The sequence below is a fragment of the Lampris incognitus genome, chromosome 5, assembly GCF_029633865.1.
Source record: "Lampris incognitus isolate fLamInc1 chromosome 5, fLamInc1.hap2, whole genome shotgun sequence".
Lineage (NCBI taxonomy): Eukaryota > Metazoa > Chordata > Actinopteri > Lampriformes > Lampridae > Lampris > Lampris incognitus.
In genome coordinates this window covers 15,619,390-15,877,360 of record NC_079215.1, presented here as the reverse complement: position 1 = coordinate 15,877,360, position 257,971 = coordinate 15,619,390, and the positions used below count along the sequence as shown (strand labels likewise).

The following is a 257,971-nucleotide window of genomic DNA, read 5'->3' as shown; positions in this document are numbered from 1 at the left end:
GAGTCAAGGTTACATAATGCTAACGGGCATCTTTAGCATGGCTGGAGACCCTCTCCGCCAGTATCTGTACATCACCGTTGAAATGTTTTGACCGGGTAGGACGAACACGGGTGCAGCGGTAAACAGACACGTGTTGGAAACAACTCTGTGAGGAGAAAAGAGTGAAACGCGATGCCAATGTGGTGATGCTTCTGTCGCACAGACGATCAATAACACTGTAGGACAGCACGGCGACATAAGCTGATGTAGTTTGCAACACATTAGGCTGCCCGTGTTAGCTTGGGTCTGAGGATCCGTCTTTACAAGGCCAGGGAACCGTTTCCTGCTGAGCTGACGGTGGCTGCTACACCTTGTTTCTCACCTCCTCCTACATCAGACTGCATCAGAACATCGTTCTGCTGGAACATTGATCGTCCGGCCTGTAGCATCACCACAACGTCATCACATTACAAACCGTGCAGATAAAAGTTGTGGATTGCACCTTTAATGGGATACAGATGATGCTCTGTATTCCATCCTGTTGTCTTAAAGATGCCATTTATAGAGCAGCGTCAATATGGACACTAGTGTGGATGTAAAGCCTTAAGACTGTACCTCTAAGAAGAAGGAGGCCATGAGTTGTCTCCTGTGTTGTGTTACCATTTAGTGAATACTTCTTTGCCTCTGTGAAGCAACAACCTCCATACGCTGGCCTAAAACATCTGGTGGTACAATATAGAGGATCGGTGAGCACAAGTAATGGATTACATTTATCTAGACATTGTGATTACTTTGTGATTTCCCCCCATATGATTATATTGTCACTTTTTTTCCCCTTCAGTAGTAGGTTTCCCCATTTTTGAAAAAAAAATCAGCTGAAAATCCTCCTTGGTGTAATAATGGTTGTAGATATTGTTCAGTAAACACAATCAGTTTTTTTTTAAAATTTCAGTCTCTGTAGGAGGATTTTTCCCATCCATTGTCGAGGAAGGCACCCTTCCATTGTGCAGCAACTAATGATGATTCTAATGATGGCTTGTCCATCTTTGATAAGAAACAGCACGCCCCCTCATTTGAGGGGCCTCGGGGCCTTCGGTTCTCATGGCTCCCCGGCTCCCCAGCTCCCCAGAGTCGGACAGCAGGCGGGGGGGAGTCGAGACGACACCCCTGGCACACGCCTGTTGACTGAGCCACAAAACAGAAGCGTGTGACCCCCCCCCCTCCCCTGCAAAATCCCGCCAGCACCATTGTTCCTCCTCCCCTGTGGAAACTACAGACAAACACCCCACCCAACACACACACACACACACACACACACACACACACACACACACACACACTTACGTCCCTCCTACCCATATACACCATTCATGTGCACACCCACACAAACACACACTAACAACACCCTCCTCCATCTCTCAGAATCAATTTACCAATCAGGTGATCTCTATCTCTGTCTGTCTCTGGCTCACGCACGACAACGTCAGGATCTCCATCGCTACTGTCCGACCTCCGAACACCATCAACCTTCATCCCCTCTCCTCCTTCAGACACTCCTCCGTCTACAACTCAATAATTCAGTGTTATCGTTTGCCGTCTTTCAACGGCATTGTGTCGGGAGGAAATTCAGATATTGTCATATGGGTTGACGCGCAGACTCGAGAATCTGTTACCTAGAATTTCTACCAAAATGAGGTCATCTCGCCATCGGCTGCTAAGGAGGAAACGCATCGTTGTGCTTAGAGAAACAAAAAGCTATACAACGTTGTGCACATTGCAACAGACGCATCCAATTACCATACACCGGGGGACGAAGGTGGGAGGGGGGGCGCTAATTCAGTGATTCATATGCAGACAGTATTTCTTGGTGGTGGAGGAAGGTGGTGGTTTGGTGCGGTTCGGTAGTGGTTGTGGTAGTGGGTGGGTGGGGGGCAATGCAGGGGTGTGCTGGGGGGGGCGTTTGGGGAGGGCGGGGGGTTGGTGCGGCTGCCGGGGTCAGCCCTATGTGTCCTGGGAAAGTTGGGTTCTCCATTTAAACCTGCACATGTTGCGGCCTTCTGGTGGCTGCGTGAATGCACACGCTGACAGATGGCCCCGGCCCCATAACTATAGAGCCCGATTGCCCCCCAGTCCCCCGGGGTTAGAAAGAGAGAGAGGAGGAGAGAGAGAGAGGGAGAGAGAGGGAGAGAGAGGGAGAGAGAAGAAGTAAGGGAAGGAACAAGGGAGGAGAATGAAGCGCTCAGCTGATTCCAGCAAAAGTGGGGGGGGGGGGCTGAGGCTACGTTGTGTGTGTGTGTGTGTGTGTGTGTGTGTGTGTGTGTGTGTGTGTGTGTGTGTGTGTGAGCATGTGTGTATTTGGATTGGGGGGTGGGTCTCTAATCCCAACTCTAAATTGGGTAAATGTATTTGGCCGATCCGCAAACTCAGAGAAGGCCCGACGTGCCGCAGATTGTGATTAGGAGTCTAGTTTATCAGATGTGCCGGGGCAGGGGGTATTTGCACATAAGTAGAATAGTGGCTTTGTGTGTTGTGTGTTGTGTTATGTGTGTGTGTGTCTGTCTGTATGTGTGTGAAGGTGTCTGTGTGTGTGTGTGTGTGAGAGAGAGAGAGAGCGAGAGAGAGAGAGAATGTTCAGAGGATGGGTTTATTGGTCTGGTGCCACCTTGTAAAGCAGGGGGGGGCTGCCCAATGTCTCCATTCACAAGGCAAAATGTATTTAGAGTCCTGTTGTGTTTCCCCCCCCCCTGACTCCTCGTTAATCCAATTAGGCAAAGAAACCAGCACTGTTTTGCAAACATTTACCCATTTTAAGACACATAAAACAGGGTTTGGAAGAGACGGTGCTGGCAACGATTTAGGCTTACGAGGAGAGCAGGAATCAGGGATATTACTGTAAGCGAAACAGCCCTGCGGTACATTCCTGTGTACTCTTATTCACAGTCTAGTTATTAAAGCTGTACCCCGTAATAGTTTTATATTAAAAGGCCATGTGCAGTGCCTTGCAAAGGTATTCGACCCCCTTGACAGCCATCACTAATTTCTGGATTATAAAATTATGTGGCCTGACAAGACCGCCGTCGGTGCTGTGCCCTCACGGGTGGAAACTATCAAATCCGCTGTGGTGACCCCTGGGAAACAGGGAACAAGCCGAAAAAAGAAGAAGAAGAAGAAGAAGAAGAAGAAGAAAAGATACTCACACATCTGTTCCTGAACAATATTATTTTTGTGAACCCATAAACAGCATGTTCCCAAAGCCAAAGTAAGTGATGTTTCGCTGAATTTTTATTAATAAATTAACAACTAAAATATAGTGCTTGCATAAGTACCCCTTGTGCTCTGAAAGCTCCAAGTTTACACAAATGACACCATCAATTCCTAAAATAAACCCATCTTAACACAATTGGGCATAATTAGTGTGCACCTGTAAGATATTAAAGTAACGGTCTCGTTTATGGGTATAAAGAGCACTCTGTGTAAAGTCCATTAGCCGGGCGTGAAGTCCATCAGAGGATGAAGACAAAGGAGCACGACACTGAAGTAAGAGACAAAGTGATTAAAACGCAGAGGGTGGGAAAGGGATACAAAACAACATCCAAGTGTTTGGATGTCCCAGGGAACGCTGCTGGATCCATTGTCAGAAAGTGGAAGCTGTATCGCACCACCCAGACGCTTTGTAGGACGGGCCGTCCCGCAAAGCTAAGTGTCCGAGCAAGACGTGGACTGGTGAGGAAAGCAGCCACAGATGATCCTGCAGCCACTTTGAAGGAGCTCCAGAGGTCAGTGGCTGAACCTGGAGTAAATGTGCATGAGTCAACCATATCACGGGCTCTCCATAAATCTGGCCCGTATGGGAGGGTGGCAAGAAAGAAGCCGTTGCCCAAAACTATACATGTAAAAGCACGCTTGGAGTTTGTTACCAAGCATGAGCGAGACCCAGTTAGGATGTGGGTAAACGCCCTCCCTACAGTGAAGCATGGCGGCAGCAGCATGATGCCACGGGGTCGCTTTTCATCGGCAGGCACTGGGAACCTTGTTCAAATTGAGGGAAGAATGGCTGGAGCTAAATGCAGTGAAATATTGGAAGAAAACCTGTTGCAGAGTGTCATAACACTGAAGCTTGGGAGAAGGTTGACCTTCCAGCAGGACAATGATCCTAAGCACAAGGATAAAGCAACAAAGGCATGGCTCAACAACAAAAAGGTGAATGTTTTGGAGTGGCCAAGTCAAAGTCCGGCCCTCAACCCCATTAAATATCTGTGGCACAGACTGAAAATCGCAGTCCGGAGGCGCCATCCCACCACCTGCAAGACCTGTACACATTCTGCCAAGAAGAATGGGTAAAACTTACACCAGAAGAATGTGCAAAGCTTGTACATACTACTTACCCCAAGAGAATCATGGCTGTTACTGCAGCAAAAGGGTACTCTACAAAGTGTTGATATGTTGGGGTTGAATACTTAGGCAAGCACTATATTTTAGTTTTTAATTTATTTACAAAAAGTCAGCGAAACAACGTAGTTTGGCTTTGGGAACACGCTGTTAGAGCTTATGGGTTCACAAAAACAATATCGTTCAGGAACAGATGTGTGAGTACCTTTTTATAATCCAGAAATTAGTGATGACCGTCAAGGGGGTTGAATACTTTTGCAAGGCACTGGTCATTTTGTTATGACAGACATTCAATGTATTAGCATTCTGTAACTGCTCCTATATATGCTTTTTGTCTTTGGTGCTGGCGTGGTCCGCTATTCCCACCAAGTATTCAAATATAGCGCCCGCACAGGAAACGCGTTGTCTGCCACAAAAGAAGAAGAAGACGACGATAAAGTTGAATGCAGCAGAGCAAGAGATAGATGCTAGATATAATCCAATGTCTAATTAGGTCTAATTTAATGTTTGATATGGAATGATATGTTGCCCAGTATTACCATGTCAGATGAGATGACATCATTCATAAGTCTTCTCTATGCAAGCTGGTAGAATATATTATCAGGATAATCATAGGGCATTTTATATGAAATAGATTCTTATTAATTCAGACGGCAAAATTGTGTATCATGATATTACGATGTTCGAATTTCATCCCGATAATACAGTTGACAGAAGATAAACGATAATGTTGAATTATTGCTCAGCCCAGTTTAGCTCACGTCACCTTTCATGGTAGAATAAGATTATCTCACTTACGTGGCAATATTCACTTATTTGTATGATTGTCAATCAATCAAATGTCATTTACATAGCACATTTCACACATTAAAATGCAATGCACTTTAACTTAAATGAAAGTCCACTGATAAAAATAAGGTAATGGTAAAAGAAGAAAAAAAACATGCTAAAGAAAAAGATGGCAAAGAAAGATGATGAAGCAAAACATAGGAATAAAAACAGGCAATATGAAAGAAGAAAACGGTAAATAAAAATTAAAATGAGATGAATTTGTAGTTGGAATTAAAATGGGAACTTAAGTTTTCTGCATGGAAAAAAAACAACGAAAGGAAATGAAACTGCTAGATTGCAACGTGAAAACGTCACCGACCTGTGACGTCATCGTGATGTTACGTAAAATAATGCTTTTTCCCCCCGACCAAGCTTTCGTAAATTGCCGTACGTGTATGAATGCTCCGCTAGAGGGCGCACGCCGACTACGCCATTCTCCACATACAGTAGTACCGGACACCGTTTGCAGGCTGGAACGCTGACATGGGAAAATTAATGACCTGATTTGTTTGAGTTGATATAAACGGAAAGACGCCACTTTGAGTACGATATAAAACTGCGTAAGTGGCAGTGGGGGTGTATTATATGAGTGAACAGGCGGCGTTTGTGAATGCAAAAAAAAAAAGAAAAAGAAAGAAAGAAAGAAAAAGAAAAGGATGTCCTGTAGGCAATAAACACAACAAATCAGAAAATGTGTGAACGGAGTTGAGAGTCCCTAAACTGAAGGCTGTTATTATCATTATAATCGCCGTTATTGCTATTATTTACACGTGGATCTATGACCGCATGGACCGCGCGATTTACCCATGAGGCTTTCCAAGGGGCTTAATTCACTTGGAGCTGCGTCTCATCTGGCGCACGTAAGCCTCTTAACGCCACCAACACACCAGATGACAGAACGCCAGTCCGCGCTCCCGCCGTGGAGAAACCTACCGGAAGTCTCGCGGCGCGGATCGAGTCACTGTGACCGTTTACTTTTCTGTCTTTCTTTTTAAAATCGCAGCTTTTTTTAATTTTTCGTTTTTAGCGGCGGTCTCAGCCGCTTGACGCGCAGGTGATGTAGCAGCCCACGGGTGAGCGCCATGCTTCCGCGGGATGTGAGCAAACACAAGACCCGCCGCGTGTCGGATCCGGTGTGCGGACACGACTTCCCCCCGGTTCCGCCGCGGCGCTTGAAGAACCGGGACTTCGCCGTCATCGCCAAGCGGCGGCGTTCCGGTTCCGTGCCGGAGCGGAGGGTGAACTGCGTCCTGGTCGGAGACGGGGCCGTGGGGAAGACCAGCCTCATCGTCAGCTACACCACCAACGGATACCCGACGGAATACGTACCGACGGCCTTCGACAACTTTGCTGGTAATTAGCAGAACTGTAGTCAGCGGGTCTTGTGCCCCCCCCCTAAAAATGAAGCCGTGTTTGATGCAGCCAGAGGCGGAATGGAGGGTAAACGCACCTAAAGGCAGCACTACTCACTCTTTCATTATTTGCAGACTGTTCACCCACCTTTTTTAGGGCTGACACTGGGGTAACATAAATCCATTGTCTACATCAAATCGTATCACACCGATGTGAGTCAGAGTAGTGTAGGCTGTTTCAACATACATAAAGCTTTTCCGAAAACATCGCCCATACTGGTAATACTTGGTTGTCTGATGATGATGATCACTGATGAAGATCAGTTGACCCAGGTCACCATATCACTGCCAGCCACTGACCTTCTGTGGTTGTAATACTGTACAGCAGTGTTTCTCAATCAGGTCAAGTACTGCTGGTTTTCTGGTCCACCAGATAGTTCACTACATTCACCTGTTGTTAAGGGTCTAAAGCCTCCCTGATTGGAGGCTGGGATAACTGAAACAACAGCTTAATGTAAGTTAATGTAGTTAACTATTTGGCAGAGGAGAAATCCAGCAGTACTGATGGTACCTGTGGACCTGACTGAGAACCACTGGAGGAGAAATATGTTTGGAAATGCATCCGTAATGCACCTACATGTCCACATTTTGTGTCGCACGCCACTTGTCCATGGCAGCGACGGCTCCTTTATTCCCTCTCTGAGACACATGAAGTCTCCTTTTCAGGTGATGCTATTATTTTAACTTTGAAAATATCTGCTGTCATTTATCGCCGCAGTTATGGTTGTGGTTGACGGAAAGCCGGTGAGACTACATCTCTGTGACATGGCTGGTCAGGTGAGGGGAGACTTCTCCAGTTGCATTTTTTTCCCATTAAATTTAGGATTTTCTCCTGTGGTAGCCCATTTAGGCTATAGTGTATACAGTAGCCTACCTGATAAATGCCAACAGTACTGTGCATTTTCTATGTGCAAGGCAGCTGTTATCTCAGTCCAGCAACAAGGAGCCACAGTTAAAGTTTGCATCTTTCTCTCTCTTTGCACTTTCCTTTACGATAGAAATGGGGTCTGGTGGACGGATCAGTCAATGTAAGCCTCTTTTTCGTTAACCAGTAGCTACTGTAATTTGTATTTAGCCTCAAAACTTCACAGCCACAGCTATAGATGAGCTGCCCTTGTTTATCCAGCTGTAGTTGTGATTGTGGTTTTGGTTCCCCCTGTCCTGTCCTTGGTCCCTTATGTTACATCGACCCCTATAGGATTCATCTGAGTTTGTATTACAGAGGAGTTTTCCCTGTGTTTCGTCGCCCTCTGGTTGTTTCTCTGACCAACTGTTTCATATCAAACACGGGCTGTGTCCGAAAACCCTGCTATGTACCACATGGCCTACTAATACAATATACTGCATACTAACTGTACTACATACTGTTAAGTACTTACCATCCATAAAATGCATTTAGTATGAATCATAATTCTGTTATATGGTCCTCAGTCAACCAGCAGAAGTGGACACAGCTCATATAACCTATAGCTCAATGGTAACCATGCAAAATTGACATTTTCTTCCAGAAGTGTTAGGTCAGTTTTTCAGCAAGAATAGTATACAGCCTGCATTTTTAGTGTACTGTATTTTACCATACTACGAAGACTTTAATGTAGTATATAAAAAATTGATACTATATTTTTATATATATATATATATATATATATATATATATATATATATATATATATATATATATATATATATATATATATGGCATACTCCGGCCATAGTATGGGTATTCAGACATGAAGACGGTCTCCTGTCCTTCTATAATCTTATGTATACACAGATGAGTTTATTCTGCCTCTTTCTGTCTCCTAAACCCATTAAGGACGATTTGGACCGCATCCGGCCACTTTGCTACAGAAACGCAGATGTCTTCCTCCTTTGCTACAGCATCGTGCGCCCATCCTCCTTTCGCAACCTGGCAGACCGGTGGGTGCCCGAGATCCGTCAGCACTGCCCGGGTGCACCCTTGGTTTTGGTTGGCACCCAGCTGGACCTGAGGGAGGATGTCCAGGTGCTAATCCAGTTAGCAAATAACCAGGAGCGCCCAGTTGGCACGGAGGAGGGCAAGCAGCTGGCCCAGGAGATTGGAGCAGTAAGCTTTGCTGAATGCTCAGCGCTCACTCAGAAAAACTTGAAAGACGCTTTTGACTCTGCCATTTTGGCCAGCATTGATTCAGTGGACGGCATCGGGGTCCAGCAGCAGAGGCTGACCCTGAAGAAGAAGACGCCAGACAAAATCAAGACCCTCTCGGAGAACTGGTGGAGGAAAATCGGCTGTCTGATGGGAGAGCAAAGCTGTGAATTGAAATGAGCAGCCACACGCTGCTCGAATCATTCCACCAATTCCATTGGGGGGGGGGGGGTTGTTTGTTTTTTATTTTTTACAACTAGGTTCTTGTAATTCTTTTTTTTTTGTCATTGTGCATATTGGTTAACTCACCAGTTTCATTTCATGTTGAGGATTTGGGATTAAAATGACACCCTTCAGTTCAGTAATCCCACTTTATTAGATGTCAGTTATTTTGAAAACATTTAGTTTATGTGACTGAAAACATTCAGCTAATGTGTATGAATACCATGTACTATGTGTGCAAGTTGCAAATAACTGACCAGACTGACACTAATCTAAAACTACTGGTTCATAGATGTATGTAAGACATGACTAAACTTCACTGTGTATCCTTTCTCACTAATGTGGATTTTCTTTCACTGATTAACCCGTGTACATGTGCTTTGCTCAAATAAATCCCTATCTCAAACTTGTGCCGCTCATATCTTCTCTCTCTTTTCTCCCTTACAACCAAATTCATCAGCTAACTTGAATGTCATGACTGTCTGCATGATTTAAACCAGGGCATCCCAAACCTTTTCAAGCTGTGACCCACTTCTGGGGACAATTTTCAGCCCCGGACCCATCAAATGTTTTGTGCGGTAAAATAAGCGGAAAATTCTCATTACCTCTCAAAAAACCGACATAATTAACAATTGTCTTTATTTTGTTCATCAAACAGTGTTCCCCCTTTCAGACTTTGGTCGTGGCATACTAACGATCAACTGAAACACGTGGCATATCAACATTAAATATTATTTCAGTGATTTTTGGATTACAATGAAATTACCTTATTTTCATTGGCTCAAAGTATAATAAATGTTTTTAACCCCGCCCCCCAAACCCCACCCCCCCTAAAAAGTGTCATTGCGGTTGTTCATGAGTGAGTGAGTGAGTGATGGAGTTTCCCCATTGGTCGGACGGCCGAGTTGGAGCTTCCCCATTGTTCGTTGCGCTTTCAAAAATTAATCGGCGTGAACGGGTTTCTATTATGGCGGTAATGCACCATTTCGTTGTTTGCCAACCGCCAATAAACCCCCAAGCAGACGAAGAAGAAGAAGAAGAAGAAGAAGAAGACGAAGAAGAAGTTTTTTACTACGTCATCAACTGTTCACGGAACCGACGTCAAAGCCGCCGCTTATTAAACGTAGTCCCCCAAAACAGCCGTTTAATAAGTATAGTCGCGGTCCAGCCATATGCTGAGTTTTAACCTAGGCTTGTTTCCTCTTATGTTCATTCTGCGACCCACCTGGCCCCCTGCTTGCGACCCACTTGGTCTCTAAACTCTCACGACAGGATCCCGTAAGAGTCTACATGGAAACCTTAAAACGTCCCCGTCTAAGTTTACGTGAGGGCGTGTGTCTGTCTGTGGGTCAATTGGCATTAATCTCAGCGTAAGCCGGAGATCAGTTTGCAGGGCTTTACCTCTTGATCCTTCGCCGGAGTCTGTCGGTGGTGAAGGTTTCTCTGGTCGTGGCTTCTCTCCCTCTCCTCTAATGGGACCCGACAAGGACCACCTGGACTGGATTAGCCGGGCATATGGAGCCTTGATGCGCTCCCCGCGGAGGCCGTCATACTGCCAACCAGGTCTTCCTCCTGGTGTCAAACCCAGGAGAAGAAGGCGGTCCAGCCCTTTTGGTGTGTTGTTAATTTTTTATACTATGCATACAGTGAAACTAAACCAGACAGACAGGGCCGAGTCGGACAAGTGACTTGGCAGGAGAGAAAATATTTTCAACAGCATGTCTTTAAAAAGCAGAGTAGACAAAACCGTTTGGAGAAATTAGAGCCCGAATCTGGATGTAATACTGGGAGATATGTAAAATATTTTCATAGTAATCAAATTAATTTTTACTTGATATTGTACTGTACTGTTGGGAGTGCTGATTGGTGGAGTCAGCCTGTCGTCCCCCGGCTGTCTGCCAATCACGGGAGTGCATGTAATGTCGGTCAGTGTACGTGCCTGTGGTTGGTGGAGCGGGGAGTTGGCTCACGGGTTACTTGTCGTTCGTTGCTTTTGCATGAGTTGGTTGTTGAGGCGATGGCCGTTTGTACGGCGTGGCTGTGGCCAACAGCAACCGAGAATAAATACGTTTTTATAGCGGTGAACTTTACAATATATCACAATATCTGCTAACGTGTGTAAAAATACCATGTTAAAGAATCCAACTGAGGGTCATCACGTTGAACTGTTTGGCAATGTCAAGTGTAATAGCAAACCAAAAGTACCCCCCCCCATAAATGATACTCTGTCATATATTCAGACCTCGTTTTGTGATACATTTTTCATATAGTTATTCATTTAGACAAAAAAATTGTGTATGAAGGTAAAACAATACTTGAATTTCATCCTGATACAATACGAAAGAAGACAACTGGTGTTGAATTATTGCCCAGGTCTTATCTGGACCAGAATGGGATTTATTAGCCCAGTAAATTTTGTAAAAACTGAGAAATGTCACTGTGTGGCACTCATATGGAAACATGCATATGTTGTGATACATAACACAAGTAGTAGGCTATATTTAGCTCATAGGTTTACATACACAAACATAATAGAAATTATAGGGGTTAACCGAGAATTCAGACATCGAAATACTTCCAAACTTCATGAAACAAATCAACATCAGAAGCAGAAGTAGTCCATGTGACAACGCCAACACATCACCTTAGTTTCACAGCAGTAGAGCCATAATAGAAAAGCAGCATATCCAAAGTGCATGCAAAGGGGGTCGGCCCTATGTTCCCTCAGCCCTGTGGGTTAGCTATCGGTTAAGGTTAGGTTAAGGTAAGCGTTGGGTTAAGGTTAGGTTAAGGTAAGCGTTGGGTTAAGGTTAGGTTAAGGTAAGCGTTGGGTTAAGGTAAGCGTTGGGTTAAGGTTAGGTTAAGGTAAGCGTTTGGTTAAGGTTAGGTTAAGGTAAGTGTTGGGTTAAGGTTAGGTTAAGGTAAGCGTTGGGTTAAGGTTAGGTTAAGGTAAGCGTTGGGTTAAGGTTAGGTTAAGGTAAGCGTTGGGTTAAGGTTAGGTTAAGGTAAGCGTTGGGTTAAGGTAAGCGTTGGGTTAAGGTTAGGTTAAGGTAAGCGTTTGGTTAAGGTTAGGGTTAGAGGTTGCGGTTAAGTCAGGTGAAGGTAGGTTAGGTTGAGTTTAGGTAAGTTCGATCTAATAGGGTTGGGGGAACATACTGCCCATGCAGAGCACATAGCCATGTTATACTTACACAAACCATGCATTCATACAGCAGATTACCTAAACACAGATTTTGGAAAGAGGCCTCATTTGAAATCGGATAACAGTGAAGGGAGGCGAGAGAAGGCATGAGAGCTATTGAAATCAAGAAAGAAATACAACGTAGTACAAAATACGAATTAAAACAACATGCACCCTTCCATGAATACATTCACTAAATTGATGATAAATTCAGTTTGAATTTTAATTGCACAAGACACTGTAGATGATTTCCCTAATTTTGTTTCCCCCTTGACTTTCTCTGTATTTTATCTCAGTGTGTTTGGATAATAATAGTTTGGTGATCTGCGTCCTGCAGCTTATTAAACCTGATTCACCCAAGGACAGGGAAAAAAAAACAAACAAACAGGAGATTAAGAGAATTGATAAGGCAGGTGTGGTTACCTCTACATACACCTGCTGACTTGCTGCTAATCACCTCAGGACCTAAGAGGCTGTTTCAGTGAGTGTGTGTTCATCTGGTTAGAAAACCTTACCGTGTAATTGGACTAAAATTATAATTTAGTTTTTGTTCATTTGCGGTGGTGGGAGGTGCAACTAAGGGTTTAACTGCTTGTCAGTTTCATCGTAAATGCCTCAACTTTTATATTCTCTTGTACTGTGATAATAGAATAGAACAGAAGAAAATACAATAGATGTAAATGAAGGTTAAGAAGATATGATACCTCTGTATGACTCAGGTACGTATTTTATGTTTTAGAGCGGGGGGGGGGTCATCTAAAATCTGCCATGTTGAGTTTCTACCACTAGAGAGAACCAAACCATCAGAGATGCTAAATCCACTCTTGATTAAAGGAGAAATTGCAGGAGACAAAGTCATGCAGCAGAGAATTGTGATCTACATAGTTTGGATGCATTTACCCAAAGTGTTTATGGAGCCATGCATTTGGATATTTTACCACAGGTAGTCTCATTGGGACTCAAAACCCCAACCCCAAGGTCTTAATTACGCCATGAGTCTACTACTACTACTGCTACTTTCAGCTGCTCCCGTTAGGGGTCGCCACAGCGGATCATCCGTTTCCATTTCTTCCTGTCTTCTGCGTCTTCCTCTGTCACACCAGCCACCTGCATGTCCTCCCTCACCACATCCATAAACCTCCTCTTTGGCCTTCCTCTTTACCTCTTTGCTGGCAGCTCCATATTCAGCATCCTTCTCCCAATATACCCAGCATCTCTCCTCCACACATGTCCAAGCCATCTCAATCTTGCCTCTCTTGCTTTGTCTCCAAACGGTCCAACCTGAGCGGTCCCTCTAATATAATCGTTCCTAACCCTGTCCTTTGTCACTCCCAGTGAAAATCTTAGCATCTTCAACTCTGCCACCTCCTGCCCCGCCTCCTGTCTTTTCTTCAGTGCCACTGTCTCCAAACCATAAAACATAGCTGGTCTCACAACCATCTTGTAAACCTTCCCTTTAACTCTTGCTGGTACCCTTCTGTCACAAATAATTACTCCATGAGTAGTACGTGTAAATGAGCTACATGGCCCTTTTCAAAATAGGTAACATTTGTGAGCATCTATATAAGGACTGCATACCTCGTGCTTTTAAAAACTACTTTAACAAGTGCTATAAACAGACAAATATCATGCAAAACCTGTAGCCGATGTTCAGGATTTAAGAGCTTAAGGGTGTTCTGATGGACATGCTTTCACAAGTGGAGCTATTTCTGTCCTTCCCTCTCCAATGGTCCACCATTAGCAGTGCTGCACTGTTGCATAAGTATCTGTAGTTTCATTTGTGCAGTGCTGTGTATCGGGGGGCCAGTAAGTCAGAGGTGTAAAGACCAGGTCCAGAAAGGAAAAAGTCCTTACTGTGTATTTGTGTATTTACAGCTGATTCCCCTACCTAGTTCCCTCTACCAAGCCTGAGAATGATGTTGACTAGAATCAGCTGGTTAAGTGCATGGATAAGGCAAATATATGGCTAGCAGCAGAATGAATATCTGTCAGACTTAAAACATTGATCTGGGAAACTTTGTGCCCTCATGTCTGGGTTGACCTGGACATGACACAGAGACTGTAGCCACAACATCACAGGCGATAACTTTTTTTACTTCGCACAAGCTGGGACAGGAGCCCCTCAAGAGGAAGCTGATGATGGGAGGAACACTATGAAAAACAAACCTGAGCTCCCACCTCAGCGGTTGAGTACTCAGAACAGGCCCGTCAATTCCTCTAAGTTTGTGTTCACAGCCGACACGTCCCTGGTGTCCTATGTGCCAAAGAAAGGCAAAAATGTGATACTCACAAGTACGCTGCATAGGGATGGGTGAATCTGTGACCAGGAGCATGAAAAACCAGAAACCATGATGGATTACAATGCCACAAAAAGCAGGGTGGACAATTTAAACAAGCTGGTGACTGGCTACAGCTGCAAAAGAAGAACCCTATGCTGGCCACTTGTGATATTCTTCAACAACGTGGACATCTTAGTGTACAATGCTTTTGTCATCTAGATGGCGTTGAACCTAGATTGGGACAGAGGAATTCTCCAGAAGAGACGGCTCCTTCTCAGGGAGCTGGGCAAAGCATTGGTAAGACCTCAAATCCAGAGGAGACACCATATCCCAAGGACCCCAGCTTTTGCAGCCATTGTGAGAAGGATTCAGAAGAAGGATGCTGATGCCCCATCCACCAACCAGCAGCAACACCAACTCCAGTAGCTGGTGTGTGTGTGTGTGTGTCTGCGTGTGTGTGTGCGTGTGTGTGTGTGTGTGTGTCTGACTTACCTACCTTGGCCTGCTGTGTGTAAGTGAGAGAGAAGTGTTGGTAAAATTTCTGATCTAAGTGTTTCCATCATTCTAGGATGCAGCTGGTAGCAGCAAGAAGAAGCGGTGTGATGTATGTGGACCCAAGAAGGACAGTAAGACACATTACACATGCATCAAATGCAAGAAATACATTTGCAACACACAGTAAAATTCTGTCCCTCATGATGTGTAACCAGGATGAATTCATGTTCAGTGGGGCTGATTTACAATTTGCATTTAAATTTGTCTTTTTATATGTTTTCCTATGCCAATATTGGTATAGAAAAACCTGAAACTACCTACCTTGTGGGGACATTTTGATGGGTCCCCATGAGGAAAAGGGTCTATTTTAGGGTTAGGACTTGGGTTTAGGGTTAAGGTTAGAATTAGGATTAGGTTAAGGTTAGGGTTAGGTTAAGGTTAGGGTTAAGCTTAGGCATGTAGTTATGATGGTTAAGGGCTAGGGAATGAATGTAGTCAATAAGGGGTCCCCACAATCAGAATCAGAATACTTTATTCATTCCCGAGGGGAAATTGGGCTCTAATACAGACACTCACGCTCTAGTAAGAAAAAACTAAAAGCTAACAAGATACAAGATAACAAGAAAATAGAAACAAATTCGAAACAAGAAAAACAGAAACAAACAGAAATAAAAGATAAAATAAGAAATAGAAATAAGAACAAAATATATTAACAAGCATGGTGCACATAACACCCTATCTATACTGCACTACCGCAACACAAAACAAACAGCACAAACCTGACAGAGTAAAACAAGTTGAAGGGCCAGTCCACTGACCGCTAACTCCGAGTGTCCGACAGTCTGAGGGAGGAGTTGTAAAGTTTGATGGCCACAGGCAGGAATGACCTCCTGTGGCGCTCTGTAGTGCAGTTCGGCAGAATGAGTCTATTACTAAAAGTACTCCTGTGCCCAACCATGGAGTGGGTGGGAGACATTGTCCATGATGGCACATAATTTCAACAGCGTCCTCCTCTCAGAAACCGCCGCCAGAGACTCCAGTTCCACCCCCACAACATCACCGGACTTTCAGATCAGTTTATTGAGCCTGTTTGCATCCACTACCCTCAACCTGCTGCCCTAACACACAACAGCAAACAGGAGAGCACTGGCCACCACAGACTCATACCACATCCTGAGCATTGTCTGGCAGATGTTGAAGGACCTCAGCCTCCTCAAAAAGTAGAGACGGCTCTGTCCCTTCATGTAGAGGGCATCAGTGTTCTTAGCCCACTCCAGTTTATTGTCTCTATACACCCCCTGGTACTTGTAGTATTCCAGTGTCCACACTGACCCCCCTAGATGGAGACAGGGTTCAATGGTGTCATGTCCCTCCTCAGATCAGCAACCAGCTCCTTTGTCTTAGTCACGCTGAGCTGCAGATGGTTCCGCTCACACCATGTGACAAAGTTCCCCACCACAGCCCTGTACTCCACAGAATAGAGATCATAGGATAGGATCTATATTCTGTGCTGTACTTGGCCTCCTCAACATTACTGATGCATCCGACTGTAGCAGAGTCATCGGGGAACTTCTGAAGATGGCAGGACTCTGTGTGGTAGCTGGAGTCCGTGGTGTAGAGGGTGAAAAGGAAGGGAGACAGGACCGTCCCCTGTGGAGCCCCAGTGTTACTAACCACTCTGTCTGACACACAGTGTTGCAAGTGCACATACTGTGGTCTACCAGTAAGGTAGTCAACAATCCAGGACACAAGGGGGGCATCTACCTGCATTGCTGTCAGCGTCTCATCCAGTAGAGCTGGCCAGATGGTACGAGAGTGTGTGTGTGTGTGTGTGTATGTGTGTGTATAGTCTGACCACCTTTTCCAGACAGATCTTTCAGTCCACGATGTTGTGTTGTCTTTTTTTTTCTCAACTTTTTCTCCCCAATTGTACCTGGCAAATTACCCCACTCTTCCAAGCCGGGGAGGGCTGCAGACTACCACATGTCTCCTCCGATACATGTGGAGTCACCAGCTGCTTCTTTTCACCCGACAGTGACAAGTTTCACCAGGGGTACGTAGCGCGTGGGAGGATCATGCTATTCCCCCCAGTTCCCCCTCCCCCCTGACCGACCAGAGGAGGCGCTAGTGCAGTGACAAGGACACATACCCACATCCGGCTTCTCACCCGCAGACACAGCCAATTGTGTGAAGGGACGCCTGACCAAGCCGGAGGCAACACGGGGATTCGAACCGGCGATCCCTGTGTTGATGTGTTGTCTTCAGCCAATCATTTACCACAGGAAGATTTGAATTTCTATTTCAAAACGAAAAATTAATAATAATCATAATGATGATGCACTGTTTTAAACGTATATTGATCAGTTAGAATTAATGCATAGTTAAGAGGTCCAACTTTTCTTTTTTTCAAAATTCTGTTAATCCGTTTCTAAATCGTTTGTCAAAAATGTCAAGGACAGTGAAACATTTGTGAGCTTGTGCACTCTTTCTTGCAACCAGCCCCATGTTTTACCCTCAATACAACCACAACCCCACATTTAGTACTGGAGGTTAAAGACCCTTTCCAGTGAAAAACATGATCTTCGTGATATTTGGGTGGTTTGGGGGTATTTGATTTGGGAGAATTGGCTTTAAATCCTGCAATGCGCCAGCGTTACGGTGTTTATTAATGGAAAACTCAGACTGTAGATCGGTTGAGCCTTCAAAAACTATGATGTGTCTCCTTTTTGAAAACAAGAGCTTAAATATGTTGAATATTCTGATTTTGCCTGTTAAGAATGGCATTTGCATTAGGCTATACCAGGCCACTGTCAAATACCGACACAGTATTAAAGAATACATAAATATATACAATAGTGTAACGTACACGAATAAGTAGACACGTTAGCCCTTGGCTAGTGGGTTGGACCCTTTAGTCGATTAGTTAACGTTGTCGCCCGCGGCGTGGGAGCTACGTGTTCGCATCCCGGCTGTGGCGGTTCCCCCGGCTGCCCCCCGATTTCGCTACAATACATTTACTCACACACAGGGACTGGGATTAGCACTTAGTGAAATGTTAAAAATCTTTAAGCAAGGGCGGGGTACGATAAAATGATCTATTACTGCGCTTGCCACTTTTGCATGTAACCCGACTGTATTCAGTATCGTTATTTTAATTCTGCAAACTACCTGCGAATAGATTTCCAGTCCTCTGATAACTTTGACCCATCAGATGACAAACAGCAGTTTCTTTGCATGACACCACTAATAAACACAAGAAAACAAATATCATTCCAAGACAGAAATTATAGCCATTTAAATATGATTTATTCACAGCAGTGCTTATACAGTGGATGAAAATATACCATTGTGCATGTTTTCCGATACAAATACAGTGATCCAAAATGTAAACATTGGTGGAAACCGAACAGTCAAGGTTAAATATTCCTTTTTATGGGATATTTTTCACTCTTGGTCAGATATCACAAGTTAGCACAATCAAATATGACATTTACTCTTGCTTAGACCTCATTAAACATATTTCCTTACAAGTACAAAATATTGTACCTGGTTCAAAGAGCATTGGCAAATACTGTTAAGTATTTATTCTATATATATAGTATATATGCAGCCTGTCCAGGGTGTCCCCCCGCCTGCTGCCCAATGACTGCTGGGATAGGGTTAGGGTTAGCATCCCCGCGACCCTGAGAGCAGGTCAAGTGGTTCGGATAATGGATGGATATATATATCCTGTTCTTAGGGTCATGGGGATGCTGGAGCCTATCCCAGCAGTCATTGGGCGGCAGGCGGGGAGACACCCTGGACAGGCTGCCAGGCCATCACAGGGCATATATATATATATATATATATATATATATATATATATATATATATATATATATATATATATATATATATATATATATATATATATATATATATATATATATATCTTGCTCTCAGGGTCATGGGGATGCTGGAGCTTATCCCAGCAGTCAAGTGGTGGCAGGCAGGGAGACACCCTGGACAGATCGCCAGTCCATCACATGGCTGAATATATATATATATATATATATAAATTAGCTGATTGGTGGGTTCTACGGTATCAGATATCAGCACAATTCTGTGGTCTCTGCAAAGTGTACTAAAATGAAGCTCGGAAACATCCGTGATTGTCATAATTCTCTTGACAGCCATTGCACTGTCCTATGCGTCAGAGGACGAAAAATAAACAAGAGTATTTGCAAATACTATTTGAGCCAAGTTGCCATAGTAACAGCCTAAATTTGCATGTAGCATTCTTTTGACCTGAGAGGCGCTTCCTGTAGTGAATACGTGTACGTGTTAATGTAAAGGGATTTTGTTCAAGGCCGAAAAAATGAACAGTTTTTTTGGTGACACCTTGCATCAATTAATCCTTTACATTCAAACACATAAAATGAAGATTTAACAGTTTTAATCCTATACAGAATTCTTTACATAGTTTAAAAACTCTACAGTAAACATCACGTTTGCCCCTTTTTTAGAAGCAAAAAAAATAATTTAAAATCTCAAATATAGAATTTTCTGTCTGTAAATGTTTTACCAAACAGGAAATGAAGTCATTATCCATCAAAAACAACAACATTTGTTTTAATTTGTACAAAAAATTATTTAAGGTGAGTGTAGAGTAGGTATCCGATTTTTTTTTCTTCCAATTTCTTTACATCTCATTTTGGAACAAGTCACACTGTCTCATCTCATAGGATGGTAAAAAAAAAATTCTATTTCTCCATTCCCGAACATCACAATATCCTTACTACAACCACCACCACCACAGAGTACTCTATAGGACACCTCGCCAATGAAAATCAGCTGCTGAGACCTCCTCATAGTGAACCTTCTACCACCGACACACACCTAAACACCCCTGCAGGCACCCCCACAGGGCATCAACTCAGATTGTACACACCGAAGACCATTAAAGCCATATCTATATCTGTTTAAGAGAAAAATAAAAAGAAAGATAGAAAAGCATTTGGTGTCTTACGAGATGAGCTGTGAGAAATCCCTCACCGTTACCCCTGGATGTCTCCGTTTTGCGTAGTTTGGGACGAATTTGATCGCGTTGCCTAGTAACATGACAACTTGAGATTTTCAGCTGTGAAATATTACAATGGTGACCAAAAAAAAAAAACATTCAGCATCCATCCAGAGGAGTTACATTGAACCAACGATATATCCAAAACACAAAGGATGGTTCAGTGCTCAAGACCGTCTTGCTGGTATTTTCTTGTTTAAAGGTCTTAAAATGAATCACAACCGAAATCACACTGTACTTAATCATTTTGACACAGTAGGAGCCCATTCATTTCCAAAAAAGTAACTTATCATTGTGAATTTTTCTCCACCTTCAGGGCCATCTATTGGCTGTAATGAGCTATTGTAGCGAATTCGGGGGGCAGCCGGAATGCCAACCTGCATTTCCTGCACCGCGGGCGACAACGTTAACCAGTCGACTAAAGGGTCCGACCGGGTCTACTTATTCATGCATGTTACACTATTATCAACCAATCAATCAAGTTGCATTTTATATAGCGCTTTTCTAGCTGCAACACCCACTCAAAGCGCTTTACATTTCTGGTCAAATCTGAATTTCAGACACCTGTTACAATAGAAAACAAGCCATTTTTTGTACAATCGTTACCTATTTCGTATGTGTAAGGCCACCGAAATGTGCACAAACAATCTGCACACACACAAGCACGGACGCACACAAAGCAGACAATTGCCATGTCCCCATGGAGAGGCTCACCATGCAACTCTCATCCTGCAAACCAGCCTTTGATAAGCACACAAATAGCAGCCAAAGCCCCGTATTTATCAAAGCTAATCCACCAGTCCGCCCTGGACTCAAACCACCACAGATAATTTCTCAAACGTCCCAACATGTCCCGATAAATCTCAGGGAACGCGCAGACAGCAAGGATCAGTCTTTCGTCAATTTTGTGGGGGGACACTGCATGTCGCATAGGAAAAAAGTTCAAGACAATTTGACTCTGCCAGCGGGCGGGCGTGTGTGTGAGACGAGCACGACCGTGACAGATCCACGGGCTTGTTCCCGCTTGTCGCCCCGCCTGACAGATTGCCTGCGCCTCCCTACCTGCCCGCTCGCCTCTCACTGAAAATGAAGTACTTAGCTGCGTCAATCGCTCCCCATCTGAAAAGACCATTAAGTGGCAAAAAAAGAAGAAAAAGAAAAATCGCCTTCCTTCATGGGCCCCTGACAGCTTCTGGGCCCCGGGGTTGTACCATCAATATTTACCCCAGTACCAGCACCTTATCATCTTGTTAAGGTGTAGGAGCGTTCCAGTGGTTAGGATGTGATATTTTAACCTAATTCCTCCTTTGTCATTAACAAAAAACAAAGCATAGACACAATACACTAATCAATACATCTTGTGTTGGCAAACAGTAAAATTAAAAATGTGACACCTTGTTAATGAGTGTTAAAAGGTTTGAGGATCTCTCACAGCTCTCGTAAAAGAAAAAAACTTGGGATCAAAGGTCAAAGTGAACTTCTGGGGGTGAAAATATTTTTTGACATTCTGAGAGGCGACGTAGGCCTGATGTGAGCTTAACATTCTCTGTAAAGTCTACCTACTAAATGGAAAAAAAAGCCCACAAAATTTACATAATAAATACAACATCACAACCACATTAGCCCTCAGTTTCAATCTCAGAAATCCACAGTGACATCATCATGCAGTAACAAACATTAACTACAAAAGGCCTAAATAAGTGCTTATGTCAGAAAAAATTCACCGTTTGCAAAATTTCTGCAAATCCCGATGCCTTCCCCAAAATATTGTCACATCAGACGAGTTTTCAAGATAAACCGCACTACAACCCATCTCTGCGAATCACTGTAAGAGGTAATGTGATGGCTTGGGACGGCGTGCCTTAGCCATGTCTATTAACTAACCTTGCATTGTTGTACATCGCATGACAGCTATTTTGCATCGCTCTCAGCGGGATGTCGCAGCAGACTCGGAGTTGCAAACACTGACACCGCTGTGTCAGTCATTATTTTGCAAATGGTGAATTGTAAGTTCAGTGTAAGTCTATGGAGAGCTTCAAGGAATTGTGAAGTCACTGATCCTCTCCACTCTTGGAGTTACCCAACATTCCTATGTGGTGATTATTTTCTAAAAAGGTATTAAAAAGCAGAAGTAGCATGAACATTTTTAACGGAAGCATACATAAATCATCTTAAAATGCTTATCGTTTTAAAAGTTGCATGGTTTTCATAGACAAGTGCGCAAAAATTGTGTGGAAACATACACGACATGAAATAACTGTTCAGCGTGTTCTTGTCAAGGCGATCCCCAAAATCAGGTCGCGATCCTGATTAAATAGCTCAAAATCACACTTGGTAATAAATCAAGTGTTACCTTGACAACAAGACTACAGCCTGTATCATGTGAGCTTTTTTCATTATCAAGACACCCAGATATGACTGTGATGGGACAAGGTGGTTTCAAATCAAAATTTGCATAACAAACATACAACTGTTGGACATGTGTGAAGGCCATATAATCATACATGATGTTTGCTTACTTTTAATCTTTGACCATGTATGACCTACACCGTGTTTTAACTTGAGTTTATACTGCTTGGATAGACGCTTAAAGAGCATATGTAACAGAACATAGGTAGCGTTATGAAGCGTCTTCTCCATGTGAAAAAATGAAGGCCTACTGTTTGCTGTCAGCTGACGGCAGATGAATATATGAGAAGCTCACTGAGTGTAGCAAGTCTGCACATGGTAACTGGAGAAACGGCCTTGGTTGGACGTGAGCTGGAAAACGAGATAAGGAGGAGGGGGATAGACAACTGCCCTGTAAGAGAGACTGCACTGTACTGTACTGATCGGTGCGCATTCAAGCATCTGGGCTTTGTGTCTATTCATGACCATATTAAAAAGTGTGACAATACTGTCCGAGATTTTTGTCTTGCTCCTCATTTATTGTCAGAGTGGGACTAAACAACTGTCACGACAATTTGCAATAAGGCAATTATTTTGTGATGAGCGAATACTAAAACGTGTCAAACACAGAGAATATCTGTCACTAAACCATAGTTCCTCAAACTTGTCCCTGATTTGAGTGAAAGACACGGTTTCCAAGATGCTAAACTTATGTTTTGTTATCACGATGACCTTGAAGTCGCTGCCGTTTCCAAAAGTTTAAAGAATTTGAATGGTGTTGACATCATGGGCCGACATACCCAATGTCCCTTCGGGGATTTATAAAGTATTTCTGATTCTGATTCCGATTTTCATCCTTAGATGAACGTTACTAACACAACACGAGGTACAACAAGGAACGGTCTGCTTCTGCTGAACAACAGCCTTGAAGTAAGTTTATGGGAAATTCCAGCTGAAGTCAACCTCCAGGTCAAAATGAACGATGACTTTGTGAGACTGTTTGTGTCTGCTGGATTCTTGATACAGTGTCAGTGAGGGACAATAAAGTCTATTCTGGCACTCCAGTTAACTAAATAGTGTAATGTAATTATCGAAGAACTCCCTAGTCACGCCAATGGATATCCCTTAGCATGAAAAGCCAATACAGAAAGCTTTCCCCCACAGTGTGATGGACAACCAATAAAAAAAGAAAAACAAAGAAGAAGCAAAACAAATAGAACAGACTGAGATTCAAACTTCCTTAACTCATGTCCCGAACACTATTTTAGATTCTTTTGGGTCATCAAGACTAAGATATTTGGTCCATAGAATATATCATAATTTATCCACTGAAAATAGTTTCTTATATCTATTGTGTTCACCTATAATCTTTACTGTGCCGCCTATTTTATTCACAAATCAAGTCTTGTCAATAAAGTTAAGAATCAGCTGATCCAAAATATTCCAATATCAAAAATATTCTACCGTTAGGTCCTTGCCTTGCACCAGCCCGACTAATCCAAATACTGTGACCTAATGCACAGCTGCCTTTGTGCTTGAAACGACTAAATTTGTCTGTGAATAAATAAGAATGAGCTACATTAACACTGAGCAGAATAATCCAAATGAAATCAAACACACCCCTAAGTAGAGACAAGCCAGAGGGTTACCCCACAGTGTGATGGAGGCACAGCAGGAAAAAACACCCCCACCATCATCACCCCCACAAAAAAAATTAATCGACGAAAATTAAACTTCATTAACTCGCGTCCAAAAAACACTTAAATTCTTTACATTCCACCTAGTTAATATTAAGAAATGTTTGCTCTAGGAAAGAATGATAATGTAGCCGCTGCAAATTTATGGGGCCACCCAGCAATAGGTAACCAAACAACAGGTTTTCAGACCCATATGCATGGATGTAAATTCAAATATCAATATAAATAATTTTTCTTTAAAAAATACCCTTTGTGATTCTTTAGGCTACACCTTTAGAGATAGTTATGCACATATACATGTTAAGCAGCCGGTTAAAATCGGTTTCCAGTGCACACAACTAAAAAAAACAAACAAAAAAAACAAAAACAAAAAAAAATTGAAAATGAAACTCAACAACAAAAATAACTGGCCTGCAAACTTTACAGCTGATGTCACGCAAAGGAAAAGAAAAAGTGTATCCATAAAAATATTTTTGTGCTGCAGGGGATAAAGAAAATACTGTTTACTCCCTTTAATGGTTATGTGTTTTTGAAATAACATTGTGGAGCTTTGTTAAGGGTCAAATGTCATGAATCTAACCTGACACATTAAAGGATACGGACACACAATTCAAGTAAGGAAAATTAAAACCTCAACTCGCAGTTACACACTTTTTACCCACGCCAACCTTAGCATATCTAGAACACTGACATGTAGAAAGAACATCGATCAAGTTGACCCCCCGCTTCAATTTTGCTTCAGAAAAACTGACAGCTGTGACGCCTGTTTCAGATGACACGTGGCGCTGCGGCATTTCAAAATGGCCAACAGTTAGTAATCTGTTGATCCCCTCCTCCCTCTACCTCAGGCGGGCAGAGAAGCAGCGCATGTACTCCGTCATCCAGCGGTCATCTACCACCGTCAGCTCGGACTTCAGCTTCTCCAGGTCCGCCGAACGTGCCCTCCTTTGCTCCAGGTTGGAACCCCTCTTGACCGATTCTCGCCTGGTCTGGATGGACATGTCAGACGTGCGGCTCTGTGTGGAAAAGACATGCACAAGAAGAAATCATGGGGGTGAAGGAGGTCAGCAAGCTAGGAGCCTGCATCTGAAAACCACACGGATGTTTTATTATTAATGATAAGCGGGGCCAGTATTGAATGACATCGGTACGTGTCTCCGGTGTCCTGTACATAAGGTTGTTCTCATCTGCTGAAGTGCTTGAGATAGGTGAATTAAACTTCTCTGTACTTTTTGTATTTTACCTCTAAGCTATCTAGCTGAAACTCCTACCCTGAGAGACTAGAGAGGAATGCAGAAGTAGAGAAATTTTTTGAATTTCTAGATAAACAATAGTATGAGTAACAGATAAGAGTACTGTTGTAAGCATGGACTTGGTTGGAAAGTTGGTGGGGGGGACATCACATTTTGGTCACACAGTATATTGCATGTACATGTCTACACATGCACATAAGAGTGTCCATATACTTAATCTTTTGTAAGCATCTATTACTACATTTTTAATAGAAATAGATTTCACCAATATTCCCACAGGTACAACAGCTATTCAGTGTGTTTTTTTAGTCTCCTGTCCTTTTTACTATTCTGTTTTTAACATCTAGCACCCAAAGTACAAAGAACGCCGAAGGTGGAGGACTGACAGGAGACTGCAGAAAGTGCCTTGTCAATCTCAATATGTCAATAAAGATGTTAGGTGGTGATGTAGCAAATAAAGATGAACGGGAACCACAAGATTCACTGGCTAATGGATTTCAACAGAAACTATATATATACGTATATATACAGTGCATCCGGAAAGTATTCACACCCCTTCACTTTCCCCACATTTTGTTATGTTACAGCCTTATTCCAAAATGGATTAAATTCCTTTTTTTCCCTCATCAATCTACACACAATACCCCATAATGACAAAGTGAAAAAGGTTTTGTAGAAATTTTTGCAAATTTATTAAAAATAAAAAACTGAAATATTGCAAATGTGGGAAAGTGAAGGGGTGTGAATACTTTCCAGATGCACTGTATATATATATATATATATATATATATATATATATCAACATGGATACAGGAAAAAAGATTTTAATGCATAGCAGTACAGGCCTGTTTCGTGCGTCTCGCACTCATCCGCTGCTAATTCCGCTGATATTCCGCTCCTCATTAGTCGAGCACTCAACACCATTGATGGTTTCGGAAAAAACGCTCTCTCTCTTGCTCTCTCTCTCTCTATATATATATAAAATCCAGTGAGTCAAGTAAATTCTTGATGAGACAGTACAAGCCTGTTTCATGCCATAAGCAATCATCAGCTGTCAATCACTGGATATTTTAATATTGTTTTAATGTTATTTGGTTATGTTAATATTATTTGGATATTTTAACAAAGATATATATATATATATATATATATATATATATATATATATAATCCAGTGAGTCAATTCTTGATGAGACAGTACAAGCCTGTTTCATGCCATAAGCAAGCATCAGCTGTCCAATAATAATAATAATAATAATGATAAGCAATAATAATAATAATAAGCAATATGGCATGAAACAGGCTTTTACTGTCTCATAAAAAATTTACTTGACTTACTGGATTATTTTTGCTCATTTGTTGAGCACTTTCCCTACCATTGCGTGTTTCTTTTAACAAAGTTTAAATATATATATATATAATCTCTATTATTTTTCAGTTAAGGAAAAAATAACTCTAAAGGGTCTGTTAATGTAAAAATAGCTGTTTACTAATACTTTGGGTGTATTTTCATAACACTGGTTCGTGTTCATCCACGTGTGTTCCTTGGTATAAACAGTAGGTTTACTTTACTTTTTCCAAACTATTGTTAAAAGTGTACACTGAAAATCTTTTGATTTTTTTTTAGTTAGTTCTCACTTTTTGCACTCTGCACAAAAAGATACTAATTATTCCCTAGTTTCTAACGTGCCAGCGTAAATATTAAGATATTCTTAGTTAGACGGAGACCTTCTGATGGTTCTTATAATGACATGTTCATGTCCTTGTGTCTTTATGTTGAGCATGCCACCAATGCAAATTACTAGTATGGGCAACTTTACATTGCTATCAATAAAACCTGAAAATGTAACCTACTTTTAAACCTGTTTTCTCTGTGCTCATGCTCTGGTGAAGAATTATCTGAATGTCAAGAGAACCTGGGGAGAATGGGCAACATGAGGACTTAAGTGTCGAAGTTCAGAATTCTTGGCTTTGAGAAATGCTTTTTACCACTGAGGTGAGTGATGTTAAGAGGTAGACCTATGCACACGCACACACACACCTCATTTGGAGTCCTCCTGTTCTCTGGGTGTTGCTCTGCCCATTCACATCGGCTGGACGGGCGCCGGTTCTCCTTCTCCTTGGTGCTGGCTGGAGGCTGGCTTTTAGCTCTTGAAGGCTTCCGAACTGACCTTGGTTTGTCATCATGGGAACTATCCGTAGTTCCTGGTTCAGAGCGAGGAGCCCGATGGCGGTAATGACATCTGGGCTCTGGTTTTACAGGGTCTTCATCAGATGAGTCCGGGTCAGCTGGTCCGTCATCTGTTAGGATGCTTGGTGGTCCCCTGGCGTTCGGAACCTCTTTCACTGAGCTTACATTAGGGTCATTCAGACCATCTCCTGTGTGTGTGTGTGCATGAGTGAGAAAGAGAGAGATAGATGCAAACATTTTTGTGAGGATGTCTGCTGTGGGAAAATACTTCACAATAAAAAAAAAAACCATCAGGCAAAATAAATCAGCTATTAAGACTTAATATTCATCTGCAGGATGGCCTATCGTAAAAAAACAAAAAAACATATTTCTCTAAAAGCGTTATTCTTGCTTACCTGTGGGTCCTGCTGCGTCCAAAACGGGTGCATCTCTGACCTCTACCTCTGGCTCTCTGTTCTCAAAAGGAGGCTTTGGTTGAGGCGCGGCCTTAAATTCTGGTAACGTCTCAGGATTGATATCCAAATGCGTAGGTGGTTTAACAGACAGGGGTGAAACTTTGTTTCTCATCAGTCTAGGAGTGGACATCCCGCTGGAATCGGACCTGTTGTCCCAGCCTTCCCAGAACCACGGTTTGTGAGAGTGCTCCATCACTCTCCTGGTTAATCGGTACTTCAACGAGTCTTCGTAACATTTGGAAAAGGTCTCCCATTTAGGGTCCCTGAACTTTTTCATGTATTCCGTCCTGATTTTCTTCGTCACCATTCTTCCTGCTATTGCTTGTGTCTACCTAGAATCACTTGGAAAATGGGAGGAGAGTATAGTATATCAATGGCTGTCTCATCAAATGCGACAATTTCACTACAGAGTTGCTGCAATCCATTAAGGAGTTGGTGCAGCTTGCTGGGTTATGTTTCAGATTATTTGCCACCAGTTAACTAGGTGTAGCCCATCTATAGGCTAGGCCTTAAGAATAGATAACCTATGAAAACTAAGCACCAAAGGGTCTACGCCTCACATACTAACCACACTGGCCAATACTACTGATGCATTCAAGACAACGTGGAACTTCCAAGCTCAAAATTTCCAATTGCACACGTTCATGTTGTGTACATGAAAACAAACAAAACCCCAAAACAACCATGGGTGCCCATAGGAAACCGCTTTATATTGCTCACAAATAAATATATTAAACATATGCAGCACAGAATACACTTCTCGCTGAGATGCACGAGGGTGAGTGCAGATTTTTATTATACACACACACACACACACACACACACACTGAAATATGTATTACATATTTTTCTTATAACGCAATGACTTTCTGGAGGTGGGATATTTATCGAGCAAACCATTTTTTTTTTGCCATTAATTTTTTTTATTTACAAGTTGATTGCTTGTCAAGTCTACTAATTCCGCGTTGTTTTGAATGCACCCCATAACAGCAAGGCCCCGGGTCATCCACATCCCCTGTGCTGCAGTTTAAACCCCGGCCAGTGATTGTGTGTGTGTGTGTGTGTGTGTGTAAGTAAGAGAATTGAATTGAATTGAATAATTCATGCAGCCCTGCTGGCCGGCCTACACCCGAGCAGCCTCTGACAACAGCCCACTTCAGGCTCCTCGTCGCGGGTATTTTTCCGCATTTAAAGCATGACACGGTTCGGCTGGAGTAGATTTTTTAAAGCCCCAGTTAGAAGACAAAAGTAATACAGACGTGTAGCTGTCACCGCTGTTTTTGTTTTTTTGTTTTCCTATCCAGGAGACAATAAAACATATCTCCGAATATCACATATGGGCTTATATACACGCTTATACGCATATGAGCGAATATTTGCATGGATTTATGAGGCTGGCCAGCGTCGCCTTCACCTGCGGGCGCCGTTCGTAAACACGGCCAGATTATCGTCGAGGTTCAGAGCTTTGCAGGGTAACGCTAATCATTTACTCACCCGGACCTCCATCACAGGGGATTTAATTATACCATCATTCCGGTCTCCATCCCGAACATCCCTTCATTCAACCACTCGACAGCCACGTCCCCCCCTCGGCTGCCTCCCAAATCCTCGCAAAGCGAGTCAAGCGTTAGGCGTTTTCCTCTTGTGGAGACGGAGTGAACGCACTGCGCATGCGCGCCGTGGGCTCCGGTCGGTGGCGTACGAGCGGTAATGGCAACAGGTAGGCCTATTATCTGAAATCCTCTTTCCACATCTGACCTGCAAGCAGATGTGTTAAGATCTGGAGTCTAGACACACGTTATTATCCGGTCCCCGAATCAAAATGTGTGTTAATAACTGGAGGATACGCCCATATGTCATTTGCACTTCCATCTCTTGCATTTGTTTTAAGTCGTGAAAACATCTAGAAATATAAATTACCATTAAAAAAAACAACCCTCACAGTCATCCATATCAAGTGGTTGAAAGTGTTTTGACCGAACGAAAATACACTTTGACTTCAATGATGACTGTGTTTGTCCTTAATAGTGGGAGAATGTTGATTTTAAGTGGATTGACGTAAGGATCAATCAATCAATCAATCAATCAAGTTGCATTTTATATAGCGCTTTACACTTCTGGTACACTTTACATTTCTGGTCAAATCTGAATTTCAGACACCTGTTCTAATAGACCATGAGGAATTTACTTGTCATTTAGGAGATTAACCAACAACTGGCAATTTTACAGCAATTAATTCATTACATTTCCAAGGCACTTTCTCTTCCCCATGCACTCTCGAAGGGCCTTTAGAAGGGCCTGCGTGGTAAAACGTGGTGGTGCATGTCAATACCTTAGCCCAAGAAACAGACACATATAAAACATATATGTGAATTATTTCTGACATATCCTCCTGAGAATATATAACCTACCAGTGTTTTCATTGTTGGATTACTAAATCATTACGTTATTTAGTCTGGTACAACATTTTATTGAGACATGATAATGGCTTGTACTCTTAAACTTGAGCTCCTTGTTTGCATTTCAAACTTGTGTTGGAAGTAGCCCCATAAATAATGGTGGCATCCAAGTTCTAAGTGTATTATAAAATTTACTATCGCTTCGATACGTGCCAAACAAGACTCCGTTTGTCTAGCTAATGGTTTTCAACAGCAGCACACTGGGATACCATTAGATACAATCTGCACAAATGCACTGAAACACACTCAGAGAGCATAAACAATAGTCGTAAATGAAAATGAATGCTTTTATTTTCTTTGTTCTCTTGTATCTTTTTGGTCTTTTTTGGTCTTGTTTGAGTTGGTCCGAGTAGGCCTGTGTGTGTAGTGCCTGGGGGCCAACAGTGGTTAACCAGAGAGCCTGTGAGCACCCTCTGTATCCCATAACAGACAGTAAGCCAACTCACACATCCTACACAAAAACACGCAATAAATAAAATATGTACAGATTTCACATTCAAAGACGTGGGTGTTCCTCTGCACGCGTCCTGATGGTGACGTTCTTTCCAGTTGTGCTGCACACAAGTGAACAACACAATGGAACATTATAGGCAACAACAACAAAAAAAGTCCTTTAACAACAATTACGTTGAGCTGTGGTTAGGATCCTGAATGGGATGGAGGCATTGCGCTTAGAAGCATTTGCGGTGTACAATGCTGGGGCCAGCCTCGTCATACTCCTGTTTACTGATCCACATCTGCTGGAAGGTGGACAGGGAAGCCAGGATAGAGCCACCGATCCAGACGGAGTACTTTCTCTCAGGTGGGGCAATGATCTGTAGCACAGGAGAAAAGGAAATCATGATCAGTTTAAGGGCCTCATTCCACAAAGAGATATGCAGATTTTGAAAAGTGACAGCAATACTTTCTAGATTGTTTAATAGGCTATGAAACAAGTTAGGGTGTTTGTAATATTTGTCAGGTAACTGTATTCCTTCATTGACGGAATGAGCTTTTGACTGATTAAATATATATAGATATTGCAAGATGAAGATTAATTGGTAAATGAATGAATTGGAAGAAATTATGAGTTCAGTGTTTAAATGTGCAATGTGGAAAAGCACAATTTCATTTGAACCTATCCAGTTAATTTGTCAGAAAGTTGGGGTGTGCCTTTTGTGCAAAAATACCTTAATTTTCATGGTGCTGGGGGCCAGAGCAGTGATTTCCTTCTGCATACGGTCAGCAATACCAGGATACATGGTGGTACCACCGGAGAGCACATTATTGGCGTACAGGTCCTTGCGAATGTCAATGTCGCACTTCATTATGCTGTTGTAGGCAGTCTCGTGGATGCCAGCAGACTCCATACCTGTCCAGGTTAACAGTCACAAGTTTTATTTTAATCCCACCGTAGTCAGATTTACACACCAGTAATTGATATTGTTGGCTATAATTTTAATGGCCTTAAAAACGATGCAACTCTGTATACCTACCAATGAAGGAAGGCTGGAAGAGGGTCTCGGGGCAGCGGAAACGCTCGTTGCCAATAGTGATGACCTGACCGTCGGGGAGCTCATAGCTCTTCTCCAGGGAAGAGGAGGATGCAGCGGTGGCCATCTCATTCTCGAAGTCCAGGGCCACATAGCACAGCTTCTCCTTGATGTCACGCACTATCTCACGCTCAGCTAAAATGAGACATTACCATCAGTCTGGAAGGTTCAAATTAATGCAAAGTGTACATACCAACTGCAATATTCACAAAAATCGAGGATATTTTGTGAAAAAAAAAACCCAAAAAAGTTCTTACCGGTTGTGACAAAGGAGTATCCACGTTCAGTGAGGATCTTCATGAGATAGTCAGTTAGATCCCGACCAGCCAGGTCCAGACGCATGATGGCATGGGGCAGAGCGTAGCCTTCATAAATTGGTACGTTGTGGGTCACACCATCACCAGAGTCCAGCACAATTCCTGAGAGTAGAGACACACAAGCTCAATTTTGGGATGGTTACAAATGCAGCTCTGTAAATATGGTCTGTAGCATATGTGGGCATACAAGCCGCATGTAATTTGTGCACTAAAGTTCTCACCAGTGGTACGACCGGAGGCATACAAAGACAGCACAGCCTGGATGGCCACATACATGGCGGGGACGTTGAAGGTCTCAAACATGATCTGGGTCATCTTCTCACGGTTAGCCTTGGGGTTCAGGGGCGCCTCTGTGAGCAGAGTGGGGTGCTCCTCAGGGGCCACGCGCAGCTCGTTGTAGAAGGTGTGGTGCCAGATCTTCTCCATGTCATCCCAGTTAGTAATGATACCATGCTCGATGGGATACTTGAGGGTCAAAATACCTCTCTTGCTCTGAGCCTCATCACCAACGTAGGAGTCCTTCTGGCCCATACCCACCATCACACCCTGGATGGGACCAAAGAAAAGACACCTGGTGAAATATGGCATACTGAGCGGACACATTATCACCAAATATCAAATCAAGAGCTCGATATGAAAGCTGTCCGACAGTTTGATTTCAACTGCTATCTTTCATCCTGCTGGTGTAAAATCAATGGTACGTCAAACTCCACTTTATTGTGTTATTTATAGATCTTTCCTCCTTGTTTGTTTGTTCTTGTTTTCAGTTTGGTGGGATATGAGCACAGTAGGGTTTCAGTCCCTGATCATTAACAGGAAGCCAACAACACAGTGGTGCATCATGATCAAAGCTCCAGCACCCACATGTTCTTGTCTGTAAACACGTAGAAACCAAGTGCATGCAAGATAAGACAGAAATGCAGGCTATACATCAACTCTTGATTACCATAATCACAGACTGTGAGGCGGCTCATCCATACCTGATGACGAGGGCGACCAACAATGGAAGGAAACACGGCCCTGGGGGCATCGTCTCCAGCAAAGCCAGCCTTCACAAGGCCGGAGCCATTGTCACACACAAGGGCGGTGGTCTCATCGTCGTCACACATCTTGGCTTATTCTAGAGAAACCAGAAAATAATAGTTTTCTGTAAAGCAGAAGGACTAAGCAATAATCCGACATCACCAGTTTGATCCTGATGTAGTGTAAACTGCAATTCTAACTCGTGTGGATAATGGAAAATATTATGTCAAGTTATTATGTTATGTTATTATGTCTCGTGATGTCACCAGACACACGTGCATTTACATTCAGCCTATCGGATCAAATCATATGAACCCTGCGTGTACTTGTCACTCAAAGGTCAGCTCATGAATATTAATGAGGACCATACCACCCCCTTACAGTTCTTGAGATAACTGAAAACGACAACAGTTTGGATAAAGGTGTAAAAAATACAATATTAGTCATTTATTATGACGTCTTTAAGGATTTTAGACGTGAAACGTTAAATCTGATTACCGATTCGACTTTGAAAACATCCAGTGATAGTGACTATCGTCTGATTTAGTTCCTAATATAACTGCTGCTTAGTTTCACTAAATCCACTTTAGACGGGCTCTTTTCGGGGGGGGGGCGGAGGGGTAACCTAGATTAGATCTATATGATCATACGACAATAAACGACAGCGCTTATTGACAAGATACGTTTCATCGCTCAGCTAAGGGACATCTTCGGTCTGCTTCAACCCTCTTTGGTTTTCTTACCTGGATCACTGCGCATGCATCACGTCACAATGTACTTTTACTCGCTCTTAACACAACACAGCTGTTGCTAAATTCTAACACATACGCGCTCGGAAATGTAGTCGGTGGCGTTAACGAATAGCTAACGGTAACGTTATATTATTATTAAACTAACAGCAACAACGTCAATAAACCTACCTGAAGAACAAAAAGAGAAAAATGCCAGTTTAGACCGTTTGGAACTTTTAAGGCGCGTGCGCGATTCAATATTTGAGTGAGTGGGGTTTGATTGGACGGGCGCTGTAACGTTCGCCTAGCAACCGATTTATTCCCCCAGCCACTGCTGTACTGTCTGCCGCATTTATTACGTAGGAGCGGCAGAACCCAAGTTAGCCAATTGATAGTACAACTTAATCGGTACAAAGAGTTTAGAACACACTTTACCGACTTATAAAGAGTTTAGTACACACTTCACACACTCGGTGGCAAATGTAGAATACCGGCGCAACTTTTGACTTTAGTACGCTCATCTGTTTCATTCACTTAACAGAAGCAAAGGTTCCGTGGAGATGTTTCTCAGGGAAATAAACCCACTCTTCACCTGCCCTCCATTATAAAACCCTGACGGTGTCTTTTATCCCACTTACCACAGGTTTGTTTGCTTGTGGAGTTCAGAGCGCTCTGGTTCCAGCTGAGAGGTGGCGGAGACTACCAGGGTCCATATATATATATATAGCGGACACCATCCCGCAAACCCCCCGCCGCCGCCGCCGCGGACCACCATTCGGAATGTCCATGTATTCCCACGGAGTCATTATCCATACACCCTCCCACCATATTTGGTCGTCGGACCGGGAGCGGCGGCGGCACGCGCTCAAGCGCCGCGCAGCGTGGCGCGCGGGACGGCCCATATATGGAGAGTCCACGGCGGAGCTCGTCTATGGCCCGTGTATGGCATTTTGACCACACACACACACACACACACACACACACACACACACACACACACACACACACACACACACACACACACACAGTAATCAACCATACACTTCACTATATATGTGCAATGCCTAGTTGATTCAAACTGGATGGCTCCTCCTCGAAAGTATTCATTCTAGTCTTCTACCCCCCCCCACACACAATCAACCATACACTTCTCTATATAAGTGCAATGCCTAGTTCATTCAAATTGGATGGCTCCTCCTCAGAAGTATTCATTCAAGTCTTCTACCCCCCCCCTCACACACACACACCATAACTGTTTATTAATTTATCAGTTCGCTGATGTTTTAAGGCAGTTTTACCAATCGGGCAATGTGCGGCCATGGAGCTACAACAATAAATTATCAGTCGTCTCCACAAATTTTATGTAAATATAGTCAAAAAATGTTAGCATCCTAGGCTACATTGTTTTTTTTTTACTATGGAAATGCTTAGGCAGATCTCCAAAATGCCCATTAGGAGTCTCAAAATTGCCACTTTGTGCCAAATGACGTTATAGGCCTTTGTTGAGTGTGCAAGACAACATATTTTTGCAGTTTTCATCTAGACAGCCCCATCCAAACATTTTTAGGTGCTTATTGGTAGTTTGACTTCCTTCTGAGCTTTGTCACAACTATCCTCTTATGGGAGGGTCTCGGTCTCAATGTATTTGTAACTGCAGGTCTCAGCAGTAATCTCTTGGTTTTGTCCTGCCGACGAGAATGTTCCTAAACTTTCTGAATGCATCGCACTGTCCCAACCGTCTGTTTGCATCTCTGAGCACATGTGTCCCCAACGTTGTGCGCCTGTCCCCCTCTCTCTGTCTTGTCTCGTCTCCCTTTCCAGGACACATCGTCTTCCTTTGACCCTGGATCATCTCTTTTGACCTGTTTGTGATGCGTCCTGTTTTCCCTTGATCACAGTCCCACCTATCGTTTGCGCTGTTCTCGTTTAAAATGGCTTTTATACTGTTTGTCTTAGCTACGACAACTTTGGCACCACTCTCATCACTTCTCACGTCTTCTTTATCTCTCTGTGTGTGAATGCTGTGGGGAAGTCTGCCTTGCCTCTTGTGTGTATGTGACGTTTACTCTCTCTGCAGGGCCCCACTGAGCAGAGCTGGGTTTGTGGCGCGGGGTCACACCCTCCGGCTCCTGACCGCATCTGTGGGGTTCCCGATGTCGTCTTGGATGGTCACAGGTTCACTAAATTTGCCTTGCACTGTGCACGTTTAAATTTGCTAAATTTTGGGTCCGCGGTGGCGTAGCGGTCTAAGCATCGGCTTGGTGTCGATGCAGTTGCCCACTGGGGACCGGGGTTCGCGCCCCGGTCTCGTCAGATCCGACTATGGCCGGACTCGATGAAGCAGCAATCATTGGCAACGCTGTCTTCGGGAGGGGGGCGGAGTCGGCCTGTGTTCGTCATGTGAATGCGTCTCTGTGTGTGTCGGAAAAACAGTGGTTCGGCTTGGATTCGCCTTGTCACGAAAGTGGGGAGGCGTCTCCTTCGAGACTGCCGGCCGGAGAGGTGCAGTTGGCGAACGCATGCAATACGAGGGTGGGTGTTTGAATTAAAATAGGGATCAATTGGCCACTAAATTGGGAGAAAAAAGGGAAAAATCAGAAATAAATTTTAAAAAAAATTGCTAAATTTTATGCATTTTACCTGTACGTGTTCTTCTACATTACCTCGCTCTGTGTGTAATCTATAATGTTACATTATAATTCTGTAATTTTTGTGTATTTTCTGCATTTGACACCTATTGCATGTCTGTCCCTTCTGGAAGAGGGATAAGATAAGATGCATATTATTAATCCCTGTGGGGAAATTCATCCTCTGCATTTAACCCATCCCAACACACACACACACACACACACACACACACACACACACACACACACACACACACACACACACACACACACTGGAAGCTGCAGCTCCCGGGGATCAAGTCCAGTTCTTCTCTCCATTGCCTTGCTCAGGGACAGAGGCAGGAGTATTAACCCTAACATGCATGTCTTTTTGATGGTGGGAGGAAACCGGAGCACCCAGAGGAGACCCATGCAGACACGGGGAGTACATGCAAACTCCACATGGAAAGGACCTGGGACAGCCCGGGGTTCGAACCCAGGACCTTCTTGCTGTGAGGCGACAGTGTTAACCACTGGGCCACCATGCCGCCCCTCCTCTATTGCTCTTTCTGAGGTTTCTGCCATATTTTTTCCCTAATAAGGTGTTCCTTGTGGAGTTTTTCCTGATTCCAAGGATAGAAGAGTATCTTAATGTCATATATTGTTGTATATTGTACTAATTGTAAAGCCCTTTGGGACTACCTTAGGATTTTGGGCGATACAAATAAACTTGACTTGGGCCCAGAATAACACGCACTGCAAACAGAAGTCGATGCCTTAGATGATCATTTTACTGGGGACAGAGTTAGAAGAGGAAAAAAAATGAGAGGCCGTACAGCGTTGGAATGAGGGCTGTGATTCCCCTCTGACAGCTCGGTGACTGGCATGGACAATGTGTGAAACCGTCATGGTCTAGTTTGTGAGAACAAGAGGGAAAGAAGGCAGGACCCAAACCAGAGAGGAACAGCTGCAGCCAAAGGCCTGCGACAGAATTCCTCTGACAATGACCCTGCGATCTAAAACAGAGCCGGTAGATTCTCTTGTGTTTACTCAACTGCTTACGGATAACTACTATATCTATATCTAGGTGTCAGATTTATGGAGCTGGATTACAGACAACATAGATTAAGTTTTAAAGGAGCACTGCCCTGAAATTATTACGTGAGTTGATAGAATTAAACACACTGACAGATGTGCTTTGTTACATGATAAGACACAGGCTTTTTATAAAAGTGATATGTATAATATGGAATATTATCAAAACCATAATGCACTTTGAAGGCCGTAGGCTCACAAAACCACAACTTTTACATTACTTATGAGCCTTATGTGAGAGACATTACAGGGTGAATTGTAGGGTGTCTTGCCCCTAAAGTGGTGGTTTGGAGCATTGGTTCTCAACCTGGGGGTCAGGACCCCCGATGTGGTCGCGAGATAAATTCCGGGGGTCACCAGATGGTTGTGGAGAAAAAATAGGCTCCAGCATCCCCGCGGCCCTGACAGCAGGATAAGCGGTTCGGATAATGGATGGATGGATGGATAGACCGGGGAATTGTTTCTATATTACATCATCTGTACCAGGGATCTAATTTGCCTTAGAATAGATGTTATTGAGTGTTTGTGAGAGAAGTGTGTGCACATGAGGTGCAGGTATTTCAATAAGTCTAAAAATAATTAATAAAGCCAAAATTGAGTTAGTTGTTGTTCTGTCTGTGGGCAAAGCAGTGGTCTTCTTGTGTGAGTTAGGTAGTTTTCATGTGTTATATGACAGTAATCCCTGAACAGTCTCGGGGAGACAGTCGATGAGCAATCAATGTATTTGCATCAGGGTGTTATGAGTTAAATGTCCCAGTGCTATTTGGGGGGGGGGCATCGCGAACACCAACCTGATTATTTTGGGAGGGTCACGACTCAAAAAGGTTGAGAACGCCTAGTTTGGAGCCTACCAACACGGGGATCGCCAGATCGAGTCTCCGTGTTACCTCCGGGTTGGTTGGGTGGCCCTACAGACACATTTGGCCGTGTCTGCGGGTGGAAAGCCGGATGTGTCCTGGTCGCTGCGCCTCCTCTGGTCGGTTGGGGCGCCTGTTCGGGGGGGGGGAACTGGGGGGAATAGCGTGATCCTCCCATGCGCTACATCCCCCTGGTGAAATTCCTCACTGTCAGGTGAAAAGAGGCGGCTAGCGACTCCTCATGTATCGGAGGAGACATGTGGAGACATGTGCAGCCCTCCCCGGATTGGCAAAGGGGGTGGAGCAGCAACCGGGACAACTCAGAAGAGTGGGGTAATTGGCCAAGCGCAACTGGGGAGAAAAGGGGGGAGGGGGATCCTAGCAATCGTTCATTTTCCATACTTGCTTCAACAATCAAAATGATCCCGTCCAATGATATTAATTCAGTCAGACAGGTTTTATTGTGGAGTATTAATGATAGGAGCGTCATTTTTTCAGTGCAAGAGTTTTAGTGCCCTCTCTCTGAGCCTAGCCGAGTCTCAGGAAGTCGAAGGGGCACTGCCCCGAGTTCACAAGACTACTTTTTTTTCTCCCAAATTGTATCCGGCCAATTACCCCACTCTTCCGAGCCATCCCGATCTCTGCTACACCCCCGCTGCTGATCCGGGGAGGGCTGCAGACTACCACATTCTTCCTCCGCTACATGTGGAGTCGCCAGCCGCTTCTTTTCACCTGACAGTGAGGAGTTTTGCCAGGGCGATATAGTGCATGGGAGGATCACGATATTCCCTGCAGCCCCCCCTGAACAGGCGTCCCAACCGACCAGAGGAGGCACTAGTGCAGCAACCAGGACACATACCCACATCCGGCTTCCAACCCGCAGACATAGCCAATTGTGTCTGTAGAGACGTCCGACCAAGCCGGAGGTAACACGGGGATTCGAACTGGCGATCCCCTTGTTGGTAGGCACCGGTATAGACCGCTGCGCTACCTGGACGCCTGCCACAAGACTGTTTATTGATGGCTAGCTAGCTAGCTTGCATGATGCTGTTTAGCAACTACTTAAAAATAGTCCAACTCTGGGTCCGCGGTGGTGTGGCGGTCTAAGCATCGGCTTTGTGTCGACGCAGTTGCCCACTGGGGACCTGGGTTCGCGCCCCGGTCTCGTCAGATCCAACTATGGCCGGACTCGATGAAGCAGCGATAATGGGCAAAGCTGTCTTCGGGAGGGGGGCGGAGTCGGCTTGTGTTCGTCACATGAATGCGTTTCTGGGTGTGTCGGAGAAAGCAGTGGTTCGGCCTGGAGTCGCCTTGTCACGAGACTGCCGGCCGGAGAGATGCAGTTGGCGAACGCATGCAGTACGAGGGTGGGTGTTTGAATTAAAATAGGGATCGATTGGCCACTAAATTGGGAGAAAAAGGGAAAAATCATAAATAAATTTAGAAAAAAATAATAGACCAACTGATGGTACCAATTCATTGACCATCAAATCAAATTCGGGTACGAGATGATGTCATTTCTTACCTGAAGCATATTGGTTTTATACAACAGATGACGTACGTTGACAACCAGAATAGCTTCTCGTTGGGCTTCACACTCTCATAACAACAGTAGTTCTTGGGTTGCTTTACATTAACAAAGCCTCTGCTGGAAAACACGATTTTCATGGGCCTGGATCTTGCTCATCCAAGAGTTGAAGTCTCTCCCAGCTATCTCAGTAAGCTTTGGGCAGAAGGTAGGGAGACACTGGACAGGTTACCAGTCCATCACAAAACACACACACACAGACACACACAGACACACACAGACACACACACACACACACACACACACACACACACACACACAAACGGTCGCCCATAAAGGGGAGGGGCGGGGGGAAGCTTTCTGGGGCCAAGCCTCTAGGGGGGGCCATGGAGGTCAGCAATAATAATTCCCTTCCATTATCCATACATCCATCCATTACCTGAACCACTTATCCTGCTCTCAGGGTCGCAGGGATGCTGGAGCCTAACCCAGCAGACATTGGGCGACAGGCGGGGAGACACCCTGGACAGGCCGGGAGACACCCTGGACAGGCCGGGAGACACCCTGGACAGGCCGCCAGACCATCACAGGGCCCACACACACACACACACACATACACACACACATTCAAACCTAGGGACAATTTAGTACGGCCGATTCAACCTGACCTACATGTCTTTGGACTGTGGGAGGAAACCGGAGCCCCCGGAGGAAACCCACGCAGACACGGGGAGAACATGCAAACTCCACACAGAGGATGACCCAGGACAACCCCCAAGGTTGGACTACCCCGGGGCTCGAACCCAGGACCTTCTTGCTGCGAGGCGACCGCACTAACCACTGTGCAGCCCAGCAATTATAATGTTCATCCTAAATATAAGCAATGATAATGGTAAACCCTAACCAGCCATTGAGTGTGAACTGGCTATACAGATGGACTTTAATGAAATTATAAAAGACTGCGTCCAGTGAGACAAGGAAGATGGCTGTATAAGCGGCAAAGATGAAACGATATGGTAAGAATTTTCATTTTCTGCTAAGAAATGCATGGTTTAAGTGTAGCAGATCTTTGTTGACCTTGGTGTGTTTCAGTGTGTCAAACAGTTTTATTATGGTATGTGTGTGTGTGTGTGTGTGTGTGTGTGTGTGTCTATGTAGCCCCCGTTGCCGAGTCTCTCTCAGTTGTGTTTAGTAGGCGAGAAAGAGCATGCGCATGCGTTAATATGAGTAGAGAAGTTTTTCTTTTTTTTGGGGGGGGATCCCATTCACTGGACCTTTACAGGGGCCCAGCCATTTCTGTGGGCGGGCCTGCACATACGCACATGCACAACACGTTTTGGTGAGGTCTTCCTCCTTAAGCCCATTAATATAAACATTGTATTCTTAATCACTTAAGTCTTGCAAAAGAGTTCTCTACAACATCATACCAATCCTTAAATGCTTAGGGACCCACCTCCTCACCTCACCCTCACCTAGGTCGTCCGTCAGGATGCCCCTATAGGGTTTCGGTTGCGCATGTTTGTTTAAAGCCTGGGGCGCTACTCCACATGCAGTTCTGTGGTTCTGCTCTGTTGTCTCCTGACAACGTTAACAGGATTACCACGAGGAGGGTGTGGCTCTTCACCACGCACGGACCGTCAGTCATCATCGAGAGGCTATATTTTGTGCTCCACATGATGCTGGGGTGTATGAAGACCAGTCTAGGATGCCACGAAAGGCCATCTAGGAAAGGTACTACTCCTATACTTAACCCCTTAACTCCTTAGGGACCCAGTTCAATGTCATAACATAGTAATTTATTGTTGATGTCTTCAGTCTAACCTGCTTTCTCTATTTTTAGGTGAGCTGAGCCTTCAGCAGTCGTCTGCTCTCACTGCCCCGTGAAAGTGGATCAGCTCGGAGACTACCTCCTGTCTGGGGAGTGGTGGGGGGGTTGACACACATAGCCCAGAGAGCTCACCCCGCTATTTATAATCAACAACTTCTCATCTTCACGAGGGTGGGGATGAGGGACCCCTTAGAATATTGTCTATGAAAACCAATAACACCCCCCATCCCACCAGAAAGCCTCTTACTCAACATCTGGGTCATGTTTTATGGCTAACTTCTACCACTTCCTGGGACCACTGGGGGAGGATTGAAACAGCTCGGGGATAAAAGTTCACAAAGTATGAATCGAACCGTTTATTCCAACAATACACCACATCTATTCTCTCTCTAGATAGGTAAACTACACTCAGTAAAAGGAATTGTCATATTGTGCAAGAAGGTACCATTGGATTTTTATCTGGTTACCAGAGACCAGTAGCGAACCGTGGGGTCTGGCAGAGGGCCTTCAATGGCGCAATGATATTGTCTCATCTTCAGCCGCTTTTCCGGGGTCGGGTCACGGTGTCAGCAAGCTAAGTAGGGCACTCCAGACGTCCCTCTTCCCAGCAACGCCCTCCAGCTCCTCCTGGGGGATCCCAAGGCGTTCCCAAACCAGATTGGACATGTAGTCCCTCCAGCGAGTTCTGGGTCTACCCCGGGGTCTCCTCCCAGTTGGCTGTGCCCGGTAAACCTCCAAAGGAAGGCGTCCAGGAGGCATCCTAATCAGATGCCCGAACCATCTCAACTGGCTCCTTTCGATGTGAAGGAGCAGCAGCTCTGCTCCGAGCTCCCTCCGGATGTCCGAGCTCCTCACCCCATCTCTAAGGCTGAGCCCAGACACCCTACGGAGGAAACTCATTTCAGCCGCTTGTATCCGCCATCTCACCCTTTCGGTCACTACCCAAAGCTCATGACCATAGGTGAGGATTGGAACGAAGATTGACTGGTAAATTGAGCAATGATATTGTAATCCGCCAAATTTTGGGGCTATTTTTTTAATATGTGAACAGCTCCGACACACAGCTCTAACACACACACACACACACACACACACACACACACACACACACACACACACACACACAAAGTGCACCAATCGCAGCACCACAGGTGAAAACCTCCGACACACACAGCTCACCTACACACACACACACACACACACACACACACACACACACACCGCTAGTAACTCAGTGCCTCAAGATCCACCAAAATCAAATCTATTGGATATCAAATAGCCTTCGTCTCTCTCCATATGTGGAAAGCAATGAAAAGGCACATGACATGGCCTCCGCTTCTGGCCACAACATCACCATGACAGCGCTAGCATGCAGCATCATAAAACCTCCTCTTTACAAACTGACCAGACCAAGTCAAAGCAACTCACGAGCAAAGAGTAGAAATAACAATAAAATCAACCTTCACATCCAGAATATTCCACGAGCAAAGTCGCAATACAACCATATGCAAAATATGCCAAACCTTACGCCATGATATTGAGTATAGTAGGCCTACGTTACATGAGCAAAGTGTGGTATTAGCCAGCTATGAAGTGCCATCACAGTATGTAAAATGAAAACAACAGCTTTGATTTGGAGTAAAATAAAATTAGGTAGCTGACCTTATTAGATTACTTGAATATAAAGTCCATCCGTCGGTCCTTCTTTGTGAAGTGGGCAATGGCAGCATCATGCAGTTTGTCCTTGGATTTAACTTCCATCAGAAGGCCTTCTTCTATGGACATCAGTGCCAAAGGTCCCAGTAGATCCTGTCCCGTTGTGCTTCTGGTGTGCATCTTGATGCGATTCAGGGCCAAGAAAGACCGCTCAGCTGAAGAGGTGGATACCAGGTGAGGTAATGAAGTATAGGCGAGACAAGAGCGGGAGTTGGCCTTCCATTTCCAATCACTTGTTGCTTTTCCCTGAAAGCACGTCTTGAGAAGGGTAACGCTAACTAGCTAGCTACAACGCCGCTCTCGTCTCCTCCCGTAGCCATGCTTTGTAAACTTTATCGCACTCGTCTGATACACAGACTGACGTTAGTGATGTGCGGCTCGATTGGTTTAAGTGAACTAGTAGATTTGGATCACCAATGTAAAGAGTCGGTCAGTCACGAGTAATGACTCCTCAGCAACCGCACACAATTCTCTTTATATGAGTGAGCCCTCATCTGGATAGGTCTGGACTTCTAGAAGTTCTAGGGTGATATTTTTTCTCCCACCCACTGCAACAGCAAAATATGATAGGCTGATTCACCTGTCACTTTCTAAATAAACACACAAGCAGAAGGACTTCTAGCAGTCCTAACCAATCAAGGAGCCAGCCAGCTAATCCTTTCTCTGCCAAGAGACAATTACAAAAAAATCTGATTGGATAACTCAATTTTCATGGTTTCAAGGCAGTAACCCCTTCATTACTGAAGCAGACTTGATAGAAAACAGGGCTAAAATTAAAATTAGAAGAGAGAATTATTATTTAAATGATTTTGAATATACGTAGCATTTAAAATGCTTATATGTTGGGCCTTCTCTGAAGTCCTAGAAGTCCCTAAAGGTTCCCCCCTGCCAGAGAGGGAGCCAATCACCTTCAAGTAGGGTTAGAACCCTCCTTCATGTTGGGAAAGAATACACGCCCCCTACCCAGAATTCTTTTCGGACGCCGTCCAAACGCAACTCCTGAACGAGCCGGTGAAATTCGCCAGGCTGGGCACGTCTCCGGTTTATGCTATGAACCCAAACCGAATGCTGACGCCGGTTTCGGCGGCGCAAGTTGATATAAAGCAGAGCCGCCGCAACTGATCTCTGTCGCTCATCCATGATGATCACAAGTAAACACAAACTGCTCGTGTGTGGTATTTGTTGTATGCGGTCTAGCAAACTTGCTAGCAGTGTTGGTGTAACGCTGCTTGTTGTGACGTCAACACAGCGAATTCGCGTTCTGTTCGAACACACTTGGCGGAGCTGGCGGCCAAACACGGGCGAACAAAGCGGCGCGAACTCTCTCACCGCCTTTGGTCTGAACGTAGCATCAGACTGACAGAATTCAAACAATACCATGTTAATGTAACCGGTTACTTTCTTGCCCGGTGCGGGATTCGATACGAGGTGCACTGCATTACAAGGCGACATCACTAACCGCTCGACTAAAGGGTCAGACCCGTTAGCTAGGGACTAACGTGTCTTATTAGTAGTTTACATTAATAATAATAATCAATTTGTATAGCGCTTTTCAGGAAATCAGTGCTTTACAAAGGAACATGACTGGATAATCAAAAGAATTCACAACATGAATGGAAGCTGTCCCATTTCCATGCAACTTCAAATTAATTTAGCAAATACCTCAAAATAAATCATGTGAATGGAGGCGTTTCTATTTGATCGGTTTATGCGAATAAAATGCTGAATGTAGGTCTACATGTCCTAAATGCCCATACTTCCAAACCCAACGGAAAGATGGCCCAATTAAGATGAAGACATTTTATTCAGCAAATGTGTTTACAATGAATTCCAGGATTTTTTTTTTACATAGAAAGTTACATAAGTTCATCCACCTCAGGCGAGTGTACAAACTTTTATACAAATATTTAGTTGAAACAACAAAATTTACAAAAACAAAACTTGCGAGGAAATTCAGTTGTAATGAGACGAAGATACAGGATTGTTTTACACAGAACCACTCTATTGGACGTCGTTTTGACACAACCTAAGCTTTATTTCTAAGATCTGTGTAAAGACAAATAAGGTTGTTTGTTTCAGTTTAGCGTTATCGTTTCATATAAATTTCTTGTGTGCCGTTGAGCAAGGCATTTAAATCTTTACTGCTGCACAAGCACCGCTACTGGTTAGCCCTTGACCTTAGATCCCCTCCACTGAAATGTGCACATAGTATCTGCAAGATAACTGAAGAAACCGATTCACGACAACACTGTGATAAAGATCTTTGCGTTGCTCTTAAATTACATACAGTTAAAAAAGTCTTAAAAATGTAGTCTTGAGTCAAAGTATAGAAATATAGCATTTATTTAGAAAAAAATGGCAATATCTTTCTCCAAATCAATTAAAAAAAACACAAGAAAAAGAATGCAGGGGATAGCAAAGTGCACAGGTGGGTGGTGTCATTAAATTTGGGTCTGCAGGTAATGCTGGTAATTGGCTCGAAGGACAAACTCGAAAAAGGGCTTGGATCTCAAACTGGCCAATTCGTCGAACTCCAGCAGGTCCTTAACGTCCGGCAGGTATGTCTGCAGGGGAACGCCTGAAAAAAAAGAAAGAAAGAAAGTTTCCATATGAGGAAATGTTAATTCAGTTCTAGAAAACATTAATTCGACAAGCAATGTTCTCTGTTAAGGCTTAACTGAAACATGCCTGTCCTTTTTTCAGCAATCAGAGTTTAAGAAGTAAATATCCTATTAATTTTCATCGATTCCGAGCAAAAAATACAGCCCAATATCCAATGCCAGTTTTGGTATCAATGCATCGAGGGGGGAAAAAAAGGCACTAGTCGTCTACTTATTTTTGATGATATACATTAAGATCAAGATACATTAAGAAAAATTAAAATTTCCTTTGGTTTTGTTGGTGTGGACAAATTGTACTGAAAATATCTTTATGTATGCTTAATAATACAGGTAAGGAAATCACAGAAAGTTGAATCAATTCATTTGGACACAATGTTTACTGAGAGAAAACGTTTCTCAATAAACATTGTGTCCAGATGAACTGATTCATCTTTCTGTGATACTGAAAGAATACATTTTATTTAGTGTTTTAGTTGCACTGTCCTCTGACATGGATTACATCAGACATTTGCATTTTTATTTTCAAGGTTTGTGCCTATTTGGCCCAACCCAGCCAGTGAGGATGCACAAGCCAGTGCATTTTTAGTGCCGGTCCCAAGCCCGGATAAATGGGGAGGGTTGTGTCAGGAAGGGCATCCGGCATAAAACATTTGCCAAATCAAATATGCAGATCATAAGTCAGATTTCCATACCCGATCAGCCAAGGCCCGGGTTACCAACGACCGCCACCGGTACTGTTGGCCAGCAGGGTGCTGGTGGAAACTATGCTACTGTTGGGCGAAGGAAAAGGAGAGGGGGAAGCCATGTCCAGAAGTAACGGGAGAGGAGGAAGGATAGGAGTGTGCAAGTGAGAGTCGGAACCTTGAATGTTGGCACTATGACTGGTAAAGGGAGAGAGCTGGCTAATATGATGGAAAGAAGAAAGGTATACTGTGTGTGCAAGAGACCAGGTGGAAGGGGAGTAAGGCCAGGGGCATTGGAGGTGGGTTCAAACTCTTCTACCATGGTGCGAATAGGAGGAGAAATGGGGTAGGGATAATTCTGAAGAAAGAGTATGTCAAGAGTGTGCTGGAGGTGACAAGAGTGTCGGACAGAGTGATGAATATGAAGCTGGAGATCGAAGGTGTATTGATGAATGTTATCGGTGCATATGCCCCGCAAGTTGGGTGTGAGATGGAAGAGAAAGAAGAATTCTGGAGTGAGTTGGATAAAGTGGTGGCGAGTGTACCCAAGGGGGAGAGAGTGGTAATTGGAGCAGAGTTCAATGGGCATGTTGGTGAAGGAAACAGAGGTGATGAGGAGGTACGGTGTCAAGGAGAAATGTGGAAGGACTGATGGTGGTGGATTTTGTGAAAAGGATGGAAATGGCTGTGGTGAATACATATTTCAAGAAGAGGGAGGAACACAGGGTGACGTATAAGAGTGGAGGAAAGTGCACACAGGTAGACTATATCTTATGTAAAAGGCACGATCTGAAAGGGATTGGAGACTGCAAGGTGGTGACAGGGGAGAACGTAGCTAGGCAGCTCAGATGGTGGTATATAGGATGACTTTGGAGGCCAAGAAGAGGAAGAGAGTGAAGGCAGGACAAGGAGACTTGGTGGTAGAATGAGGGTGTACAGCAAAGTATACAGAGGAAGAGGTTGGCAAAGAAGAAGTGGGATAGTCAGAGAGATGAAGAAAGTAGACAGGAGTACAAGGAGATGCAGCGTAAAGCAAAGAGGTGGCAAAGGCAAAGGCGTATGGTGAGTTGTATGAGAGGTTAGACACAAAGGAAGGAGAAAAGGACTTGTACCGATTGGCTAGACAGAGGGACCAAGCTGGGAAAGATGTGCAACAGGTTAGGGCGATCAAGGATAAAGATGGAAATGTGTTGATAAGCGAGGAGTGTGCGTTGAGAAGGTGGAAGGAGTACTTTCAGGGGCTGATGAATGAAGAAAATTAGGGAGAGGGGGTTGGATGATGTGGGGATAGTGAATCAGGAAGTGTGGTGGATTAGCAAGGAGGAAGTGAGGGCAGCGATGAAGAGTGGAAAGGCAGTTGGTCCAGATGACATACACTATATGTACAAAAGTATTGGGACACCTGGTCATTACACCTACAGGAGCTTTTATAACATCCCATAGGCATTAATTTGGAGTTGGTTCCCCCTTTGCAGCTCTAACAGCTTCCACTCTGTTGGACGAGAAGACCTGGCTCGCAATATCCGTTCTAGTTCATTCCAAAGGTGTTCGATGGGGTTGAGGTCAGGGCTCTGTGCGGGCCAGTCAAGTTCTTCCACACCAAACTCACCCAACCATGTCTTAATGGACCTTGCTTTGTGCACTGGGGCACAGTCATGCTGAAACAGAAAAGAGCCCTCCCCAAACTGTTCCCAAAGTTGGAAGCATAGAATTGTCCAAAATGTCTTGGTATGCTGAAGCATTAAGATTTCCCTTCACTGGAACTAAGGGGCCTAGACCAATCCCTGAAAAACAACCCCACCAAACTTTACAGTTGGCACAATGCAGTCAGGCAGGTAACGTTCTCCTGGAATCCGGCAAACCCAGGCTCGTCCATCAGACTGCCAGACAGAGAAGCGTCATCCGTCACTCCACGGAACACGTTTCCACTGCTCCAGAGTCCAGTGGCAGCGTGCTTTACACCACTCCATCCGACGCTTGGCATTGTGCTTGGTGATGTAAGGCTTGCATGCAGCTGCTCGGCCATAGAAACCCATTTCATGAAGCTCCTGGCGCACAGTTTTTGTGCTGATGTTAATGCCAGAGGAAGTTTGGAACTGCAGTTATTGAGTCAATAGCGCGTTGGCAACTTTTACGGACTATGTGCCTCAGCACTCGTTGACCCCACTGTGTGTCTTTACGTGGTCTGCCACTTCGTGGCTGAGTTGCTGTTATTCCTAAATGCTTCCACTTTTCAATAATACCACTTACAGTTGACCGTGGAATATCTATCAGGGAAGAAATTTCATGAACTGACTTATTGCAAAAGTGGCATCCTATGACAGTAGTACGCTTGAATTCACTGAGCTCTTCAGAACGACCCATTCTTTTACAAATGTTTGTAAATGCAGACTGCATGGCTAGCTGCTTGATTTTGTACACCCGTGGCAATGGGTCTGAATGAAACACTTGAATTCAATGATTAAGAGGTGTGTCCCAATACTTATGTACATATAGTGTACCTGTGGAGGCATGGAGATGTATAGGAGAGATGACAGTGGAGTTTTTAACTAGATTGTTTAACACAATCTTAGAAAGTGAGAGGATGCCTGAGGAGTGGAGAAGTAGTATACTAATACCGATTTTCAAGAATAAGGGCGAGGTGCCGAACTGTAGCAACTACAGAGGTATAAAGCTGATCAGCCACAGCATGAAGATATGGGAAAGAGTAATAGAATCTAGGTTAACAGAAGCGGTGACGATCAGCGAGCAGCAGTATGGTTTCATGCCATGAAAGAGCACTGCAGATGCGATGTTTGCTTTGAGAATGTTGATTGACAAGTATAGAGAAGGCCAGGAGTTACATTGTGTCTTTGTGGATTTAGAGAAAGCATGACAGGGTGCCAAGAGAGGTGGTATGGTATTGTATGAGGAAGTTGGGAGTTGCAGAGAAATATGTAGGAGTGGTGCAGGATATGTATGAGGGAAGTGTGACAGTGGTGAAGTGCGCAGTTGGAAAAAAAGATTGGGTTCAAGGTGGAGGTGGGATTACATCGAGGATCGGTTCTGAGCCCTTTCTTGTTTGCGATGGTGATGGACAGGTTGACGGACGAGATCAGGCAGGAACCTCCGTGGCCTATGATGTTTGCGGATGACATTGTGATCTGTAGTGAGATTAGGTTGCAGGTTGAGGAGAGCCTGGAGAGGTGGAGGTATGCACTGGAGAGGAGTGACATTCAGTAGGAGAAAGATGGAATACCTATGCATGAGTGAGAGGGGGGACAGTGGAATGGTGAGGATGCAAAGAGTAGAGGTGACGAAGGCGTATGAGTTTAATTATTTGGGGTCAACTGTCCAAAGTAACGGGGGTGCAGAAGAGAGGTGAAGAAGAGAGTGCAGGCAGGGTGGAGTGAGTGGAGAAGAGTGTCAGGGGTGCTTTGCGGTAGAAGGGTACCAGCAAGAGTTTAAAGGGAAGGTTTACAAAATGGTTGTGAGACCGGCTATGTTATATGGTTTGGAGACAGTGACAGTGTTGAAGATGCAAAGATTTTCATCGGGAGTGATGGAGGACAGGATTAGGAATGGGTATATTGAGGGCGGCACGGTGGCGCAGTGGTTAGCGCAGTCACCTCATCCGGGTGCTCGGGTTTCCTCCCACAGTTCAAAGACATGTAGGTCAGGTGAATTGGCCATACTAAATTGCCCCTAGGTATGAATATGTGTGTGTATGTCGGTCCTGTGTGATGGCCTGGTGGCCTGTCCAGGGTGTCTCCCCGCCTGCCACCCAATGACTGCTGGGATAGGCTCCAGCATCCCTGCGACCCTGAGAGCAGGATAAGCGGTTCGGATAATGGATGGATATTAGAGGGACAGCTCAGGTTGGACGGTTTGGAGACAAAGCAAGAGAGGCAAGATTGAGATGGCTTGGAAATGTGTGGAGGAGAGATGCTGGGTATATTGGGAGAAGGATGCTGAATATGGAGCTGCCAGGGAAGAGGAAAAGGGGAAGGCCAAAGAGGAGGTTTATGGATGTGGTGAGAGAGGACATGCAGGTGGCAGGTGTGACAGAGGAAGATGCAGAGGACAGGAAGAGATGGAAACGGATGATCCGCTGTGATGACCAGTAATGGGAGCAGCCGAAAGTAGTAGTAGTAGCGCCCATTTGATCGCAAAACCCCAGTGGTACACATGTTTTCTTTAAGTTAATTTCCAAACAATGTCTCCAAAATACACACCTTCTTGTGTGAGCATGAGGAGAATCTTGATGAAGATGCTGTCCTTGGCAGCATCCAGAGGGTCATCGTTCCCATCAGCAGAAGACCAGCTGGTGGTTCATACAGACAGTGGGCAGGTCAAACATAGATAACAATGACAAGCACTTTTCATATTAGACTGAGAAGAGGAAAATAGAGAGGATAAATGGAAGATAGATACAGAGACAGATGTATAAAGATAACAGAGAAACAATTACAGAGAATTGCAGACAGCCAGATAAAGACATAGTAATAAGAGAGATTGGACAGATATGTAGAGAGCAAGAGATATTGAGAAGATAGAAGATTTATTTTCTAAAACTTAAAAAAAATTGTTTTTTTTTTTTTTAATTACAAATTTGGCCCAACCATTCAGCTCTTCTAATTTGGAACTTCAAAATTTGCATCAAGGCAGTTTTGGGAAAACAATATGAGCGATATCCCGAATGCTTCAGCAACCCTAGGCCATTACAAGTTCATTGTGTTTTAAGTTTCATTATATTTTTGTCATCTAGCCAACACTAATCCGGAACCAGTTAGTATGAATAAATAGATTTGGACCTTATGTCTTGCTGAAGAACACTTGAACAGGAAACAGCTGGCTTTGAACTCAAGAGGTTCTGATGAGGCAGTCTTTCTACCTATAAAACACTGGTGCCTATCATCTGAAAACAAGCCTGAGCGGAGCTGACTTAAAAACCCAGATAAGCATTAGGTTAAAAAAAAAAAAAAGGACACTGACTCGTCTTTCTTGAGGGCCTTTCCAAGGATCTCACATTTGAGTAACTCGATGTCCACGGCATCCTCCTGCAATTTGAGAAAATGTAACAGACAATGGTGAAATTACCCTGAGCCTATCAAAATCACAAACACCTAATCAGTCTAAGGTCTATGGTCAAGATAAGTTTGTGAAATAGAAGTAGGAAGTTACCTCATCTATATATGCAAGTAGATCCAATGCCTTTTTGAAGTCATATTCATTTGACCGCCTATTGTCATCACAGATGTACAACTGGGTTGAGGAAAGAGATGAAATGAATGGAGAGTGTTATATCTTTATTTCATTGATACATGTAATTCATATAGTTAAAAACGTACAGTTAAGAAGGTTACATATTGTCAATGTTGAATAATTGTTTATGAAGAATTATAATTGTGAACAGTAACTAATACAGACCACAAAGTGGCAGTGTTGGTTTGAGTGTAAAGTTACAAGTGCCACAAAGCAGTGTCAAAAAATCAGGAAGAAGCGCTTTGGTAGCACGGGTGAGACGAAAACAGTTGAATGCCGTGCAATTTTGTTAATGTAAATGATACGCAGTTCATTAAACATTTGGAAGTTCAGACGCGATGTCCCGGTCATTTCTGTAGAAGTTGCAGCTAAGTCCCCACATTTTTTGGTGCCAAAACCTGGGACAGAAGATTAATATCAGACCTGCCGATATCTGTAAATACCTTACCAGCTAAAGAAAAGCACCGAACATTTACAGGGACTGAAACAAAAGGCGCAGAGTTTTACGAGCATCTACAACTAAGTTGCTGTGGACAACTGAAGAGGAAACGTGCAAGGACGATGTGAGTTGTGACCGCCTACGAGAGCTGCTGTCCATGTTGTCGTTTAAGGAAAAGAATCTCCTGGAATTAGAAAAGGATATTGAAGGGAGATACCGATGGACAAGCTGGGAGCGAACATAGTAAAAACTGTGGATTATCAGGACAACGTTAACCTCTGGAGGGCTTGTGCAACGAGGACATAATTGAAAGGGAAGAAGCGAGAGCGGGCGAACAGAGCTTGCCTCGGCTGAGCGATGCGAGTACACATTTAAACAGACTGTACAACAGGCCGTCAGTAAAGTTGCCCAAACTGTACATCAACAAATATGATGGTGAAATATCAAAGTGGCAGCAATTCTGGGATCAGTTTCAGACCGCTATCCATGAGAATTGAGAGCTGACCAAAACTGAAAACTTTACATAAGTCATATCTCGTGGGTCCAGCAGCAAGAGCCGTGGCTGGGCTGGAAATAACGGAGAGCAATTATGAAGCTGCCATAGACATGCTTAAGGAGCGATTTGGTAGAGCAGACCTACTGCTGAGTGATTCAGAGTGGAAAATTCAGAGGGCCAAACTTGCCATCAGCTGCAGCGCATCACACAGGCAGTTTAAACTCCCCCTCAAGGCTGTTTATTCTGTGACAGCACAAGTCATAAGTCAGAACTGTGCACAGATAATACAGTCAGCATGCGCAAGGAAAAGTTAAAGAGGATGGGAAGGTGTTTTGTATGCCTTGGACAGCAGCATGTTGTCAAATTCTGTAGAACAAAAGCTGTTTCATGCAGCATGTGTGGACAAAGACACCACCCCACAATGTGTGATAAAAAACTGAACCCCCAAATAGTACTCAAAGAGACAACTGAAGCCGTCATCTCTTCTGTGGCTCCCCATACTGTAAAGACAAGCACAGAGAAGCGGAATACAGTTCTTCTGCAAACAGTAACAGTATGGGCAGAGAGAGCAAGGTGTGTTGCCTGATGGACGGAAGAAGTCAGCGGAGCGTCGTCCCTGAGAAACAAGTAAAAGGTACTGGGACTGCCAATAGTTGAAAAAAGGAGACTTTATAGCTTCACACCTTTAGCAGTGTCACTCCAGTAACAATGGAACGCAACGTTGTGAAATTAATCCTGCAAAATATTGACAGCAAGGAGCAAAATCTTGAGATTGAAGCTGTTGAAACGCCACAAGTGAGCTCTGCCATCATGCAAGTTCCTGGAGAACAAATCCGGCAGTAGCTAGAAAAAAGGGGGGCTGCCATCAGCAGATGTTTCAGGCAGCGGCGACAAAGAATTGGAGCTGTCAATATTGATAGGTTCTGACTACTACTGGAAAATCATGTCTGGCGAGTAGAAAGACTATCAGAATCCCTGGTTGCCATAGAAACCATTTTCGGCTGGGGAGTGCAGGGACCAGTATTCATGTTGAGCATGAGTGAAACTTCATGCATAAAGATTGGCATTGAGGAAACCACACAGGTTCAAACCAGCTATGTACATTCTGGGAAATAGAGTCCCTGGGCATCTCCAGCAAAGGTGAGGAATGAGTTGATGACATCGACACCCAAAAAAAACTTTGACAGATCAGTCAAGTACATCTTAGGGCAAAATGGAGCTACTGTGGCATCAAGATGCACCAGAGCTCCCAAACAATCTGAGAATCACCCAGAAAAGATCTGAAGGGCTGAAAAGGAAACTAAAAACTGATGTGACACTGTTCAAGAGATACAATGATGTGATGGAGGACTGTCTTCAACAAGGAATATGTGAAGATAGCCCAGAGATTAAACACACAGTGGAAACTGAGAACAGTAATGTCGAGTACTATCTGCCTCACCATGATGTAATTAGGGAGGACAAAGCAACAACCAAGTTGCGAGTTGTTTTCGATGCTTCTTCACATGAGGATGGCTGTCCATCTCTTAAGAACTGTCTGCTCACTAGATCAAATCTAAACCCAGACCTCCTAACCATCTTAGTATGATTCAGGCTGTATCCAGTTGCATTCACAGCAGACATCACAAAGGCCTTCCTACAGATATCTATTGCTGATAAGGTCAGAGATGCTGAGGACACCAAATCACGCACACTGAGAATGACCTGTGTGGTGCTCAAGAGTGTCATTGAGTCCATTCTTGCTTGCAGCTACAATTCGAAATCACTTGGAAAAAACACCAAACAAGTCATCCACAGGCCATTAACACTCTAAAAGACTCTCTGTATGATGATGACTTCATTGCCAGCCCCAGCGATGTTGAAGATGCTTACGCACCAACCACAAGTGTAAGGGAGATCTTGTCCACTGCTAGCATGAACATCTAATGGACATTTTCAGAGCAAAGGAGAACACAAAGAGGAGTGTCCTGTGGTCATCAGCCAAAATATTTGACCCCATGGGATTTCTGACACCATTCACAGTAAGAGTGAAATGGCTCTTTCAGGATATGTGACAAAGAAGCATCAGTTGGGATGTGAAACTGCCAGACGACCACTCTCAAAAGTGGCAGCAATGGTGTGTGGAGTTGCTTCTGCTGCAGCAGATCGTCATCCCCAGGTGGTATGGAACCAACAAAGTGCAAAATGGACAAGGCCAAGTTCTTCATGTATTCAGCCATGCAAGTGAGAATGCCTACGGTGCAGCAGCGTATCTCCAAAGACAGACAGCTGAGGAGAAAAACTGTGACCAGACTAGTCATGTCCAAATCAAGAGTAGCACCTATTAAGAAACTCACCCTGCCACATCTTTAGTTAATGGGGGCTCTGGTTGCAGCTAGAATGGAAAACAACCAGCTAAAAGCAATGAACATGCAGCTGACCCAAATCTGCATGTGGTCAGAGTCCATGAATAGTCATCTAGTGGATTCGCAGCTCCGCCCAGAGGTGGAAACAGTTTATCACTAACAGAGTGATAGAGATACAGTCACTGACCCCACCAGAAACCTGGTAACACTGTAGTGGAAAGTTTAACCCAGCTGATCTCACCACAAGAGATCAGACAGCCTCAAACCTGAAAGGGGAGGAGCTCTGATGGTCAGGGCCCCCATTTTTGAGTTCAGCAATGCAGCCAGAGCTATCTAGTGAATAAATCTGAAGAGGAGATAAAGGCTGAGCTTAGGTCAAGCCATGTCACAGTCCAGCTGAATAACACAGAAACGATGTCGCCAGATCTGTTATTAAAGCTTGAGAACTACAGCAAACTAAAGACTGTATTCAGAGTCACAGCACAGATCAAACGATTCATCCACAATGCTCGCTCAAAGGAAAGGAGTCAAGGAGAGCTGGCAGCTAAGGAGTTAGTGGAGGCTGAAAGACACTGGATTTTGGAGGTACAAAATCGAGGTTTCCAGAGGGAGATGAGTGGAATAAAAGCAGGCCAAGACATTCATAAAGACTCAAAAATCGGAGACCTGAGGTCATTTCTTGATGAAAATGGTTTAGCCTGTGTGGGAGGGAGGCTGCAACATTCAAACTTGAGTTTCAGTGAGCAGCATCCATGGATCTTGCTTTCCAATCACAGACTGTCTGAAATGCTGATCAAATAGTCATGACCAAGTGATGCACTCAGGTATGAGAGACACTCTATTGCAACTAAGAGACAAGTATTGGATCCCTCGAGCCCGACAAATGGTTAAAAGGATCATCGCAGCTTGCAATACTTCTAAGAGATTCAGAGTGAAGGCCATGCAGCAGACAACTGCACCCCTTCCAAGAGACTGGATTATAGAATCACCTCCCTTTGAAAGTGTTTATGTGGACTTTGCAAGTCTCCTTTACGTCAAAACCAAGAGCACAGTGGAAAAGGCACACATAGCATTGTTCACCTGTGCTGTGACTTGTGCAGTGCACCTGGAGTTGGTGTCAGACCCGTCAACAGAAAAATTCCTTCTGGCATTCAAGACAAGTTCTCTGTAGGGTTGTCTATTCAGACAATGTGAACTTTCAAACAAGCTGATCAAGATCTCAAAGCGCTCTGGAAGGCTATCGAGGAGCCTGAACTTTTGAAGTATTTTTCTGAAAGAGGCATCACATGGAAGTACATTGCAGAATGAGCAGCTTGTGGGAGGGGGGGGGGTTAGCAGAGATTAGTCAGATCAGTGAAGACATGTTTGAGAAAGGTGATGGGAAGAGCTTCACTGAGCCTTGAGGGGCAATCATCTCTTTTGGCAGAGGCAACAATAAATTCAAGACCACACTCACCTTTGTCTACAGTGAATCTCAGCCTCTGACACCAGCTCACTTTCTAATTGAAAGTGACTTTCCTCTTTGCTACCTAAGCCCTTTCATGCTGCCAACCAAACCTCCAACTCCAGCCGAGAGGAGCTGACAGAGATGGAAATAGCGCCAGCGCATTCTCAATGAGTTCTGGACCCGCTGGAAAAGGGAATATTTACTGGAGCGGAGATCTACCCATACCAGGAAGACCTCACACTCTACGCCTCTAAAGGAGGTAGATCTGGTACTCATCAGAGACATCAAGACACCACGCCAGATTTGGAAAACTGGGACGATCAAGGAACTGTTCTCTGGAAGAGATGGACTTGTGAGATCCTGTGCCCATGCGTACACCAGAGAGGCCAATATTAAGACCAGTTCAACTCCTATATCCTTTAGAGACTTAATTGCATGAACAGTCTTCATGGGGGGGGGGGGTTTATTATATCTTTAGTCCATTGATACATGTAATTCATATAGTTAAAAACATACAGTTAAGGTTACATCTTGTGAATGCTGTATCATTTTGTTTGTATATGAAGAATTATAATTGTGAACAGTGACTAATACAGACCACAAGGTGGCAGTGATGGTTTGAGTATAAAGTTACAAGTGCCACAAAGCAGTGTCGAAAAATCAGGAGGAAGAGCTTTACTAGCACGAGTGAAACGAAAACCGTTGAATGCACGCAATTTTGTTAATGTAAATGATACACAGTTGTTCAGTAAACGTCTGAAAGTTATAGTCCATGGGCCAGACGATATTTTGGTACACTCAAGGTGGCAAAACTTACTTATAATTTTTGAAAGGATCCATGTCTGTAGATGATATTTTGGTATGATAACCATTCCTGAGTGGCAGCTGTATCACAGTTATCAGCTCATGAAGTTAACCACCCGCTAAACTAAATTGCATTTTAGATGCTGGTGCATATCCTGGTTTAGCCTCATGGTCAGGACATTTTTCAATGTTCTATAATATTGTCTTTAGTATCATTTTAAAGGGGACCTTCTTAGCTTTCATTCAAGCCCTGTTGTGGATATTTCTCACAAATATAGAGGTCACTTGAGCTCTTCAACCCGTCAATAACACACATCTTTCTGCAATTTTCGCCTAAACTATATACTTTCTTTTAGCCCTGTGGCATCTAGGAATATCAGGGACACAAAACACAAAAACTGGAATACTCACAGGACTGTAAAGATTCAGGAAATGTATAATATACCCATACTATTTCATTGTGTGAGGTGATTGTGAGCCTTAAATGAGAACTAGACCAAAGCCAGTTAGGTCACAAACTGGTCTCTAAACATTTGTTTAAATACACAATCAAAATACATGATAAAAAGGAATACCATAGTGAGGTAATGAACTATTTTAATATTTTAAACAACATTGACATTTACATATACTTAGTCAATGATACATGTAATCCCATATCATTAGTGGGTATATGTAATGGTAATGGGTAGGGTAATGGGTATATGTGAATATGGTTACATTATTGTTATCAAGCTCTGGGTAACCAAGTCCAGAATCAACATCCTGTGCATCAATAGACTACTACCACAGTAATACCATCAGAATCATCACACTGTCATTCATCAAACTGCTCGTTTCTCTCATCATCTGACTCCCCAAGTTCAAAGTCCAGTTCTGGACCATCCTGCTGTTATTGGTTACTGCAGGTCTGTAACCTGCACATGTCTGTGCATGGAAGTCCATTTGACAGGCACATGCAGCTTGGCATTTTGCATGAATGCACACACTTGCATGTTAGCATTTCCAAGACAACATCTGGTGCAGGTAGGGAGCGCATCCAGTAAATGGCCAGCTTGCCTTCATCGTCTGTCCATCCATACTCAGTAGGGCTTGGCACCACAGGGTTAGCCTGCAGACAGCACTTCCATATTGCTGCCTGATAGTTGGCTCGTTGAACATGCATAAAGAGACAGTCTCTACATGGTGGCAGCTGGCTGGACTCAACCTTTCCCCTTTTGGTGCAGAAGAGCTGGTAACGCAGTTTGTTCACCTCAGCAGTGCTGCTATTAGCAACATACATCCGACAGGTGAACTGCTCAATTTTCTGGAACAGCTCATCACTCACATTCCATGTCTGTCCCAGTTGACTAAAAGTCTCTTGGCAGGAAGTGTGCTTTCTCACTATCTTCAGGGCATTCAGCTTCCCTCGACCAGCGAATGCACTGACAAGTGTCGCAGCCTGTGAAGGCATGTAAGCCAATTAGGCTGTCACAGATGCTGTCTCCAAGTGAACTTGCCAGTTTGGTGATGTCGACAAACCGTGTGCGGTTCTGAGTCCCACACTTCTGGTAGATGGGACAGGTGATGTCCTTCTGGAAGCCAAGACAAAGCACCATGACATCAGTGTCCTCAGCTGTGATGATAACTGACTTTGAGCCCGCATTTGCTGCATGCAATGCATGCAGGAGCAGACGGGTGTCAGCTTCTTCATGTGTGGAGTGCAGTTCTGCTGCTTCCTCACACCCATCTTCTGTCAACTTGTAGCAGGTTTCCTCACAGGTCATGTACAACACCTTGCCATGCAGCATAGCTCTGTATCGTGGGAGTTTCCACTCTTCCACCAGAAACTTGATGAGACTGGTCTTGTTGGAGGAACTGCACAGAAATTTTCTCCACTGCTGGATGTGGTGTCCCCCTGCAAGATTCTTGTACTGGAGAGTGATGTCTCCACCCCGGTTCAGTCGTTCAGCATCTTTGATCGAAGTCTGGTGATAGACATAAAAAACAACATCAATCCTCCCACTCTGTGCTCCCTCATGGAGGACCTGGGTCAAGGCTGACTCTGCCACCTGTGCAAAGGTTTTGTTGTTGCCATTCATTTTTTGGACCAGGCTCATCCCATCAATGATGGAAGTAGATGGGATTGGGATGTCTTCTGCAGGAGATACATTCTTTTCAAGCTCTCTGGCAAGTGCAGCCTTGTTTGTTTTTCGTAAGGACCCATCAGCATTTGCCAGTGCCCATGGTAGTGGGCCCAATGGGTAGGCAAGGACATCCTTCAGATTCACCTTCCTGCTTTCAGCCACCAGGATCATGTGACTGAAAAGGTTTCTATCTGCCTTCAGAACCACATCCTGTGCTTTCTTTCCATGAGCTTGTTTTGTGCTGACATTGGAGAATGTTTTCAGACTTTGCTTGGTCATCTTGTCGTGGAATTTCACAGGTGGTGGGTCTGCATCTAACCTTGTTTGCTGGAATGCTTGGTAGGCCTCTTCTCCTTTCTCAAGAGCTCTCAAGAGATCTATGGTCACATCAGGTGGAGCCATGTTGCCAGTGGAGAGGCTAACCAAATCAATCTCATCAGGGGACATAGGATTGAGCCAGTTATTCTCCATAAGGTCCATGAGAGACTGGACATCTGCTTCATCTCTCTTGATCCTTGGACTCTGTAGATCTGGATGAGACCATTTGCACCTGCCTTGACCTGTCAGGTCTCTCAGCTGTCTGAGGTACATGCTTCTATACTCAGCTGTGAGATAATATTTGGTCACAGCTCCTGGCTTCAAGCTGAATCCCTTTGTCCCTCCAGCTGTTTGGGTGTCTTTGTTCACCGTTTCTTCTATAGCTTGGTCAACAGGGATTCGGCCAAAGGGATTGGTGGAGCCCAGTTGGACTGAGAAGCCTCCTTCCATGAATTCTGTGTACACATCTGGGTGTGTGATGGGCAGCTCAGACATCTGGGCGTAGTAGTAGGGGAGGTAGCGTGCATAATTCATCCTGTCATAAGCAAAGCACCATGGGATCATTGCTCGAATGCTAGCCAAGTGTAGCATCCAGTCTCCCTCTCTGGATGCTCGGATGAGCCCCAACAAGATTTCAACCATGTCCAAATAGGACATCCAGAAGTTCGAGAGGCTGCCGTTTCCACCTCTAAGGAACTCACGGTAGACTTCAAATAGATCCATGATGCGTGTACAAGAGCTGTTCTCGAGGACCTCCTTCAAAGCATGTTGCGAGACTTCTTTCCCAAGGCTGTCAATGGTCTTCAGTGTCTCATTCAGGTGAACCATGTCATTCCTGTGAGTTTCTTCCAACCAGGACAGGAAACCATTCAAGGTCAGTCGCATGAGAGCCTCATACAGGAGCTTGTGTAGTCGCACTGCCCTGTTGTACTTGCGGCCATCCATAACACCAGCAATTGAGCCTTCTGCAATCATGCCAGACTCAATGCAGAGGTCTTTGAGTCCAGCATCTTGGAAACGCTTTCCTATTATTGCCAGCAGTGTGCAGATGGTGTGGAATACCCCAAGCCTAACGATGATATCATGGAACTTGTCATGGTGTTTCCATGTGATCTCGACAGCCTTCGCATACAGGGCTTGGTCAAAGACACAGACAATCTTCCTCAGGCCTAAGCACTGCATGATGCTCAGTGACTGGTTAAGCACCTCGTTGACAGTAGACATTTGTGTCGCTGGAGCATTGATGGTAGGCAGATAGCCTATATTGTCGGGGATGACCGTCATCTCTCCTCGAGTCAGGATGTTGAAGCCTGTCCAGCTGCTGACTGACTGTTCTTCTTGTTGTGACATGCGTGCTAGGACCCAAAGAAGGTTTTTCCTCTCTGGCAAGCTTAGTATTGGCTGCAGTATCGGCATCTGACTTTTTGCTTTGTGGTGGCCCTACCCATTGTCCAGCATTGTAAGTTGGTAACATTGGTGGGGGTCCATCAATGCTTCTCTTCTTTGTTTTGGGAACAGTGGGCATGGGTTGGACAGGAAGTGGGTTGACTGGCTTTGCTTGCACAGCAATCCCATTGACTCTGTGAGATGTTCCCTCACCACTGACAGTTTCTTCAAGACGGTCGATATTGTCCCAGGCTAAAGTTGTGAATATGCCAGGATGGATGTTAGCTGGAAGGGCAATGCCACTCCCTGATGATGAGAGTTTCTGGAGACACAGGGCAGTGTTGATCTCTTCCATCTGTGAATAGGACACACTGTGACCAAGTCGGTTGAGGATGTTTATCAACTCTACATTTCCTGTCAACGATTTGACACTGAATGGCAGAACAATGTGCTTGGAAGGCTTGGTATTTCCACATGTCACTGCATATACTATGTCATGGCCAAATGACTGCAGAAGGCACTGCACTCTCTGGGATGCATGATCAGGATCATTTGAGCCTGTGAGTAGAGAGTACAGGAAGATAATGAGCGACTCTGGAATGGTAGGACATTCTGCTTCTGGTTTGACTTCAGGCGGCCAGGTTTGAGGAACATCTTGACTTTTAATGTCTGCTCTCAATTTGATGGCTGCTTTGGCTATAACATCTTGTGCACTGACACTTTTCAGGGTCTGCAGCTCCCTTTTGAGAGACTGATTTTCTTTGGCAAGTTCCCTCATGGACAAGTTATCGGGATAGAGGAGGAATTTTCCTTTCTCATCAGGGAATATCTGCAAGGCTCCAGCAAACTCACTCTCCAGGTTTCGCCTCATGTGCTTCTTGGTTGATTCCTTGACTTGGGCAATGCCTTGGGAGTTCATTGAAGCTACCAGTCTAGAAGAGAGATCAGTCATTGTCATCACTTGAGGATTGCCAAAAAGCTCCATCCTGATGAAGAGGAACAGCTCATTGTATGCCTTATTCACAGCAGCTTCATACTGGGCTGCAGAATCATCATCTTCATTGCTGGCAACCTCTCCTTTGGAAACCTCTTCTTTGGTGTAAAGTCTATAGCATGATCTGTGGTAGTGCCCTTCAGCTGCTACAAGGTCTCTACTCACAATGGCAAGGATTCTGCTGTCCCTTTTCTTTGTGGCTGCACTCCTGATCTTTGCATCAGCTCGCAGTTCGACACTGCACCAGTACTTCTCTCGTATTCTGTCTCTTGGAATATTTGCTGTTTTTCTGACAAAATATGCACTCTGCATCATAAGTCCTAGATGTACTTGGAGCATGTCGAGCTACTCTCTTAGATTGTTTCTCTTCAGCAGAGACACAACTTTTCTTTTCTTTTGCAAGGAGGCCATCAAGAATTTGCTTCATAGTGAAGATACTGCGACACTTTCTGTGGTAGTAGATTGCTGGAATCTGTCCCTCAGGAATGTCTTTTGCCAGTTTCAAAACTGGTGCATGATTTCGTATCTGAGCTGCCCTGAGCAGAGTTCTCCATGAGTCGACACTTTGTAGTGAAACCAGCTTATCTGTATCATCAGAACAGTGGATAATGCACTCCACCCGTGGGCGCTTTGGTATTGGGTAAAAACTTGCTTGTTCACCAGTGGCCATATTCAGTCAGTTTTCACCTGCCACATACAAACAAATACATGCAACTTAGGTGTATGAACACTACTAAAACAAAGTTTACTTTGCTTCACCAGCGTCATATTACCATTATTTATCTTACATAGCCACAAATAGATACATTACCTAGTTGCTATGCAACAGCTGTATTTTGTCCACATGAGGCCGCTAAAATCAACACAAGATGAAATTTCCTCGTAGCCACTTTAACTAATCATATTAACATATACATTAAAAGAACATGCTAACATTATGGGAAATTAGCTTACAATCTTCTCCAGAGTGAGACAAGAAGATAGATACCAGTTTCCTCTATATGTGTTTAGTAGAAAGCTATCTGGCTGCACGTTAGCCTAGCTTAGCACAATGAATGGAAGTACACAGTACTGGTTATCCTTGGTTGTTGGCCAACTAAGAACTGTCCCAGAGTTTAAGCTAGGCTAATCAGTACCAGGGGTGTTGAAATGCTATATTTGTAAAAATCTGGGCAAATACACAATCGTGAGAGGCACAGAAACAGGTTTCCTGAAAGAAAAATGAAATAGCTGCTCATTTGGAAAGGTTATCATGCATTATTTTACTTCTGTTAGTGTGCCAAATAAAATGGCACCAATGAAGTTGTGTCACCTTGGGTGATATCGATATCTGGTCTGACCCATGGACTAACTGGCTTTGGTCTAGTTAGTTTCTTAGTAATAATGCCCTTCTAATTTAAGGTTCACAATCACCTCACACAATGAAATAGTATGGGTATATTATACATTTCCTGAATCTTTACAGTCCTGTGAGTATTCCAGTTTTTGTGTTTTGTGTCCCTGATATTCCTAGATGCCACAGCTAAAAGAAAGTATATAGTTTAGGCGAACATTGCAGAAAGATGTGTGTTATTGACGGGTTGAAGAGCTCAAGTGACCTCTATATTTGTGAGAAATATCCACAACAGGGCTTGAATGAAAGCTAAGAAGGTCCCCTTTAAAATGATACCAAAGACAATATTATAGAACATTGAAAAATGTCCTGACCATGAGGCTAAACCAGGATATGCACCAGCGTCTAAAATGCAATTTACTTTAGGGGGTGGTTAACTTCATGAGCTGATAACTGTGATACAGCTGCCACTCAGGAATGGTTATCATACCAAAATATCATCTACAGACATGGATCCTTTCAAAAATTATAAGTAAGTTTTGCCACCTTGAGTGTACCGAAATAGGAAATTTTGGGCTCTGGCCCATGGACTATTAAGACGGGATGTCCCGGTCATTTTTGTAGAAGTTGCATCTAAGTCCCCACAGAGAGTATAAGTGTATTTGTGTGTATGCATGTGCCTCATTTTCATGAGATTGTGAGTGTTGAACAAGGTGAAGTTTGATGTTGGGAGGTAGAGTTGGTGTGGGTGTTCTTGAGTGTGTGTTTGAATATGTATATAATAATAATAATAAATCAATCTTAGATAACGCTTTTCTAACACTCAAAGTCGCTTTACAATAAACAGGGTGTGCACTCAGAGGCAAAAGATCAAAAGATATGAGGGGCCACGAGGGACATTATTCAGAATTAATTTGTTCATATACTATACTGAAAACCACACACACACACACACACACACACACACACACACACACACACACACACACACACAAAGTGAAATGCTTTTACATACACACGTGAAACACTCTCACAAACAACTGAAAGATTACACATTCACATACACAACTGAAAGGCTTTCACACATACTAGCAAAATGTGCTCATATACAGTTAAAATGCGCACATATAGTATTGTGAAAACCTTTTACATAAACTACTGAAAAGCTTTCACGGTTACTTTGGGGGGGAAAAATATAATTTTTTGTATTATAGCATTTTAGTATTGTGTATGAGAGGATTTCAGGTGAAACGGAAGGCATTTCTAGTTGATTTGGAAGGTGCTTGAGAAAAGAGCGCAAATCATAATACAAGAGTTTGTTGGTTCGTTCACTACGCTGATGTCTGCTCAACAGCCTGCAAGCAATCTTACCGAAGCAGCAGCTTTTCTTAACACTATATATTGTCCTCACCGGAGACCGTCAAAGCCCTGTCAAACGTGACAATTACCCTCAGCAATAAAATTTGCAATCATTCGAGAATATTAAGTAATGCTGGATTTTATATTTCCACCGCAATTCAACTGACTCAGTTAACATATGTTTAAAAAATGTTAAAATGTTACTGTTAAGAATACAACATTCACATTGTCTTATAGTCATACCAACGGTTAATGGTAAATTAAGAGTTTAGGCAGTTAAGCATGACAATATCATAAACTGTCTCATTTCTGTTTCTGCGTGTATGTCTGTGTCATATGTCTATCTCTGTAAGTCTTGGTCTGCCTGTGCCTGTGTCTTTCATCTGTCGGTCTCCTATGTGGCTGTCCATTTGTGTCTTCCTCTGCCTGTCTGTCTCTTCTTGTCTCTTGGTCTGTCTTTTTGAAAAAATGCTTTGAACAAATGCTTGATAGTTTTGAATTATGCTTTATTATTTGTGTTACAAAACTTTAACTCTCATCGAACTGATTGATTAAACTGCACAAGTTAAGAAACCAAAACAATGTTTTAACAATATCTTAGCATAACTCCCATTACCAAAGTGCAGAAAAAACACCTACTCCATGGTTCCCATAATTTTCAAGTGGATTCACTTGTTGAATAATGTTCACTGTGGTCTCAGTAATGGTTACATCAATAGTTACATCAATGTCTCGAATTATATTATCATTGGTTTGAAGTTCAGGTAATGGCCCTTCTTCATCAATGCCATAATTGTTATCAACCTCAACAATGTAATTTATAAATGGATGGATTCCTAGGCTGTTAGACACCTTTATGCCACAGCTGAAGAAGTGACTGGCCCCCTTGTGTGGAGAGACCATGGTTGTTCCACATGTTGAGGAATATGATAATGTTAATTTGAAACTCAGACTATTAATAATTACCTTTTTCTCCATGTGCCGAAGCACTTCTGCGCTTGATAATGCGGTGCATATTCCCTTCTGATTGGGGGAGCAGCAGCTGGCAGTGGCATGCTGCTACGGTGGCGGGATGGGAACAACGATGCTAGGTGACTGTCCAGTGTGTTCACACTTGGAGTTGCAATGATCAGTTGCTGCCCTATTGTTGTTGCGTTTGACAGGGCTCTGATGGTCTCCGGTGAGGCCAATATAGTGTTAAGTAAAGCTGCCGCTTCGGTAAGATTGCTTGCAGGCTGTTGAGCAGACATCAGCGTAGTGAAGGAACCACCACCACTCAATAGCCCGTATTATGATTTGCACTCTTTTCTCAAGCACCTCCCGGTTCAACTGAAATGCCTTCCGTTTCACCTGAAATGCCTTCCGTTTCACCTGAAACGTCTTCTGGTTTAACTGAAATGCCTTCCAGTTCAACTGAAATGCCCTCTGTTTCACCTGAAACGTCTTCCGGTTTAACTGAAATCCTCTCATACACGATACTAAAATGCTTTAATACAAAAAAATTATATTTTTTCCCCCAAAGTAACCGTGAAAGCTTTTCAGTAGTTATGTAAAAGGTTTTCACAATACTATATGTGCGCATTTTAACTGTGTATATGAGCACATTTTACTAGTATGTGTGAAAGCTTTTCAGTAGTTTCCATGAGAGATTTTCAGTTATGTGAATGTATAATCTTTCAGTTGTTTATGACTGTTTCACTTGTGTATGTAAAAGCATTTCACTTGTTTGTGTGTGTGTGTGTGTGTGTGTGTGTGTGTACGTTTCTGCATATACCTTGATGAAGTGTATGTATACCTGTATATGGTTTTGTGTGTGTATCTATACCTTGATAAGGTTGTGTGCGCTCAACAGAGGCATTGTGTCTGGGTTCTGCTGTTTTTCCTCTAGAAGTTGTTTGGGCAGAGTCTCCTGATGCAAGAGGAAGCGTTCCTGTTCCACGATTTCTGAGAGACAAAAAGAAGACTAACTTCAGTAACGCTGTCTCTGCTAGACTTGTCACAGTGCCATTATTCTTACATTACTGTTGTCACTACCCTCTAATAGATTTGATAGCTGGCATTACTGCCATTCACCACTAGAGGGAGTTGTTGGGTGTTGCAACTCTTGATTTTGCACAATGACTCAGTCAGGGAATACCTCCACTCAGTCAGAATATCACTGACCTGAGGCAGAGCCCGAGAAAGAGAGAGTTACGTCGACTCCGTAGACGTCAATGGGCCAATTATTTAACAGCAATGGTGGATCATGGGAGCTCCGGATAGTTCCAAACAGTGTGCATAGAATATGTGTCACGTTGGAATATATCTATATCGATATATAAATGTATAAATCTGAAAATATTGGTTAGTAGTTACCAGAAATCGCAGCTAAGCAGTTCATTTAAATGACCTGCCAAGCTTCGTTTGGAACTATTCGGCGGCTACATGAACCACGTGACCCTCTCGCGTTCGGACCCCTCATTGACGCAACTCTCTCTTTCTAGGGCTCTGACTGAGGTAACGGTGTAACTTGACACCAAAAGGCGACATCAGGTTATTGGAAAGTGACACAATCTCTTTTACACTACTGATCGGTACAATTGCCAATGTTGCTGCACACAATGATTCATTTAACCGCATTAGCCAACGATGGTACTGGAGCAATAATGTGCACTTATTTAAATGTCGGGATACCAAACTAATAACACAGACGTTGTTGTTCTAATTCTATGTGCCGAAGGGGAAAATGCCCACAGAGAGTTTAACCAATGCTACATCTTTCATTAAAAGTTATGCTTTTAAACACAAACATTTGAAGACAAAATTTTAGAACCATAAATGATCTTCAAAAACAATGCATTTATCAATGGATAAGACAAATCTTTAATGTTACTTGCTGCAGCCAGTTTTCTATCAAGTAAACTTGTTGAGAAGAAAACAGACAGACAGACAAATGGCACCAAAACAATACCCCTTGGGGCAGGGCAACAACACTGCCAAAGGAGTCTTCCTGATGGCTCAGAAACACTCTGGGTTCAAATCCAGGCCTGTGCTTTTGTCATGTCACACACCTGCCCCCCCCCCCAACCTGTTCTTCCTGTCTCCCTCTACTGTCTGAGCAGAAAGAGGGAAACAAAGAGAGAAAAATGATCTGACCATCTGTTCCTGAAATTAAGATGAGCTTGTTTATGGATCTTTGTGACACATGATGGTAACCATATAATAATGACAAATTTAAACTACAAGATATCTTTATATGTAATTCTCAAACTCCCCCTGCAAGACAAATCAACTCCTGGAGCTGATGAAGATACACAATGATGAATGAACGATTCTTGATTCCTTTCAATTGAAAAATTACATACACAGGAAAAAAAAAGCAGCTAAAAAAATTAATACTGCGTGTTTTACCATCAATTTGTTTGTTCAGGTCATCCTCGGGCATGTCTGAGGCAAGGGCAGTCAGCTTGCTGAGAGCCAGCAGGGTTTTCTTCTTCACAAAGTAGCGGGTCTCCATGTTGGCCTGGCTGTACAGTGTACTGTGAGCCTGGGGTGGAACAGAGGTACAAGATCACTTCCAACCTGAAAAACTACACAAACTTAGGCTCCAATGAAAATAATGCCACTCAACAAGTTTATTTATCTAGTATCAATATCTTGTTTTCCCAAAGCAAATGGGGGTGATTTTTTTTTTTTAATACCAAAACTCTGGGTAATTGGGATTTTTTTTTAAAAATTCAAACATTTTTGAAGGTATATGCTGGATACATTCTGGATACATTTATTGAGAAACGTTTCATCACTAATCTAAGTGACCTCTTCAGTCTCAACTGACTGCAGGTATCCCCACCCTTATAAACAAGAGTTGCATAATGACCAAAACCAACCATCGGTTTCATATGCAAATTACCGTCGCCATATGTACTATTCAGAGGATTGGGGAATAGCTGCAGTCACAGCATTGGAAAATGTCTGCAAATGAAGCAACTTGTAAATAAGAGCGCTTCGTTCAATCATCACAGAGGATGAAATCTGTAGGCAGCTGTGTAGTAATTATATAGAAAATGGAGAATACTTGAATAACAAATAAATAAAACAATGTTACAGGGAGAGATGTCATCGTCACATTTGATTTCCATTTCTGTAAATATTACTTGGTCTTGAGCAGACAAGTTGCCAATACAACTTTTCCGGAATATCGACCCCAGCTCACGTTCACATGTGGGCCCGGCATGTAAAACTGCCCTATGATTTTCCAAAGGAATTGAATCGAGTGCAACTGGACTTGGTATATATCCGTGAAGACGTTTCGCCTCTTATCCAAGAGGCTTCATCAGTTCGTGCCTTTCTGACTAGACCAAGCTAGTCTGACTGGCTGGTGATGAAACTCAAGATATTTATCCTCTTTGGAGTCGTTATCAGAGCTAATGATGTCCAAGGCTCTTTGTGTTCTGATGTGTAGCAACGCCTGTCATTATCAGGGGTATTGATGCGTGGCTGTTTTGTGTTCCGATGTTTAGCAACGTCCGTCGTTATCAGAGCTATTGATGTGCATGGCTCTTTGTGATCCGATGTTAAGCAGCGACGGTCGTTGGGGGTGTTAGTTTTGACTTCGTTAGTGCTTCATTCAGTGGTCATGAGTCGTTGGAGCCGTTAGTGACCAACTGTTGTTCTTGGAGGCTAAGCTTTTGAGTCTCCTGGGTAGAGATGAAAGGACGGCATTGTAAGTTAAGTGGGAGATAGGTGGTGTCGCAGACCTCCTCCTCTGTTGAGGGATGGTTTTTCCAGTTTCGCATAGATGGCTTCCTTCACCCCTCTTTCAAACCATCTATCTTCTCTGTCCAAAATGTGTACGTTGCTGTCCTCGAAGGAGTGCGTCTTCTCCTTTAGGTGTAGATAGACTGCGGAGTCTTGTCCTGAGGAGTTTGGCCTTCTGTGTTGGGCCATCCGTTTGTGTAGTGGTTGTTTGGTTTCTCCTATGTATAGGTCAGTGCAATCCTCATTGCATTTTACAGCATACACCAGATTGCTTTTCTGGGTGTGTGGTACACGGTCTTTGGGATGAACCAGTCTCTGTCGGAGTGTGTTGCTGGGTTTGAAGTATTCCCGGGATGCGGCGTTTGTTAAAAATTCTCCTGAGTTTCTTGGAGACCCCAGAAACATATGGGATGACTATGTTATTCCTTCTGTTCCTTTTCTCCTCATCGCTCACCCGGTTGGTCTTTTTGGAACGTGTTGCAGTTTTCACAAAAGTCCAACTGGGGTAGCCGCAGGTTTTTAAAGCTCCCTTCAGGTGTTTGTGTTCTTCCCGTTGGGCCTGAGTGCTAATGGGCACATTGTCAGCTCTGTGGTGCAGAGTTCTGATGACGCTCAGTTTGTGTTCCAGAGGGTGGTGTGAGTCGAAAAGTAGATATTGGTCTGTGTGTGTAGGTTTCTTGTTACAATGCCGTCCTTTCATCTCTACCCAGGAGACTCAAGAAGCTTAGCCTTCAAGAACAACAGTCGGTCACTAATGGCTCCAACAACTCATGACCACTGAATGGAGCACTAACGAAGTCGAAACTAACACCCCCAACGACCGTCACTGCTTAACATCGGATCACAAAGAGCCATGCACATCAATAGCTCTGATAACGACGGGCGTTGCTAAACACTAGAACACAAAACAGCCAAGCATTTCAATACCCCTGATAACGACAGGTGTTGCTACACGTCGGAACACAAAGAGCCATGGACATTGTTAGCTCTGATAACGACTCCAAAGAGGATAAATATCTGAGTTTCATCACCAGCCAGTCAGACTAGCTTGGTCTAGTCAGAAAGGCACGAACTGATGAAGCCTCTTGGCTGAGAGGCGAAACGTCTTCACGGATATACTATACCAAGTCCAGTTGCACTCGATTCAGTTCCTTTGGATAACCATGACCTGGATGAATGAGAACATTCACAGACATGCCCTATGATTTCTAGAATAGTCTGCACGTGTGAATGGGGTTAGCGTTTGTTTGTATCTGTCTTTCAGTTTAGCGACTTACGCTCTTAAAGTCTTGGACATGAATGTGGTGCAGCCAGCTGAGATGCTCGTGTGCCTGCAGGAAGCTGGCGAGCTGCTGATGCTGTGCCACCGGCTGGGACAGCAGCTTGCCCCTCTTCCCCTTCTCCAAGTACCAGCGGAACAAGAAGTCGGCAAACTTCTGCAGAAGAACAAGTCACACAAGTGAGCAAGGACAGCTGCTGTTAGATGTTACAAGGAAAAGATTTTACGAGAGCCCCTGGGACGAAACTTGGTCTTGCTGCCATTCTGGCACAGTAGCTGACGCTGGTACTGACGCTTAAAAAGGTCTCACAGAAGGAGTTCTTCTCATAAACAAAAACAGGGAAAAAAAAAAACCCAAAAAATATTTGAAACGTTTAATGAGATCACTCAACTCAAAAGACTACTGTGAGCTATTACACTGTTAATTACAAAGAGCCATGTAAAACATGAATAAGAAATATATCTCAGAGCCTGACAGAGCCCACACCTCCAAAACAATGATAGAAAAAATATATTCACACATTCGACCAATCATAGATGTTTACACACTGGAGAGAATGTTATGATCTTTCAAATAACGTATAATAACATATAATGTAAATAATTAAGTTTGATTTACGTAAAGACTATCTTAACCCTAGACCATTTCAGTGAGTTCGATGACATGTACAAGTTAAAAACCAGCTAAAGGTTGAAAAGATGGCAGGCTGCTCTTGGTGCTCTGTGATGTAAGCATAGCAGGATAAACACAACTGCAGATAACATTAATAACGGCTCTGTTGGATGTAGGTGAAGATGTGCCAGCACACCTATCGACAGAGACAGCACTAAAAATGATCAACAGTACTGTCAAAGCTGGTTCTTTGCTACACCTAAATAAATCACCGGCTTCCTTTTTGAGATTTTCAGAATCAGAATACTTTATTCATCCCTGAGGGGAAATTGGGTGTTCTGGACATAGGACCACCGCTGAACACAGCTTTACAAAATGTCTTATGGAGCAACTGAATACAAGTGTCAACACATGCTTCAAAAAGTCCAATTCCATCCAATTATCCAAACCCCGTATTTGGAAGTGAAAATGAGAGTGCATGTGAAAAGTTTTTACACTCAGCTCAGTTTTTACACAAAATGTCCAATTGATTGCATTGCTGATTTATTTCCTGGTTCAACTTGCAGAAATGACCAGCCTATACTTTATATAGGTAATAGTAACCATTGATTTAAAAAAAAAAAATCCAGCCAGCCCAAAAGAGAAGTCATAGATAATGGGAAGCAATGTAGTTTAAATTTGTCACAAAGTTTTGTTGTTGTTGAAAGGACAGGTTTAAGCATCATATTCAGTTGCGCTATAAGATGTCACTGTAAAGCTGTGTCCACCCAAGGTCCCATTCAATCTCTCCAAAATGGAGCCAGTGAGAAAATTGCTATTACAATTGATTTGCATGGTGGCAAAAGCTATAAAAATAAAACCCAGGTTGTAAAAAAATACAACTGTCCTTTAAACGAGCCACCGATGTAAAATGTGAAAAAGGCAATTTGTTTGCATGATAATCCCCCCCCCCCCAATTGTATCCGGCCAATTACCCCACTCCTCCGAGCCATCCCGGTCGCTGCTCCACTCCCTCTGCTGATCCGGGGAGAACTGCAGACTATCACATACCTCCTCTGATACATGTGGAGTCGCCAGCTGCTTCTTTTCACCCAACAGTGAGGAGTTTTGCCAGGGAGATGTAGCGCGTGGGAGGATCAGGCTATTTCCCCCCAGTTCCCCCTCCCCGCTGAACAGGTGCACCGACCGACCGGGGGAGGCGCCAGTGCAGCGACCAGGACACATACTCACATCCGGCTTCCCACCCGCAGACACGGCGAATTGTGTCTGTAGGGATGCCTGACCAAGCTGGAGGTATTACGGGGATTCGAACTGGTGATCCCCATGTTGGTAGGCAACGGAATGGACCGCCACGTCACCCGGACACCCAGTTTGCATGATAATCTTAAAGAGTGTAGTTTTAAACACCACTCAACCGCCAAGTCTTTATTCACACACAAAATCAAAGGAAAAGAAAATTTGCTTGTGAGCCTCAGCATACCTGGTCGGCAAACTTGGTCATGTAGTGCTGCAGGCGGCTCTGGTTGTCGGTCTGTTCGCAGAGCTGGACCAGGATGTCAAAGTCACAGTACTTCTCAGCCAGTGCCGCCACCCACGAGTACTGACCCAACTCCACTGAAAAATACAGCAGCTACACAATAAGAGCTAGGCCTCAAAAAGGCTAAACTGGAGTCATAACATCACATTTGTCCAACAGCGAATATTTACATATAGTTACAAGATATGTGTAGGTATATTTACTTACATTATCAAAGAGTTTGAGTTATAGATTGAAAATAAGCATTTTGTGTCTTTCTCAGCCGATGGCAATTAAAAATGTGGGCCTGTTTTACTGCAATCTTCACAACCATTACCGATGTATGCGAGCTTTTTACAGCATCAGAAAACATCAAAAACTCCAATTTAGTTGTTAAGTGTTAGTCCTCTGATACTGAGACTCAATTTTAGCCTGGTATCATCCCGATATCCGATACCAGTATTGGTATCCGTGCATCCCCACTAAAAACTTTCAAGAGAATAACTGAAGCGTAGGTGAGAATTACTTGCTATTTGAGAAACTGGAAAAACTCATCGTCACCAAACAAACTTTTCCACCTCACCTATCTATGAGGTTGCTATAATGAAAGGTTACATCATCTCTCAAGTGTTTGTTGAGTATACTTTTATAAGTGTGCCTTGGACCAGGGCTTTACATGGCTGTGTGTGTGTGTGTGTGTGTGTGTGTGTGTGTGTGGAGGTGCTGGTCGTCTAGGGATCCCCCTTGCCATCGGAACCATCTCCTCTACAATCAAGTCATGTGGCATTGGGAGACGCGCACCCCCCATGCCACTTTAAAAACCATCTCTGCGCAGGTATCTTCTGCTATCTGAGTCCTCAAAGGACCCACAAATAGAAGATGGTCATCATCGGGCACGATGGACAACCACTAAGTGTGTGTGTGTGTGTGTGTCAGGGTGGGGCTGGATGCTTTCAAATATCTTTCTTGTTCTACAAATTCATTATCTCACTCATTACTGTAGTTTAGTAACCAACACCAGAGATACAAAATTACTGAAGGTGGCATCAGAACTCATCAATGTAATTTGAAACTGGAACATCTTCCAAAATGTGAGAACTCGCCCCACCTCTATAATGTGCCACCCACATCCACATATCAAATAACAGTTAAAGTGGGTTCACTTTCTGCTCTTCTCCCACATGGAGAAATAGTTTCCGATGACAAAATAAAAACAAACAAGCAGAATGTGTCACTCTTTGCTGTCCCATGATACCACAATAATGGTCCAAGTAAACATGGGTAATGGTCAGAGGTGCACAACTGGTGCACATGCGTGGTCAAAATAAATGACGCGCAGCAGATAGTACGAAAAGAGGTGCTTTTGCGTACCAACATTTTTGGGACACAATTACTGAAACAACAGGATTTTCGCCATACATCACTGGTAAGAAAGTCACTGACAAATGTGTCAATTTTAATGATCAGTTATTAATTTTAATAATCAGTTGTTATTATTAACTTTAATAATAAGTTGTAATTGTGCAACTTTTAGCCTTTGTTCTTTATTACGTGGATGTTTTTTTTCCCAAGTTAGCAAGGGTAACTGTTAAACCTTGAGCGTCAGAAAATAGTTAGCGTACGTTACAACTAGCTTAACATTACATTTTTTTTCTCTGGTTTTAGGATTTTCGTCCATTCATCAAAATTTCCAAGAAGCAAGGTACATCAAGTAATTACTTTGGTGTTGCACCACCTCCGAAGAAATGCCAGACTGAACCTGTACATATAAAACATGTATTCACAGAAAAGTGGCTGCAGGAAGTAGCCTGGTTCCAAACAGATGACGACAGCAGAGATGTGGTGCAAACTATGCAGTGAAAATCCCAATCTCGCGGCTAAAAACAGCGCCTTTTATATAGGGACAAAGATTTCAGTCATCCAGCTTTTGAAAAGCACGAGAAGAGTAAAGAGCACATGAACATGGGGCAAACTACTGATAACAGGTGCAGCCAGGATCAGAAATCCACTCGCCCTCTTGACACGCGGCATGACAAACTGAACGAAGAACAGCTTCAAGCACTATGCAATATTTTTCTGTTGGCCTTTCACAAAGCGAAACATGCACACCGGACACGTTCATATGAGGAGGATATTGCACTTTTCAAGAGGCTTGGAGTTAATGTTGGAAGTGCATATCATTCACGAGAATGGGGGAACCGCATCATGCAGAGCATCGCACAGACAGTCAGTTTAGAATTGAGTGAAAAATTGAAGGCAGCTGAATTTTGAGGTGTGCTCTTTGATGAAACAGAAGACATCACACGAGTGGAACAAGAAATTGTGTACATTGTGTCTAGCTACAGGAGTTTACCTCAGATTTCCTTGGATTAATTAATTTGGGTGTGAACCGAGCGGCACAGGACATAGTGAACGGACTGGAGCAGCTCTTCCATACTTGTGGTTAAGGGGGTCAGTGGAAGACAAAGTTGGTCTCGGTGTGTACAGATGGCGCAGCAGTCAACGTTGGAGTTTACAATGGGGTCGTTCCCCAATTGCATCAGATGGTGGCAATTCCCTTGTGCATATTCTGTGTACTGCCCACACCCTCGTGAACAGCACAACGACAGCTGATCGCATGGTACCATACTGTGAGACATTTAATCGCGCCGTTGTCAAGTTGCTGAGCTTTTATTTACAGAGAGGGGGCGCAAAAAGAACAGAACAACTAAAGAACATGTGATGGGAATGGCACTGCCTTTGTGAAACTGGGCAAGTTTTACAACATCAGATGGTCTGCATGGAGGCAAGAGATTGTTGAAAATATGGAGGCTATTACCTGCCAATCAAATTCAAGTGGCTATAAGGGATGACAGTGACCTAAAACATATCTGTACAGAGCGTTTTCAGTGTTTCCTAGCCAACATGCTTGACACCGGAAACATTTTACAGCTCACCTCCCTCAGGTTCCAGCAAGATAAACTGACTCTTTGGGAATGCAAAGATGAGCTCATGGTAGCTGCTGGACAGCTGACACTTGCTTGCCAGTGAAGGAAGGCAAGTACAGGAAGGAGACCATTTCAAATGCTGATGCTGACAGGGACATGGTTGATGTATTGAGAGGTCTAATTCATGAGTTTGAGGGCAGATATGAATCCCTTAAGTAATGTGATCAATTTTACATTTTTGATCCTTCAACTTGGCCTGAAGAAATGCAAGACCGCCACAGTTTTGGCAACACAACACTTACTAACATCCTCCAGAAATATGAGGCCAGCTTGTCTGTTGACAGAGACTCCAATGTAAGAGAATGGATGCGTTTAAAGCAAGCAGGAAAACGTTTGGCAGCCTCCTCTGTGTATGACTTGGTCAACACAGTGAAGATAAGTAATCCAGATAGTTACTCCAACATTCATAAAGTCCTTCTGTTGTCCCTTACACTGCCCTTGAGCAGTGCCGCATGTGACAGGGGATTTTCACATTTCAATATAATAAAAAAGCAAGCACAGATCCCGCCTGTCAGACTCTCGCCTCTCATCCCTGATGCACATCCACTTGTGTCTAAGATGACAAATGAGACTTCTGAAGCTAGCTGTTGACTTATGGATGCAAACAGCTAATCGCAGACTCAACCGGGGAGAAAGAAGTAGGCCTACATCTTCATCTGCCATGTTTGAAAGAAAGGAAGACGGTAAGGAAGGTAGTGATGAGGATAACCGTGCCCTGTAAAGACTGAGTACCAAGCAACATCTCCAGGTCCTCCCTTGAGAACCGGACCAAAAAAGTTATGTGCACCCCTGGTAATGGTACATCCCTCTCAGTAGGATTTAAAATGGCTCATTTTGTATTCCTCTGTCTAGTCAGGATTTGGTCTTGCAGCCAGTTTGCCGTACTGGTGTTTTATAGACATTGGTACTGTAGCCTAAATTCTCCTGAGCCCAGGGAGGATTTCCCCCACAGACAGCTCATAAGAAAGACGGTTATAAAACTTAAAATACCTGCTCTTTATCTTATTGGGTGCAATCCAAATATATTGTTATCATTTCAGGAGAAACAGATATTAGCTGCCTAAACCATTGCAAGAAAACCATTACTAAGAATTGGTTTGAACCCACTATTGTTATAAAGAGAACCTGGTTAACTTTCTTTTCAGATGTTTGTTTACTTGAAAGGTCCACTGCCAGAAATAACAGGGCTAGAGTTGATACTATGATCAACTGGTCTTAACTAAACTTAACTTTTAGCCTTTCCTTGACCTCATTTCCTTTCTCATAACCCCTTATATATAGTACTATGGAACGTGTACATGTATGTGTATGTTTATATGGGTATTTTTTTAATTGGCATATATTGTTATTTCGGTTGTTGTGGTTGTTTGTTATGTGTGTTTATGAGTGTACGCTGTTCCATGTCTATGGTTATTTGTGCATTTACATTGACTTATTGTTTTTATCTATTTGGGCTTTTTTGTGTATTATTATTCGTGTATTGTTCTTTATCTTTATTTCGATTGTTTATCCTCCTCTTTTGCATTTTTTATTAATAGTTATTATTATTTTATTTACTTTATTTTTTTTGTTGTTGTTCCAAGAGTGGAGTTCCTTATGTGCTTCATGATCTACAATTTTGTGTTATCTTAAATAATTGATTACACACACAAAAAAGGGACTTTGTTTACATGAAGAAATTACAGATAACCACATCGATAATTTACATTTATAACATACAACGCAGATTCTTGGTAATTCTGATACAACCTCAACTGGTCACTCACATAATGGGGCCAGGAGCTCGGACCGCCGCTGGCTGTACTCCATCTCCAGGCTGTTGTAGCGCTCTACCCGTGGCCCTGAGCCCTTCCTCTGCTGCAGCGAGGTGAGCTGGGCCACATAACCGCCCAAGTAAATGTCTAACAACGCCACCAACTGTTCACACAGGGTGGCACGTAGCTCCGAGTCAGCATACGGGTAGACCATGCGCAGAATGATCTCATGCTGGCGGGAGAGGACAGTGCGGATCCCACCCACACCTCCAGAGGCTGGGGCAAGAAAGAGCGAGAGAAAGAACATACTATAACTAGAATTCAAAGACACATTGTAACATAATTATTTTAACATAAGAATATGCTTTCACTATTTATGCTATTGCAATTTTAGTTTTTGTTGAACTTGGTGACACCTATGGTGATTTTTTTTTAATGGGCATTTGTCTTCACATCTCAACTTCCCATACTGCCAAAAAAAAAAGGTTGAACCTGAGTTTTATTTACAGATGTACTATCTGTTGGTAAAGGTTTTCTAGTTAAGTAGATACTTTATCATCTGACTTGAAATTTCTCACCGCAGCCTGTGCATCAAAATACATGTTCACCTCCGAACAGCCAAAATACAAGTTCACATTCATAAAACCCTCCTAATTATGATGCCTTATGATCATGCATCACTGGTTTGCAACCCTGGATGTTAACGACAGAAAAATTGTGTATGTTACATGAACATAAATACAAACCCCAATTCCAATGAAGTTGGGACATTGTGTAAAACATGAATAAAAACAGAATACAATGATTTGCAAATCCTTTTCGACTTATATTCAGTTGAATACACTACAAAGACAAGATACTTAATGTTCAAACTGATAAACTTTATTGTTTTTTGCAAATATTCACTCAATTTGAATTTGATGCCTGCAACATGTTCCAAAGAAGCTGGGACAGGGGCAACAAAAGATTGGGAAAGTTTAGGAATGCTCAAAAAACACCTGTTTGGAACATTCCACAGGTGAACAGATTAATTGGAAACAGGTGAGTGTCATGACTGGGTATAAAAGGAGCATCCCCGAAAGGCTCAGTCGTTCACAAGCAAGGATGAGGCGAGATTCACCACTTTGTGAACAACTGTATGAGCAAATAGTCCAACAGTTTAAGAACAATGTTTCTCAACGTACAATTGCAAGGAATTTAGGAATTTCATCATCTACAGTCCATAATATCATCAAAAGATTCAGAGAATCCGGAGAAATCACTGCATGTAAGCGGCAAGGCCAAAAACCAACACTGAATGCCTGTGACCTTCGACCCCTCAGGCGGCACTGCATTAAAAACCGACATCATTCTGTAAAGGATATTACCACGTGGGCTCAGGAACACTCGGGAAAACCATCGTCAGTTAACACAGTTCGTCGCTACATCTACAAGTGCAAGTTAAAACTCTACCATGCAAAGTGAAAGCCATATATCAACAACACCCAGAAACGCCGCTGGCTTCTCTAGACCTGAGCTCATCTGAGATGGACTGACGCAAAGTGGAAAAGTGTGCCGTGGTCTGACGAGTCCACATTTCAAATAGTTTTTGGAAATCATGGACATCGTGTCCTCCGGGCTAAAGAGGAAAAGGACCATCCAGATTGTTATCAGCGCAAAGTTCAAAAGCCAGCATCTGTGATGGTATGGGGGTGTGTTAGTGCCCATGGCATGGGTAGCCTGCACATCTGTGAAGGCACCATTAATGCTGAAAGGTACATACAGGTTTTGGAGCAACATATGCTGCCATCCAAGCGACGTCTTTTTCAGGGACGTCCCTGCTTATTTCAGCAAGACAATGCCAAGCCACATTCTGCATGTGTTACAACAGCGTGGCTTCGTAGTGAAAGAGTGTGGGTACTAGACTGGCCTGCCTGCAGTCCAGATCTGTCTCCCATTGAAAATGTGTGGCGCATTATGAAGCGTAAAATACGACAGTGGAGACCCCGGACTGTTGAGCAACTGAAGTCGTACATCAAGCAAGAATGGGAAAGAATTCCACCCACAAAGCTTCAACAATTAGTGTCCTCAGTTCCCAAACGCTTATTGAGTGTTGTTAAAAGGAAAGGTGATGTAACACGGTGGTGAACATGCGCCTGTCCCAGCTTTTTTGGAAAGTGTTGCAAGCATCAAATTCAAAATGAGTGAATATTTGCAAAAAACCAATAAAAGTGATCAGTTTGAACATTAAATATCTTGTCTTTGTAGTGTATTCAATTGAATATAGTAGGTTGAAAAGGATTTGCAAATCATTGAATTCTGTTTTTATTAACGTTTTACACAACATCCCAACTTCATTGGAATTGGGGTTTGTAAAACTATTTAGTGTGTATTTTACCTGTCCATGGAATGTACTCGGGTTCAGTGGCGACATTCTCAGAGGCTCTGTACAACGATGCCTTGGTCTCCCTGTACTGACCTGCAGTGTGGAGCATGTCCTACACACACACACACACACACACACACACACACACACACACACACACACCCACACCCACAGATATGTTACTACTGCAGGTAGAAGTCTGCTTAAAGCTAGGGTGGGTAGGCATAGGATTTTTTTTCCTTTTTTGTCAGAGCATTTTATTTATTGATGCAGTCAGGATGTAAACACAATTTCAATAAATATAAAAAAAATGCTTCTGCAATAAATTGCCTACTCTAGCTTTAAGAACCTATAGTTGGGATTTCTTTGGAGCCAGGAGACTCGTGGCAGGTGATGGAAATGATGTGCGGCCGCAGGCTAGCCACGTTTACCTTGAAGATGGTGTTAACCGTCAGAACCGTTTCAGCCCATTGGACTGAGTCAACAGGGTTTTCTTTAAGGCTTCGTTCCTCCTCCTGCAGCAAGCACTCAAACACTGAGGAGATCTGGGACACCTGGGGGGGGGGGGGAGATGTACACACACACACACACACACACACACACACACACACACACACACACACACACACACACACACAAGGACAGACAAATGGAGAAAAAAATTAGACTCTTGCGTGAAGAGGTGTTTTACAAACTTTGGGAGTTGCTGGCAACATGATGGTATATGTATATCCATCCATCCATTATCCAAACCGCTTATCCTGCTCTCAGGGTCGTGGGGATGCTGGAGCCTATCCCAGCAGTCATTTGGCGGCAGGCGGGGAGACACCCTGGACAGGCCACCAAGCCATCACAGGGATGGTATAAGTTGTGTTTAAATGCCCAGTTACTATATATACTGTATTTGGGTTTACACTGGGATTAAAATATTGAGGTGACCAGAAAAGGATGAATGAACCTTATTTGTTGATGCAGTTATTGCTGACAGGCAGGTTGGTAGAAAAGAACACAAAATTAAAGCACAATAAGGAATGCCAACACCGCTCTCTAGTGGTGGAAGAGGTTAATACTGCTTAGCAGTGGTACTGAGGCGTGGCACGACAGAGGGAAAACTAATGAGATACCTGATTATAAACGTACCAGCATATCCACAAAACCTTAACAGATTCCGTCATGTTTTTTTCAACTCCAACCCTGGCCTCTACTGTTCAGCAATGTGAACAACAACAAGCCATCAAGACTAACAAATACAAGGGTGACGGATTTACACCAAATTTGCCAATTGCCATTGTTGAACAGCCTCAGTGAATATTGTTTGCTGCAGTCACTGTGCGGCTCAATGAGGACCACATGCATGAGCCAAGTGTTTTATGGGGTCAGCAGAGCTGGGCAATCTACTCATATATTTTCACAATGTGTGTGTGTGTGGTGTTAGTGTGTGTGTGTGTGTGTGTGTGTGTTAGTTAGTGTAGATAGCGGGACCGAAAACTAAAGCATTTATGATCCTAATTCTTTTTGAAGGTGGTAGGTATTGTCTCAGAGAGTAAGGGAAAAATCCCAGAAAATTAAAAATTATGCATAATTATGCATGAATATGCAAAATATGCATTTTTCTTAAAATGGCTAAAAACCACTTCTCTCGGCATTTCAGATGATTCTGAGCATGTTTGATTTTTTCACCTATATAAAATTTTTTTCTGGGGCTTAGAAATGTTTTGGCATTATGCAAAATAATATGCATTTTTGCAAAAATGCACTTATGATCCTAATATTTTTTGGAAGTGGTAGGTATTGTTCCAGAGAGGACCAGAAAAATAGCAGAAAATTAAAATAATTATAATTATGCATAATTATGCAAAATACGCATTTTCTAAAAATGGCTAAAAAACACTTTTCTCGGCATTTCAGATGATTCTGAGCATTTGGGGGGAGGGAGTTGGAGTGGGGGGGGTAAACCACTTTTCTCGGCATTTCAGATGATTCTGAGCATTTGGGGGGAGGGAGTGGGAGTGGGGGGGGTTTAGGGGCAGGGGGAAGGCGGTTAGCTGGCAGGATGAAGAGGAGGGAGATTTAGACGGGTGGAGAACCAAACCGCTACATTGTAGCGGGGTTCTTCTAGTATACCAATATAATATCAATATGGTGATTTAACTCAAATGTTGTAATTCCCTAGTCTAAAGGCAGCGTCGAATAAAAATGATACAACTTTCTTAACTTATTAGTAGGGGTTGGGTATCGATTGGATTTTAACGATTCTGCTTATCGATTCTGGTTAACGATTCTTAATTGTGATTCTTTGGGGGTGGGGTCAAAACAGGTCACATGCTTATTTCACAGAAAAAAAACTTCATTCAGATTCACAATGGACTTCGTACTGCTTATGGAACCTGTAAATTGATTTCATAAAGTTTAATTTGGTTGCTGTAATTAAATGATGTGATTCAATACTAATCTGTTCATTCTTTTGTCATTCACTGTACTGTAACTAACACCGAAACCCGGCAAAATGGCAAGTCTAAAAATCAATTAATTTACAGTATGGGGAGCTGCAGCCCGTGTGGATGTTGATGAGAGAGAAGTAGGAACGTTTGTGTGAACGTTCATCAACAAGCAAATACATTACAGTATTTACTCAACAGTTTTTAGCAGTTCAATCAAACATAGCTAGTCTGCTGTCTCACCGTTAAGAATAAGACAAATGTTATTTAACTTTCACTTTCCCGATTACGACGAGGTGCTGGCTGTTGGCTGAGGGTTGATGAAGGAGGATGGGGCATGTGAAGAAGAGGGAGATCAGCGCAACATGTCAAACACGGTACACTCAGGGTGCATCTGGGTGGCATGGTGGTCTATTCCGTTGCCTACCAACACAGGGATCACCAGTTCGAATCCCTGTGTTACCTCTGGCTTGGTTGGGCATCCCTACAGACACAATTGGCCGTGTCTGCGGGTGGGAAGCCGTATGTGGCTATGTGTCCTGGTCGCTGCAATAGTGCCTCCTCTGGTAGGTTAGGGCACCTGTTTGTGGGTGGGGGGTGGGGATTGAGGGGAGGAGCGTGATCCTCCCACACGCTGCGTCCCCCTGGAGAAACTCCTCACTCTCAGGTGAAAAGAAGTGGCTGGCAACTCCACATGTATTGGAGGAGGCATGTGGTAGTCCGCAACCCTCCCCGGATCGGCAGAGGGAGTGGAGCAGCGACCGGGACGGCTTGGAAGAGTGGGGTAATTGGCCAAGTACAACTGGAAGGGAAAAAAAAGGGGGGGTTCCACAAAATAAATAAATACATAAACAGCACACTTGTTGATTTGTATACCATGCTGGTAAAGGTGCTGTCATGTTAGTAGCCATGTAGTGCATCCTCCATTGCACGAAATAAATTTGGCACAGGTGTTGGACTGTGCCGACCCATCAATTTTTTTTAACAAAATTAAGCCACGAAACATTGCCCAGTCCAGAAAGAGCACCAGTGTGTAGCTTAGTAGACGGGAACACATGCATGCAATCAACTCGCATGACTATAGGTGCAGCCGTGCAGATGGATAGCCAGGTCTTGGTACTGAAACTAGAGCGAATGAAATTTGTTTAGGAGCCGATAAGCAGAATCAAAATTAAAATTTCTTCATGATTCCCCTGGAATCGGAATTTTGTAACCGGTTCTAACTTGGAATCGGTTCTTGATGCCAAACCCTACTTAATAGACTCTTATGGCTAAGTGAAACAAACAATGAATGCCACCACCTGCTTGGTCATCATGTCCACATTAATAGTAGACATTACTCAACATTTTCTTGTGCGTAATTATCTAATGAAAGCATCAATAGTCATCCCCACATATCACATTAACTGAATTGATTTATTCAGTCAAAAATAGTGATATTTTGTAACAACAAAAACAACTCAGCCTGCTAATCTCCTGTGTCATAATGAAAGCATAAACCTGGTTTGATGAGCGGGGGCTGTGAGTTGTTTATTCTTCATCAGTACTATTCAGCAAACCCCGCTGACATGACCTAAATCATATTAGGCTTCAGGAAAGCTGAAGTACACCACAAAGCACTTTTAAACATGGAATCCCCTCAGTAACTTTCCCCCCTCACCTCTCTGAAGAAGACATCGGCTGGCGTGAGACTGGAAGGCACAGGGGTGCGGTATTTCTGCAGAGCAGATCTAATGGCCCAGTTGACCAGCTCAGTGTGCTTGGCATGATGGCTCTTCAAAACCATGGATGCCTGCAGCTTTTCGGCGTGCTCACACAGCAAAAGGCGTGTTGCCATGGGGGAGGAGCGTTCTGTTACCTGACCCAGCCGGTCAAGGAGGCCCACCTGGAGAAAAGGTGTGTGTATGGGGGGGGCATATAGACAAAGGAAGAGATAGTCAGACAAGCAGATAATGAGAGAGCGCAAGAGCGAGAGAGAGAGAGACACCGAGACATCAGACACCGGAGAGAGAAGTCATGCTTGCATGAGCTCTTGAAACTTTTGTTGTAAAACTAGAAACAAGTACCTTTAATGTGGAATAAACCTGGATATTTTTATAAAGGAATTAAAGAGAATTAAACCAACTTTAACATATTTTCCACCACACGTCACAAATCAGGAGTTAAAAACAAGTTTTAACTATTCCGTTGTCTACCAACACGGGGATCGCCTGTTCGAATCCGTGTTACCTCCGGCTTCGCCGGGTGTCCCTACAGACACAATTGGCTGTGTCTGCGGGTGGGAAGCCGGATGTGGGTATGTGTCCTGGTCGCTGCACTAGCGCCTCCTCTAGTCAGCTGGGCGCCTGTTCAGGGGGGAGGAGGAACTGGGGGGAATAGCGTGATCCTCCTACGTGCTATGTCCCCCTGGCGAAACGCCTCACCGTCAGGTGAAAAGAAGCGGCGGGCGACTCCACACGTATCAGAGAAGGCATGTGGCAGTCTGCAGCCCTCCCCAGCTCGGCAGAGGGGGTGGAGCAGCAACCTGGACAGCTTGGAAGAGTGAGGTAATTGGCCAAGTACAATTGGGGAGAAAGGGGGGGGGGAGCAAAAAACAAAAACAAACTAGTTTTAGGACAAAATTACCTGAAAGGCCAAGGATTCACAAAGGAACTATCTCAAGGGTTGTTTCTCCACTGGTGAAGCTAAACCGATATCTGGGAGTAATGCTGAACCTGAGTGAGTACTGCTGGCCTGGGGTACCCCTGGGGTCATCCCAAAAGTGAACAATATCAAAGTTATCCTTGAATATATGCATCTTTGGAACTTCGATACAAAACTAAGACTTGGATACCAAGCCTTAAAGTACAGTGGTACTTAGTACTACTGTACTTTTTCCAGCAAATATTACAAATGACTTCGCAAAGTAGAAAGAGGAGCTCCCGAAGAACAGTCCAGAGGCACGATTTGCTGACCGTCTGAAAAAAAGGATATAAATCAAATCTCATTTTGTACGTCATCAAGATGGCGCTGTGGACGGTAGCCTCAGTTCTGGGCTCTCTTGTACTTTTTCTGTTTTTGTTTATTTGTTTAGTTTCCAGCGCCCAGGAGACCCGTCTGTTAAACTCCTGAAGTTTGCGGACGACACAACCATCATTGACCTTATCTGGGATGGTGACGAGTCCGCAAATAGACGGGAGGTGGAACAGCTGGCCCTCTGGTGCGACCTGACAACCTGCAGCTGAACATGCTCAAAACAGTGGAGATGACAGTGGACTTCAGGAGGAGCGCCCCCAACACTGCCCCCCCCCCCACCATACTCAACAGCATGGTGTCTAAGGTGAAAACCTACAGATATCTGGGTTCCACAATCTCCCAAGATGTAAGATGGTACTTTCTCCGCCAGCTCAGGAAGTTTAACCTGTCTCAGGAATTGCTGGTTCAGTTCTACACTGCAATAATCCAGTCTGTCCTCTGCAACATCCATCACTGTCTGGTTTGGATAGGCTACCAAACAGGACAGGGACAGACTACAACGGACAGTTAAGTCTGCAGAGAAAATCATTGGTTCCAACCTGCCCTCCATTCAGGACTTACACAACTACAGAGTCAGGAAATGGGCAGACAACATCACTGCAGACTAGGGCTGGGCGATAAATCGATTTTATCGATTAATTCAAATTTGTAATTAAGGACGATTTAATTTTAATGAAAATCGATTTTCTCATGACCTTCCACAGCCGGCGCTACTCTTGAGCTCCCATAGGTCAGAGTGCGCTGCGCCACTGCCCCCCTCCCCCCGCTTCTCCACAAATGCACATGGCAGCAAGCAAGGATGAGCTCGTCCCCAAAAAAGGCACAGTGTCCTCGGTGGTGTGGAACTGGTTTGGTTTTGTGGCGTCCAACAGCGAACAAACCACGACCTACTGCAAAGTTTGCTCTAAGGCTGTTGCAACTAAAGGTAGCAGTACGACGAATTTATTTCAGCACCTAAAGCAGAGGCATGCAGCGGAGTGGGAGAAATGTTGTTCTCTGCGGGATTCACAAGACCGCAGCCCACAAACACCCGCTAAAAAACAATCCACATTAGCCGATTCCTTTTCACATTGTGTCCCTTACGACAAGAAAGGGACGCGGTGGAAAACTCTTACTGATGCAGTCGCACTGCATATGGCTAAAGACATGGTCCCCATTTACACTGGGGAAAAGCCGGTGTTTATCCACATGGTAAAACCTTCCGACCCCAAGTATGAACTACCAAGCCGCAAGTATTTTGCCAGAGTTGCCTTGCCTCACCTGTACAACTGCACATGGGAAAAAATTCGCTAGAAAGCTGCAGGAGGTGTCGTTTTACTTCACCACAACAGACTTATGGTCCAGCCGAACCATGCAGCCCTACATGAGTTTGACTGTACATTTTATCAACAACAACTGGACTCTGCGAAGCGTCTGTCTCCAAACAGCGTATTTCCCTGAGGATCACAAAAGTGAGATAATTGCCCAGGGGCTAAAAGATGCTCTGAACTCCTGGAACCTTGCTGAAGACCGACTCATCTGTATGACAACAGACAGTGGCACCAACATAATCAAAGCTCTCAAAGACGAGTGGCCCAACCTCCAGTGCTTTGGACATAGACTGCACAACGCTATAGGTAAGCGTCTAATGATCCATTCAAGTGATGTGGAAAAAATGGTCGACCTGAAAATGTTTAATTACCAGTGACGTAATAAGATATTACTTTATCAGTAAAAATGTTATTACAATACCAGTCAAGACATGTTATTGCATTTACTATTTATTACATTATTGAGTTTTACTACATTTTCAATCAGTTATTACATAAGGAAATTATTACATCATTGGGTGCTACAAGCTCCCTTAATGCATGATGTTCACATGCAAAATTCATGATGAATGCATTTTAATAAATTTAATACATTTACTCTAAATATACAGGCACGATTCATCATAATGGTACACATGCGCTGTGTTGGTGTGTCTTTCGTTTGCGTCAATAAAATGTTGAAATGTGTAAAAAGACTTGGTGTGACACATTGAAGAATCAGTGTGTGAATGTAGTTCATACCACAGTAAAAATTGTTTTGTTTGTGTTTTCTTTCTTTCTTTATTATACAGAGAATGGTGTGAAGGACCCACGGATTGAACGTGCCATTGGGGTTTGTAAAAAGGCTGTTGCTGCCTTTTCCTATAGCTGGAAAAAAGAAGAGAAATGGGTGGAGTACAGACTGAGCTTTGTCTACCCCCTCATCAGCTAATAACTGAGTCCCTGACCAGATGGGGTTCACGACAAAAAATGAGAAATTTCTGGAACAGGAGAAGGCCATAGCCCGTGTCCTGGGCTCAGACAAGAAAAGTCGGCATCTCGTGCCCACTTGGCAAGAAATTAATGTTTTAGAGTCCATAAATAAAGCTGTCAAACCACTCCAAGACTTTACTGATGTCCTGTCCGGGGAGGCTTATGCTAGCGTTTCCTACATTAAACCGGTGCTCCATTTATTCAAAACCAGTCTCCTACAGCCAGAGGAGGAAGACACCGAGCTCACTGAAACTATAAAAACAAACATTCTTCGGTACCTTGATGACAAATACAGCAACCCTGTGACGGATGAACTCTTAGACATGTCTTCACTGATGAACCCCAGGTTCCGAACAACGTACATTGACCCAGGCAAGGCGGAACAAGTCAAAAAAAGGGCCGTCACTGAGCTGATGTCTCTGCCTGTGCCTGCTGAAAAAAGTACACCACACTAGCCTGGTCTAGCTGTGCAGGTGTGTCAAGAAGCACAGCCTCCACCGAATAAGAAAATGACTTTAGCTTCCTTCTTCAAGAAGAATGTGCCACTGCCATCTCCCCACCAGTCAGAAGCAGGGAAAATAGAGACTGAGCTGGCAACCTACCTGTTGACCCCTGAGGCGGATCCAGACACTGATCCACTTCAGTGGTGGAAGCGCCTTGAACCAAACTTCCCAAGGCTCAGTAATCTGGCCAAGAAATACCTTTTTATCCCTGCTACAAGTGCCCCGTCAGAGAGGGTTTTTAGTGTGGGGGGTGGCATTGTTACATGCAACAGGACATGCCTCAAGCCAGAGGTAGTAGACAGGCTTGTATTCCTTGCCAAAAATTAGTGGAAAAAAACCCCCAAAAAACTAAAGACAGCATTGCAAGCACCTCACGTCCTGTACATTTACTAAAATTTGATGTTGACTATGCAATGCATGCAGATGTTTAATTTTGTATACATATTCAAGGATTCAAAATAGGGACAAAATATTTTTTGTATACAAGAGGCACCTTTGTTTAAATGCACAACATGTGAACTTAAATTAAAGTTTTTTTTGCACTGTATCAATCCCAATGGGGAAAATTATCTATTTTTGTAATAGCATGTAATCTGACATGTTAAATTTATGTTTTGAAAAAGTGTTTTATCAGAAACTTTTTTGTTTTTTCAAGAGGAAGCACTTTCATGTTTTTTTTTTACATTGGTTTGAAGGTGCACTGTATCACTGTCAGAGAAGTGAACATTTTCTTAGGTATGTTTTCAAAACTGGGAGATTAGGTCCCTGTAAATTGGGACATTGTTTGAAGCCAGTCGAAAGGTGCTGAAATGTTACATTTTTGCTGTTGTTTACAATGGCAGGGCCTGCCATCTTGTTTACACGCTTGTTTCAAGACTTGTGTTTTGTTGCACTTTAACCCTAAGGGGAAATTTTGTTCAAATCCCAAAAGGGAAAATCAAAACAAAATAAAAGCAAAACATGCTTTGAATAATTTCTTTGTTATTTGTTGTGTGTTTTTAAGAAGGGAAAAAAAAATCGATTAAAATTGTAAATCGAGTTTGGTGTGAAAAAATGCCGAGATTTAATGTTTAGGCCATATCGCCCAGCCCTACTGCAGACCCATCACACCCTGGTCACAACCTGTTCCAACTCCTCCCCTCTTGTAGGCACTACAGAGCACTGTACACAAAAACAAACGGATATAAAAACAGTTTCTTTCCACGCGCTGTCATTCAAATGAACGCCTAACATTGTCAAATAAATCCAGCCATTTTGTATATACTGTACATTGTACATATATTGGTATGCTCTGTCATGTCCATCTACCTCAGGCATGTATAAGTGAACTGCTAATATTTATCATCTCCGATATATTCTCTACACAATCGCACTTTATCACCTCTTATTTCACCTGTATATAGTCAATCCTTGTGTAGCTATCTGAAGATTATTGTGTTGTTGTTCTATGTTAAGGACACAGAGAGCCATGAAACTGGAGTCAAATTCCATGTCTGTGCAAACTTACATGGTCAATAAACTTAATTCTGATTTTCTATACCGACCAATACCCAGGCATGGCATGCTGCCACTACCCTTCCGTTAAGAAAGAGGGTTTTAGTGGAGGGTGAACACTGAAAATCAACCCGGATGATTAAAAAACCATGAAAAACCTCTACAAGAAAGGAACAGTGATGATCCAGGACAAAGGAGTCCCTTTGAGGAAGACTTCTCCAGAATCAGAGAGGGCACAGGAGAGTGATGGCACCCCCACCACAGACCTACAGGACATCCCACCTTCAGCTGACAACATCACAGAAGAACCCCACTAAGGCACTATCATACCAAACAGTTCTCGGGACTTTTTTGAGGGGAATTACCCACTGGGGAGGTTCCCCGAGAACTATGAACCTTCAAGGGCTTTTTTCTGTTTGCATTCGTTCCGCCAGGAACACTGAAATGACGTAAGCCAGCGGTTAGTATACCAATGTCAATTCTGTGCAGTTAGTATACCAATGTTAAATGTGTATGAATACAAATGTTTATCTCAATCTGCGTGTGATACAACAACAACAAGATGGAGGTCGTCATGATTGGAGCTGTGTGTTTGTTGTATGTTTCATGATAATAACGGAGTTGCAAAGGAGACGTGCGCATTTAGACTATGCAGTTGCATATAGAGTCAATAAAGCCTGGACTTCACTGTCAGTCCATTTGTCCATATTTGTGGTGGTTGCTGCATTGGCTCATGTGTTTGACCATTCAATGTAGACTTATGACTGGACCACTCATTGTAAACTTGTCAGTAAAGGTTCCTCTTGTGCTGGAAGAGTACCTACCTTGAAGTAGGAGCTAAAAAAAGTCCCTCAAAATGATGTTCTAAGAACTACGATCGTTCCTAGTTCCTGTAGTGTGGACACAATAAAAAGGGAGTAGTTCCTCCAACAGTTCTTTGAACTATGAACAAGTTCTTCCAGTCCAAAACGCCTTTAGAGTGTCAAAACTCCGCCACAGAGCCCTACTCCTTCAGTGAATTAAGAGACAAATTCACAGTTGGAGATAAAGTAAGTGGAGATGGAGCACACGATTAACACACCAATCTGGGCAGACAATAGTCCAAGAATAACAACAACTCCTCACCCAGACTAAGTGAGACAGAGAGGGCGAGAGACCTGTCTGCTTTCTTGACTGTGGTGAAAAGACTCCAAGACAATGGGGAGACTTTTAAACAGGAGACAAGGCAGCTGAGCGAAGAGGTGCGAAAGCTCCAAGACGAGGTGAGAAAGCTGATCAGCGAACAACCTGTGAGAGCGCAGTCTACCCCCTCACAGGAGATAGCTGAACAACAGGATCCAGACAACAGTCCCATCCAAGTCAACAGCCACAAACCCAAGAGACCCCTCCTCCAACCTACCCCACCAGACTTCTAGAAAGCTACCAGACACAAAATTCACAAATTGTGCTCCTCATGGACTCAACTGGGAGGTACGTAGAAGAGAATTTGGGAGAGAGACCCATTTATGGGTTCGAATGTCTCATGTTTGAACCATCCACCCATTATCCAAACAGTTTATCCTGCTCTCAGGATCACGGGGATGCTGGGGCCTATCCCAGCAGTCATTGGGCAGCAGGCGGGGAGACACCCTGGACAGGCTGCCAGGCCATCACAGGGCATGCTTAAAACAACAAATGTCTAAATCCAATGACAGTTGTGCTTTTGTGTGTGAATAGAATAGAATACACTTCGTCATTTGTACATGCATACAGTGCATCCGGAAAGTATTCACACCCCTTCACTTTCCCCACATTTTGTTATGTTACAGCCTTATTCCAAAATGGATTAAATTCCTTTTTTTTCTCATCAATCTACATACAATACCCCATAATGACAAAGCGAAAAAGGTTTTGTAGAAATTTTTGCAAATTTATTAAAAATAAAAAACTGAAATATTGCATGTACATAAGTATTCACACCCTTTACTCAGTACTTGGTTGAGGCACCCTTGGCAGCGATTACAGCCTCAAGTCTTCTTGGGTATGAAGCTACAAGCTTGGCACACCTATATTTGGGGTATTTCTCCCATTCTTCTCTGCAGATCCTCTCAAGCTCTGTAAGGTTAGATGGGGAGCATCGCTGCACAGCTATTTTCAGGTGTTTCCAGAGATATTCAATGGGGTTCAAGTCTGGGCTCTGGCTGGGCCACTCAAGGACATTCACAGACTTGTCCCGAAGCCACTCCTTCGTTGTCTTGGCTGTGTGCTTAGGGTCGTTGTCGTGTTGAAAGGTAAACCTTCACCGCAGTCTGAGGTCCTGAGCGCTCTGGAGCAGGTTTTTATCAAGGATCTCTCTGTACTTTGCGCCATTCATTTTTCCCTCGATCCTGACTAGTCTCCCAGTTCCTGCCGCTGAAAAACATCCCCACAGCATGATGCTGCCACCACCATGCTTCACTGAAGGGATGGTATTAGCAAGGTGATGAGAGGTGCCTGGTTTCCTCCAGGCGTGACGTTTGGCATTCAGGCCAAAGAGTTCAATCTTGGTTTCATCAGACCAGAGAATCTTGTTTCTCATGGTCTGAGAGTCCTTTAGGTGCTTTTTGGCAAACTCCAAGTGGGCTGTCATGTGCCTTTTACTGAGCAGAGGCTTCCGTCTGGCCACTCTACCATAAAGGCCTGATTGGTGGAGTGCTGCAAAGATGGTTGTCCTTCTGGAAGGTTCTCCCATCTCCACAGAGGAACACTGGAGCTCTGTCAGAGTGACCATCGGGTTCTTGGTCACCTCCCTGACCAAGGCCCTTCTCCCCCGATTGCTCAGTTTGGCTGGGCGGCCAGCTCTAGGAAGAGTCCTGGTGGATCCAAACTTCTTCCATTTACGAATGATGGAGACCACTGTGCTCTTCGGGACCTTCAAAGCTGTAGAAATTTTTTTGTACCCTTCCCCAGATCTGTGCCTCGATACAATCCTGTCTCGGAGGTCCACAGACAATTCCTTTGACTTCATGGCTTGGTTTCTGCTCTGACATGCACTGTCAACAGTGGGACCTTATATAGACAGGTGTGTGCCTTTCCAAATCATGTCCAATCCATTGAATTTACTACAGGTGGACTCCAATCAAGATGTAGAAACATCTCAAGGATGATCAGTGGAAACAGGATGAACCTGAGCTCAATTTTGAGTGTCATAGCAAAGGGTGTGAATACTTATGTACATGCAATATTTCAATTTTTTATTTTTAATAAATTTGAAAACATCTCTACAAAACCTTTTTCACTTTGTCATTATGGGGTATTGTGTGTAGATTGATGAGAAGAAAAAAAAGGAATTTAATCCATTTTGGAATAAGGCTGTAACATAACAAAATGTGGGGAAAGGGGTGTGAATACTTTCCGGATGCACTGTACAAAGAAATTCACTCTGTGTTTAACCCATCCTAGCTGTGTAGCTAGGAGCAGTGGGCAGCTGCCGTGCAGCACCCGGGGAATGGTTTACCCTTTCCGGGTACTGACAGCTGGGTAGACTGTGCCAGGGGATTTGAATTCAGAGTTACCTTCTCCTAGCCTTTGCCTAAACAGGCATCAACCTACAAGGCAGCAGGTGGTTTTGTTGTCAGAGTGTTTCCTTCCTCTAGCCTTTGCCTAAAGAGGCATCCCATGTGTATGTGTACAGACCTGTAGCAGGAAGTCCATGAAGCAGCCGTGGGCCTTCATCTTATCCTCGAGTTGGTGGAGAATGATGAGGGATGTGAGGGAGAAGGTGGCACTCTCTGCAAGGACAAAAACAACGGGCCTCATTTCGCAAGTGTTATACAAGCAAATGAACTGTATAGGCATTTACTCAAGAAGTGCCAATTTAATGCAAGTATTTGGGAGTTAGATTTGTTCAGAAAAACCCGTCTTACAAGACCCCCTAAGCACATACAAATTACATGTATGGAAAACCTCTACATCTGTCAGTGTTATCGAGTTGCTCTTTTGTGCTTAAATGAAAGTTATTGATAAAGGGATGTTCACAAGTTAGGGTAATTTAGATGTGAAGTGAAAAATTAAAATACAGTAGAGTGCACTACTTAAAATTGTTAAATCAACAATTTAATTACATACTTGTATTAGATCATTATGGCTAGCCCAATAATTTGATAAAAGATTTGGCATTTGCCTCTGGAAAATAAAGATGGTATCATTGTTACGGCCACGGGTGTGTCCGTATAGTTTTGTGTTGCCTCCTGTATCCAACCCTCACTCTGACTCTACATTCAGGTATCCGCCAGGTGCTCCTCATCACCTAATCAACCCGTCAATGAATCCAATTTTCATCAGCTGTGCAGTCTCCCATTTAAACCCCCACGTGTGTTCAGTTCACCGGCCAGCTAGTTTAGTTTGTGTGATGTAGCTACTTTGTGTTTGTAACGTCTGGCCCGTTTTCAGTTGTTTGCATTGTTGACTTTTGAGTTATGTTTAGCGTTTAGTTCTTTTGGGCAAGAAGATCAAGGTAAGATGCCCATGGGCAAACACCCCATCACGTAGCTTACCTCTGTTAGACACACTAGGTTAGCAGCAGTTGCCACTTTTTGTCTTTAGGTTTGGTGCTTTTCAGCACTGTGAAGGGTGGGTTACTTTTGTTAGTAGTTTATTGTTTTGGCAACCGTTTGGTTCCCTTGTCCTGTCATTGTGTCAATAAATATATTTACTTTATCATATTTATACGTTTATATCTCACTGTGTTGCACCCTCACCTCACTGTTACCCAGTACACTAATTGTTGCACCCTCTCCAGACCGAGGGTTGTAACAATCATGAACTCAGAGCAAATTTATTAATATCAATTAGTAAAATCCTGAAAAAAAAATCAATTCCAGCAGTTCCCAACTCTATAGCCTCATTTAATGCTTTGTCGGGCTTTAAAATTAATCTTGGAAAATCTGTCACTTTGCCCTTCAATATCCCCTAAAATATCCCCACAATCCCCTTTCCAGGTGTCTGAGAGTGGTTTCAGATATTTAGGTATCCTTGTCACTCCCAACTTAAATCATTCATTTTGAGACCAATTACTCGATCATATAGTCCACGGAGACTCCTGCCTGATCTTGTCTGTCAACCTGTCCATCACCACTGCAAACAAGAAAGGGCTCAGAGCCAATCCTTAATATAATCCCACCTCCACCTTGAACCAATCTGTCACCTCTACCGTACATCTCACCACTGTCACACTTCCCTCATACATATCCTGCACTACTCTTACATACTTCTTCGCCTCTCCAGACTTCCTCATACAATATCACACCTCTCTCAGCACCCTGTTGTATGCTTTTTCTAAACCCACAAAGACACAATGTAACTCCTTCTGGCCTTCTCTATACTTCTCAATCAACATTCTCAAAGCAAACATTACATCTGTAGTGCTCTTTTGTAGCTCGAAACCATACTGCTGCTCGCTAGTCATCACCTCTCCTCTTAACCTAGCTTCTATTACTCTTTCCCATATCTTCATGCTGTAGCCAATCAACTTTATACCTCTGTAGTTGCTACAGCTATGCACATCACCCTTATTGTTGAAAATCGGTACCAGTATACTCTTCTTCTCCACTCCTCAGGCATCCTCTCCCTTTCTAAGATTGTGTTAAACAACTTAGTTAAAAACTCCCCTGCCATCTCTTAAATTCGAAAAAAGAAACTTTAAAATAAATTTAAAAAAAATCGTACAAACAACATATCAGACATGGTAACAGTAAAAGTTCCCTATGTCTACATTTGACATTGTACCTTTGGATTTATCACATGGTGAACTAAAATATATATATGTATGGTTTTTTTTGGTTTGTTTTTGCCAAGGGTGAAGAGAGCAGCTTGTGAGTTGTTTCCGCATACCACCACATCTTCTACTTATGTTGAGTCAAACGTAAGAACCAGACCTCATAAAACCAACAAAGATTGTTTGCCATTCTTCTGCACATCCAAGTTATTTCAGTATTTGAATTCTTGGCTATTAGCATATTTGAAAGGAAGATAAGCAATTGTTTTTGTATGCCACAACCATTTATGAACTATACTCCCTGATGGGCATAATGTCAGCAGTGGACTTTTTCTCTGTAGATATTTTCCTTTATGATATATAGAAAGAACCTGCTGAAGCATAGCTTTTATCAACCTTGCCAGACTACCACAGGGCCATCGATGCCATAAATCATTCTCATGTGTGTATTAAGGGCTCCATCACTTGACATTTATTTCAATCTCAATAGGAAAATGTATTACTCTATTATTAATATATACCGCTTTGTTTGATGCCGTGGCTATCACATCTGAATTAGTTTTAGGTCCAATCATTTTCGTTCTAACATTGCTGTCTGTTGAGGACAATGTCTGGCACATCTATAACACTGCTGAATTAAATGTTTTTGTTTTGAGATTGCAAATGGTTTAATACAACTCGACTCAGAAAACTTATTTTTCAGTTTTTTTGGGTTTTTTTTTTAGATGCGGTTATGTGTGCCTATTCATTTAGCTTTCCTCTTCCTCCTCCTTGTTCTCTGACATCGGAATTTATTTGCCCTACTTTCTGGTAATCAGTAGTGCCAAGAACAAGGCTTTTCAATTACGAGCAATAGTTTTTATCAACATACTCAAATGAAAGAAATCTGTGCTTCCGAGTGTTTTGCTAATTGGGTGAGAAAATTTTAAGAAACATGCATACATTATTACTAACCGATTAAAGAGGCCCAATATTAGCATTCAACACTTCATCCCAAACCAACACAAAGCTGGTTGGTCAATTGTAGGGTACCTGCTTTGTTAAGCAAATAATTTCCAGGACTTTTCCAGGACTTCTGCAGGGATATACATGAGTCGTTGCTCACGGAAACTAATTTTACTCAATATAAAGTATCAGTCGAAGCCTCAATAGTCTCTAAATGGACTGTAACTTTAGCTGGTCAATGAATATACCCCCCCCCCCAACCTCAAGCATTGGCAATCAATCTATGCAGCTAAAATATGGATAAAAATATGCAAACAGCTAAAAAGCACACTAAAATATGCAACCTCAGCAGATAAAAATACAATTTTATAATCTAACTTCACAAGTTTTCATGACTTATTTCACATGGACATGATTATTTTTTCTTTATTTTCCAGGTTTTTTTTCTATGAATGGAAAATGCATATATAAAATTCCAGGTTTTCCAGTACACATAGGAACACTGTGTGTGTGTGTCTCTCCCCCCCCCCCCTTACCATCGGGCACAGACTCGGCCCAGCGTGGGTCAGAGGCAGGGTAGTCGTCCACCAGGTCCAGGTTAATACGGGTCACCACGCTGTCCAGCTCAGCGTCCTCCTCGCCATCCGTGGGGAACAAATCATCTGTCAGGCTCTGGGCTCCTACTAAGTCGTTCCTGATAAAGAAAATTTTTTATAACTTGAACTTTGGGAAGATATCAAGTAGCCGCTTGATTTGTTTTGTTACAAGCTGACTGCAACTTTAAATTTAGGATCGATCACTGGACATAAAAGAAAACTGAGACACAATCCATTTTCTCATGGTAAGATATATCTATCCTTTACTATTTGATAGAAAACACACTCTTGTTTGGTATTTGACATTAACCTATGTTCTTTCGTGGAATTTTTTGGAATCCTCTACTAGTGGACTTAAGTCATGTATCCAATAACAGTACTACCAAAACATCCTATTTCTAATTAGTAGCACAGTGACAACTGCAAGATCATCTGAAACTGTGCTCTTAATATTGTGAATGCTTTTAACCGATTATTAGACCGTTTAGTTAAAAGCAGTAGGATCGGTATGTGTGTCTGCATGGCTACGTACCGACAAAACTGTAGGAAAGCAGCTTTGAGGTGCTTGGTTTTGTCCTCCTGGGCTACAGCCTCCATCCTGATAGGAGTCTCCATGGTTGAGACCTTCAACAGAATAGATATTGTCAATCAATTCCAGACTCAATCACGTTTCTCTTTAAGGCAGGGGTTCCTAACTGAAGCAGAGTAATAACGCGCAGCACCCTGGTTCCCAGATTTGTATTCAAAAATGAAAGGAGACATGCCAGCTGAGTTTTTGCTATTTGACACCCCATCCCAAAAAGACTAACAATATGTACAAATTTAAAAAACGGCCGATGTTTTGTTGCTTATTGATCAAGGGCAGAATTCAAGCAGAATTACACATAACACCTTTCACTACCTGACAAAAGAAAAAACCAGCAGTGCTTGAGGTCCAGAAGACCAGATTTCGGAACCACTGCTGTGGAGTCATACCGAGATATTCAAACACTGGTTTCACCATTTGTTTGATACATAACATTTTCAGCCACTGAAAATATATATGATATAAAAAGTAGTCACATTTACATTGAAATTTCAGTTATCTTAACCACAAAACCTCCAGTTTACCGGACAGGAAACATGACCGCAAAATGTCTTAATACATGCTCAATAATCCAGGTAAGAGAATCACAGAAAGTTGAATCAGTTCATCTGGACAATGTTTATTGAGAAAAACGTTCCATCACTCATCTAAGTGACCTCTTCAGTCTCAACTGACTTCAGTTGAGATTGAAGAAGTCACTTAGCTGAGTGATGGAACGTTTCTCTCCAATGTTGTGTCCAGATGAACTGATTCAACTTTCTGTGATGACCGCAAAATGCTCTGAATAAAGAGGTTTGTTGCCTTATCATTACTGATGCAACCAAAAGCCAAATAAACTACAAGAAAATATTGCACAGAACATTTTTGAGCATCAGAAACATATGAAAGATGTATTATTTTATGGATGGTTAACAGGGTTTTATTGATTAAAATGTTTTTATAGTGTCCCAATTTGCTACTGTTCATTAATGTGCCAGCTCATTGGGACCAATAGCCAGAACTATGACCACGGGACTCATCGACCAAAGTAATGTCCACACATCAATATCGCTACTACTGAGTAACTCATACTGCCTTATGTCAATAAATACAAACTATCCCTTGAATAAAATTGAAAGACCGTGACCTTGGTCTAAAAATGGTACCACTATAACAAGTCGATTCCTGGCTGCTTCCCAATATGTACCTCTGGAGCAGTTGCCAGGGAGGAGCAGAGGGCGTCCTCCATAGTCTCGGGTAAGATGGAGGCGCTCTCTCTGGCAACCACTGCCACCAGTCCACTGTTCTGAGAGAAGAAGATGGGCAGACCAGCGCAGAAGCCCCCGCCACACATTCGGTCTCCTATGCGACAGAGAAAAGGTAGAGGAGGAAATGTAGTGTTTGTTCAGTGCACACAAAAATTTGGGAGAAAAAAAAAAAGGTTTGATGTGTTATACCACAGGTATCGGAGTTGTGGGTTCACAGGTAGCCTCACATTTTCCTGATGAAATTCAAGTGTGCACAATTTCAATTGACAGCCAAGTAAATTTGCACATAGTGTGAATTTGTCTTGGTGGGATGCTCAGCATAAGGTTACAAGGACAGGAACACAGTGTTCCAAGTAGAAAAAACAAGTGTCAGTTCCCAGGCTGACTAAATATAAAATTTCTAAGTAAATAAGCATCATTTTGCTAACAGTGCAAAAACACAATTCATAGCAAAACTGGAATTTGTTAACTTATTTTGTCCCCCCCCCCCCCACACACACACATTACAGTACATAGCCCAATTCCTTTACTTGCAAAATTACAAGTTCTCAGATAAGCAGAATCCTAAAACCTATTTTATAGATGTTCTTTAATCTCGTGAGGTTTTTTTTTACTAAATATTCCTTATATTTATGGCCTGTGTTTTTTTTAAGTTGAGCATCTCACCAAGCTGAGCTTCCCCCATGTGTCAACAAGAATTTTTTTTTTTGGAATTTATGAAAATTACTTTAGTGCCAAATGTCACAGCCATGCCCCTCTAAGGTTTGTAGCATCGGTTTACTTTTTCTTAGCACAGTCTTTGAAACGTTACTACCTGTACACATCTGAAAATAGAGTTCACATTATTATTTTTTTGATTAGGGTAAAGCTCATTGGTTTGTTTTTATGACTCACCATAAGAGTTGAAGGAGATTTTCTCCTCAGGCAGACTCCCCTGGCTAGTGCCTGTGGAACAAGCGTACACCAGCTCTTCGTTATAGATGAAGGCAGAGGAGCCGGACGCACGTGGCACCACCAGCCGCGTGCTGTACAACATCTCCTCGCTCTGAGGAGATAACACACTATTGATCCTCAGACAGTCAACGCATCTTACTGAATAAAATGAGATGTTCCATGACCATATTTAATGCCAGTCAGAATGAGATACGAGGCTGGTTTCCGAGGTCAAACAACTTCAAAACTGAAGATGAGCTTTGTCGTATGAGAATAAAGCTCTGTGTGACAGGGCTGATATTCTCAAAAGACAAGGAACCACACAAAGCAATGTTTAGTAAGTTTTACAGTTGAATTTAGGGCTTAACACACTTTAACCATATTCCAAACCTTTCAAGACCTTGAGTTTAGATATAAAACTTTCAAAACTTTAAGGACCTGCAGACATTCCACATATAAAAGATGGATTTGGAAGATGCTTAAAGGGAATTTTCACCGATGGTTTTGTGTATGTGCAATCAGTGCTGATGATTAATATGACCAATTGAAGCAATAAAGTCCTCACTGTGTACTGTATTGATGGAGAAATCGAATTTCTCACATCAACTTCAGGACAATTGGGGGGGTGGGGGAGGGGGGGAATCACACTGCTTTTTCTTTAAAGACTGCAGCAGAAGGATTTTCAGGTGGGCAAAGACTGACCTGAAATAGCTGGTTATGCTTAGTGATCTCCACGGTGAACTGGTCCAAGATGCTGGATCCGTTGTCTTGCAGGGTGACCAAGCAGAAGTAGGCCAGACATGGTGTGTCTGATGGGTGCCAGGCTGCTGCCAGCACAACTAAACCGCTTCTGGAAACACCAGAGCAAATACGACATCTCGACTTGAATCAACTTTTTTCGAATCATTCCTGACCTCCCTCATCCATTTTATTTAAAAATATGGCCTTTTTTAAAATTCTTATTCATCTTAAGGGTGACATGTACCAAGTGCAATTGCACCCTATTGTAGTTGTTCCATTTATTATTATTAACTACACTTCAGCTTCATCTGTCACTTTGAGCTTTTTGAAAACCTTCCTTTTTCGTACTCCTCAAACAGCTGGTCTACTTTCACCCTCCTTTTGGTATGCATCATCTAGGATTGGTCATCCATCCATCCATTATCCAAACCACTTATCCTGCTGTCAGGGTCGTGGGATGCTGGAGCCTATCCCAGCAATCATTGGGCAGCAGGCAGGGAGACACCCTGGACAGGCCGCCAGTCCATCACAGGGCTGACACACACACACACACACACACATTCACACATAGGGACAATTTAGTATGGGCGAGTCACCTGACCTACATGTCTCTGCACTGGGAGGAAACCGGAGCACCCGGAGGAAACCCACGCAGACACGGGGAGAACATACAAACTCCACACAGAGGACGACCCGGGACGATCCCCAAGGTTGGGCTACCCCGAGGCTTGAACCCAGGACCTTCTTGCTGTGAGAAGGTCCTGGGTTCAAGCCCCTTTGGATAGGTCAAAAGGATTGGCCATAGGATTGGTCAATTTTGATATCCGGACAGGAGGTTGTGACATAAACGAATAAAAATTAAAAAAAAATGTGCAGCCTAAAAGAAAAATGGCTACAACTCTGTGACAGCTTGCTTGGTTGTTCTAAAACAATGTATAAATTTCCATCAGGAGTAATGATTATATCAACTTAGGTGTACATACATGTCTGTCATCCCTCGCCATTTACAATACACAGGTCAGTTCACATCAACAGATGTACTCACTGGCTGGGCTTCATATCCAGGTACGCAACGCTTACCCCCTCCCTCATTTCCTGGTAGTTGCTCTCGGACCCCTGGATGGTGGGAAAAGCTCAGGAGGTCACTGATGTTGTGCCATGTTTGACTGCTCTTCATTTTGAAAATGACAACTTGGGGTGTGGATAATTCCCACAGAAAGATTTTTAAATCAGCTCTTTTAGTTTTGGTTTGAAATTGAATAACAACAAAACTCAATTTTCAACTCTAAATACATGAAACAGGTAAAAAATTTGTTTCAACCTTTGAATCTCTTAAAACTGTTTTTCTATAAAATTTGTGTTTTCTTGATTTGATTGTTCTTTATCACCTCCACTGTTTTTTTGTTTTTGTTTTTTTCCGCTTTTATTTACTGTCCTTTTGCTGTGTAGTTATATTTGTTTGATGATGGTCCGTAAAGTACTTGGTCATTTGTTTTTAGAAAATAGTTATACAAGTTTATTATATTTAGTGCTGGATGATGTCGAAATATAATCATAGGAAATTTTACAGGATATCGATGTATCATGATATCTGTTTACATAAGCTAGAATACCATGTTTAAGAATACAACTGAGGTTCTTCACATTGAACTGTTTGGTAATATAAGGTATAATATCAAACCAAACTAGCTTTCAAATAATACTCACTACTAAAATATTTCAGACCTCAAGTTTGTAAGAACTCTTAGGTAATAGATTCTCTTTATCATTAGACAACAAAATTATGTGCCACAATATGACAATATCTGAATTTTATCTGATATAATCATATTTAAAAAACAAACAATAATACTGAATCATGGCCCAGCCCTTATTATATTCATTACAATCCTCAAGGAAAGCGTTTGCTATGTCTAACGTACCCAGATGGCGTCTGCAATGCTCTCGGTGAGAGCGCGGGTGGTGTCCCACCTGAGGACCTGATGCTCGGAGCTCTCGTCCACTTCCCATTTACTCAGACTGGAGCTGGTCAGGGTGTAAAGGCAAGCAGTCTCCCCCACCCATAGCACACTGTGAAGCTGAGCAGGGAAACAGAATAAGGGGATTTTGATTTTTTTTGGGGGCGATTCTCCCGTTTTTCTCCCCAATTGTATCCGGCCAATTACCCCACTCTTCTGAGCTGTCCCGGTCGCTGCTCCATCCGCTCTGCCAATCCAGGGAGGGCTGGAGACTACCACATGCCTCCTCCGATACATGTGGAGTCACCAGCAGCTTCTTTTCACCAGACAGTGAGGAGCTTCACCAGGGAGATGTAACGCATGGGAGGCTCATGCTATTCTCCCCAGTTCCCCCTCCTCCGCCCGAACAGGCGCCCTGACCGACCAGATGAGGCGCTAATACATCGACCAGGACACATACCCACATCCAGCTTCCCACCCTCAGACACAGCCAATTGTGTCTGTAGGGACGCCCGACCAAGCCGGAGGTAACATGGGGATTCGAACCGGCAATCCCCATGTTGGTAGGCAACGGAATAGACCGCCATGCTACCCGGACACCCCTTTTTTTTGTGTTGTTTTTTTTAGGGGTGGGGGTGGGGGGGCACTGAAACATCTCACAACAACAACAAAATCATCCCAAAAAGTCAAGAAAAATCCTGCAACTCATAACACGACTTCACATCCATTAAATCACATGCAGACATACATACATAGGGTTGGGCAGTATATACAGTAACCCAAGGCGGTCAAAAATGACAATGGTATTCATTCCAACACCAACATACATGTCAGTGCCACATCTAGCTAAGAAACTATAGGCTAACTTTTTGTTCATTAATAATCAATAACAGTGCACTGCTGCCTATTTGGTCAGAGAATTACAAATGCTTCACTTCCTGTGTACATTTCAGGTCGGACCTTCACAACCAACTATGACAGGTGCTTTCTCAAAACAACTAAATACCCTTCAAACAGAACAGCGTGCAATGGAAAACTTGTACTGGCATGTTAGCAAAATAGTATATACCTGGCCAATGGTATCTTTCTACATGGTGAGCAAATCATCATTTAAAGCCATGATCCAAACATTTGATAAGCTGCCTGTGAGGAAATTCTTTTCCAAAACAGCCGCTGGATGAAAGAAACCGCTTTGGATGAAAGCATCTGCTAAATTTGAAAATGTAAATGGATTACAACGCCCTTGGACAAGATTTAAAATAAAAAAACAAACAAACTACATTACATAAGACATCAGTAATGGGAAGAAAAAAAAAATCGGTACCAGGAAGTGAACTAGCAACTACAAAGCAGCATCCCCAACCAATCCACTTGTACTATAATTTGGGAATTCTTCATCCCAGTGATGTCATTCAAACTCCTCACTGCAAGTGTTAATGATGTTCTTTACCCACTGAAATAAACGGGGAACGGAAACCCTAACCCCAAGAGTGTTAGTGCTGTGAACTACTTATTGCGCTACACGTTCCCTAACCCAGTAAACTTTTGACATCACTCACAGTGTCGTTGGCTGGTGGAGCCAGAATGCTGAAGAGACTGGAGACGCGACGTCCGATGCCAGACAGTACCCCCTGGCCCTGCTGGAGACCCCTGCAATGGAACTTTCCGGAGGAATCCACGCTCACCCTCAGCAGCTGGTTCTTCGCTGAGGATAAAACAAAGCTGCCACCCTGCGGAAAAAAATCAACACGCCCACAACAGTTGTCAAGTCAAGTTTATTTGTATAGCCCAAAATTACAAGGTAGTACCAACGTGCTTTTGTGCTGTATGCAATTGGAAGTCAAGGTGTATAGGTTGAAAGTTTGAGTTTCCAACTTTCAGGACTATTTTATGATATAGGCAGAGTTTTTCTGGGCACTCATTCTCTTTTTTGTACCACCGCCCTGATTGACATTCTTATATTTACCTGGGGGCTGCCCAGCACAGACACACGCAGTAGTTTGCTCTTTGACATTGTACAGTTCCATGGCTACAGTTGTGTATTAACTGCCTTGCTAAAGAGCACCTCCATGATATATATATATTTTTTTGGATTTCCCCCCCTTTTTCTCCCCAATTGTATCCGGCCAATTACCCACCCGAGCCGCCCCGATCTCTGCTCCACCCCCTCTGCCGGTCCGGGGAGGGCTGCAGACTACCACATGCCTCCTCTGATATATGTGGAGTCACCAGCCGCTTGTTTTCACCTGACAGTGAGGAGCTTCGCCAGGGGGGATGTAGCGCATGGAAGGATCACGCTATTCCTCCCAGTGCCCCCCCCCCCCCGAACAGGCGCCCCGACCAACCACAGGAGGTGCTAGTGCAGCGACCTGGACACATACCCACATCTGGCTTCCCACCCGCAGACATGGCCAATTGTGTCTGTAGGGATGCCAAACCAAGCCAGAGGTAACACGGGGATTCGAACTGGAGATCCCCGTGTTGGTAGGCAACAGAATAGACCGGCACGCCTCCCGGACTCCCCCAAAATAGAGGATCTTGTTAGGGGTTTGTTGCCAACTGGGGTTGTGAAAAGCATGGCTCTCCATCTTAGACTTCCACATGTGTGCAACTCTGAGTTTTTAAGCAATGAACTACCTTAACATATTGTTGACGGAAAACTGCTTTTAGTCCATCAGATACAGCCCTCGAAATTATTACAAAATTTGTGAACAAATTTGGAATTTAAAGTAATTCAAAGTAATCTGACCACACATCATTCTCCCTTGCAGAAGCGCTGTCACGCCTCTGTGTCTTTGTGCACGCGAGTGTGTGTATTCACATCAGTTAACACACTTGGGTTTGTTGTATAGGATAGAGAAAAACATGTAAAAGCGATCAGCCTTGCAAGAGACAAAATAAACCTAAGACACGGCCACTTTGCTTTTGTTTTTATCATTGTAGTTGATTACACAAACTTTCTTGCAGTAAAAATGGAAAAAAAAAAATCAGTTAAAAAAACCCCCATAAAACCAAGAAACCTGAAAACGGTAAACATATAAAACAAAATTTGGGAAAATTTAAAATGAATTTCACAGGGCCCTAATCAAACAGTCTCCTGTTGGAATAGCAAATATACTGTTTAAATTGAAAGAAAGGTATCTTGTCTTTACAAGATACACACAACACACTTCCTGAGTGACTTTATGTAAACCAATTAAAGAAAAGTCTGATCGTGAAAAAAAAAAACGGATTTGGAAACCATGAAATACAAAATGAATGCCTAGCAAATGAAACCTTAAGAAATTAGCATATTAAGAGAATTAAGAGCCTTTGCTTCCACTTACTCGGACAGCAACGACATAGTTGCAGACGTCTCCCACGTCGAGGTCAGTCTCGTAGTAATTGCCCTCATGGGAAAGGTTCAGCCAGAACCGGGCCATTCCTTCCGATGCCACGGCCAGGACAGAGATGGACTGGACAGGAGCTGTCTCCAGCGGGCCGGGGGAGGAGATGGCGATGAGGTCTGCGGTGTAGACGTACTTACTATGGGGCAGCTGCAGCTCTTTGCAGACGGAAAGCTTTTCGGGCACAGAGAGGGCTCACCATGAGTTGTCATATCCAATAATTAAACAAACAGTTCTCAGTCTGAACCCACTTACTGAACATTTTCAAAAATGAAAAAAAAAAGTGGAGTAGAGTGAGAGGGAAGGAGGAGCTGTGAGGTCACTGTGATAGAGACCTGCCTAAGGTAACTCAATGGTCCACCATGAGCTTGTTTAGCCTACATTGAGAAGAGTGACGCTGATTTTAACGACACCTTCCCCAACGAAGGGGCTGAGGTTTGAGTACTTCTTTAATGAACAATCTCCTCCAATGGAGACTGTAAGGTGATGTTTACACCTGGCATTAACATGCGCCTTGGTTGATCCAATCACAAGTGGGCAGTTCCAAGTACAGGTGTGAATGCACCCAATGCATCCTCCAGGCATCTTGAGATCTGATCCCTCAGGGCACATTCTGAGGTGGCCTGGGACACATTCGTCCACATTGCATTTGAAGTGTAAACGCACGTGTCCAAGGCCATACTGAAGGATCGCCTAGTCAGAGGATGACTAAGCGGCTGCCAAAGCCTCCTCTGGGTTTAGTTTAGGGTTCGTTTTTGTTTACCTCGGCCATAATTTCTGACACACATCAGACCCACAACTGTGTGTGGAAGAGCCCCTGCCTGCTTGCACATTCAAGTTCAACTTCAGGTTCATTTATCCACCCTCTCAAACCCGCTGGAATAATTAAATAATCTGAGCCTGAACCGACGTGATCGGGTTGAGCCTGACAGGGTTCGGGTTGAGAATTACAAACTCTAGTGTTCACACATTTACATTTTCCCCACACAAGTTTTAAGAATGAGTTTCCAACTTTTGCTGTGTATTTTGAGCACAAAATGAAAGAAGGCAAACAATCACAGCCTGGCGTTCCTGATTCACTCAGTTAATTTTCCTCATCAGATTATTTGTCTCTATCTGGCGGGACATGCATTTGCTGCATCCATACCATGTAACCATGTGAAACTATTTACTCACAATAGACTATTTCTTAAATGCAATCTATCAGGTTAGGGGTCTGAAGGCTTTCAGACAGATCTACATCATCATCAGAATAATAAGGGTTATTTACACAGCACTTTTTAAAAACCTGTTGTGCTTCACAACAAAGTTGAATGGAAATAAAAGAATTGCAGTTAGGACATGGGATGATTCATTTAATTTCTTTAAGAGCACTTCAAATTTTGTATGACAACATAATTTGACAGCAATAACTTACAGATGTGAAATGTGTCATACTGACGGCATATTAAAATGAGGCTCGAGTGAGCATGGCTGTTTCATTTTGTTGAATGCCCGTTACTTGGACTCCTTTTTTCTCACGGTTTTAGGCGATTAACACAGGCTTTATTTAATGATGTCTTCATTCATTCACTCGCACTGGCTGGGGCACTGCCATGAGCTATGCTCCCTCTGTCTACTTGCAGCCGAGGCCAACCCCCCCCACACACCACCACCGCCACCACAGTGATGTATGTGTTTATCTGCATATAGAACAGGGAAGTGAGATTCGATCACAAGTGGTCACTTGAGATGCATTCTAATGCCAGGTGTGAACGGATGTACTTAAAACTGTCCACTTGTGATCAGATCACCCAAGATGCATGTTAATGCCAGGTACAAACAGCCTCTAATAGGACCATTGACTGAAGGGCAATTAAAGAATAGAACCAGTAATTAGAAACCTGAGGTGTAAATTTTCTACTTGGTTTAAACTCAGTCACCTAAACACAATTAGCTTCTCACCCCAATTATAACACAACCAATTTGAGTGGGGCCAGAATTCTAATAGCTACCTCCCATTCAACCTGGACAGACTGCATAAAACGTATTTCAAAATAGCCTGTGCATTGTGGTCTTGCAAATATTGCTTGTATGACCAGGGATGGTTTAACCACTAATTTAAGATATTAGCAAATCTATACCTAAAAAAAAAAAGAAAAAAAAAGAACAAAATTGGGTGGAAGTTTTGGCTTTCTCATCTGTAAAGGGCTTCCTCTGCATCTGTTCAGAATTGATGCCCACCTACAGCAAAGACATTATCAATGCTTCTGGTGAAAATATGAAATGATATTGAGAGCAGAATATAGCCCAATGCCTCTCTGAAGCATAAAGCAGTGTGAGCTGCACTTTTATACATTACAGGGATGGAGGATAAGCAAAAACAAAAAAAGACTCAAAACGCAAATGTAAAATCAGTAATAAAATCTATCATGTCTCTGATTACATATGAAACTCGCATAGAACTGTTCACTTGTGCCTGCAGTAATATATGCCAAGATGTTTCTGCAGTGATACAATTTATCAGAGCTCATCAGTAAGTGGATAGAGATTTCCTGTCATTTTTTTTGCTCCCCAATTGTACCCGGCCAATTACCCACTCTTCCGAGCCATCCCGGTCGCTGCGCCACTCCCTCTGCCGGTCCGGGGAGGGCTGCAGACTACCATGTCTTCTCCAATACATGTGGAGTCACCAGCCGCTTCTTTTCACCTGACAGTGAGGAGTTTCGCCAGGGGCACGTAGCGCGGGGAAGATCACGCTATTACCCCCGGTTCCCCCTCCCCCCCTGAACAGGCGGCCTGACCAACCAGAGGAGGTGTTAGTGCAGCGACCAGGACACATACCCACATCCGGCTTCCCACCCACAGACACGGCAAATTGTGTCTGTAGGGATGCCCGACCAGGCCGGAGGTAACACGGGGATTTGAACTGGGATGCTTGGATCGTATTGGTAGGCAACGGAATAGACCGTTACACTACCCGGATGCTCCGAGATGTCCTATAATGACACATTTTGCATTATTAGCACTGCAGAAAACACAAAGGCATGTATGTGTGTTTGGCTATACAAAGTGGATTTTATAAGCAATGAACTAACGACACAGTTGATGGACATCAGCTGGTGATCTATCAGACAGCCGTCTGCTGAAAAAGTCAATGTACAGTTGAAATTAAGAGGAAGTTTCACCACTTTTTGCAAGACACCCACAACCCCCTTCCTCTGAGTGACTTTGTGCAAACCATTTAAGATAAATCCAACCATGACTCGCTGGCTGGCTGGATGTACCTTGGCCACTGCAGTCTGGCAGATCTTCCAGATAATAAGCCGCACTCCACAAACTATCCATGCCCAGCCGCTTTCGTCCACCTTCACAGAGATCTGGTCATCAGCTAGAGGTACCAACAAACATACGCATGTGATCAATAAAAATGTGATGCTGAAACATTGCGCTATTAATAAACACTTGCTATCTGCAGCATGGCCATGTGTTGGCCTTGGCCCGCCAAACTTGACAGTAGTGCTGGGCAATATATCAATTATTGAAGATATATTCACAATGACTTTATTGGAGATATAAAAGTAGGCAACATTGTGAATATCACTGTGATTTCAACGTGTTTAGGGCCAATTCAGTTTCCTTAAGAGCAGGCTACTTGTAGTCATCTTGCGACCCTCCTTGTCTCATGTGTATGGGAGTTGATAGAGTACTACTGGCATAGTCAGACCTCATCTTGTCATGCTCATGGAGTTTTTGTTTAATACAGCCACAAGGGTTTGCTGACAGGCTGCATTGTACAAGAAAATGTGAATAACAATGCTACATGAAAAAGTGAAGATGCAAATAACACAATGCAGTCTATTGGCAAGCCAGGAAGCAGATTGTCTGCCAGTGATGCCACCAACAGACAATTTCAGGCGCATTTCAGAGATGCAGAGAGGACTGCATAGTATTACGGCTGCGAATGGATTGATTTCCCTAGATTATATACACACACACACACACACACACACATATATATATATATATACATACATACATACATACACACACACAGGGCTGTCAATCAATTAAAGAAAAATTAATTGTATAATTTGCTGTAGTTGTGATTAATCGCTTTTTCTTAAGACTGACACTTTTAATATTTAAATTCCCTGAATTAATGTAGCATCAACACAAAGGAAGAATATTTAAAGATACCATCGTTTAATAGCATCTTTTTAACTTTGAACACAACTTCTCTCCTGTGAACTACAGATTTCCAATAAAACCATCAAGGCCATCAGAACTAACTGTCAGCTTGAAAGGCATATTTCTTATATACACTAACAGAAATAATAACAAAACCCAGGCCTACGTTAAAGTGCCAGTTGAATTTCAAAACCATCAAGGCCATTGAAATTAGACATCAGCTTAGAAGGCATCAGAAGGAATAATTTCTTGTATGCACTAATATAAATGGTAAGTAACAAACAAAAAACGTGTTCCATGTTCAAGTGTCAGTTGAATTTAAAGTGTCATGAAATCACGATGTTCATAATGTGTTCATCACAGAACCCCATATGGCACAGAAGCCGCAGTGCAACTATCTTCCACTGTCATTCCTCATGCAAAGCCATGGCAGATGAAATTCCCCTGGTGAAGTGTGCGCTGTTCCCTTCCGGGGATCCATCCCACAGGAGAGATATGCCTGTGACACCGCCTCACACAGCCGCCACAGGAAGTAAACAAAACGCAGCTGCATTATTTTTTTAACTTGTTGAATATTTCAAATTAACTACAAAATTAACTTGTTAATTTTGACAGCACTTATTTTTTTCTAAAAAAAAAAAAAACTTGAAAATCCTGATTGGTCTTAGACCATTGACCCAGATATATCTTAACAAGTCATAAATTCTTTGCCCAGAAGTTTTCCCAAAACTGTACATCCAACCATTAAACTACTTGGTTAGTAAGCCCCCCCTTTTTTTTCTCTCCCAAATTGTATCCGGCCAATTACCCTATTCTTCCGAGCCTTCCCAGTCACTGCTCCACCCTCTCTGCCAAGCCGGGGAGGGGCTGCAGACTACCACCTGCCTCCTCCGATACATGTGGAGTCGCCAGCTGCTTCTTTTCAACTGACATTGAGGAGTTTTGCCAGGGGGACGTAGCATGTGGGAGGATCATGCTATTCCCCCTGGTTCCCCCTCCCCCCGAACAGGCGCCCTGATCGACCAGAGGATGTGGTAGTGCAGCAACCTGGACACATACCCACATCCAGCTTCCCACCTGCAGACACGAGCAATTGTGTCTGTAGGGACGCCCAGCCAGGCTGGGGGCAACACGGAGATTCGAACCAGCATCCCCATGTTGGTAGGCAACTGAATAGACCTGTACGCTACCCGGATGCCCCGGTTAGTAAGCTTTTGAGAGAGAGCGTGTGTATGATTGGCTATAGCCTATGGGCCAACCCAATAATTTCTTGGCCCACCTACAATTTAATTTCTAGCCACACCAGTGTTCTCTCTTGCAGCCAACATCATACACGGAGCCCAGAGAAGCAGTGAATATGTACAAGAAATCATGGTTTCAAAAAATAAAATAATCACTCAAAAAGAAGCCAGATTATCACATCACTGCTGAGGATAAGGTTGTCTTTACCATCAGCCATCGTCAAAGCTTCCATGACTTTGACCGGTAGGGACGAGCCGAAAGTTTGGACATTGAAGTTGACCGATTCTGTTGCTGTGAGGCTCTGCACACGTGTGGGGGTTGACCTGTTAAAAAGACAGATGGTCATGTTATACTTTATTCAGATAAGGGTTCCTAAACTTTTTTTATGCCATGACCTAGCCCATATGTAAACTCAGCTCTTCAAAATTCGGTCACATACGTTTACAATAGGTGGCTATTAGAAATAAATCAAAAGGCTATTTTTAACCTTGTTTTCAATCAGCTATAGCATCTTTGACGGTATGCTCATGAGCCCCAGGCCAAGGTCTTTGCAATCCAACCGATGGCGTAAAATGTTTAACCAGGGTTAAACAAATGTGGAAATCTAATATTTTAACAGCCCATACTGCAAAGAAGTGCAGTAGACAGATTTTGAACTCAACTGCACAGGCTGTCAAAATACTGGATTTGAACATTTGTTTCAAACATTCTATCCAACCAGCAGGACTACAAAGACCGTGGCTTGGGTAACATGAGCATACTTTTATTGATGTTTTAGCTGACTGAAAACAGGCATAAAATAGCGTTTTGATTTATTCATTGATAAATTCAATAGTATGCTGATATTAGCCAAATCTCAGCATAACAAGAGTGTTATGAAAGGTTGCGGTCACATACGGAGCTGGCCTTGACCCACCAATGCCGACACTTCCTGGCCCCGGACCATACAAACATTTTGTGTTGAAAAATAACCAATAAGTTCTCATTACCTCACAAAAAGCGAGACAATAAACAACCTTCTGTAAATGGTTCATCCGTGCAACATCTCACTTCACAGTGTGTAGTCATGGCATACTAATTATCAAGTGAGTTATTGCATTTATTTCGCTAACTCAACACGTATAATAAATGCTTTTCAGTTTATTGAAATGAGTGCATGGTCTCCAAATACGTTTATTGGGTCACATCCAGTGGGGTCGCGACCGATAGTTTGAAACCACTGGGGACAGATGAATGGGCAAACATACCCACTCGACATAATAAAATGACGTTATGGGGAAAGATGAGTTTACCTCGCTGATAGAGACGTCCGACGCGGGGAGAATAGACCTGTCGGTGTGCCGCCGAGGCTCTTCCTACCGGCCGCTCTGGACGACTGCCGTCGACCGGAATTACGGGTGACACGGGGAGTAAACATATTTGCGTTGCCCCGTAATGTTTATTACCCACAAAATCCCTCAGATGAATTTAAAATACACCGCCGCTCCTCAACACCGATCGTCGAACAGCGCGCGGTACAAACATGAAAATTCAGTCGCTCGAAAAATACGTCATCATCGGTCGCGGAAAATATACGTTTCACCCCCCACGCGCGCGCGCACCCTCGTCCAAGTGACCTCTTCGGACTCCAGACAGTTCATATGGGTTCAACTGATTACTAAACAAATGTATAAGAGGATCTTTCAGTTATGTGTTATAAATATTTTAAGCATGTTAATCCAATAGACTCCCAGTCAAAGTGAATGTGCACTCACATGTCTGTGAATGTTCTCATGCATCCAGGTCATGGTTATCCAAAGGAGTTGAATCAAGTGCAACTGGACTTGCCACAATAGCTCTGACAACGACTCAAAGGATAAATTCTGTCTCATCACCAGCCAGTCAGACTAGCTTGGTCTAATCGGAAAGGCACGAACTGAGGAAGCCTCTTGGATGAGAGGCGAAACGTCTTCACGGATATATACCAAGTCCAGTTGCACTCGATTCAACTCCTTTGGATAAATGTGCACTCACAGATTGACCATCGCCAAACGGCGAAGGATATACCGCAGCTTGAGTGTAAACCCATGGGAGATAACGTGCAAGCTCCCAGACTGGCAACGAAAAGTCCCTTGACATCCTCTAAAAAAGAATCGAAGCAATGTAACAGTAGAGGGCGATGAAGGGACCAACTCACAAAATGAACAGGCAATTAATACTAATTGATTACATGTATGCAGGGATGGGCAACATGATCCAGAAAGGGCCGGTGTAGGTCTTTGGTCCAACCAAGCAGTTACGCACCTGATTCTATTAGTCAAATAATAGCCTTGTTCATCCCAGGTCATCCTCTGTGTGGAGTTTGCATGTTCTCCCCGTGTCTGTGTGGGTTTCCTCCGGGTGCTCCGATTTCCTCCCACAGTCCAAAGACATATAGGGCAAGTGAATCGGCCTTATTAAATTGTCCCTGGGTGTGAATGTAATGTGCCCTGTGATGGACTGGCGGCCTGTCCATGGTGTCTCCCCGCTTGCCGCCCAATGACAGCTGGGATAGGCTCCAGCATCCCGCGACCCGAATTCGGATAAGCGGCTTGGATAATGGATGGATAGTCTTGTTCCAACCAAGCAGTTACACACCTGATTCTATTAGTCAACCGATAGTATTGCTCCAACCAAGCAGTTACACACCTGATTCTATTAGTCAACCAATAGTCTTTGCTAAGGACCTTGATTTGTAGACTCAGGTGTGTAACTGTTTGGCCGGAACAAAGAACTGCACCCACACCGGCCCTTTCTGGACCATGTTGCCCATTCCTGCATGCGTGTATCCATTATAACTGCGGTGGGTACTACGGGTGGGGTACCGTTCACATACCACTAGGTGTCACCATTGAATCATATGTATGAGAGCGTCATTACATGACCGTGGGACAATTAACGATTCTACATTTAGCTTCAAATTCCAAACCGCACATAAATTCTCCAATCTTCTAAGTAAAACAGAGAACTTGTTTTTTTTTATTATTCAGGCGACATTTTTGAATACTGTTGGCTGAAATTGTCCCCGGACGACAGTCAAGCGATGAAAACTATCCAGGCAAAGGTAGTCGATCACCGATGGACCTACACATCCAAATGAAAGCGACTCGGTAGCTCCTCGGTCTGACGGAGTGGGGAACATGGGGTGCAAAAGCACGATGAACTCTGCGTTGTAGAGTTAGATTGCAGCCAATTCGCACCAAACGACCATCTTTGCCTGCAGTGGCTGACAGTCAAAGGGCCGAGGACGATATGCGGTGAGCAACGATTCTCAGTTCGCGTTTGCGGAAAAAATGGACCCTGCCGCTAATCCCGCTAAAAGTTTAGAATGGTAGGGCCCGTGTTCCACTAACCAGCTAGCAAGCATCCTTCCGATTAATGTGAAAACCTGACAGCATGAGATGTATTTACGAGCTGGTTACAAGTGATCTTGACAGCATGTGTTCCAAATAAGCGGCTAAAAGCGTTTCCCGTGTCTATACTTTAGCGAGGCGACATTAGCTGACTAAATTAGACTGTCAAGTATAGCCGGCTAATTAGCTCTAGCCACTGGGTGTGCGGTGTCAGTTTCTTTGAAGGCTAGCACAGCGACTGGGACGTTGAGGCAGTGGAGCATAGCGTAGGCGTAACGCCTCTCTTGTCCTGTAAATAGTCATCTTTACCGCAGGGGCTTGTTTTGAATTAAGAGATTAGGAAGTAAAATGTAAGCAATTGGGCCTGACAAGCTGCTGCTGCTGCTGCTACTGTCGTTAGCTCGATGAAGTTGTCTCATAAAGTTTTTGCGTCATCTCAGCTGTTTGATTATGTTATTCTGGCTTCATAGACCATGAAGCGGGTACGCACTGAGCAGATCCAGTATGCCGTGGCTCAGTACCTGAAACGCAGGCAGTATGTGGACACAGAAGGTTCCCTGAAAGGGGCCAAGCTCTTTCAGTCAGCTGAAGAGATGGCTGCCAACCTCACAGGTAAGGAGATGAAAACAGTAGCCTCCACGATTATCTCTGGAAATGTTATGTGATAGAGAATGAGTATCTCTTACCAAGGGTATCTTAATTCATCTGCACAAGCCTTCTTTTTGTCATAGGCCTTAATGACCTTGAGGTTATGCCTTGGGGGAATTATTGGGAACCAGATTTGGTCTAAAGTGGAGAAGGAGCTACTGAACACAATGCCAGAGAATGTTCTCTTTAAATCAATAATTTATGTGAATCAGTGTTGCAGTATTTACACATTGTGCATCATCTGACTAGTGTCTCTCTCCCTCTCGTTCTCTCTCTCGCTTGTTTTCTCTTTCATTCTTTCTTTCTTTGAGTAGTGCAGACAGAGTCTGGGTGTGCCAACATTGTCTCAGCTGCACCTTGCCAAGCTGACCCTGGACAGTATGATGTACAGTACTCCAGACTGCGCAACTTTCTTTCAGGTACATGAGCTACATTCTTCTTGAAGTGTAATTGAATTCCCTGGATAGCTGAATGAATATGATTGTGTAACCTCACAGATAATTGTGATTCTTTGAAGCTCATTGCGTAGCGCAGCGGTGGCTCTCCATGGCACATGGTTAGCCACCCCTGGCATAGAGCATAGCAAAAAACTGCTGTGATTATAGTTCTATTCCTTGTATAGCTCAGTGGATGGAATTAACACTAACTCAACTAAAGTTAGAGGTCCCATTCCTGTTATAGCTCATTGGTTGGAACATTGCGCTAACATACCAAGTTAGGTAGTTCCAGGCCCAACAGAGCCATCATGCAGAGTTTGTCAATGTATGGTTCAATGAGGCATTTTAAATATCCACTTGATAACAAGCATTTTGCCTTTAGTGGATACTGCACATGGCCTAGATGTACTTTTTACAGGTTACCTTTTCTTCAGTGCAACCTACTGAATAACTTTCAACATTTCCCTCATTAGAAACAGAGGTCCCCTGGGCCAAGGAGGTGAGCAGTATCCTCTACCCTCTCTTTGTGTACATCCATTTGGATATGGTACGCTGGGGCCTAAAGGGGGCAGTAGATGGCTTCTACACCCGTTTCCATGAGGATTTTCTCCAGGACGGAGAACAGCGGGTGACTGTCGAGCAGCTCCGCCATGTTCTCACAGCTCAGGATGTAATCGCCAACCCTAAGCTCAACGCTCTTCTGCAACACAAGTATGTGGTGCATCTGACGGAGCCGGCCTATAACTACCTGCTGCGCTACCTGCAAAGTGAGGACAACAGTGCCCTCTGCAGAGCACTCAGCACCCATGTGCAGGTGGAGGTTACTGCTTCCAGGCGCACCGACTACCAGCTCTATGGGGCTGCCAGTGGCCCAACTACAGCCCCCAACTCCACATCTTCCTCCTGGGCAGGGGTAGATGGGGTAGAGGGTAGGGATGGTGTAGAGGTTGGCGTGGGGATTCCACAGAGTGAGGCAGCCCTGGAGGCTCTGCAAGACTGCATCAAGAAAGTCCGGGAAGGTCCCCCCTCGCTCACCACCGTGTGCTTCTATGCCTTCCATCACACAGAGCAGCTCTTGAATACGGCAGAAGTGTCGGCAGACAGCCGGCTGCTCGCGGCTGGATTCGACAGCTCGGCTGTGAAGCTCTGGAGTCTGAGAGCCAGGAAACTGAAGGCCAAACCGCACCAGGCTGATGTGTCTCACATCCATCTGGCCTGTGATGTCCTAGAAGAGGAGGTGAGGAGGGACGGGATGGATTTTTCCAGGTTGTCTCATCAAAATATAGAATCTACACACTGCATGTAATTTATCAGTGGGGTGTTTGAAGGACCAAGATTTTGATCCACTAAAGAATTTTGTCTCTAAAAACTGTAGGTAAATTATAATATGCTCACTCAGTTATTTTTTAAAATACATGTTAAGTCTTTTCTGCACCTGTTCATTGAATTTGGATGTTCTTGTTTGATCTACTTACACATTAGCCTTGCAGGCCAGACAATTCTCGTGAACTGGATCTGGCTGACCAACTTCAAAAACTAGTCCAAATACAGCTTTGGAGGTTGATCCAAAGGAGCAACGTAGTCACACAGCCTTGACAGCAATTGACATTTGCTTGCATGTTGCACACTGCACCTGTGTCATGTGACATGTTCTATGTAACTGCTTCCTCTATAAAACTAACTGCCAGTTATTACCGTCACCATTGGTGTTAACAGTCCCACTTTGTCACGTGTCCCCTTACTAGCCTCCTTGGACAATCTTAAAAGATGTGAATGGACCACTTTTTGGAGAGGCTTACCATTTTGAAATTATTCTTAATGAAAGAGAGGCCTGACCCAATCTCTGAAAGATCGTCTAGTTTTACAGTCACGCTAATACTTTGATCATAAACCAATAAATGCAATACTCCATATTTAGAAAATGTGACACTATCACCTAATTGTCTTTGTTTGAGTCAGGTCAAAATCAGACTAAGGATAACCTTTATTGGTGCACGTATAACTGTCAATTGGGTCTTTTGACATGAAGTTGTGCGTGTGAAAGGTCACCAGATGTAAAAATGAACCAGATGTTGTTTGTACAATAGAACCATCCTTAGGATGAGACTTTAAACCAAGGTCTGTGGCTCACTGTGGTAATTTAAGATCCCATGGCACTTATCGCAAAGAGCAGGGTGTTCCCTGGTGTCCGGTCAAAAATTCCCAACCTGGCTCTCTCCACCTGGTCACCTAATCATCCCCCATTGTAACTGGCGCAGTGATTTCCTCCCTCTCCACCTCAAGCTGAGCATTCTGTTGTAAAATGGCTGCCGTGCATCATGCAGCTGGGTGCTATACATTGGTGGTGGTTGACGTGAGTTTCCTGTCTTAACCATGAAGCACTTTGGGTATCAAGATAAAGCGCTATATAAATGAAATCCGTCATTATATTATTACAAATACGAAAACAACTAAGCCAGCTAACAGCTAACTCTTAAGTTGGATGGCAAATAGGAACTCCCAAGTTATGGTTTCTATTATAGTAAAAAGAATAATAAAATACAAAAACCGGTGTGAAAAAAATCATCTAACATGCTTGCTTGAGGATTCTTCTGCCACAATTGGGCACCGACGGAAACATTACGTAATGAAGGAGCTGACAGTTAAATCAATGTTTGAAAGAATCCATGTACTAGAGAGAAGGCATTAGTTCAAACCACATCTGTTCATTGAATCAGAATATTTCCTTGAACTAATTAATTTCAATAATTCTGGCACTGGTTTGCATTTAAACATACTGCGTGATCACCAAAACTACATTCCTAAAGATTTTCCTTTTTGTCTAATTTGCTCACACCTATGGTGATTCTGGTAATTGCATTGCAATTGAGTTGTCCAGTTGCTACAGATCCATTTGAACAGTCACCCCTACTGTTGTCAGCACCTTCCCCACAATCGAGCAAAAATCGTGGTTGAACCTAAGTTTTACTTACTGATGTTGTATCTGTAGGTAAAGGCCTGGTATGGGCTTGTCCTGCTGTATCTCCTGCTTTCTAGGTGCAAAAACCTTGCATGCTTTTTAAAGCTTCCTGCTACCTTATTCTTCTACATGTGATGTAAAACCGTATCGTTTCTCTCCCTGATATAGCTGTCAAGGAAAAAGTATGTGATTTGAATATTTGTTTGATTATGCAAGGGATAAAAAGTGTAAAAAAATATTTTTTAAAAATGAATATTAAGGACTCACTTTAAATGGTCATCTGATTTTTTTTTCTGTTAATCTACATTAGATATTGAGGCAGAGCTATGAAATTATCAGTGGTAAAATGACAAGATTTCTACTTTTCTTTGTCTTCTTTGTCATGTAATTTCTATTCAGGCGGATGAGGAGGACACCTCTGGCAGTGAGATCAAGACACTGAGGGGCCACAGTGGCCCAGTGTTTCGCACCACATTCCTGACAGACAGCTCAGGTCTGCTCTCCTGTTCAGAAGACACCTCCATCCGGTACTGGGACTTGGGCAGCTTCACCAACACAGCTCTGTACCAGGGCCACGCCTACCCAGTGTGGGACATAGATGTCAGCCCCTGCAGCCTTTACTTTGCCAGCGGCTCACATGATCGCACCGCCCGTCTCTGGACTTTCTCGCGGACGTACCCCCTGCGGCTCTATGCTGGGCACCTTGCTGATGTGGATTGCGTCAAGTTCCACCCAAACTCCAACTACCTGGCCACTGGCTCCACAGACAAGACTGTCCGCCTGTGGAGCACCCAGCAGGGGGCATCAGTGCGCCTGTTCACAGGTCACCGTGGCCCTGTGTTGTCGCTGGCCTTCTCCCCAAACGGGAAGTACCTGGCATCAGCTGGGGAGGACCAGAGGATCAAGCTGTGGGACCTAGCATCAGGGAGTTTGTTCAAAGACCTGAGGGGACACACAGACAGCGTCACCAGCCTTTCTTTCAGTCCGGACAGCAGCCTGGTTGCTTCGTCTTCCATAGACAACTCGGTCAGGGTGTGGGACATCCGCAGCTCTCATGGTGGGACGCCCACGGACGGGTCTTCTAGCGAACTTGTGGGGCAATACACTGGTAGCACTAGTAATGTCCTGAACGTCCAGTTTATGGCTTGCAATCTGCTCCTGGTAGCCGGAACTGCACAGGAGAAAACGGAGCAGTAGCCATGACTTTTTTGTTTCGCGTGTATGTGTGTGTGTGTGTGTGGTCAGTTTTTTTCCTAAATCAGCGTTTCCCAACCCAATCCTCGAGGAACCCCTATCCTGTAGATTTTCATTGTAACCCTGCATAGGTATCCCTGCTTGTACTTACTCAACCAATCATCTCATAGCACTTAATTATGCAAGGTGTGCAACATCTGACATAATTCATTGCTGATTGGTTGAATAACTACAAACAGGTACCTATTCAGGGTTGCAAAGAAAATCTGCAGGATAGGGGGTCGTTGAGGACTGGGTTGGGAAACACTGTCCTAAATCATGAAGTCTTTATAGGTTGTTTTTTTTTTTTAAAGTTAATTCTTGCCATGGTATTTTCCAAATTCTGTTTTCTTTCCCGAGTCAACAACCAAGAGTGTTGGTCAATGGGTCACTTGCTAAAGTGAAATGGCAGTCACTGCTCACTACCAGTATTTTAACTTTTGTTTTCACCCCTTCTTGTTATCAAATGAACAATATTGTTTAGCATCTCTGCTTAACTCTTCTTCTTCTTTCGGCTTGTTTCCTGTTTCTCAGGGGTCACAACAGTGGATTTTATGTTTTCCATTGGTAACCTGTGAGGGCACAGTGCCAGTCATTGCCGTAGGCATGTCTGCAAACAAGTCGTCGTTCATAGGCAGACGTCAGTTTCCCAACTGCTCTGAACCAGCAGATCAATGTAAAAACCTCCAAGTTAGTCGAGGGTGAGCAAGAACATACAAAAGTGGTCGACATTTTATGGTAGACACTGATGTGGTTATGCCACTGACATGCTAAATTATGGTTAATAAGTTTGAATCCTTATTTAACCTGTCTTGTCCCTATTTTGACTGTTTGATTAAAGAGTTAGACTCTGTAAGGGGGTCACAGCTTCCACCTGGTCCCTCTGTTTCGTTGATGGAGCAGGTGGTCCTGTTGTTCATTATTTTGTTAGTCTGGATATGCGGTGGGCAGTATTTAGGATGGTTAGATACAACCAGAAAGCAGCTTGCTATTGATAAATAAAATGCATATTTGCAAAAAGTAGAGTGGATTCTTGTAACTTGGTACAGAATGTCTTTTTTTCCCAGTTGATGCTCATGTTTAAGTCAAAAATGTCAGTAACTTACAGTGCTACCTGTTCGTTTCAAGGGGCCAAAGGCCATAAAACTGTTTTAATCTACCATGTAAACTTTAAATTCATCTAAGGAAAGGACACCTAACTGGCAGGTAGATTGTTTTTCCAGGATGACAGTCAAAAAGTATGGCTTTGTCTCTGGGACAGCTGAGATCTTTTAGTAACAAGTATAAATAGCATTTGTTAAAGGAAATTTCTAAAAAAACGAAACAAAACCAATGGCTGTATTTTTCACACTGTTCCGCATGTGGCATTATTTGTACAATGCTAAAAAGTGTAAATATATTTTTGTAATATCTTGGCTACATCTTTGGGGGGGTTTCTTTTTTTTTTTGTACGAGAACTGACTTCCTAGAGCATGATTTATTTGGTTTGTATTGTCTTTACATTGGTGAAAAAAGTATTGAGAAAGGATCACTTGACACAAGTCTTTCCAGTTTTTTTTCATGTCCTGTGAGGTATGAGTTAGCCTGTTCATGGGTTTTTGAGTATTTATGTTCATTAATTCAACCTGGTAATTCTCATCTCAACTGCATTTGGATGAGTGATCAACTAGACTGTCCAAAATAGGAAGCAGGCGTTTGACCCCTTATGTAGGCCAAGATGAAAAATAAATAACTGAACTTATTTGAAGATGTGCCTTATTTCCCTTTACTTTTTTTCTACATTAGCAACATGCAGAAAAAATTGAATGAATCCACATTATCTGGTGAATGTTCCACTTCTAACATCCTCACCTTTCCTTCCGATTGTTATCCATCCATCCATTGTCCGAACCACTTATCCTGCTGTCAGGGTTGCGGGGATGCTGGAGCCGATCCCAACAGTCATTGGGCGGCGGGCGGGGAGACACCCTGGACAGGCCGCCAGGCCATCACACAGGGCTGACATACACACACCCACACACATTCGTACCTAGGGACGATTTAGTATGGCCGATCCACGTGACCTACATGTCTTTAGAGTGTGGGAGGAAACCGGAGCCCCTGGAGGAAACCCACGCAGACACGGGGAGAACATGCAAACTCCCCATAGAGGACGACCTGGGACGACCCCCAAGGTTGGACTACCCCGGGGGCTCAAACCCAGGACCTTCTTGCTGTCAGGCGACCGCGCTAACCACTGCGCCACCGTGCCGCCCCAACGGTTATCAAAACCTGTAAATCGGACATTCCTGAGAGAATTCCATGGCCGCCTCCAAACATAGATTCAGAATGAATAGAAAGGGCCCTTTCTTGCACTGCCGTAATCTGCTCTCTAAATTTTCTACCACAGAAAATCGATGGATTAGTCATAGAAATTAGCATTACTGAGATAGGTCAGTGGATGCAACTCTGAAAGGTTGAATTTTCAGTTTAATGACTTGCATTGGCAGCTAATCAGATGTTTGAGTTTCATGCTCTCATCTGCTGGTGATTAGAATGGCGGCATTACTTAGATGTCTGTCGGGTTTTGCAGCTAAAGCATTTGAGTGGGAACACGGAGTCTACCTGTTTTATTTCTTTGAGTCAGACCACCAGGAACATATTTCTCCTGGCACTTATGAGCCAAGCCCAGAGAAAGACGGGGAAAGAGGCAGCTTGCATAGGTGGCTAAAGGGGCGAGGTCCACCTCCAAGGGAGGACAAACCAGTTTGTGTCTGGAGGGTGTGTTCTTTCTCTACCAACCTGACAGGTCGGTCTCTACATCACTGAAACAGATCAAACAGACACACAGAGGCCGGGCAAGACACCTGCAACGCCTCTGTCACTGTCACCACTGACAGTTGAGCAAAACAGTCATAGAGACTGACATCTCCCATCTCCTCGGTCTGACGATGCCTCTCCAATCCACCTTGTCTGGAAGGAGCACAAAGCCCATCCAAGTCATTAACACGCAGTCGGACGGGAAGTCATATGAACAACTGAGGCAGGAGTGTCTGCAGAAAAATGTGCTGTTTGAAGACCTGGACTTCCCTGCCTGCGACTCCACTCTCTTCTACAGCCAGAGCGTGCCCCTCGAGTTTGAATGGAAGAGACCCAGGGTATGTACAGGTCTGAGATCTGACATGCTGATAAGTAAATCAACTGTTATTTCCCCTGTTTCAAGATAGAGGCCTGCAGCAGCAGGCAGGCAGGTGTAAACAGAGTGAAATATAGAAACATGCAGTGCAGAAAAAAAATACAAATACTCTAGCAGCTACACACGGTGTAGAGAGGAAGCAATAACATTCAGTAACATATGGACGACTCACTGCAAACTGAAAATTAAGCAAAAAACATAAATGTAATATAAACCTAAACAAGAGCAAAATGAGAAATGACTGTTGGAAGATATGTGGTAACCTGTGAGCTCCCAACTGTAGAACACAGACAGTAATGATATACTACAAACTTGATTTTTCTGGTCATTTTTAAAGCAATAGACAAAAGGCTTTACAGACAACAGAAATGAAAAAGATATATTCCATTAGAAGTTGCTCGCAAGTGGTCTTCAATAGTTACGAGGAAAAAAAAATTGCCATCAGAATATAAACTGCTGAATCCACAACAGTATTTTTTCATCTGTTGTTAAATCTGTCCTGCAAGAGCAATGCAAATGATATTTGTCTCCCCTGTTGATCACTGTTGTGTATTTCAATTTCAGTCCATACGAATGACTATTATCTGCAGAAAGAGGTGACACTTTAGTTTTGGAGACAGACATGGGAGGGTCTGAAGTTATTTATGATGAAGGCATGCAGAGAATGTTCCAGGGAGGGGAGGTGGCTTACAAACTGCTCTGAGGTCAGGTTGAGATTGATGAGTTCAGTGGCTTTTCTATTACAAAATCAGTAATTTTATAAACGTGCAATAATAATAATGAAAAAGCAGATAATTATTTTTATTTTCACAGAGCATTTTATCCAACTGTATGCACAAATTCTCTTTTAAAGTCTCCAGTTCAAAAGGCATGCCTTGACCTTTTACACCTCACTCCAATCTGTTGTTGTAAACGAAACGAGAGGATTTTTTTGACTAAACTGACATTTATGAGGATGTCTAACATTTTGCTAAGCACTGGTCTAGTGTGTGAGACTAAGGTGAAAACTACAGGGGATCATCGCCGCGCCAGTTAATTTACACTACTACACATTTCTTTCTTGGGCGTTCCAAAAGGACGAATACCTCAGCCACTTCTGTCTTCTGTGCTCTGTGTGTGTGTGTCTGATTAACGTGCCTGGAATGAGAACACACCTATCTGTTGCACCACAGTTGCCTCTCAACCCACATTTTTTCCAGCAACCTGTTCTTGGCTGGACCGGGCCAGTGGGCCAGCCCTACAAACGTAAGTGTCCCTGACTGAGCGACAACATTAGCGTGACTGAGTGATCACGTTTAGAGTGACTGTTTGAGTGATCAGTTTGACACGATTGGGCTGCTGGATCAGGTGACCAACCAGGTCACTGGATTTACATGATTGGTCGGCTCCGATGTTATATTCACGTATTTAAATTTGGTAATATGCATACATTTGGCGAAGAATTGGCCTGTAAATGAGCCCCAATGAAGAAAAAAAAAGTCCAATTCACAAACACCAGCGCTAATAGCCACACGCAGTTAGAGTGAACATTACTAGCATCATCAATGAATTGGTGGTAACTGAGGGGCATTTAGTATAAAGGGTGTCACACCCAGACTTTCCAGTGGTCATGGCAGAAGTGACTGTAGCCAGGCGAAGGCACTGCCATGCCAGGCGTGCTCATGAGTGGATATTTTGAAGGAGAATACCACTTTCTTGATTCAACTGAGACTGAAATGTCTTTTATTAATCAGACCTTTAGACGGGGCAGATAGCACAAGTGATGCACAATTCATGGTACCAATTCATGAGGCTGCAGTCCATTATTTGTGAATTTGTCTGTCAATAGAGAGTGATTCTTAGAAAAACAAGAGACATCTGCATGAAAAACATGAGAGATCAGGGGGAGTTAACAGAGAGTAGTCCATCCATCCACCCATCCATTATCCAAGCCGCTTATCCTGCTCTCAGGGTCGCGGGGATGCTGGAGCCTATCCCAGCAGTCATTGGGCGGCAGGCGGGGAGACACCCTGGACAGGCCGCTAGACTATCACACAGGGCGACACACACATATTCACACCTAGGGACAATTTAGCATGGCCGATTCACTTGACCTACATGTCTTTGGACTGTGGTAGGAAACCTGTAATTACAATTAAATTGAGTTCTCTTTCAAATCAAACATCCCAAGACATGAGTGGGAAGTACTGTTGTTGCAACTGCATCTATAACCTTTACTCAAATCTAGCTTAATCACGTTAAATATTACTGTTACTGGGACCACTACAGAAAATTGCAGATGAACATTTCATATCCAGCAATTCACATTATAGATGCTACCACTGACTATCCCTCTAACAAATTGGCAACAATTTCAAACATTGACCCCACATGGTCCCACCATATACTAGAGTTTGACTTTGTCTTGTTTCCTCTAACACTTCCTGGACTCTTTAATCATCTCACACCTGTCACCGTGTCCCTCACAGGAGCTCTGCGAGAACCCCAAGTTCATCGTCGGTGATGCCAACCGGACAGATGTATGTCAAGGACAACTGGGTGGGTACTAGAGTTAGCTATAGCTTTAAAAATAGGTTTTACTTTGTCTAAATGTACGTATGCCTTTTAACGAATGCTTTACAGTTACGGGACGGTCCCGTATTTCCCGTGATGCTTGGCAGCCCTAGCCATGCTCTACCCATTGATCTCCCAATAACCCCTTGTATTTCTTGAGTAATTCATTTGTAAAGACTTTAATTTCGGTATGTACAGGTGCACTCAGTCTTTGCTTTGACAAGACCATGTTCACACACAGTCAACCATAATGCAATATGTCTGTCAACACAGGGGACTGCTGGCTCCTGGCAGCCATTGCCTCTCTGACCCTCCATAAAGATGCCCTGGCCAGAGTTGTGCCCCACGACCAGGGGTTTGACCACCGCTATGCCGGCATCTTCCATTTTCAGGTACACTGGCTCTTTCTTCTAGCTATCGATCCATCGATTTATCGATCAATCCATTGACTGAGCTATCGTCAGACTTCCCGCTTTCACCAGTGAGGAAAAAGTCAAAATTATGCAAAGGTTATTTTTCCCTAAGTTCCCCTTGGATCTTCTGCATATTTGAGATGCTATAAACTTGAACTGATTTTTTTCTTCCTCAAAAAAGATTAAATCAATTACAAATTGAAAAAACAAATTCTTCAGTTACATTTCTTCTGTTGTTTTCTCAGTTCTGGCAGCACAACAAGTGGTTGGATGTTGTGGTGGACGATCGGCTGCCCTCGGTCAGAAACAGGCTGGTCATGGTTCATTCTGCCTCCAACAACGAGTTCTGGAGCGCGCTGCTGGAGAAAGCTTATGCCAAGTAAAGATGATTTTAGCACAACATCAGTCTGGACTGCCTTCCTTCCCTTGCTCTCCTTTCCCCTACATTTCAACAAAGCAATCTAATCAGGGTTGAATTCCTGTTATGGAAAGCCAGTCTTTTCAAACTGTACGGAATGAGACGAGGGCTACAAATGAAAAATTTTGAGTTCTAAGACCTAAGACATAATCTTGAGAATAAAATCAGATTTCTGACTGATCTCAGAATATTTAGTTTATTCTCAAAATTCTGTTTTAAAACGCAAATAAATCTCAAATCATCTTTCATGTGACCCTAATCCTTTTCTCTAATTTTTGTAGTTTTCACCATTGTACATATCAGTTATGACATCATTTTCGTCACCAGATTCATTTTGGAGATTTTGGACACAGGACCGCTGCTGGACTCAGTTTTACAACAGCATCAGAAAACGAAATCCTAATGCCTCAGTTAGACTATACATGATTTGCCATTATCTATGACTTCTCAACTGCCTTGGTCGGGTAGTTTATTGATGGTTAATAACTACCTATGTATGGTATGTTTAGGGCTGATCACTCCTGCAAGTTGAACCAGAAAGTTGTGCAACGATGTGATCGGCAGTTGATAAAATTGGACATTTTGGGTGATAACTTTTAACATGCATTTTGATTTTCACTTCTGAATACAGGGTTCAGATAATTTGGTTAAAATAAAACATGTCTTACACTCATTCTCAGTTACTCCACAAGACACTGTTGTAAAGCTGAGTCCAGTAGTGGTCCCATGTACGAAATCTATGAAATGAAGCCAGTTTAGTAAAATGAAATCATAACCAATATGCATGATGGCAAAACGTTGAAAATAAGACCCAGGTTGTAAAACAAAACCAGAATGATCCTATATGCCATATGAGACTTTGTCATCATGGATGTGGTCTGTTTTCCTGTGTATTTCCTCTCTGCTTAGATTGCATGGGAGTTACGAGTCTATGAAAGGGGGCAGCACAATGGAGGCCATGGAGGACTTCACGGGTGGTGTAGGGGAAATATACGAGACCAAGAAAGCTCCAGGCAACCTCTTCGCCATCATGAAGAAGGCACTTGACAGAGGCTCCATGCTGGGATGCTCTATTGATGTAATGACCTCTCATTTCAGCACAAAAACTAACACCAAGGGGCATGAGTGCTGCTGAAGAGAGGAAAGAGAAGGGGGGGGGCACGAAGAAAGAGAAGAAAAGTAGAACTGGGTAGAATAAAGTAGAATAGATAAAGTAAGAGGAAGAGGAGAGAGAGAGAGAGAGAGAGAGAGAGAGAGAGAGAGAGAGAGAGAGAGAGAGAGAGAGAGGAGCAGTTGCAACTAATAGAGCAGAACCCACCTTTGGCATTGCAATGTTAAAGGTAATGTTTGCATTTTAAAGTTGGTTAAGGCCTTCGACTAACGTTAAAGCTATATAACTACTGCTGCAGTACACAAAGAACTGCAACACAGTCACCCAAAAGAAGAGTAAATAAACAAGTTCCAACAGTCCTAACGTGGGAAAAAAAAAACCCAACTTGAATTTTAATGTCGAATCAGCTTTAAGATACTTAAAAGTCGAAAGGACTTTGAAAGTTCTACACATTCTAGCTAAATGTAGGACACTCCAGCTTTAAGGTTAAAGTAGTCATATTTTATCAATTTATGGTAATTTTACATAATTGCCCTGTGTCTATGAAGCTTGTTAATAAGGTTTCTTTGAAATAAATAAAATAGATTAGTTTTTAACTATTCCACAGCCTGTTTCTCGCCAAGGAGAAAACACATTGTTTTCATTGGGTGTAGAGCGTTTTTTTAAACATACTACTCAGACTGGCTGTCAAACCGGGACTGACAGGTGAGCTGTCCAGTGGTTTGCCTTATCTAAACATCAAGTTGAAGATGATTGGTCGAAGCAGTTGCCATGTTTAAATGTTCACATTCATGACATCACCAATGGCACTATACTAAAATGGCTTGTAAATTCCTGCGATTTTTAAATACAGAAACTACAGCAAAACATGACAATATCAAGGTTTGATATTTTCCCATTTTAGAGATTAGGTGCTACTGTCTTTACTTTTGGAAGGCCAAGGGAAAATCAATTTTATTAGAATAGGACTCCTGGAAGGCATTGGTTCTCAACCTGGGGGTCGGGACCCCCAAGGAGGTCTTGAGATAATTTGCGTGAATCACCAGCTGGTTGTGGTGAAAAAAATTAAATAACATATTTTAGACTGGCGGATGGTTTTTAACTTACATTGCCTGTACCGGTGATATAATTTACTTTAAAATAGATTTTACTGAGTGGGTTTGTGAGAATCAACGTTTGTGTGCACATAAGGTGGTTGTTTCAATAAATATAAAAACACTAATTAAAGCCAAAATCAAATTAATTGTTGTTCTGTCTGTGGGCAAAGCAATGGTAGCTTTCATGTGTTATAGTACAGTAATCCCTGAACAGTCTCGGGCAGACAGTTTATGAGCAATCAGTGTGTTTGCATCGGGGTGTCGTGAGGTAAATGTTCCAGTTCTATGGGGAGGGGGGGGGTCCGCAAACACCAACCTGTTTATTCTGGGGGGGTCGCGACTCAAAAAGGTTGAGAACCACTGCTGTAAGGTATCATAAGTACATGTGATGATCCGATCGAACGTTTTGGTGATCTCTCTCATCTCTCAGATCTCCAGTTCTGCCGAGTCAGAGGCTCAGACCACCAGCGGCCTGGTGAAGGGACATGCCTACTCCATCACAGGCCTGGAAGAGGTAATACACCCTTCATCTGTTTGAGAAAGACAACAGAGTTCCTTTAACTGGGATTTTAGGAATGTATGGTTCCCCCACCAAGCTAGTTGCAATGTGCAGTTTTTATGGCTGATTGAAATATAGGAGAAATATTCATGGTATTAACTCCTAACTGTTAATACCTTCCACGTAATAACTATGTTAAATGTAATGTGTAATGTAATGTATGTTTCAATGTGTCATGCACCAAAAGGTGCTCAGCCCACATGGGCTTACAAGACACTACATAAGAAGCAATAACATAATGAGAGCGAAAGAACAAATATAACACACCTCCATATGTGTCAAACAGTGTCAAACCAAATATGGGCACAATCTTGCTCCTTAAACATTACAGCTATAAAACATAGTTTTGGAACATCTGAGACCCAGACTGTAGCTTTAACACTTTACACATAAAGCGCCTTCATATGCTGTTGGGAAGTTCAAGTCCAACTTTATTGTCATGTGTAGAATACAATGAAATTCTTATGCCCTGGCTCTCTCTGATTGAACACAAGGGACACAAGGACAAAGGACACAAGGACTCCCGCCTCCCTCAAAAAAAACCAACAACTACACTACAGACTTACATAGACTATGTATACAGAATTCATACATTATATTCACAATATTTAAAAGTACACAATAACACAATAATGTAAGGTACATATGGGTGCATCAGCTGTTCAGCAACCAGACTGCCTGTGGAAAGAAACTCTTACTGAGATGGGTGGTGTGCGATTTGATGCTCTGGTAATGGTTTTTTAGGGGTCCAAGCAGCGAAGCTGGTGGAAGCCATGTACCAAATATGAAACAGATCGGACAAAAGGCGGCTGCAATACTGCTTGGACCCCATTAATCGCCGCTATATATATTTTTTTACTGCTGTCTTTACAGCCCTTTGAATCAGCCTGCAGTCCGAGCAGTCATGTTGGCAAACCACACTGTGACACAGCCTGTCAAGACACTCTCGATGGTACTGCGATAAAAGTTCATAAGAGTTTTGGTACTCATACCAACCCTACTGTTTCATCTCATCCTCAGGTGAAATACAGAGGAGGAAAGGTCAAACTGATCCGCATTCGTAACCCGTGGGGACAGGTGGAATGGAACGGTCCCTGGAGCGACAAGTATGTTCAAACACCGACACTGAATCTTAGTATTTAATAAAGAGAGTAAGAGGTGTGTTGGTAATGCTTTATAATGAGGGGCTGTAGGACTGATGAAACATGGTGAGCCAAGTTCATTTGTATAGCACATTTCGAGGCAATCAAAAATGTTTTACATAAGGTATTAAATAAGAAATACAGAATAAGATAAAAAGAAATGTAAAAATTTAAAAAGTAGAGAAATAAAGAAGCATAGGAAAGAATAAAAGGGTCAGAGTGGAACTGTCAGCAGGATGAACATTCAGTTAAAGGCAATGGTGAACATACAAGATTTTAGCTTAGTTTTAAAGATGTCAAGAGTTGGGACAAGTCTTATATCTTCTGAAGTTTGTTCCAGCTATATGAAGCATAAATGCTGCTTCACCGTGTTTCGTTTCAACTCTAGGAAAAGTTAGCAGACACTTGCCAGATGACCCGAGAGGTCAAGAAAGTTCAAATGGTAAAAGCAAGTCAGAGATGTATGTTGGTAGACAAACAGCAGTATTTAAATAGATGAGCAATAGGCCACTTAAAACACACTTGTAAACCATTTGCAGACTGCTTAAAATATTAGTAACAGTCTTATTAATGCATCTTGGAAATGCTGTATTTAGAGATTTCTTCCTTTTTCTTATCTAAAATTAATCTTTTCCTAATAGCACTTACCAGACTAGACTGTCTAGAGTCTAGACCAGTGGTTCTCAACCTTTTTGGGGTCCTGGACCCCCTGCGTATTTTTGATCTACCCTGAGGACCCCTCCACCTGATCTTGGGGGAGGGGGGTTGCAATTTGATAGAAACAGTAAAAACTGCATTTTAAATTGCATTATAGCATTTATTCACTCTTTGGGGCAAAAATAAGAGCTTTCAGTTGTAACTTAGACATAGTTAACAAAACAGAATTCTTATGCAGTAACCTTTAACAATGCAAACGGGAGCGAGATCTCTTATTAAAATACAATAAATTACACTTGTGAAACAGATGTAATTAGAGAAAAAAGTCCTGTTACCCTTTATAGTTTAGGTAGATAAAGGTCTCAGTCACATTTGAGTAAAATAATCCTATTTCTATAAATGTCATAGGATCTTTTTTTTAAAGATATTTTATTTTCACGGACCCCTTGCAATTACACCACGGACCACTAGGGGTCCGCGGACCCCCGGTTGAGAAACACTGGTCTAGACAATAAGATTTACCATAACCATAGCCACTTTGGACATTGTGCCCAAACCTAACCTTCAGCTTTTTAATATTATTATCAACAATTATTTAAAAACTATAAGATTGTTATTAATACATTTGCTAATGTTAAAAGGTAACTACATCCTTGAGTATTTTAGTGAGTTTGCTGACATCTTCAGGTTAAAAACCATCTAAAGGTTAAAATCATGGCAGGCTGCTCTTGGTACTCTGTGATGTAAGCATAGCAGGATAAACACAGCTGCAGATAAAAACATTAATAATGGCTCTGTCGGATGGAGGTGTGCCAAAGAACCAGCATTGACAGTACTACTGACAACTGTCAACATGCTGGTTTTGTCTGTCTGTCAATGCTGATAGCGTGCTGACACACCTAAATCATTTATCAATCACTATTTACAGCTACTCATTATATAGCGTCATCGATCTGTCTGCGTGTCCTGTGACAGACTTGGTACCCTGTCCAGTATATCTTCCTGCCTTGCGTTCACTGTTTGCTGTATTCAGCTTCTGACTGCTGCAATTTTGATTTGCCTTCCCATGAAAAAGACAACCTCAGTCCACACAAAACCTATGATTCCTAATTGCTTTCCCTCATTACATCTGATCCAGTCACCAGCTGTTTATAACGTCATCAAGATACTAAAAAGTAGCCCAAAAATGTTTGACTAAGCTGACATTTAGTTTTGATAATTTTGTCAGCCTCCAGCCAGATTAGACAATTAGTGCAAATGAAATGTTTATGATCCATTGAATTGAATCATGGAAGTTTCATTTACTTTCAACTGTCTTCAACTGTCTGTCAAAGATCTCGAGAATGGGACCTGGTGGACAGAGCTGAGAAAATGCGCATCCTTCAGAACTCCACAGATGACGGTGAATTCTGGTAAATTTTAAGAAAGGATCCGCCTTAAACAGTCCATATTGGTATCTACCTATCTAGCTACCTAACTGTGCCTGTCTGTCTGTCTCCATGCATACATAAACATTCATAAACCCACACATGCACACACAGGTCTCTGTTCTGAGTTGTATGTCAGCATGAACAGTTTGTATATAAATGTGTGTAGAATACATTTTTTACATCAACAACAAATTCCCATCCCAACGCAAGTAAGCCAACAGGTTTATTTACCAGTTTGCAATGGTGATGGACAGGTTGACGGACGAGATCAGGCAGGAGTCCCCATGGACAATGATGTTCGCGGATGACATTGTCATCTGTAGCGAGAGTAGGGTGCAGGTTGAAGAGAGCCTGGAGAGGTGGAGGTATGCACTGGAGAGAAGAGGAATGAAAGTCAGTAGGAGCAAGACAGAATATATATTCTTGAATGAGAGGGAGGACAGTGGAATGGTCAGGATGCAAGGAGTAGAGGTGACGAAGGCGTATGAGTTTAAATACTTGGGGTCAACTGTCCAAAGTAACGAGGCATGCAGAAAAGAGGGGAAGAAGAGAGTGCAGGCAGGGTGGAGTGGGTGGAGAAGAATGTCAGGAGTGATTTGCGACAAAAGGGTACAAGCAAGAGTTAAAGGGAAGGTTTACAAGATGGTTGTGAGACCAGCTATGTTATATGGTTTGACGATGGTGGCACTGATGAAAAGACAGGAGGTGGAGCTGGAGGTGGCAGAGTTGAAGATGTTAAGATTTTCATTGGGAGTGACGGAGAAGGACAGGAGTAGGAACGAGTATATTAGAGGGACAACTCAGGTTGGACGGTTTGGAGACAAAGCAAAAGAGGCAAGATTGAGATGGTTTGGACATGTGTGGAGGAGAGATGCTGGGTATATTGGGAGAAGGATGCGGAATATGGAGCTGCCAGGGAAGAGGAAAAGAGGACGGCCAAAGAGGAGGTTTATGGATGTGGTGAGGGAGGACATGCAGGTGGCTGGTGTGATAGAGGAAGATGCAGAAGACAGGAAGAAATGGAAACGGATGAGCCGCTGTGGCGACCCTAACGGGATCAGTAGCAGTAGATATTACAGCGATGCTGATTGTAATTCCAGGATGGAGTTTGAGGACTTTAAAAACAACTACGACAAGGTGGAGATCTGCAACATGACTCCCGACTCTCTGACCGACAACACCAAGCGACACTGGGAAGTCAGCCTGTTTGAAGGCAACTGGATTCGCGGTTCCACTGCTGGAGGCTGCAGGAACTTTATTGGTAATACTATCTAGCCATGCAGATAATCAAACTGTTCAAACATAGTACTGGGTTTTAATGTGTGTATTCTCTTAATGTGTGTATGTTGGGTTATCTGCTCTGGTGTTTTGCTTTGAACTTTGTGTACTGGTCTCTGTCCATCTGTCTGTCTTTCCATCTGTCTGTCCATACATCAACCCATACCAGCCAACTGTTCAAGTACAAATCAGTTGTTTATTATATGTGTTTTCTAATGGCAACCTGCAGACACATTTTGGACCAACCCTCAGTTCAAGTTAATGCTGGAGGACACTGATGATGATGATGACGTCTGCAGCGTGGTCATCGCACTTATGCAGAAAAACAGACGAAGGCTGAGAAAGGAGGGCCTCGACCTGGAGACTATTGGCTTTGCTGTTTATGAGGTCAGCGAGACCGCAGATGGTTGAAGCTAATTTATTGTTTAAACATGGATTCAAGCTCATTGTCACCCGAGTACTGTACTATGTATGCACATATTATGAATTTGCGCGGGTGGGCACAATACGAACACGTGTTTTTATAAAACAGAAAAAAAACAAGATCATCTAATAGATGTGCAGTGTCAGTGGAATCATATTGTTTCTGTTGCTGGGTTTATAATGCAAAACCCTAAGTTTTTTAAAGAGTAATATTCCAAGCAAAAGAGGACAAATGACAGTAAGAACAGTCCAAACTGTCTGTGACCCTCTCACCCTCCTCAAATAATGCCAGTTTAACAACTCGACTGTACCTACCAGCCTTTTTCCATTCTGGTGTATGATGTGTTCCTGTTTGGTTTTTTTTGAAATGAATTTTATCTATTCAGATAGTATTTAACTATCTGTCTGTCTGTCTGTGTGCCTGCCTGTCTATCTAAGCCCAATGAACCCATCTAGGCCTGCCCTTCTTTTTTTCCTCCACGTAGGCCCCAGATGACGTGGACCACCTGGGAAAGGACTTTTTCCGCTACCACGCATCCAAGGCCCGCAGCAGGACCTACATTAACATGAGGGAAGTGTCGGAGCGCTTCACCCTCCCTCCTGGAAAATACCTGCTGGTCCCCACCACCTTCCAGCCCCACCACGAAGCAGACTTCCTCATTCGCATCTTCTCTGAGAAAGCGGCCAGTGCCTTGTGAGTGTCTAATCAAAGATTACCAAATATTGTTTCAAGTTTACTGACAGCTGCGTAAGTTTATCTTGATAGTATGGGCAACATAAAGACAGGAAGAGATATATGTAAGGTTTTTTTTTTAAAGTAAGTTATTTACCATTACGTAAAATGGTTATTTACTGCTTTGCACTCTGAATAGGACCTGTGATGGGACTAATTAACATGTGAGATGGCATTAACCATGTTTACAGTCTTGAGCATCCCAACTCTTGGCCATTACCACTGCTGTTGTGCTGTTTAGTGTTGGAAGATGCATTCAGTGATAGTAGATTGAGACTGAATTTGATAAACTTGCCTTTGAAACGCAATGGGAAAAATGAGAACTTCTTTTCACAGAGAGATGGGGAACACTGTTGATGCCGACTTGCCAGATGTAAGTAAACCATCCTGGGATTAGATCTGTCTGTCTATTCAAGCAAGTACTACCATAATATTACAGTGGGTAAATGGATTTTAGTTTCTCCACATATTCCTTAGTGTGATGCTCATACAGCCCTGACACATACATCTGTCCATCCATTGTCCAAACCGCTTATCCTGCTCAGGGTCACGGGATGCTGGAGCCTATCCCAGCAGTTATTGGGTCATATGACACATACATGATGTATTTTGAAAGAAATGTTGCAAGGGTCATCTGTATTGCAGTGACCCTAAACAAAAAAGTATTTAATGATGTCTGTTTGTCAGCTTGTCTGTCAATACTTTGAATTGTGCTAGATACTTTGTGTTAATGTCATTTTGTTCTCATCAGCCCCCCATGCCCAGTCCACCAGAGGAGGAGACCGATGAGGAGAGAAGTTTGAGAAGGCTTTTTGAACAGCTGGCTGGCTCAGTAAGGAAATTATGAATTGTTATTACTTTCTTTTGTTTTTTTTTCTCCACATGCATGGTCAGTACATGATCAAGTTCTTGTTGGCAGAGAATAATGAATGAACAGATTCATATTGTTGCCACTGTAATAATATTAGTATTATGGAATTACCACTAGCAAAATACCTGGAATGTGTCGGCATTTTTATGAAAATTTTCCAGTTGACTAACGTCGTCAGACCATATTTCAATAAAAAAATTGATCTCTTCCTCTTCCCACGTGCTACAGCGGCTCATTTTTCCTTTTTCCAGTTGCGACGATAGCCTGCCAGAACTTCCTGTAATTGGTCCATAAGTCCGACCCACCCAAAAACCAATTTCATGCTAGAAACGAACCGAACCGGTTTCACACGTGTAATTTTGGTTAGGATCAAACCGAAAAGTCTGAAAGTCCAGACCAGGTAGGTGTGAAAGTTGAGGGATTTAAAAAAAAATGCCTAGGGTCTTAACTGACTCCAACAAAGTATTTTGTAAATAAAAGCCTTTTCAGAAGGTTTTATAATCCTAAAGTTCATCCGGACCCCCAGAGAATCTTGACTTGAACAGGCTCCAGGATCCGACGACCCTGAATTGGGTTCAGTGGAGATAGTCAATGAATGAATGAATGTGTAAAAGAATAGATGTTTTAATCCTTCTGACAGCAATATGAATCTGAATTTTCATCTGAACCCATCTGTGTTTTAGGATGAGGCCATCTCTGCTAGAGAGCTCCAGCAGATGTTGAATGGAGTGCTCAGCAGAAGTAAGTTAATATAGAGATCAATGCGTGTTTCTTTTTGTATTATTGAGTTTAACCAGCACAGTTTGGAGTTTGCTAAATAAACTTTCCTTGAATTCTTATCAGCAACTACCTGATTAACCACCTAAATGTCTAATTGGTTGTAAATCAGTAACATACTGTCAGGGCCTTAAAGACCACCACAGAAGGCCCTTTAAATCCTCAGATGGGAAAAGAAAAAGTAGTTGGGACTAATCCCATAAATCCGTTTGCCCAACGGTTGTTAATAGACTACACTAAATGTCACATTGTCTCACACTTCACTTTTTAGTGGTTATAATGAATTACATTTATATAGCGCTTTATCTAGACACCCAAAGCACTTCACATTGAAGGGGGAAACTCACTTCAAACACCACCAGCGTGTAGCACCCACCTGAGTCATGCACGGCAGCCATTTTGCACCAGAACACTCACCACACCTCAGCTTGAGGTGGAGAATCATTGAGTGAATTATACGGGGGCATGGTTAGGTGGCCAGATGGAGTGAGCCAGGTTGGGAATTTTGTCAAGATACCGGGGGACCCCCTACTCTTTGCGATTAGTGCCATGGGATCTTTAATGACCACAATGAGTCAGGAGCTCGGTTTAACGTGTCATCCGAAAGCCGGCATCTCCTACAGCACAGTGTCCCCGTAACTGCACTCAGGGATTGGGATTTGTTTGTAAGGACCAGAGGGAAGACTGCCCCCTACTGGCCCACCAACACCACTTCCAACAGCAACTTAGGTTTTCCCAGGAGGTCTCCCATTGAAGTACTAGCCAAGCCCATACCTGCTTAGCTTCTGTCATTCAGCAGAACCAGGGTACATGTTGTTATAGCTGCTGGTGTGCAGGATAAACTAATCAATACTTTTTTTTCTCAAGACAAACATACAGAATATTTTCCCCAGTATCAGGGAGATATGTATATTGGATCATCTCATTCTGGCCTGTGGTATCTTGATAGAATACAATGGCGATTATAAATGAATCAGAACATAATTTTGGATTGATAGTTTGTGGGACTTTTTTTGTTCCCATGTTCCAGAAGTTTTCTAGCAGACACAATCATAAGTGGATCGTCACTAAACACAGTCCACCACTGTTGTAACTTGATATACAGTGTTACGAAATATCAGTTATTGTTTTAATCTCCTAATTATTTTTCCTGTCTTCACTGGTATCAATTTGGTTTGTGTGATTTGTGTAAATGAACAACTTAATCATAGCTAATTTAACTGGCAACTGACTGAAAGTCACACAGAACTGTGTTATGTTATCCGTGGACTAAAAGAAGCACACTAATGTTCTTACTCTTAGGTGATCTATTCTTTGCAAAATGTTGCCTCCTATTTGCTTTTACATGCTCTAAGTGAGGAACTTGATTTCAACTTTACACTGTCAAGCTAAATTTGGAGATTCCAGGATTATATGTATATGTGTGTGTAGCCCAAACATTTCTTTTCCCCAGCAACTGTACTTTTTTATTTTCCCTAATGTTTAAATTTGTTGTCCTTAGGAAGAGAGATCCAGTTTGATGGCCTGAGTCTCAGCACTTGTCACAGTATCATCAACCTAATGGATGTATCCTATCATGCCTGTCTGTTATCAGTCATATGAGAGCTGCATAAGAACCAGCATGGGTTGTTAGTATGTGTTAGGATAACAGGATTTTGATTTGTGTCCTTTTACACTTATTTAAAATTTAAAGTAGCAATTTCGATGATTCTCAAATAAATGTCCGTTAAATTACTACATTTATTTACCACGGTGGCCCAGTGGTTAGCACTGTTGCCTCACAGCAAGAAGGTTCTGGTTCGAACCCCAGGCCGTCCCAGGTCCTTTCTGTGTGGAGTTTGCATGTTCTCCCCGTGTCTGCGTGGGTTTCCTCCGGGTGCCCCGATTTCCTCCCACCATCAAAAAGACATGCAGGTTAGGGTTAATACTCCTGCCTGTGCCCCTGAGCAAGGCAACGGAAAGAAGAACTGGAGTTGGTCCCCGGGCGTGGCAGCTGCCCACTGCTCCTATATAATAGGATGGGTTAAATTCAGAGAACAAATTTCATTGTAACCATACAACTGTACAATGACAAAATAAAGTGGCTTTCTTTCTTCAACTGAACGAGGTGATACAATGACGATTCAGCCCATCTGCCGCAGTGGAGAGTCTACGCATTTTCAGTAATGCAGAGAAATACAAATATGCGGATCATAAATATGCGGATCATATGACTTAAAAAAAAAGTCATAAGGAAAGTCAAATATGTCTTTTCCTAAACTGAATGACAAGCATAAAAGGATACAACTCACCTCAAATATGCAGAAAATCTCAAACTCATATACCAGTTTGGTTTTCTCTGCATATTTGAATTTTCATTCTGTGTATATTAAAAGTAGTGCAAATACTAGATGTCAGTTATGCCAGAAATGTCTACATATATGAGGTAGTAAGACATGTAGTAGTAGTAGTAGTTGAGAAAGGAAAATGTAAATCGGTGTGTTTCCATCACGTTTTGTTGAGTGAAAAAACAGCCCCCCTAACGGGCTCAACAAGGCTTTCAACAAAAACAGCTGTCCACCCTCAATGAGTACACCGGATCTAACTTTTCAAAAACTCGTTCCTGCTTGTATCTTGAGCCAGAGAGATCTGGCATGCTGGTGGTGACAGCAGGTCCACGTACATTTGTGATGGAGGTGGAGCTCTCTGGAACCCTGTTGAGATGTGCAGGCCGAGGAGTGAAATACGCCTTCAGAATTAGAAATATCTTTTGCATGATTGCCCTGGCATTAAAAATATTTGCCTTGACAGAGTCTTTCAGGTTGACAACACAGGGAAGCTTGAGTTTCAAGAATTTAAAATCTTCTGGGAAAAGATGAAGAAATGGATTGTAAGTGTGCAGCTTTTTGGTAATGTTAAAGGTCCTTTGCATAATATTACAGCTTTCCTTGAAGCGTACCATCATCTGAGTATATTGGGGTTTTTGTTCACACTTCTCTAAAACATTGGTTCTCAACCTGGGGGTCGGGACTCCCAAGGGGGTCGTGAGATGATTTCTGAGGGTCACCAGATGGTTGTGGAGAAGAAGAAAAAATAAATTTTAGACTGGGGAATGGTTTTTACATTACATCGCCTGTATCAGTGATGTAATTTGCCTTAGGAAGGCTTTCATTGGGTGTTTGTGAGAGTCAAAGTGTGTGTGCACATGAAGTGTTGTTATTTCAATAAATCTAAAAACACTAATTAAAGCCAAAATCGAGTTAGCTGTTGTTCTGTCTGTGGGCAAAGCAATGGTCTTCCTGTGTGAGTTTGGTAGTTTTCATGTGTTATATTACAGTAATCCCTGAACAGTCTCGGGCAGACAGTTTATGAGCGATCAATGTGCTTGCATCGGGGTGTTGTGAGTTAAATGTCTCAGTGTTATGGGGGGGGGGGTCGCAAACACAAACCTGATTATTCCGCGGGGCCACAACTCAAAAAGGTTAAGAACCACGGCTTTAAAACGTGCCACATTTGATTAAAAATTCAGATGTTGGGTGGATTTGAGGGCACAGTCTGAACGTAGCCATGGATGTGTGAGGGAATTGTCTTTCTGAAAGTGGCAGAATGTACTCATCTGGAACACAGGTCTAAAGGACATACTCCATATTTTGCAACCATAAACACAACAGAATAGAAAAGAAACCCAAACAGTTGCTATTTTGATATTACCATGCTACGAAGAACATAATGATTGCCTGACAAACTTGGTGTTGTTGCAGATGCTTTTCCTGTCATTTGACACTGACCGCTCAGGGAAGATGTCCTCCTATGAGCTCCGCATCGCTCTCAAGGCTGCAGGTCAGAGGTCACCGCCTGTCGTGTAACATGCATACAGAATGTAGATTCCATCTTAAGTTGCTTCTCAACACACTTTTATGACTTGCTCATGTTTTCACTGTTGTCTTTTGAATCTACTTCTTAAGCTATATTCATTATTTTTGTTTTAATTTAGCCACTGTACTTCGAGTGTAAAGCTCTTTACTTTGAGCAACCTGCCCCAAATTAAAATGATGACAAAACAATAATCACAATTGTCATCATCATTTTAAATTGTACAGCAGGCTGCTCAAAGGAAACATTCAAAGTACAGAATAAATAGATTAAAAAAAAATGACTGGGGAAATAATGGAACCGAGATAAGAAAAACACTCAATTTTCATTTCAAGTTGTTTTGAAGCAGTTTCAACATAGTGCTGATTTGCTTCCTTTGAAGGCATGCATCTCAACACCAAACTCCTGCAGCTGCTGGGTTTAAGATTTGCAGACTCCAACTACGACATCGACTTTGACGACTACCTCACCTGCATCGTCCGTCTGGAGAATATGTTCAGTGCGTAAAAACCACAATTACCAGTATTTATGGCTCAGTGGCTAGCACTGTTGCCTCAGAGCAAGAAGGTCTTGGGGTGAAACCTAACAGGGACCACCTGGGTCTGTCTGTGTGGAGTTTGCATGTTCTCCCAGTGTTCATGTGGGTTTCTCCTCTGGGTGCTCCAGTTTCCTCCCACCCCTAAGACATGCATGTTAGGGACAGAGTCCTGCAGTTGCTGTTGACAGAGGCACTGGCTGTAGATCTGGAGCTGGTCCCCGGGCACTGGAGCAACGGCTGCCCACTGCTCCTATTAGCTAGGATCAGTGTTGTAGTCGAGTCACTAAACCTCAAGTCCGAGTTGAGTCTCGAGTCCCCAGTGTCCGAGTCCAAGTCCCCAAAGAAGAGTCCGAGTCAAGTCCCCGTTACCCGAGTCCGAGTCATCAAGGTTGAGTCTGAGTCGAGTTCCAAGATGGGCTCGAGTGCTCCACTCTGGCACCGTAAAAAAGCTGACATACAAATAAAAAAGGTCTAATTTGAATAATGTTATGAATAATGAAATTGAATAATGGTACGGTATTAATATAGCTATCAATATCTTATGCCAAATTATTAGGGCCTATTATAAAAAAATGTGACAAAAACAAAAAAACAGTCTTTATCAATTAACAAGTCGGAGTCCTCATCTCCAACTTCCAAGTCTGAATGCAGTCAATGCCCAAGTCCAAGTCCAAGTCATCAGTGCACAAGTCCAAGTCGAGTCACGAGTCCTGAAAATCAGGTCTTGAGTCAGACTCGAGTCCGAGTCCTGGACTTGAGTACTACAACACTGGCTAGGATGGAGTAAATGCAGAGGGCAAATTCTGGGTATGGGTAAAAAGTACTTGGCCAATAAATTGTTTCCATTTTTACCTGATCTGAAACAAAAACAGGCATGTTTTTTTCCCAAGATTTTAAACTATTATTATCATTATTATTATTATTAATAATAATAATAACATTATAAATATTATAAATTATATTATATCATAAATCTTTTCATTCAGGGGTTCAAAGGTATTTTGTATGACCTCATCGGATATAACAGCATTGGATATAATATTGTTACATTATACCCAATGCTCCAATTGTGAGCCAAACCTGTACTTGTGAATTAGGATGCGGTAGATCAAAGATGTTTAGAAGATGTCATTTGGGGAAAATGTAAAAGTGATAGCCGGGTATCCTGATGGAGTGGATAGTGTTGCATCCATTTCCAAAGCACCTGGCACTTGGGTGGCTAAATCAGATTGTAGAAAACTGAATAACTTAATTTTTTCCTAATTTTGATAATAACTGACCTAGATAGCAACATCCTATGTAGCCAACTGTCTGGCGCTGATAACACTATGAAATAGAGCCTTGTCGCAGGACTGTGCTAGATTTTATACCACCACAGGCTGCAGCAGGGCTAGATTAGTTCTGGAACTAGACATGGAGTAAACTGCTGATCTAAAACAGAAATCAATACCCATGCCAATACATTTTCAAGACCAAACTAGCAATTGGCAGATATCAAATTTACCCGGCAGTACAAGACTAATATTGACTGGTAATGCAGTCATGTTTGGTCTCAACTGACAACTGATGGGCATTTTTTTCTTTCTTTTTTTTTGTGCGCATTATGACATTGCTTCAATTTTTCTCTTCAGTATTACTCTTCCCATCAGTAGTGATCAAATTACATATTCTTACATCTTGTAAGTTTCCTTCAATGACACACTGAAGGCTTTGCGATCGGCTTCTTGAAGAAATATTTCCTGACCTGTAGAAGATTAACAATTATAACTTGCAGTAGCTAGCTAAATAGTGTGATTTGGCCAGGCCTGCCCACAGAAATGGCTGGGCCCCTGAAAAGATCCAGTGACACACACAAAAAAAAATCTGCTTTACTCATATCAACACATATGCATGCTTTCATCTCTCCTACTAAACACATACACGTAAACTGAAGGCTACATAGGCATAGACACACACACACACACACACACACACACACACACACACACACACACACACACACACACACACACACACACACACACACACACACACACACACACACAAACACACACCATAATAGAACTCGTTGACACAGTTAAACACTCCAAGGTCAACAAAGATCTGCTATACTTACACCACCCACTTCTTAGTAGAAAATGCAATTTCTTACCTTATGGCTTCATCTATGCCTCTTATACAGCCATCTTCCTTGTCTTACTGGATGCAAAGTCCTTTATAATGTCTTTACATCTGTTTAGCCAGTTCATACTCAATGGCAAGTATTGCCATTATCATTGCTTATATTTAGGATGAACATGATTATTGCTGGCCTCCATGGAACCCCCCTGGTTGTTGGGCCCCAGAAAGCTTTCCTCTTTTCCTCCCTTATGGGCAGCCCTGGACATGGCCAAATAGTAAATTGATAAAGTGACCAAGATAGGGACAGTAATAATGTGTCAGAGGCAGATGTGATACTAAAATGACGGAAATTTTTCCTCCATCAGGAGTTTTCCAAGCCCTGGATATGAGCAAAAGGGGAAAGGTGAACATGAACATGCTACAGGTAAACTCACAGTGACATAACGCCTGAGTTAAACAGTGTTTCCAAAATAATTCACACAATTTGTTTTAACCTGCTTAGAGTACCACACAGGTGGAGTTTAGGGCAAAGGAAAACCATTGTCTGTATCAGATAAGATGCCAACCGTATGATAGTAGGCAACACTGACTTTTACAAGTGTTTCCCAAAGCATGTTGTAGTTTACGTAGTTTTTAAAATGCCTTTGAAGCTTTTGAAATTGTCAAATACACTGTGTGTTGAACGTCTTTCAACGGGTGTGAATGCTGCAGTTCAAACAGTAGTCATCGCAGTATAAGCCCACTTTAAGTGCCTCTTTATCATCTCAGTATGTTAAAATCTATTTATTTTTAGTCCTCTGTTTATTTTAAGCACATAGCCTAATTGTCAAAACTATTAGATGAATATTTTTAGCTTTTTTAAATAATTCAATATCCACAAACTGAAAGACAGGCATAATATAAGCTACTCAAATTTATTTCAGTCTTTATTCAGTAGATGAGATTACAAATCACTGGGATATTTAGGTTTGTTGATATTATGGCCCTAATTTAGTCTACAGCTCTGCCTATTGACATGCTTTTTCTATTTAGTTACACAAGTTGAACACAATAAGGAAGGTACAGTCAAGTCTGGACTTTGAAGTTTAAAAGGATAAATGGACTTGCATTTATATAGTGTTTTTCTAGTCTACTGACCACACAAAACACTTTACAATGCATGCCTCACATTAACCCATTCACACACATATTCATACACTGATGGTGGAGGCTGCCGCGCAAGGCGAGAACCTGGTTATGAGCAGCAGTTAGGGGTTCAGTGTCTTGCTCAAGAGCACTTCAACATGCTCTCTGGGGGAGCCAGGGATCGAACCAGTGACCTTCTAATTACTAGATGACCCGCTCTACCTCCCGAGCCATGCCGTTGCAGTTTAACCAGTAAACCTGTTGTTTTAGAAATGTCTTGGTAAAAATTAAAATAAAATTCTCAAGTGAAGAGGGCAGTTCTTCATCACTTGAATTTAGTGAAGAGACAATTACTGAATGATACATGCTGCCGAGGCACAACATCCAACAGCCCAGTTGGTGTTGAAAGGTTAATATATTTCAGTGTTCTGTATCTCGTGATGTATCTCGTCATTGTGAGTGACAAAGAAGGACAGGAATAGGAACGAGTACATTAGAGGGGCAGCTCAGGTTGGACAGTTTGGAGACAAAGCAAGAGAGGCAAGATTGAGATGACCTGGACATGTGTGGAGGGGAGGTGCTGAGTATATTGGGAGAAGGATGCTGAATATGGAGCTGTTAAGGAAGAGGAAAAGAGGAAGGCCAAAGAGGAGGTTTATGGATGTGGTGAGGGCGGATCTGCAGGTGGCTGGTGTGACAGAAGAAGATGCAGAGGACAGGAAGAGATGGAAATGGATGATCCGCTGTGGCGACCCCTAACGGGAGCAGCCAAAAGTAGTAATAGCAGTAGTCTGTATCTCGTGATGGAGAAAAAAACTGAAACAACGTTAGATAAATTATTCAAAACTGCATGATTTTGGCACATAAGTATTTTTAAAAATCATATATACACATATATAATCACAGCCTGCTTGTTCCACAAGATTAGATGAAATCTGAAATATCACCGTGAGGGAATTTGTTCCATACTAAAGCAGGGAATGAGATACAAGGAAAGAATACAAAAATTATTGAAAATAATAGACTATTAAGACAAAAGAACATGTCAAATATAATAGAATAAAAATATGATGGGACATTATAATGCACAAACAATGTATTTTCTATTTTTGTGGACGTGCTTTACTTTTCAATGTTCACTAGCTGAATTGAAAGTCCAGCTGAAAAGGCATTTCGAGAGTATCTGACTTCCCGTATCGTGACGTATTTCCGAGTAACACCAGATAGACAGGCAGGACATAACATTGGGAGCAATTTGATTTGAACATTGAAAAGTGGGCGTGTTGCTAGCTAGCTACCTAATGAATCTTAGCTCTGTGCCGCTAAAAGTTGGAAGACTGATTGATGGGTGAATGTCATAATATTATTGGTTGAAATTGGTTAGTTCAAGCCTATGTAAGCATGCATCATATTTTGTTTTACAGGAAGAAAACATGATTGGCTTTTGATATAAAAATACAAAGAAATTGATTTTGTTTTTTGGGCATATATTGTTAAATATGTACACAATATGACCAGGGATGTGATATAAAAGAATTAAAAATGCATTTTTCAGTTCACCTTGACTTTAAGGGTTGATCTCTTTTCTCTATGCCACAGTTCCTGATGTTGTCGATGAACGTTTGAAGAGAAACTAAGGAGAAATGGAAGCCAGCAGAAGAACAAAGGATGAGATGGCTTTTAGAGTGCAATGTGTGTTGAATGAATATGACTATATTAACATACGTACCTGTCATTTCTTTTTAATGATGAAGAGCATTTAATGCTTTCTTCTTTTCATAGACCTTTCTTCATTTTCCAGTGAAACTACAAACAGATTATGCAGGATTGAAGGGGGAGTTTAGATAACCTTGTTTGATAAAATATACCTTTACATTAATTGCAGACTGCAAGAAGCCTGCAAGAACAGAATGAACTAATGCGTAAAAAATTAAAATAAAGCATCTGTATTTGAACTGTTTATTCTCTTTTTATGGCAAAAGTGGGCTTCAGATAAAAATCCTGAAGACACCCAAACGAACGTCTCTTTTGATACTTTCTACAACTGAAGTATTTTAAAACAACCATGATTCCATGAACATCCAAATCATTTGGTATTGCTTATTCTAACGGTTACCGTAGGGTGAGACTTTCCTATAAAATAATACAGGCCAATAGTATTTTTATTTCTATACCATAAAAAGGGAACGAATTGGCAGGTAGTGGCGAGTTGGCCACCAAAATGTGATTTGGCAGCGATTGGCATGATTTTACGGCAGCGTATTGCTGCCACACCAGAAAAAAAAAGAAGATGAGTATCACGTTATAACATGAAACGTATCACGTTGGTCTCGGGCAGAGGTGGTTGTTACGCTTCCGTAATGGCTCATTTACACTATTTGATCAAGTTCTACTTCATGCTTGGGTTGAGACATGGCGAGATTCGGCTTTTATTGAGCACAGTGGATGGTATTGTGATAAGCATGCACACACTAAGAAGAACGTTAAAATGCATGGGGCTGTACAGAAGGAAGAATGAGTCTGACCCTCTGGAGGTAGCATTATTTCTCACCGACCAGCTGGAGGGGCACGGACGGCTCCATGGATACAAGCTACACCATCAGCTGCGTCGAAGCTGGGTACGTTGTGACCCAAAATACATTGAGGCATTTGTTAAAGTTTCTAGACCCCCGTGGTGTTGAGCAAAGATGGAGAAATCGCCTGTTGCGATGCATATACGTTAACCCCGGGCCTAATATTTTGGGGCATGTTGACAGATACGCCAGACTAAAGCCATTTGGTATATGTATAAATGGAGCGATTGGTGGCTTTTCAAGACTCATGGTATGGCTTCATGCCTATTCAACAAACAGCAATCCCAAGATCATCACAGGTTATTTCATAGCAGAAGTTGAGAAGAGGATGGGGACAGCTGCCAGAATTCGTGCAGATTTGGGAACAGAAAATGTCACAATGGCAGAGATGCAGAAATTCTTATGATGGCGTATGGATCTCCACGTGAGTAATTGTTATATTGCTGGGTCCAGTAATCACATTCAGTGGATCGAAAGCTAGTGGGGCTTTTTGAGAATGCATCATGCCCAATACTGGATGAATCGTCTCCAGGAACTTAAATACAATGACTGTTTCTCTGGAGACTTCTTCGACAAGCAGCTTGTATTGTTTACGTGTCTGAACATCATCGAGGCATGATAGTAGGGCTATGTCCCTATATCTCATTCTGTCCATGTTCTGTGTGTGTGATATTTTTATTGGTATTTATAGATATTTTTATTCTTCATTAAACATTTTGCCTGTGGGACAAAAAAAAAAGAGAAGGCCCCTTCCCCACCATCCACTCACCCCCTTTGTCCATAACAGCATATGTCTGCATGTATTATATTGACTCAAAAAAGGAAGCGGTACATTAATCTTTGTTCTCACTGGTATTTGAGTACCAGTGGATTTGAGTACCACAGATCTCACTGGTACCAGTGAGAACAAAGGGTAGGAGGGTGAAGTGGATTTTGGAAGGGTGGGTGGGGTCCTTCACGATGCTAAGAGCCTTCAGGGTGCACCGTGCGTCACAGATGGCCTGGATGGATGGGAGAGCAGTTCCTATGATCTTTCTAGCTGTCTTCACTACCCGCTGTAGGGATTTGCAGTCAGAGGCCTTGCAGTTCCCATGCAAGACAGTGATACAGCTGGTCAAAATGCTCTCTATGGTGCCCCTGTAACATGTGATGATATGAGGATGGGTGGGGGGAGAATCGCCTTGTTCAGATGCTGCTGGGCCTTCTTGGAGAGTGTGGGATGCAGTGCAGTTCATAAGACAAGCGCCAGTCTTGGTGGTCTTAGCCCTCATTGAGTGTGGGATGAAATGTCTGTACACATTGTACTGCCTTGCAGGTACTCCATATTTCCATTCTCTCTCTGATGTCATGAGGAACATTTGCCAAAAATGGTGTTGTGGTCTTATCGCTGTGTTCTCAGGCAGTTGTCAGCAGACATCAGGTTAGACACAGACCACCTCTAGACAAGGGACATGTGGGACTGACCAATGAATAGGAAGCCCTATGGGCCATGGTCCTTCAGGATTCATAAAAAAATGTTAAAAAACAGTGAGAGAAAATGATTTATCTTCTGAACTCTGAACATCTTTCAACAGAATAGGTTGTGGAGATAATGCTCCCTGTCAGATTTTTAAAATGCCCTTTCACTTTTATTTTGAGACACCCTGATCCATTTGACAGCTTGTGAACCACATTACCACGAAAAAAGAAAAAAACAAACAAACAAAACAAAACCTTTCAAGTCAACAGAAAAATAAATGATCCCTGGTTATGAAACAATATCTCTACACCCTGTGCCTCCTCTAAAAACATCGATCGTAATTTATTCATAGTTGTTCTTTTCAGTTTGGGTTGCACATAGTGAAATGGATCCCCACTGCCACCCTCAACAAGTTCATTGAGGAGCTAAAGAAGTTTGAAGTGAACACACTGGTTAGAGTTTGTAAGGCCACTTATGACAAGGCTCCAAGGAGAAGGAGGGGATCCAAGTCTTGGACTGGCCCTTTGATGACGGCGCCCTACCTCCCACCCACATTGTGGATGATTGGCTCAACTTGCTAAAGACCGAGTTTCACGAACAACCTGGCTACAGCATTCCCGTGCACTGTTTGGCAGGGTTAGGCTGAGCTCCAGTCTTTGTGGCCTTAGCCCACATTGAGTGTGGGATGAAATATGAGGATGCAGTGCAGGTCATGAGGTAGAAAAATCGTGGAGCCTTCACCTCCGAAAAGCTCCTTTACCTCAGGAAATACAGACCCAAAATGTGTTTGTGGCTCAAGGATGGCAACGGCCACAACTGCCACAAATCTTATTTTATAACTAAAAAGGTCGGGAAAAAATACTCTTTCAGTGCCAAAACACATAGTACTGCCTTGCAGCTACCCTATATTTCCATTCTTTCTCTGATGTCATGAGGAGCATTTGTCAGAAATGGTATTGTGGTGTTATCACTGTGTTTTCAGGCTGTTGTCAGCAAACATCACGTTAAACACATACCAGCTCTAGACAAGGGACCCAAAATGCATTTTCGGTTCAAGGATGCCAACGGCCACAACTGCCACAAATCTTATTTTATAACTAAACAAGCCTGGAAAATAACACTCTTTCAATGCCAATACACACAATACTGTCCTGCAGGTACTCCTGCAGCTACAGATGGAGAGACTCAAACTGAAGATGAGGCCCTGACAGTGACAGAGAGCATGTCCCCAGATGAGAAATGCAAAGTCCTTCTCAAGCTTCACAAACAGTTTGGCCACGCCTCAGCAGACAGGCTGCAGAGGCTTATTCAAAGCTCAGGGAATAAAGACAAAGAATGCCTCACTATTTTGCAGCAAATAGTACATAAATGTGACATATGCCAGAGGTACAGCAAGACCAAGCCAAAGCCAGCTGTGGGTCTGCCTCTAGCTACAGAGTACAATGTAACAGTTGGCGTTGGACCTGCAAGAGTTAGAACCTGGTGTATAGTACCTATATATCATTGACTATTTCACACGTTTCAGCGCAGGAAATATTGTGAAGACAAAGAAATCCTCGGTAATTGCCAACTCTTTCATTCACACATGGGTAAGCGTCCATGGTCCCCCACAGAGATTATACAGTGATAATGGTGGACAATTCAACAATGAGGAGTTCAGAGACATGGCCGAGAACTTCAACATTGAGACGAGGACAACAGCAGGATACAGTCCATGGAGCAATGGCCTACCGGATAGGCACAATCAGACTCTCACAGCCATCATCCTAAAGGTGAAACGAGAGAATGGATGTGACTGGCAAACAGCCCTAGACAGGGCCCTCATGGCTAAAAACTGTATGCATAATGTTCATGGTTATAGTCCATATCAACATGTATTTGGTCAGAACCTTAACCTCCCCTCTCTATTAGTTGATAAGCCGCCTGCACTAGAGGGCACTACAGTGAGTGTGAGGGTAGGAGAACATATATCAGCTTTGCATACTTCTAGGAAAGCCTTCACTGAAGCTGAATGTTCAGAAAGGATTAGGAGAGCAATGCGTAAGCAGCTCAGATCCACTGATGAAAAATATGAGACAGGAGACAAAGTCTACTACAAACGAGCAGACAGCACAGAATGGAAGGGACCAGGGGTAGTTATTGGTCAGGATGGAGCTGTTGTATTTGTTAGGCATGGTGGTATCCTTGTTAGAGTGCACCACTCAAGGCTTAATAAGGTACAAACACAAGAACAAGAAAAGCAAACTGGTGATGCTAGCAGTGAAACAAAAGATGAGAAAGACATCAAAAACAGAATAACAAATAGTGTTCAGGACACATGCACAGATGCTGTAAACAGAGTTACAGGCAGCTCAGATGGTGAGCAGGACACAAAAAGTAACAACAAACAGGACAGCGACAGAGAGGTAAATACTGAAGGAGCAGTACTCCCAGTAGTGAGTCAAACCCAAACTAATGTGACACAAACGGTAATGGAGCAGAATGTCTGTGGTAACCCCGTTTCTTCTACAGGTATAAAGTTAAAAACAGGACAGACTGTAACCTTTACGAAAAGTGATGAATGTGTTCCATACAGAGCCAAAGTTTTAGGCAGAGCAGGCAAAGCCACAGGACGGCACAAAAATTGATATAACCTGCAACATATTGAACCTGATGGGAGTTATGGACAAAAGGAGGCAGTTGACATGCCACGTGTTGATAGTCTCAACATTGAACCAAAAGTCAAGGAAGCTGATGTTCGTATGACAAAAGACATCTCATTTGACACAGCTAAACAGGATGAAATAAAGAACTGGTGCAATAATGATGTTTTTGAGGAAGTTGAGGATGCAGGCCAAAAGTGTGTCTCCAGCAGATGGGTCTGTAGTCTTAAAAGAAACTGATAAGGGTATTGTGCCTAAAGCCAGACTGGTAGCCAGGGGTTTTGAAGAATTTAATACTCAAGAGCTACAGAAAGATTCCCCAACCTGTGCCTCAGAATCTCTAAGGTTACTGTTAACAGTAATTTGTCAAAATAAGTGGCAAGTCCATTCAATGGACATCAAATTTGCATTTTTGCAGGGCATGAAACTGTCTAGGGATGTTTATGTCCATCCTCCCCCAGAGGCAAGCAGTGAAGGGGTGTTATGGAAACTTAAGAAATGTGTATACGGTCTTGCTGATGCATCATTGTATTGGTACAACAAAGTGAAGGAGATCATGCAGAGCACAAGTGGTAAAGTGTCACAGGTGGGTCCTGCAGTCTTTTATTGGTTAGACGAGCAGTGTAAGGTGACAGGAGTACTTGCATGCCATGTAGATGATTTTCTTTGGGCGGGCTCACAAAACTTTTCGACTCGTGATTCCCCAGCTGAAGTCAATGTTTCATGTGGGACGGGAGAAACATGATAATTTCTCCTATGTAGGAATGGATTTTGTGACTGTTAATGTGTAATACAGGTACATCAGCATAGCTACATTGAAAACCTGCGACCTATTCACATGCAACCAGCACGTGCTGTACTAAAGGATGCTCCCCTTACTGAAACAGAAAAGGAGCAGCTTAGGTCAAAAATAGGACATATCCTTTGGGTTGCAAAGCAAACCAGACCTGATGTTATGTTTGATTCTTGTGGTTTAGCATCCAATCTGAAAAATGCCACAGTACAATCTATTCATGATGCAAATAAGGTGATTCGTAAACTCAAAACTGGAAAGGTGACACTCAAATTTCAATATTTGGGAAATAAAAATGCTTTGAACTTGACTGTTTTCAGTGATGCCTCTCTGGGAAACCTCCCAGATGGAGGCTCACAAGGGGGGACACTGATCACCCTCTCAGGAGAAGGAGGGAAGTTCTCTCCTCTCTGTTGGCAATCTAAGAGGATTAGATGTGTGGTGCAAAGCACCCTTGCTGGAGAGACTCTTGCTATGTCAGATGGAATAGACAATGCAGTTTTCCTGGCCACACTTTTCTGAGCTCACTACCGGGACTGCTGGACTGAATGCTCCCCCGTTGGTCTGTGTGACTGACAATCACTCCCTGTTCGATGCCCTTAAGTCAACAAAACAGGTCACGAGAAGAGGCTTCGGTTAGACATAAGTGGCATCAAAGAGCTCATACAAAGAAAAAAAAATCAAGAAGGTACTCTGGTCAGTCACAAAAGCCCAACTTGCTGACTGTCTGACAAAAAAGGGAGCACAAGCTCTGGTGCTTTTGAAAGCACTCAGTGAAGGACTGTGCGATATAAACTAGAGGTTGTGTTAAAAAAAGAAAGAAAAAAGGGGTGAAAATGTTTAATGATTGTTTACAATGTTTACAAATTGTTCAAAATTGTTGTTTAAAATGCAAAATGTTTGTTTACAAATGTTTACAATTCACAATTTAAAATTGTTTACTGTGATGGCTTACTGTTCAGGTTAAGAGGTTTATTTTGTGAAAATAATTTTGAGTACCCACTGACGGCACTTTTCTGTTCTTAGGCACTTTTCTTTTTAAAAAAAAGTCAACAAGAGGGGAGGGGGTGTGGCCATGTATGTGGACAGTGACTTGAAATGCAGACCAGTTGAATAATGACAACTGTAATCGATGATTTAATGGAATGCGCAAGTGTGGAAACTGAAATGGAAAGGATGAGAAATATCGTTGTCACTTGTACAGAACACCAGGATCAAATGTAGAAACATTTAAAGATAGTATGGAAGAATCAATGAACAGGCTAAATGAAAGTAAAACATTTATAATCTGTGGGGATTTCAAAATTGACCTTCTAAATGTATCTAAACATAAAACAACATCAGATTTTTTGGATGCATTATATAGCAGAGGGCTATACCATTGATAACCAAGCCCATTAGAATAACCTCGAGTTGTGCAACATTAATTGACAATATTTTTGCAAATATTATGGAGAATCATGTTAAAAGTGGCCTAATAATAAATGACGTAAGCGACCATTTACCTGTATTTCTAACATATGATTTTCAAATAAAGAGAAATAAGAAGGAAAATTACTATAGATATGTCAGGGTAAGAACCGATGAAGCAATAAACAAATTTAGGAATGACCTCTTAAAAGAAAAGTGGAAAGGGGTGTATGTAGAAGAGGTAAATGCTTTATATGAGACATTTCTGAAGAGCTACTTATCACTGTATGATTCACATTGTCCAATAATGCCATGCAAACATAAACATAGCTATAATAAAAAACCTTGGATAACAAAGGGCTTACAAATTGCATGCAAAAAGAAAAATTGACTTTACAGAGACTTCATAAAATTTAGAACAAAGACAGCTGAAAAGCAATACAAGATTTACAAAAATAAGTTGACAATGATATTGAGACAAGCCAAGAAAGAATATTATACTAAAATGCTAAAAGAAAATCAAAATAACATTAAAGGTACTTGGAAAATATTAAACAATGTAATCAGAAATAACCGTCTACAGATCTGCCCAATCATTTCATCAATGACAATAATAAGGTTATAAAAAACATGAATGAAGTGGTAAATGAATTTAATTCCTTTTTTGTGTTAATGTTGGGCCTAATCTTGCAAATTCCCTTAAAAAACATAATGATGGACAAGTAGAAGGTGGTCGGAATGGGGCAAGTAAAGAGGTACAGTCTATGTTTCTAGGAGAGGTGAGTGAAAATGAAATTAGATCCATTGTAGCAAAATCCAAAAACAAGACATCAACTGACGGTGATGGGATCGACATGATTATAGTGCATCATACTATTGACTGTATAATCAAACCTCTAAGTTATATTTTCAATCTTTTCGTGCAGGTATTTTTTCCAGACAGAATGAAAACAGCAAAGGTTATTACACTTTTTAAAACGGGAGATAAACACAGCTTTACTAACTATAGACCAGTGTCTTTAGTTTCACAATTCTCCAAGGTGCTTGAAAAACTGCTTGTACAAAAATTAGATGCTTTTCTTGAAAACAACAAATTGCTGAGTGAGAGTCAGTATGGCTTTCGAACAAATCGATCTACATCTTCAGCATTAATGAAAATAATGGAAAAGATTACAACAGCAATAGAATGTAAGAAATACACAATAAGTGTATTTATTGATTTAAAAAAGCATTTGACACAATAGATCATAACATACTAATTTCTAAATTACATACATATGGTGTGAGAGGAGTAGTTCTAAATTGGTTAAGCAGTTATTTAGATAACAGATAACAATTTGTAGAGTGTATGACGATTGAATGTGGAGTCCCACAAGGCTCGGTATTGGGGCTGAAACTTTTCATTTTATATATCAATGACATATGTTAAGTGTCAAAGATATTGCAGTTTGTTTTGTTTGCAGATGAAAATGGGTCGGTCGGGACCAAATGCCAGAGCCTAATTTTTGTCCCAGTCCGTCACTGGATGACACTATTTTTTTTAGTTCAGGAGATGATTTAAAAAGTTTAGCAAAAAGCATTGTAAATGAAATGGTCAAACTGAAAAGACGACTTGATGAAAATAAGTTATTAAATTTGAACAAAACTAAATTTATGGTTTTTGGCGAACAGAAAAAGGACGAAAATGTTTTACTGTCTATAGATGGAGTTGCTATTGAATGAGTATCTGAGATTAGATTATTGGGTGCAATAATGGATGACAAACTGACATGGAAATCTCACATAGCATATGTAAAAACAAAAGTATCTGGAATATTTCTGTTTTGAACAAAGCAAAGTATGTGTTAGATGACAAAGTCATGCAAATTCTGTACTGTTCACTTACTTTGCCATATTTTAGTTACTGTGTGGAAGTATGGGGCAACACGTACATGAGCAACATAAACCATTGGTTATATTACAGAAAAGAGCAATAAGAATTATTCATAAAATTCATAAGGTAAACTCCAGTCTTGGTGGCCTTTGCTGTCACTGAGTGTGGGATGAAATATGAGGCTGCAGTGCAGTTCATAAGACAGAAAAGCCGCGGAGCCTTCAACTCCAAAAACTTACTCTAACTCAAGAAACAGAGACCCAAAATGCATTGGCCGTTCAAGGATGCCAACGGCCACAAGGGCCACAAACCTTATTTTATAATAAGAAAATCTGGAAAAAAATATTTTTTCAGTGCCAATAAACATAGCACTGCCCTGCAGGTACTCCATATTTCCATTCTTTCTCTGATGTCATGAGGAACATTTGTCAGAAATGGTGCTGTGGTGTAGCGTTAACTGCCCGACAAAGGGTATTTCAAATAGTTTGGGGTAATGAAATTGTTCCTTTTGAAAAAATGATGGGAGAGCGAGATTTTTGCGACTACTTCAGGATTCTAAACCGGTCTTCCAGGATTTCGCGCTCTTTTTTGGGGGATGCCGCCTAAAATGCCTGATTTCATGGCAGCTTTTCTAAAAACAAAAAAAAAACGAAAAAAAAACACAAATTGCCATGCATGTTGCGATGTTTTTAACAGTTTTTTGGGGGTTTTTTTGCAATGAAGTCGCGGGAGCAAGAGAAAGTTGCACCAAAAAATTGCGATTTTCTTGGGGTAAAATTCATTAAAAATCGAAGGCAGCTTGTTCCAGTAACAATAAAACGGTTCTGAGTGTTTAAATCTTAGGCTCAGGGTTACAAAAATTCATGCAAACAGGCAAGCACTGTTACCACTACCTGTAGTGATATAATGCCATGTATATCCACTGGAACTACACTAGGTGTTATGTACTACCCGGACTGTTATTATGGTTACACCACTACCATGTATGGTTATTACGCCTGCCTACTGAGCCACAATTAAACCTGAGTTCTATAACCCGATGTGGTCATTGATCCTCTACCAATACTACCCCAAGTATTACTTCATGGTGGCAGTGGTAAAGTACTCTTATGAAGAATGAAGATAGACTGATAAAATTGTCCGTGGATAATTTCTGTCATCATTCAAGCAAGAGTGCGCAGGAGCTGAGCTAGCCGCAAAGCTAACTAGCTAGCTAGCAACAGGAGACGTCATGGCATCGCATCTACCGACGATGAATTAGTCAGACCCGGACCTGGGTGAGGCAATTTTACTGTATAAACAGAAAATTACTCTGTATTTAGAAGATGAAGAAATAAATGGCGCAGCTAAACAAGCTAGGAAAATATGTCGTGGAATCGGAGATGAAGGATTAAAAAGACTGAACGCCAGTGGTCTCACCGATGATGAAAAGAAAAAGCCTGCCAAACTATGGGACTTCTTTGAAAAACAGCTAAAGTTGAACGTAAATTTCAGAATCCATAGACTACAACTGATGCAACACAGACAGAAACCAGATGGGAATATTGATGATTTTGTGACCAGAGCCAGAACACTAGCACAGAAATGTAAGTTTTCAGACGAAGAGCTTAACGAGCGTATGATTGAGCTTATTATTGCAAGCACTCCCCATGATGCCCTGAGGAATGATCTATACAGCAAACCAAAAGGATATTCCTTAGCAGAGGTTCTGGCCGAGGGATTAAAATATGAAGCCCTGACAGCAGGCAATGAACAGTTAGACAAACTTAGCCTGTCACACAATGAGAGAATCCACGCTGTGGACAGGGACCGCATATGTCGTAACCGTGGGAGAAGCCACAAACCACGTCGATGTCCTGCATATGATGATGAATGCAATGCGTGTGGTGCAAAAGGTCACTGGGAGCGGTGCTGCAGGAAGGCCAAACGAGAGCGCCAGGAACACTCCAGCCAGAGCAGGAGCGGGGGAAGTAAGTCCCACACACCACAAGACAAACAGCACAAGCACAAAACCTATAAAGACAAAAAGCAACAGAGCAGGACTCGCATACATGCTGTAGAGAGTAGCAGTGAAACAGACAGTGAGAACGAAAGTACTTACCAGAAACAGTTCCACTCCATAACTATCAGTGAAAAGTGCATGCATAGCATAGACAGCAAGCCGGCCAGAGAGGAGGCGTACACAGTCCTGAAGGTGACACCACCTGACCTACCTGGTCGTGGATACACACTACGTCTGAAGATAGACACAGGTGCATCAGGCAACACACTCCCATTACGTACCTTCAAGCAGATGTACGGTGAAAATGCATGCACCCAAAAACGACTGAAAAAAACAAACAGGAGGCTATCTGCATACAGTGGTCACGCCGTCCCCTGCCTAGGCACCCTTGACATTCCATGCCAGTACAAAGAATCCAAATGGATCAATGCAAAGTTCTATGTTGTAGACGTACCAGGGCCAGCCATAGTTGGGCTGCCAACATGTGAACTGTTAAACCTAGTGACTGTCAATGTAGATGCAGTTACCGAGAAAGGAAATGCAAACCAGAAAAAAGTCAACACAAGACAGACAAAACCCAAAATGACCATATCTAACAGTGCAGACCTAAAGAGAGCATACCCAGACCAGTTTGACAAAATTGGCAACTTCAGGGGAAAGGCCAAGCTCTTCCTGAAAAAGGATGCTGAACCATTCATAGACCCACCATGTAAGTGCAGCATTCACATCAAAGACAAACTGAAAGATGAACTGAATAACCTAGTCGAACAAGATGTGTTAAGAAAAGTAGAACAGCACACAGACTGGTGCTCGAGTCTGGCATATAGCACAAAGAAAGACGGTTCCCTTCGTATATGCTTAGACCCCCAAAAACTTAATACCAGCCTTAGCAGATGCCCACACAAGATTCCTACTGTGGAGGAACTGAACCCGAAGTTTGCAAATGCAAAAATATTCAGCAAACTTGAAGCAAAAGCTGGATATTGGTCAATACACCTAGAGGAAGAGTCACAACTGCTAACCACATTCCGAACTCCATTTGGTAGATACTGCTGGAAACGTTTGCCATTTGGTCTCAGTGTCTCTCAAGATCTCTTCCAGGCAAAGATGGACCAAATCCTGGAGGGGCTGGACGGTGTCGTCAGCATAGCCGATGATATCGCAGTCTACGGAGCAAGCGAAGAGGAGCATGACAGGACCCTGACCAACCTGATGGAGAGAGCAGCCAAGACAGGTATTGTGTTCAACAGTGACAAGTGCACAATCAAACAGACAAGCATCTCATTCTTTGGCAACCTGTACACAGACAAAGGTATCAAACCTGACCCAGCCAAAATCAGGGACATCCAGAAAATGCCGACACCCCAGAGCAAAGATGAACCGAGCAGATTCTTGGGGATGCTGACCTACCTGTCACCCTACATCCCAAAGTTCGCAGACAAAGCACACACACTGAGGGTGCTGCTGAAAAGTGATGTGCCTTGAACATGGGACACTGACCACCAAAAGAGCTTTGAGGACCTGAAATCAGTTATCAACGAACATGACTGCCTGAAGTACTATGATCCAAGCACACCTCTGACACTTGAGGTCGATGCATCACAGAAAGGACTGGGCGTGGCATTAGTGCAGAACAAAAGACCCATAGCTTTTGGCTCAAAGACACTGGACGACTGCCAATCCAGGTACAGCAACATAGAGCGAGAAATGCTGGCCATAGTCTATGGAATGCAGCGATACCATACCTACCTGTATGGGAAGTCATTCATTGTAGTTACAGACCACAAACCTCTCGTTACCATATGCACAAAGCCACTGCATGCCGCCCCGCCACGGCTTCAGCGAATGCTGATAAAAACACAAGGATACAACTACGAGGTCACGTATCGACCAGGAAACCAGATGGTCCTGGCAGACACACTCAGCCGACTACCCAACCCTGAGAACAACAGCAACATCGAGCTGGACGAGCGCATTGATGGAATAGAGGCAGAAGTCGAGGATCCAGAGATGCTCACTGTTGCAATGATAAACTTCTCTTCCGAGAAACAGGACGCACTCCGTACGGAAACCACCAGCGACCCCAGACTCAATGCACTGAAAGAGCTGATCCACCAGGGATGGCCAGACAACATCAAAGCTCTACCAAGACAACTACGTGAGTACTGGTCATTCAGAGATGAGCTCGCAGTTGAAGCAGGAGTCATATTCAAAGGCAGACAGGTGCTCATCCCAGACTCCATGACTGATTCTATACTCGAACAGCTGCATGTAGGACACCAGGGCATCGAAAAGACACGGCGACTGGCGAGAGAAAGTGTCTACTGGATCAGAATGAACGATGACATCGAAAGAGTCTGCAGGTCATGTAGCGTATGCGTGGAACATCAGGATGCAAATCCAAAGCAACCTCTCAACCCACACAACACACCGTCAAAACCATGGCAGTCCCTAGCTTCTGATCTATTCGAGATCGATGGACATCAGTATTTACTGATTGTGGACAGATATTCTAAGTTCCCACTAGTGGATGAAATGCCCATGCCTGTGTCCAGACGGGCAGTTGCACAAAAAATGGAAATGTACATGTCTCTTTTTGGAATGCCTGACGAGATACTTACAGATAATGGACCCCAGTACACAGGGCAGGCGTTTCAGAAATTCACGGCTGACTGGGGAATCAGGCACGTGACAAGCTCACCCCACTATCCAAAAAGCAATGGATTCATTGAGAGGCATGTGCGACACATCAAATCCATTGTGAAGAAAACCATGAGACAAGGAGGTAACATACAAGTGGCCTTACTACAGGTCAGAGCAACACCCATCGACAGTAAACTACCATCACCAGCAGAACTGATCTTCGGAAGGCCAGTCACCACCCTGCTGCCGAGTCGAGGGGACCCAGGCAAGGAGGAAAACTGACTCCACCTGGAGCAGAGAACAGCAATCATGAAGGAACATCATGACCAAAATGCAACCCAACAATATTCGAATCTGACCAATTTTGCAGTGAGGCTGGTCAAAGAAGGTATAGCAAGTTACCCGCCAAACTACACTACAGTATCGTCACTGGCACTGACGAAAAGACAGGAGGCAGAGCTAGAGATGGCAGAGTTGAATATGTTAAGATTTTCATTGGGAGTGACGAAGGAGAACAGGATTAGGAACGAATATAATGATTCCACATCTTTTACTTGTTTGCCTCACGAAACACATAGTAAGTCCGTTTTACTGAATGCTCAATAAATACATTTTTCATTTTCCTTTTTACTTGATGCATTAGTGATAATTATTGGCCTGATATACATTCATATATACACAAACCAACTTATATGGTCTTATGTAATTTATTTATTGCCCTAACATCTAATCTATTTGGTCCAACATCTTTGGTATTCCAACTCCTGATTCATTATTCTGTAAACTAATCTTTCCATTTCTAAAATTTCTGGTATTGTTGAGTTCCAGTTTTGAATTGGTAATGTGGGTTTTAGCCAATTGTTGGTCTCCTGATTCATGGCGGCAAGTAAATATTCTACATAAACATTTATCTGTTTCTTGGGTTAATTCTAGTGGCGATATTCCTAAAATGATGCATTTGGGATTGGCTGTTCAACTTGAAAAGTGCTAATAATAGATAATTAATAATTGATTGCCAGAAGGGTTTTAGTGCTGGGCAGCAAAAGAAAATGTCAATGGTTGGCATTTGTTTTGCTAGTTTCTCCAACAACCGGGTTTGACTGATGTGTTTGAAGTTTTATTGCAGTTTTGGTATGTCTGGACTGTCTACCAGAGTTGGATGTAGACTCCTTGGTTATGGGGCGAAGCCTTCTCCTGTCATCTCTTAGTCCTGTTGAGTCTATTTTATGAGAAGTGAGGAATGAAATAGCTAAGACCAAAATGAAGTATAGGGGGGAAAAAAAGAAAAAAGAAATGCTTTACAGCAGTGGTGACGTTAGAACAGCCTGGCAAGGGATCAAATCAATGGCCTCCATGAACCAATATGCACGTGAGACTAACCAACTTATCAATGTTAATGGAGTGGAGGATGCTGATCTGTCAAACAATTATTTTTTCACTCGCTTTGAAAGGTCTGATTTTACTCATGTTTCCAGGTCGAAGGAGTCCCTTGTTCTGCAGTGGCGGCTGGTGCTAAAAATGGGGGGGGGGGCAATTTACCTTGGTGCAGCACACCTGACAGCTGCTTTAATGTCCACACAGTCAGGACAATGTAGCCTATAGATTTTATCAGGGTTCGTACCCTGTTTTATTTTGAATTGAGGATGTATCCCCCATGTCCACAGATCACTGTATCTGTCCTTACATTAATTACAGATTGATTATAAAAGCAGTTATGTTAAAGATAGTCCACCAATATCCAACTGGGATTTTGATGTTTATAAAGATGCAAACAATAAATGGAACATAGTTAAGCAGAAGAAAAAAACAAAACACAAATCTAAAAACAACACAGCATTGTAATGCTGTCTTACCATTGGCCAGTAGCACTACTTGAACATAAATTGTGCCCTCCTTTCCTTCTCTCCTGCAAATTTCTCTATGGCGTTCTGGTTAAAGTCAGTCATCTCAGTCACCAGTCTCTTCTCCTGACAGTATGGCCAATGCATTCAGCCTCTCCTGGGTCATGATGTTTCTGAGAAAAGTTTTAATTCTTTTCAAAGTTGAGAAGCACCTCTCAGCTTCTGCTGTAGTCATGGGTGTGGTGATGAGGATTTTTAGGAGTGTGACAGTCTCTGAAAAGACTTCTTCAAGATTGTTGTCCATAATCAAATTGAATAGGCCCACAGCACCATGACAGGCTTTGAACTCATCCTTGCTGTAGATGAGACTAAGCTCTGTCTTCAGCTTGTTTCCATTCAACATGGGGTAGGCCTTCAGGGTGTTGCCCAGTGTATCTTCAGGAAATGCATTGTTGCACTGTTCAAACCTGTCCCCCTTCAGTAAGGTGGCACTGATGACAGCTCAGGTTGGATGGCTTGGAGACAAAGCAAGAGAGGCAAGATTGAGATGGTCTGGACATGTGCGGAGAAGAGATGCTGGGTAGGTATATTGGGAGAAGGATGCTGAATATGTTGTGTTGCTATAAATCTCCTTGAGGCAAATTTGTAATATTGGGCTATACAAATAAAATCGACTTGAATATGGAGCTGCCAGGGAAGAGGAAAAGAGGAAGACCAAAGAGGAGGTTTATGGATCTGGTGAGGGAGGACATGCAGGTGGCTGGCATGACAGAGGAAGATGCAGAGGACAGGAAGAGACGGAAATGGATGATCCACTGTGGCGACCCCTAACGGAAGTAGCCAAAAGTAGTAGTAGTAGTAGTTAGCCCTGTGGCGCTATTTGGCATTGCAGCGCTACTATATTTATATTTACCAGACTGACTGTTACATTTTCATACCAAAAGATCTCACATTTCTATTTTCTTTGCTATCTTGTCTTTTACAGCTGGTTTTAGTAGGCCTAACCATCATTTGCTGACCCTAAAGCAAATTTCACTGACAATTAGTTGGGTGTGGGTGCAGGTTTTAATTACTAATGTAATTACTGGCATGTCTGCTAATCAAATAGTAGAGTCAAGTGTGTAACTGCTTGGTTAGAATAAGAGCCTGCACCCACACCAGCCCTTTCTGGATCATGTTGTCCACCCCTGGTCCAAAATGTCTCCCCGCCTTCAGCCCAGTGCATGCTGGGATAGACTGCAGCTCCCCCATCCCCACAACCATGAATTGGATTAAATTGGCCTGCCACCCAATGACCGCTGGGATAGGCTCCAGCATCCCCGTGACCCTGAGAGCAGGATAAGCGGTTTGGATAATGGATGGATGGATGGACACACAACAAGCTAGTGCCAAAATAGAAATTATTACATCTTTTGAAAGTCACTCAAGATGACATTACGTAAGAACACCAGAACGCCTCATTGCCCAACAAAATTTGTTGCAAAGCCAAAATGTTTTGGTGGTAAATTTAACCTGAAGGACAACTGAGAAGTGGCATTGTCCCATTATGAAAATAAATAAATAAATAAAAAAGACCACAGCATGGCAACAGCTGTTATTGTAGTTTTATTCAGAAAAGATTTGTAGGATTTAAGACATTTTCAAATGTCAGGCATGCTGCCAAGACTGGCATGTCAATTCACTCAGAGCCATAATGAAGGCTATTCAGTCCCACTCAATAATGCTGTTTTTTTCTGTGTCACGCACGCATGCACGCACGCACGCACACGCACGCACGCACACACACACACACACACGCACGCACGCACACACACACGTAGGCACTCAAGCAGTACAGTTCTGAAGAGGATGTGTAGTGACAGTTATCAAAAGTAGGCACTTTTGAAGTTGACGGCTCTGTTGTAAATCGGTGGCGCTTTGTTTTGACACTCCGGACACCACTGACTGGCGGCGTCACACGGTTTTGAATTGGGAAAACACCAGACTGACAGGTTTGGGTTGGAGGTCGGATGCTTTGGTGTTACACAAACACAACTAAAGGAACATCTAGGGTTTTTTTTTGTTTTGTTTGTTCTTCCTTTAGCTCTCCGTAGGTTTCTGAGCAGACTGGAATCTGTTCGCCGTGTTTAAACAGACGGGATGAGGACAGATATGCTCTACTCTAAGGGAGAGATTTTCACATAGCCATAACAAAAACCCTCAACGTTCATGCATACTGGCACAGAGGGCCACCAACCAGTCATCATGTCCACTGTACTGTAGCTTAAATGTCTCATTTCAGAACAAAATCATATAATTATTTCCAGTTTAGGTAAACATGAACATTATTTGTGCACACATTTCAAATGATTGTTGAGGAAAAACAAACAAACATATGCAAATGAGTTGAATACTATTTCAGTATCTTGAGGTGCATTTCCAGAGATTGGTGCCAAAGTGATTGATAATACAAAATCTAAACAGACTGGCTGCTTTTAGATCATAAAAATATGGAATGACGAATATCTGGTCATGATTTTTTTTTTCTTCAACCGCAAGGGATTTACAAAAAAAAATTAAATCACCTGTTTTTTTGTCAGAGCAGCAAAGGGTAACCATCAATCTTATTTTATAAGTAGACAAGTCTGGAAAAAATACTCTTTCAGTGCCAATACACATAGTACTGCCCTGCAGGTACTCCATATTTCCATTCTTTCTCTGATGTCACGAGGAACATTTGTCAGAAATGGTGTTGTGGTCTTATCGCTGTGTTTTCAGGATGTTGTCAGCAGACATCAGGTTAGACACAGATCAGCTCTAGACAAGGGACACGATGTGGGACTGGACAAAGAACAGGAAGCCCTTAGGTCCTTCAGGAATCAGGAAAAAAAATGTTAAAAAACTGAGTCAGAGAAAATGATTTATCTCCTGAACTCTGAACATCTTTCAACAGAATAGGTTGTGGAGATAGTTCTCCCTGTCAGATTTTTAAAATACCCTTTCACTTTTATTTTGAGGCACCCCGACCCATTTGAAAACTTGTCAACCGCATATGACCACGGAAAAAACCCCAAAAAAAACAAAAACAAAAAAACCACCCTTCAAGTCAACAGAAAAATAAATTACCCCACAGTTTCGGGAACAGTATCTTTACACTCCGTGCCCCCTCTAAAAACATCGATCATAATTTATTCATAGTTTTTCCTTTCAGTTCTGGTTGCACACAGTGAAATGGATCATCAATGCCACCCTCAACAAGTTCACTGAGGAGCTGAAGAAGTTTGAAGTGAACACACTGGTTACAGTTTGTGAGGCCACTTTTGACAAGGCTCCACTGGAGAAGGAGGGGATCCAGGTCTTGGACTGGCCCTTTGATGATGGCGCCCTACCTCCCACCCACATTGTGGATGATTGGCTCAACTTGTTGAAGACCGAGTTTCGCGAGGAACCTGACTGCTGCATTGCCGTGCACTGTGTGGCAGGGTTAGGCCGAGATCCAGTCTTGGTGGCCTTAGCCCGCTTTGAGTGTGGGATGAAATATGAGGATGCAGTGCAGTTCATAAGGCAGAAAAACGGTGGAGCCTTCAACTCCAAACAGCATCTTTACCTCGGGAACTACAGACCCAAAATGCGTCTGCGGTTCAAGGATGCCAACGGCCATAACTGCTGTGTGCAGTAGGCTGTCTATCAGTGTGTCACTCAATGTGCAAATACAGGGGAAACTAGTCCAACAAGAGGAGATAAAAATGAAGAGAAAGCTGTTTTTGTGGTGATTTCTTAACACACTATGTCACGGCTAATTGATCACAGATAAGTGAGCGAGCGATTGAATGATTGAATCCAGATCAAGGGATCCACCAGCTGAACCAATGAATGAGAAAGGTCAAAGCACACAGATAGGCCCACCTCCCAGTTTCTAGTGTTCAAGCAAGGGGCCAGAATTTTTCGACTCGAGTCCATCCTGATACACCCCACCCCACCCAGATTTTGCAGAGGGTTAACTTTTCCATTTTGTGTATTTTTATCATAGTTCCACAATGATGATGGGGGAGAAAAAACCCTCATAAATATTCAATATTGATTTTTATTTCTATTATTGATATTGTGATTGGCCTGGGGTTATGTTCTTTTCTTTTTTTAAAGCTATTTTAAACCTTTCAGTCCATTTTGATGTTTCTCCTAAAAGTTCAACTAAAACTGCAGTAATGTTCTCTGAGCCTTCACTTGCTTAAAGTCACTTTTTTAAGTTTAGGGGTTCTACTTATTTTTGAATATGTCCGCTATATTTTTTTTTACAAGCTATTAGTGTGGCAGTCTAGAGTTTTGGGGGGGTAAGGATGCTTTATCCTTTTGATTTTTTTAAAAATTTTCTCCTACAGCCATTTTTTTTCTTCCACTTATCTTGCGGGAGTGCTACAAGTCCACCTCAGAAGAGACCCACCAAACCCTCCTGGCCGTCCTACACACATACACCTTCTCTACACCGTTGTTGAACATGGTGGAGACACTTGGTGATTTGCACAACAGGTACTTTCCCCCCCCCCATTCACTAAGGCTGCTCACTCCTTTTTAACAGGTTTACACCAGGGACTTCCCTTCACGTCACTCATTAAGACGCATACAGAGCCTAAGATCCAACTGTTAAACCCTCCCTCTGTCTGAAGGAAAAGAGGTGGAGAAGATAGAAAATGGTCAGTTTTTTACCATTGTACCCATTCTGAAGACATTCCCAATTCATACTGATTGATTGTTATTGGCCCCCCTCCCCCTTCTCCCCAGTTGTACTTGGCCAATTACCCTACTCTTCACATCCGGCTTCCCACCCGCAAACACGGCCAATTGTCTCTGTAGAGATGCCTGACCAAGCCGGATGTAACACGGAGATTCAAACTGCCAACCCACATGTTGGTAGGCAACGGAATAGACTGCTATGCTACCTGGGTGTACAATATTGGTTCTTCAAGATAAATAAATCGAAATACAAAGCAAAAACGCTGTGAGTACACAGCTTTTTTCAATAATCGGCTGGTGTTCTCTATCTTTACTCTATCTCGAAATTATGCAACTTTCGCTGACGTCTGCTGTTCTAATGAGGCATCTGTAAATTATTTTTAGTGTGTTTGTAAATGACTGACCAGAGGGGTATACTAGAAGCTGGATTATAAGGTTTTACGGAATTACCTTTGTGTGTTGTGAAGCCAGTTAGAGGAAACAAACCTTTAATATGCTGAACTTCCACGTGACAGGGCTCTGGCTATTATTTTTATTGCTATGTTTGATTTTTTTATTGCCACATGTGGTCCTACTGAAGGCTGGGCCACGGTTCACCACTGAGATATATAGATATAATATATACTGCGCAGAACCCACCCTCAAACTCCCAGGCCTCTGGTAGAAGACCCGAGCTTGCTGAAGACACACACCACTCGGGAAAAAAAAAGGGGGAGAACGGATTGTATATATATATATATATATATATATATATATATATATATATATATATATATATATATATATATATATATATGTCTTTGGACTGTCGGAAAAAAAACGTATATATATATGTCCGGTTTCTTCCCACAGTCCAAAGACATGTAGGTCAGGTGAATCAGCCGTACTAAATTGTCCCTAGGTGTGAATGTATGTGTGCCGGCCCTGTGATGGTCTGGCGGCCTGTCCAGGGTGTCTCCCCGCCTGCTGCCCAATGACTACTGGGATAGGCTCCAGCACCCTCGCGACCCTGCGTAAGGATAATGAACAAATGAATGAACAGTGAAGTGAGGTATCAGCAGTTTCACCGGGACGCACTGGGATGCTTCCTGAAAAGTCTGTCAGATGGAGCTGTTGGAGAAAAGACCCACGTTTCTGCACATTTCCTGGGGATAGTTGGTCCCTATTCGGTGTCTCTCTCTTTCTCTCCATCAGTCTCTCCCTCGGGCGGCAACCCTCTGATGTCAGGGTTTACTGAGGTAGCTCCGCCGTCCTGTCCTGGTCTGGGTAGCCGGGTGGTGCTGGCCTGCTCCTCTGAATGTCGGTGGTCCTCCACGTTGACTTTGGGACGCAGCATCACGTGCGGTGGGTGGAGAGTCTGGTCTACCTCCATCACCTTTTCTGCTCCCAGATCTCAGCCATATTCAGGTCCAGTCTCTCCAGGGTGCCGAGGGCCTGCATGTTCTCTGTGTAGAAGGCAATGTCCACCATCACCAGCCTGGAGGGCAGGGGAGATGAAGGGGACAAGAGGAGGACAGCTTGTCATCTGAAGGAACCTGTGCAGACGGCAAGTCTGATAACTCATTAACTCAGTCAGTGTTGATTTTTGGGTTAAAATTTAGATATGAAATTAGGATAGAAATCTTGGCCAACTGACAATTCCAACCAAGGTCCAATTTAGGACCCCCCCCCAATTATCCAGATGATTTGTCCCAAAATTAAGAGGCAAGTCAGACCAACTGGACACCTGTGTCAGCCACAGATGACTAAGGGACAGAGTATTTCAGTAGAGTAAAACAGGATTTTGGTAAAAGACACTGAAGGACATTGAAATATGTGTGTGCGCGTGCGGGGGGCGGGGGGGGCTAGTATACTTTACTGTGACCAAACATTTGCACGTTTGTGTCAAGTCCATTTTATTTGTATAGCTCAATATCAAAAATTTGAGTCAGTGGGCTTTACAGCAATACAACATCCTGTCCTCAGATCCTCACATCGGATTAAGAAAAACTCCGTGTGTGTGTATGCATATATAGATCTTAACAGAAGTTTAAAACCACCGCAGTTACCCATGTTGAGGCCCTCCATCGTTGATCACGCCCAGACGAGCCAGCTGCCTCTTCAGGTGCATTTTAAAACTGGTGTTGATTCTCAGGAACAACATCTGAACAGAAAACAGGACAGATATTTGTTCACAAAACGTAAACATCTTTGTGATGCAGTCTGTGATAAGAGCAATCTCCATTTTAATATTCTGTAAAAACGAGTGGCTTCCAAATCTTTTCTCATATGCAGGAACCAAAGAGTCACATTTTAGTTTATGGACAGCTGAGAGGACACCTGTGATGAGAGGACACCTGTGATGATTATCTGTAGTGAAGGTGGGGTAGAAAAAGCAAAATTAAAAACTCAGCTGAAGCAAACAACTTTTCTTCAGAAAAATTCTCCTCTAGTTTTATCGGAGTTCTTGTTTTGGTACAACCACAAAAAGATAAGATTTTGAAATAAAAAGAATTTGACCTTAAGATTTTTTGTTGTTGTTGCTCTGAGCCCTTTGAGATGGCACTGATTTCATTAGGACTTCATCAACACTCAGTGAACTCGGGTGAAATGAGACAATTACAAGAATAAACACCACAACATCTTGTGCAAGTGGCATACAATTCAAAGTCAAAGCTGTATGAAATCTATTTTAAAAATGACATTAAACTCATGTGTGTAATCTTGGCTACATAATTGTAGTCTGTCCAAAGCTCTGCACCCTATCAAACTTGTTTTATGGCATTGGTTTTCTAATAAGAAATCCCTTTAAAAAAACAACAAAAAGTAGCTGAAAGTAATCCCCATCTGCGTCTACGCTGAGAAGAAGCCCCGGGGGCCATCTGTGGATGTGGCTTTGGGGAAGCAGTATGGTGGAACATATTTGTAGTGAGCGTCTGACCTGGGTTTGCTCCTCTGGTAGAAGCTCGTAGATAGCCTCATGCATTTTAGCCATCTGTTTACACACGTTCCGGAAACAGGTTGAGGGCATGGGGGCCTTCACTTCATACTGTTGGGACAAAATGAGTAAGACATTACCAACATATCATATGTAAAGGCTTTGATTCACATGAGCCCCTTTTATCAACATGTGTGGATTGGTACCTCTCTCATTCACCTATATAGGCTGAACTGAACCAATAACTCTTGGTTCAAAACATTAGCCACTTCCACGGTTTTTAGTTAAATATGATTGCTGGAATGGAAGAATCCCTCCAGATCAGACCTAGACAACTATGTGCTATGAAGTGCCATGAGTATGCAGGTTTTCCTTCCAACCAATAACTACACCAAGGTGATATTACTGACAAGCACTCTTCAACCACAGACAGACAGACTAACCAGTGAAATCACGCAGTGTAGCGTGGGTGGAAGGGAAACCCGCCCACCCCCCAGCACATGGTAGCCCAAGTCTACTCCAGAAGGTTGATTAATCTCCCACAGCAGTTGGGGAAATCACTAAAACTCCCCAGTGTTTTCCTATCCTATCCTATATCCAACTGTCTTAGCACCAAAACAGAACAAAACCTATTGAGAAATACTGCAAGCCCCCCTTCAGAGAGACCTAGTCTTACCTTTGATAAAACTTTCTCAAACAGACTGTCCATAATGGCCACCAGCTTAGCAGAGATCTCCGCTACGTGATCATTGTAGTCCTAGAAGTGACAGAGAAGTTTAGCAACAATATATTTCTATCATGTGGCTTGTACATCCTACAATCAGTGATGTTGAGAGGTGTTAAGTCTCTCTTCAGGAGATTGTGGTTAAATTTGATTTATCAAATTATGGTTCACATGTGGGGTCTCCTACTGTTGGCACTGGAAGTTACCCATTACAACCACAGTTTTCAAACGTTGGCCACTGGGAGCCACCCCATATGACCACAGCATTAAATATGAGCAGTTCAGTGTATAAACATTTTTATATGTCACAGAGATCTGTGCAACACGTTCGGTGCTTTAGCTACTTCTATTTGTTAGTTTGTACTAGTGGTGCATGATTTGGTGAAAATGTTCAAGAATCAGGAAAATGTATTGTCATTTTATTCCATGCACCTGCGCACATGAAACGAAATATTGCCCCCCCCAGCCCACGGCAGTGCAATACAAAGACAAAAACACACATCCAAACGACAAGAACACATATATCCAAACTACAAAAAAAAAAACCTACAAAAACACATATATATATAACATATAAAAAAAAAATTCACTGTCCAATAGAGCGAACGCCAGGATGACTGTCGGAACTGCCGGTCTGCATGAGCTAGCAGTTAGCTTAGCCTGCCCCGCTTCATGTCAGACCGCCCTTGGTGTTACCTCCTCGGTCACAGCTCCAGGCAGGGCCATGGTCCCTGGGCCCACAAGAAGCAGCAGACCAAGCTCTCCAAGCCATCAAACGAAGACAAAACTTAAAACGCAGACGTGGACAAAGACACTGCATGGACGGTACTGGGTGAGGCCGCTGCAAACGTGAATTCGCACCACAATCTTCCCACACCGGTACTGGGTGAGACCGCTGCAAACTAATTCGCGCCACCATTTTCCCACACAGGAAGTGGAAAACTACTAGCTACTTCGATTTTTTAGCCTGTACTAGTGCTGCACGATTTGGTGAAAAAGTCATATTGTGATTGTCTGTGAATGTTCTCATTCATCCAAGTCATGGTTATCCAAAGGAGTTGAATCCACTGTGACTGGACTCCTTTGGATCATATTGTGATTATTGTGGACAATAATCACAATATGACACAAATTTATATACATACAAATAACACAAATCTGTCGTGTTGCCATGACATGTAGCGACTTCCATTTTGCATGTTGTACACAGTATCTCTTTCTGCTGTGTCGCTGAGCTTGAATCCAAAATATCGCCATATAACTGAGGTCGCGTTTTTTTTTTTGCTACCAGTTCATCAGCATTAATCTGCTCGTTGTCATCGGTATCCATTTTTTCCTTCTTTCTGGTCTGCACTCAGTACACCGGATAATCAAGTGACCGTAGACTGCGCATGCTTCACTACCTAAACAGAGACTGATTGGTTGTCTCTTAATTATGGGCGTAGATATGCAGACGCATGCACATTTTATTATTTAATTAAATTGCAGCCTTTTCTGGTTTGTGGTTATACAAATGCACGGGCTGTCATCACGATTGCGATTAGATTAATCGTGCAGCGCTAGTATGTACTAACAGAAAATATGAGAAAGAAGAGACTTGTCACAGCGGTACAATTACTATCCTTTCACGTGACTACCAACAACATTGTAATTTTTTGCCCATAGAGGGAATTGTGTATAAAAGTGACACCAACTGAAGCAATAATATTAGCTTTCATTTAGTAGAAACAAAATTTCATTAGCTACATTTGTAACCAGAAAAACCCCTATGGTGACAGGCCTCATGAAGATTATTGTATACTGATGTACATGTGCAGCACTGGAGCTCTTTACCTTGGTGATGTGGTCAAAGTGCCTGAGGACACTGAACTGTTTTGGTTGGAGCTTCGTCTCAAAGTGGGCTCTGATGATTGGAATGTAATGAACCACCAGCTGAAGACACCGAGATGCTAATGCTGTGGTACCACACACACATTTATTTTATATTACTTAGACCATAGCAGGCAAGACAGTGAAGTTATCAGCCAAATCATTTTGAATAAGTAGCAATTCCCAATATCCAGCCCTGTTGTAGAATGGAAGAATATTCCAAGCTTAGTTTCTTTGTTTTGCTTAACACTTTTAAATAATAATTTAAAAAAATAAAAGATTTAAACATTTTTGCTCCAGTTGGCTTAAAAATGGCTTTTCAGGATACACCGATAATGTTTTCATGTCATGAGTAAAAATATGACTTAATTGAGGTCAGCCCTCAATTTATTCTTAAGTCATTGGGAATACTGTCATTCTCTTTGCAGAGATGTTTTAGAAGCAAGAGCTTAATCACTGGAACCAGCCAAGTAATGGTTGGTACTCGCTTGCATGCTAGTATGTTAGCATTACCCACTGAAATCCTAAAACGGGAGATATTTTTCTTCAATAAGAATGTGTTGGAGACAGATAAACTAGAATTTAAAGGCTGAGGTGTCTCTTTAGCAGGCGACCCGGTGTATCTGGGCTATGATGACCGTTCCTACCGAGGTTTTTGGTGGTGATGGTTTTGAGGCCAACAACTTGCAGAGCCCCGGCTCCCAGGACCAGCTGGCAGCTGCGCGAATTGAAGTGCTGCATAAAGGGAAAGGATTCAGTGTTAACAACAGAAAAAAAAATTTCAAAGATAGAAAATATCATAGTTTAATAAAAGACTATTTCATGAACAAGTCCATTTAAGAATTTCCCTTTACCTTTTTAATAATCAGTTTTGTTCAGCCTCCTTTGCTACGGTGCTGCAATTTTGTCCTGTTCTACTCTGTTCAGATCTTATTCTATTTTTGATAATGTCTCAAAGCGTGTTCAATAATCTAGGTGTGGAAATCCAAGAAAAGTTGAATCAGTTCATCTGGACACCAAATTTAGTGGGAAAATGTTTCGTTACTCATCCAAGTGATTTTGTCAGTCCTTAGCTGACTGCAGGTATCGCCAACCTTTTAACAAGTACAGTTGCATAATGACCAAAACCAGTGATCTAACACCGGTTTCATATGTAAGTTGCCATGACCATTAATTAGGAATCAGGAACACTTTGTCATTTCACTTCATGCATTTGCGTACATGAAATTAAATGAAATGCCGCTTCCCCCAGCCCACATTAGTACAACACAAAGACAAAAACACAGCCAAAAACTACAAGAACACACATATCCAAACTAACACATCTGAACTAAACAAAAAATTACTGTCCAAGGGAACAAACGCCAGCCAGGATGACTGTCAGAACCGCCAGTCTGCATGGGCTAGCAGTTAGTTTAGCCTGCCCCGCTTCCATGTCCTGTCAGACTGCCCTTGACGTTTCCTCCTCGGGTGCAGCTCCAGACAAGGTCCGTGGTCCGCGGGCCCACTGGATGAAGCAGACAAAGCTTCCCAGCCGATCCAGCACCAGCTCCCCCAGCCAGACACCCTCGACACACCTCCCCGTACTCCTCACGACGACATCAAAAACACTACAGTCAATGCCAGGTGAGGCCGCTGCCAGACCACCCTCTGTGTTATTCGAACCGCCGGTCTGCATGGGCTAGCATTTAGCTTAGCCTTCCCCGCTCTCCCCGCTGATCCAGCGTCAACTCTCCCTGCCATCAAATGGAGACAAAACTTAGATGCAGACGTGGACAAAGACACTGCATGGATGGTACTGGGTGAGGCCGCCGCAAATGTGAACTCACGCCACCATCTTCCGACACCGGCACTGGGCGAGGCCGCTGCAAAAACGCGAATTCGCGCAGCCATCTTCCCACACTATTAGAGTTATAATGGTTATGTGTACTATTCACAGAGGATTGGGGAAATGTTTTCCCACTAAACTTGTGTCCAGAAGAACTGGCTCAACTTTGCTGGGTATTTTTGATAATAGTAATTTTGTTTTAGAGTTTGACTTGAAGACAGATGACGATATTAACAATACCAGTATAATCATAATAATAACAATGATAATTATAATTCTAAGTATTACCATCTGATCATTATTTAGTGGATATTATGGTGTTCTTGTCACCACACATTGACCCTGACTCAGCTTGGTTACAATACCAGCGAGGAGTAGTATACATCACAGCTCCACTTCTTCAAAAGTGGTTGGCTATCCTGCTTCCCGTGGACCTCACAAGACAAAATACCTTTATGTCTTTAGGCATTTGCACACTTTAAGTGCATTTATTTTGGGTCCATTTGCTACTTAGTGGCATTTGTGCATTGGTCCAGTTAATTTTCATCCAACAAACTGTATAAAAACATAAACGTCCGTACTGCCTCTGATATTATCGACAGACATGCTACCTGCTTCTGTGGTTGAGCCATCAGAACATGCACCTAATTAGAATTCACTCTTAATACAGGGCACCTTTGGTTCTAACCTTGAGTAGGTCAGACAAGCGGGTAAGCATGTCTGTAGTGATGGATGGGATGTCGTTGACACACTGACAGTACTCTAGGAAAATCCGAATTAGAATCAGAACCGTCCTGAATACAAAGATGGGGAGGGGGTTAGTTCAAGACACATAATAAAAATAGGAACAGATAAATTTATGAACTTCAGTAGCTTTTAATGTCTGCCACTACTATAAGTACAAGTTACAGCACTACTGGATTGTCCAAAATGGTTTGGACCTTTAAACTGCAGTGCTAAAAGGCATCTGTTTGTGTATAATTGTAGATGCAATACAAGACTAATAGCTAGATGAAAAGATATCAAGAAAGTTTCACTTGTTTTTTTTCACCTTAAAGTTTTACCCGGGACTAGAGGGTCTATAGTAGGGCTATACAGAATTAATCATTTAATCATCACTCATCTTTTAGTTGATGACATTTACCATCATAGAATACTGTGATTACTGAAGTACTGGTAATACGAAGCATTTCATTTCACTCAGAATGCCACTGTTCCTCAAACCAATTATTTGAGTAATCGCAATATAAAACTGTGATCATGACAGCAAGCACAGCAATCACCATCATCACAAAAAACAGACTATGGCATAAAGGTTAATCGCAATTTGGTTTTGTGCCTTTCACCTTAACCATACTACCAAATGCACATACTACAATACCCGTAGTACGGTCTGGAACCTACCCTACTACGGCGTATCTTTGTCCATCCACCAGGAGGTAGTCACTGGGTGCTCGGACCTCTGAACCTTTGGAAGGAGCGAAGTATTTAAGACAACCAGATTTCTCTAACAGTTTAAAAAGGGGTAAATCACGCCAGTAAGCACAGACAGTTTGGGCTTTGTTGTTGATATTCCAGTCTGGCATCGAAGCGAGGAGTGCTTCATCAAACATTTTCTTCTTTGATTCAGAGTTTTGTCAACTGCCCCCTGTAGCAAGCGAGGAGTGGACGCACCCATCTTGAGTCAGCCTAATTGACCTGATACAGGTTTAAATGCTGCTACGCCCCTACAAAGACTCACACCAGAGCCTGGTAGAGAGCTGAAGGCTGCAGTGATGTGGACCCACATAGCGCTCTCCCCACCAAAGGACTTTTAATAATGTTTATTTTCAACATTTTTACACCCAGGTGTTTTTAAATTGTAGTCATTGTGCTTTTAATAAACAGGCTGTTGCACCGTCATTGACCATCTGCGTCTGTGTCGGAGAGCCCCAGCAGTGGCTGAGGTTTGCCATACACCCTTTTACCCCCAGTGGAAGATCCTTTCTTCTTCTACATGTTAAAGCTACACACTTGTACCTGGTATGCTTTGATAATGTTTAAGACCAATAGCAGTGCCATAGTTACCTGTTACTGGTAGGTTATGGGAGAAGGGTATACCTTACCTATTGAATCTGAAAGGACTGTAGTTGTACCCTGGCAATTGTAAGGATATGGGTATCCTGGTAATATTTTGGGGAAATATGGATGATGGGCATACCTTGGTAAAATTTGGGTGGTCCTATTTCTTGGTAAAATTTAAGGGAACATAGTTCATGGTGGTACCACAATAATGTTTACTACGTATGGCTGTGTATACTTTTGCTAAATTTTGGGTGGACATTAAAGTTTTTGGTTTTATTGGAAAAGATTGGCTGATTTACATTTCTTGGAATAAATCAGGTAAGAATATTTTTTTGTCAGTATTTGGCGGATAGGGTACCTTGTTATTTTGGAGGATTGGATGCTTAGGGATAAACTTGCTAATATTTGGGAGATATGGTTGTTAGGGATACATTGGATGTTAAATAATTCAGAATATTTGGGCAATTAGTACCTGGAGGTTTACGCTCTGGTAGTGATATTCTTCCATTGGCGATGGAGTTGACTAGATCCTGGAATTCAGCAGGTACCTCTGCCTGTTTCCAGCGCTCATTATCCAACAGGAGGCTGGAAAGATATGACATCAGACTGTTAAGACAATGCCGTTTCCTACAGAATCACCTCACCCAAACTGTATCCACATGAGACAGAAAGTTTTATTCACTGTGCATGTCAACATGACAAGAGCTCAGCTTTATCTGGGAAGGGCCACATGAACGATAACTCACCAATCTACAGGAATGTCATTAACGGCAGTGGTTTTCAAACTTCTGTCCCCACAGGACTGCTAGTTTTGTATTCTGTCAGTTAACTTTTAGTTATTACATTCACCCATTCTGTCAGGTGTTCCTGGACTCCAATCAGGTTATTAGACCTGACACAATACTAAGTGCATGTAATTAACTACTTGGGAAAATAGAAAGCCAGTAGTGTCATGAGTCCCCAAACAGCAGATTGAGGACCACTGTATCAGGACAGTGACTAGGGTCTTTGTTTAAATTGAAAGGAATTTGTGATGATGACAAGTGGCAAGATTGCTGCCTTAAAGAGACCATATGGAATCATAAATTTGGCCTTCAAGATATTACAATAAGTCTCTGTTGTTTATCTGAATTTTTCAAGAATGTGTTTCAGGCCTAGAAGACACTGGCAGACACAAATGCTTTCAATTCAGTCACCCGCCAGAAATATACTGATGTTAATTATGTAATAAGGAAACAATAAAAATGAATACTCTGTGGAATTTTTACATCATAACCTGTATTTCTATTCAAATGTTACACACTTCTCAAGGGAAGTTTTTAAACTTTAACAAAAAATGTGTTGGTGTATGTCCTAACATGACAATGGAAGGTCAACAAGTTTGAAATAGCACACAACGCCCTTAAAAACCAAATGTTAATTTACTAGAAAGCAGTCAAGGATGCCACATCAGCTTACCTCTCTGAACTGATATCTAGAAATAACCACAATCCTAAAGTTTTCTTTAGGGTAATTGATTCTGTTATTAATGGTCCTTCCACTTCTTTTTCTGAATCTGATGTTGAACTGTAAAAAAATTTCTCTCATTTTTTAAATAAGGTGGAGAATATCAGGACCGAAATCCAGCCTGACTCTTGCATTCTTTCTATTCCCCATGTTAATTCTGCCTCTTTTACCCAGTTTCAATCCATTACAATTTCAGTGTTAGAGAGTACAGTCTCCAATATGAACTTCTCCGCATTTTAGACATCATTCCCACTGAGCTGCTCAAGGGGGTATTTTCAACTGTTAGCCCTGTTATTCTGTAAATTCTTAATAATTCTCTGGCCTCTGGTTCCTTTCTAGACAGTTTTAAGTATGCCATTGTTCACTCACTGCTGAAGAAATGTAATTTAGATCCCCTGACCTTAAGTAACTACAGACCAATCTCAAATTTGTCTTTTTTATCTAAGGTTCTGGAGAGAGTAATTTCATCTCAGTTGGTTTCTTTTATGATCACTAATGGTGTTTTTAAAAGTTTCCAGTCTGGTTTTAGAGCACTTCATAGTACCGAGAAATCTACAGTTAAGGTTACTAATGACCTACTGCTGACTGCAGACAGAGGTGACTACTCGATTTTAGTTCTTTTAGATTTACGAGCTGCCTTTGACACAGTCGATCACAGTATCCTCTTACATCGCTTGGAGACTTGGGTAGGCACCAAGGGCTCGGTTCTTAGTTTATTACACTCATACCTTTACAACAACATTTTTTCTGTTGTTCTAGGTAACTCTACTTCCTTGATGGCTCAGTTGAGTTATGGTGTCCCTCAAGGCTCAGTTCTTTGCCCCTTTTTGTTTTTCTTGGCCAGGTTATTCAAAATCATGATGTGTTTTACCATTTTTATGCTGACGACACATGCCACTAAAACCCACAGATCCTAGTAGCCTAGCAAACCTCACAACTTGCCTCTCTGATATTAAATCCTGGATGTCCCAAAATTTTCGTAAATTTAATGAGGATAAGTCTGAGGTCAATCTGTTTGGTCCCCCAAATTGCGTCAGCCCTATTGCTACTAATCTTGGTGGTCTGTCAAATAGTATTAAGCAGGCTGCTAGGAATCTAGGGGTAATATTTGATGATAACCTCTGTTTTGATAATCAAGTCCAAAATGTTGTTCAGTCATGTTTCTTCCAGCTCAAGATAATCTCTAAAATTAGGTTACTTTTATCAATTGCTGATATACAAAAAGTTGTCCATCCTTTTATCTATTCTCAGCTTGATTATTGCAATGCACTTTACTTGGATATCAGCCAGGGCTCCCTCCACCGTCTGCAGTTGGTACAAAATGCCCCTGCTCGACTCATTACTTTACTTGTATATCAGCCAGGGCTCCTCCACCATCTGCAGTTGGTACAAAATGCCCCTTCTCGACTCATTACTGGGACAAAGAGGCATGATCACATCACCCCTATGCTTGCCTCCCTACACTGGCTCCCTGTTAGATTTCAAATTGATTTAAAAATGTTATTGCTCACTTAAGGCCTTAAAAAGTCTTGCTCCTAAATACATCTCTGTTTATTGACCTGGTATGCGATCCTCTCAACCATTAAGAGCCGCAGATGGAGCCCTGCTGGTTATTCCCAGGTCCCGGTTTGTCACAAAGGGTGATCAGGCTTTTGCTTAGAGCCCCCACACTATGGAACTCTCTGCCTACTGAACTCAGACACACAAAGTCTCCAGCTTCCTTTAAATCTCTTCTTAAAACTTTTCGCTTTGTGAAAGCTTTTGGAAATGTTTGATATTTGTTTTTATTCATTTATACTGCATTTATTTATTGTCTTTACCTGCTCTGTGCTCACATTCTTTTGTCTTATTCTCATTTTTGCTTTGTCTGGTTTTATTTCTTCTGTAAAGCACTTTGTAACATTGTTAAGAAAGGTGCTATATAAATAAAGTTTATTATTGTTATTATTATCATGTAGCTGGTTATAAGCAAATAATAAACCTCCTTGTGTGCAGGACTACATTTTACAAGAACAACCGAAGGTTTGAAAAGAATTCATTTCAATAGAGAAATGCAGAAATTATGTCCACATATTTTTAGCATGTAATATTTTCATTAACATTTATCTCTTCCACCTCAAGTAATAGAAAGAATGTTTATGCACTAATTGGACCCCCTCCATATATTCATTTCTTTTCAACTTTTTGTATTCACAACTTAAAATTTTGCATAAAAATATAAGATCAGGGTCTGCTGCTGCTGTTTTAACACCACCATGAATGGAATGAAAAGATATGGAACAAAAGAGCAATAACTCTACAGTTACATATTCATAATAATTTATGAAGTATTTATAGCAGTTAATGAAGTTTTCATATCCATAAGCACAATATCTATAATGATAAAAAAACAGAGCATGTATACCTATTTAGAAATATTTATACTCATTTATGAATACAGTATAGATAAAAACAAGTACGCAGCCAATACAGAGTTGTGAATATAAGACTTCAACGTGCCATGGAGTTCCGTGTGTATATCTGTTGTCCTTTCAACCCAACACTACATCAGATTTCACTGATTAACACAACTACAACCAGACAGGGGGACTAATCAGTGAAATCAGCTGGTGTAGTGTTGGGTTGGAAAGGAAACATGCCTACACAGGTACCTCTATGGCACATAACTGAATACCACTGGTCTATATGATAGTTGGTATTCAATGTCAGTAGCAAGGTACCAATTCTGTAGACTTTTGTATTGCAGGCTGATTGTTACTGATGAGTTACTTTGGTGTTACATGTGTTTGGTTTACGCTCCTCAGGTAGGGTACTTTCTTTTTTATGAGCCATTACTGAACAATTTCTTTTTTATCCAAAGGAATTGAATCAAGTGCAACTGGACTTGGTATATATCCGTGAAGACGTTTCACCTCTCATCCAAGAGGCTTCATCAGATCGTGCCTTTCTGACTTGACCAAGCTAGTCTGACTGGCTGGTGATGAAACTCAGATCTCAGAGAGAACATCACCAGCCAGTCAGACTAGCTTGGTCTAGTCAGAAAGGCACGAACTGATGAAGCCTCTTGGATGAGAGGTGAAACGTCTTCACGGATAAATACCAAGTCCAGTTGCACTTGATTCAATTCCTTTGGATAACCATGACCTGGATGAATGAGAACATTCACAGACAATTTCTTTTTTAAAAACTGAAATTTGTTTGGGGTCACCTCAGCTTGGTTTTACGCTCCTCATGGAAACGGTGGACGAACCGGTTGGCCTGGCTCTGCAGTGCCCCCCTGAGGGAGACACTGCGTCTGCAGCATAGCTCCTCTGTGTCCTTGACGAAGCCTTCCACTGCCTGGGACAGACGAACAAACTCTGCTGAGCTCAAACGCTCCAGAGAACCATCCTGAAGGGGTGCAGAGAGGGAAGGAAGGAGAAGTCAGTTGACATACCAGACAGATAGAACCAAGATGATGCCTGACAATATTATGTAAACCAACTCTATGGTCCAGAAGGATGAAAAAACTATTAATGGAGAAAAATCATGGATTTCAGCTTTAACTTGCATGACAAGACTCTCCATATCACCTCTACAGCTGCAACCTCATTAAGTGTCAAATCGCTTGAACCTAGCAGTGAATACCGGTTATATTGTTGTAGAGTGAAATGTATTATGTCTAACATGTCTTGTACCATCATTTGAGGCCCTATTGTCCCACTGTCATAAAGGATACAAGTTCATGTAATCTTCAAGCAGCGTTCCAGAGAGACTCCTGTACATTTAATGCAGTCGGTGAGTAAAATAATTCTGATTCTTTCACTTAACCTTCTTCCACTTTTTGCTTCGGAAACACTGATAAGAACTAAAGCTCTTAAGGGATTATCAAAGTGAATGTTTTTTATGAGAGAAGAGGTGAATGCTCCATGGTCATATTATGTATTTTTGTACCTAATGTTTTAGTTTTTCCTATTCCTGTCCATTTTCACATGATCAGAGACAAAATGTGCTTACAAGGTAGTCCTTGAAAGCTGAAGTGCTGTTAATGCTAATTACTCTTACCTTGGCTCTGGCTATGAGGACTTTGACACAGCGGTCATGGCTAATGTCAGAGGCAGTGTGGAGCAATTCCTTGGTGTTGTTAACCACGCGATTTAGCTCAAGCTCTGTGGGCATCATGTCCTCAGAGGACCTGCCAAGAGAAGCAACGGCATGACAAATATTCACAAAATAAAACAAGAAATGAATTTAGAGTAATTAGCGTTGTAGGGTGAAAAAATGTGTCAATCATTAATTGAACATTCCATTTGTTTTCCACATATCCTCAGCTGGAGTATTCAAAGGAAAAAATCCATTACAAAATGTGGTCAAGTTCTGTTTGCTATCATCATTTTGTTCTGTTGAAAATCCCTCTTCTTAGTCTGACTGGTCTTGGCTGGCACAGTGGGACCAACAGAACTATCTCTGAAAAGCGGTAAAATTCATAACTACCTGTGAGGGACCCTAAAAACGGAGCTAGACTGTAAAAAGAGAGCTATGTGAAGCTTACATGAATGTGGTGCCACCTGCTGTCTGGAGGCCCAGCTCCCTGCTGGAGGAGCACTCTGTGATTCCTGAGGCAGAGTCGTTGCCTCCAAATTCCCCCAGACTCTGCTGGGTTTTGGGTCCCACTGCAAAGTTCTCCTCTGGAGCCTCGGCCTCCACCACCTGTTGCTGCTGGACTTTATTCAGAACATCGCTGATGAACAGCCCTTCATGGGTGAGGTAGGCTAGTTCAGTCTCCCCCTGCTCCAGTTGGGATCCAAAAGCTGAGGTCTGGGCCCCTGTACCCAAAGCTGACTCTTCTAGGAGTCGGTTCGTCTGGTTAGAGTCGAGAACCTTCAGAACAACATTCTTGACAACCGTTAGAGTGACCTGGGAAACAGAGGAGAATAACAAAGTGGTAAAATGATAACATCTGATGTCTTAGCCCTCAACTTCAAAAAGCAACCTGAAACTTTCCAAATTGAAACTTTTCAGACTTTGTGTAAATTCCTGTTACCATTGTATTTCAAGAACTTTGAAGGTTTGGAGATGCATTATGCAAGGCGCAGGTGACTTTGGAACAACAAAATGCAAGTCTGGTTATCCATCTAAGGCAAGGCAAGTTTATGTAGCACCTTATCATACACAGAGGTTATTCAAAGTGCTTTACAGGCAAAAGATAAGAAAAATAAATGGATTTAAATAAGTATAAAATAAAATAAATAAAAGTATAGAAAAGTTTTATAAAAGTACAGACAAATTTAAAACTGAATTAATAAAAGTACCATAAAAACTGATTAATTAAAAGCAGCGGAAAAGACAGCAGTCTTTAGCTTAGTTTTACAAATGGCTACAGTTGGGGAAGGTCTTAATTCCAAAGGGAGCTGATTCCAGCAGTGGGCAGCATAATGGCTAAAAGCCATTTCATCACATGTGGTTTGAACTCTGGGAACCACTAACTGACCAGTCCCTGCAGATCTGAGTGATCTACCCAGCCTGGTGTCAGCAAACATATCTACAATATATTTTGGGGTCACACCATTGAAGGACTTATACACCATAAGCAGGGCCTTGAAATCAACTCTATATTTCACTGGAAGCCAGTGCAAGGACCCAAGAATTGGCAAAACGTGTTCTCTCTTCTTGGTATTTGTCAGTATTCTACTGTCTAATGGTCTTATTGGGGAGGCCAGTAAGGAGTGAATTACAGTAGTACACCCTACACGAAATAAGAGAGTGTACAATCTTCTCTAAATCCTGCTTGGACAGAAAGTTTCTGATTTTAGCTATGTTTTAAAGATGCCAAATGATTTTATTACAGCTGTGATGTGGCCACTGAAATTCAAATCCTTAGCAATGATTACACCAAGATTCTTGACACAGGTACGTAGTTTTCTGCTCTCTATAATTTTGCCGTTTTTAGTTGCAAAGATGATGCTAAAAGTACTTCAAAACACATGTAGAGTCAGTGTAACAAGTGTTATGTTTTAGAATTGCCATTTCAGTTGTTTTTATGCGTAAATCTGCAAACTGGTGTAGAAGTGTGTCGAGGCTTTTGTGTGTTGCAAGTCTGCCATGCGTCTTGTTACGCTAGTGTGTGCTGTTGAGACTCGTTGTATGGAGCATTTAGTGATTGTACTCATGTTACGCAGGCGCGGAATGAGAGCATGTAAGAAACTCAATGTGAATGTTTCTCTACACACAAATACAGGTATGTAGGTTTATGCATAGTTTTATTATTTTGATAGAAAATACAATGTTAGATAAATTTATTCATACTTTGCACTGAAGTATTTTATTTTTTAAATTATTTTCGTAATGTTATTGGGGCTTGACTTTCTCTTTGTTTTGGGATTTCTTGGGAAAGATCACAGATGCACATCTCAGGAAAGTTTGTTTTCATTTATTACACAATGCAGAGTCAGGTTTTTAGTGCTCTAGAATCAAGGTAAGCGCTAAGCACCACCCTTCTTTCTTTATTGCAGAAAATAATTATTTTAGTCTTATCTTTGTTTGATTGAATGAAATTTTGTCGCATCCAATTGGTAGGTAGGTTAGAAAGCTAGAGATACTGGTCAGTTATTGGATGTACAACCCACTGTGACCAGATTCCTTATACCTTGTTTACAACTAATCTTGGGAGTTAACCTTTAGCCGGTTTTCCATTAAGATTCAATTCAATTCAATTTATTGTCATTAAAAACAATGTGCAGGGGGTCCGCGGTGGCGTAGTGGTCTAAGCATCGGCTTTGTGTCGATGCAGTTGCCCACTGGGGACTGGGGTTCGCGCCCCGGTCTCGTCAGATCCGACTATGGTCGGACTCGATGAAGCAGCAATCATTGGCAACGCTGTCTTCAGGAGGGGGGCGGAGTCGGCTTGTGTTCATCACGTGAATGCGTCTCTGTGTGTGTCGGAAAAAACAGTGGTTCGGCCTGGAGTCGCCTTGTCACGAAAGTGGGGAGGCGGTCTCCTTCGAGACTGCCGGCCAGAGAGATGCAGTTGGCGAACGCATGCAGTACGAGGGTGGGTGTTTGAATTAAAATAGGGATCGATTGGCCACTAAATTGGGAGAAAAAAGGGAAAAATCAGAAACAAATTTATATATAAAAAAAACAATGTGCAGGCACATGTTAAAAATGAAATGAGGGTGTTTTGAATTGTCAAAAAAAGAAAAAAGAACACGTGCGCGCACACACACGCGCACAAACACCAGCCAGGAATTATGTGATGGAGAGAAATTAAATGAAAATTTTTTTTTCTCTTTTGTCATAAATGCATTTTCCTTACATCCCTAATTTGTTTTTGTCAAAGGGTATTTGATGAAAATTGTTGATTAAACTGCATGAAACTTACTAGCGGAAACAGTTTGCATTTAATTTTTTTCCCTAATTTTTAAAAGTTTGTTTAACATTTTTCATTTGCTTGGACATTTGGATGAAAATTAGCTGCTTAACTAATACAAGCTGTTAATAGTGTGATCAGTAGCTTTGTTATTGTATAGTTTTGCTTTTTTTGCACTGTTTACAGTATGTTTGCAGCTACACGATTCAATTCCTCAACGAGGGTAAAGGAAGTTGATCATATTGTTTCATTCATGGAACTGAGGAATAGTCGGGGAGCCAATGGTGAACAGAGCAGTGAGGACCGCGCTGCTCACCTTGATCCTCTGCAGGAAGAGAAGGAAGCTCCCAAAGACGTTCTTCAGCAGCTCAAACCATTGAGGGAACGTCATCAGACGCATCTGGTCAGCTAGCCTGCAGAGGAACAAACACGCACACTTGAACTATAATCCAAATATGATAGCATATGAATATAATGAATGTTAAACATTCAAATTTTACAGTTAAAAGAAATGTAAGAACCCAAACATATATGATATCTACCATTCAACCTGACCACAATTGGTAGAGAAATTTATTCTTGGGACAAAAATCTACTTCAGAGACTCCACGCACATTACAACAAAAATAAAAGATTTCCAAGGAAAATTAACCTCCAAAACCTACACCGCATAAACATTTGACAGGCCTGTTATCGCTAAACCTTTACCAGCAGATCTTAGCCTTGTGAAGCCAGCTTAAATCAGTGAACACTTAAGGCTGACAAACATCAGATACACAAGTGATGTGTGCAGCTAAGAACAGGCACACACACCTTCTCATACACCCCCCCCCCCCGTCTGTATTCGAGGGCAGATTAACAATGGAGGTGGAATCTTCTCTGATCTACTGATGCAGAAACTCAGCAGGAAGTGTCCCCCCCCTCATCATATTACTACACAAACACTACAACCAGCAGTATTCCTTGTAGTCTTTTTTTCTCCTGTTTCTTTTTTTCTGTGGTTTTACAACTGTCAATTTTGTGAGGTGGTTAGCCAGCCTTGCGAGCTGCTTCGCAGACCAGACTATGGGACAGGCAAAGCTCACTGCATTGTATTTTAAGATAGAAAAATGTCATATGTATATTAAGGCGTGTCTTTACCAGATTTTATTAAAGAAACTGTGTGGGTAATCAGGTTCTGCAGCATACTGTACCAAGTGTCGAGCGTATCTACTTACTTAGTGACGACTTCGGCGTCAATCTCCTCTATATATGACACGCTTTCCACCACGCACTGCAATGACAGCCATGTCAGGTCAAAACTGATTTATCAACACACTAAAGTACATTTTTATCCTTTTTAACAAATGGCTTGTAGTACATTTGCCCATTACCCTATCTTTAATTAATATCAGATTTATTTCATATGATACTATGGCTTTAATTTGGGATATTTTGACTTCTTTTTTAAATTAAAATTTTTTTTTTTGGATTTTCCCTTTTCTCCCCAATTGCACTTGGCCAATTACCCCACTCTTCCGAGCCGTCCCAGTCTCTACTCCACCCCCTCTGCTGATTGCTGATCCGGGGGGGGGGGGGGCTGCAGACTACCACATGCCTCCTCTGATACATGTGGAGTCGCCAGCTGCTTCTTTTCAGCTGACAGTGAGGAGTTTCGCCAGGGGGACGTAGCATGTGGGAGGATCACGCCCCCCCCCCAGTTCCCCCTCCCCCCCGAACAGGCGCTCCGATCGACCAGAGGAGGCGCTAGTGCAGCGACCAGGACGCATATCCATATCCGGCTTCCCACCCGAAGACATGGCCAATTGTATTTGTAGGGACACCCGACCAAGCCAGAGGTAACACAGGGATTTGAACCGGCGATCCCTGTGTTGGTAGGCAATGGAATAGACCGCTACGCTACCCGGACGTCCCCGGGATCTTTTGACTTTGAAAACCTCCAATCTTGCTTAAGGTTTTAAACTTGCTTGAGGTTGAAAAGTTAACATGGCAACAGAGATTATGTAATAAAAAGCAACAGAATCAGGTTTTACTCCCAAGGCAAGTAATCCTTGTCCATCCTTCTGTCTCTTTAATGCTTTGTAGTCCTGCATACAAAGAGACTGTTGCAACTGACTTCCATATGAACAGTTCTAACTATTCAAAAACTTTGTCTAAAGTTTGCTTAACATTTAGATGGAGACTTCTATCCAACTATCAGCTGCTCTCGTGACCACCTACCAATTCCACTGGCTTATCTTTATTATGGTTTACTTTCCTAGGGCTTCTGAATCTGTGTTCGCTTACCTGGGTGACGATTCCCTTCGCAGCCGCAATCATCTCCTCATTGTAAATATCAAGAAAGTCCAGCTTCCGCTGCCTCAGCAGGCCAAAGACCAGTGACTCAAGACGCTCCTTGATCACAGTAAATAATAAACACACACACACACACACCCACACACACACCCACACACACAAACGAGTTGTATTGAATATACATATACCCCCAAGTAATCAGCCTACGTGAATTTGTATAGCTGTGTAACTATGTTGATCAAGCTTAACAAATACAACAACTTACACTAGTAGAAGGGCTAACACAAGACTTACCCCTGAACTTAAAACACATATGGATAGTTTAAAATAAAACCCACACTAAAACCAAACTTAAACTTAGAGGTTTTATTTGTCTACCCCAGTTATTTTATCAGCCCCCCCCCCATTTTACTACCACATGCCTCCTCCGATACATGTGGAGCAGGGGTGCCCACAATTTTTTGACTCGTGAGCTACTTTTAAAATGACCAGGTCAAAATGATCTACTCATATTAAAAATAATAATGAAAATACGCAATACATGTTTTACATATATATGAACATTTATATGCAGTGTGTGTATTTATATACATGTTGTGTTACATATACAGTATTGCAATGGATTTGCATTTATATTGAACCTTACACAGGCAATAATCATACCAAGCATTTGCTACTACACTATGTTGAAATTACATCACTGCATGAACCTTTACAGCTGTGGTAAATAGATTTGTGATCTCTGCCTCTACTCTGTGGATAACCTGCACTGGAGGGAGTCAGATAGGGTTGCATAGTTCGGACAGTAGCTGCTGGTAGCCAGCCTCAAGCAGGCCTCCAAATGATCATCTGTCATGGTGGAACGGTATTTGGTAATCTGCTCTGTGTAGCGTGCACTGTCAAGTTGCGCACACGCCCTCCCTTGCTTCTCCAGCTCTGCTGCGAGGTTTCGCAAGTTTCCCAAATCACGGCGCTGCAACTTTGAGGACAGAAGTTGCATTTTCCGTTTGAAAGCGTTAACTGAGCTGATCATGTTTACCACGCTGTTGTCTTTTCCTTGCAGCTCTAAATTAAGCTCGTTCAACATGTTGGTTAAATCAGTTAAAAACGCCAAGTCTAGCAGCCACTGATTGTCATTAAGTTGCTTGTGTTCCGCATGTTTAGTGATAAGGAGAAATTCCTTAATCTCCGGACAGAGCTCTCGAAATCTCTGCAAGAATCTCCCTCTACTAAGCCATCTCACGTCAGTGTGTAGCAAGAGGTCAGAGTAGTTACAGTCGGCCTATTCCAAATGTGTACCAAACAACCGTCTTTGAAGAGACCTCACTCGAATAGAACAGGTGGGTTTGGTTGCCACATCCATGATCTCTTTCATGTTTAGCATTTTTGCGCATAATGCTTGTTGGTGTATTATGCAATGGTAATTAAGGAAGTCCGGGAAAGCATCGTCCTCTCTGCACTTGGCAATAAATCCATTGGAGCGGCCCACCATAGCAGGCGCACCGTCCGTGGTGATTGACACCAGTTTACACACTGGGAGCTGGGTTTTATCCACAAAGTTTTTGAAGATCTGAAAAATGTCCTCTCCCCGCGTGTTTTCCTTCATGGGTAGTATTGTTAACAGCTCCTCTTTTGCGGTCATATCTTGAAAAACCACGCGAATGAAAATGCACAATTGGGCCGTATCACTTATGTCCGTACACTCGTCCAATTGTAGTGAGAAACACTAGCAGTCCACGATGTCCCTCCAAAGCTGCTGTGTCAAATCATTGCCCATCACTTCACAGCGCCTTGTGACAGAATTTCTTGATAACTGGAGAGCTTTGATTGAAGATATTATTTCTGATTGGTTTTTAAAGTCCCGAAACAATGAATCTGCTGCCTCAAGGAAGGCCTCTTTCATCATCTCTCCATCTTGGAAGGCCTTCTTATGCTTAATGATGGAGTGACTCACCCGTAAAGATGCTTCGGTGGCTGCCTTTGTCTTTGGATGTGGCTGCATGAAAAGTGACTGCTGGGCGATTAACTGCGATTTTAGTTCCCTCACCTTTCTCTTTCTCAGCTCGCTTTTCGGAGGGAAGTCATTGTCATAGTTTTTATGAACAGTTCGAAAGTGCCTCTCCACATTTCCTTTCTTTGGGATAGCAATGCTAGACTGACAGATGAGACAAACGCATTTGGAATAAGACATGGTGAAAAAAAAGTCCTCCTCCCATTCCACATGGAAATGGTACGTTTTTTGTTTCTTGCTAGGTCCGGCTCCCCCACTCATTTTTGTTTTGTTTCACTTTTTAGTAGAGTTTTTTTTAGAGAGTTGAACTAGCTAGCTCGATGCAGTTCTGTGTTAGCTCACGTTGTGGGCATGTGAACTTCAAGGTACGTTAGAGAAGGGCTTTGGTTGTTATGGTAACCTAATGTAACAAAGTTTTAGGTTCCGCTCTAGAATCTTTGGTTTTAGGCAACAGCAGACTGGCCGTCCTTTACGTCAATCAAAAGGCAAATGCCAAATGGAGGACAGATGATAGGCTAATGTCTTGGAAAAAAAAGAAGTTTTTTTGGAATGTCATGGAGATCTACCAGCACTGCCTTCGCGATCGACCAGTAGATCGCGATCGACGTAGTGGGCACCCCTGATGTGGAGTCACCAGCCACTTCTTTTCACCTGACGGTGAAGAGTTTCGCCAGGGGGACATAGCATGTGGGAGGATCACGCTATTCTCCCCAGTTCCCCCTTCCCCTCTGAACAGGCACCCTGACCGACCAGAGGAGGTGCTAGTGCAGCGACCAGGACACATACCCACATCCAGCGTCCCACCCGCAGACATGGCCAATTGTGTCAGTAGGGATGCCCGACCAAGCCGGAGGTAACACGGGGATTCGAACTGGCGATCCGCGTGTTGGTAGGCAGCAGAATAGGCCACTATGCTACCCGGACGCCCCATAAGCTTGTTCTCTTTAATCCAAACCTATATCAGCCAAACTCATAGCAATAGGGTTAATGACTTAATGGAAGTCAAACAAAGAAATTGTTTATCAACAGTGGGCCAAAAATGTGAAGGCCATTATAGTGTTTTCAGCCCATCTTGATTCATTTTTCAAAGGTGATCAATGGCATAAACAAACTTTTTTAAAAGCAAAGAAGTTGAGCACTTGACTCAAAACCAGAACTGCTGTAAACTGGTGAAAGTCGTCTAGCTTGCAAAGCTAGTTATAGCCCCAAAAACAATCATTTGTTTATTAATCTGAGTGAGTGTAGATCAAGAAACATCATTTAAATGAGCACACAAACAAATTACTGATTAAATTTCAGATTTCTGTCTTTTTGTTTGTCATTTAAACATAACCAAAAGATAATCTTATCAATCTAACGATGAATTACTTCATGCATATTTCAGTTCAAATTAAGTAAATTATTCTGCAACATTAAAACATTAGAAGGTAAGAAGCTGCTCCATAATTAAAATAATCTCCAAGGTAACTCGAGTTGGGCAATTTTTTTATCAATTGTGGCCAAACTACAATTCCAAATTATTAACATTTGCCTTAATCTGCTTTGAATACTGGGTGTGTGGGGTTTGTTAGGACTATACAAAGAATGCCAGAAAGTGACTACAGTCAAAAATATTTCCATAGATTTAGTACTTCTTGTTCTGTGATGGCAACTCCAATGACACTATCAGAATTTGCACAGTATATATGAAAACCCAACCACCCCTCTGGTACACCAAGCAAATAAGTCAAACATTGTGAATTATAATTTGAACCCCCAATGGAAGTGATTTGTAATCAACAGCAAGATGAGTTGAATGATTTCTGCCATTTTCCAATGGCAGGCAACAATGGATCTGCTTTGATTTGTGTTTGAATTGACGGTCTAGTGGCATCTGTACCTTCTCTGAGGGCATGTTTCGTTTGTAAACCTGTGAACGGTTACAAGATCAGTTAAACATAGTTTACAAATATGGCAAGCAGCAATTTAAAATAAGAGCAACAGAGGGAAAAACCTCTCTTGCCAACATTTTAAGCCACCAAAAGTCATTGGTGAGGGGCCGGGTGCCAACACCCAGTGGAATAAATTCTTTCACCTGTGCTGAAAAGCCCATATGATCTGAGGTTCATTTAAAGATGCACTAATACACAATGAATTCTAAACAATTTTGAAACAAAATGTTAACTAAATAGAGGCGGGAAAATTATTCTAGATTCAATATAAAAATGCATTTTCATTCTTATTACCTCTTTTTGCTTCACCTAATTTACATCTATTTAACACTTTGATCTAGAAATGCACAATTTTTTAAATCACCCGACATTACAAAAATGCCCAATGAATGGAAATTAGATTAAAAGAATGACAAAAATACCACCCGACAGTCCTGTTATAATTGGCTATATGTCAAATCACAGAAGGTCGCAGTGCTCTAAATGCCGTTCCATGGGAACTTTAAATAGTACTGATAGGCAATGCCTGAATCAGTAGAGGCTACAATATTTCTTTCACCAACAAGTATTTTCAATCGAGCCCTGAACAATGTTTTTTTTTAAATCTCTCATCTACAAAGCAAATGACAGATGAGAGAAAAATCTATTATGCATTATTAAAATATCACCTTATTTTTCCACCAGCAAAGTACATTTCATCAAGTGCTTTGGCATGAATGTCCCAATGACATCTGATTCATATGCCAACACTGAGAAGAACTGAAGATTTTTGGTGTGTATGTGGTACAGCTCCACTTAAGGATTTTCAGTGTTTGGTTTTTACAGACCTTCTCAAGCACCTGGGGCTCTTCCCTTAGGCTGCGGTTTAGATCGCTCTTGGAGTAGATGCTAAAATCTTCTGTCATCATCTTGTCAATCAACTTCTCCAGCTCACACAGCTGGGAGCCCAAATGTCTGTGTGAGAGTGAGCGAGAGAGAGAGAGAGAGAGAGAGAGAGAGAGAGAGCAAGAGAGAGAGAGAGAGAGAGAGAGAGAGAGAGAGAGAGAGAGAGAGAGAGAGAGAGTTGAGATTTTAACAATAATTTAATAAAAATTTAAGATGTTACAAAACAAAAATAATGAATAGGATAAAAAACAAACACAGTCAGTAACATAAGATTCACAGAATCCAGATCTCACTACACTCCCAAAGATCAGCTCATCATCCACAACACAGCAAAGCACATTTTTATAAACACCACACACTGCAAAACCTTTCCAGATTTTTCATCATTCTGTAATAATATAAAAATCTAATTTAAACGAGCTTTTAACAATAAAAAAAAAAAAGAGGAGAGCATCATCATCCACAGCAAGCTTTCTCCATTCCGTTTCTTCTGCTCAGATACACGGCCATTTTTGCCCTCCCCAGAATGAAATTAAAAAGCTGGCATTTGTCTTTGTTCTTCTGAGAGCACCTTTAGCTCATAATGAACATTGGTTTAGAAAAGGCTTCCCCGGGGTGTCCGGGTAGCGTAGTGGTCTATTCCATTGCCTACCAACACGGGGCTTGCCGGTTCGAATCCCCGTGCTACCTCGGCTTGGTCAGGCATCCCAACAGACACAATTGGCCATGTCTGCGGGTGGGAAGCCGGATGAGGGTATGTGTCCTGGTCACTCCACTAGCGCCTCCCCTGGTCGGTCGGGGCGCCTGTTCGGGGGGGGGAACTGGGGGTAATAGCGTGATCCACCCACGCGCTACATCCCCCTGGTGAAACTCCTCACTGTCAGGTGAAAAGAAGCGGCTGGTGACTCCACATGTATCGTAGGAGGCATGTGGTAGTCTGCAACCCTCCCCGGCTCAGCAGAGGGGGTGGAGCAGCGACCAGGGACGGCTCGGAAGAGTGGGGTAATTGGCCAAGTACAATTGGGGAGAAAATCCAAAAGAAAAGAAAGTAAAGACTTCCCCAAACAATCCAAAAACATGTTCCAACATTGTAAACAGTGACAGCAGTCGACAACATTCCATGAAACAATGAGACACAGTTTCACGATTAGTGCAAAACGGGCAATTGTGGCTAGCATCAGAATTAATGACAGAGACAAAAGCATTAACAGCTACGATCACATGTAAAACCCTCCACTGCAGGTCAGCAGCTCTTCTGATCAATGGTGGTTTATACAGTGCTCTTCACCCCGGCTCAACACTGTCACTCAGACCTAAATGAGCTCTCCATGGAGTGTCAGTTTTACCATTTAATTTGTCCCTGTGCAAAACTTAAATATTTTATGCATTGACTTTCTATTTGGATCTTGCAAACAAAACTAAGTGGAATTCCCACTTTTTAAAAAAGGTCCTGTACAGTTCTTAAAACCTGAGGAAACATTCACTGAATGGAGAACATCATTCTCATCAGGTTTAACAGAGCCATTACAATACTGATTCAACAGTGTCTGCTCACTATCTGTGAGAGCTTCTCTCCATTTATTAAGCAACAGAGTGATAGCACGAGTCGATCTCAACTCTAAGAAGGAGACAAGAGGAGCTGTATTGTCCATGTTTGCACCTGCAAGCTGAAATACAGGTCCCAGAGTCACTACGCTAGACACACAGAACCACCTGAGCACAGCTGGACCCACCTGACAGACTGCACTGAAATAGGTGCCATATATGACTGGTTCCTGAAGCAGCCAGAACAATGAGCTGTGTTGTCATAGTCTCTTTTTTCAACAAGTTCCACACCTTAAACAGTCCATGACAGAATTCAGGTAGTTCCTTGATGTTAAGCTGCTTTAAGTCCACCAAAAACAAAGATCTGTTCAGTCCTAGTCCAATTAGCTGACTCAAAATGGTGTAAGCCAGCAACCCCCACACTAAATTAGTAGAGCTGCACAGAAACCTTTGTAGGAATTGGAAATGGAAGGTAGCCCCCCTGCTGCTCAGGTGGGTCAGGCCCTTTCCTCCTTCATCTCTTGGCAGATACAGCACACTTTGAGGCACTCAGTGCAGCTTGTCCTAGAAGAAGTTAACAAGAAGGGCCTGGATCTTGGACAGCATGTCTGGTGGAAGGGTCAACAACTGACAGGCATTGCCATAAAATAGACAATACCAAATTATTAGTGATGAGGACTCGACCTCTGTAGGACATCATGGTTAAAATCCACTTCGCTAAACTACCTTTGACCTTTTCAAGAATATTTTACCACTTTTTAAGGACAACAGATTGATAAACTAAAAACACTCCTAAATGTTTCAGCTCAGCCCCCCCCCCCCCCCCCGCAGGCAAACTGAATTTCTTCTCCAGTACACCTCCAATACTGAGATCTTTGCTTTTGATCCAGTTAACTGTGGCTGAAGATATTAAGCCAAACTGGACGACATCCCTCACCAACATGTCAATATCCTGCCGACTGTTCACCAGAATGACTAAATCATCTGCATAGACTGACAGTTTTAAAGGTGCATTTCAACCTTAAGACTCTGAAGATCAGATCTAAGTTTGCGCAACAAAGGTTCAAATGCTAGAGAATACAACATGCCAGAGGGCACAGCCTTGTCTAACTCCCCTTTGGATTTGAAAAGGAGCGCTCAAACCACCATTAATTCTCAGCACACTCAAATACAGAACCCTAATTTTTTTAATAAAACCTGTACCAAAACCATAAATATTCATGCTCAGCGCGATCAAAAGCTTTTCCCTGATCAATAGATACGATACCAGCTTTGAGGCCAAACTCCTTACAGATTTCTAAAGTAAATCAGAATAATGCTATCCGAAATTAACCTGCCAGGTACACAGTAGATCTGATCACAATATAGGTCTGATCACAATAAATCACTTGTTCCATCTCTTTACTCAGCCTGGTTGCTAACACTTTAGAGAGGTGCTTATAATCACTGCAAAGCAGTGAGACAGGCCTCCAGTTTTTAATGAACTGTAGATCACTTTTCTTAGGCAGTAAGGTAAAAACCACCCTCCTGCAACTTAACAGCAGATGCCCTCCAGTGAGACTATCACTTCACACTGCCAGCAGATCCTCCCCCAACCGCCAACCAGAAAGACTTATAAAAGTCAACAGGTAGACCATCAATTAGGGGAGCTTTTCCGCTCTGCATACTCTGCAGAGCAGCATAGAGTTCATCAGAGGAGAGCGCTACTTCCAACTCTACATTGCTGTGCTGTTCAACCTGAGGGAGACCAGTATATAAGCTCTGAGATACTGCCTGCTCCTCTCTATACACACATTTAAGCAGGTTACTCTAAAAATTGACAGCAGCCTTACAAATTGCAGTTTGGTCAGTCAACACCTGCCCAGTGTCAGATGTTAAGCTGTGAATGAACCTCTTCTGTCCATTCTTACACTCCAGACCAAAGAACAAGTGTGATGGAACATCCATCTGGGCCACATTTTGTACGTGGGACCTGACCAGAGCCTCCAAAGCTAAAACACCCAGCAGTTTAGTTAAAACAGACTTTTTTTGCTGCAAGTTCCTCAGTATGGTGTTGGTCTCCTGTAGCCTCAGCCAAGTCTTGGAGTTCCTCTACTTCAGACTCCAGAGCTTTCACTGAACTCATTAAGTTTTTGGGACAGTTTGAGTGTATTGTTGACAAAATTCTCTTATTTGGACTTCTTCAATATCCCACCACTGCTGTAAAGACACAAAATCAGATTTCATACTTTGATGGTTTTCCCAAAAACAGACAAAAGATGCTTTGAAGCTTTTATCCTCCAGTAAAGCTGTGTTAAAATGCCAAAAAGCACTATTGGGTTTTACACATTTTATAAAGACAGAAGCTGTTACAAGTGAGTGGTCAGAAAAACCAACATGGCTGATAACACAACATTTAAATACATTAAAATGATGTTTAAAACAATAAAAACGATCAAGCTTGACCATGGACAGTAAGTTATCCTTCACACGTGTCCACGTGTATTGTCTCTGTTTATTATGAAATCCTCTCCACACATCACACAATTCATGAGCCTCAATAAGATGAAACAGTAGACAGTGAGAGGCAGCATGAGGCTCTGCATAGTTCCTGTCTAACCTGCTCTCCTCAGTACAGTTAAAATCTCCACCAATAAATAAATATTCTTCACTGTTCTTCACTGTTACTTCATTTAAAATATCTAGAAAGACTTATCTCTCCACTCCCCAAACTGGAGCATACATACTAATAAACACCATTTTTACATTTCCATACACTGCTCTTAATTTCAACATATGGCCTTTAATGATTTCTTCAGACTCAGCAGACTGAGGAATAAAATTCCTGGAAAAAAGAATTCCAACCCCATAACTGTTACTGGTTTTGTGACTTAAAAAGGTTTCGCCAGTCCATTCTTTTCTCCAGTCAGCCTCGTTATCAGCAGTATTGTGTATCTCTTGTACAAAAGACACATCAAACTTTTTAAGTGCACAGCTTGAAAAGAGGCCCTTTTCACCATTTCTTGTTAAATTTAAGCTGCCTATTTTTATGTCCCCCCATAATACAGAAAAAATTTGTAAAACAAATGAACAAAAGAATTGAAAACCTTAATCATCACCCTCTAACTTATTGACCTTTTGAACTAGTTTTTTTTTAGATGACAAGTCTCCTGTTCAGTGAAAGCTTTCTCCCCCAACCACCAGGACTTTTCAGAAAAGTCTTCACTGAATCAACGAAGAGCTGTAAATCAGAAAACACTTTCTCAACTAACATTTCTGGCTCCCTTCTTAGTGTCCTGCAGGAACTCCTTAATACTTACTAAAGAGTATCCATCCTTACTGTGAGCCCACATCTGTGAGGAAGCTACAGACTCCACATCACCTTAACTCTCATCTGACTGCAGACACCTACTCTGACGAGAAACTTTTATCGCTTTACTATAAGACTGACACACATCATCAGGTTTCCGCTCCTTATCCTTGTCTTTAGAAAAGTCTTCGTCTACCAACATCTCACTTTCCACCTCCAGCAAGCACTCTGCTTCCTTTGTTTCAGTCTGTGACAACTGCATCACAGTTAATACCATCAGTGTGAGACTTTTCAGTAACCTCTACAACAGCACCTTTACATGTAGAACCCAGAACAGCAGCACCTGAACCAGCAGCACCTGAACCAGCAGCCCCCGGACTAAACTGGATCAGTAGCTTGAATCTCAGCTTTACTCTGTTGTGAACTCTGTTTTTTATTTTCCTTCTGTGAACTCTGTGTATTTTCCTTCTGCGAACTCTTATTTTTTCCTGCTTTGAGCTTGGTGCTGCATTCTCACCATTATTTGCCTCAACGGCTGGTTTCTCTGGACAGGAACGGATGAGATGATCCTCCATTCCACAGCCCAAACATTTAATTTTCTCAAGGTATATAAACAATGTAGCCAAAACCATCTACTCGAATGTCAACATCAAATTTAACTCCTCATTGTTATTGTTCAGAATCATAAAGACGTGCCTTCTGAAGGAAACAACACGTTTTAGATGTAGAGATTTATAGCCTAGAGGAATCAGTTTTATTTGAGACATTAATTGTCTGTGTCTCACCAGTTCTCTCTGCAACATTTCATTATTAATGAACAGAGGGACTTTGGACAAAATGATCTTTCTGGCTCAGCAGCACCACCTGAACAAAAGTGTCTTGGACCACGACACCTTGCTCACGCTAACCTTATCAACACTACACAGAAAAATAATGACTCCACTACTCATTCCATTATTTATCATTTCATTATTCCATTATTCATTCATTAACAGCTCCATTATTCATTCTTCTGGATGCACACTTTACACTGTCACAACAACTTCACCGATCGCTAAACTGCAATCTTCCGCAGAGCAACTGACAGTCGGACAGAGTTTAAATCCATGTCGGCGTGTGAGTTTCTCCAGGCCTACGCCTCTGACTCCACGAGTCTGTGCGACTCCCAGCCAGGCTGGTCAAAACTGCTCCAGAATCAAAAACACCACAAAATACCACTACAATTATAAATCTGTCAAAATACAAAACCAAAGATGAACAACAAAAGAAAAGATAGAAAACACATTCACGCTGAAACACGCACTCACTCTCACAGTCTTCCCCTCCCAGCATGCACTCAGAGAGAGCGAGAGGTAGAGAGAATGAGATGTATCTGAATATAACCAGACTGAAAATCTGCCTGCCCCTGCTTCGTTTGTGAGAGGTGGTGGCGGTGGTGAGCATGTAGAATTAAACACCTAACAATAAAACAGTACACTTACTGTGCAGGCTGAGACACATGCTTACGGGGCTATCTATTTCCTCAGAACCCTCCAATAACTGTGTAAGTTTAGGCTGACGATGTGATGTTAATATCTTTGTTAAAGAGATACTTGCAACCAAATCTGACTTTTCCTGTTGTTAATCAATGTAAGGAGTGTGGATGTGATCGATGAGAAAAATGGTAGCTCTAAAATCACATTTATGACTAGACGAGAGATATCGGCGGTCGAGTAACTGATTTCCGGTTGGCGAAAATGTGGTAACTTGGCACATCACAAATTACAATTAGCATAGAGGGCGTGCCCGTAGCGGGACGCTATAAAAACAGAGATGCACCCTTTTGGCTCGGAAAGAATATGGCTGTATTGGCTGAGCAACATATTCGTGAGGCGAGTAGTCGACTTCCTCTGAGAAAGAGGAATTGTCTTCCACTTCTACATCCTCAACCTCAAAGCTGCTGTCGGTGGTCTCGTCGCTCGCCGTTTTTTTTTTTTTTTTTTTTGTGAAGTGACAACAGAGTAGGAAGGGGGCTGTCACCAATGAATTTCTTGTTTTTCTACGGCAAGGGGTTTAGCCCCAGTGTTTAGCTCACCCAGCAACACCCACACGACCGCCCTGAATTTCAGTAGCCAATAGCTATGAAATCAAAAAACCACACCTACGTCTCGGTTGTAATTCAAACCCCCCCGTGTTAAAAATGTGCTCAGAAACAGCATGAAAGTATTTCTTTAAGACAGGGTGATGTAGCAGAAACAGTTCATAGTGTGGAGCCAAATGAGAAGGCTGAGAGTGAACTGGTGTAAATGTGAAGTCTTACAGCTGGACTCATGGGGGCAGTCTGCTGGCTCGGCTTCAGTGGGGGAGGAGTGGAATGAAGTTTTCAAACGTCTACTTACACTACCGTTCAAAAGTTTGGGATCACCCAAACAATTTTGTGTTTTCCATGAAAAGTCACACTTATTCACCACCATATGTTGTGAAATGAATAGAAAATAGAGTCAAGACATTGACAAGGTTAGAAATAATGATTTGTATTTGAAATAAGATTTTTTTTACATCAAACTTTGCTTTCGTCAAAGAATCCTCCATTTGCAGCAATTACAGCATTGCAGACCTTTGGCATTCTAGCTGTTAATTTGTTGAGGTAATCTGGAGAAATTGCACCCCACGCTTCCAGAAGCAGCTCCCACAAGTTGGATTGGTTGGATGGGCACTTCTTTGAGCAGATTGAGTTTCTGGAGCATCACATTTGTGGGGTCAATTAAACGCTCAAAATGGCCAGAAAAAGAGAACTTTCATCTGAAACTCGACAGTCTATTCTTGTTCTTAGAAATGAAGGCTATTCCATGCGAGAAATTGCTAAGAAATTGAAGATTTCCTACACCGGTGTGTACTACTCCCTTCAGAGGACAGCACAAACAGGCTCTAACCAGAGTAGAAAAAGAAGTGGGAGGCCGCGTTGCACAACTGAGCAAGAAGATAAGTACATTAGAGTCTCTAGTTTGAGAAACAGACGCCTCACAGGTCCCCAACTGGCATCTTCATTAAATAGTACCTGTTAGAGCCTGTTTGTGCTGTCCTCTGAAGGGAGTAGTACACACCGGTGTAGGAAATCTTCAATTTCTTAGCAATTTCTCGCATGGAATAGCCTTCATTTCTAAGAACAAGAATAGACTGTCGAGTTTCAGATGAAAATTCTCTTTTTCTGGCCATTTTGAGCGTTTAATTGACCCCACAAATGTGATGCTCCAGAAACTCAATCTGCTCAAAGAAGTGCCCATCCAACCAATCCAACTTGTGGGAGCTGCTTCTGGAAGCGTGGGGTGCAATTTCTCCAGATTACCTCAACAAATTAACAGCTAGAATGCCAAAGGTCTGCAATGCTGTAATTGCTGCAAATGGAGGATTCTTTGACGAAAGCAAAGTTTGATGTAAAAAAAATCTTATTTCAAATACAAATCATTATTTCTAACCTTGTCAATGTCTTGACTCTATTTTCTATTCATTTCACAACATATGGTGGTAAATAAGTGTGACTTTTCATGGAAAACACGAAATTGTTTGGGTGATCCCAAACTTTTGAACGGTAGTGTAGTTAAAGAGGAAGTTCAAATGAGGAAATGGGAGGGAGTAATGGAGAAAAGGTGTGCTAAATTATCTAAATGTAAATGGATGCTGCCCCAGCTGTCATAAAGGGGAGGAGTTCTAGTTGCCAATAACTTGGTTGCCTCAATGCTTTGGCATAGACTGACAATTGTAAATCAACCTGAGGGCCTAATTGAGGAGGTGCAGAGGGAAACAGTGGACTTCTTCTGGTTGGGACAGCACTGGATAAGTGCTACTGCTCTTCGCCTGCTGGTGGAGGAAGGAAGACAAGGTCTTAGTGACATTCAGGCCAGGATCATGGCTTTCAGGCTGTAAGCAGCACCAGAGATGGTAACGCTGTTACAAAGAAGGGCTGGTCGATTTGGTTAGAGTAAACAGCTGTTCCTTATAAGACTGAATGAGGGTGAGCTGGACTGTTATTATTTTACCTCTTAGTGTTACAGGTGTGGAAAGACCTCCCGGAATGTGGGTTTTTGAAGAGCCTTTGTTCTTCAACAGTTATGAACAAACAGACTTTGTCCCCAGCCAGCATTTGATCAGCTCTGTGGGAGGCTGGCTGCATTATGGTTGGATACTTGATTAAGGCAGCCAAGACAATGTTGCATTTGCTAGGCCAGATGACCAACATCAAGTCATTGATGCTGGTCTCTCTCTCTGTCTCTCTAACAGACTGAATCTCTCTGACAGATTGAATCTCTCTCTCTCTAAAAGACACACAGATTGAATATCTCTCTCACACACACAAAAACTGAACCTCTCCCTCTTTCACAGACACAGATTGAATCTCTCCCTCACAGACACAAAGATTGAATCTCTTTGTCTCTCACTACCTCACACACACACACAAGCATGCACGCACACCATTTGATCAGTTCTGCGAGAGGCTGGTTGCATTATGGTTGGACACTTGATCAAGGCAGCCAAGCCAATGTTGCATTTGCTAGGCAAGATGACCAACATCAAGTCATTGATGCTGGTCTCTCTCTCTCTCTCTCTCTCTCTCTCTCTCTCTCTCTCTCTCTCTCTCTCTCTCTCTCTCTCTCTCTCTCTCTCTCTGTGTCTCCCTCTTACACAGACTGAATCTCTCGACAGATTGAATCTTGCTCTCTCTAAAACAGACACACAGATTGAATCTCTCCCTCAAAGATTGAATCTGTCTCACACACACACACACACACACACACACACACACACACACACACACACACACACACACACACACACACACACACACACACACACACACACACACACAGAATACTGTCCCTACCTAAAGCTGTGGACTCCTTGCAGCTCCTGCTGCAGCACCTCCTTGGTGGTGGCGATGAGCTCCAGCGCGCCCACAAACTCGGAGGTGGAGAGGAGCAGCTGCACCGTTGGCTGCGTCTGCTGCACAGTCGCCATCAGTTTCAACTTGTTGTGCAGCTTGATGCAGTTGCTACGTGTCACGGCTGTGTGCAGGGCCCTCAGAGGTCCCTGGCACATGACCCGATCCATGGTGGCTGTCCGTTCCCTAAGGACATTCACGGCCTGCTGCGTCTCGCGGAGACGGTCCTGGAGCTCGTGCTGGGAGGACATAGCATGGAAGAAAGCCTCAGAGCGCAGGGAGATCTGCCGTGCTATGCTAACCTCCACCACATCCAGGTAATGACTTAACTGGAGAGGAGGAGAAGCAGGTGGAGGAGAGGTAGACAGATAGATGGGTAGAGAGAGAGATCAACAGAAGATAAGATCAACATTAGTATGAGTGTATGCCATTGGGACAAACCTTGTACTCTTACTGCTATGATGGGTTTTGGACAAAAGCACCCATTATAATTTGTAGAGTATGCAGATGTAAAGCTGACCTTCTCCTGCAGTAACCTGGATGAAGCCATGTCTCTGCTGCTCTTTCCCCCAGCGCTGTTGAAGTGGGACCAGGGCAGGACGGTGTTGAAGGTGGCCGGATCCTCCAGCGCGAAGTCAGGCTTCATGAAGATCTGCCGTTTAGAAGAGTCATTAGCACAGATTTAAGTATCAGTTGGGACATACCTGGAGAAGGAAAAAACATTGCAGTGTCAAAGGTCATGAATGACAGCATGAGAACTGAGGATAAACTTAAGCTGGGCAATATATCAACATAATGTTGATAGACCCTAAGATTTTAATTATGATAATATGGCGACATAACTTAAATGTATTGTTCCCTGGTTTTAAAGGGATAGTTTGGTTTCCTGGGCTTTTACTATGTCCTACTTACAGAGTCAGACAAACTTGTGGACACCTTTTTTTATGCCTGCGTGTCGAGTCTGAACATAGGTTGAACCGTGCGCTTAAGCTTAGCAGCTCCTCTTAAAAGCAAGAAAATACACATTCTCCAAAGACAGTGAAGCCAGAGTGACATTGTATGGAAATCCCTTCATAATCACCAGCCAAACTTACCAGAATGAGTAATGCAGGTCATTAGTACACTTTAGCCAAATTATTCTATTATTGATTTCAAATATGACAATAAACCAAGCTGTTAAAATACTCAAACCAGTTTGAAAAGCTTAAACATGCGCTTCTGATCCAAATCTGTACCAGTCACTTTAATACAATTTAACATTCTGCTGAAATTTGTGTAAGGATTCAACCAACATCTTAAAGGTGCTTTATATTATATTTAGAACATTAATATAGCATCAAATAACTATTTGCTATGTAAAGAGATAGCGAAGTAATGGTGTCTTGACCAGAGAATGAAGTCACACTTCCTGTGTGTTGTAATCCAAGCTTCTCTGGTCTTTGTTTTGGAAGCTGGTCCGGCTGTGGGTGGATGTTAGAGCACTGCGTGTGCATGTTAGTGCATGTGAGGTAGCTAGCATTAGCAGGATAGCTAGCAAACTAATAATTCTGTTACATGGATTCAGGTCTCTTTCGAGCTGTCCTGGTCACTGCCTCACCCCCTCCGCCGATCCGGGTAGGGCTGCAGACTACCACATGCCTCCTCCAATACATGTGGAGTCACCAGCTGCTTCTTTTCAGTGAGGAGTTACACCAGGGGGACACAGCGCATGGGAGGATCACGCTTTTCCCCCCAGTTCCCCCTCCCCCCTGAACAGGTGCCCTGACCGACCAGAGGAGGTGCTAATGCAGCAACCAGGACACATTCCCACATCTGGCTTTCCACCCGCAGACACGGCTAATTGTGTCTGTAGGGACGCCCGACCAAGCCGGAGGTAACATGGGGACTCGATCCGGTGCTCCCCATGTTGGTAAGCAACGGAATAGACCGCCACGCCACCCAGGCGCCCCAAGCCGAATATGTTACAAATGTTAATAAAATAACTATACTGTAAAAATCAATATTCCAACGAATGAAAAAATATCCAAGAAGGCGAAGGGGGGGGGGTTGTTTTGTTCTGAGATGCTGGTGCTGAATGTCACATGTAACACCTTTAACCATTTAGATCAGTTTCAACTGGTTTGTATCATTAAGGGTTCTGAATACGGCATAAAAAATAATTTAGGAATTCTCCTAAATTAGTAAGCAAATCAGGTAACGGAGGAATTTTGACGAGTCTTAAAATAGAAATGATCGTCGGTGTTTCTTTGACACAGCTGGTGTCACTAACAGGATGATGTTACCTTTGGAACCTGTTCCAGCTCTGCTCTGGATGTGTCTGTAAGAGGGAAAGTCAGAGTACATCATTAGTCAACCAACTTACCGCTGTTGTGACAAAGAGGACTAAAAACCCACAACAACGCATACACACGCACACACACACACACACACACACACACACACACACACACACACACACACACACACACACACACCACACCAGCTTCACGACAGAACACATCTTAACGGTTAGATGATTTAAGATTTTTACGGACGGTTATTTTCAGTAGAGCACCGAAATGCGGATCGAAGACAGACTGTCCCGACCCAAGTACTAAACTGGCTTCTGTATACACTGACGACAATGAACTCTCCACGAAAACCTCAGATCTATTACCGAGGGTTATTTGGTAGGAGTGACATCTTAATTTAGAGTCTACATTTTAGACTATGGACATGGACAATAAAAAAAGGCATTTCAAAAAAGGCTTAACAAACGGACCTAACTGACATGAAAAACTGAACGGGGATGACAAATAAAACCAAGATCTAATTATAATATAACAAACAAGCACTGTAGGTGATAAGGGGAGAGTTGTGTCGTGTGTGTCTGTAGCAGGTGTGTGATTTATTTTTGTTACTTAGAAATCCAACATACAATCACATTGTTCATATTCACGCTCCCTGATCTTGGTTCTGATGAATGGCGTGAGGAGGAGAAAGGAGCTAATCATCTTGACATTTGTGTTCTGATTTCTGTCATCAGTGTGCGACAATAAAACCAATTGGCCGAGAGCAGTGTTGCATGTGTAGCCGTCTCCAGAGCAAAGGGGTTACATGTGTATGTTTTCTGTGGTTAGCAGGGGATGTGTGTTTTCCCGAGCCTCTGTGAGGACCAGAGCAGAGGCAAACAAGTCTCTCTACATCACTCTCATGCGCACACACACACACACACACAGGAGCCATTTAATAATTTGTACCATGGTTTGAGGCAATACTGGAGATTGCATCCACATCGTCTTTGTTGGGACAAATTCTTTTGCAGCGTTCATGGATTTTTTCCCTCTAGAAGCACACAGAACATCAGGATTGTGGTTTACAAAAAGAAAAAGAAAAAAAAGAAATACAGATAAAAAAAACTTGCAAAAAATTAAAAACAGAAGCACGTTTTCTCTTCTTAATCCCCCATGTTGATATGAAAATGAGCTGGACGCTAATGTCAATAGACTGCACATGTACAATGAAGTAAACTTCTAGTGTGTAAATAAATAAATATATGTGCACATCATTTTCATATTTGTGAAACATGAGGTATGAAAATACCACATTCATTACTGATTCCTCTTTTTTAAGACATTCTTATAATAACGCAGTTCATGGTCTGATTTAAATGTAGAATGAGTAGGATCTTCCTAAAAATCAATATATAGACTCGTACAAAAATAATACCTCTCAATCATCACTTATGACCCACAAGATGTGTGTGGCGGTGTTTGTCTCTGCAGAAACCCTGTCCTCTGCCTGTATTTTCTTATTTCGCTGTGTACGGGACGCTTCTGGGCGTTAACCTTTGGGCAGCGGGACTCGATAAAAACGCAGCGACCAGGTGCCAGATCGAAATCATAAGCACGCATCCAAGAGGAAACTACGACAACAGCGGACACAGCGGTGAAGAGATGCAAATAAAACGAGGCGAAACACCAAGTGTACAAAACTTGTTCCAAAACGAGAGTGGATCTGGGGTTGGCTTTCACCCGCTGGCGAGCACTGAAGAAGACGATGGGGATGAAGAGCGACAGGGAGTTGGCCTGTACACTGGAATGTGTTCTGGTAACTGCGATTAGGGGGTGTGCGCTTCTGGTGTCGTTGAGCCAGGGAGAAAGGGCCAACTTTGAATATTGTGTTTACAAACCGCAACTGACAAATCCCACTCGTTCTACCTTTAAGTAATATTTCTCGTAACTTGTCATTGCTGTTCATACACACTGAGGTATATAAATGACAGAATCGCCAGTATGTGTGCATTGACCAGGAGGGCTTGTGGGTAGAAACTGTCAGCTAAAGGTCTTCAGTGTAAAATACAGTGAAATCTTGTTTATTAGTTTCAGTCAGTAGATTTTGACTGTAGATGCTGACGATCTACTAAACCAACTAGACCTGCCAGTCAAGTTACACCAGGCCCAACACGCTATCTAAACTAATTTCCTTTCTGAGAAACATTTACAGTAGTAAAAATAAAAGGTGGGGTGTTTGATGACATCTACAGGGGTGAGTCCAGTAATTATATCTAAGTTGACAGTAGATAAAAAGAAAAGCCTACTTTATGAGTTCATAGTCCTCAGCCACTGAAAAGTTCTGGCAACACCCCTTACTGGAGTCTATTATGGCCTTAGCTAACATGAAGCCACTCCAGACCAGCCCCTCTTTATTTAAGATCTCGTGAATAATTCACTGTGAGCAAGGACAGCAGTGTCACCTGAGCCGTCTCCTGAAGGTAGGAGATAAAGTGTTCTCTGGTGATGTTGGGGAGGTAGAAAGAGGGCATGACCTCTGTCTCAGCAAAGTCCAGGCCCCATGTTTTGGTGAAAAAGTCTGACTCCCGCTTGGCGAGCCGCGGGTCGTTCAATGCGGCGGGGAGGTTGACTTTCGAACTGTACACTGTCCACCTGTCGTGTTCCGCCACAACAGATGGGCCTTCGCACAGGCCCCGCCCCTCACCTGAAAATGAAACAAAAAAATTATTATAAAATCAAATTTGAAAGATTCTCAAAGAGTCTTTGAAGCATCAAATGAAACATAAAAGGTTATTTAAACCTCCAAAATCTGGACAGTTTTCAAAAGGGGTCATGACAAAGCAAGCAACAACCAATTCTTGCCAACTGGGAATAGGAACAGCTGTACTTACGCCCTACTGCAAACCTGGATCTCATTTAGACTGGGGCTAGTGAACATAATCAGACATCACTTTTACAAATTGAAGCGATTCATCAGCTTGTGCTCCATTCTTATGTCCTTGTGTGAATGGACGTCAAGACAATAGAAGATAACAAGTCCGAGGACACGTACTGGATGACCACAGACTCTTAACAATCCACAGATGACCAGAGCAAATGGGAATCTATAAGATTGATTGTGATAACTGGCTAGCATAAATGACCAAGCCAATATCCCTCCAAGTATCCTTCCTTGGGGCAGCACAGTTCCCCAGTGGTTAGCGCTGTTGACTCACAGCGAGAAGGCCCTTGAACCCAGGCGGTCACAGGTCCTTTCTGTGTGGAGTTTGCATGTTCTCCCCGTGTCTGCGTGGGTTTCTGCCATCAAAGACGTCTGTGTTTGGGTTAATATTCATGTCGGTGTCTCTAACCAAAGCACGGCAAGAAAGAATTTAAGCTGGTCCCTGGGCGCTATACGGTGGCTGCCCACTGCTCCTAGCTACACGGCTAGGGTAAATTAAATGCAGAGGATGAATTTCCCTACGGAGATTAAAAAAAGTATTATCTTCTTGTACAAATGGCAGTCTTAACATTTCAAATAAGGCTTTTCTCAAAGGATACTTCTGAGAACTTCACACTGTTAACCATCCCTACTGGGAATCTTGGCAAACTGAGCGCAATGTTTTTTTTTCCTATTGTATTCAATGAACCTCAATGACAGGACAACAAAGAATGTAACGATTCAAAATTTGATAGTCAACTTGTGTCAATAGACAACTTTGTACATCGTAAATACTATGACATTTCTTTAAAGTTCTTCAAAAAGGTTTTTTGGAAACACAAGCATACTTTTTAGCCTTGTGAGCCACACCAACCTCAACAATTTTAAGAAATTTTGTTGGCCTGGTGGATGGTGTTGTGTTACCGGTGGTGCACCACACATATATGCAATTTTAGGGAAGACATTGCAACAAGAACGAGAGAAAGCGGCAGTGGGGTCAGAAAATGAGAGCAGGTTATTGATCATCACCCCAAAGTTCCTTGTGGATCTGGAGGGCACGATTGTCTAAGTACCAAGCCTGATCGCAGGGGAGTAGTAGCATTAGTATTTTAACCACTGGATGGTCAAGGAATGTTGGACATTGCCATTGTTAAAAAAGTGTACCACTGTTTGATTGGAGGTGGAATAAATGTGTTTGTAACTTATAAACAAAAATATTCCCTACTGTTCTAAACTGCCAGTTTTGTTACCCGCATCATGTGACCGTGCACCAATTTTAGCATATAGCACATTGAGATTAGTTTCTAATATGCTGTGGCGGACACTAGGGGCTATGGCTCTCACCCAGCAGGACTGTGAGCTGGGGGCGTGGTTTACGTTCCCGGGCTCGCCGGTGCAGGGTTGTTCCTGCTACAGTTGGTTTTTGGAGTTGAGGAATAAACATCAAACTCGCCTTGGTCTCCTGTGTTTTTCCTCATTCCTGCCACATTGGTGACCCCGAATTGAACATGTTTGGAGCAGAAGAGGAGTGTGAATCCACTTCGGCCCCGCCACCCCAACTCTCACAGCCGGCCGTTCTCGCCACGGCTGTGAAACTCCCAGAGTTCTGGCAGAGCGACCCGGCCTCGTGGTTCCAGCATGTCGAGGCGCTGTTCCACCTGCGTGGAATCTCTGCGGACTCCAGATACTATTTGGTCATCGCTGCGCTGGACAAGTAGTCCACACGCCGGGCCATGCAGCTGTTCCGCGCCCCTCCACAACACGATAAATACGTCACCCTCAAACATCTTCTGCTCTGGAGGTACAGCCTATCTGTCGCAGAGAGGGCAGATAGAATCCTTTCCCTATCCGGTTTGGGCGACGGGATGGCTGTGGATCTCATGGACAATATGCTGTCGCTGCTAGGCTCAGACGAAGGTGGGTTCCTTTTCCCGCACGTTTTCCTGCGCCAGCTCCCATCTCCTGTGCGCGCGGCTTTGGCTAACTCCCCGTGTCTGGCCGCTGGTGACTGCCGAGGTTTGGCTGAGGAGGCCGATCGGGTCCTGCTGGCTACCAGACGGTTCTCTGTGCAGAGTGTGGCAGCGGAGCCTCTGCAGCCGATGTCGGAGGACGCGGACCCGGCAGTGGTGGCTGAAGTGACTGCCCGGAGACGGCGCGGGAGAGGCCTCTGTTTCTTCCACCAGCAGTTCGGTGGCAAGGCGAGGCGCTGCGTCCCTCCGTGCACGTTTGAGGCGGCGGGAAACTCCAGGGCCAGCGCTCAGTAGCAGCTGTGGGCGCTGGCGGACGTAGTGAGCTGCTCTTCATTAAGGACACGATGTCAAGAAGACGGTCTCAAGCTAGAGGACGCTGTGATGCAGGAAGGCAGTCCTGCCCTCTGCGATGTCTCCACCGGCCGTCCCCGCCCCGTTGTTCCAGTGGCCTGGCGCCGTCGAGTTTTCGATTCGATTCACTCCCTCTCGCACCCTGGAGTTCGGGCGTCGGTGAAGTTGGTCGGTTCCAAGTTTGTCTGGCCTGGCCTCCGCAAGGACGTCAAGGGGTGGGCAGCTGCATGTGTAGTGTGCCAGCGTGCTAAGGTCCACCAGCACACTAAATCGCCCCTCGAACCGTTTCCGATCCCGGCCAGACGTTTTGACCACGTGCATGTGGACCTGGTGGGCCCTCTACCTTCTTCACAGGGTTTTACGCACCTGCTCACAATGGTAGATCGGACCACCAGGTGGCCAGAGGCTGTCCCTCTATCCTCCACAACATCCTCGGATGTTGCATGCGCTTTTCTTTCCTCCTGGGTCGCCCGTTTCGGCACTCCGTCAGATATCACCTCAGACAGGGGCCCCCAGTTCATGTCAGAGCTCTGGTCGGCACTTGCGCGATCCTTGGGTGTGCAGGTACACTGCACTACCGCGTATCACCCTCAGGCTAACGGGTTGTGTGAACGTTTTCACCGGTCGCTCAAGGCAGTGCTGCGCGCTGCGCTCTCGGATGGTAACTGGGTGGATCGTTTACCTTGGGTTATGCTCGGGTTGCGTTCGGCTCCTAAGGAGGACCTCGACGCGTCACCCGCTGAGCTGGTGCTCGGTCAGCCGCTCCGCGTCCCTGGGAGTTCCGCTCCTCGACCCCGTCTGGCCGTTTATCCTTTTTTGCCCGACAGCATTTGGGTTCCAGGCCCCGTTCACCACTGTTTTCCGCGGTCGTTCGTGCCTGCGGAGCTCATGTCGGCTCGTTTTGTTTTTGTGTGGCATGATGCTCACCGCTCGCCCCTCCAACCCCCATATGATGGCCCATTTCGGGTTCTTGAGACGGGTCCTAAGGGTTTTGTGCTAGATATGGGTGGGAGTAGGGAGCGTGTCACGCTTGATAGGCTTAAACCGGCGCACAGGGTGGCAGGCGAAGCTGTGTTTCCGGCCCAGGTTCCCCGTCGGGGTCGTCCTCCTTCCAGGACCCCTGCAGTGTCTTCACGGGTTCAGCGTTCTGCTTCTCAGCCGGCTTTGGACTGTGTTTCACCTACTGTTTCGGCTGAGGGACGGCGCAGCCGTTATGGCAGGCTGCTTAAGCCTCCAGTGAGACACTAATTTTCTTTCCAGGAGTCCCTTCTGGGTGTTCGGGGGGGGGGGGGGGGCTGTGTGGCGGACACTAGGGGCTATGCCTCTCACCCAGCAGGACTGTGAGCTGGGGGCGTGGTTTACGTTCCCGGGCTCACCGGTGCAGGGTTGTTCATGCTACAGTTGGTTTTTGGAGTTGAGGAATAAACATCAAACTCGCCTTGGTCTCCTGTGTTTTTCCTCATTTCTGCCACAATGCATTATAAATAAAATGCATCATTATTGCTATGATTAGGCCTAGAATTGTCATTTATTATTATTATTATTGTTATTATTTCCATCCATTTCAAGAGTTGTTGTGGATCTTACCGGTGGGCTCCTTAGGACAGACGTCAGGTAGGGAGCGTGGAGGCTTGCAGTGGGGGTAGGAGGGTTCCCGATCTTTGCGGTAGACTCCATCCCTGCCTTCACCGCTGGGGCGAAGTGCTGGGGACGTACCGTGGCTAGAGGCCATGGCATTGGGACTCCCCTGCCAGTAGGCTAGCTGGTGACATGCATTGTACACACACACACACACACACACACACACACATACACATACACAAACATATAATGCATCAAAATATGCACAAGTGTATAAACACATGTAACAATACATACTCATGTTTAATAAGAGAAATACACTGATGAGCCAAAACATTATTACCAACTCACAGATGAACTGAATAACACTGATCGTCTCCAAACAAGGGGACATGTCAAGGTCTGGGTCAATGTGTTGGATGTAGGAGAAATTGGCAGGAGTAAAGACCAGAGCGACTTTGACAAGGGCCAAATTGTTATGGCAAGACGACTGGGTCAGACAGATCATCTCTGAAACGACAAAGCTTGTGGGATGCTCCCGCTCAGCAGTGGTGGGTAACTACAGACAGTGGTCCCGAGGAGGGACAAAAATCACAACCCGGCGATAGGGTGTTAGGCGCCCAAGGCTAATCAACACGCGAGGGTAATGAAGGCTTGGTCACCTAACTAACCACAGCACAATCTAGGCAGCATTTAGCTGGAAATAAACTCACACCCAAACAAGACCACAGAGAAGGCAAAGAAATAACCAAGAAATTTCCACTAGTCAAGCCGTTTCGTACGTTCTTCTCATTTCAGAACCCACTGTCAATTTGGATCCCAATACATCTCTATCTGAGTCCATTTACTTTTCAATTAGTCGATTACTGTCGCCCTCCACATTGATATGCAATGACTGAAGAAGCAGACCAATGTTTAATTCATACAGCGTATCACGTTGCTAAGAGTAAGGGGGTCCAAGGTCAGAGCCACAATGCCTTTGCAGCGGATACAGTACAATCAATTAGGGAGAAACACAGGGAACAGAAAATAAATAAGAACTAACTAAAGAGGTGAAAGGGATTCTCTTAAGCACATTGTGCAGCCCTCTCACCCTTTAGTATTTTCAATATTCAGAGATTTCTCTAAATGAGATCTCTCCGTATTAGAAATCCCTATAATGCAGGGGTAGGCAACTGTTGGCAAGGTTGTTTTTTTTTGCCTAGCACGCTGATTGGCGAGGAGGAAGCACCGAGGGTGGTCTGACCGGATGTGGAAGTGGGGCAGGCTAAGCTAACTGCTAGCCCATGCAGACTGGCAGTTCTGACAGTCATCATGGCTGGCGTTCGTTCACTTGGACAGTGAATTTTTTTCTTTTTTGTTTAGTTTGGATATATGTGTTAGTTTAGATATATATGTTTTAGTTAGTATGTGTGTTCTTGAAGTTCTTGTAGTTTTTGGATATGTTTTTGTCTTTGTGTTGTACTGCTGTGGGCTGAAAGAAACGAAATGAAACGACAAATAAAGTGTTCCTGATTACTGATGTACCGCAGATAGATCAGCAGTACATATTGGACATTTAGTACAGGGCTCACACTGAGAAGTTAATTGAATTACATAATGCAGACTACTGTGCAATGATTCTAATTCTATTTGGCATAAGTTTATTATTTGGAAATATCACACAGCGCTGCTCATATTTGAAAAAAAGATTGTCATCCCCTGCTCTATTGTAATTAATAGCTGGGCCAGAGAGGGAACATGTGGGTGGTTGGTGAACTACTGCTGGGAACAAAATCGGATGTTTTTCCACCTTGTGATGAAATTCATACATTTCATTTGTGCCTGAGAAATATACAGGAGGGAATTTCCATCAAACCTTCTGCGTTAGATGGTCCCAGTTGTTGAAAGGAAAAGGTGACCTCTCGGAACAAAAGAAAAAAAAAAACAAGACAAAAACATTTGATCACATTTCACAGTAGCTCTTGCTGAGGCTGTGGTTCAGATTAAAACTGAAAGTGCTGATGAGCAAGTGACAGACGCACTGTGAATTAGACTGAGCTTGGCTGAGCGCAGTCTAACTCGCCAGCAGGTCTGCACTATTCATGTAATTACGTGGAAACTGTTAAATAGACACAGATGGCTTCCGAAGCAAGATACTGTGGCGCTTTGCAAATGCCCTCGCTTTCAAATCAAGATGTGACAGAAAATACTTCTATTCAAAATGTATCTACATTACATTTTTAACCACAAATTCAACCTCTTCTAAGAGTTAAAAAACCAAAAAACACATCTTGTCATGTAAAAAAAACCCCAGCTATTCCTGTGAAGCACTGTTTTACTTATAGATGAAGTATTTCTAAAGAAAAAGATCACTATTTTCAAAGCACTAACACCTTGCATGACCACCTCTGTCCAAGATCCATAATAATGCCATGAAGAGAGTATAACGTATTGACAATTTATGCATGTAAATTTTTTTTAAGCTACAGGAACTGGTGGCTAGATTTACGGATTACCCTGGCTCTGTCTTTTCTTAGGGTTAGGGTTTGAGGAGCTCGAGGGCTAAAAAGTCCAGAAGTGTGTAAGGGCAAATTTGCGCCTAAGAACATTTCATGAATGAGGCTCATTGTTCCCGTGAGGAAGGTTTGCTTCCTACAGCCTATAAGTTACAGCCCAGGTGTTATAGCATAAGTAGACTGTGATTTTCATTTGGCCAAGGGAGGAGACGAGTCTTATGTAAACGGGGGCCTCACCGAAGAACTGCTGAGCCTGCCTATCAAAATGCGTGCACAAATTTGATTGACAGCCAGGAGGTCCGTTCCTTCCAGTGCTGTGAAACTTCCGAAAGGGACATCTCTGCACTGCTGGTACACTGGTCCATGAAAAATGGTTAATGTAAAGATATGTTTTGGAGCAAAATTTAAAAAAAAAAAAAAAAAAAAACAACAAAAAAATCACACATACTGCAGCTTTAAGAAGACTAGCATAGTAGTAGCCCTGTGTAAGTGGCCTGGTATGAACAAGTCTTTCCGTTATAATCCCATCAGGACATTGAGGAGATTAAATTATAGGTAGGCGGCTAATTTACTCTGATGGTTTCAATGTGTCTTCCATTGTACCCAACCCCTCCCTATATGTTCAAGCATCCATGCTGAAGTGGACAGAACGTTGCCTTACAGATATTCCTACAGATTTATACATGAAAATTAGGGGTGGGACAATTCACAAATCTCATGGTTCGATATGTCTCACGATTCAGGTCCCACGATTTCAATTCAATATGATACAGTGGATGCCTTGGTAAGCAAGAGCCAAAACAAGTTTGCAGTTCTCTATTTTTCATTTATTTTAAGAATTAGGCCCGACATTTTGGCTTTATCAAGGCACGTATTCAAATGTAATGCAAGTGCAAAAGTTCTAACAACATTTTGTGCTATCTTTTCTTTGTCATGTAACACAATTGCTTTACTTTAAAACTTTAAACACTACTAGAACGACGAAGGCGGTCATTTTGACTGTTTTGGATGTCAAACTTTAATAACTTTGTGGGAAAAAAAGATACAGACCTGCCGCTCCCTGAATGATCCTAAAATTGCATATATTTGCATTAAAATGAGTTTTAGATCAATTCCACAAAAAAAGTTATGATAAGATCTACCTTAAACGACCATGAGCAGTCAAAATGACTGCGTGTAATTTGCGTGTCATCGTGCCTGTCATGTTACTATTTATGACGTGTTGCTCACGTCATCTCCTTCGCAACGTTGTTCTTTTTTTCTTTTCTTTTTTTTTACAGTTCACGTTTTATAGGCCTTGTTCCCTTTGTTAGATGAGCAATATGTGTTTCCCATTTTGTTTTTCAGGTTTTATTTCCAACATGTCTGGGTACAGCTGCTGTTTCAGACGCACCGTGACTACCACCGAGGCGTTGCAGTATTTACAGGCGTTGGACAGCGGCGATCTTAAATTGTTTGAAAAATAGTATTGTAACGATCACGGATGTGTTGACTTGCTAGCCCATTGGCTAACAGGTCGGACCCTTTTGTCAACTGGTTAGCGCAATCGTCCGTGGTGCAGGCAACCCGGGTTCGCGTCCCGGCTGCGGTGGATTCCTGGCTGCATCTTGAATTGACTACAGCATTAAAGTTGTTAAAATGTTAATTTTGGTGTCAGTCGTTTCCTAACAGACATACTAACATATGCAGTGCATTAATATATCAATTGGGTATTTATCGTGACAGAATAGAGTTTAAAAAGCGGCGGTCATTTTGACCGCCCATGGTCATTTTAGGTAGGAGTGAAATCCCGGTTGATCTAGCGAAATGGGGAGCATCTCGAACTGTGAAGACTGTATATCGAACGATTCGGAATTCGATCCAGCATCGTCCCACCCCTAATGCAAATAGATGGAATTTTCTATATTTTCTATCTCTACCATAGCAAGATGGAATAGCTATGCGTGAATGAGAGGGAGGACAGTGGAATGGTGAGGACGCAAGGAGTAGAGGTGACGAAGGCGTATGAGTTTAAATACTTGGGATCAACTGTCCAAAGTAACGGGGAGTGCAGAAGAGAGGTGAAGAAGAGAGTGCAGGCAGGGTGGAGAAGAGTGTCAGGAGTGATTTGTGACGGAAGGGTACCAGCAAGAGTTAAAGGGAAGGTTTACAAGATGGTAGTGAGACCAGCTATGTTGTATGGTTTGGAGACGGTGGCACTGACGAAAAGCCAGGAGGTGGAGCTGGAGGTGGCAGAGTTGAAGATGCTAAGATTTTCATTGGGAGAGACAAAGAAGGACAGGATTAGGATCGATTACATTAGAGGGACTGCTCAAGTTGGACGGTTTGTAGACAAAACAAGAGAGGCAAGACTGAGATGGCTTGGACATGTGTGGAGGAGAGTTGCTGGGTATATTGGGAGAAGGATGCTGACTATGGAGCTGCCAGGGAAGAGGAAAAGAGGAAGGCCAAAGAGGAGGTTTATGGATGTGGTGAGAGAGGACATGCAGGTGGCTGGTGTGACAAAGGAAGATGCAGAGGACAGGAAGAAATGGAAACAGATGATCCGCTATGGCGACCCCTAATAGGAGCAGCTGAACGTAGTAGTAGTAATATCTCTGACATATCTAAGAAAATAACTACAAATACTCAAATCATTAACCCTGTTGTAGTTGCTCATTTGCTGTTAGCTCATAAAGCACATACTGTCAGCATTGCAGCCAAATGTGAAAAAGATAGACACCAGCGAATTTTAGGGATGTGAAACTCTTCTGAATAGCAAACAGATAAGACCAAACTAATTAAAAAGACCTTCACCAACAGAAACAACACCAAGAGCCTAAAATAAAGAATTTTTTTTGAGGAAGGTGCTGACACAACATTTTCCGACTGTTCCCTTTGTAAAAGATCTCTATGGTTTTGACTGCTCCAACACCACTGTAGTTACTGTGCATTGCCATAGATGTCAGAAAATGAAAACAATGATCTCCAGGGCAGCATTTATAAAACTGAATTACAAAGCTTTACTAATTTTACCAAACTGCCTAAACTTCAGTCTACCAACTCCCACTGTGACAAGAAAAATTGTGCAACGGTATCCCGAGTTGAGATTATAGGGAAATGAGAGCTGTTTCTAGGAATGAATGCATAATAAAGTGCTAAGTAAACCATGATAATTTTAAAAAAAAGTTATGTCCCATGAGGCATGTATGTCTGCCAATATACTATATATTGACTGTAAACGAAAATATTTTTAGTCCAGTGGCAAATATTGCTGGGTACTTAGGTCTGGGCATCGAGAACCAAATTGGAACCGGTTCCAAAATTCCGATTCCAAAGGAATCGTTAAGAAATTCAAATTTCGATTCTGCCTATCGGTTCCTAAATAAATTTCACTCATGCTAAAGTTAGTTTCAGTTTCGGTAGCGGCGGCATGCAACTTCCGTAGTTTTCGCCTCCACAAGTTAAACGTGCGCCATCATGGACCAGAGCAAATGATAGTCAAAAGTGTGGCTTCCTTTTGCCTTGAAAAATTAAGGGTTGGCACAGTGCAATGCCTGTGGCAAAATTATTTTGTGCAAGGGAGGATGCACAACAAATATGGCCAAACACCTTCGTTTACACGGTGTAAAAATTAACCAGTGTAGCATGTTTGACATGTTGCGCCGGGCTCCATCTCCAGCCTCGGCATCCTCTTCAGTCAACGCTGAGCAAACAGCAAGCAGCACCTCGTCGCAGTGGGGTAAGTGAAAATTAATAACGTTTGTCTTATTCGCAACAGCGAGACAGCAAACAACTTATACATGAGCAAATTGCTATAAACTGTGTGCAAATACTGAAATGTGTTTTTTTCTGTGCTGAACGCGCACGTACACAGCCTGAGAAGGCAGATATGCTCATTTTTCTAAACAAGAACTGTTTCTAATTTAAAGAGTTTAATACCTGGTAGTCCGGACCAGGGTGGGACTGTGTCTTTATTTCTTCATCTTCATGTATGAAGAGAGTTGTTGCAAATGTAAATATAAGAGTGAGACATTCACATGAATGATCCGTTCTTAAAAGAGAATAGCTTGTATTAGGTTTTTTAAACAAACACGTCTTCTGTGGAAGAAGCATGACCTGTTTTGACCCCACCACTCAAAGAACCGGAATCAAGAATTGTTACGAACCGGAATTGAAAAGCAGAATCGGAATCAGAATCGCTAAAATCCAAACGATGCCCAACCCTAGTACTTAGACAATCTTTTGTTGTAGCTTGCATGCAGTGATGTTCCACACCAGTGACCCACAGATAAACACAGCAGGACAGTTACATCAGTGTATCACAACTGATGTCTGTTTTGCACCAAACTCACATCCCAGGATGTTATGTGGAGGCAGGAGAGGGACAAGAAGTGAGTGAGGAGGGGGAAAAAAAGGGCGACAAAATGACTGTCCAAAGACTAACACTGTCAGCTGCACCTAATTTCACTCCTAAGGGCATTCTTATACTTCCACCCATGGTTTTCTAACCATGGGTCGTGACAGCAGGGGGCTAGGATGTCCACAATAAGCACAATGTTTAATGTTGACGTACCTTGTCTGTTTCATTTGATTATTATTAGGCCATGACGGAAGTATGAAAAGGGCAAATAGTGCACTGATGAACAACACAGAGGATTGTTAATTATCTCACTTTTTGACAAGTAATGAGAATGCATTGCCTGTCTTACTGCACAAAACATTTGGTGGTTTCTGGGGCCACAAAGTACCTCCACAGGTGGGTCATGGTATAAAGACATTTGAAAACCCCTAGTTTAGTGTTGTTGTTGTTTTTTAATCTTACAGTTAGGGCAATGGTCTTGGACGGTCTTAATTAAAGCATTTGCTGTTTACACCCAATTAACTTGGGTCAGTTAGGACAGAATTACCAGCTTTACCGTGGTTACTGTCTGCCCAGATATGATCCATGGACATCGTCCTAGGGCTGGCATTCGCTGCAGATGTGATATTATTCCTTAACCGACATCAAATCAGTGCACACTGCAACTGGATTTCAAGTGCACACACGGTGTACCGTGGACACATAACGCTGGGTGAACTTTCTCATGGTCAATGTCGAAATGCCCCTTTTAGATCGTCTTGAAGTGTCCAACTATTACTATACCTCAACGTATCGCTATCCATTTACTTAACAGAAGGGATTCTGGAGGACGAAACAAAAGCTAGCTTTCACTGGTTACACAGCTTGCAAAAAAAGTAGTCGTATCCCACTGAAAACCCCACTGACAGCACCAGAGTTTCGCTACTACAGCAAATCAAACCAGCTATTGGCTTTCAGTGGGAAAGCCAATAACATTCAGACACATTCAGAAAATCCGCGGCCTTTGCTAACGCTAACGCTAATGCTAACGTTGACAAGACAGCTGAACGAGATTACACGTAGGCTGACAGCGGGATCGCGTTGATCATGCTAGTTAGCTCGCTAGCAATTCGGCTGCCTAAACAGGTCTTGATCTTGACTTTATGATAACCTGACTGCAGCGCTGCTGTTGCGCGTACCTGTTGTCCGGAGCACAGCGTCTAGTTATTCTCGTCATCGTCACAGAAACACGGCACACACCGGGAGAACAACATCACCCCCAACGGCCGGTACATCGACCATAATGCATTGTGGAAGGGTGGGAAATTTCTTCGTGTACTTTTCCCCCTCCTCAACGTACACAACTCACTGCTGCCCCCAGTGTACCTCTAGCGAGAAACAAGGCGACTAGAAGGGCTTGCTGAGGGTAACTCTCATTCAGCCGCTTCTGGCGCTGTTGAGCAAGGGGAGTCCAGAGCGGCCAAAAACCACCAGAGAGTGCTCGAAGCACATCCAGCCATCCATCCAGCGGGGCTGCTGGAGCCTATCCCAGCAGCCGTTGGGCGGCAGGCGGGGAGACACCCTGGACAGGCCGCCAGGCCATCACAGGGCGCAGTAAGTGTAAAATGACCTATACGGTCAATGGGAGATTCACGCCAAACCAGTGTTTATGACTAACACGAGACATCATTTGGGGATAATTTTTCTTTATTTGATACAGTGTTTAGAGAACAGCAAAAACATATCAAAGCAATATAAACTATGGTGTAACCTCTTGATTATTGTGGGGTTTTATGGAGTTTTTTTCACACTGGTGCCAGAGGGAACTAATGATTTGTGTTTTATTGAAGGAAGTTATTTATGAATGTTCCTGCTAAACCATTTTTGAAACAACTTTGTGTAGTACACGCAGCATAAATAATGTACGAGTGATTAGTAACCCCCCCCCAACAGTTATTTACACCAGTAATTTTTTTAACGTATTGTAGCGAATTCGGGGGACAACGCAACCTCAGGAACTGCCGGGAAGCGAACCCGTATCGCCCGAACCGCAGGAGGCATCGCTAACCGTTCGACTAAAGGGTCAGACCCGCCAGCCAGCGGCCAGCGTGTCTACTTATCCATGTACGTTACAGTCTCATCCCACGTAATTTGTGTAAAAAAAAACTAACCTTTTTACTTGTCAATATTTATGAGTTTAGGCATCGTCATATAGCGGCACGAGTTTTCCATACAACTGTATAGGCCTGGTGCACCACCGGTCCAGCAATGCCCACCATCAGGCCAGCAAAATTTCAGAAAATTTATTCTAATTCCCCCTCTTTTTCCTCCCCAATTGTATCCGGCCATTACCCCACTCTTCCGAGCCATCCCGGTCGCTGCTCCACCCCCCCTGCCGATCCAGGAAGGGCTGCAGACTACCACATGTCTCCATGTGGAGTCGCCAGCCGCTTCTTTTCACCTGACAGAGAGGAATTTCACCAGGTGGATGTAGCACGTGGGAGGACCACGCTATTCCCACCGAATAGGCGCTCCGACCAACCAGAGGAGGTGCTAGTGCAGCGACCACGACACATACTTACTTACATGCGGCTTCCCACCCGCAGACACGGCCAATTGTGTATGCAAGGACGCCCGACCAAGCCAGAGGTAACACGGGGATTCGAACCCAAGATCCCTGTGTTGGTAGGCAACGGAATAGACCGCTACGCTACCCGGATGCCCAAATTTCTTAAAGTTTTTGAGGTTGGGTGAGATGTATTTCCAGATTTGTGAAAGCTCCTCACACTTTTATGAGACACAATCAAAATAGGGGAAAAAAAGTCTTGCTGCCCTGTTTCTGGGGGAATAAGACATTATGCCACCTGCGTGTAGTGCCTGTTGAGGGTGTTTTGATCTGATACCACCAGGCCGGGAAAAAAATTCTAAGGGAAATACATGTATTGCCTTTGATTTGATGGCTTCACCCATAAGTCATATTAATTTGACCAGACAATAAAGCAGTTGTGAATATTAAAGCAGTTGTGAATATTAAAGCAGTTATGTACATTACTGTAAAAGTCAACTACCTTGGATCGATCTGTCGTAGTGCATTGTTGTGCCGAGGGTGGTTGTATATTATAATATTCATGAGCGTCATAACCAATTAGCTTCAGCTAGCTGTAACGCTAGCGACCCACGCTTGAAATCGTGTTCACGAGGCAGGTCAGGCTGACAAATAAAACTAGTAGTTTTGGATACCTTTTTTTTTCTTTTCTTCAAGCGGTTACTATGTGTTGAAATTTATGTGGGAGTATTTTAGTTCTTTGAAATAAACAAGTTTAGCACTTAAGCCCAGTAGACTCCCAGTCAATCTGAGTCAATCTGCACTCAGTGCCTATGACCCCACAGTTTACATGTTAGTACCATGTAAACCTATGGCAGATAACTGGCTAGCTCCCGGTGAGGCCATATGCTGCCTCTTTCTTCTCCTCTTCCGTCTGTATCTGACAATTTTATGATAGACTGTATGCTGCTATCCGCAGCTTAAAACTGTCATGTTTTTTAAGAAGTGTTTTAATGGGTTTCTCAAAAGGAGAGGATGACTTTGCAAGTTCCAAGTACATTAACTCAGATGTTGCTGTGAATACGCCGCAATAACTTTTAGCCTGGTTACATTTGTGTCATTGCATTTTACAATCATTTCCATTGTGTCGTGTATCCATGTCAGTTAGAATATTTTCTAATTTATCCCCAACCCCTACATTAGAATAGTAATAGTAATGAAAAACCAGATGTGGAAAAGAAGAAGAGAATTGGTTGGCCTAAAGCAACATACCAGCATTGACAAAAGAAAAAAAGGACAGATGACAACAACATGTAACATTTTTATCACTTGAATAGTTACAAAAAATTTGCAGTATGCAGTGTGGCAACAGTTAGGCTTGCTTGTATTTCTGCATAGGTCTCAAGGCCACAAAATGACAAAGGCACATAAGACAAACTTGAGAAATCGTGAAAATGAGGTCAAGTCAGTCAGATTCAAATAGCTTCAATGTGAAATTGTATGAAATATAATGACACAGTTACCAAGGTCATCCTAAACCTGGTAAAACCACATAGAAATTTTTATTCTGAAGCCCTGTGTCAGGTCAGTAAATACATCAGGTAGAGGACACATTTTTCAACTTGGTAGGGCAAACTTTGCCTTGGTTCATTAATGCATTTAAATACATGCCAACGTCTACTGATAGACTGACAGTTTCAACCCAGAATTGCTCATGTTGTATATTTTCAGCATTTAGCTGGGAAGCTTTTCCAGAGTGAAGAATGAATAGGCTGGTAGTGGATCAGGTTGGCTGTTAAAGAAAAAAAAATGCTGCCATGGAGTAGCAGCTTTTCATCTCCATTGCATTAATTCTAAACACTGGTTGGAGTCATCCCTACCATCTATCTGTCAGTTTAACTTGTTACACTCATAACAAGCATCAGGCTGTGCATCGACCAGCAGGGGTACACGGTCTTCAGCAGAGAATACTGAGTGGTGCCACAGGGTGAAAATATCTAAGACAGTAATTTTGACAATTAAGATGGCGAAACATGTTCCAGCGAGCACTTGATTGAGAAGCATTACTCGTGTATTCTTTCCTATGCAGCAACATTGATGGAAGATCTAAAGGTGAGGTCATTCATGATTTTGCTGTTTTCATATTGTTATAAATCTCTATCTATTTATCATCTACCTATTTTTCTAGCTATATGTAAAAGTTATTACAAATATTGCCATACACACATATATCATCCCATATTCTTTTTTTCCAAGTTACAAATCAGCAATAGAAAGTTTACCAGACAAAACCTTTTACGTTAGCATAATGTTCTAGTATTCTACACATGAAAATATAAATACTGTGTGCTCAAACAAAAAGAAGGTCACTTGTTTTTTTGTTTTTTTTAGAGAAAAGGAAAAATATATTCTATTGCTCTCCAAGGAATATTTAAGTTAACAATATTAAAAACCTCTAAGCATACAGTGTTTCCCACTTGGCCTGGGCATTTAAATAAAATATCTACAGGCTTTGGAGCACATGGTTAATGGTAACAAGCTTTTAATAGGTGCGAACAGTAAACTAATGTTTCGACAGTGCTGAAACTATCACATTATTGTTACTATTAACTTTGTGCTCCACATCTTTTCCTTCATTCATTCTCTCTTTCCTGTCTTTGTGAGGCAAGGGTTTTTAGTCGGCTGATGTTTTTTCTGTATTTTTGTCGACAGGTTTTCTTTCGTCTAGTCCAGGGGCCCTTGGAAAATTAGTCTCACGTAGCCAGTTTCCCCATCCAGCAGCTGGACACAGAAGGGGCAGGTGGCGTGGAAGGTGTGCGTGCCATGGGGCAATAGAGTCTGGCTCCAGTAGGCTGCAGTCTTCTCCGAGCAAACATGGCCACAGGGGACGAAGGCATGGGTGGGTGCAGCGGTGTCCACGTAGAAGGCTGCCTCGCAGCCCAGCCACAGTGGCACGTAAGGGCCGTGTGACCGACACATGGGACACTCACGCTCACGACCCTCCGCCTCCACCTCGCCATTGCGCTGCCCCTCCCAGCCATGGAATCCATGCACATGGCCGCATCGCAGGTACACCCAAGGCTGCTTTTCATCCAGCACCTCCTTACGACGCAAGCTGGGGAAGGCTAGCGTGTTGAAGCCCACTGGGCACTGGGGTCGCCCGGCATTCAGCTCTTGTCGCAGAGCCTCCAGGTGTTTAACAGTCGGGGTGTGCCCTAGGCCCTCAGCTGTGCGCCACAGGAGGGTGGCACCACACAGATCAATCAATGAGCCATCTACCAGCTCCTGAGTCTCTGTGTCCACCTGAAGAAAGACACCGGAAAAGGGTTTGGTATCAATCAATCAATCAGTCAGTCAATCAGTACACTAGCGCCTCCTCTGGTCAGTCAGGGCACCTGTTTAGGGGGGAGGGGGAACTGGGGGGAATAGCGTGACCCTCCCATATGCTACGTCCCCCTGGCAAAACTCATCACTGTCGGGTGAAAAGAAGCGGCTGGTGACTCCACATGTATCGGAGGAGGCATGTGGTAGTCTGCAGCCCTCCTCAGCTCGGCAGAGGGGGTGGAGCAGTGACCGGAATGGCTTGGAAATAAGGGTAATTGGCCAAGTACAATTGGGGAGAAATAGGGGAGAAAAAAAAAACTTTATTCATGAAGTACATTTCAAACTTTAAAAAGCAATGCAGTGCACCAAACATGGGTTCAATTTAAAAGTGAGGGGGGGGAAAGACAAGCATTCAACTATTCAGAGGATAAAAGTATTGTGTGTGTATGTGTGTGTTTGTGTAGAGGGTGAATATGAGTCCTAGTTAGATTAAGGGTCAGCTGCATTACTGTATATGTGTTTGTGAGTCTGCTGAGGGGTAGTGTTTGGGCAGGATATGGACCCGGGTTATGGTAAATAAGGAGTGAATGTTGCAAGACTCTGTGTATGTATGTGTATGCTGAATGTGGATTTGAGGTGAGCTGCCAAAGTATGGGATAAAATACAGGAGAAAGACATTACAGGCTATGGTAAAGTCATAAAAAGATTAAACAAACCAAAAAAAGAGTATATAAATAGTAACAACAATCAAAAGCAACACACAAATGAAAAACTGTCACTAATTATAAATATATAGAGTTCAGGGTCACCCACCAGCTTGCCTCGTTGCTGTGCTGACCGGGTCTCCCTGAGCCTGAAGATGTTACCACAGACAGAGATTTCCCTCCACTGGCCCGGTCTGGAGTCCTGCGTGAAACCGTGATGGGGGTTCATTACAAGAACACCGTTTGTGGTCAGTCCATCCATCTGTCCGTCTGGATTCCTCCACTTAGCAGCCTTTTCCTGCAGAGACAATGGAGGAATATTGAAGTCAAAATATATTCATGTGCATATTTTCTAACGTCACTCATTACTTTAATCATCGTGGATTTTCTACTGTCTCTTTCTACTGAAAATAAAACTCCATAAATGGTAGAATTCTGTTTTTCCCTTGTTCATCTTCTCTCAGACAATCTTTTTTTTCCTGATACTCATGTCATCAGTCATGTTCACATATATACAGCCAATCAGATCAGCTCATCAAAATATGAAACCCCACCCACCCTTACCACCAACCCTTGCCTGTATTTGTAACGCAAAGGTCCCCTCATGAATATCAATCAAGACTAAACCACGCCCCCAAAGGTGTCAAGACAACTGAGTAATTTATAGATATGGAAGGTATGAAAAAACACAATACTAGTCATTAACAAATTAAAAATTTTTTGTTGTATCAAAATTGTGATTCATGACCACATTAAAGTCCCCTTCACATAGCAACGTACCTTCAGTCTCTAAGGCAATAATGTCAAACAGAATTTTGAAAAAACATTTTGTCCAAGGCATTTTTTATAATGGAAAAGTGGACATACATTTTGAGAGTCCAAGAGAATATATTTAAAAAGAACTGGGAAAAATTCGAACATTTATACTGTAAATGAATACCTCATTAAAATATTTGTGTGAATATTGACATACACTACCGTTCAAAAGTTTGGGATCACCCAAACAATTTTGTGTTTTCCATGAAAAGTCACACTTATTCACCACCATATGTTGTGAAATGAATAGAAAATAGAGTCAAGACATTGACAAGGTTAGAAATAATGATTTGTATTTGAAATAAGATTTTTTTTACATCAAACTTTGCTTTCGTCAAAGAATCCTCCATTTGCAGCAATTACAGCATTGCAGACCTTTGGCATTCTAGCTGTTAATTTGTTGAGGTAATCTGGAGAAATTGCACCCCACGCTTCCAGAAGCAGCTCCCACAAGTTGGATTGGTTGGATGGGCACTTCTTTGAGCAGATTGAGTTTCTGGAGCATCACATTTGTGGGGTCAATTAAACGCTCAAAATGGCCAGAAAAAGAGAACTTTCATCTGAAACTCGACAGTCTATTCTTGTTCTTAGAAATGAAGGCTATTCCATGCGAGAAATTGCTAAGAAATTGAAGATTTCCTACACCGGTGTGTACTACTCCCTTCAGAGGACAGCACAAACAGGCTCTAACAGGTACTATTTAATGAAGATGCCAGTTGGGGACCTGTGAGGCGTCTGTTTCTCAAACTAGAGACTCTAATGTACTTATCTTCTCGCTCAGTTGTGCAACGCGGCCTCCCGCTTCTTTTTCTACTCTGGTTAGAGCCTGTTTGTGCTGTCCTCTGAAGGGAGTAGTACACACCGGTGTAGGAAATCTTCAATTTCTTAGCAATTTCTCGCATGGAATAGCCTTCATTTCTAAGAACAAGAATAGACTGTCGAGTTTCAGATGAAAGTTCTCTTTTTCTGGCCATTTTGAGCGTTTAATTGACCCCACAAATGTGATGCTCCAGAAACTCAATCTGCTCAAAGAAGTGCCCATCCAACCAATCCAACTTGTGGGAGCTGCTTCTGGAAGCGTGGGGTGCAATTTCTCCAGATTACCTCAACAAATTAACAGCTAGAATGCCAAAGGTCTGCAATGCTGTAATTGCTGCAAATGGAGGATTCTTTGACGAAAGCAAAGTTTGATGTAAAAAAAATCTTATTTCAAATACAAATCATTATTTCTAACCTTGTCAATGTCTTGACTCTATTTTCTATTCATTTCACAACATATGGTGGTGAATAAGTGTGACTTTTCATGGAAAACACAAAATTGTTTGGGTGATCCCAAACTTTTGAACGGTAGTGTATTTCCAGACAACTATTTATTTATTTATTGGCTTTGGTTTTTTGTTTTATTATTTCTGTCTGTTTGTATATCTTATTGTATTCTTTTTTGTGTTGATGTTGTTGTACTCTTCTGTTTATATTTTTTTGAATACTTAATAAAAACTTAAGTGTGAAAAAAACTGTTGCTGGATGCTTTATTGTGCAGGTTGTGAAGGTTGTTTTCAACCTTTTTAGACATGAAAAGTTATATCTGATAACTTTAAGCCTCTGCACACTGAAGGCTAGCTAGAATCCAATGAAAGGAGGGGACACCATCTTTCATTCACTGGCTACACCTGCCATATGCAAACATGTGTCATGGAGTTCCAGGGGTATGCAGGTTTCCTTTCAAACCAATAGCTACATCAGGTGATAGTAGTGTTTAGTCTGTACTCTCTGGTTTAAAGTGTGACAAGCAATAATATCAGATGGTGTGGTGACTGCCTGGAAGGGGAACATGCACATGGCAGCCTGTGTCTGGCATATAACCACTTTATTCAATCCAGTTTTGTGTTGGAATAGAAGTCTATCTCAGTATGCACTGATAGGCCAAGGAGACACCCTGGACTGATCACCAGTCCATCATAGGACAAACACAGTCCCATTCCTTACAATTTCAAGTCTCCAATTCGCTTAACATACATGTGTTTGGTGCAAAATGGGAACACCCAGAGGAAACCCAGGGAGCCCTACGTTTTCACTGGAAATTAGTGAGAAAATTTGGTATTGCCTGAAGAAATAAATCAAAAAAGAAACCAACAATCAACCGACAAAAAAATTAAAAAAATCAATTGCTCAATTAAGTGACAAGTCCCCTTATAGGGTCTCACTCAAACCATCCTGGTTAGCGTAGCCTACCCCAAGGAAGATGTTCTTGGAGGAGTCAAATCCGGCAGCGTAGATGTGGGCGTTGTAAGGTGGGCTCCTCTGGCACAGGATGCGGCAGGCAAAGCGGGAGATGGTGCTCTGGACAGACTGGTTGTCGCCATGGCTGCTGAGGACTGTGTCCATCACCACAAAGTCAATGGGACTCTCTGTAGAACGTCCAATCTGTTAGAAAAATTTCAACACATTTAGTTGATGCACTTGTCCAAAGACATGATGAGTGAACGAACAGGTTTTTATTTTTTTGCCCAAAAGAAACACTATGTCGGGGCATGCAGGTAGCAAAGCGGTCTATTCCATTGCCTGTCAACACGGGGATCGCCGGTTCGAAACCCCATGTTACCTCCGGCTTGATTGAGCGTCCCTACAGACACAATTGGCCATATCTGCAGGTGGGAAGCCGGATGTGAGTATGTGTTCTGGTCACTGCACTAGCACCTCCTCTGGTCGGTCGGGACACCTGTTCAGCGGGGGGGGCCTGGGGGGAATAGCATGATCCTCCCACATGCTACGTCCCCCTGGCGAAATTCCTCACTGTCAGGTGAAAAGAAGCGGCTGGCAACTCCACATGTATCGAAGGAGGCATGTGGTAGTCTGCAGCCCTCCCCGGCTCGGCAGAGGGGGTGGAGCAGCAACCGGGACGGCTCAGAGAGCGGTGTAATTGGTCAGGTACAATTGGGGAGAAAAAAAAAGGGGGGGTAAATAAATAAATAATACAAAATAAATGCTGTATCTACAAACATACCCCAAAACCATGTCTTCATCCAAACAATATCTGAAAAGTCAAAAAAGTTATGAGGACAGATCCCACCCACTCCCACCACTGTGGGACAAAATACTCCACTTGAAGCGCTTGAAAATACATTCATCATTTTTAACCCCTATGATCCAGTTCAGGGATGCTGTGGACAGCAGGAAATTCCAGCATGAATTGGGCTGAAGGAAGGGAGACACCCTGGACAGGTCACCAGTCCAACACAGCACGCACGGACAGACGGACGGACGGACGGACGGACGGACGGACGGACGGACACACACACACACACACACACACACACACACACACACACCATTTACAATTTTGGACAATTTAGAGGCTACAATTCATCTGACATGTATGTGTGTTTGGACTGTGAGAGGAAGTCCACGTGATCATGGGGAGGACATGTCAACTCAGGGAAGCAAGAGAACCAATGTGTCGCCTATATTTGAATAATTAATTTTGAATTATTCCTCTTAAAAGAGAAGCCCTGTGGCCGAAGACCATACACACCTGGAACATGTCGGTATTGCTGTCATGTGTGTACTCCACCACCACCGTCTGTGCCCTGGACAGGGTGTAGGATATACTATGCTGGTCTTTGTTGCTTATAGCCTGTAGGAACAGAGGGAGGAAAAAACATCCCATCTCATCGATGTCTAACTACTTCTCAAATTACACAACAGATTTTTCTGAAAGTTTTAACCAACAAAAAGCAAGTAAGTTGTTGTTTCATAGATAGCACATTATAACCATAGTTGTCTTTCTTCTTCTCCATCTTCTTCTTATTCTTCTTCTTCTTCATCTTGTACGACTACTCATTCTTATGCTTGTTTGAACCCTAACTCGTTAAATCAGTGTTTATAAGATCAAGCCTTTATTGCTGCAAGTTGTTTTTACAGCTGACATATTTCATTAATACCTGTAACCAGGTAAATTCAGTGTTCAAAATTATTGCCTTACTTGTTGACAGACATTATTGAAAGACAGCACACTGTGCAATGTGCTATACTATTCATACATCAGTATAGTATGTGTAGCTTGCAAAGTATCTGTTTTACTACATTGATTTTAAAAAAAAGTTTTTTCTTTGCACTACTAAAGTCTGCTTGCTGCTTTACAATCCAGTTTTCTTCCTGGGATGAAAAAAATATTCCAGATATTGGCTCATATCACTGATATATTTCGATTAAGCTGTTTAAATGATTATTTCATATCCTACTTCCACATATCCCTGTACATGTTAATCAACAAAATATGTCAGTCGTTCAAATAAAAAGCAAAATTTAGACAGCTAACCACAATATCAAACCGGATGATGGCCTTCTGTTTGCACCCTGGCTAATATAAGCTGTATAACTCAGCTCATCTAGGGTTCTCATTGTTAAGTTTCCTTTATTAATCCCCTTGCGGAAATTCAGTTACTGCAAATTAACCCATCCTAGCTGTGATCTGTGTAGCTAGGAGCAGTGGGCTGCCGCCTTCATGCTACACCCGAGGACCAACTCCAGTTCTTTCCCCATTGCCTTGCTCGGGGCACAGACAGGAGTATTAACCCTAACACGCATGTTTCTTTTGATGGTGGGGGAAACCAGAGCACCAGGAGAAAACCCACCGCAGACACGGGGAGGACATGCAAACTCCACACAGAGTACAACCTGGGATGACCCCAGGATTGGACAACCCTGGGGTTCGAACCCAGGACCTTCTTGCTGTGAGGCGACAGCGCTCACCACTAGCGCTCATTTTAAGGATGTAAATTTATCCAGGCTTTAATAAACTCAAATATTTGAAAACTTGAATGATACCAGCTGAATACGGCGAATGGTCATTAAAACAAACTACCAATAGAAACACCGGAGTCTTTTCGGTTCTTACCTGGGCGGCCTGAGGTGTGTAGGATGTGTGCACCGTGCCGGGTTTCACTCCGTTGGCCTTGGGCCTCCTGTACAGAGCGAAGCGGCTTTTCTGCCTCCCTCTGTCTCCATTGGGCAAGGAGCCGTTGTACCTGTGGAGAGAGAAGGGAAAAGGCTCACCAAATAATCCAATCATGTACCCCCAAGTTTGGTGGGGACTTCATTTTTCAAACTGTCAATGTCACCAGATTCCAGCGTATGCACAATCATTCACACATGCTCAAACAAGCATATCTTTGTTTTTTTTTGTGGATCCCCCCCCCCCTTTTCTCCCCAGTTGTACCCGTCCAATTACCCCATTCTTCTGAGCCGTCCCGGTCGCTGCTCCATGCCCTCTGCCGATCTGGGGAGGGCTGCAGACTACCACACGCCTCCTCCGATACATGAGGAGTCGCCAGTCGTTTCTTTTCACCTGACAGTGAGGAGTTTTGCCAGGGGGACGTAGCACGTGGGAGCATCACACCATTCTCCCTAGTTCCCCCTCCCCCCCGAACAGGCACCCCGACCGATCAGGGGAGACGCTAGTGCAGCAACTAGAACACATACCCCCATCCAGCTTCCCACCTGCAGATTCGGACAATTGTGTCTGTAGGGATGCCCAACCAAGCCGGAGGTAACACAGGGATTTGAACCGGCGATCCCCGTGTTGGTAGGCAATGGAATAGACCGCTATGCCCCCCGGATGCCCCAAGCATATCTTTTTTTTCTTTTATTGTAAATATAATTCACATTCGATAATGTGCTCTCCTCGTGCTAATATTTCTCCACGCACAAGATTTGGGTTGAACTGTTTCTTTACAGACTGGATTTCAAAAGCGGCTTTTAGCCAAAAGGTTTCAAGTTTCAAAATTTGGAGGAAGCTCCACTCCCTGTGTTGATTAAATGAAAAGCCCACAGCGAGGGGTCATGCAGCGTCAGACACGCTCTGTAGCTGGCAAACACGAACTTCCTGTATTTCAGAGGAAATGAGTGCCATCCCCTTTCCCCCAGCAAACTCAGAACTCGTCCCACATTCCGAGTCCGGTCAGTGTGACAAATAAAAGCGGGCCGCGGCTGAAACCGCTTCGCTTTTCATATTGTGTGCGGCTCCTCTGAATTGAAGCTCATGACCGATGTGACTGCAATTTAGGCCGGCAGCTGAGACAATCTAATTTCAGGTCTTGAACACAAGCAAAAAGAAATGTCTGAAGCCATAACAGACTATACGGACTTCCCCGGCATTGCTGTGTGCTGTGGTCACCCTCCTTTGTCTTTGGTGAATGACATTTAATCAGGAAGCCAGCAGCATTCTCCAGTCTTCTCTCCCTGTGGTTAGTGTATAGTCCTCTATAAGTTTTCCTGTATTTAGGGCGAGCCGTGCTGCCCCTAAAAAAAGACTGCCAGACCGAATCCCACGCACAATACACTGCGAGGCATGGAGTAAATCAAAGGTTTTCGTTTAACCTCATGGTTGAAAATACAGCTAGGTTGAGTCCTTGTGGAGTTTTTCCTCATTCGAGTCGAGAGTCTAGGGATGAGGGGGCGTCGCACACTGCGCTGACTGTAAAGCTCTTTGGGACTAGCTTGTGATTTTGGGCTATACAAATGAACTTGACTTCACACACACACACACACACGCACAGGAGCAGAGTAGAATAACAGGCTGTGTGCTCCACACAGCAGCTCCACTGACACTGTTTATTGTCCGGCTCATTCAGATCGACCCGGGGAACAGGCTGTTCCTTCTTTGTCATAATTTAAAGCTGTAGCCGGAAATACGAGGCACATACACTGTAGCTTTTGTCTGTTTAAAACCACCATACTGAATCCACCCGCCTCGAAAACGTCTTAAATATTTGGCCCAATTCCACACGAGGAACCTTGTTGGTGAACTCGTGGATGAAGGTAAAGCACACACAAGCTCGGTTCGAATCCCCGTGTTACTTCCGGCTTGGTCGGGCGTCTCTACAGGCCGTGTCTGCGGGTGGGGAGCCGGATGTGGGTATGTGTCCTGGTTGCTGAACTAGCGCCTTCTCTGGTCGGTGGGAGCACCTGTTGGGGGGTGGGGGGACTGGGGGGAATAGCATGATCCTCCCACGCGCTACATCCCCCTGGTGAAACGCCTCACTGTCAGGTGAAAAGAAGCGGCTGGCGACTCCACATGTATCGGGCGAGGCATGTGGTAGTCTGCGGCCTTCCCCGGATAGGCAGAGGGGGTGGAGCAGCGACCAGGATGGCTCGAAAGAGTTGGGTAATTGGCCAGGTACAATTGGGGAGAAAAAGGGGGGATTGGGTTAGGCTTATTAACCTTCACCCTCTGTGGCCTGTTCCACAGGAAGCTCCGAATCCAGTGGCATCTGGCTGGGTCAATGTTCATATGCAAGAATATGGTAAAGAGTTTGAGTGGGTTGATGGTGTTGAAGGCGGAACTAGTCTATGAGCAGGATGCGTGCGTAGGTGTTTGGTGATTCAAGATGTTGCAGGGCATGGAGCAGGGCTATGCTAACTGCATCCTCAACAGATTGGTCGGCTTGATAGGCAAATTGATATGGGTCCATCATTGGGGAGGCGCAAGATTTCAAGTGTGACAAAATTATGTGCTCAAATGGTTTAAAGGCCACAGATGTTAGGGCAACTGGTCTGAAGTCATTGAGGCAGGTGATCTTTGAGGACTTTGGTTCAGGAATGATGGTAGAGAGTTTGAAGCACTATGGGACTGTACATTGACTTAGAGAAGTGTTAAATATGGTGGAAAATATTGGAGCCAACTGTACAGTGGCTCAACAAAGCAGGACGGATGCTGTCTGGCCCTGCTGCTTTCCTAATGTTCAGCTTCTTGACTGTTGCTCTCACCTCATCCTCCTGGATGCAGAAGGGTGGCATTGGAGTAGGTGTAGGGGGGATGGCTGGTGGAATAGGTTTTTGAAACCTTGCATAAAACTCATTTAATTTATCTGGGAGGTTATGGTCATTATCTGGAGGGGAGCATGGGGGCGTTTTTTGTAATCTGTCATTCCCATAATTTTTTTCCATATTGCTCTGGAGTTACTGGAAGAGAACTGTTGTTCGAGTTTGTGTTTCTTATTGCAGCACGCAATTGATACCTGGCTGCTCTGTATTGATATCTGTTTCCGTTTTTGTATGCCCAGTTCTTTTCTTTGTGTAGGAGGTGTAATTCTTAAATCTCCCTTTACAAAGGACGATATGACTGAAGACATTCAAGAGAAAATCATTAAAAGGTAAATAGAATTTACTAATATATCAATACCATTATATCATAATATTATACACATTTAGACAGACAGACAGACAGAGAGACAGACAAACAGACAGACATAAAGATAGATAGATAGATAGATAGATAGATAGATAGATAGATAGATAGATAGATAGATAGATAGATAGATAGATAGATAGATAGATAGATAGATAGATAGATAGATAGATAGATTTGTTTTGTTTTTTCCTAACATAATGAGTCAGCTTCTCTCAAGTTTGCAGCTTTAGAAATGACTAAAAAAGCTTGATGGAAATGCAGCTAGTATCAAACTTTAACACCTGTTTTACAGAAAGACAGAAGTGACTGCATGGACGAGAAGGTTCGAGGAAAGTCAGACATGAGATTTTGGCCTGAAGCACGAGTTGAGGTGCTCCATAGGACGTAGTCTCACCCTAGCACGATGAGCTCCCCATATTTGACTGCTCCTTTGGTGGAGGCAGAAGAGGAGGAGGAGATCTTCTCCTGGTCCGGGGAGAACATTGGTGTAAGGGGAGAGGTGAGGTCAGACGTTCAACTGCCACCTCCCTCAAACTCTGGCCGTCATTCCAGTCTTTACAGCACACCCAACCTGCCAGTGTAAAAAAAAAAAAAACAGTAAAAAGAAATGCACTGTTTTGATCAAACTATGAATCAGTATTAAGAGACTTAACCCAACTTTATCTCCACATATCGGTCCACATTAATGCTTGCTGTAGGACGGCGCTATTTCTGTTCAGCCGCTCTGTGTGACTGGGGAGTACTGTAGCACAGTCATTAACTTTCCTACTGATGACAAACTACAGAAGTATGGACCACGTAGGCCTGATTCCCAGCATCCAGGATTCAAGTTGAGCTCAGGAACTTTGCTGCATGTCCTTCCTTCTCTCTCTACATCCTTTATCTACCTTCCATCTCTACTGTACTGCCAAAGAAAAGCTAAACTTGCTCCAAAAATCATGTTTGTCTTAAGAAAAGGTTACCAGTAAAATTTCGCAAATCAGTCGTAAACCTAAATGTTTACCGGTGAAGAGGTGGCCCATTGAAAATCATCGCCGCTGCTTTATTTTGAGGTAGCTGGAGACGAGAGAGACTTTAAACTAATGTCAGAAAGAGAGAGAAAGCGATAATTACACAAGTCTAAACAGCAGGAAATAAATGCATGACTGACCATTTCCAGATTAGGCATGGAGAAAATTCAACTTTAACTCAATGACTGCAAGACAATATCGCTTTCTTAAACTGCTTGTCAAACCCCCATGTTGTCATCAGATCAGAACAGAAATAACATAAAATGGATATGTGTGTGTGTGTGTGGGGGGGGGTATACAGTGGGGAAAATAATTATTTGACCCCTTGCTGATTTTGTAGGTTTGCCCACTTACAAAGAATGCAACAGTCTATAATTTTAATCATATATACATTTTAACAGTGAGAGACGAAATCCCAAAGAAAATTCCAGAAAATCATATCATATGAATTTATAAAAATTAATAACCACCTGATTTAGAAAAATAAGTATTTGATCCCCTACCAAACAGCAAGTATTCTGGCTCCCACAAACCAGTTAGTTTTTATTTAAGATGCACCCCCAATCCCAACTAATTACCCACATAAAATACACCTGCATCACCTCGTTACCTGTACAAAAGAAGCCTGTCCACACCCAATCAATCAGATTTCAACATCTCCATCATGGGCAAGACCAAAGAGCTGTCTAAGGACACCAGGGACAAGATTGTAGACCTGCACAAGGCTGGGATGGGCTACAAGAGAATTGGAAAGCATCTTTGAGAGAAAGTAACAACTGTCGGTGCAGTTATCAGGAAATGGAAGGAACACCACACCACCGCCAACCTCCCTCGGTCTGGGGCTCCACGCAAGATCTCGCCTCTTGGGGTGTCCCTGATCATGCGAACGGTGAGGAATCATCCCAGAACCACAAGGGGGGAACTGGTTAATGACCTGAAGGCATCTGGGACCACAGTTACAAAGCAAACGGTTAGTAACACACTACGCCGTCATGGATTAAAATCCTGCAGTGCACGCAAGGTCCCACTGCTCAAGAAGGCACATGTACAGGCCCATCTTAAGTTCGCCAATGAACACCTGGACGACTCAGAAGAGGCCTGGAAGAAGGTGATGTGGTCGGATGAGACCAAAATAGAACTTTTCGGGCTCAACTCAACTCGCCGTGGTTGGAGGGTGAAGAACACGGAGTACAACCCAAAGAACACCATCCCCACCGTCAAGCATGGGGGTGGCAACATCATGCTTTGGGGGTGATTTTCAGCCAAGGGGACAGGACAACTCCATCACATTGAGGGGAGGATGGACGGGGCCATGTACCATGGAATTCTGGACCAACACCTCCTTCCCTCAGTGAGAGCACTGAAGATGGGTCGTGGATGGGTGTTCCAACACTATAACGACCCAGAGCACACCGCCAAAGCAACCAAAGAGTGGCTGAAGAAGAAGCACATCAAGCTTCTGGAATGGCCTAGCCAGTCTCCAGACCTGAATCCAATCGAAAATCTTTGGAGGGAGCTTAAAATTCGGGTGCCATGCGACAGCCTTGAAACCTGAACAATTTGGAGCTTGTCTGCAGGGAGGAGTGGGCCAACATCCCTGCCGAAATGTGCACAAACCTTGTCAGAAACTATAAAAACCGTTTGACATCTGTGCTGGCCAATAATGGCTTTTCTACTAAATATTAACATAGTGTTTGTCCAGGGGTTCAAATATTTATTTTGGACCAAAAATATGCAAATAAATTCATAAAATTCATACAACGTCTTATTCCACTTTTTTTGGTCCTATTCTGTCTCTCACTGTTAAAATGAACCTACGCTTAAAATTGTAGACTGTTGCACTCTTTGTAAGTGGGCAAACTTACAAAATCAGCAAGGGGTCAAATAATTATTTTCCCCACTGTATATTCCCCCAATAGCTGCATTAACTCTCATTTAGAAGGTTATTGTTGATCAAATTTCCTCAGCCATCCATCCATTATCCAAACCGCTTATCCTGCTCTCAGGGTCGCGGGGATGCTGGAGCCTATCCCAGCAGTCACTGGGGCGGCAGGCGGGGAGACACCCTGGACAGGCCGCCAGTCCATCACAAATTGTCTCATCTGACTGTTATTTTGATGTATGGAACAAAAGCCACAGCCCACACTGTTGTGACCAAATGACTAAGACTGCGGTCCATCGACAGGTTTTTAATGCAAATTTTTGTTTTCTATGCAAATTATGCAAGTTTTTGAGTTTCAAAGTAAAAAACCTTGAAATGGAACGTAACGAATAAAATCCCCAAAATTCCCAAGTTTTCACACCTGCTCAACGTGGATAAACTTTTGGTTCACTAAAAAGAAATGCAACAATTTGCAATGGAAATGCAATTGCCGAATTAATAAAAAAAATCAGCTGTCTATTCATGTTAACTAGTCCATATTTTTCGTGAAAGTGGAAGTATAGATATGTGATGTAGGACACCTAGGCCTATGTTCAGGGTTTTATTTGCTTAACCAAATTTTATGGAAATGTACCATGATTTGCATGATGTTATATGACATCTAATTATTCATTTGAAGTCTGTTTCAAATTTGGATGGAAACATGTGGCCTTGGTACCCCCCAGCCATCCCCAAGGAATCACACGGTTAATGTTTACTGTGCTGGTCCTGAATAGGGGCAGTTAGTGACTGGGGACAGAGATACATTCAGTCACTGAAACTGTATGATGGTGGAGAGAACGAGCGCTCCAGACAAGATGGGTGATTTCTAAAGTGACTTCACTCCTCTGCAACAAGGATGCTTTTGTACCTCCGACTCCCTCCATTCCCTCGCGTGACAAAGCCATCGTCACCGTGCCTGCTGGGGTCTGACTGCCGGGATGAATCACAGCGAACAGACCAGAGGACAGAGAAAGGGAACTGGGAGATTCCATGTCGAGCCCTCAATCGGTCACAAAAAGACGCAAAAGCAGAGGATGAAGAAAAGATTTAAAGGGAGAGAGTCACTCTGGTGGCTAGACATATACCATGTAGGCTCAGGTCCAAGCACAGCATCCAGGGTTCAACTCTGGCGGGCGACCCATGCTGCAGCTCTACTTTCTCCATCCCATCCTTCCTGTCAATTCTGGCTATCCTAGCTAACGGAATCTCAACTGCCCAAAAATGATCTTTAAAAGAGAAGAAGAGGAAAGTAGAGTTCAGCATGGAGAGAAGGCCACCCGTAAGAAAATATTTGGGAAGCCATTCCATACATGGTAGGTGATTCCTGTAGTCACTATCGAAGCAGAAATTTTCAGGGATCAGGAACACTTTATTTGTCATTTCACTTCATGTACTTGCGTACATGTACTTGCGTACATGAAGTGAAACAAAACATTGTTTCCCCCAGCCCACAGCAGTGCAGTGCAACACAAAGACAAAAACACATATTGAAAAACTACAAGAACTGATATATCCAAACTAGAACACATATATCCAAACAAGAACACATATATCCAAACTAAGAACTAGAATACATATATCCAAACTAAGAACACATATAGTATCTAAACTAAGAACACATATATCCAAACTAGAACACATATATCCAAACTAAGAACTAGCATACATAGTATATCCAAACTAAGAACACGTAAAGTATCTAAACTAAGAACACATATCCAAACTAAACACATATATCCAAACTAAGCAACAAAAAAAATCACTGCCCAAGAGAATGAATGCTAGCCAGGATGACTGTTGGAACTGCCGGTCTGCATGGGCTAGCAGTTAGCTTAGCCTGCCCCACTTCCACATCCTGTCAGACCACCTTCGGTGTTTCCTCTTCGGGCGCAGCTCCGGGCAGGGCCGTGGTCCTTGGGCCCACCGGATGCAGCAGACCAGGCTCCCTCAGCCGATCCAATGCCAGCTCTCCCAGCCAGACACCTTCGACACACCTCCTAGCATGCCACACGATGACACTAAAAACACAGTCAACGCTAGGCGAGGCCGCCGCCAGACCACCCTCAGTGTTATCGGAACTGCCCGTCTGCATGGGCTAGCAGTTAGCTTAGCCTGCCTCGCATCCGCGTCCTGTCAGACCAGCCTCGGTGTTTCCTCTTTGGGCATAGCTCCAGGCAGGGCTGTGGTCCTTGGGCCCACAGGATGCAGTAGACCAGGCTCTCTCAGCCGATCCAGCGCAAGCTCTCCCAGCCATTAAAGGAAGGCACAAACTTAGACGCAGACATGAACAAAGACACTGCATGGACGGTGCTGGGTGAGGCCACCACAAACATGAGTTCGCGCCGCCATCTTCCCACACCAGAAGCGCTCATTTTATTACCAACATGATGGTAGAACATGATAAGTTGGTTTACGCTACTTTTGCAGGTAACAAGACCAAGTCAGCTGTTGTAACAGCAATAAATATTTGGTGAATTTCAGAAGGAACTAGTTGCCTACACCAGTCATTTACAGGGAAGTCTATCGATATCATTGAAACAATACGTCCTCTCTCCAAACTAGACTGGGAAAAATGTGCTGGCAGATAATTGCTACACTTTGTTCTTCAGCTGCAACCATACTGTAGGCCACGCTGTGTGAGTTTTTGTGATGTAAACTGCTTCTTAAGATGTTGAATAGTGCTTACCCGAAACCAGGTTCATATCTTGCCCAAACATCACACATCATCAGCACATTCACATGCACACTTACATACATGCACTTTGCCCGTACCCCAACCCAGGCTTGCATTCACCTTCACATACAAGTACAAGTAACCACATGCACACACACAAACCCACAATATTTATGTTATGTGTAAGCAAATGTTTGACAGCTACTTTGTTTCTCACTCCTGAATAGCACACTTGCAGAGCGAAAAGCACTTGGATGTGCTATTCAAATAAATGTAAATAATTTCCTTAAGCATCAAAGACTGACATATTCATGTAGAGGTGATACAGCGACTTGGGAGTCTGCTATCTATGGTGTGGTAGGTTGTGCATTCTGCCTTTCACTGCATATCAGATCCTGATACCCCATTTGGTTGTACTTGAAGTTGTTAATATGTCTCTCCACCAATGGCATCACGATCAATATGCTTGGGATTTTCGGCGGAAAATGTCACCACAGACACACATTTGTATTTCTCCATAGTACTGCACATGCAAAGGCTGATAGGCTGAATCATCACTGTGTCACCTCGTATGGTGAAAGACAGTAATTTAATGGAGATTTATTAAAGTGAGATTGTTGGAGTTTGCCACTTTAAAAAAACCTTTTTTTAATTTCCTTATTCAGCAATAGAAAACGAATACGTCTTAACAGAGGTGTCACCAGAGGTCATGGGTGTTATATTACCTTAATTAAATGAAATGGGTCACATAGCATTTAGCGGTGGTCTCACGGGGAGCTGGGTAAGAGATTATCAAGGGAGGGTCAAAGTCTGCTTCAAACACAACACCTCAATAACAGCCATTCATAAAACTGGAAGTCTTCTTGTTAATAAACTTACGGACTTATGTTTGAGTAGCCCAAAAAGCTCCCCCGAAGAGAGTGAGAGCAAGAAACGATAAGAAAACATTTTTTTCCACATTATTTTTTGAGAATTTTGTTGGTCGGAGGCAACGGGAACACAGTGCAGCTAAGCCTGGCAGTTAGGAGCCCTGCTGCTTAACCTGTATGTGTGCAGAGGATTAACCATGCACATAAAACTTACAAAAGACCTGGTACAAGAAACCAGGAATTAAAGTTAAAAGTTCTGATTCTGTTCATCCTATCTAATGATCAGTAAAAAGCCTCAGATCTCAGTTTCTGTGTCTGTGTTGTGCTAAGATGCATCTGGGTTAAAGAAGAAGGAAGGCATTTGTTGGAGTTTTTTTTTTTTTTGTTTTAACCAATTTTTCACACTTTGTTTTCCAGAAGTGTGTTGTTCAGTTATACCCTGCTTGGGTAAAACTGGTACAACCAGTCTACTACTGTCGGTATCTGGGAGCCGACCACTACAACTGCAATCTACTAGTGTTTGTCATTGGGAGCAGACCAGTACAACCACAGCCTACTAGCGTTGGTCATTGGGAGCAGACCAGTACAACCACAGCCTACTAGCGTTGGTCTCTGGGAGCCGACCAGTACAACCACAGTCTACTAGCAGGGGCGGAGCGTGGGTCTCAGCACAAAGGGGGCGGAGCTTCTCGATGAGCCCTTGTGACAGTCATTTTAAAATTCAAAAACTGTAAACTAGCGGACATCTCATCCTATCCAGCAAACAACACAAATGGTCACTTATTGAGCCAAGCAGCCTACATGTCTAAGAACGAATAGAAAAGCCATCATTAGCCGACTTTACGAGTGTGTCACTGAATGCGTCGGAGTCCCGAGACCCGGTGCGTTCACGGACGCTCGTAAACTCGGCAACAGAGCTCCAAATGGGGCCCCCCGACCTTGTGGGCCCTGGGGCGACTGCCCCCATGCCCCCACTCTGGCTCCGCCACAGTCTACTAGTGTTGGTCATTGGGAGCCGACCAGTACAACCACATCAAAGGTTGAATCCGTTCATCTGGATACAACGTTTATTGACAGATATGTTTCATCACTTAACTAAGTGACATCTTCAGTTTAAACTGACAGCAGGTATCCCCACCCCTTATATATACAATACAGTACAATGCAATACAACACAACACAACACAACACAACACAACACAACACAGCACAACACAATACAATACAATACAATACAATCCAGATGAACTGATTCAACCTTCCTGGTTTTCTTACCTGGATTATTGAGCATGCATCAAGACAGTGCAACCACAGTGTACTATTGTTGGTCGCTGAGAGCTGACCAGTACAACAACAGTCTACTAGTGTCAGTCATTGGGAGCTGACCAGTACAACCACTGTCTCTCTACTAGTATTGGTCACTGACAGCTGACCAGTACAACCACAGTCTACTAGCGTGAGGTCGGCCATTGGGAGCCGACAAGTACAACCCCTGTCTATTAGTTTTGGTCATTATGAGCCGACCAGTCTAACAGTCTACTAGTGTTGGTCATTGGGAGTGGACCAGTACAACCACCATCTGTTAGTGTTGGTCATTATGAGCTCACCAGTACAACAACAGTCTACTAGTGTTGGTCGCTGAGAGCTGACCAGTACAACCACCATCTATTAGTGTTGGTCGCTGAGAGCTGACCAGTACAATCACAGTCTACTAGTAGTGTTGGTCATTGGGAGCTGACCAGAACAACCAGTCTTCTACTGTCTTAACAGATGCTGAGTGAGGGCAAATCATAACTCATTTGCTTGTTCAGGGTTTCAAACCAGTCATACACTCCAGTCACATGTCTGCCTTTTCTGACGTTTGGATAACCAATGACTTCAGCAAAAACTGGCAACCTAAGGGAGGGCTTTGCAAATGTGTGTGTTGGCATGTTTAGCAATGGCACTGAACAGGAAATAACCAAACGCACCACGCAGATGGAAAAGTCAAAAGAATGTGGAACGGAAAAGAAAAAAGTTATACCATTCTCCGGGGACAGTTTCAATGTGACATATCACTACTGCAAGATATATCAGTTTCATTATCAGATTTTATAAAGAGCTGAGTCTTTACATCATTTAACTCAGTATGTGTGAAGAGCTTGTTTTTTGACATAGTTTCACTTGTTTCATGAGTGAGAGAGCACAAATGAAAATATCACAAAATAAAACAATCATACCAAGATGTCACCTGAGCGTCATCTGAATTGAAAGAAGTCTCAAAACATGAAATAAAATTGTCTCTTTCCACCAACAGATGGGTAGACCTTTACAATGAGACATACTTTAAAAAAAGGTTTGTAAATGGTTACCAGTTAGTTTATTAATGTTAGTCCTATCAATGCATTATAACTTCTCACAACTAATTTATGACCTACTAATTAAGAGATCGGAGGAAAGTTGATAAGAAAAAGGTAGTCAAACCACTAATCAATACCTAATTTTAACCACGATGACTGCTGGGATAGGCTCCAGCATCTCCGCGACCCAGAGAGCAGGATAAGCGGTTTGGATAATGGTTGGATAGATCTGTAGTTGCCATCATTAATGCGTGAAAATTGACTTTTGCATATGAATACTTTCAGGTTGAGTTACCTGGATACCACTCTCTGAGAAAGTGAATCAGCAGTCCTCACTGGTCACGTGGTTTCTGAAAGGATGTCTACGGAGACTCTCTCATGTTGATAAAATGTGGGCTCCAAAGCTGTTAACCCAAAAATCTTGTTATCAATGTGTTATAACATGTTATTACTGATTTATAACGCATTCATAAATGACTTGTTCGTTCTTGTGAGGAAAATATGAGCTGTGTGCTTAATATCCAAATGTTAGTTAAATGTTATGATGCTATTGACTTATAAACCTAACCTATATTCCAGTCGTGATTAAACCCCCCCCCCTATTGCCAACCCCTTCGCCAGCCGGTCCGCAAGAATATTGTCAATATTAAACCAGTCTGCTTTGCAAAAAAGGTTTGGGGACCTATGAATTAAAGAATAAAGAGACTGAAATACTGTAACGTTAGACAATCTATCGTGACTTGTCTAGCAAATCTCATTGCTACTGATTATGGCCACATCAGTATTCTCATCCTGCTGGACCTCTCTACAGCCTTCAACACTATTTCCCACACCATTCTCAATCACGTATCTGAATACCTAGGCCTCACTAGTGTAGCTCTCTCCTGGTGCCAGTCATATCTCGCCAACAGGTAACAGTTTGTCACCATCAGATACTCCAATTCCACCATAGCCCCAGTCAACCAAGGTGTGCCACAAGGCTCCGTGCTTGGACCCCTCCTCTTTACCATTTACATGCTCCCTTTGGTCAGATCATCTTGCCACCACAGTTTATGTTTCCATTGCTATGCTGATGACATGCAGCTTTATCTCAGCATTAGACCATCCTCTCAGCACCCCCCCCCCCACAATCCCTTGTCAACTGCCTCCATCAAATAAAATCTGGACGTTATCAAATTTACTCAAGCTAAATAGCAATAAGACTGAGCTCATGGTTGTGGCTCCCAAGGCGCTGCTCCGGAAGTTTGGAGATCTTCTCCTCGACGTGGATGGCTGCTCCATCTGCCCATACCTAGAAGTCGGCAATCTTGGTGTCATTCTGGACTCCACCCTCTCATTTCAGTCACACATCAAATCCAACACCAAATCTGCTTTATTTCACCTAAAAAGCATCGCCAGATTCTGGCCACTACTCTCAGACTCTGTGGCAGAAACCCTCATCAATACTTTCATCACCTCCCGTCTGGATTATTGCAATAGAGTCCTGCCTGGGGTACCTACCAAAGCCCTAGACTGGCTTCAGTATGTGCAGAATTCAGCTGCCAGGGTGCTCACCCACACCAAGCCGTGGCAACACATCAATCCCACCCTTGTCCACCTTCACTGGCTCCCAGTCAAATCCCGCATTTCCTATAAAATCCTCCTCCTCCTCACCTATAAATCCCTCCATGCCCTTACTCCCCAGTACCTATCAGACCCCTTCAACCCCTATATTCCATCTCGGAATCTGCAGTCCACAGACACAGGCTTGTTTTCCCTCCCCCACACCAGCCTGCGGACTTTTGGGGGGATAGAGCCTTTAGTGTGGCAGCCTCCACCCTTTGGAACTCTATTCCAGCAGAAATCCGTAACGCTGCGTCTTTGGACAATATCAAAAGACTACTGAAAACCTACTTTTTTACTAAGGCCTATGGTCTGTAGTATTTTGATTTTTGTTCTTATCTAGTGTAAAGCATCCTTGGGTTCCTTGAAAGGCGCTGTACAAAACTAAGTTGTTGCTGTAGCAACGTCATGCATGAGTCATAATTATCAGAAAACCCCTTGTAACTCCCTTTAATGTGAGTTGTTGTTTCTGCAGCATAATGTCTTTAAAAGTTATTGTGCAAATACCTTGTAACCATAAAAAAACAATAACACATGGACATTCCTGTCAGTACAATACAAGCTTTATCATTTATCTTTTCAAAATCAAAGAGCATGCCCTGACAATCATTCTCTAAGACAACATGTTGCCCTTTTCAAATGGGGGACACTTCATTCATTTTGGAATAAAACTCTTCTCTTTTCAGTCTAAGGAAATATGTCCACGTTCTATTACGCAGATAAATATCATGTCATTTTATGTTTTCTTCATTTCATTTTTAACAAGGTTTAAATTTCTATTTTATTACTTATTTACTTACACCGCTCCACTAATACCCCCCCCCAACCTCATTCACACCTCCCAACTCTTTCTCTCCTTATGGAGACGGTGATTTAGTACTCAACTACTTCAGCCTCTCTCACTCTCTGGGTCTCTGTCAGACAGTCCATTGGTTGTTTGGTTTGTGCAATAATTCAATTCATGGTGCAATAATTTATTGTCAAGTCAATTTTATTTGTACAGCCCAATATCACAAATGCAATAATTCATAGTGTGTACTTTGAATATAGGGTATATAGTGTGTATTTATTCATAGCATGTATTTTTATATAGGGTGTATAGTGAGCATTTATTCATAGTGTGTATTCTTATATAGGGTGTATAGTGTGCATTTATTTATAGTGTGTATTTTTATTTAGTGTGTATATGCCCGAATTCGCTACAATACATAGTGTACAACCACAGATGTGTCGACTCGCTAGCCTGTTGGCTAATGGGTCAGACCCTTTGGTCGACTGATTGGCGTGGTTGCTCGTGGTGCAGGGAACCCAGGTTCGATCCTGCCTGCCCCCCGAATTCGTGCTACATTTGGTGGCAGCAGTGGGATCAAGCCTGGGGGGTTCCCCGCGCTACGGGCGACTGCGTTGGCCGGTCGACTGGGGGGTCCGACCCGTTAGCCAAGTCTACACATCTGTGGTCGTGCACTGTTTTATATATAATATTATTATATTATATGATATCATATGATATGTGTGTGCCCTGTGATGGCCTGGCGGCCCGTCCAGGGTGTCTCCCCGCCAGCCGCCCAATGACTGCTGGGATAGGCTCCAGCATCCCCGCGACCCTGAGAGCAGGAGAAGCGGTTTGGATAATGGAATGGAATGGATGGTGTATCTGCCATTTTAATCTTTCTTTCTTTGCCTGTTTTCCTTGTTAAAAGCTGACTCAGTCAGTTTCGCACCAGAATTCCAGTGCAGCCATACTGTGGTGTACCAGTGCAAATGGCAATAAAATCTCTTGAGTCTTTTATCATTACCTTCTTTTTACCTGTGCACTTTCACAAAATGTAAAGTGCACTGTATTGCATGTTGATGTAAAAATGTGATATATGAATAGAGTTTGACTGATTAATCAATGGATTGATTATAGAATGTCTATGCCTATAGTTTGCTATTTGGATACTGGTTGGGTATCATATCTATACATGTAGATGGTATTTCAATAACATATTTTGTAGTCCTCCGGTGACTGACGATAACACAGCAACAACACTCATTAGCAATAGGCTATAATTAAGCTTATGAAATGGCAAGATTTTGATCAGATCAAACGATTAGCTGTTTTTTTGAACAGGGATCTTTTCATCTGAGGTAAAAATGCTGCGTTGCCTGTTTTTCAGCTCACCGTACCTCTGAACTGACTGTAATACGATCTCTCAAAGCTTTATTCAGTTTTGAACGTGAGGAAATCGCTTCGACCTCTTTTGTTTTCATTCCTTCATCAGGCCCTGAAATAAACACCCATCCCTTCAGCCTTTTTCCTCGCCACAGCACGCTTATTCTCGATGCTCGTATGCAAATGTACCATTATACAGCAGGGAAACAAACTCATTTTGACAACTAAGAAGTTTTTTTTTTCTCCATCCTTGTCCTGTCAATCATTTTTGAAGAGTAAGTTGTTTTCAAACACCGGAAGGGCCCCATTTCGTTCAGGAAGAGACAACTTAACATCCCATAACATAATATGTGACTTTGCTGTTCAGTACGGCCGATAGACTGTTCAGGGATGGACGCTGGACATGTTTAGACGTCAAATAACGTCAAAGGTCAAGTGACAGCAAATTCTACCAATACACCCCCCGAAGTTTGTGTAGTATGGATGTCCTATGTGGGTGCAGCTTGACGGGCTAAAACAACGAAGCAGCTCCAGCTGGACTACCACGAACGGACAGTTCAGACAAACGGGCCCAATTTTAAGGAGGACAAAGGAGGCACTCAGTGGCCAGATGCTCCTGGGACATCATGCATGCAAACCATTTCATGTTGCCGGAACAATACCCCCACCCCCGTGTGTGTGTGTGTGTGTGTGTGTGTGTGTGTGTGTGTGTGTGTGCGTGTGCGTGCGCGTGCGCGTGCGTTAAACCAACACCATGCACGGGACGACTCTATTGTCTGCACAGCAAGTATACTTTAGACACGCATCTCAGAGTGTTGTGAAGAAACGTGCTCAGCTGTTACAATAAAGTGAAATGTCAGCGTTACACAGCGATAAATATAAACGGGAGAACTTGCGGAATTAACAAACAAAAAAAATGAAGACTTTTGTGAGCTGAGAAAAGTACTAAAAGAGCATAGACTTGGCCGGCAAGGTTTAAAATGATATGAAAAAGACTGTCTGCTTCGCAGCGCAGTCGGACAGGGATAAAAACCAAACAAACGGTGCCATTTGCAGACCGTCGCCTCTTTGGGAATAACGTGTAACAGAGAATTATTCTTACCTAATGTCCGTAATGTAACATTGTGACTTTTCCCACTGCCAACTCCGACGCTGTTAGCTAAAGGGACTCAAAAGAAATGGTCTTGGCGATAGTTTGGCAATAGCTAACTCTGGTATCAACTGGGATTTTACCAGTCGGACAACTGGTCGGCATGCGACACGGTGGTTTGTCGCCCCCCCCCCAAAACACACGCATGAGCTCCCTCGCGCTCTCACACGCGTTACGCCGTAACCTGACCCTTCCTGGCGCGGTGCTCCCTGGGAGTTGTAGTTTTATTCGCCGGAGGCGCGTGCGAAGTTGAGGTCAGTGGGTGAACTTTCGGCAGGTCGCAGGTGATTAGAGGGCTTTGCTAGGTTTAAGTCGAGCGCGGATGTCGAGTCGACTCGTTTAGCTAGATTGTCTCATACTGTAGATTACACTGGACAACGAAGATTTTGCTTCCTGGACACCTTTGGGTGAATTTTATGGATTTTGGGCCGCTGACCACCAAAATCCATCCATTACCCAAGCCGCTTATCCCAACCGGGGTCGCGGGATGCTGGAGCCTCTCCCAGCAGTCATTGGACAGGCCGCCAATCCATCACAGGGCCCACACACACACACACACACACACACACACACACACACACACACACACCTAGGGACAATTTAGTACGGCCGATTCACCTGAGTCCTGACCTACATGTCTTTGGACTGTGGGAGGAAACCGGAGCACCCGGAGAAAACCCAGCAGACACGGGGAGAACATGCAAACTTCACACAGAGGACGACCCAGGATGACCCCCAAGGCTGGAGTACCCCGGGACTCGAACTCAGGACCTTCTTGCTGTGAGGTGACCACGCTAACCTCTGATTTATCCTTATTCAGGGTCGCAGGGATGCTGGAGCTTATCCCAGCAGTCACTGGGCAGCAGGTGGGGAGACACCCTGGACAGGCCGCCAGTCCATCACCCACGCAGACACAGGGAGAACATGCAAACCCCACACAGAGGACGACCTGGGACAACCCCCAAGGTTGGACTACCCCAGGGCTCGAACCCAGGACCTTCTTGCCATGAGGTGACCGTGCACTGCGCCACTGTGCCGCCTCCACAAAAATCACCTTAAAATGTTCCTATCACATACTGTCATATTTTAAATCCACTAGTATATTACCCACAAAGCAAGCAGTCAGTCCACGCATGCACTCGGTGTAGGTGCCATGCAAATGTTGTCTTAGGCATGACTGGGCATGCTTAGTCAGGTTAGATGCTGGCAGACAGGCTATAAAAGCTGCTCACATTTACAGATGCTTTTTGGACGCATGTTGATGCACATGTTCTTCAGGCAACAGCATAGTGAGTTTACTTAACAATAGGATTTATTCTCTTCAGGAAGATTTAATACAGCAGAAATGTCTCGTCAATGTTGCAACAGCAGCGATACATTCTGTAACATATGTGTTGAGTACACGCTTAAGGCTCAAAGATGCACCATGACTGCACTTATTAAGAAAACCTATGAGCTCTACTTCAGATGTAAAATTGGTGGCCAAGAGAAACCCTGGGCTCCTCACAGTTGTTGTGCAACAAGTGCAGTCAACCTGACAGCTTGGCTCAGAGGTACTCGGAAGTCAATGCCATTTGCAGTCTCTGATATGGCGAGAACAGAAGGCTCACATGACAGACTGTTACTTCTGTCTGAACAATGTATCTGGGTTCTCTATTAAAAATAAGAAATCTGTTGAATACCCCAAACTACCTTCAGTCATGAGACCAGTGCCACATGATGACAGTTTGCCAGTACCGAAGCCACCAGAGACATGGTGCCTAGATGAGGCAGGTGAAGATGCCACAACGCATGAACCAGATGTGGAAAATGACACTGATCCAGATGTTGAACCCTTTATGCCTGGTTATCCTCATCTGATAACACAGCCAGAATTAAATGACCTGGTTAGGGACTTAGATTTGTCAAAAGCTAAAGCAGAACTACTTGGTTCAAGATTGCAAGGATGGGGTTTGCTGTCACCAGGTAGAAAAATTTCTGTCTTTCGGAACCATCAAGAATATTTGACAAACTTGTTTACGCAGGTTGAAAACCTCTGTATCTGCACCGACATTGATGGATTGTTCATGGCGTTGGGTTGTGTGCATGACCCACAACAATGGCGTCTTTTTATAGATTCGCCAAAGTTAAGCCTGAAAGCTGTCCTGTTACACAATGGAAATGTCCACCCTTCAGTACCCATTGGCTATGCAGTACACATGAAAGAAACCTACAATAACATGGCACTGTTGTTGAAACACTGTTATGTGCGGATGTATGTTGTGCAAGCAGTGTCTGTATAAGTAAGTAAGTAAAGCACGGAGCACAGTAGTAACGTCAACCGTTTCTTATTCTCGTCTTTTCTTTTCTCGTCTAACTTACGTTACACGCAAAGGGGCATTCATAACATTGGTGTCACCTACTGGCGTATGCATAGAACGCAACAAACACACAGTACAACAATTACGACTGGAACATCTGTGGTGATCTACAACTATTGGCACTGCTACTAGGAATGAAACTCAGATATACAAAGTACCTTAACGTGCATTGATAAGTAGACACGTTAGCCCTTGGCTAATGGGTCGGACCCTTTAGTCGAGCGGTTGGTTAGCGATGTCGCCTCCGGTGCGGGAGATACGGGTTCGCGTCCCGGCTGTGGTAGTCCCCTCCATCGGATACGCTTCCCGAAGGAGGGGGGGAGGGGGTAGTGCAACTAACGTGCATGGATAAGTAGACACGTTGGTTAATGGGTCAGACCCGTTAGTCGAGCGGTTCAAGACCCGGCTGCGGCAGTTCCTGTGGTTGCCCCCCGAATTCGCTACAGTACTGTTGTTTCCTTTGTGAATGAGGTAGCCGTGCTAAAGAGTCACATTACATTAAAAAGAGCTGGCTGCTTCGTAAGCACTTCGTTCCGGGGCAGAAAGGCGTGGCGCATAACCACTTGTCGACTCAGGCGGTGCTCATTAGTGGCCATGGGCGTCGGCCGAACTGGAAGGCTGCTCTTCATTCAAGATACCATTTCCGGGCGGCGGTTCCTGTGCGACACGGGCGCGCAGAGGAGCATCCTGCTCGCATCAAGAGTAGACATCCTGTCCTGCGGATATGCCCCCCACGGAAGCAGCTAACGGCAGCCCTACCCGCACTTATGGCGCTAGGTGGAGCTGTGTTTTGGGACTTTGTCACGGCTAAAGTGCTCGTCCCGCTCCTCGGCATGGATTTCCTATGCGCCCATGGACTGCTGGTGGATGTCAAAAACCGCCGCTTGATCGACGCTGTCACTTTCTGTTCGTATGAGTGTACTGCCAGCGGAGCAGACTTCATCAGTCTAGCGTGCTCTCCGCCGCAGACGACTTTCTCCGGCTTCTCGCTGAGTTCCCGGTCCTTACGCAGCCCACCTTCTCGTCAAGCACGGATCGGAGCGTCACATCGCCATCACTGACCGGTCTGTGCTTGGGCTTGGCTCCTCGACCCGGCCAAGCTCACCGCCGCTAGGGAGGAGTGGAGCGCCTCGGCATCATTCACCGCTCCAACGGCCCGTGGGCTTCACCCGCCACCCACGTCGTCCCGAAGCCTGGCGGCAGGTGGCGCCCGTAGGGCGATTACCGCTGATTCAACAGTGCAACGACACCGGACCGCTACCCAGTCCCACACGTCCAGGACTTTTCCGCCCACCTGGCTGGAAAAGTCATGAGGACACCTTGTCCGTAGATACCATCAGGTGCCCGTCCCCAAAACAGCGGTGATCACCATATTTGCCCTATTTGGATTGTTCGAGTTCCTGTGCATGCTATTCAGCCTGAAGAATGCTGTAGACATTCTAGCGCCTCATGGATTCGGTTCTACGGGACCTGCCTTCCATCTTTGTCTATCTAGACATCTTCATTACCAGCACCTCCAAAGCGGAATAGCTACCTGTCTCATCTCCGGACACTTTTCGACCGGCTCAGCCAGCATGGGCTGATTGTCAAACCAGCCAAGTGTCAGTTCGTGCTGACCACCATCGACTTCCTCGGACACCAAATCACCAAAGACGGGGCGGTACCTCTCCCGTCAAAGATTGACGCCGTTGTGAATTTCCCGCGACTGCTCACAGTCAAGTCGATACAGGAGTTCCTCAGCATGATGAATTTTTACCACCGCTTTATCCCCCAAGCTGCTCAACTCATACGGCCCCTGTACGAAGCCCTGAAAGGCAAGGCCACCAAACACACTGTGGACTGCTCCGCAGAGAGGGATTAAACGTTTGTGGACACTAAACCTGCTCTGGGTGATGTAACAATGCTTGGCGCACCCGTCACCCAAGGAGCCTATTGCCATTATCACGGACGCTTCGGATTATGCAGTCGGTGTGGTGCACGAGCAGTGGGTGAACGGTGCATGGCAGCCATTCTTTTTCTTCAGCCGACAGTTATGCCCCAGCGAACGGAAGTACAGCACCTTTGATCGGGAGCTCCTCGTCCTCTACCTCGCCATTTGACACTTCCGTTCCCTACTGGAGGCTCCCCAGTTCATGGTGTTTGTGGACCAAGATCCACTGACGTTTGCCATGGCCAAGGTAGCCGTGGCCCACCTGCAAGCAGCAACAGCTCTCCTTCATCTCGGAGTTCACCACGGATATACAGCATGTTGCTGGCAAAACCAACCTCGTTGCCAACTGCCTCACCCGGGCCATCGCGGGGGCCGTCCACTTGGGACTTGACTAGGCCTGCATGGCAGCTGACCAGGCCACGTGCAGGCTTTCAGGAGGCTGTCACAAGGCTGCAGTTAGAGGACATGGCTTTTGGCAATGCTGGTACCATGCTCCTGTGCGATTTCTCCACGGGTCAGCCCCGGCTCGTCATTCCCACTGGATGGAGGCGGTGTGTTTTTGACGCTGTCCATGGCCTCTCCCACCTGGGCAAAAAGCCATCTCAAAGACTGGTGGTGGCCAAGTTCATCTGGCATGGGCCCAAAAAAGATGTGAGACTGGGCTGACGCCTGCGTGGAGTGCCAGCGCTCTAAAGTGCACTGCCACATCAAAGCCCCCCTGGCACAGTTCCCAGTGCCTGAAAGGAGGTTCAACCACATAAATGTGGACCTGGTGGGCCCTCTGCCCCCCTCCCACAATTTTAATTACCTCCTCACATTGGTGGACAGGACCACTCAATGGCCGGAAGCCATCCCACTGTCATCGACAATGTCCACTGAGGTAGCCCGGGCATTCATCGGGACCTAGGTCACCCGGTTCAGCACCCCATCTTACCTCTCCTGTGACCGGGAATCGCAGTTTATATGTGAGCTCTGAAATACAGTCACAGAGAACCTAGGGGTGAAGCTCCACTGCATCACCGCATACCACCTGCAGGCCAATGGGTTATGTGCGCAGTTTGATCACTCTATGAAGGATGCTCTTCAGACCAGCCTCAAGGACAATAGCTGGGTTGACAGGCTCCAGTGGGTCATGCTGGGCCTCAGGACCGCCCCTGAGGAGGACATCCAGTCCTCGTCCACTGATCTGGTTTACGGCCAGCCGCTGCGGGTCCCAGGGGATTTCGTTCCCAACACCACAGCTCCCTGTTCTACAGCCCACCAATGGACCATGCTTCTGGATAACACCAGAGTTTTCACACTTCGCAACACGGCCTCCCACAGTCTCACGTCCCCGCAAGTCTGCAGGGGCAGAATACATTTTCATCCACCTTGATGCCTGCAGTGGTCCCCTGCAGCTTCCCTACGATGCCCCATTCCACGTCCCGGAGACTGGGAACAAGCACTTCGTTATGGACGTCGGTGGCGAGCTGGAGCGCATTTCCATGGATCACCTCAAACTTGGAGCGGCCTGTTGGACTGGCCCAGCCTGTTGGACTGGCCCAGCAGCGGGGGCACCCTCCTACCCGGCCCCCAAACCCCAAACAAGCCAAGGCTCCTCCACCCCCCACCCTAGCCCCATGCCGCCACAGGGTCCCTAAGGCCCCTCCAGCGGGAGCCCTGGCCCCTGCTCCCGTTCGGCAGAGCTGTTCTGGCCAGGCCATCTGGCCCCCGCCACGTTAACTCTTCCTGTTATGGTGAATTCTGGAGGGATGTGTACAGTGGATTTATGGACATAATTCACCATAGCTTGTGGTTTGTATTAAGTTGATGTGCTCACTTTAAGGGCCAGTGTGTAGTCATGGTAAAAAGGGTTGTTTGTCTATGTTTTCTCCTAACTTCCACAGAGTCTTAGTCACCTCAAACCTGTGGACATAGTACATGAATGAGGAAGTTACATTTCACGTACTCCAAAATGGCTGAGAGGGTTATTGCATTGTGACATCATCCACAATAGCTCGCTGGAAAAAAGAAAAACGATGGAGGTGCATTCCCCGTGCCAATCCCGGACAATATGACCCCCTGTGGTCATATGTCCTCCCACCGACCCCGTATTGGCACGCCCACCGGAAGCGCTATTCCTTTTTTTTCCATCTCCAACCAAATGAGATCGGTCGATGGCTGTTTCTCTCTCGCTCGGATTAAGAGTAAAACTGCAAATACGCAAGTAATCTAGTGATATACTGGTATATTAGGTACTAACTTATAGTTAGCTTACCTTTTATCGCCAAGATGTTCGTTAATCCGGTCGATGTGGCCGGATTCTACGCTTGGTGCGGGTGTGTTAAACCGGCGACGCTCCAATGGGACCCCCATCCGGACTGTGTCTCCCATATCCCGCATGTTCACTACACGGGCTACTTGAGGGATGTAGACCGTAATGAGATCGACTGCAATTTCTGTAAAACCATCAGAGGATCGGAGCTCCAAAGGTAGGCTGCCCTGTACCGTCAAAGATGGGGACTTGCAGATCCCTTCGCACCTGCTAACGAGGCGGCTAGCATGGTGCTACCTAGCTATAGCCATGGGGCGGAGGCTAGCAACATCCCTCCGATGCTTCCTAGCTACAGTCACGGGACGGCGGCTAGCATTAGCATCCCTCCGGAGCCAGAGGCTATCCCACCATCCGGGGTAGTTAGAGAGGACTGGACCAATGAGATCCTATCTCTCCCTGGTGAATCCGTGGCATGTTATTCGGCGGGTGCGGAACCCGAGGATTCACTGCCTGAGGAAGTAGACGATCAGGGCGTGGAAGACGACCAGCCAAGTTCGTCTCAACCAAACAAAGATGGCGACGCCATGCAACGTGGGTCCGAAACATTCCTCGCCAGTTTCCGCGATCTGTTCGCGCGAGCGGTCAAGTCTGCCGACATCGTTACCGAGCCGGGCAATCCTCAAGATCCTGTGGTAGCCGATTTTCCACGAATGGCAGAGAGGGTCAGGGACTCCACTCTACCACCTTATCCTCACATCGAACGAGCGTTTAAGCGGGCGGAGGCGGATCCGCTACTTAAATCGTCCTCAAAGTTCAGTCAGAAGGGGGTTGACGTCTTAGCAGTCGAGGTTAGGAACCTGAACTACAAAGACTGGAAAATTCCGCAACCAGAGAGGGACGTTTTATCGTTCAACCCTAACACCAAGGTGGGGTCTCGCGATACTCCCAAACACCCTTCGCAGTGGGGCCAACAGGTGGATCGTTACGCGTGTGATGCATGGCACGCCAGTACACGCGCAGCTGGACTCGTCTCAACGGCTGGGATGATAACGGCGTACATGCGCGAGCTCTGCAGCCTATCAAACGTCGAGCACTGCAAAGCCGCCATCGCTACAGCAGGTATCGACGGGGCCGAGTTCGGGGACGTAGTGGCCAGCGAAGCAGGTTGTGAGTACATCTTGGAAATGGAACGCATAGCTGACTCCCTGGGATCGCTGCTGTATTCCATCGCTCTAGAGTGCGGTTCTAGCGCAGCTGCCTCCACCCTTTCGCGCAGACGTCTCTGGCTAGAGACAGCCGGGGTAAAAGAGGAATTCTGCAAGGAGTGGATGGCCCACTCCTGCGCAGGGAACCAGGGCCTGTTTGGAACGACCCCGGACATTATCAGCAAATACAAGGCCGCCCAGGCCGAGCGCGAAACCTTGCACAAGGAGCTTCTCCCGATGATGAAGAACCCGCCTACACCTAAGCCCGCGGTGGGCAAAGGGCAGGGGGACAAGCCTGCGCGCAAGCAGAAATGGAGAGAGACTTATTCAAAAAGAGGTGGTAAAGCGGGGCGCGGGCGTGGACAGGGCTCACGTCCAAACTCCCAGTCTTCCACAGAACCAGCGGCCAAGGCGGCCAAGCCGGACAGCACAGACACTTCCAAGAAGGGAGCTGCCAAGTGACGTGTTTCGGCAGGATGTTACGACCCACACCAACAGACTGATTCCAGAGCCGTCTCCGGCGATATAGACGCTTGTTCAGGGGACACAGCGCGCGCAGGGCTAAACACTGCGCCTTTTATTTTGGTTTCTGATGCACAGTCTACTTGTTCTATTCCAAAGGTTGTGAATGTGAATAAAAGTTTTTATGTTGGTGATGATGGTGATTGCGTATTAAAAGGTTTGAAACGCAAGTCTGATTGTCTGTCTGAATCTTTAGGTAAAGATGATGATAACAATGTAATAACATCCCTGCTGGAAATATTGGATAATAATGACATGATCGCAAATGAGCCCCTGGGAGGGGACTATGATGCGACAATGTTTAGTCTCTCTGATGGGTCAAATGGTAATTTGGAAAGGTTCAAAAGGCCAATTCCCCCATCTGGGTCTCCTTTACAAGGACGAAGCCCCCCCATGGATGCAGGGCATGGCGGGCGGGGCTTCCCTAGACCCTTTACGCGCAACTTACGCGCGCTACCTGAACAGCAAGGTACAGGAGGCAACGAGACCTCTGTCACGCATGTTACACAGGTGGAAGGAATTGGTCCCGTCGGCTTCTGTTTTGGATCAGATAGCCCACGGACACCAAATCCTTTTCGAGAACGGTATTGTACCCCCGTACTTGGGAATAGTGCATACGGAACCGGGGTCGGTGGCCGAAGCACAAATCCTAGACAACGAACTCACAGAGTTACTCTCGAAAGGGGCAATCACGGTGGTTCCTCCCCTAGAAAGAGAAGACGGGTTTTACAGCCGTTACTTTCTGGTCCCGAAGAAGTATGGGGGCATGCGCCCAATCCTAGATTTGAAACCCTTCAACAAGTATGTAGAGAAGGTCAGTTTCAAAATGCTACGCACACCGGTTCTGCTGTCAATGGTGACACAGTCCGATTGGCTAACTTCGGTCGACCTAAAAGATGCTTTCTATCATTGTCCGATTGCGGAAAGACACAGAAAGTATCTTCGGTTCTGTTACCGGGGTCAGTGTTACCAGTACACATGCCTCCCGTTCGGATATCGCCTCTCTCCTCTGACATTCACAAGGTGTGTGAAAGCAGCGCTCGGAGTGTTGATGCGCAAAGGTATGCGCTTGGCATGGTTCCTAGACGACCTGTTGGTGTTGGCCCGGTCGCCGGAACAAGCAATACTCCATACTCAGGAGTTGATGGAATTCATGGAGTACATGGGTTTCACTATCAACATAAAGAAGAGCGCGCCATGGCCTTCGTGCCAGGCAACGTATCTGGGTCTGAGTTTGGATACGGTATCCATGCGCGCAACCCTTACGCAAGACAGATGGCATTCCACCAGGACCACGTTAGCACATTTCGTCCCGGGGACATATGTCACTTATCGGATGATCAGGAGGCTTCTGGGCCTTCTGGCATCGACTCACCAAGTTGTTCCTTTAGGTCTGTTGTTCATGAGGAGACTGCAATTGTGGTTCGCAGTTCACTTCTTGAAATACGGCAACGAACGCCGGTACAACAACCATCTTATCCTGGTCCCGCGCGTGGTAGCGCAGGACCTAGACCACTGGAACAGAGCCTGCGTGGACATGTCTGGGGTCCCTATGGGCCCCGGGGGACCCGAGGTAACGATTTATACGGATGCGTCCCTCTCGGGTTGGGGGGCCATCCTTGGCTACAAAACAGCGCGAGGAGTGTGGCCGTCTGGGGAGAAGGTCTACATCAACGCGCGCGAGACGGAGACGATTTGGCTGGCTATCCAGCATTTCGCTCAGGATCTCGTAAGCCGTCACATACTGATAATGACAGACAGCATGACGGCCAAGGCCTACACCAACCGCCAAGGCGGTATGAAGTACAAGCGTTGCAGAGAGTTGGCCATGCAAATTTGGATTTGGGTCAACAGCAACGCGCTATCAATCAGGGCGCTTCATGTTCCTGGGAAGGACAACGAAGCAGCGGACATCCTCTCGAGAGGCGGCCCGCATGCGGACAATTGGAGCCTCAACCCAGCCATAGTGGCTATGATCTGGGAGAGGTTCGGGGTAGCTCAAGTGGATCTGTTCGCATCGAAACTCAATTACAAGTGCCCTCGTTGGTACGCGATGCTCCCGTCCGTTGGGGGTCAACGCGCTTGGACTAGATCCATGGCCCGAGGAGATGCTTTACGCATTCCCCCCGCGCAGGTGCCTCCTAGACCTGGTGGTCAAGTTCGAGCGCACAGGGGGTCGGTTAGTTCTCGTGGCCCCGTACGAACCGAGCACCCCGTGGTTTCCGCGAATAGTGCCCTGGATAGTAGGCGAGCGGTTCGACGTCCCGGAGTGGGCGGACGCGCTCACGCAAGCAGGAGGGCTGCTACGGGAGGGCCCCCGGATAGGAGGCTCCCGATTAGCGGCGTGGATGCTTACAAAGCCAGGCTCTTAGCTATGGGACTTAGTGCGCAAGTGATTCGTGTCATCTTAGCGGGGCGTAAAGACTCCACGTATTCCAGGTACCAGGGGTACTGGAATCGATTTGACCAATTTTGCGCTGAACGCGACATGGACCCTTTGTCAGTAGGGATTGGCCCTATACTGACTTTTGTGGAGGTCTGTAGGAGTGATAGACTATGGTCTTTCTCCTCGGTCAAAGTCTGTGTATCGGCTCTCACGTTCTTCCGGGGGAAGATCGAGGGTAGCACGGTTTTCACGCACCCGCTCATGACGCAGTACCTGTTGGGTGCTAAGAAGCTCTCAGCTAAGGAGCTTACGAGAGCTGAAACTTGGGATGCTTCCCTT

At 43.4% G+C, this 257,971-nt stretch overlaps 9 protein-coding genes across 11 annotated transcripts; 4 read left to right on the top strand and 5 right to left on the bottom strand.

Moving 5' to 3' along the window:
* The first annotated feature begins 6,241 nt into the window (after positions 1-6,241).
* Positions 6,242-9,346, top strand: si:ch211-133l11.10 (rho-related GTP-binding protein RhoU). The gene is made up of 3 exons (XM_056279636.1): positions 6,242-6,552; positions 7,330-7,388; positions 8,428-9,346. Exons 1-3 carry the CDS (start codon positions 6,282-6,284, stop codon positions 8,914-8,916), a joined length of 819 nt encoding a protein of 272 aa, XP_056135611.1. The 5' UTR covers positions 6,242-6,281; the 3' UTR covers positions 8,917-9,346.
* A 15,550-nt stretch (positions 9,347-24,896) lies between these two features.
* On the bottom strand, positions 24,897-28,263 carry ccsapa (centriole, cilia and spindle-associated protein a). The gene is made up of 3 exons (XM_056281120.1): positions 27,897-28,263; positions 27,352-27,689; positions 24,897-25,073 (listed from the first exon to the last, which is right to left on the bottom strand). The coding sequence occupies exons 1-3, from the start codon at positions 28,261-28,263 to the stop codon at positions 24,897-24,899; spliced, it is 882 nt and encodes a 293-aa protein (XP_056137095.1).
* Positions 28,264-30,696: 2,433 nt separating this feature from the next.
* acta1a (actin alpha 1, skeletal muscle a) lies at positions 30,697-34,222 on the bottom strand. Its single transcript, XM_056281105.1, has 7 exons — positions 34,208-34,222; positions 33,245-33,384; positions 32,486-32,810; positions 32,205-32,366; positions 31,891-32,082; positions 31,585-31,766; positions 30,697-31,230 (listed from the first exon to the last, which is right to left on the bottom strand). The coding sequence occupies exons 2-7, from the start codon at positions 33,371-33,373 to the stop codon at positions 31,087-31,089; spliced, it is 1,134 nt and encodes a 377-aa protein (XP_056137080.1). The 5' UTR covers positions 33,374-33,384; positions 34,208-34,222; the 3' UTR covers positions 30,697-31,086.
* An 11,226-nt stretch (positions 34,223-45,448) lies between these two features.
* On the bottom strand, positions 45,449-113,263 carry nup133 (nucleoporin 133). Its single transcript, XM_056280306.1, has 25 exons — positions 113,057-113,263; positions 111,972-112,087; positions 109,619-109,722; positions 106,293-106,526; positions 104,526-104,696; positions 102,931-103,086; positions 102,054-102,124; positions 100,970-101,117; positions 100,229-100,379; positions 99,274-99,428; positions 98,034-98,125; positions 97,442-97,599; positions 93,881-93,975; positions 84,593-84,817; positions 80,926-81,048; positions 80,507-80,606; positions 78,142-78,405; positions 73,353-73,486; positions 71,258-71,416; positions 68,634-68,769; positions 67,069-67,187; positions 52,116-52,196; positions 51,927-51,991; positions 51,167-51,255; positions 45,449-46,226 (listed from the first exon to the last, which is right to left on the bottom strand). Exons 1-25 carry the CDS (start codon positions 113,179-113,181, stop codon positions 46,090-46,092), a joined length of 3,408 nt encoding a protein of 1,135 aa, XP_056136281.1. The 5' UTR covers positions 113,182-113,263; the 3' UTR covers positions 45,449-46,089.
* A 1,654-nt stretch (positions 113,264-114,917) lies between these two features.
* On the top strand, positions 114,918-120,376 carry taf5l (TAF5-like RNA polymerase II, p300/CBP-associated factor (PCAF)-associated factor). Its single transcript, XM_056280883.1, has 5 exons — positions 114,918-115,039; positions 115,606-115,747; positions 116,098-116,202; positions 116,694-117,457; positions 119,579-120,376. The coding sequence occupies exons 2-5, from the start codon at positions 115,609-115,611 to the stop codon at positions 120,374-120,376; spliced, it is 1,806 nt and encodes a 601-aa protein (XP_056136858.1). The 5' UTR covers positions 114,918-115,039; positions 115,606-115,608.
* Positions 120,377-123,264: 2,888 nt separating this feature from the next.
* Positions 123,265-146,640, top strand: capn9 (calpain 9). Its single transcript, XM_056280882.1, has 20 exons — positions 123,265-123,549; positions 126,056-126,125; positions 126,414-126,532; positions 126,799-126,932; positions 127,881-128,049; positions 129,610-129,693; positions 130,759-130,844; positions 132,872-132,949; positions 134,068-134,228; positions 134,475-134,632; positions 135,154-135,362; positions 135,738-135,774; positions 136,153-136,233; positions 136,956-137,013; positions 138,551-138,615; positions 139,850-139,918; positions 140,790-140,868; positions 141,284-141,400; positions 143,926-143,984; positions 146,285-146,640. Exons 1-20 carry the CDS (start codon positions 123,343-123,345, stop codon positions 146,309-146,311), a joined length of 2,067 nt encoding a protein of 688 aa, XP_056136857.1. The 5' UTR covers positions 123,265-123,342; the 3' UTR covers positions 146,312-146,640.
* An 18,450-nt stretch (positions 146,641-165,090) lies between these two features.
* LOC130112444 (protein tyrosine phosphatase type IVA 2-like) lies at positions 165,091-167,235 on the top strand (the record flags this gene model as incomplete). Its single annotated transcript, XM_056279789.1, has 1 exon — positions 165,091-167,235. A coding segment is annotated over one exon (489 nt), but the record flags the coding sequence as incomplete, so codon positions are not given.
* A 444-nt stretch (positions 167,236-167,679) lies between these two features.
* On the bottom strand, positions 167,680-218,972 carry vps54 (VPS54 subunit of GARP complex). 2 transcript variants are annotated; one of them, XM_056280643.1, is made up of 23 exons: positions 218,872-218,972; positions 210,860-211,034; positions 206,494-206,735; positions 204,998-205,082; positions 204,041-204,075; positions 202,279-202,410; positions 201,702-202,087; positions 191,952-192,078; positions 187,174-187,281; positions 186,105-186,160; positions 185,204-185,300; positions 182,071-182,435; positions 181,584-181,713; positions 180,748-180,929; positions 176,506-176,618; positions 175,374-175,437; positions 174,658-174,763; positions 172,789-172,876; positions 172,106-172,227; positions 170,225-170,305; positions 169,552-169,659; positions 168,680-168,774; positions 167,680-168,108 (listed from the first exon to the last, which is right to left on the bottom strand). In XM_056280643.1, exons 2-23 carry the CDS (start codon positions 211,002-211,004, stop codon positions 168,003-168,005), a joined length of 2,973 nt encoding a protein of 990 aa, XP_056136618.1. In that variant the 5' UTR covers positions 211,005-211,034; positions 218,872-218,972; the 3' UTR covers positions 167,680-168,002. The 2 variants fall into 2 exon arrangements, with proteins under 2 accessions (XP_056136618.1, XP_056136617.1); XM_056280642.1 differs by lacking the exons at positions 167,680-168,108; positions 168,680-168,774; positions 169,552-169,659; ... (1 more) ...; positions 172,106-172,227; positions 172,789-172,876 and adding an exon at positions 173,149-173,877.
* A 2,581-nt stretch (positions 218,973-221,553) lies between these two features.
* Positions 221,554-247,101, bottom strand: LOC130112578 (E3 ubiquitin-protein ligase pellino homolog 1-like). Of its 2 annotated transcripts, none has more exons than XM_056280010.1 (7): positions 246,928-247,101; positions 233,647-233,823; positions 229,959-230,088; positions 228,594-228,695; positions 227,294-227,485; positions 224,355-224,543; positions 221,554-223,520 (listed from the first exon to the last, which is right to left on the bottom strand). In XM_056280010.1, the coding sequence occupies exons 2-7, from the start codon at positions 233,733-233,735 to the stop codon at positions 222,942-222,944; spliced, it is 1,281 nt and encodes a 426-aa protein (XP_056135985.1). In that variant the 5' UTR covers positions 233,736-233,823; positions 246,928-247,101; the 3' UTR covers positions 221,554-222,941. The 2 variants fall into 2 exon arrangements, with proteins under 2 accessions (XP_056135985.1, XP_056135983.1); XM_056280008.1 differs by lacking the exon at positions 246,928-247,101 and adding an exon at positions 242,364-242,474.
* Positions 247,102-257,971: the final 10,870 nt, after the last annotated feature.

What these genes read in the sequence shown, in the direction of transcription:
- nup133 (XM_056280306.1), bottom strand. Translation starts at nt 113,181, where the DNA reads ATGTTTACTCCCCGTGTCACCCGTAATTCCGGTCGACGGCAGTCGTCC. An exon ending in GCCAGACTGCAGTGGCCAAG is followed by an intron (nt 106,527 to 109,618) that starts GTACATCCAGCC and finishes GTGCCCGAAAAG; the next exon opens with CTTTCCGTCTGCAAAGAGCT. An exon ending in TGACCAAGTTTGCCGACCAG is followed by an intron (nt 71,417 to 73,352) that starts GTATGCTGAGGC and finishes GTTCTTCTGCAG; the next exon opens with AAGTTTGCCGACTTCTTGTT.
- ccsapa (XM_056281120.1), bottom strand. Translation starts at nt 28,263, where the DNA reads ATGGTGACGAAGAAAATCAGGACGGAATACATGAAAAAGTTCAGGGAC. An exon ending in GGACGCAGCAGGACCCACAG is followed by an intron (nt 27,690 to 27,896) that starts GTAAGCAAGAAT and finishes ACACACACACAG; the next exon opens with GAGATGGTCTGAATGACCCT. An exon ending in ACAGGAGGACTCCAAATGAG is followed by an intron (nt 25,074 to 27,351) that starts GTGTGTGTGTGC and finishes TTTTCCACACAG; the next exon opens with AGCCGCACGTCTGACATGTC.
- vps54 (XM_056280643.1), bottom strand. Translation starts at nt 211,004, where the DNA reads ATGGCCTCTAGCCACGGTACGTCCCCAGCACTTCGCCCCAGCGGTGAA. An exon ending in AGCCCCAGGTGCTTGAGAAG is followed by an intron (nt 187,282 to 191,951) that starts GTCTGTAAAAAC and finishes ACTGTGATCAAG; the next exon opens with GAGCGTCTTGAGTCACTGGT. An exon ending in CAAAGATACGCCGTAGTAGG is followed by an intron (nt 174,764 to 175,373) that starts GTAGGTTCCAGA and finishes CTTTGTATTCAG; the next exon opens with GACGGTTCTGATTCTAATTC.
- capn9 (XM_056280882.1), top strand. Translation starts at nt 123,343, where the DNA reads ATGCCTCTCCAATCCACCTTGTCTGGAAGGAGCACAAAGCCCATCCAA. An exon ending in TTGGCTTTGCTGTTTATGAG is followed by an intron (nt 134,633 to 135,153) that starts GTCAGCGAGACC and finishes TCCTCCACGTAG; the next exon opens with GCCCCAGATGACGTGGACCA. An exon ending in GAGAAAGCGGCCAGTGCCTT is followed by an intron (nt 135,363 to 135,737) that starts GTGAGTGTCTAA and finishes TTCTTTTCACAG; the next exon opens with AGAGATGGGGAACACTGTTG.
- taf5l (XM_056280883.1), top strand. Translation starts at nt 115,609, where the DNA reads ATGAAGCGGGTACGCACTGAGCAGATCCAGTATGCCGTGGCTCAGTAC. An exon ending in ACTGCGCAACTTTCTTTCAG is followed by an intron (nt 116,203 to 116,693) that starts GTACATGAGCTA and finishes TTCCCTCATTAG; the next exon opens with AAACAGAGGTCCCCTGGGCC. An exon ending in GTGATGTCCTAGAAGAGGAG is followed by an intron (nt 117,458 to 119,578) that starts GTGAGGAGGGAC and finishes ATTTCTATTCAG; the next exon opens with GCGGATGAGGAGGACACCTC.
- acta1a (XM_056281105.1), bottom strand. Translation starts at nt 33,373, where the DNA reads ATGTGTGACGACGATGAGACCACCGCCCTTGTGTGTGACAATGGCTCC. An exon ending in TGCCTCCGGTCGTACCACTG is followed by an intron (nt 32,367 to 32,485) that starts GTGAGAACTTTA and finishes CTCTACTCTCAG; the next exon opens with GAATTGTGCTGGACTCTGGT. An exon ending in CCAGCACCATGAAAATTAAG is followed by an intron (nt 31,231 to 31,584) that starts GTATTTTTGCAC and finishes CCTGTGCTACAG; the next exon opens with ATCATTGCCCCACCTGAGAG.
- LOC130112578 (XM_056280010.1), bottom strand. Translation starts at nt 233,735, where the DNA reads ATGTTCTCCCCGGACCAGGAGAAGATCTCCTCCTCCTCTTCTGCCTCC. An exon ending in GGGGAGCTCATCGTGCTAGG is followed by an intron (nt 230,089 to 233,646) that starts GTGAGACTACGT and finishes CTCTCTCCACAG; the next exon opens with GTACAACGGCTCCTTGCCCA. An exon ending in CCAAGAACATCTTCCTTGGG is followed by an intron (nt 224,544 to 227,293) that starts GTAGGCTACGCT and finishes TTGTCTCTGCAG; the next exon opens with GAAAAGGCTGCTAAGTGGAG.
- si:ch211-133l11.10 (XM_056279636.1), top strand. Translation starts at nt 6,282, where the DNA reads ATGCTTCCGCGGGATGTGAGCAAACACAAGACCCGCCGCGTGTCGGAT. An exon ending in GGCCTTCGACAACTTTGCTG is followed by an intron (nt 6,553 to 7,329) that starts GTAATTAGCAGA and finishes TTATCGCCGCAG; the next exon opens with TTATGGTTGTGGTTGACGGA. An exon ending in TCTGTGACATGGCTGGTCAG is followed by an intron (nt 7,389 to 8,427) that starts GTGAGGGGAGAC and finishes AAACCCATTAAG; the next exon opens with GACGATTTGGACCGCATCCG.